The 283,841-nt window shown below is 37.1% G+C and overlaps 23 protein-coding genes, 1 long non-coding RNA gene, 1 other non-coding gene and 3 pseudogenes across 31 annotated transcripts; 13 read left to right on the top strand and 15 right to left on the bottom strand.

Moving 5' to 3' along the window:
• Positions 1-1,428: 1,428 nt before the first annotated feature.
• On the top strand, positions 1,429-3,072 carry LOC149007060 (axial regulator YABBY 4-like). Its single transcript, XM_089166244.1, has 6 exons — positions 1,429-1,544; positions 1,628-1,777; positions 2,052-2,178; positions 2,261-2,309; positions 2,418-2,493; positions 2,729-3,072. Exons 1-6 carry the CDS (start codon positions 1,464-1,466, stop codon positions 2,759-2,761), a joined length of 516 nt encoding a protein of 171 aa, XP_089022370.1. The 5' UTR covers positions 1,429-1,463; the 3' UTR covers positions 2,762-3,072.
• Positions 3,073-6,384: 3,312 nt separating this feature from the next.
• On the top strand, positions 6,385-10,530 carry LOC149007059 (BOI-related E3 ubiquitin-protein ligase 1-like). 3 transcript variants are annotated; one of them, XM_089166794.1, is made up of 6 exons: positions 6,385-6,501; positions 6,714-6,759; positions 7,156-7,213; positions 7,300-7,414; positions 8,807-9,156; positions 9,324-10,530. In XM_089166794.1, exons 4-6 carry the CDS (start codon positions 7,300-7,302, stop codon positions 9,870-9,872), a joined length of 1,014 nt encoding a protein of 337 aa, XP_089022920.1. In that variant the 5' UTR covers positions 6,385-6,501; positions 6,714-6,759; positions 7,156-7,213; the 3' UTR covers positions 9,873-10,530. The 3 variants fall into 3 exon arrangements, with proteins under 3 accessions (XP_089022920.1, XP_089022919.1, XP_089022918.1); XM_089166793.1 differs by having other exon boundaries at positions 7,160-7,213; positions 7,296-7,414; positions 9,324-10,529; XM_089166792.1 differs by having other exon boundaries at positions 7,296-7,414; positions 9,324-10,528.
• A 1,780-nt stretch (positions 10,531-12,310) lies between these two features.
• On the top strand, positions 12,311-18,030 carry LOC149007058 (phosphoenolpyruvate/phosphate translocator 1, chloroplastic-like). Its single transcript, XM_089166093.1, has 9 exons — positions 12,311-12,781; positions 13,558-13,680; positions 13,777-13,929; positions 14,068-14,153; positions 14,314-14,398; positions 14,636-14,755; positions 14,858-14,926; positions 17,365-17,494; positions 17,620-18,030. The coding sequence occupies exons 1-9, from the start codon at positions 12,389-12,391 to the stop codon at positions 17,694-17,696; spliced, it is 1,236 nt and encodes a 411-aa protein (XP_089022219.1). The 5' UTR covers positions 12,311-12,388; the 3' UTR covers positions 17,697-18,030.
• Positions 18,031-24,707: 6,677 nt separating this feature from the next.
• On the bottom strand, positions 24,708-26,242 carry LOC149007057 (transcription factor MYB98-like). Its single transcript, XM_089167011.1, has 3 exons — positions 25,662-26,242; positions 25,388-25,514; positions 24,708-25,298 (listed from the first exon to the last, which is right to left on the bottom strand). Exons 1-3 carry the CDS (start codon positions 26,240-26,242, stop codon positions 24,708-24,710), a joined length of 1,299 nt encoding a protein of 432 aa, XP_089023137.1.
• A 2,034-nt stretch (positions 26,243-28,276) lies between these two features.
• On the bottom strand, positions 28,277-37,518 carry LOC149007056 (ATP-dependent RNA helicase-like protein DB10). Of its 2 annotated transcripts, none has more exons than XM_089164933.1 (9): positions 37,370-37,518; positions 36,332-36,723; positions 34,196-34,336; positions 33,329-33,397; positions 32,508-32,777; positions 30,637-30,987; positions 30,153-30,430; positions 29,647-30,030; positions 28,277-29,541 (listed from the first exon to the last, which is right to left on the bottom strand). In XM_089164933.1, exons 2-9 carry the CDS (start codon positions 36,683-36,685, stop codon positions 29,076-29,078), a joined length of 2,313 nt encoding a protein of 770 aa, XP_089021059.1. In that variant the 5' UTR covers positions 36,686-36,723; positions 37,370-37,518; the 3' UTR covers positions 28,277-29,075. The 2 variants fall into 2 exon arrangements, with proteins under 2 accessions (XP_089021059.1, XP_089021060.1); XM_089164934.1 differs by having other exon boundaries at positions 37,374-37,518.
• A 5,991-nt stretch (positions 37,519-43,509) lies between these two features.
• LOC149007055 (SGNH hydrolase-type esterase superfamily protein) lies at positions 43,510-59,849 on the bottom strand. Its single transcript, XM_089164954.1, has 6 exons — positions 59,483-59,849; positions 59,301-59,378; positions 56,365-56,505; positions 46,831-46,907; positions 46,206-46,370; positions 43,510-44,667 (listed from the first exon to the last, which is right to left on the bottom strand). The coding sequence occupies exons 1-6, from the start codon at positions 59,579-59,581 to the stop codon at positions 44,499-44,501; spliced, it is 729 nt and encodes a 242-aa protein (XP_089021080.1). The 5' UTR covers positions 59,582-59,849; the 3' UTR covers positions 43,510-44,498.
• Positions 59,850-61,468: 1,619 nt separating this feature from the next.
• Positions 61,469-70,882, bottom strand: LOC149007054 (putative boron transporter 2). 2 transcript variants are annotated; one of them, XM_089165001.1, is made up of 12 exons: positions 69,009-70,882; positions 68,636-68,718; positions 68,364-68,547; positions 68,119-68,257; positions 67,524-67,689; positions 67,137-67,303; positions 66,435-66,608; positions 66,232-66,327; positions 65,347-65,484; positions 64,841-65,160; positions 63,906-64,176; positions 61,469-63,823 (listed from the first exon to the last, which is right to left on the bottom strand). In XM_089165001.1, exons 1-12 carry the CDS (start codon positions 69,110-69,112, stop codon positions 63,512-63,514), a joined length of 2,154 nt encoding a protein of 717 aa, XP_089021127.1. In that variant the 5' UTR covers positions 69,113-70,882; the 3' UTR covers positions 61,469-63,511. The 2 variants fall into 2 exon arrangements, with proteins under 2 accessions (XP_089021127.1, XP_089021125.1); XM_089164999.1 differs by having other exon boundaries at positions 68,355-68,547; positions 69,009-70,881.
• Positions 70,883-79,084: 8,202 nt separating this feature from the next.
• Positions 79,085-108,288, bottom strand: LOC149007053 (DNA (cytosine-5)-methyltransferase DRM2-like). The gene is made up of 11 exons (XM_089167010.1): positions 108,237-108,288; positions 106,415-106,469; positions 106,062-106,104; positions 105,803-105,940; positions 93,527-93,632; positions 93,396-93,442; positions 92,370-92,519; positions 87,805-87,904; positions 81,213-81,322; positions 80,335-81,078; positions 79,085-80,197 (listed from the first exon to the last, which is right to left on the bottom strand). The coding sequence occupies exons 1-11, from the start codon at positions 108,286-108,288 to the stop codon at positions 79,766-79,768; spliced, it is 1,977 nt and encodes a 658-aa protein (XP_089023136.1). The 3' UTR covers positions 79,085-79,765.
• Positions 108,289-116,154: 7,866 nt separating this feature from the next.
• On the top strand, positions 116,155-122,489 carry LOC149007052 (uncharacterized). The gene is made up of 5 exons (XM_089166559.1): positions 116,155-116,272; positions 116,762-117,069; positions 118,600-118,704; positions 118,805-118,852; positions 122,055-122,489. The coding sequence occupies exons 2-5, from the start codon at positions 116,818-116,820 to the stop codon at positions 122,292-122,294; spliced, it is 645 nt and encodes a 214-aa protein (XP_089022685.1). The 5' UTR covers positions 116,155-116,272; positions 116,762-116,817; the 3' UTR covers positions 122,295-122,489.
• Positions 122,490-123,065: 576 nt separating this feature from the next.
• LOC149007051 (U6 spliceosomal RNA) lies at positions 123,066-123,167 on the top strand. The gene has a single exon (XR_016175415.1). It is a non-coding gene; the product is annotated as a U6 spliceosomal RNA (small nuclear RNA).
• Positions 123,168-124,096: 929 nt separating this feature from the next.
• On the top strand, positions 124,097-127,218 carry LOC149007050 (pentatricopeptide repeat-containing protein At3g03580-like). The gene has a single exon (XM_089164600.1). It carries the CDS (start codon positions 124,227-124,229, stop codon positions 126,201-126,203), a length of 1,977 nt encoding a protein of 658 aa, XP_089020726.1. The 5' UTR covers positions 124,097-124,226; the 3' UTR covers positions 126,204-127,218.
• A 3,437-nt stretch (positions 127,219-130,655) lies between these two features.
• On the bottom strand, positions 130,656-138,123 carry LOC149007049 (shaggy-related protein kinase epsilon). The gene is made up of 13 exons (XM_089164601.1): positions 137,919-138,123; positions 136,614-136,810; positions 136,402-136,494; positions 134,143-134,202; positions 133,787-134,059; positions 133,353-133,427; positions 133,220-133,276; positions 131,860-132,000; positions 131,694-131,744; positions 131,487-131,582; positions 131,323-131,406; positions 131,122-131,224; positions 130,656-131,017 (listed from the first exon to the last, which is right to left on the bottom strand). The coding sequence occupies exons 2-13, from the start codon at positions 136,725-136,727 to the stop codon at positions 130,935-130,937; spliced, it is 1,230 nt and encodes a 409-aa protein (XP_089020727.1). The 5' UTR covers positions 136,728-136,810; positions 137,919-138,123; the 3' UTR covers positions 130,656-130,934.
• A 5,796-nt stretch (positions 138,124-143,919) lies between these two features.
• LOC149007048 (polygalacturonase At1g48100-like) lies at positions 143,920-148,679 on the top strand. Its single transcript, XM_089164849.1, has 7 exons — positions 143,920-144,386; positions 145,424-145,555; positions 145,704-145,934; positions 146,203-146,250; positions 146,331-146,538; positions 147,689-147,879; positions 148,157-148,679. The coding sequence occupies exons 1-7, from the start codon at positions 143,997-143,999 to the stop codon at positions 148,547-148,549; spliced, it is 1,593 nt and encodes a 530-aa protein (XP_089020975.1). The 5' UTR covers positions 143,920-143,996; the 3' UTR covers positions 148,550-148,679.
• Positions 147,560-152,897, bottom strand: LOC149007047 (uncharacterized). Its single transcript, XR_016174972.1, has 2 exons — positions 152,769-152,897; positions 147,560-149,474 (listed from the first exon to the last, which is right to left on the bottom strand). It is a non-coding gene; the product is annotated as an uncharacterized LOC149007047 (long non-coding RNA).
• A 1,523-nt stretch (positions 152,898-154,420) lies between these two features.
• On the bottom strand, positions 154,421-158,585 carry LOC149007046 (cytochrome P450 72A15-like). Its single transcript, XM_089164848.1, has 5 exons — positions 158,221-158,585; positions 157,910-158,127; positions 157,566-157,810; positions 155,021-155,408; positions 154,421-154,929 (listed from the first exon to the last, which is right to left on the bottom strand). Exons 1-5 carry the CDS (start codon positions 158,498-158,500, stop codon positions 154,504-154,506), a joined length of 1,557 nt encoding a protein of 518 aa, XP_089020974.1. The 5' UTR covers positions 158,501-158,585; the 3' UTR covers positions 154,421-154,503.
• Positions 158,586-161,797: 3,212 nt separating this feature from the next.
• LOC149007045 (cytochrome P450 CYP72A616-like) lies at positions 161,798-165,975 on the bottom strand. Its single transcript, XM_089167538.1, has 5 exons — positions 165,637-165,975; positions 165,325-165,543; positions 164,975-165,219; positions 162,502-162,889; positions 161,798-162,415 (listed from the first exon to the last, which is right to left on the bottom strand). The coding sequence occupies exons 2-5, from the start codon at positions 165,337-165,339 to the stop codon at positions 161,990-161,992; spliced, it is 1,074 nt and encodes a 357-aa protein (XP_089023664.1). The 5' UTR covers positions 165,340-165,543; positions 165,637-165,975; the 3' UTR covers positions 161,798-161,989.
• A 1,530-nt stretch (positions 165,976-167,505) lies between these two features.
• LOC149007044 (cytochrome P450 CYP72A219-like) lies at positions 167,506-174,307 on the bottom strand (annotated as a pseudogene).
• A 1,530-nt stretch (positions 174,308-175,837) lies between these two features.
• LOC149007043 (cytochrome P450 CYP72A219-like) lies at positions 175,838-178,576 on the bottom strand (annotated as a pseudogene).
• Positions 178,577-180,892: 2,316 nt separating this feature from the next.
• On the bottom strand, positions 180,893-184,510 carry LOC149007042 (cytochrome P450 CYP72A219-like). The gene is made up of 5 exons (XM_089167537.1): positions 183,201-184,510; positions 182,873-183,093; positions 182,215-182,456; positions 181,664-182,048; positions 180,893-181,543 (listed from the first exon to the last, which is right to left on the bottom strand). The coding sequence occupies exons 1-5, from the start codon at positions 183,484-183,486 to the stop codon at positions 181,118-181,120; spliced, it is 1,560 nt and encodes a 519-aa protein (XP_089023663.1). The 5' UTR covers positions 183,487-184,510; the 3' UTR covers positions 180,893-181,117.
• A 447-nt stretch (positions 184,511-184,957) lies between these two features.
• LOC149007041 (cytochrome P450 CYP72A219-like) lies at positions 184,958-188,211 on the bottom strand. Its single transcript, XM_089167536.1, has 5 exons — positions 187,316-188,211; positions 186,985-187,205; positions 186,417-186,658; positions 185,718-186,102; positions 184,958-185,607 (listed from the first exon to the last, which is right to left on the bottom strand). Exons 1-5 carry the CDS (start codon positions 187,596-187,598, stop codon positions 185,182-185,184), a joined length of 1,557 nt encoding a protein of 518 aa, XP_089023662.1. The 5' UTR covers positions 187,599-188,211; the 3' UTR covers positions 184,958-185,181.
• Positions 188,212-189,439: 1,228 nt separating this feature from the next.
• Positions 189,440-192,283, bottom strand: LOC149007040 (cytochrome P450 CYP72A219-like; annotated as a pseudogene). Its single transcript, XR_016174978.1, has 5 exons — positions 191,634-192,283; positions 191,306-191,526; positions 190,667-190,908; positions 190,130-190,514; positions 189,440-190,010 (listed from the first exon to the last, which is right to left on the bottom strand). The product of XR_016174978.1 is annotated as a cytochrome P450 CYP72A219-like (transcript).
• A 769-nt stretch (positions 192,284-193,052) lies between these two features.
• LOC149007039 (phosphatidylinositol 3-kinase, root isoform-like) lies at positions 193,053-216,613 on the top strand. Its single transcript, XM_089164920.1, has 17 exons — positions 193,053-193,356; positions 193,487-193,583; positions 193,732-193,828; positions 194,191-194,349; positions 194,439-194,648; positions 197,008-197,186; positions 198,327-198,474; positions 199,737-199,832; positions 203,209-203,344; positions 203,455-203,576; positions 204,093-204,287; positions 204,664-204,834; positions 205,034-205,171; positions 205,570-205,724; positions 215,557-215,700; positions 216,207-216,354; positions 216,456-216,613. Exons 1-17 carry the CDS (start codon positions 193,245-193,247, stop codon positions 216,591-216,593), a joined length of 2,445 nt encoding a protein of 814 aa, XP_089021046.1. The 5' UTR covers positions 193,053-193,244; the 3' UTR covers positions 216,594-216,613.
• An 828-nt stretch (positions 216,614-217,441) lies between these two features.
• On the top strand, positions 217,442-217,999 carry LOC149007038 (uncharacterized). Its single transcript, XM_089167009.1, has one exon. The coding sequence runs from the start codon at positions 217,442-217,444 to the stop codon at positions 217,997-217,999; it is 558 nt and encodes a 185-aa protein (XP_089023135.1).
• Positions 218,000-222,586: 4,587 nt separating this feature from the next.
• Positions 222,587-234,492, top strand: LOC149007037 (ADP-ribosylation factor). Of its 2 annotated transcripts, none has more exons than XM_089164755.1 (7): positions 222,587-222,672; positions 223,335-223,503; positions 224,407-224,477; positions 224,691-224,810; positions 233,676-233,794; positions 233,951-234,032; positions 234,149-234,492. In XM_089164755.1, exons 2-7 carry the CDS (start codon positions 223,356-223,358, stop codon positions 234,152-234,154), a joined length of 546 nt encoding a protein of 181 aa, XP_089020881.1. In that variant the 5' UTR covers positions 222,587-222,672; positions 223,335-223,355; the 3' UTR covers positions 234,155-234,492. The 2 variants fall into 2 exon arrangements, with proteins under 2 accessions (XP_089020881.1, XP_089020882.1); XM_089164756.1 differs by having other exon boundaries at positions 222,589-222,672; positions 223,310-223,503.
• Positions 234,493-236,715: 2,223 nt separating this feature from the next.
• LOC149007036 (uncharacterized) lies at positions 236,716-242,744 on the top strand. Its single transcript, XM_089166050.1, has 3 exons — positions 236,716-237,232; positions 237,669-237,723; positions 242,397-242,744. The coding sequence occupies exons 1-3, from the start codon at positions 236,941-236,943 to the stop codon at positions 242,548-242,550; spliced, it is 501 nt and encodes a 166-aa protein (XP_089022176.1). The 5' UTR covers positions 236,716-236,940; the 3' UTR covers positions 242,551-242,744.
• Positions 242,745-248,070: 5,326 nt separating this feature from the next.
• GOLS4 (galactinol synthase 4) lies at positions 248,071-250,403 on the top strand. The gene is made up of 4 exons (XM_089164751.1): positions 248,071-248,521; positions 248,604-248,924; positions 249,766-249,900; positions 250,020-250,403. The coding sequence occupies exons 1-4, from the start codon at positions 248,183-248,185 to the stop codon at positions 250,239-250,241; spliced, it is 1,017 nt and encodes a 338-aa protein (XP_089020877.1). The 5' UTR covers positions 248,071-248,182; the 3' UTR covers positions 250,242-250,403.
• Positions 250,404-253,565: 3,162 nt separating this feature from the next.
• Positions 253,566-263,915, bottom strand: LOC149007034 (type 2 DNA topoisomerase 6 subunit B-like). Its single transcript, XM_089164749.1, is given in 12 exon segments — positions 253,566-254,586; positions 256,413-256,533; positions 256,641-256,864; positions 257,630-257,786; positions 259,538-259,728; positions 260,373-260,393; positions 261,410-261,485; positions 261,578-261,686; positions 262,316-262,342; positions 263,142-263,225; positions 263,527-263,635; positions 263,757-263,915. Coding segments are annotated over 12 exon segments (1,461 nt in total). The 5' UTR covers positions 263,793-263,915; the 3' UTR covers positions 253,566-254,280.
• Positions 263,916-274,250: 10,335 nt separating this feature from the next.
• Positions 274,251-277,946, top strand: LOC149007033 (MYB-like transcription factor EOBII). Its single transcript, XM_089164748.1, has 3 exons — positions 274,251-274,401; positions 274,484-274,613; positions 277,631-277,946. Exons 1-3 carry the CDS (start codon positions 274,254-274,256, stop codon positions 277,944-277,946), a joined length of 594 nt encoding a protein of 197 aa, XP_089020874.1. The 5' UTR covers positions 274,251-274,253.
• The last annotated feature ends 5,895 nt before the right edge of the window (positions 277,947-283,841 follow it).

Below are 283,841 nucleotides of genomic sequence, written 5' to 3'. Positions count from 1 at the left end.
CTTCGTGAAAGCTCATTCTCCAGCCAAACTAAAACAAGTTCGGATCTTTTACTTGTGAGAGTAGAAGATTTTGCTCCTCACACACTTTTAAACCATATATTTAGTACTGGGCCCACTTTTGGTCTATCTTGGCAATGCTCAGAAGTGGTTCCTTTTCTAAATATGTGGTGAAAGAGTATAAAGGAAACACAAAGGTAAAGGATCCAAATCTGGTCAACCTATTTGACTCTATCAAAATGAGCTTTGAGTCATTGGGTCACTTTCGTTATCCTTTGGATGTAACACACTAGAGGAAGGAATTCCTTTTGGTCCCACACGGGCCATGCCTCAAATGTTAGGAATTCACCAAGGATAGAACCACCTATAGTTCTTATATTTGGTAATTGCACTGTACCCAGTTGGGCTTTCATACCTGCAAGTGACTTCATTCTATTAAATGCAGTTAAAAGATTTTCTCAGACAATGTGGAAATCACTATTTGGGAAATATGAAAAGGGGAAGAAGATGCATTCCCACATGCATTCACATGGGTTATTATTGAATGGTGCAACAGTGAGGGATATGAAATCTGGTGAGGGAGTAGCTGTTTGGCATTAAGAATGTAAATGCAAACACAAAAGAGTTTGCACAAAAAGTGGGGGAGAGGTGTTATGGTCAATTTAATTCTCCCTTTCAGGAAAGACAAAACTAATAAAATGCCTGTTCTTTCCTTCTTTAATGCTCTTCTAGAAACTTCCACTTCACTCAAATATGGAAACTTACTGCTCCTTCATTTTCATTTACATTTTCCAACTGGAGAGAGTAAGAAAAAGGAAAACCCAGAACAATATTGAAGCAGTTCTTCACTATCTTCTCTAGGAAATGGATAGAGCAAAAATCCAGATGTGAAAGGAAAAGAAGGTGCACATAAATGAAACAACATCAGTTTCTGCATCTCTGCAACCTTTGACAGATGAAGGCTCCCCACTAGAATCTAAGTTCTAAAAATCTGTTTTTTGTGAACATATACTGGCTTCCATAGGAAAGTTACACCTTACTGAGGAGAGAACATAAATTATTGACATGAAATAATTGAAATAGCCCCAGAACTTGTGACTAATTCTTGTGATTTTACTACTAATCCTTGCAGTGAAGTATCAGCAAGAGAAGCAACCTCAAAATTTCAGCAAGCATGGTGGTTATGGTAATTTGGCTATGAACTGTAAAACCTTCTGAACTCCTTCATTCAATACTTGTTCTTTGGCGATCATCAGTGACTTTCAACTAGTTAGCAGTCAAAAACACATCAAGGATGATAATCATACCTAAAACACATCAAAGATGATAATCATACCTAACTAATGTCTTATAAACCATATAAAAAGACCAAACTTATTTCCATTATCAGAAGAGTCAAAAATCCTTTTGTGTTTCTTCTTTTTATCTTACCTTCCCAAGAAAAAGGGAGGAGAGAAAAAGATAAGATGTCTGCATGCAACAGCCTCATTGATCCCCAGGAGCAGATTTGTTATGTTCATTGTGCCTTCTGCAACACCATTCTATTGGTAAATCACTAACTCAGTCACTGTAAGTACAGTTTTTGGAGAACTCTTTAAGAAAATCAAAGTTTCTTTGTTCCCAAGTGCAGGTTAGTGTTCCATATAGCAGCTTATTTAAAGTTGTTACTGTAAGATGTGGTCACTGTGAAGGCCTACTCTCTGTAAACATGATGAGAACTTCATTTCTCCCTGTAGATGTCCTTGCTTCACTTAGCAATGCTTCCCTCACTGATGATGAGGTAACAAATCATTCAAACTTTTCACTAAAGAAATCACTATAAATTCATATGCAGCTTCAGTTCATGAACAGGTATTGCCACCACTTTCAGAACAACACTCAGAAAGCCACAATTACTGCCTTGAAATTAATAGAATTAGAAGCAGCAGCTGCATACCACCAGTGTTACCGTTTAAAGTTTATGATTCCAATTTTTTCTGATAGAATCACCATCACCATCCTCATTGTAGTGAAAGTGTGAAGCTACTAGTAAAGCTTTATATATTGTGTTGCAGAAAATGAAAGAAATTTGTATCGATCAAGAGGTGGAGGATCTGAAAGATTCAATTGATCAAAGCTCACCGATGATCTCTTCTGACAACAATGAAGAGAAAAAGCCATCAAACCATACTGTCAATAAGCGTAAGCCCATTCATCAAACCTTTAGTTCAGCATTCTGTTTTTGAGTCCTGAACCATGTGCTTATTGGATTTGATCACAACAGCCCCAGAGAAGAGGCAACGAGCTCCATCAGCTTACAATCACTTCATCAAGTAAGAATAGTTACAATCATAAAATTTCATTTTTGTCATTTTTGAACTTCATTAGTTTGCAGTATTAAACTTTAATTGCTAATCTTAGAATTGAACACTAACTAACAGAGAGGAGATACAGAGGCTGAAAGCTAGAGAACCCAAGATCACCCACAAAGAAGCCTTCAGTACCGCTGCCAAAAATGTAAGTGATGTTTAAGCTGAATAAAATGCTTCTCTTCCCCTGATAAAACTACACAAACACAAAACTGAGATTGTTGTATCCATTTCAGATATGGATTCTGGGTCTGGACTCTTAAAGAGTGTATTGTGAAATCTGATTCTTCTCTATTTTCTAACTTCAAATGCGTTCTAAACCAGATTATTTTCTTGGAATACATACCAAACATGTTTTGATTGTGTTAGACTGACTGTTACAGTGGGCCTATTCCCATCGAATTGAGTACAAATGAGATGGAAGAGAGGAGCACTCAAGGAAAGGGAAAAGTGACAAAGAATCTGGACGTCGACGAGCTAAAAGCTTGTTCATGAAAGAAAACTCTTTGAAAATCCAACCAGAAGCAAGCAGGAAACTTTGGATTGCTTTTTTTCCTTGTCTCATTTACAAAATCAGATCAAATCAATGTCTCTGTCGTGAATCTTCTAATTTATGTGAAAAAAAAGGGTGGTTGTTTGTCGTACCATGAGGTAGATATATTTAATAGGCTTTGCCTCTAGAGTGCCAAGTCAAGATTAGATTTTCATTTTGATGATAACTGTTTCAGTACCATGCATTAAATTATGGTTTAATTCAAGATTCAAATAAGTAATTCAGGTTCTGCTTCCAATTCAGTTGAAATCAGCTTGCAATTGGTTGGAATTGATCCGAAACTGAACATTAAAAACCCTGTTTAGATCGATCAATTTAAATCAACAAGAATTAGGATTGGGTTCTGCAGATTAGGATTTTTCAAACAATGGTTTCAGATGGGTCCCTGTTCTTACTATCCTTTCTGGGTTGAAGAGCTTATTATTGGACTTGCTTTAGCATTAAATTTTAAAGGTAGCTTGTCAGTGAAATCGGTGGGTGTCTTCCCTTTAAGGCAGGTCGGTGTGGAAAGATCCAAGAGGCATTCTAAATGAGCAACAACACCTTTGAAATGAGATGTAATTTACAGAGTGTCAGCGTTCAGACCTTTTTCAAGCCACACAAGTGGTTGGATGACCTCGTAAAGACTTCTTCAACCTGACCCAAATATTTTTTATATAAAAAAAAAACGTGACCCAAGTATAGAGATATGACCTGGATTCATAAACGACGTTAGAGCGAAAGTGTGGATCATCTCCCAAGGCGCCGATGGCGTTACAACCACAAATTATGTGTGGCTCACAAGTAAAAAAATATTAAAATATAAAAAATAAACCCCATCACCCTAACCCTGTGGGGCTCCGTGTAATTAGTGGTTAATAATTGTTAGGGGAGACGATCCAGACTCTTAGAGTGGGCTGATCTAGTGTAGGTTGAAGAACCGCCTCCAACGCACATAACAACAACTAAAGCAAAAGAAGAGGAGGATGAGGGGAGAGAATACAAAAGGGCCAATGTTGGACCCAACCAAATAACAACAAACACAAAAGAGGCACCAACCTAACAATTAAAGCAACAAAGAAGAGCTGAGAATAAAAGCCCTTGGCTAGGATTTCATCCTATGCTTTTTCTTTTTCTCCTCTTGTAGCGTTCACGATGTGAGGGGAGCGAGGGGAGGGGGTTTCACTCACAATAGCAAACTCAAGACCAAAAATTGGCAAGGGAAAAGAAGTGGGAGGGGTTAGAAGAGTGACAGGTATGTTATTACCCAAAAAAAGAAGAAGAAAAGTATGTGAAGTACTTAAGGTTGGTGCTCTAGGTGTATTTGTATCTATTGTACAATCAAGGAAAAAATGAATAACAATTCTAGTAAGTGGGGGGAAAAATATCTACACGAGTCGCTCCAAGCTCCCGTGGTTCGAAGGATACTATAAATTCTTAGCCTCTTACTTATGAGTCAGTCATCTTTGTCAACTAAACCAATCTCTTGGGATGAATCCGTTTCTTATTTGTAAATTATGTTTGAGATTCATTAAAACTTATACTTACGTTAATCTTATTACTCTAAAAAAAATGCATTAATCACAAGCTCAGTTTTTTTTTTTTTTGGTAAGTACGTTAATCTCATACCACAAACAGGTGGAAATCCATGCTCATTGGACCATCAAAGGCCCACCCCGATCACCATTTCTATGAAGAGATTGCCTTGTGTTCTGGAGAGTCTTGGTAAACAGATTTTGGATTGCAGTTGTTTTTTTGTTGGGGGCGGGGGTTAAACCACACTTCATTCGACACAAGAAAAGTACATTGGAACTTGTTTACAAGAGATATCCGAGGATCGGAAATGGACCAGCTAGTCTAACTTGCAACGGACTAGGCCCCCGGCTAGGGATTGAGCAAAAGAGTTTTCTTCCCTAGGAATCCAAATGTAAAGCCCATCTCTAACTCCTTTATGTCCCCTAGTGGACATGACATTTCACTTGGCCAATTCATATCTAGGCCCAAAATCCAACTGTGTAACGCCAAACAATTCATTTAGACTTCCACATTCGCATAAGCTTGCCCTTGCGCCCACTTCAAAGCCTCACAAACAACCGTAGCTTCACTTGTAAACCTACAAGTGCAAAGGGTATAGTCACTGGTATAGACGTGGCGGTGATGAGCTCCTCTTGTAATCAAGGGTAGTACAAGTATGGTATATCGCCACACGCGTATTCGCGGGGGGGGCGACACGACACCCCGCCCGCGAGCGGCGCCCCCCTTTTTCTTCTTTTCCTCTCGCCCTGACCAGGGCCAGCGGAGGAGTCCCTTCCTTCGCTAGGGCTTCCTCTGGCCCGAGGAGGAGGAGGGCTCCGGAGGTGGGGGCGCCTGCCCCATGGGGCCCAGCTGTTGGGCTCCCTCTTAACAATTTGCTCAAAAGAATCCCCATTTGCATGGTGGGAGCCCAAGCATCCGGCAAGTATGGCAAACCCTTGTGAAGGGGCTTGCCCGGTTCTTCTTCCCAACCAGAAGGAACACAAGCACCAGCCGGAGGGGGGGACATGCCTGTTGGTGAGAAGGCCGACGGTGCGCAGAGAGGCTTGGTGGCGGGGACGGTTTAACCTTTCTTCCTCCCTTGTCTCTCGCTTCGCATTCCCCTTTGGTTCCCATGTTTCTTTACCACTGCAACTACTACTCTTGAACTGTTTTCTACTGGGAGCTTGGTTCCCATGTTTGTCCGACATGTCGGCCGTCGCCATGTCGGGCGCCGGCCACCGACTGGTGACCCAACCGCTTGGGACCTGAGTCAAGTATAGATTAGATTCCAAAATATTTGCATGGGAGAACAAAAGTTAGGTAAACCCTCGCGATGAATTAGTTAAATCCAAACCATCTATCTACACAGTTAAAGGACCATACCTTCCCCACGCCCCTCAACACTCAGGAGAGAGATCCACATTTTATAAAGGATAAAGTGGACCAGTGGTAAATCTCATTCCTAAACACGTGGTGAAGGTATATGAAAGGGACGTAGTCGTTTACCCTTGAGAACAGAAGATTCCAACACGTATCTTAAGAATAAAGGAGCAAGACTTGACAAGCAAGATCACCACCTCACCAGCTCCAGTTCTTAACGTTTCTTAATCACAAAAAATATTATCGTTTACTATTTTGTTCATATTTAAAAATTGATTTTATCGTTATTGTGTGGTTAAGAAGCATGAAGAGAACACATTGTTTTCCCGAATGCCCTACGCTACTATGCATAGCGAGCCAAATGTTACCAGCACCTTTGCCGCATGGACAAGACCCTAAGCTTATTTATTCATTGATTAAGTAGTAAATTCTGTCATTACTTCTGGTAAGAAAGACTGAGTTCTAAATATAAGGGTATTTCAGTCAATAAAAATGGTGGGAAAGAGGTAACGGTGAACAGTGCAGTTGAAAGGACAAGGGTATTTATGTCAAAATGGTATGGCATTAATAACGGAAATAAAAATAATCAAATCGCTGGTAGGAACTAGGAACAACGAAAAGAGGAAGGGACTTGTGGGAGTGAGCGAGAGATGAGCGATTCCAAAATTTGTCTGTCTCCGCCGCTTCACCGGAGGTTTTCTTGGATCATCAGAACTGAAAGCGGTTTCGGTAACCGATTATCATTTATTCTTCTTTATCTCTGACGATCATGTTTTCTTGGTTTCCTTTCTCTTTTTCTGCCTCCGATTTCTTCCTCTCTCATTAATCAATCTTTTTTTTTTAACGATTACTGGTTTTTGTTAATCGTTATTACTATCTGAGTGGAATCTGAATCGGTTAGTCCTCTTTTGTTCTACGTTTTCCATCTCCTTCTATTTCAGATCGTTGGCGAGAAGAATCTTGAAGACTGTTGGTGAGCATTTGGAGGTATTTTGTAAATTTATATCTACTATTTTTTTTTTTAATTAGAAGTTTGGTTGTTTATCAAGAGAATGATTGGTGATCTGGAGCGATTATTATTTCTAAACCTGAATCAGTTGTTTTCTATTGGCTTTTCGATGTTCCGTCCTTCGTTTATAGTGATAATCATAGTATGTAAATCATATCCTCCACGGTGGTGGTAGTTGTTTGGAGGTCTCAATAATGGATCTTCAAGGTTTTGGCCGTCAACTTGCTTTTTTAATTTGGGGTGTTGCTCTGTTTGATTTTACGAGCCAACCCCAACACCACTCCCCCTTCTCTCTCTGTTTTCTTTTGTACGTTGTGATCCTGCAGTTGTTGTCACAGATGATTTGGAAATTTATTGAGTTATTTTTGGTCCAGGTAGATTTGATCTGTTTGTTCCTCTCATGATCGTCTGCAGAACATAACAAATTTTCAGGTATCATGTCTTCCTATTGTGGTTCAGGATCTTCAGACTTATATGCAACTTGTCTTAACGACTATGCTTTGGTTTTTATTAGGAAGATGTTTGGTGGTGATAATGGTAATACTGTCTTTCCTACTTTTCTTGAGGACAACCACTTCCAGTATGGATGTAATGCGGCTAATGCCTCAACCCAATTGCAGTTGTTTGGAAACTGTAAGTTTTCCTAAGGGCCTATGCTTGTGACTTTCTTCACAAGTTTTCTTTCTTGTACAATTTTGGTGAGACAATCATATGACATTGAAATTGATGTTCAATTATATTCTGTGCATGCTTGCAATGATATCCTAGATCTAAGTTGTGTTGGTTGATGTCTATTTTCTCTTTGATGAATAAGCAGTGGTCTTGGAGGTTGATCTTGTCTTTTAGAAACTAAATTACTTACTGTTCATTAAAATAGAAATTTCGAAGTCAATATTGATTGGGAAGAAGGACCAGTACTTATTGGTTGTGCTTTTATTTGCTTATTTATTTTTAAATTTAGTTGCTATTTGGAGGGGGGAATGGAACTGCTAGTAGGAAATCACTGGTAAAACTCTAGCTAGGGAGCATTGTAATTTGATTACTGAAGTTGCCTAGTTGTGTGCCATAATGTACTCCCTGGATGTATAATATAAGTGGTTGGATGGCTTATTTTGGTTGGACTTGGTTTGTTGATCACAGTAGTCTATCAGTGACTTAATAAATCATCTACCATGTTCTTTTGAAGCATCCAATAGAATGCAAATGTTTTGGTTGTTTTAGCTTTTGAATATTATTTTGGTGATCCCATCACGTCCTCATGCACCTCAAGTTTGTACAATTGATAGAGTAATCGTAGGAAGTCTCCCTCTATGGCTAGAATGAGAATTCACCTTCACCAAAAAAAATTCAGTTGTTTTCTGGTTGATTTTTCATTTAGTGGTGTCCCATGGATACTTGCTGGGAAGGATAGGCTTTTTTCTCCCTGCATACCCTTTTGTGAATTTAGTTCTTCTTGGGTTTTGCCTCCAAATCTGGGTTTCTCATTTTATATATTCATTTTAGAAACTATTTGGATATGTGGCAACTTAGATATCATCGTGAAGTTAACTCTTTTTTTTTGGTAAGAATCGTGAAGTTAACTTAGAGTCAACTGAAGAAGCCACAGACTCTACTAACAATAAAGTAGGAAGAGGTTTTGAGCTTGAGTGCCCATAAGACTTCTAAGAGGACAAATGATGACAGAAGGATGTAACTCTTCCTGTTTCCAATTGGGGAGATTGAATGATGATTATGGAGATCTCCCCCCCCCCCCCCCCCTTCATAGGACAGGGTCCCTTTTGTTAACCTCTCTGCTATTTTAATCTTCATTGGTTGTGGTTGAGCAAATTGATTTTATCCAGGTCATCTTCTTTTGTGTTTTTTTGTTTCCAATTTCATTGAGGTTAATTTATTTCATTGCTTTACTTGCCTGGTATCAATATTTCTCTTCTTGGATCATCTTTAGTGTGATGTGGTTTAAGAGCTGATCTTGTAAGGAACAATCTCCCCCCCCCCCCCCCCCCCAATCTTCCAAACTTTGTACAGTCCAAGCTGGGTGTGGCCCCGATCCAGTTACATGTGTTGGAAATGAGCATGTTGCTGCTATCAATCAGCCAGCCAAACAAGTTAGGGAGGCAGAGGACATTATGAGGCAACAGAGTTTTCAAGTGTCCCTGAAGACTAACATTGAGGCCAACCAGTCACCCAGATTTCCTAGTCGAAACACTGTATCAACTGGGCTGAGGTTGTCGTATGATGATGATGAAAGGAACTCGACGGTTACTTCTGCAAGTGGAAGTATAGCAGCAACACCTGTCATCTTATCTGCTGGTGACAGTCTTCGAACTTTGATCGATAGGCAGAGGGAGGAGTTTGATCATTATATCAGAGTTCAGGTATGAAGATAACTCCTGATAAATCATGCATCTGTTGTAAGATGCATCCTATCACATCCTACCTTGAACGTATATGATCACTTGGTCATTAAATGTTGTTCTTGTGGTTTCACTGGATGCCTTCAGCTTCTGAAACCAACTCTTGATCTTTGTTCATCTTCAAACAGGAAGAACATCTGGCAAAAGGGGTAAGGGAAATGAAGCAGAGACACATGGCTTCTTTTCTGAGTAGCATAGAGAAACGAGTATGCCAGAAGCTACGGGAGAAAGAACTTGAAATAGAGAATTTGAATCAGAAAAACAGGGAATTAGTTGAGAAAATAAAGCAGGTGGCCAATGAGGTACAGTCCTGGCACTACAGGGCCAAGTACAATGAGTCGGTGGTGAGTGTGTTGAAGAACAACCTTAAGCAGGCCATCGCACAGGGTGCTGATCAAGCAAAGGAAGGTTGTGGAGATAGTGAAGTAGATGATGCAGCATCTGCATACATTGACTACAACCACTGCCCTGGTGTTCAAGATGGGCATGTGAACCCAGTCTATGGAATTCAAGAACCAAAGCCGATGACTTGCAGAGCATGCAAGAACAAGGAAGTCTCATTCTTGTTGTGGCCCTGTAGGCATCTTTGCTTATGTAAAGACTGTGATGGCTTTATCAGTGTCTGCCCGGTTTGCCAGTCAGCGAAGACTTTGAGTGTTCAGGTATACTTCTCCTAAGAATGGATCCATACTGAATGGAAAACCAACAGAAAACTGAATCTGACTCATACAGTTTCTTTGATTTCAAATCAGAAACCTGTATGGAGTTGTACACAGTATTACTAAATTCAATCCCGCGATGTAGTCTGTATCCTGTACAATCCTAACATCTGTTGATTTTCATTTGAATTCTGTCGATGTGTTGCCTGTTGTCATCTGAAAATTTGTAACAAACAGAATTCTGCAATGCTTTATTTAGAGCATGATGGGTAGGATTGAACTCTTGGAGGACCCTGGGAGTGTATAGCACTGCTGTGCTGTAGTCATGTGTATTTTCGTCCGGCTGTGTGATGCTTCCCTGGAGTTGTCATGTATGAGTGTATCACCCAGCTATTGCGTAAAACGTTTCACCCTACAAATTATGCTGTTCTTAAACAGTTGCATGTGATTTGTTGTCAAATTTTTACTGGAGATAATATGATAAAGTTACGAGAGGTTAAGTCCAAAATAAGATTATGAAATTATCTAATGACTTGTAGAATTTGTTAATTATAAATCAAAGATTAAGAAGTAATAAAACAGCCATTATCACTAGACTTGTAAATGGATTGGATTTGATTCGGATATTGGGTAATCAAAACCGCCATTATCACTAGACTTGTAAATGGATCGGATTTGATTTGGATATTGGGTAATCAAAACCGCCATTCTCACTAGACTTGTAAATGGATAGGATTTGATTTGGATACACGAGTATTTGACGAACTCGAATTTGATTAGCAAAACTGCCATTCGATTATTGATTGGTGATTGTCATTTTTTTATATTTTCGATTTCCAATTACGGATTGTCAGTTTTTGAATTTGATTATTAGCTTCTTCTCTAGGGAAAAATGTTTAATACTTTATTCTAACTGGATAAATTTTTCAAATTTCGATTAGCTAGTTATCGATTACTGGTTTTTTAATCCAATCATTAACTTTACTCTATTCGGATAAATATCGGATACAAAAACCCTTAAACGAATAACAAATGCAAACTTGGAAATGGATTCTAGGCTTCTAGCTATCCATTTATAGGTCTAATTGTCACTAGATAGGTTATAGCATCCTGTTCAAACCAACTTGAGGAAAAAGTTGGTAAAATATATAGCACATTCTTATTATTTTAGAAAAGTATTAAGAAAATCACATATTCCTTTCTCACCTAACCAAACTTCTCACTCACCCACCAAAATGTCTAATTGATGGACGATGACCGGAAATACGCCTAAGATTTGGGATGGAAGTGCAGGTATATGCTTTTCTTTCCAAATATGCTATGATAAAGTCGTTATCATTAAAGAAATTTTGTTTATTGTTTTTTATTTTTGGCCAAAATCTGAGAGGAGGTTTAATGGTAGGTGAAAAATAAAGAAAAGCCTATATTACATGATCTAACCAAAGCTACATTAGTGTAGGTGGGACAAGCTAGAATTAGTTAGCTAAGGAAGGAAAACAGATGTTGATTAAAACTTTTTCACTATTTAAGGTTTTTTTTTTTGTATATAAGGGTCTTTATTAAACCGGAGATGGAGATATTAATATGTCTCAGTCTCAGTCGAACCTACAACATCTTCACTAAGAGATGTTAGTTTCAACCACTAAAGCGACTCTCCATTGATAATATATTTTTTTTTTAATTTTTGTATAGTTACAACATGATCTACCTACTTTTGATATATCGTATAAATTGGTGAAAATCTTTCATTTAAATGATTACTAATATTAAGTACCACCTAACTTTAACCAAAAAAAAAAAAAAAAAAACCCACCAAACTCCATTTGGTCTTGAGGAAGTCAATGAAATAAATGTAAGTTTTGACCAAAAAAATGTTAATTACAGTAGAAATTATGATGTTTTTCACAACAAATAAATTTAAATAATTTAACTCCGGATTTCAAATTTCGGGTCGGCCTGATATTTTGAAACCTAATCCCATTACGAAGTGAAATTGGACCGGGAATCTACTAATGGTGCATGGATGCGTATTTTCTTGAATTTCCACTGGTCGGAAATTCCAAGAAATATCCTAATTTCTTACCGTTACGGAGATTCCAAAGAGATATTCTATTTTCTAACCCCTTTTTTTTTAATAATTTCTCACCTTGGCACTTGGCAGTTGGCAGTCACAACTCACAACTCACAAAACCTCGACCCCATCGTCGGCACGTGCTACTCTATCTCTACTCGGAGGAAACGGCCGGTCTGAACCGGTATGGATCCCGGTTCGGATTCAAACCTAAACGTGTCGTCACTCACTAACTAGGGATTCGGAGTCTGTACATAATAACCTCTGCTGTCACTGTCATTTAGTAGTAGAAAATAGTTAATTTAGTTGGTATTTAGTTGGCATTTGAGAGCAGGAAAATGAAGAAAAGAAAAATTTTAATGAATTTTATTATATTTCAGTCCATTTAAATCACGAAAAGAAAAACTGTCAGTTCTGTATCGCGGGTGAGGAAACGAAATTCTCTCTCGCGGCTGAGAAAAAAATGCAGGGCTCTGCATTTACTCTCTCTTCCACGACGCCATGTATCAATGCCAGAAAACTTCCGAATCGGAGCTCCTTCTTTAGATTGAATCCGATTTATGTTTCTTCTTCGAAGAGATCACTTGATCTCACTCCAATCAATGGCAGTTCTGGATCGTCGGCTAGCAAGTTGTCTTTGCAACTTTGTTCTTCTTCGCGTTCCGGGAGCTGGATTTCTTCTCCATCTCTTGAATCAGATCGAGGGAAGAAGAAATTTGAAGTGGAAGCTACTTCGATTCCCGAGAGTGCTAGCGAGAGTGAGAAATCCAGCAATTTTAGCCGAACTTTACAGCTCGGACTCTTGTTCGGGCTCTGGTATCTTTTCAACATCTACTTCAATATATATAACAAGCAGGTGTTTTCTCTTTTTGGTTTATCATCCTTTTCTTTTTTTCTTGATACTCCGAGGGTTCACTCTGTGTCATTACTTTTATCGTTGATTCGTCGTAAGAAATGTGCGATTTGATTTGTCTCTCTTTATTCAACTGGTATTTGCAAGATGTTCCCTTTCTTTCTATGCTCGAAAATTGAATCTTTTCTTTTCTATTTTTCAGAATCTATGTTCTTTTTCCGTTTTCCTTTTCAAATTTATTGATATTTTGTGTGGTCATCCGTAGTCTGAACTGCAGAGTGACTTATGGTTTGTGATGACTGGGAATGTGTATACGATTTCATGTAAAGCCTAAATCTTTTGATCCGTAGACCGTCATATTCCCTGCCTGCTTCTGTAGGGTATTCAAGAAATATGAAATGTATCCCATTTCAGTTTTGTATTTGTGAAGATAAATAATGCATATTCTTTTAACTTATTATTGTAGATGGATGTTATTTATCTGTGATATATTGATGAACGTTCCCGCTAATTGATTTCCACCCTTGAGAAACTAGATCTGTTAAGCCTATAGATCTAATTGTTATGTATTTACTTGTTATGCCTTTAAGAACATTTCGGAGAATTTAATTCCATCCATGAGAAACTTGACCTATTAAGGCCATAGCTCTGATAGTTGTTATTTATTTGTGGTGCCGTGAAGAACATTCCTGAAATTGAAATCCCCTTTCTTGAGAAACATCTTTTTGTTATCTGTTTTCTTATTGGGAAAAGAGCTATAATACTACCCATCTCTACAGGTTCTGAAGGCTTTTCATTACCCAATAACCGTCACCATGTTCCAATTCTTTACGGGGACTGTGCTTGTGGTTTTAATGTGGACACTTAACCTCTACAAGAGACCTAAAATTAGCGGTTCCCAGGTATTTTGATATTGCATCAGATGATCGCTTGTATACACACATGAACTTTAGTATGATCAATCTTAGATATTTTTTGTGTATGTGTCCATCTCACAGCTTCTAGCAATCATGCCTTTGGCTTTGGTGCACTCATTGGGAAACCTTTTCACCAACATGAGTCTTGGAAGAGTTGCTGTATCTTTCACACACACAATCAAAGCTATGGAGCCATTTTTCTCAGTTCTTCTCTCTGTATTGTTTCTTGGTGAGGTAATATTTATATTATTCCTGATCTATCTTTTGTTTGCTCAGGTTGCTTAACTTAGGGTGGTGTTTGTGCTGTCTAGTGTCTTATTGTTTCAACTTTCAAGTTGTTCCCCATTTAATTGGATCCGTCTGTGCACGCAGAGGCCCACTGTCTGGGTTGTATCTTCCCTTGTACCAATTGTTGGTGGTGTAGCGTTGGCGTCTCTAACAGAAGCCTCTTTTAATTGGTAAGTTTTTCTATCTGAAGTTCCTTGTCTTATAGATGTCCACCTTTGTGCATGGGATTATTCTTTCGCAGAGTTCAATTTAGAGTTGATTAGAAGAAAAAATAATCACTTAGATATGGATGAATTGATTTTGTCCTAATGGTTCTGTTTGATGAAATAGGGCTGGATTTTGGAGTGCAATGGCTTCCAACCTGACTCTTCAATCTCGTAATGTCCTCAGCAAAAAGGTCATGGTTCACAAAGAGGTACCTCTTCTCCAATACAAATCATTTTATCCTATTGTTTTTTCCTTGAGCACAAATATGCCAGTTGGTGCTTCTTTGTTCTATTAAAGTGGAAACATTTGTTTGTTTTGCTTGATTAATTATGCTGGAACAATTTTATATGACCAACTCCCTATTTCTCTGTCATTTCTCTCAGACCTTGTTTATGATTCTTCCTGATTAAACTTCACCTTAATCTTCTGTTTATTTTTCAAACAGGATTCCATGGACAACATAACTCTTTTCTCAATTATAACGATCATGTCGTTTGTACTGTGTTTCCCACTGACTCTTGTCACGGAAGGTGTGAAGTTTACTCCTGCGTACATGCAGGCTGCGGTGAGTACTATTCCAGAAATGAGAGACTACTTTGAATTGTTTAATATTTTGAGGGCATCTTGCATTAAACAGGTTCTTTTTACCTTTATTTTGGCATGTTAGGGATTGAATGTTAAAGAAGTATGTTTGAGGTCCATAGTTGCTGCCCTCTGTTACCATGCTTATCAGCAGGTAAGTTTTTCCATGATTTGCTGCTTTAATATATATATATATATATATATATTCCTTGTCTGTTTGTGCCACCAAGTGAGTATTCTATGACTTGCTACTAATGACTGATGGCTGTTCCTGAAATTTGAAATATTGAGTTTGAGAAATTATGGGTAGCCTTTTTTTAACCTTGATATTGAATCAGAATGCCGACATTCAGTCAGGGACATGGCCTGCTCATTGAACAGTGCAAACTTAAATGACCTTTTCTGGTTTTCTTCTAATACTGTTTTATACCATAGTTGTGTGCATTAAATATTCTCTTGTCACTGTAACTGGTTCTTAGAATATTGATTGTAGAGAATTTGGAGCTTTCTAGCTGGTGCAATTGTGGTATCTTTATGGTTCCATTCCTTCTCGTGTAGGTTTAAATAATCTGATAATATCCCTAAAGTTGGAAATAATGTTCACAGTTTGGTGGGCAGTCATTCCTCTAGCACAAAATGCTCAATAATTCAATGATTCCAAAATATCTCATTAACTGAAAAGTGCTTTATTTAAGTATATTGATTGATGAAGAATGTGTTGTTGAAAACCTGCCTTTCACAAATTTTCATAGAAGATTCAAAACAATTTCTTAGTAGGAGGTACCACTTTGACATCTTTATAAACTGCATTAACGAAAATATCCAAGAACTCAACTTATAGTGTGTCATATCTTTTAGTTCCATAGAAGAAGAAATAGTCTTAGAATCTTGCCATACCCCCACTATGAATACAATACCAGATCTTGTAGTGATCTTAGCATATATCAGACTGCTTGCAACAGATGTGTATGGGATATTCCTCCATTAGATTACCATGTAAGATTGTCATTTTGATTCTTACTTGATGGTCTGCAAGAGTCTTCTCACAAAATATTTTCTGATTCTCGAGGATCTTTAACATATTTGTTCATTCTTGGGGTTCTCATGTTGGACAAAAGGTTCAACTTCACTTCTGTATTGTGAGAATGGTAATTGGAACAGCAGTTTATACAATGCTATATTCCATGACTGTATACTACTGTACTCACACAGTAACACCATTGCTGTTGTTCTCCAGAAACTCGAAATTCCATGATTCCAAAATTGTGGCATATTGAGGTAACGTCTACTGAAATGAATCCATGCCAATTTAGTGACAAGAACCTGCTTGTGGACTGAAGTTGCAACTCACAAGTCACAACAACCATAATTTAGTTTTGAGATATAATCCATGCTAATTTTCTAGCAATAAGTCAATGCTCATTTTGACCTGCCCATGTGCTGAAGTTGTAGCTGCAGAGGTTTCCAAACTGTGACTGAAAACTTCATGCTGAAACTAACCCTTGCTAACTTTTACAAACGAGAGCTGCTTGTGGGATAAGGTTGCCATTACTAATTCCCAGAAACTTCATACTGAAAATAATTGAGTCTAATTTTGAGTGTCAAGCCTACACTCGTTATAATTTACCAGTAAATAACAGTGGTCGGAAACTTAAACGATAAGATCAGAATGCATCAAACCAAGACTACCGGCCTTCAGGTTAAAGCTCTCTTGGTTTTAAATAACCATTTCACTGTGGAGATTGGAGAGTACTGTCTATCCTAAAGGCTAACTGCAATCTTATGATGTCTTTTCACATACTTAGAGAACTGCCTTTATTATAGCTTTACCAGACTTTGGTCGCTTTGATGCTTGGAGAACCCTTTTGTTGTAGTGCTTAGGAAAAATTGTCAGCCTACATCCTATTGTAAGCTCGTAGGAGTTGAAGACTCAACCTTGCTGCTTTGCTACCTAGTTTAGAAATAAGAACGAGAGAATGATTCGGCTTGTCTGGAATGACAGGTTTTTCTTAATTATAGAGTGGATTTGGAGTTAACTTGTCTGTGGTCCTAAGCCTTTCTACCTTGTCCTTTGTTTCAACTAACAGCCATGCATATGACCTTTCAAATAATAATATTATATATGAACTCCTTAAGCAAGGAAGCCTCATATCTAATCCTTTTGCTAGATACCTGTTTGCTTCTGGCCTGGGCCTGCCATGATATTGAACCTAGAAATTTACAGTTTAGTTCCTCTCATTTAACTTGTTGGGATAACCAAGGGCCTTAAATACTAAGATTAGTTTTATCCCACAGGTCTGTGACTTTTAAAGGATCTTTTTGCCCTGCCAACTCTCCCATGTCTCGTGTTTTGGGTTGTCCAGAAGATGGGTGAATGTTAAACCTCTACTTATTAGGGAGAATAACGAAAGATACATCAACTACTTTTTGAGGCAGTTCCAGACATCGTAAAAACTGCTGAAACTGTTAGCTATTTCCAAAATTCAGTTAAATGATTGGATTAGCTAGCTTTCACATTTTGTATTTTTAATTAATGTTTACATGGTTCTTGATTCTTGACAGCTAATAATTGTATTCATTTGATTTTGGCAGGTTTCTTATATGATATTACAGAGGGTGTCCCCTGTTACCCATTCTGTGGGAAACTGCGTTAAGCGGGTTGTGGTCATTGTGACCTCAGTTCTCTTCTTCAAAACCCCAGTCTCTCCCATCAATTCTCTTGGTAATTTCCCAATCACTCTGCAATTCTTTAGTGGTGGTGGATTTCATTATCCCATCTTGTGTCCCTACATCCCGAAATTTTCCCAATATCCCTATTTTCTAAGAAGCTGCTGGCTTTGATTACAGGAACTGGGCTGGCTCTTGCTGGAGTCTTCTTGTACTCTAGGGTGAAACGGATAAAACCAAAGCAGAAGGCAGCATAAACTAGAGGAGAGAATCTTTGTTACTTCTAATCAGGAACAAAGTCTTCCATCATAGTGTGTATTAGTTTAGGTAGGTCAAGCAGAAAGACTGTTTTTGTTTTAATGTTTGTATTCTTTTGCTTATCGCTAAAAATTTTCTCAACAAGCTGAATCTGAAGCTACCAGAAGAATGTTTTGTTTTGGCATGATTCTTGACTGATTTCTCCAAGTGAATGAGGAGATGATCTACCAACGATGTAATCGTGTTCAATTGAGCTTTGGTGCACGAACCCAATTAAGCAACTGAGAGAACAAGAATGGAGCAATTTGAGGGAGGTTTAATTCATGACTTGCGACTCAGAATTTCCTTCATAGGCAACAGTGATATGTAAGTGATATATTTATCACCGAAAAGAAAAAATTACCAAAAAAAGGATATGTTCGTGATGTCTCCAATTGAAGTTAACCTTGATCATATTATCCCTATAAGGGAAGTATGGTCGTTCCAAGAGTCATATGATCGGTTTGATAGGATGGATTATGAATTGAGATTCTTACCACCTTATTTGGTCCCTCTCTTTTGTTTTGGAACAAGTTGAGATATATTGTATTCAAATAAAGGGGAAAAAGAAGTCCAAACTATAAGATTTACATGTGGTAGAACTGTCTTCCTCGCGCTTCTTCACATACATAACCATAGAGTTCCGCATGAAGAGACAAAGGATCAAGACAAAACACATCAGACACTGGAACTAATGATGCCAAATAATCGACACATTGGTTTGTCTCTCGCACCATGTGAGAGAATATACAAGAACTGAAATCCTCCCACAACCCTTGAATTTCTCCTGAAACACTCAACGCATACCAAGGAGGCTGAAGAATGCCTAAGATCAGCTGCCCCACTTGTATGGAATTGATGCTAACATGAACATTCCTCATAGTTTCATGTAAGAGTTCTCCTTGCAATCTGGGTTGACCGTCAATCAAGGAAGTCAACTATGATCTCCTCCAACATTCATATTCATAGTCCTAGGTTTAATTTTGGTGATGACTCCTTCATCCACATGAAGATGATAAGATTTTATTTGAAAAGAAAGAATTTTTTTTATTCTTAGCACCACAAACCCCAACGAAAATAACTCTTGAAATAAAAATAAAAATAAATTAAGAGTGTTATAAATAATATTTATTATGGATGTCCATTACCCCAAAGAGATTGTACTTCCAATTGAAGATCTCAATTACCTCAGGATGCAATATTGGTGAAGATCACAACCATCTCATTACACAATATTGGTAGTCAATATTTCCATTCTATGCACCTTCTATCTTGGGCGGCAATCTATCTTTCCATATCAAGAATATCTTATTGTGTGCAAGAATCATATATTGTATTTCCATATCAGAGTAGATGCTCATTCTACTATAAATATGTAATGCACTCAACTGAATGAATTAGTTCTAATTGAACTCATCTTGTCTTTCTTCTTTGTATCTAATATATTTTCTCTTTATTTTATAACACGTTATCAGCACGATTCCGCTCGAGGAACGAATCCGCTCGAAGTATTGTGTTTTGAGAAGAAAGACAGCAGACTATGTATCATTATGTTTTCTATTCCAAAGTGAAAAGAATGATCGACCTCCTCGCACGTTTTTGTAAATAATGGAGTTTACCTTGTCCATCTTGAAATGTAAGTGCATCATGATAAAAAGGTATGTGTTTTATTGAATCTAAGAATCAATCAAATAATAAGATATTATGTTGCTTTAACGATTGTTGTTTTATTTATTGTAAATAATGGTTGCTAGCTTTGTACCACAAATATTGTTAAATGCACCTGAAGTTGCAAGATTTGAAACTGTAAATAAGTACAGTTTTGCAGATGCACATGAAGTTGCAAAATTTGAAACTGTAAATGAGTACAGTTCTGCAGATGCACATGAAGTTGCAAGATTTGAAACTGTAAATGAGTACAGTTCTGCAGATGCACATGAAGTTGCAAGATTTGAAACTGTAAATGAGTACAGTTCTGCAGATGCACATGAAGTTGCAAGATTTGAAACTGTAAATAAATACAGTTCTGCAGATGCACATGAAGTTGCAAGATTTGAAACTGTAAATAAATACAGTTTTGTAGTTTTTGAAATTAATTCTCTTTTGAAATTATAAGGAGAAAATATTATTCATGAAAATATCCCAGCAAATTTTCAAGTTTCAGATTTGTTGTTACAATAGTAATATTGTAAAAGGAGTTTTAAGAAATACTCTGAATGATATCATGCCTATTTGTGGCTGAGTAAAATAATGGACTATTAATGAAAAGTCATGAAGCTCGTCTTATTGGTTCTGTTCCATTCCCTGAAGTGAATGCAACAATTCATGATATGCCTGAAAGAAGGCAAAATTAAAATTATGATCATGACTGTAGAAGAGGATGAGGCAAAAGACGGAATAATTACCGTCATTATTATGTAAGTAAATAAGAGAATAATAAGGATTCTCAATATAACAATTCAAGAAGTGAAGATAATATTTTTTACCGATTTGGTATGAAAGCTATTAGACATGTATCTATCATACTCCACAATATTTAATTAAGCTTTGTCAAGCCTTAATTAAATAAATAAAAATAATGTGGAGATAAATTAGATTTTCCAAAATCATGATACTTGAGCAATTTTTGCCTATAAAAGGAATGATTTTGATGGCCTCACAGATACTACATATCTAGATGCTGCAAACTTCTTTGAAGATAATAGTTGAAGATTTGATTATGTAATTATTTTCTCTTCAAGTCTCATCTCATATGTTAGTTTATCTTAAATTTAATCTTTTTCTTCTATAATTTTTTTATTGACTTTCTATATATCTTTTAATATATTTTGTTTCATTTTGATGAAGAATGTGAATATTCTTTTATATGTTTGTGGACGCATATTATACTGAGAGAAAAATATACATATTTCTCTTATTTGATGATGCGGAAGTCAATGTTCATATAAAATCGGTAGTACAACATTGATTGGAAGCTCCGAAAGAGCTAATCTATTATTATCTGGGAGATAAAATTGGCTATGAATAATTCATTATTTTGTAGTAAGTCTCAAAGAAACTTATTAAGTTTCAAAGCTATTTGCCAAAATGATTATCAGATTGAGACTACAAATAATGATATAAGTAAATATCTATACAAAGTTATTAGATATTTCTCCCAATTTGTACTACACGAATATCGCATGGTTGAAACACATGCTTGGGTAAATCAAATGAACATTGATTCCAATAATTTTATTATTTGGCATGACCGGTTGGACCATACCGGATCAAGTATGATGCGAAAAATTATTGAAAATTCAATTGTCATCCATTGAAGAACCAGAAGATTCTTCAATTAAGTGAATTTTCTTATATTGTTTGTTCTCAAGAAATATTTATTATTAATATTCAACAGCTAAAGTTGAGATTGAACATTTTACGTTTTTGAAACGTATAGATGGTGAAATGTATGGGCCCATTCACCCATCATGTGGATCATTCAGATAATATATGATTTTAATAGATGCATCTATAAAGTGGTCACATGTATGTTCATTATGAACTCGCAATTTGGTGTTTGCGAGATTGTTTGCTCAAATAATGAGATTGAGAGCATAATTTATGAATTATAAGATAAAGACAGTTTGTCTTGATAATGCTGGTGAATTTACATCTCAGGCTTTATGATTATTGTATAACAACTGAGATCACAGTTAAATAGCCTGTTACTCATGTTTATATCCAAAATGGTTTGGTAAAATTATTTATTAATTGTCTCCAATTAATTGCTAAACCATTGTTTATGAGAACAAAGCATCATTTGTATGCATGAGGCCAAAAGGTTGTCATAAATTCTCCCTATTACAATTGGCTTATGGTCAGAAGCCAAATATTTCTCATCTTAAAATTTTTGGATGTACGGCTTACGTTCCAATTGCTCCACCACAAGGAACAAAGATGAGTCCCAAAATAAAGTTGGGAATATATGTTGGATATAAATCTCCTTACATAATTCAATATATTGCTAAGGATAGGAGATTTATTTAATGCAATACTTGCTGAGTATTATTTTGATGAATTAGTTTTTCCAACATGAGGGGGAGAGAATAAACAGTTGGAAAAAGAGATTGATTGTATGCATTATCATTATCTCATTAGATCCTCGCACTAAGCACTGTGAACTTGAAGTTCAAAGGATAATGCAATAAATATTATAAATCAACTGCCAGATTTGCTGACCTGCTAAGAGTTACTAAATCTCATATTCCAAATTGTAAATGCTCCAATTAGAATTGATGTCCCAAACAGGACAATCTATCAGTGCAAATGAAATTAAACCACGTTTAAAACGTGGAAGATCAATCGGTTCCAAGGATAAAATCCTAGAAAATAAAAGGAGCAAATGATCAAGATGGTCATAATATGGAGACAATTGATTATGAAGATCCTGAAGACATAACTTTCTATAAAACCGCAGAAGAGGTTCAGGTACCTAAAAATAATGAAGAAATCTCGATTAGTTATGTCATTGCAGGAAAAAGATGGAACCGAAAAGATAAAGTTGTCGACAACATTTTTTATTGTTGAAATAATATATCAAGACGAGGATCTTGAACATAAATTTGTTGATGAATATAAATCAAGAAATGATTGGCCAAAATGTAAAGACGCAATTCAAGCAGAATTGAATTTGCTTGCAAAATAAAGTTTTTGGACATGTAGTCCAACATCTGAAGGTATAAAGCCAGTGGGGTACAATTGAGTTTTCTGCGAAAAAATGAAATGAGAAAAAGAATGAAATCGTGATATATAAATCATGAATTATGGCACAAGAATTTTCGCAGATGCCTGGCATTGATTACATGGAAACATGTTCTCTTGTGGTGGATGCAATCACCTTCAGATATCTTATTAATCTGGCAATATATGAAAATTTTGACATGCGTCTAATGGATATTATTAAAGCCTATTTATATGGCTCACTCGAGTATAAAATATATATATATGAAAATCCTTGAAGGATTCAAAATGACTGAAGCATATAAAAATTCCTAGGAAGTTTGCTCAATAAGGCTTCAAAGATTATCAAGGCATATATGATAATCTCCTTAGTGGATATTTACTAAATGAAAAGCATAAAAATGATCCAATTTATTATTGTGCCTTTATTAAAGGATATGGATCTAATTTTAGTAAGTATATATGATGATGATTTAAATATCATCGAAACTCCTGAAGAGTTTTCAAAAGCAGTAGATTATTTTAAGAAAGTTGAAATGAAAATCTTGGAAAGACAATGATTTGTCTTGATTTGTAAATTGAGCATTTGACGAATGAAATATTTGTTCATCAATCAACTTATATAGAGAATATTTTGAAGAGATTTTATCTAGATAAAATACATCCATTGAGTACCCCAATGGTTGTGAGATTGTTCAATATAAAGAAAGATTCATTTCGACCCCAAGAAAACAGTGAAGAATTTCTTGGTCCTGAAGTACCATATCTTAGTGCTATTGGGGCATTAATGTATCTTGCTGATAATACACAATCGGATGTAGCATTTTCTATAAGTGTATTAACAAGATTTATTTATTCTCCAATACGAAGACACTGAAATGTTACAAAACATATATTTCAGTATATTCGAGAAATTATTGACATGATATTATTTTATGAATGTGGATATCAACTCACTAGTTTTGCAGATGCAGGATATTTATCTGATCTACATAAAACTATATCTTAAACATGCTATTTATTTTCAAGTGAATGTTAGCTATTTTATATTTGGTTAAGATCAATGATAGAACACATTCATGAAGCATGCAGTCTTCTACTAGAAGAAGGAATTTCAACAATATTATATGAAAATTATGCTGCATGCAAAGCTCAATTGAAGGGATGATACATCAAAGAAGATATAATGAAGCATATTTCACCGAAATTCTTCTTCACTCTTGATCTTCAATGAAATGGTGAAATATATGTTCATTGAATTCGTTCAAGTGATAACTTGACAGGTTTATTTATTGAGGCGTTGCCTACTTCAAATGTTGAGAAGTTTGTATATGATAATGGAATGTACGTATTCAAAGATACTCAATGATGTTATCATCAGGAGGAGTAAAATACGTGCTGCACTCTTTTTCCCTTAACCAAGGTTTTGTCCCACTGGGTTTTCCTGGTAAGGTTTTTAATGAGGCAGCTACCAATACGTATTATTTAGATATGTATACACTTTTTCCTTCACTAAGATTTTTTTCCCACAGGGTTTTTCTTAGTAAGGTTTTAACGAGGTACATTATCTATTGATGGACATCCAAGGGGGAGTGTTATAAATAATATTTATTATGGATGTCCATTACCCCAAAGAGATTGTACTTCCAATTGAAGATCTCAATTACCTCAGGATGCAATATTGGTGAAGATCACAACCATCTCATTACACAATATTGGTAGTCAATATTTCCATTCTATGCACCTTCTATCTTGGGCGGCAATCTATCTTTCCATATCAAGAATATCTTATTGTGTGCAAGAATCATATATTGTATTTCCATATCAGAGTAGATGCTCATTCTACTATAAATATGTAATGCACTCAACTGAATGAATTAGTTCTAATTGAACTCATCTTGTCTTTCTTCTTTGTATCTAATATATTTTATCTTTATTTTATAACAAAGAGAAGATAATCCTAACATAATTAACATTTTGTACTGCATTCTATTTTTATAAAGAAGGTTACATTCTTCTTCCTTCCTTTTTCTTTTCCCCCTCTAAATCCCTAATAACAAGTATATGGCTAGTGCTTCCAAGACAAGACCATACCATTGACCATCTTTTTTCTTCCTCATTAAAATCACCATTTCTTTTTCCTTTTCAGAAAGAAATCCTCTTATAAAATCACTTCAAAAACCCTAGAAAATTTAAGAAACCATTACATAATATATGTGTGTTTAAACATGGAAAGTAGTATGCAACATTTAACTGTTGGAAGTGTTGGTTTGAGAGATCATCTCCACCAGGTCTATCTCCCTTTTCACATCACATTGCAAAAAAGAATCCATATCCAATGGCATTTCCATCTCCAAACTTTCCTCATCAATGACTGATGCACTTGGAATCTCATCAAATATAGACCCGAGACTATATTTCTCAGGGAACGCCTTTGTATTAAGAGGAAAATCTGTAGCTTCATTAAAATCATAACTTGGCACTAAACGATCTCCTGCACAATATTCAAAACTCTCCAGTTGAGTTGGAGACCTGATCATGGGATTAGAAGCATCATGCACTTTGGACTCCATACGTGCTTTTCTTTGATTATTATCTGCAATATTTAAAGTTGCAGTCAAGTTTTTAATGTAATTTTGCAGGAGAGAACTTGATTTTTGATGTTTTGAGCTTCTACATCTACGCCTTGAGAATTGCCTTCTTTTGGTTGCATTCCAATGATTCTTTATAGAATTTTCAGTTCTCCCAGGAAGTCTCTTTGCAATTTCTGCCCATTTATTGCCAATTTCCATATGGGCTGCAATAAGAATCTTGTCCTCTTCCTCAGTCCATGTATCTTTCTGCAATTAAAATGCCTCATAAATCAAAAGAGGAAACTGATATGCTTTGTATGTATCTCCCTAAAAATAAAGAAGGTTAGAAGAAGAACCTTAATATTAGGCCTGAGATGGTTGTGCCATCTTTCCCTGCACTGTTTTCCTATTCTCCCATGCAACATTTGAGCAATATGAGACCATTTCCTTATTCCATGTTGCTCTACCAACTGCACTAAATGCCTGCACATATGAATATCATTTTTATTAATGTTTTCTTCACATAGAAACAAAGAAAGAAACCAAGATTTTCCACTCTTCCCACCACAAGCATTTTCTATGAAGTTATTATCCATGATCTACAAAAACATAAAAAGAAAGCACTTGTACCTATCTTCTTCAGAAGTCCATTGCCCTTTGATCAAATTGGCTTTCTTTTGGACTTTGCATGTCCTCTTACTCTGAAAATTTGTTCTGTTCACATCCATTCTCCTACAAAGCTTATTTTGATCTACAGTAATAATGCATGACATCTCATCTGGAAAAAAGTGCAAATTAGGAGACTCTAAATCTCTAAAATTCATTGAGGAGTAGGTCATTCTGTCTAGCTCGATCAGATCAGGCATGATCCTAGCGGGGTAATTCATGAAAACATTGTTCTGGGATTTCTCCATGAGCCCATTACCACAAGTCTCAATAAAACACTTGGGTTCTGAGATATCAAAATTAGAGGAAGAACCATCCACTAGAGTTTCAAACTGATCATAGTAGGTTGGAAGGATCTTGGGTTTTGAATTTGCTGATAAACTATCAGCATTAAACTGATCAAAGTTGGAGAAATCTTGGAGACTTCCTTTAGATGAGCAAGCTTCAATAGGAAACCCATCTCCAAACTCAGCTTTCATGAAATTCTCTGAAGAAATCATTGAATGGAAAGAGGGAGAATCTCTATATTTGGTATCAGACTCCATTGTGAAGAACAAGTAAAATCTATGGAACTGTAACAAATTTGAAGCTGTAGACAGTTTGTCTCTGTTGTTAGTATTAAGTAGGAGGGAAGGGGGTGTGGCATTGATTTCAGTTAATTTATAGCCTTTGATTTACAGGTTTACTTGAACGGTTAGAATTAGAATATAGTTGTGACTGTTAAGCTTCCATGTTCTTTGTATTGTTTAGGAGAACAGGGGAGTAATAAATGCACCATTAGAAGAGCTTCTAAATTGGAAAATTTTCAAAACTCTTCAGTCAAAAGGGGACACATGGCAGGTGTTCAGAGTTTTCTAAAATACTTAAAGCCCTAGAAAGAAATGTAAGGAAATTCATGAATGGATATTTGGTTTGAGAATGTTGTAAAGTAGCTGTCTTCCCATGACAAATTTCTCTTAACCAGGATACTAATAAATGAGAATTGATTTGTTAGTGAATGAAATTTGTTTAAATAAATTGCACAATAAAATGAGAACCAATAGAAACTTTACATTAATTTTTTAGTGAATCAGAATTCTTTTTGGTAACTGAAAACCCATCCCTCTCGTTAGTAATTCCTCACCTAAATTGCATTGAAATTGAATTCAATGTTGCTGATTAATGCACAAGTTAATGAAGATGTTTTATACTTGAGAAACAAATTAAGTGGTCAAATAAAGAAGGTTTTGACAGTTACATTACATGGTTTAAGCGTACCTTTAATTCATAAATGTTACAAAAAACCAACATAGAAATCCCCATGAGAAGAATGAGATGATTTACTTTGTTGGTCTTCTCCTAGCAGTCATTATAGGTCATTAAAGTATGATAATTTCCATTTCAGGATCCCTAACAAGAAGCCTTTTCAATTGGGTTAGACCTTATTTTGTTTGAAAACATAGAATATTAACGAATAAAATGTGGATTCACCCAAAAAAACGGAAAAGAAAATAAAATGTGAAAAACCCAAAAACAAAAGAGGAAAAAGAAAGAAAAAAGAAAGACTAGATAAATTCTTGCCTTGCAATCAGGTCTTCCTCTAATGCTTCTATTTCTTTACCTACATTAAACCATTTCTCTTCAATGATTCTCTCATAACTAATAATATTATCATTTTATCCTCTCTTTTAGTTTTGCCACTCATTCATCTTAACGTCCTTATTACATCGAATACTTTGCACCATACATTTTAACTAATGGTGAGAGTCCTAATAAAATTTTTATTTGAACTATAAGATAATAGATGAATCACAAAAAAAACCCCCAAAGACTCCCCATTTTAATTTTTAAAACATCCTCTCTTTCAACACAAATCTGTTCAACGAAATATCACTTTTTCAGACCCAAAAAAAGAAAGAAAATATTCGTTGGGACTAAAGTTCCCTTTCTTTCCTATACAAAACAAGTTACTAAGGCAGTCTTTGGCATGATTTTATTTTTTATTTTTACCCAAATAAATAAAAATGGTAGTGTTTGATACAATTTATAAGTCTATTTCTATTTAAAAATGGTTAAAAAAAACTCAAAAATGAAAAATAAATCTCAACCTGTTTTTTTTATTATTTTTTATATAAATCACTTTCATCTATTTTTTGTGTGGTTCTTAAAATGCATGTGACTCTGCGGTTGAACTCGATCTATCTCTTGCGCTATGAGTTGCAGACTAGTAGTCTTCAACTGCTGCTCCAGTGATTGTTGCTAAAGACTGTGTTCTTCTTCTTCATCCCACTCCTGCTGCTCTTTGCTCCTCCTCCTTCAACCCCATGCCGGCCCACTCACCCTGCTAGGCTGCCACAACTATCTCCATGTTTGAGGACAGAAGCCTTGTTTCTTCTCAGAGACCTTCAGGGTGCTGCAGATCGAATTTGGAAAGTTGGATTTGCTCTCAGCAATTGAAGAATGAAAATGAATAGCAAATACTCTGTGGAGACGAATCATTTGGAAAAGCAAAGGGATAAACTTATGGATGCTTATAGGTTTCAGGTAGAGGAGGAAATGTTGACGTGCAAGTTTTATTAAGTAACGTTAGTTCAAGGCCTCTGATTAAATTAAAGAGTATGAAAATGGGGAAAAGATTTCCAATAACACTCACAAGGCAGGCAACTTGGTTTGTGACTTGTGAGCAAAGGAATCAAGGGTATATCGGTATCGATCTATCATCATGAATTTAATATAGTTTCAGGATTGTTATCTAAGATACAAAGTTATGTGTAAGAGATAATTTATGGATGGAAATTGCTAACCATGTCTCAACTCCTAGTGAACTGTTAAATTGGCTTAGTCCCCATCAGAATTTTGTTTAACAACATCCATTTGTTTGTTTGATTGACATTGAAGTCTCGTGTACAGAAACAGAAACACTAGAATCTTCAATGAGTCTTATCAAAATGATTATTATGAACTAAAAAAAGAAGAGAAGAGAGAGCAATTAAGCTAGAGGACTTGTTAACCTGAAGTGTATACAGAACAACATATGTAGCAAGTCAATCAGTTTGTGCGGCAACCCACACCTACTTTCTTTGGTACATTGGTTCCTAATATCAGCCATTACAGTGCTGCATTACCCAAATCATCTCCGAAAATTAATTAGAAAAGAATATTCCCAGAGGAATTTCGAAAAAAAACAAATTACAAAACCAGATACAGCTTACAAGATTACCAGATGCAGATGCCACACTTAAAATATGCATCTTCGCTTCCTCTTCCATCCCTCCCCCAACCCACCACCTGTCTCTCCCCAAGGTGGGTTATACTCGGAACGTAAAAATAATTCTCTTCTAAAATTAGAGAGCACAAGCACTGCAATAATCATGCTAGCGCAGGCGTGGAAGAATCACCTCACCTACCGGTACCAATCATACCTTCCTCTTCCTCTGGATGAATCATGCCGTCTTCATCAGCAGGTATTATACCTTCCTCCTCCTCTTCAACCCTGTAAGGAGAGCGTTGTCCACCAGCAACGTTGCCATTACCTCTCCTATCAGATGGGGATGGGGATGGGGATCTTTCACTCCACCTACTCCGACGGTGTACAGGCGGCAAATGATTTGGCTCCAAGGTTCCTTGACCACCTGGTGAAGCATCCTTCCTGCTCGCTGGTGAATGTTTCCACACCGGTGGAACCCTGCTAACCCTGTCGGCACTACGGCTTCTGCTTCTGCTTCTGCTGCGGTTGCTGCTACCCCAGCCGGACACCCTGTTGGGGCTCCTACTACGGCGACGATCATTACCAACCACAGGATGACTTTTGTCATATCTTGCTCGTGTATCCACATCATTTCCATCACCATAACCTCGGTCATACCTGTTACAGTTTTGATTTATCCATCATTGATGCCAGCCATCCTATAAACAAGCTACAGTAAGAATTAAGTGATGGCCAGGGTGGGGGTCAGACTGGTGCACTTACCTGTCACGAAGATCACGGTCATGTCCACGACCTCCATAGCCTCTGTCCGATCTTCCTAGAGATGGAGGGGGGGCCCTGCCAACCCTTCCACCATAACTGGAATCACCGCGTCCTCCACGGCCTCCATCACGCCCACCTGAGCCTCCGGGCCCCCATTGGCGTCGAGACCTACCCATCCCACCGCCCCGTGCAGCCATTTCACGGATCACTGGTGGAACACTCTGGTTTGCCCCTTCTAGAACCTTAACAAGATCTGATGCATGCTTTGAATCCTGCTCACCAATAAATGTGTAAGCCATTCCAGTGGCGCCAGCCCTTCCAGTCCTCCCAATCCTGTGAACATAATCTTCAATTCCAGTAGGGAAGTCATAGTTGATGACCACCCTGCAAGTTTATGTTGCCACAATTTAGCTCTAATTATTATCAACAATAGACAGCAAACCAAGAATCTGAATCAAGGAAATTGGCACCACAATGATGAATAAGTCCACTAAATTAGCCTGTACCTTATATCTTTAATGTCCAAGCCTCTGGCTGCAACATCAGTTGCTACAAGAATTGGGGACCTTCCACTTTTGAACTGGTTCAAAACATAATCCCTCTCACTCTGAGATTTATCACCATGGATGGCAGCAGCACCAAACTGGCGGCCTATTGTACGAGAAAGCTGGTCACACATCTTCTTGGTAGAACAGAATATGATGCATTTAGACCCAGGTTCCTGAGACCGCAAAATCTGCTCCAACCGCCTTTGCTTCTCCATTGGTGCTACCACTTCAACATACTGCAAGACAGTAGAACACACACATCATATGTTGCTACAGAACACAACTCACCAAAAAATTAAAACAAAATTAAAAGAACAGAATCCAAGCCACCACTTCATCCAAAACAAAATTCAAAGGTGAAAAAAGTATAAGAAAATAAAATAAAATAAAACCCCATAAGGGATGGATATTATGTATTTTAAATGATTTTTGTTCAACCCACCTGAGTGATAGACTTGTTGGCAACGAGCTCGTCCAAGTTTCCAATGTTGACCTGGACCGGATTGACCAGTAAATCTGCAGCAATTTTACGCACCTCCTTTGGCCATGTTGCCGTGTACATGAGAGTTTGTCTCTGGGCAGGCACCTCCTTGACAATCTTCCGTATTTGAGGTTCAAAACCCATGTCTAACATGCGGTCTGCCTCATCAAGTACCAAATACGATACTTGGGACAGACTCACTCTCCTCATTTCCAGAATATCATTAAGACGGCCAGGAGTAGCTACCACAATATCTGCTCCTCGGTCCAACTCCTTCAGCTGGGGAGGTTTTGGGGCACCTCCATATAAACACTTCATCCACAAAAAGACAATCATCACAGGGGGAAAAAAAGTTGGGGGCGGGGTGTAAAACAATGATCAAAATTAAGGTAACCAAGACTGGAAGAGTATTACTCAAAAAATGATCTAAACGATCTGCCTAAGTAGAGTTTCTAATACCAAAAAACTTATGAGAAGTTGAGAAACAGCTGAATTGAAATAGATAAGCCATTCCCAACAGCCAAATAACAAGCAGCATTGTCACACTATTCATTATTAAGATAAGTAGAGAAAAATAACTAGATAGGGACCACACACATTCATATATTTGCAGCATCAACTATAGTATATGATACCACAGCATGTCAAACAATCAAAAAATCGTAATATGGCAACACATGTGATGTCAATCGCAAGCCCATATGAACCACTATGAAGCAGGCCCCAAAACCAGCCCACCATGATTGTGCCATGCAACTGCTGTGAGAGGCAGCCTCATCCGATAATTTGGCACATTATTGTTGATTCACTGGTGCATCATATAAGGCAGCTCTACTCCAAACAAAAGCATGAATGCAGAAGAAAAAGACAAAAACATTGCTCACATCACTGTCCACATGAACAGTACCACAGTCAATATTATGCTTTATTTGGCAATGCTTCTTAAAGATCTTGTGGTCCCCATCAGAAGTAGAAAAATTCCATCCTAGCGCAGCCATATTTTAGTATCCATTTTCAGTTTTATTAAAAGGCATATTTCATTTCAACTAGGTAGCTTATAATTCGAGTTTACTATTATTCTAGGACTTTGTGTTTTGATGTTTATAACAACAACAACAATAAGCCTTGTCCCAACTAAATGGGGTCAGCTAGATGGATTCTTGCCTTCCAAACAGTAGCCTTGTCCTGTTTTGGTGTTTATAAGAAGCTTCTATTTTAATTGCTTAGCTTTTAAGTAGTCATTTCTATCTTTTAGACTATCTACTTTGTAAAGCTTTAGCCAAGTAACATTAAATTTCTCATGGAGTAAGATTCATGATTAACAGCTGAGATAGCTGTGGGTGACAGACCCAAGGCTGAGATAGTGCATCTTGTACTTCTTTCTTACCTTATTCAAGATCTTTTTGTTGCTTTGGAAGAACCAATTCATAGTCTCCTTGTCCTGGTTGTTTTTCATTTCAACCCTCCAATTTTTATATCCTTGATTCCTTAAAATTAGAAGAATACCTTTCTATAGCCCATTAAACATGATAAATAAATATTTGCTGATTCTTCAGAAACAAGTTTTCCTCAAAATAGTATGTCTAGCTCATTTTAATCTCATACTCATAAATTAGGAAGCTGAAACTTAGAAAAAACAGAAAAAGATTTGCACAAAAGAAAAACTGTCTAGAAAAGATTATCTCATCAACCTGAAACATAGAGAAAATGAGAGTTCTCTCCCCCCCCCCACCAAAAAAAAAATAAATAAATAATGCATAAGCAGAAGTATAAAGGACAACTAGATTCCCAATTACAGCATGCATCATATATAAGTATGGTTAGTAACAAACCGTGCATGAGATTCTTGATGATCTGCTAAACTTTACTGCTTCATCCTGTATCTGTGTAGCCAATTCCCTAGTTGGAGAGAGTATCAAAACAGTTGGACCAAGCTGAGAGTTATTACGCCGGCGTTTGAGATGAATGAATCCTGGAATTAGGTAGCCCAAGGTTTTCCCTGAGCCTGTCTTGGCAATTGCAACAATGTCACGATTTTGAAGAGCAATAGGCCATGTCTGGGCCTGAATGGGCGTTGGTGCTGAGAACCCAGCATGGTGTACCTGAAAAAGCAAAAAACCAGCATCCCCATGAGGAGAGGCACCGGTTCCAAGTTCAGTCTTCTGTTTGTTTTTTCTTTTTTTGGGACTACAGAGGACATGCTAACGCTAGACAAAGCGCTATCCTCCATACGCAGACGGCCGCCGCTTGCTGATGCAAGCTGGAGCAGGAGAAAGAGGCCTTCTTCTGTTCGGACCGAGTGGCAAACTGAACCATCACCAAAGGCAGCCCCGGCCACGAACTGAGTGATTCTGAAAGCCCTTCTCAATTGGTCGACCATATGAGGGCGCTCCAACTATTGCAAGCCCCCAACAACAAGGGCAGCACAGCGTACGACATTAGCTCCTCCCTGGAGCAAATATCGCACCTGCGACAAAGAAAGAAAGTAGAGACGGAAAAAAGGACATGAGTCTGAAGTTCAACAACGGAGCTCCAGCTATTAAAAATTTTGCATAAGCAAGAAATGCCGGGTCAGAGCTGAGTGAACTTACAAGAGGTTTGTACATATCTGGCAAAAGAGGAAAGAAACTAGAAGTGAAACATTAAGTAATACCTCTCTAAGAATCTCCGGAGGAAAACCAGAAGATTCAAACGATGAAAAAGGTGCAGGCACATTATCTCCCTGATAAAGTGGACAAAGAAGCAATTAGCAGAGAAAATATTTCATGCATTACTACACTGGCAGTGACAAATTTGGAAACAGCAGAATAAAAGTACAAATATAAGACGACTGTATTGTACTGCCAAGTTTTTCTAATTAAACCGCCATTATTATTTTTGGGACAGGTAATAAAATGGAAACAGTCTCTTGAATAGAAGTTAGCAGATATTAAAATAAATGAACACAAAACCAATTTGTAATAACTACGACAGTAACTGATGATTATATTCACTGTTTAAATTTAGTTAGAGGGAAAAAAATAGATCCATACAGCTACAACTGCAAGCTTTATTTGTAAAACAAATTGCCACAGCATCTAGGTGATGCAAGGCATTGAAGGATACCAAAAACTCAAGGCAACACCCAAGAGGCACCTTGTTGTCTCCTTGCAAACTATTTTAAGAACTAAATATCATAACAAAAGCACAGACTATCAAATCTCTCAAACCAGTTCGCTAATTCAGCTCTCATTTGCATAATCTGACAAGCTCAAACCCAACCAGCCACCCCTCCCATCCTTTCTCCAGTCCAACAAAAATAATGCAAGGAGAGAGAAAGAAGCTCAAAGAGGCTTATTCGCAAATTATTTCCCATGCTTGCAACTCTAGGAACAAAATTGCAGAAACTTGCACTTGATTTAATGAAAACCTCCATTTTAACCTAAAGACGACAACTACATATAGAAATTTGGCTACATGAAATCATGGCTATGCAAAAAAGTTAACATACAATATTCATAAAAGGCTATATGATACATACACTAACAGTAATTTCATGATGACGGCGATAAGACTCTGCTGATAAACCAATCCCTGTATCTGAAGATCCATGTCCTCTGCTAACTGCCCGTGGAACCTGTGCACTAGTCCCATTCAGATATGCACTACCACTCTTTGAACTCTGCCAGTGGGGGGAAAAAAACAAATTAAGAATAATTCAAAATGAAAAGAGACAAAATTCAATCAACTAAGGATCTCTTCAGCATGACTTTCATTTTTTTTATTTTTTACCTATTTTTCAAAAGCAGTAGTAACAATCACTCAGGGTCAAAATGCAAAAATCGTTCACTAACCAATAGGTTAAAATAGATTTTGTACTTGAAAATACCTCTGGCATTTCTTTCTGCTAAAATGTTTTCTATAGGCAGAGCATTGTTTGTTTGGTGAATTTGAAGTGGGGTGGGATAAAGTAAATTTTTTCTTGAAATCCCAAAGCATGGTTTCTTCAGTTCAATGAGGGTGGGAAAGTGGGCAGAGAAGCTTGTCTACTAACATGGCATGTAACTTTTCCCACCCCAAGCCCCTTTTAATGCCCCACTAAATTAGTGGGACTTTATTGGAAAGTGAGGGATATAATAAAAGTGGGACCCACAAATTATATATTTCCACAAACTCCTTTCCTTCCCTATCCTATTTCCCCACCCCTTTTATCTAGCAATCCAACGATGCCATAGTTGTAAACTTTGTAAACTATATATATACACATGTGTACATAAATATTCTTCTTTTACCAATGAATGGTAGGTCATTCATAATACAACACATAAGACACTAAACTTACAAGTCCACCAATCGTATATCATACCAAGTAATAATAAGAAACAATTAATAATAACCAAAATATATCGACCGATCATCAATCCTCAAAGGCATCCTTGATCTGGTTTTGCAATTTTGTCTTCGATACACTTCCAACTGTTGTTGACTACTGCATACCATATTTGCAACATCTGCAACCATATTAGCATTATCCTTCATCATCAAACTTTCCCCTCTTTGCTTTTCCAAAAGCCAATCAGATGCTTGTGGAGTCAGTTGCAGTGAATTAATAGGCCAAATTAAGCTATTTTAGTCAATAACTCTATGGATTGGGGAGGGCACTCACAAAACTCCACACACAAACAAATGCAAGTAAAGCATAATTTTATATTTCAATATTAAAAAAGATCCAATAGGAAGGAAGGACAAGAAGTATTCCAAATTAGGAATAGCTTCTTACCCAAGCAATTCTTTTCAGTCTTTTCCAAACTATGGAAGTGGAGAAGTAACGGATATCTTTCTCACCAGGTCATAAATATTGGATTTCAGATGGTTTCCAAGCAAAATTACATGAAATTCATAACAGCTGGGGAATTGGATGCAAACTGACAAGAAACTTCTAAATTGAAATGAAGCAGTAAAAATTAATATGAATTATCTCAGAAAGAATAAGTGAGGAAGAACAAATATCAAAAGAAGATCTGAATAATGCAAAATAAGATATCTGAAGCTCAAACTTATTTGTTAGTGAGGTTGAAGGAACATCTTCAAAGGAAAGAGAATTCTTGAAGAGAACTTTTAGTAGATAATTAGAGGATTGCTTGAGAACAAACACAAGTTAAGAAGAACCATGGGAAAAAAAAAGCACAACAGTTGCTAACAAAGAAAACATCAAAAGCTTCGCACTCACGTCTTGTTCGGTGTTCCTCCCTCATAACAGTCAGAGGATATTATGGGAAAATAATGAGGGGTGATAACCCGGTTTGGTGAGAAATTATAGAAGATACAAATTTACCGTTTTAACCTCACTTATACACACATCAGAAGCACACACATTTTAAAAACCACTGCAAAACCAACTGAAATGGATTTCCATAGAAAAAATAAAAACAGCCTTCAACCTATTTTCACTATTTGTATTTTTTTCAACCCTTTGTAAAATAGAAATAGGTTGTGTAAACTGTATCAAACACTACCAAAAATATTTATTCAGGTAATAATAAAATAAATAAATAAATCATACCAAAGACTGCCTAATAATGTAAGACACTCACCACAGTTACTATTTAATTGGATTATTTATGCAACAAAAATACCACGAATGAGTTAATTTATGTATGTAATGTTGAACTAGTACCTGAATGTTCCTCGATCCTGGAGATGCTGCACGTTTTGGCCCACCATTTGCGTTGCCATGGTAACGCAGATCTTCTATGCTGCTACCACTACTACGATGTTGTCCTTGAGAAGACTGATGAATTTGAACTGAGGAACTTATAGATGCAGAAGATGACTTATTAGGTGGAGGCTGGCCTCCATGCGAGGAAGCAACAGGCCTCTCATACTGGGTTACATTAGTCTCCGGATTCCAAAAGTAAAGATACCCAGTGTTCCCATCGACAAGCCCTCTCCATGGCTTTGGAAGTGTAGGGTCTTCTGGCGCATAACGTGGACCACTGGATGGAGCATTTGCAGTCGCAGTGGCAGCCATAGCCGCTAAATCACGTAATTCTATACTAACCAAGCTCTCTGAGAAAATTATCAGAAATACAATCAATAATCAACTTTACGATTTTTTATAGCATATATATACCGTACAAGAAGATTTGGAATTAGGCGGTAAAAGCTATAATTTATTCATGATTGAAATTTCCCTGCCAAACCAGAAAATTCTTGGTAAACAGCTTTAGAATCGCCCGCATCGGGTAAAGAAAACCTATAATAATAACTAACGAAAAAAGCGAACCCATGGTAGAACAAAATATGGCACCAAAACACTGTCCAAATAGCTCAGGAACAAATAAACCATATTCTATAGTAGCATCCAACAAGCGCAAGACGAGAAAACATCTATCAGTTACCAATTACCATATCCAAGGATCAAAAATCCCAGAAAAAAATGACAACGTGGAAAAACCTTCTAAAAATTTTCAACATCGAAACCTTATCCTTCAAAAAGAAAAAAACTACCATTCAGAAATCAATACAGGACCAGCAAAATCAACACAAAGAAAATAAGAACCGAAACAATAAAGAAGACGACGATGATCTAGTAACTCAAAAAGCTGGATTTTTCCTAAAACAAACGTGTTGGTTCGTTCCTAGGGTTACTTAAAACAACCGTAACTTGTGTCTAGATCTACATAAAAGTTCAATTCAGAGAGAAGTGACGTACCTACCGCTCTTGCCTTCGCAGAAGCGTCTGGTTATGGATTGAAGGAGAGAAGAGGCGATAGATTCTTCAAACTTTCCTCTCTGTGTATCTCTCTCTCGTCACACGCAGAGCAGCAACGCTTCCGGAAAAAGCGAAGCGTTTAATGGACGAGAGCGTATTGCGTAGGGCATATATACTGGACGGATCGAAGTAGCGTAACGAGAAGCAAGATGGTTAAAATTTAACCCTGGTTAGGTATATGAAACTTGAAATACCTGTCAGTGGTCACAATTAACCCTAGTTTGGAGTTTTCACAACCGAGAGATCTGCCGGCCCATAAAATATCAAGGTCGACCGAACCAACCCGACTACAGCTGGAATTATGGATTCGACAGTGTTTGGCTCTCAACGGGTCAAGTTTGGTCTACTGTCTAAATAACAACAACCCTCGGTGTAATCCGAATCCTCTATCATGACTGGTAGAGATATGTGCTCACTTTACGCTTCTTTACCATACATTAGAAAAATAATTTAATTTCAAATTTTAACAAGAAAAATTAGAGCTAAACCCTTCAATGGGCCCTTTTTACCACGTGGCAGAGAATTGCAAGGGGGAAGCACAAAATTCTATTCATAAGGATAAAGAATCCAAATTTATCCGCCTTTGCCTTCTGCATGGATATCTTCTTTAAAAGGGTAATTTTCATCTAGACCCCTAGAAGTTTGGTCCAGGTCACTTTTAGTCCAGTTTAAGTTTTCTTTTGCATATGGCTCCCCTGTGGTTTTATAAAATGATTAAATAAGGACAAGTTTAACGACGTAACTTAATAATTTTGTGACGAAAATGCCCTTTTTACAATTTATTTGTTTTAGTTATTTTTTTTCTTCTTTTTAGTAAGTTTCTCTTTTATTCAAAGAAAAAATATAAAAATTTCATTATTGATAGTGAAAGAAGTCTCTCCGTCTTCTCCACCGTCGGTTTTTTTTTGCTTTGAAAGCTTTGGAGATGAGCGGAGAAGAGCCTTTTGAATAAATTTTCAATATTTCATAAATAATTGTTTTTAATCTCTCATTTTACATCTAGTTTTCGATCTCATTTTCATCTTCGCGTTTGTGGGTGAGAGAGGGGGGTGGCCGGTGTGTGGGATGTGTTGCCATTTGCGCCGGGTAGGCATAACCACTCTCGGCCATGTCAGGGGATGAGCCGGTCTTCATCGTCTATTATGCTTGGCACTCTCATCCTTCTTCCTTCTTCCTTCTTTCCTCCTCCCGTTCCCTTCCTCTCGCTTTCTTTCTCCTCTTTCGTTTTATCCCGGCGAACGGTAACTACTGGATCTATTTCCTTTTTCTCTTTTAATGAATGAATTTGCGACGGGCCCTCCACTCACCTTCTCCATCCTCTGAGTTCTTCTTCGGGGTTTCATCGGGTAGCCCACACTGCTATTTTTGGTTCTTTTAATTCAAATCTTGAAGCAATCAGTGGGTTTGCTTAGATTTCCATTTTAATTTATGGGTATTCGATGAACATTAGATCTAGAATTATGGTTGTGATTAATTGCGGATATGCTTATGGCGGATCTTTGCGTTCGGTGGATAAGCTTGAGTTCTCCGACTGCATCGGCGGGGAAATCTTATTCCAACCATCACTTTCGTTCTTCGTCATTTTTAGGTTTTGGGTTTTAACATTTTTGAGTTTTTTTCAAAGGGCTCTTCTTCCGCTTCGTCTTCAGCTTTTGAAGTCACCGCAACAAGGCTGGGTGGCTGGTCTTTGGTGACAATGGAGAGCGGAGAGACTCCTTTCACAATCAATAATGAATTTTTTACATTTTTTATTTGAATAAAAAAGCTCATTAAAAGAAGAAAAAACTAAAACAAATAATTGGAAAATGGCATTTTCATCACAAAAATTATTGAATTACGTTATTAAACTTGTCCTTATTTAATCATTTCATGAAACCATAGGGGAGCCATATGCAAAGAACTTAACTGACTAAGTGACCAAGACCAAACCTCAAGGGGTCCAGATGAAAATTACCCTCTTTAAAATTGTCATCATTACTTACAGGGGCGAGTCAGGATTGAATATTGGGGGGCCGGATATACGTGGACCAATGCAGGACCCGCTGTAGGTCTCATCACATAATCTTTTATTATATTTTGATGTGGGCCCACTATTTGGTTTTTGCTAAAATATAGATAACACAATTATAAGTAAATTATAAAAAATATTTAAATAAAGTAGGGACTAAAATTGTGAGGGAAATTATAGAGAAAAAAAATATAGATTTGAAGTCTATTAACTAAATATGGGATAAACACTCAATTTATCATAAATTAATTTTAAAAAAATCAATAATTATGATTAGATATAATAATATTAATGGCAGAAATTTAAACATCCAACTACTAAAAAACTTAAAATTTAAATGGCTAGGAATAGAAACTTTATGAGAAAGTTTAGAGATAATGATTACCATATATGATAAAATTGATGGCTGAAATTTTAAACGAGATTTAAATTTCCATTAATAGTAAATTAAATTTTAGGAAAAAGTTTAAGGAATTAAAAAAATATATCAATAATTATGATTAGATCTAATAAAATTAATAGCTGAATTCTAACAAAATTTAAACATTTTAGGAGAAAGAAAGAACAATGAAATAAAAAAAATTTATGTTTTAGAAAAAGAATACTAGAAAAATCGTGATTATGTGAGAGAAATAATTTGAGAAAGAAATAGTGAATACCTGATAATTGTGGAAAATATTTAAGAAAATTCCAATGTCTGCTAGCTACTCCAATATTTTGTGAGACGTGTGAGAAAAAATATAAACAAAATAGGAGATTCATGAGAAAATGAATATGAATGAAAATATCAGAGAATATATAGAGGAGAAATTCATGGATAGTGAGTTAGTTTTTAATTAGAAGTAGAGATTTAATGATAACCATTAAATAATGATTAAGAGTGACATTTGTACCCATCGTCTATATCTTAAATTTTTATTTTTATTTTTTTAGAGGGGGCCAAATAGTGGTATTTCAAATGTAACGTGAGAGAAATAAAGAAAAAATAGAGGAATGTTTAAAATTTCAAAAAATCCGGAGGGCCATGGCCCCCTCCAGCCCCAACGTGGCTCCGCCACTTATTACTTATAAAGGTAACTTGAGTCTAGCTAAATCTAATTCTATTAAGTGGGTTTCAACTTTCAATGCTTTGAAAACAAGATGGTTGGGACTAGATATGATAAATTTGATACTTTCTTCTCATTATGTTTACATGTGGGATTCTTAATTATTTTAGGGTTATTTCTGAAGGTGATTATTGGTTACATTCTTTATCTTTGATCTGTTAAGTTTTCTACAAGGATGGCTGCTCTTCTCCTCTCTCTCTTTGAGTATGATATGCCTGAAGTATCTTAAGAGGTGGAAATTCTTTTAAAAAAATTCCACTACACTACGGTATAATATTTCCATTTGGGAAAGAGAGATATAATAGTGAGAATTAATTACAATTAAGTGAAAAGTTCAAATTACAACTGTGGATGTATTTAATTATAAATTTTTAACGAATATTTGAGGGCATCCTTGGAAGGAAAAATGTAACAATCTTCCATGAGCTCTTGCCTTTTTTGTGTGTGTGTATTGGGGGGGGTTATAGAAATGAGGTCAAAGACATAGGGAACAAAGAAAAAAAGACTACACTACACCAAATCGGCCTGGAGGATGTTCTCAAGATCCAGAGGAGGATTTGAAAAGAACATCTAGCTAACCCTAGCACTAAGCTTCACCCTCAACATCCAATCAACCACTTTATTTGCTCCACGAATTATGTGCCTGAAGCGATAATGCCCACAATTATCAATGATAACGCTGCCACTGCATCTGTCAACTTGCAAATCTCGTTGATGATCCTAGCTGCAAGACCTTGGATTGGTGAACCCAAATCCATATACCCAATTACTTTGGTTGAATCCAACTCAATCATAATCAGCCACATACACAATCTCTTGGCCAATCTCACCCCTTCTAAAATCACTAAAAGCTTAGCCTCCACCACCGGCTTGGTTTTTTTTGCGAAGCCACCTATGACCACCCCTTCACCATCACGAATGACCCCCCCCCCACTTGGTCACCTCTTTTGCCCCCAAATGAACCATCTACCTTGCATCTAAATGGAACCTCCTTGGGACTTTCCCAATAGGCAAACCAGTCCTTCCTCCTCCCACCTACGATGACTGGTAAGAAGCTAAGCTTCAACCACCGTTGAAACAAAATCATCAACCAAAAATTTTCCATTCAAAGGCTTGTGAAAATCCTCCTCTTGAAGTTCCTGATTTCTCCACCCCTAGAACAAGCAAACTACTCAGGCCACTCCTTTGTCCATCTCATAGCTAAATGACAGATATTACATACAACCAATCTTCCAGAGAACAACCAAAAAAACCACTCTAAACGGATCTAGCAATGTAATAGTCTCTTAACACATGGAGTGTATCCTCCTTCAAGGTCGAGCATAACTCACAGCCATCATTGTCTTCAAGCCCCATCCTTTACTTTCTAACCATCGTCAAAATCTTGCCCAGACTCACCAACCAAATGAAACTACACACGTGTAATGGAGTACTGAGATTCTTCCAATACTTCTCATTGAAGGCCATTTGCAATAGGTTAAGCGATTCACCACATAAAACTCCATAGGCAGACCTCACAGAGAACATTCCATTTGCAACTAGCAGCCAAACAAAAACATCCCTGCCATCACTGAGACTAGGAGGTTGAAAACGCTCCAAAATATGAATTACTTCCTGGTTCAGAAAAGAGTCCACCTCTCCCCATCGCCACTCACCTCGATCGTCCACGAAATTGAATACAAATTTTGTTAAAAGCTTCTTTGGTACTGGCTGGACAATCAAATGAAACACCTTCTCGACCAAACAAAAAGGAGACATTTTTTCTATTGCCAATCATTACCCTACTATTGCAGAGAACTTTCAGAGCAACCCTACAAATATTCTTCCACAAAGGAGAATATGCATTACTCCCAAGAAAGGAGGAGCCCTTGACGCGATGACAAATACTTTGCCCCAACCAACGGTGCCTACAAGGAGTTTTGCTACAAAAATTTCCACACAACCTTCAAAAAAAAAGCATCATTCATCATCATAAGGTTCTTAAAACCTATACCCCCAGACTCCTTGGGGCTACACATACGACTCCAACTAACAAGATGTGCTTTCTTTTTCTTGGGTGTGTCGCCCCAAACAAATCCACGGGTTAATTTCTCAACCTCATCGAGCACTCATTTGGGAATGGCACAGCTTTGCATTGTGTAAAAAAGTGATGCCATGATAATTGATTTGTGAGGGTGACCCTCCCTGCAAGGGATAATGACGAAGCCTTCCATCGCGATAGCTTCCCCTTCACTTTAGAAATGATGTGCTGAAACTCCCCTCGCTAACCCCTTCCTTCCTTAATGGGAACACCCAAATACATCCCAATCTCCTTAGTCTCCAAAAAGCCGCTTAAGTCAATAATATCATTGGCTAGTGTATGGGGCACATTTCTAGAAAAATGAAATTTTGCTTTTCACCACTCACCTTGCTACTTGATGCAACACAAAATCTATCTAAACAATTCACAACAGCCTCCATTTGTGCCAACAACGCCTCCCTGAATAAAACAACATCATCCGCAAACATCAAATGTGAAGTGCCCAGTCCCCTCCTCCCAATTATAATTGGTTTCCACGCCCCAGCCTCCACCTCATCCCGAATACATCGGTTAAGTCATTCCATTCAAAACACAAAGATGTAAGGTCAAAGCATATCGCTCTGCTTGTACTTCTAGAGGGATGAAGAAAAGCTCTTTATGGCCTCACCATTCCACAAGACCTTAAATTAGGTGAAGATATGCACATCATAATAGCATTAACTAGATTGGAAGGAATTCCGGTTGCACTGAGAGAAGCCTCAATGAAACCCCAGCTCAACTTGTCATAAGCCTTCTCTAAGTCAATTTTTATCGCCATAGTCCAACTCTAAGAATTCTTCTTCCCTATCCAGTGAATCAATCTCCTAAATCTGAGTAATTATATAATATTACTCCTAATATCTGATGTATGATATGATTTGTAAAACTAGGAATGCTTATCTTTTTATTGGCAACCTTTTCTTCCTAACAAGGTTCTTGACAACTTATATTATTGGCTTGGCAAACTTAAATGGATTTCTCCTTGTGCTAAGTATCTTCTGTGAAGGTTGGCATCAGGTTTGGTATTTTTTTTATGTGAAGCATTTGGGAATAATTTTGAAGAACTATTGGCAAAGACAAAGACTTGAAATAAATGGTAGCTACATCTTTTTTCATGGAAAGGTTGTTCTTAAATTCGAACCTACAATCAATCAGGCACAATGGAGTAGCCTAATATTACATCAAGACTTATAGCCTTTTATGATAAAATATGCATAACCAAACTAAAGCTAATATAGAGGTAGTTTGGACATAAGTTGCAAGAAAATTTATACGACGCATTTGGCAACAGTCTTAGAGAATAATTTTGCTTTGCTTTGATTTCGTTCTTGGAGAAAAGAAGAATGGTGGTAAATGTCTATATAAATACAACATTCTTTTATTCTTGAAAAATGAATCAATGAAAAAGTTTTGATTGGAGGATTGGGTTCTCTCTTGCTTCCAGCACTTTAAGCGCATTCAAAACTCAACAGGGGGGGGGGGGTCTTTTAAGCAATGAAAGGCATACACAACACTTGCTGGAAGTCAAAGTAGTCACTGGAATAGTAGTTAGCACTTTAGAGATGGTTCAAGAACATGGAAAACTAGACATGAGGGCCTCCATAAACTCAGAAAGGGCTAGAAGATAATGGTGTAAAAAAGCTTCTCTATAATAGAAATAACTCCTGATAATCCAACTCTGCAGTGTCTTCTCAATGTATCATGGCTTTGTAAAACTTATCAAAATCCCCAGAGATCACTCATGCTTCTATCAAATACTGGGGATCATTACATTTGAAAGTCCAGAAAATGTTACATCATACAGTAACATACCCCTGCTTTTTTTTTTTTGTTTCCTAACCCTTAGGTCCACCCTTCGGTCCCTTAGTCTCTCTCAGGGAAAAAGAAGAATAAATATCAAGAACACTGTACTCGGAAAGCTTTGGAAGGATCCTCACAATCAATTTCAGAATGATGAGGAACATCATATGGCATTGCAGAAGCACAGAGTGATGCTTCATTGAACACTCTTACCACTTCTTGGTGGACAACTGCATTCCCTTCTTCTGTCAGGTGTAATCCATCACTGGAGAAAAGAAGAAAAAAAAATGTCCCCCCCCCCCCCAAAAAAAAAAAAAAAGAAGAAAAGAATTACAGTTAGAAACATCAGGTACATGACTTTCATTACTTGATATAAGATGAAACCTACAGTGGGGTCAGGTCGAAAATAATAAAAAACTGAAGTGAAGCAGTTGAGTATTATCAGAAGATCTCTCCCTACAAGTCGATCACTTGATGTTTTTATTTAATATTTTTTTTTGGGGGTAACCACACTTATGTTTCTTCATCAACCAAGTTTCTTCCTATCTTAAATCACCTGAGAAGCACATGTTCTCCTGTGAATGGATTGCTCGAACTGAGAACTTCAAATGACATTACAACTTACAGGAAAACATAGGTTACCTCCCCATTCGAACTCTTCTTTTGGGGTACATTGTCAATAATCATCTAAATCTCATTTTAGCGTCTTCTTTTATATAATTTTGAGGGCTTGGAGCTACCTGCCCAAACAAGAGAGTACTTCTTCACACTTTCTGTCATTCCCCATTTCATTAGATGGAAGGGGATATGACAAGTTGCTTCCATCAAGTCACCTGTGGGCAAATATCAGTATTTACTTCCGCACACCAGAAAATGGGACACAGCTAGGTATTTTGAATTTCAGGAATTATAGGCTGAACTATTTGGCAGTGTCTCCTCAACTATTACCAAACCACATTATGGATAATAATGTTTAAAATTTGAAGTGAGGAACCACATAAATCAAATTAGTCTATTTTTCATACCATTCACACCAAGCTAGCTTTTACAAATACCACTAAGTTGGAAAATGAGCTCCTTACTACTACTCCCCCTTTTGGTGAACAAAATTGAGCTTTCTTTCCAAACTACATTGTATACCAGTCAAGCACATAGCAGAAAACCAACCTAAGATAGTTCTAGATCCGTAGGCCCACCACATAATTAATCATGGAATCCTCATGAGACCCAAAAAAAGTGAATTTTGTATGGTTCAAACACAGAGAATTCCATGCCTAGGTCCCATCCATGAGATGCCATTTTATTAATGATCTACGTCAGTCTATTTTAACAGAACACTAAATAGCAAAAAGTTAACATCACAACTCGTTAAGGTGCAGTAATCTTCCAAGCAAATTGTCACTACTCTCCTTCTACATTAACAGGTTCCACACACACTCATGGACCAGCACGACCAGATCAAAGGCTTGCATATGATGGAAAACCAAGGAAATTCTCAAGACTACCACTCTGCCAACTTGAGCAGTCGACAGTCTATGGATCAGCTAGGCCATAGGTCTCATCCACGGCCAGGTGCAGGCAATAAAGTTGCCCTGTTTGGATAGTTTTGTGACAACCTAGGTGAGTGCTAATTCAGAGCAACAGGCAGAATTGGGTATATTTCACAGGTCTTGATCCACAAAAGCCTGTTCTAGACCTGGACCAGAGACTTCTGACTAAGGTTTTCTGTTTCAAGATGACGTGTTGTGCAACAATAGCAAGGCCTGGGCTGTTAACACAAAAGGTTATACAAATATCACTAACCTTAGAAATTTCTTTTGCCAGTTTTCTGCTTCCTGAATCTTGGACCATAAATCAATGGAAGGAAGACCAAGCTCCCTAGCCAACTCCAAGCACTGCTTTGCATAAACTCCTGCCATTTCATTTGTCCTTTCTGGCAGTTCAACTGCTTTCTCACCATATACAGATCTACAGAACAAACGATTAAATGTAAATTCCAAAGCCTGAAAGAGGAAGAGGTAATGTGAAAAACAGAGAAGTGTTTTCTATTTCTTTTTTTTTTGGTAATAGAAATGAAGTGTTGAATTTTACTTCATATGACTACATATAAACCTGGCCACCACTCACAACTTCTTGACATATTTTTGAGAATCTTTGCTCTCTTCATTAATTGTTTTAATGAATGAAGCAGCATTTGAATTAACAGATGCACTTACTGAAGGTATGGAAAATGAAATTATTCGACCACCACGAAATGCTACGCATAATTTTAAAGGAGAAAAGTCCTAGTATTCTCAAAATTTCTTTTCACATTAATGCATTTAAAGGGAAGAAAAGGAAAATCCACTGATTTGGGGTCAAGTCCACAGTTTCTTTAAAAAATTACCATGCTTAGGGACATGGTTTGGAATCAGAAAATGTATCAAACCTTGCATATTCCAATCGCCCTTCTTCATCAACTGGGGGAGGCGTAATAAGCACGACCAGCATGGTGGGGGAGCATTTCTGCCAGAAAAACATCCCATGAGAAAAACTCTCCTAAATATTATCTGTTTCACTGAGAACTATAATACAAAAATGAAAATAGATTATCCTAGAAAGCCAGGAGTAGACACGATGAAAAGAAGTAAAGATTGGAGTCAGAGAACCAAAGGCCCAAATTGGGTTCACCATTCACATATAGCCATATTGGAACCATCACCAGTGAGCTGCTGTTGTAGAACTAGAATGTATATAGAATATTTGCTTAACCAAACTTCAAAATTGTTTTAGTCTACTATATGTAACCACAATAGGGGGAGTCACTGTGTCATGTATTCCTATCTTCATATCGCTTCCTGTCTCTTCTTTTTCCTTGTTACTTTATTTCGGTTATCGTTATATTGTAACAGTTTTCTAGGTTCCAGGACTTTGGTTTCTTACTTGTAATTTCCTCGTTTGAATGGGAAAGCACCTCATGCTATTGTTGTTATCTCTAAATAAAATTGGAAAGGGTTAGGCAGCTATCAGTTCTTATTTTCTCTGGCTGTCTCCCCACTTGGTTCTCTTGTGCTGCTGGTTCTACTGTCTGATTTGTTACATGGCATCAGAGTATTATAGTTAATTCTTCTCTTCTTCATATCATGATTCATAGTTCTCTCTCACCTTTCAAGTCTTCTTGAGTTTGGCTGCTGCTATCATGTAGCTGCCTATCTACTTCATTGTGCCCCATTTATTCATAAACATAAATATTGGGGACCATGGTCAGTTGTGTAAACATAATGCACGCAGAACATGCATAACTAAAAATCCCTAAATATTGGGGATTATGGTTACGGTCAGTCACATAAATGTAACGTGCAACATCCTCACACTTGACCATTACATTTTATAGTATGGATTATACTAGTAAAATCACAAAATTTCTATGAATGGGACAAAAACGCAATGAATCATGGTGATTAAGTCCTCTTAGAATGAGTATTACCTTCCATGTATTACAATGCATTTTCCCTCCCAATCAGCCCATATAACTTAATGAATAAACCTCATGTTTGTTGAAATTCTAATAATAATTGTTATTCTCAACAAATTAATGTGTACACCACAATTGAGAAAAGCATTACAAACGGATAAGAGTTTCCTTAATAAATCACTCTTACAACAAAATCACATGATGGAACCAAGTCCAAATCTAACTAGACGATCCTCAAAATTTGTTGGTGGAATGCCTTTAGGTAAAGGATCAGCTATCATCAATTCAGTGCTGATGTATCAAAACATTACTTTTCTTCAACATGTGCATGTCCATCTTCAATTTATCTGCCATAATATTCTCCACCTATCTGATCTCACAATTTTAGTTTGTTTTTCGCATTGTGTCTCTACTTCGGATTTAAATACCTTAAAGGCATCTAATGTTTCATATTTATTATGAAGCACGTAGAGATACATGCATTGTGAGTAATGATATATGGAAGAGATAAACTAATTGTGATCATGTGTGTCCATATTTGGACAATAAATGTCTATCTGAATGAATTCTAATGGTTCTATACTCTTCTTGGCACCTTTTTTTGACTTGTTGGTTTGCTTTCTTTTTATGCAATCTATATAAGTGTCATAATCAGTAAATCTAAAGTATTAAGCACTTCATCATTTACTAACCTTTTTATTCTCTCTATAAAGATGTGCTAGTTCACAGAGCCACAACATATAGGATTCCTCATTCATGTGTTTAGTACTAGAGTTATCATGAACATGCATCGTATTATATAAGGCAATGTATTATATAAGGCATTGCCTTATAAATTAATGCGAAAAGGACCATCATAACAAAAATTCATTCCCAACGATTTTTGGTTTATATGATAGATTGGATATTGAATCTGAAAAGTTAGAGGAATTTCTCAAAAGTACAAATTTTGAAATAGAACTCAAGAATCTAGAAAAACTCGGAACATGTCTTTTCTAAATAAAAAACAAAACCACTATTAAAAAATCAACTATAGGCTTCAACAACTTTAACATGCGACTGCATCTTATTTCATGAATCGATGAATTATTCACTTCCCACAAGCTTCTTGGTAGTCTAGAAAACCCTACAAGGAATCTGAAATTGTAGATCCAGAAGCAACACACCAAGTTTTATGACTTACATCAATCATATTAGATTCGTAACAAACACAAGAGATATGAATACCTTTCTTTTCGAGCTAGGCCTTCAACTTAGTGCAATCTTTCTTCATATGCTCCATATTTTTACAGAAGAAGCACTTGGATTCCTTATTTATGTCAACTTAGGGAGGTATTTTGCCTTTTCCCATTTGCTTATGATGCCCTCTGATATTTCCTTGTGTGGTCAAATGAGCATTTTCTCCTATTTCCATAATTGTCTACCTTCCTCTTAAACACACGTGGTCATGAGTTCATTAATTGACTATTTCCCCTTATGGGCATTCTAAGAGATCTTGAAAGGTCTATATTGAGGGGAAAAGTGTTTAAAATGAAATACACAAGAAATGATTTAGATATATCAACCTCTAAATCCTTGAGTTGAGCAACAATGTCCCTTATCTTCATGATGTGCTTGTGCACACCTCTTATACTAGTGAGCCTTAGGGATGTTAACTACATAAATAGGGTTATGACATGTGATGTTCCAAAACTAAAGAGTGATGATTATAAAGTCTGGAAGGAGCTAATTCTCCTTCAATTAAGATGGATGGACATTGACAATAACATTAGGAAAGATGAACCACTTGCAGTAACTAATGCTAGCACTAAAGAAGAAAAAGATCTTTATGATCATTGGGAGTAGTCCAACTCTTTAGTGTTATGTACATAAAGATCAAACTTTCTACAAGTATCCATGGTTTTCTAAATGGTTTGAGTTTTCTGAAAAGCACATGCCATGACCCTATTTATGCAGTTGACATCCTTAAGGCTTACTAGTGTAAGAGGTGTGCGTGAGCACATCATGAAGACGAGGGGCATTATTGCTTAGCTCAAGAATCTAGAACTTGATACATCTGAATCATTTCTTGTGTATTTCATTCTAAACATTCTTCCACCTTAGTATGGACATTTCAAAATCTCTTATAACACCAATAAGGGAAAATGGACTCATGACCATTAGACCATGTGCATGCAAAAGGAAGGCAAACTAATTGAGAAAGTGCTCATTTGGCCACACAAGAAAAGACTAAAGGGCAATGCAAGTAGAAAGAAAAAGGTAAAATGACTCTCCAAGCTGAAATCAAGAAGGAAACCAAATGTTTCTTCTATAAAAAGGGGAATATGAAGAAAGATTGCATTGAGTTTAAGGCTTGGCTAAAAAATAATGGTATTCATACTTATTGTGCTTGTTATTGTTAGGAGACTAGGGGTAAAAGGGGAAGAATAGGCCTTAAAAGACCTGGATGTGAAGTTTGATTAGTTTTAGGACTCTAACTTCCTTCTTTTTTTAAGGTTCCTAGTTTTATTCTATTCCTATAGGCATTGTCTGTTTGTAGAAGTGGGGTGGGAAAAATAAACAAAATAAACATGTAGAACCCATATGTAGTGGGGTTGAGGAATATGAAAGGAAAGGAAATTATTTTGTGAAAATATTACAAATGTGGGTCCCACTTTTGTTACATCCCTCACTTTTCCACAAAATCTCACTAAATATGTGGGACTTCGAAAAGAGATATGGAAGGAAAAGTAACATGCCACATTAGCAAACAATGTTTGCCCACTTTTTCCACCTCATTAAACCAAACAAACCATACTTTGGGATTTCATAGAAAAATTTACTTTTTCCCACCCCTTTCTTTCTGGCCCCACTTCGATTCAACAAACAAACAATGCCATACTAAAGTAACCATGAGCTATAAATAAAGGGGCAAAATATGCCTCAATAGACCTAGAGATGAAGTTTGATTAGTATTAAGACTTCTAATTTGTTTCATTTTTCCTTTTTAAAAAAATAATAATTATGTTTCCTAATTCTATTCTATTCCTATACAAATCTCCCCATGAGCTACAAAAAAAAAAAAAAAGAAGAAGAGCCATAAATAGGGAGACTTCATGATTGAGAGTGAAGCTCCACAAAGCACATCGAGAGTGATCTCTCTATTTCTGTCTTCTCTCTTCTCAAAACATTAGCCTTATCTACAGGTTGTGAATCTAATATGATAAATTTAAGTCATATTTGGTGGATTGATTCTAGATCTACAATCCATAATTCGAATTCCTTGTAAGGTTTTCTAAGCACAAGAAGTCCATGGAAAGTGGACAATGCATCTATTCAGGAAATAAGATCAATCGTATGTTGAAGCTATTGAAACCTGCAGATTTGTTCTTAGTAGTTGTTTTGTTTTGAACTTAGAAAAAACCATTTTCATTTCAAGTTTTCCTAGAAACTTGATTTCTGTTTCAAGATTCATGTATTTGGAATATTCATTTTAACTTTTCATATTCAATCTTCAGTTTATCATAGAAATTTGAAATTGTTAGGAATTAAACTATATATGACGGTCTTTTTCGCATTAATTCACAGGACAATGCTTTATAAAATGCGATGCATGTTCATGATAACGACGGTACTAAACTTGAGTTACGAATGAGGAAACCTCTATGTTGTGGCACTATAGATTATGACATCTTCATATAGAGAATTAAAAGATTAGTATGGAGTACTTAGTACTTTAGATTTTACTGATTATAATACTTGTGAGGATTGCATAAAAGAAAAGAAAACCAACAAGTTAAAGACAAATGGCAAGAGTATAGAGATGTCATAAATCATACATACAGACTTTTATTGTCCAGACTTGGACACATAGGGTGAAAAATACTTTATCTATTTCATAGATGATTACCAATATACATGTATCTCTACATGCTTCATAATAAATATGAAGCATTGGATGCATTTAAGGTATTTAAATTCGAAGTAAAGAAACAATACAGAAAACAAATTAAACATGAGATCAAATAGAGGAGAATATTATGGTAGATACATTAAAGATGGATAAGCAAACCAAACTTTAATGGATATGGTGCGATATATGCTTAGTAACTCCAAGCTCCCTAAGTCCTTCTAGATTGAAGCACTTAAGACGACAGCGTACACATTAAACTGAGTTCCAACTAAGACTGTCCCTAAGATGCCATTTGAGTTATTCAAGGGTTGGAAATCGAGTTTATGACATGTCCACATTAGAGGATGCCCATCTAAAGTAAGAATCCACAACCCACTAGAAAAGAAGCTGAACCCAAGGAACCTTAGTGGGTATTCTGTTAGATATGCTAAAAGGTCTAAGGGGTACGGGTTTTATTGTCCATCTCATACAACAAGGATCTTGTAATCAAAAAATGTTAAATTTCTTGAAATGACCTGATTAGTGGGAGGATCAATCCAGAAACTTAGTTTCTAAGAAAGATTATTCAAATACTGAACCTTCCAACTAAAGTATAAGTTTAATTGTTATTCACAACACCCTTTTGGCTCAACCATTGTTGAACAACATCATTAAAGATCCACAACCTACTGATATTAATCTAGTAGATCAACTTGTTCAACAATTACCAGAAACTGTTGAACAACCAGTTGAACAACATCCTTCCTAAGAGAGGGTTGATGCAAGATTAAGCAGATCTACTAGAATAAAGAAATCAGCAATTCCTAGGGCTTATAAAAATCTGAATATCATATTGAAGCTGCAAACGATCCTAAAATGTTTTTACAAGCCATGAGTTGTAATGAATCTACTCTAAGGTAAAATGTCATGAAGGAAGAGAGGAAATTTATGGCATCTAATGGAGTCTAGGATTTGGTAGAGTTGCCCAATGGGATGAAGGCTATTGGTTGTAAAATGGGTCTTCAAGAACAAAAATGACTCTTTGGGCAACATTAAGAAATATAAAGCCAAACTCATTGCCAAAGGGTTTACTCAAAGAGGGCATCAATTACATGGATACATTTTCTCCTATATCTAAGAAAAAGTCTCTTCGTATATTTTTGGCATTGATTGTGCATTTTGACATGGAGTTGCACCAAATGGATATGAAAACTGCATTCCTCAACGGAAATCTAGCAGGGTTTTCTTCAATTCTCTTATACCTATACTGCCTCTGCTGCATATGAAAATTATGGTTCTCAAGCATCATGATATAGACATTCTACAATTCTGGTTTTTTGAAATTACATTTCTTCATAAACTTAGGTCAGGATGCTTGAAAACCAAATTCACAGAATATCCCAAAGATCATACATTTTACTTGTGTCCAAACAGCTCATAAGTCTAGGTTTGATTTATGTGTGTCCACTTCAGCACATTTTAGGAGGAGAAAACTTAACATTGCTGACTTATACTTTACCTATCATACCATTTATGTAATCCTTGTATCTCTATAAATAAAGCATGACTTCTGCCTATCTTTTTTTTTTTTTTTTTTTTTGGATGAATGAATAATTAAATTAACCGTAAAGAGAAACAACAAACAACCTTCAAACAGGAGACTGGAAAGAGGAATTGAGGCCCCAGGATACAACAATAAGCTTGTTCCTTGGGGTGTCAATTACAAGGGGATGGAGAAAAGAAGAAACTCTAGCAGAAACATAAAAAAAGATGGCCTTCCAAATCATGTCAATAGAGCGGGATTTAGAGGTCCATCTTCTAAGATTGCGTTCCCAACAAAGATGATGAACAATAGCACCGAAAACAAGCTTACCAATTCAGTCACAAATGGTGGAACCTGAAAAACTTCTCAAAACCCAAGACAAATCTCAAGCAAACCCAAAAGAACAATGCGAGTGGGGCCAAATAGAAGCATGGGCTTTTCTCCAAAGGGAGTTGGAAAGGGCAAAGGAAGAATAGGTGGTCCAGGTCCTTATGGTTACACCAACAAAGGGTACAGTTTGGGTTTACAGGGATGTGAAGGCTAATGAGGAAAGCTTGGGTGGGAAGGGCAAGCATGAGGGCTCTTCAAAGGGTAAGGGAGTGACGGGGGATTTTATGACCTTTAAACAATATCAACAAGGACCGGGGGGGTGAGGGAAGGGGAACAAAGGAGGTCCCAAGCCGAGGATGAGGTGAAGGTTTTAATGGGGGTAGGGAGCCAAACAGTAATATCATGAAGGAAATTTGAGAGAGCAGGGAGAGAATTCCAGACTTGTGTAAGACAAGGGTAGGGGGTAGGGGACCAGGAGCCATCGAAAAGGAGGAAAGGGGGTGGATTTGGGAATGCGGGTATTGTACATAGTGCGGGGCTCAAGAAGGGTGAAAAGAATTCCCATCAAATGCCCATGGGTTTAGCCAAAAGGAGGTGGTGCTACCAGTGGAGATAAGAGTAGAGATCGCCGTAAGCGCACGCGGCCTCAAAAGTAGAAGCTTTCTCCAAACCCAGGAAGGGTTGGAGGGGATGGAGACGGTCTAGAAGGAGTCAGAACGGAGGAGGTAAGAGTGAACCCAGTTGACCCAAATGGAATCCTGTTTGGAAACAATCTTCTAGATGAGTTTGAGGAGGTAGGCAATATTGACATCCAAGATGTAGCAAATGCCAAGGCCCCCAACAGATTTTGGGCGACAAATAGCCAACCAACTGATGGATGAAGGAAGCGGGAGGCTTCTTGACCCTTCCAGAGGAAAGCACAGAAAAAGAGATTCCATAGCAAGGATGGTGGATTTGGGGAGAGAAAAGATACCACACCAACAAAGATAAGATGAGTGGAAAACTGATTTGATGAGCACAACTTGGCCATCGAAAGAGACAAGCTTACCTTTCCAGAGTTGTAGCTTCTTGTGGATATGGTCAAGCATGGGGGAACAATGGTGACGAGTAAGTCTACCAGGGATAAGGAGAAGACCAAGGTAGGTCACCGGGAAAGAACCAGACTTAAAGCTGTAAGAGAAGAGATGAGAGCAAGGAGTTAGGAATACCCGAGAGGAAGACGGTAGACTTATCAAGGTTAACTTTGAGGCCGGAGAGGGACTCGAAAGTAGAGAGGGCTAAGAGGATGGAGGAAATGGATTGATGATCAGCTTTGGAGTAGATCATTAGATCATCGGCAAAAGCAAGGTGGGTGAGATTGAGAGACTTCTGCCTATCTTGAAAAGTGGCATAACCCAATCTATTTTTCTCCACAAAATCAAAACCCTGCAGCACTATATTTTCAACAATAGCTCTATTTTTAGTTTTTTTTTTTTTTTTCTTTGGGTTAGAATTTTAGTTTCTATATATTGATGTAAGAGGCAGTGAGCCACAAAGTTCCACGTGATTTTTCTATTGAATAAATCAGCTTTTTCTACCTCTATGTTCTATGAGATTTAGAATGCATTGTCGAGGGACAAAACAACCCTTCTTGGGATGTTTTAGATGGTTGGTAAGATGTCAGTCTAGTTTCAGCTGGATAGCCTGATCCATATGTTTTCCCCCCTTCTCCATTCTTTTTCACTATTAGTTCCATCAGTCAGGTTAGTAGCCCTTAGTTTCCATCTAATTTACATTACATTTTGCTTCTGAAAATCCTATTTCTTCGTTCATCTTGCTAAGAATCAAATTTTTGTTTCCATATATCACAATTGGAACTCCACTCCAAAACTGCCTATGGTTTAAAACCTGAATCTGACTTCTAAACATTATAGTCTTATTACCCCCTGAATTTTCCAGCAGTTGTGGCTTCATATTCATTTGATCACATCCATAGATCCACTGACTTTTCCGAATTCACCTCAATTACTGCTTCAGCTCTTTTGAAATTAGATTATTGGTTTAACTACTAGTTTTGATATTCTGTCCTTAATCTGAATATTTACGACCAGCTTTTAGACCATATCTGAGTATCTGCATTTTTTTTATTACTAAATTTCTCTTTTATAAGGGCTGGTCTAGGTGCAATAGTAAGGCTGCTCAATTGGGACCTAGTGGTTGTGGGTTTCAAGTCCGGAAACAGTCTCACTGTCAAGCGAGTGCAAGGCTGCATACACTGTGACCTCCCCACACCCCGGACTGGCAAGAGTCTCATGCACTCTCTACATCCTAAATTTCTCTCAGTCTGGTTTTTAAACTTGTCAGCTGTCACTACGGCTCTAATTTTCAATTGAGTTTCTAAACCTAATCTTTAGGTTTCTAGAAAAACATCACTGGGGTAATAGCTTTCATGCTCTACATACATCTGATGCAACTATAACTTGATACATATACCATCAAATTATTACCAACAGGCCAATCCAATAATTCCTTATTGTTCACAATGCGTACAAACTTCTCTCATCATCCAAGTACTTGCCCATGGCAAAGTTTTTTGGTGCAATAATTTATACAACAGATGAATACTTAGATTGAGCATGGTGGACCAAATAATAAAAAATAAAAAGCTGCTGTTTTAGTCTTTCTAGATCCATAGTTAAAAATTTGAACAGGAAGACGTAGTAAGAGCAATCACAATAAGAAATGGAATACTTGAGTTAAAATACTAATGAAGCTCATTGTCAACCTTTAAGTGATGAACAATTCTTTTGAGATTCTCCTTGTATTCTTCAATAGGCACATGTTGACGTTCGCTATTCCTATCCGAAAGGGCTGCATCATTAGCACCAAAGAAGATGGTGGTGGCAACAGGAGGATTTGTGCATTCCTGAAGAAGAGGAGGCAAAACTAGACCTTGTTCAGAAAACTTTGAGAAAGAATTGATAATGCAAGAAATAAGAAGTTTTAAAGTTTTTAACATCTTTTTCACAAGATAACTGAGAAATAGTGAAACATATAATGGTAGCAGAGGATTCTCTGCTTAAAAGTATCTATATCTAAATGTACATCATTGAATGAATTAAACACATCATTACCCCCCCCCCCACCATTAAAATGTAACTGAAAACATTAACCTTCAGTAAAATACCAGCTTCTTGCCATGATCTGTTGATTTCCGAAATTCTCCACCTCTCCCTTCATGACATAAAAATTTTACACTAAATCTCTTGCTTCACTTCACTTCACATTGTTCAAGTAGTTATTAGACCTGATAGATCCTAAACAACTTTCTGATTATCATTAGGAATCACTTCCCATTAAGTAGCACAACCCAGTGTAGTGTTTATTTACTGAATCCACAATGTCCCAACCTCCTTAATGCAGACATGAGAAACAGACTGGCATGCTGAGCTATGACAGAAGCAGACCTTGAACTAGGAAGAAGAAGGGAAAAGGCAGAAACAGGGGAAAGAAAACTCACAATCTGATTCTCAAATAACACTCGACTTATTGCTTAATTCATTCTAATCATGGCTGGGTGTTACAAACACGTATTTAAAAGAAATAGTTGAAGTGCATTTTGGGAAAGAAAATATGGCTTGAGATTTAGCGCAAGAGCTGAGTTTTGGGGAGATTTTGAGTCCATATTGGACTCATCTTGCTATCTTTGAGCTCAAAAGTAAGTTCATGTTGATTCTATAAATAAAGCAGCAGATTGTAGGAGGGAGATTCACACAACTATAATGAGGCTCCTCCTGCTCTCTATTGATCTCTGTTTTCTGCTCCTCTTCTTCTTCTCGATCTCTCTTTTTCTCTGGTTTACTACAGTTTACAGAAATAAAACACAAATCCTAGTTGAAATGTGGAACTCAAAAACAATGTTCAAACCAAAGTCTAACTATCTAACTCATTCCTACGTTGAAAAACCAAAGAAATCAAAACTGAAGATAAAATACTAAATTAACTAATTCCAACCCTTGTTAGAGCAAGGACAATTGGACCAGCTCTTTCTAGGGTTGAACCAAAACCATAGTTGTCAAGGCGGCAAGGCGAGACGAGGTGAGGCAATTGAGGGCAAAGAAAACCAAGGTGACATCAGGTCACCTTGACCCCCAAAAGGGCCAGGATGCCTAGGCAATGCCTTGACAACTTGGACAGAAGCCCATTGGACCAGTTTATTGATACTGCATCACTCCTCTTGAATGGATGCATATTTCCTTAGCTTTGGCACATTTGCAAGGCTTTATTAATTTTGTTCTGGGACAAGCTAGAAGTAAAAAAGGCCATTGACTATAAGGGTACAATGAGAATTTAAATCATTCACAATTTCATCTCTGCTAATGTACATTTGCAAATTGCAAAGTTGGTCCTTTTTGGGAAACTGTGTAGTTTGGAGGAATAATCAGAACAGCCTTCGAACCCTTGAACCAAGCACGGGGTGGAAATAGATATCTTAGTATATGCACTTCATACTAAGAAACAATCTAAAAGAACAAGCTAGCTGTCACTTTGTCCCATTGATTTGATTTCATATATCTTTTGATCTTATCTATCTCCACAATGAATATTCTCTTACAACATTGTCACCTTCCACCAAAATGTAGAGTTTTTATTCAGATATCATAATCTTCCATAAATTTCTTGTAGAATTATGTATGCTTCCAAGTATTGCTTACTTAAGTTTGACAGGTTCAAAAACCAGATTTCAAATATAATAAAAGAGACAAACAATAGGATTCAGTCAAAATTGTGGTTGCAGACTCTAGTTAAAATTAGGCTTGATTCAATTAGTTGATGACACATAAAATAATAAAAGAAGAAAGATTTGATATCTGCTACGGGGAAAGCCCATCAGAATCATTGACTTGGCATCTAACAATCAGCCACTAAACATTCTAATTGCCAATAACTCATTAGTTAAAAAAAAATAAAAAATACATAAACAAAATGGAAGAGTGTGCCCACTACCCAGTGCAGGAAGCACCCCCCACCCCCCCACTAAAGGGTCAGGGAAGGGTGATAATCTGAACAGCGTTACACTAAAGGGTCTGGGAAGGGTGATAATCTAAACAGCCTTACTCCTGCCTCATGAAGAGGCTTTCTCGGGCCCCAAACCCCATGATGGCAACCTTACTATTGCGCCAAAGAGTACCTACAAATAATTCACTAGAGAAAGAGATCAAACCCGATTATCCCCTGTTGAACATAGCACGTTCCTACTGTGCTATAAGCTATTATAGTATGTTGGGAATTAGGATTCGCAATTGGAGCACAAAAGAAGACAAGGGTGCATGTTCCATCATTCTCATTATGTCATACAGGTACCAAACCATGGAAACAGAGAAAAGTCAAAAGGTAAAGAATGTAAATATCCCATGTAGTTTTCGAATGGTTGTTTGAAGTCAAGATAATACAACCCTAATAACTGACTTCAGAACTATGATCCAGGAGATGAATTGTTTTGTGAACAATGAAAAGAAAATTTCCTACCAAAGAAATTACAGTCATAACAACTTAGGGATAATAAAAAATGAGAGAAAGCAAGTCATCATTTTCAGGTAATAAACAGAAAAATCTGGAAGATCTAAAGTTAGTAACAAATGCAAGAATCCGAAAGAACAAATGCGGAATTCATGAAAGAGGAGCGAGGGATCAATGAGGAAAGTGGAGAAAAGAGAATACGAGAGGGAAAATGTGATGTAAAAGGAACAGAGCCCATCTAGTGTTGTATCCACCATATCCACGAACGACGACATCAGCCTGCAAAATCAAAGAAAAAAAAGAAGAGGAAAACTTATGAGACACGATAAACATCTCTGGATTTAGCAATATCAGGGGTGGACAGGGATGGTGAACGCCTGAACCTTTCGAGAGTAAGTGTCTGCAAGAGCTGCTCCCCACCCACCTACTCTGAATGATTGCTCTGTGATTGAATCTCCAAACAACACAAACTGAGGCCTCATTCTTCAATCCACACAGGCACACACGGTGGCGCGTGAGAGAGTAGTGCCCGATTGGATCGGAGTTTGTAATATCAACGTCGAGTTCGGATTGGTTGAAGTTGCAACGTAAATGGAGGTAGAATAAATAAAATGATGAAGATTCATGCTTATCGGTGGAGTGGTTGTGGATCCGACCCTTGCGAACTGCATTAAATTTCGAGGAAAATTCTCATAACCAAAAAAAAAATGCAAATATTATGAATATCATTCTCAGATTATTTAATTTAGAGCAAATTACACCGGCATCCCAAAATGGAGGTCCTAAAAGCATTAACACCCCATTTTATATTTAAAAAACACAAACACCCTAAAATTGAATTTTCATTGAATACATTTGTTTAATTTATCACTGAAAACTTTTCAGATACTGTTTATTATAGGAATATTTTTTTAAAAAATAAATAGTAATTTAAACATAAAGTGAGGATGTTAGGACCTCCATTTTAGGGTACTAATGCAATTTGCTTTTTAATTTATCAATTAGATCATTAATAGGAAAAATATATCGAAGACGTCCCACCCATTAGGAAATCATACTTACATTTTTTTTTTATTTTTTGAGGGTGAGAATCATAATTAAGTGTTATTGTAAGTAAATTAAACATTTCAAATTACAAGAATAAACTTAAACAAAAAGTCCATGCTTGATTTGTTTTTTTCCGTCTTCCCCTACCATATCCAACTTCTTCCTTTTCTAGTCATAAATCCACACAAAGTTTGAGAGATATGCATTATTGATCATGTTTATAAACTTAAGATGTAAGAGTATTATTGAAAATGAATAAGTAAAAACTAGTTGAAATTAACCTTGTTGAAGGGTATGATAAATTGAACAAAATTTTCAAATCCGAATCATGAAAAAGATTTAAGCTTATGAAAATACCTGACCCGTTTCATTTCATCCGCTGTACCAACTGTCTGTATAATCATGTGAAACGGCACTTACAGTCACAATAAGTTCGATAAAAAAGAATATAATATATATATATATATATATATATATATATATATATATATATATATATTAATTCTACATCAACCTTAGAACCAACCAACATCATGGTAAAAGAATCTCTGTTGCTGGGTCCCATCCTGTTTGGGGCAACCCCCATGCAACCGGCGCACTAACCCAAACCATGTACTCACGCACATCTTCCTAACCGTAATACCTATCCCATATGATTACCGAAAGAAAAAAAAATACATATCCAATGTAATTTTTGGTAATATTATTTATTGAAAATATCATTTTTGAGAATGATGGTCCATAGAATATTATCAAAACAATTTGGTCATCTGTAACCTGATTCTCCTTGGTTACGCAGAACTCGCTTCTTGATTGGGTGCTGCACAATTAAAATGAGGGTCGAGGTTTCAATCTCAATTTTGTGAAACTAATCATGCCTGGCCCCTTTTTTCGCTTTTATGGAGAGTCCTTTAATTCCTTTAATTTTTTCAGATTTTTCTCTTCCCACATGTGAAATGTCACTATTTGGCCCCCCAATATTGAGAATAATTTTTAAATGTAAAATGATGGGAATAAATGTCATTCCTAATTAAAAACTAATTCATCAATCCCTTTTTATTCTCCCTCTCTTTTTCTCTCATATTTTCTTCTTATTTATTCTCTTTTGTTTTTATAAACGCGGGTTAAAGGGAAATTTTTGAAAAAAAAATATGTATTCAATCCCTATTTATTCTCCTATCTCCTCTCTCATTTATCCTCTTCCCTTCTTATTTATTCTCTTCCCTATCTATAAGGGTGGCTTAATAAAATTTGGAAAAAATATACTCCACAATTAGTTCTCTTTCTCATTCTCAATTTATTTATTATTTATCTTTTTCTCCTTTTTTTTTTTTTTTGTTTGTTATTCTTTTTAATTGATTTTATATTCTACGTTTCTTAATTTCTTTTGCAAATTTTGTTATTTGATTTTGTATTGTGAATAAAATGTCTATAGTTAGTAGGTAACTAACTATCATTGATTTGCATCTCTTACCCAAAAAAAATTTTGGTTTACATCTCCTACCAAAGAAAATTTTGGCTTGTATCAAACTTTTTAGGGTTGAAGTCATGTATATATATATATATATATATTTTTTTTTTATTGCTGCTTTAATTTTAAGTTTTTACCTATTTTTTTTTGGGAAAAAAAAAATATCATTATCAAAAATTTACCCATTTTTCAAATATGTGTGGGCCCCACAAAATATGTGGGATCTATTCTTTAATTTAATGAAATAATTTAAAGGTAGGACCCCAAATGGGTCTTATAAGGGCCCACACAATATGTGTGACAAAAAACATTAGAGTTTCTTCAACGAGAAGGTTATCTGGTTTTCATTCTTCGGGCCCCCCACTATTGCATCCCGAGTCCGCCCCTGCTGTAATGGAGGATTAGTGGAACAGTTAGATAACCTCACTTCTCAGTGGAGAGGTTGGGAGTTCAACCTTTACCAGCAACATATATTATCCCCAATTTCCTTGTATATAAAAAGCGTTGTTGTACTCGGAAAAAAAAAAAAAAAACTTCAGTCAAACGAACTGTCAAGATAGAAATCTTGATCTTAGTTTCGATCTCAGCAATACTGTGTATTTAATGCATAACACCCAAACAATTTCGGTAAAACTTAGTAATACCTGAGAGGAAGGCAATGAACACACTATCCAAAAACAAAAACAATATTAAAGCATTGTTTGTTTGCGAAAGTGGGATGAGAAAAACAAACACGTTAGACTCATATGTAATAGAGTACGAAAATAAGAAAAGAAAGGACTTTGTGAAAAAAAAAATTCAAATGTAAGTGCCACTTTTGTTGTTTCTCACTTTTCCACGTCAAACACGAAAAAGTTTACTTTTTTTCCTACCCTTTTTTGTCACCCCACTTCAGATTCAACAAACAAACAATGCATAAGCTTCCCCTCAATGCCAAATTAGAACTGGTATTATTCATGCAGGAGTAAAAAAACCCAGGGACAATAGATACCAAGGTATACATACAATGCCTACTGCAGTTGAAAAGACGATCAAGAAAAGAACCAAAAGTGATAGAAACAATATTGATAAGCTGATGTTCCATAGTGGATCACTGACGAAGAAGCCATTGTTTCGCATGCAAAGCAGAAGCAAATGCAAGGATTTTAACCTTTTCCTTGTCAACTAACGCTAGATACAATGAAATCCAGGTAATTATCCCATTATCTGATTAAATACAATATGCCCAATTAAGATGTGCTCACAGTGCTTTACAAAGTCACACAACATTTTGGTAACCATCTTTCAGATTTTCAGAATCTAACAACAGGTACAATTGTTTTGGAATTGGAAGAATTCTGATTTTCTTTCAGTTCTTAAAGTTTTATTCCACCCAAAAGATATTCTCATGATCATATCCCGTACATATAATACCATTAAAAATATAGGAACTGCAGAGTTAAGTCCAAATCCTTTGAGAAGGTGAATCATGTCACACTTCCTCTTCTTCTTCTTTTTGCTCTCTCTCTCTCTTCTGGTTGAGGCTATGAAAAGAGATCTTACAATCTACACATGAGAAATCCACCCTTTCACTTCTAAAGTCAGATGTTTAGGTTCCAAGTCAGCATTTGTGGATAAAAATTTCCAATGGGTATGGCAGAGAATCTAGTACTAGGGGGAGAAATATTAATTCTGAACAAGACATATTAAATGATCTCATTTCATTTATAATCATCATGTTTAGCTGCCAGTCCTTAGGAAGATGCAAGACAGAAACTACAACATAGAAGATGATTCATACAAAGACATAGATAAGAAAAAGCATACCGTTGAACCTATCCAAGTTGCATAAACTTAACACAGACCTTCTCAAGTACCCTCAACAACTTTCTTACCTGAATAATCAGTTGGACTTTCAACTTGGTGTTGACCCGCGAGAGTGTTTTCCAAGCATAGATAGCCTGGGACTGGGAGTTCTCCTAGCTTCAGGTACCTTCCCACCGAATTGTGGGCTTCGTTCCACACTTGGCTCTCCAAATTGGGGGCTGTATGCCTTCTGTGACACCCGTGGACTGTACAGAGGCTTAAAATCGTCTTGTGAGATTTGGGCTGAACTTGTTACTTTCGGACTGTATGTGTGGCGGATCTCACCACGGCTTCTCGTGATAATATCATCAAGAACTTCCCCACTATCTGTTCGAGCATTTCTTTCTTGAGTATCTTCTTCCTGCCAAGTGAAGACAGACCAGTGGATCAGTTAACAAGCTTTAGGGTATGATCTTGGTGGAAGGATCCTGCTAGCTACTCACATCAAATGGAAGGTTGTACATTATCGCTGGGGCTTCTTCGTATTCTGCAGCATCCAAGTCCTGAAGATGGACCCCTTTGAAAAATTTTGGAAGCACATATTGCCGCACAGGGACTAGAAGCATGATTAATAATGGGAAAAGAACCCCAGCAATTGGAATCCATGTTATGCCAAAACACAAAAGCAAGTAAACAGTCTGGAATATGGTAAAGGTTGCAATAGCTTTGAAGGGAACAGTCTCAACAAATGTGGCATGATACTCCTCCAACACCCTGAAAAGTTCAATAAGAGGAATTAGCGGCTAAGTTGATTCATTTTAGATTTAAAAGTTCTCTTTGTAGCAATTATGATAATGGTGATGAGTATTGCTAAGACGAAGGTCCCACGGAGACACCCCAAGTGGGATAATAGATAAAGGTAACTGACGGGTAAGGGTTGGATAAATCAAATATATTATTTCTCACAAGGAATTGGAAGGCTGGACCTCCAGGTCGATTATAACAACAACAACAATAATGAACTAATGAAAATAACAATGTAAACACTATTTAGTTATCTTGATTTGAAAAGCAAAAAAAATCTTTATAGAAGATTAAACTGGAATTAAGTATAGGATTATGATAATGGATAGCTTTGAGAAACTACGGTTACAAGTTATAAAAGCTTTTTAGAAAGAAAACTAAGGATTAATCTTTTACAACAATCAATGCAATAAACATCGAATATCAGGAGTTTGTATGTGTGCTTTATAATTGGAAGGCTGGGAGAAGGCACAAGGGATCTGCTTCAAGTTTGAAATTAAAGAATGCTGGTTTGTTTGAGAAAAAATGAGAAGCAGCAACCGGAGAAATGAGAGGGTAAACCATGGTAACTAAAGCTGGCATCAGAGTATACATGGGAAGCACCACTATGTAAGTAGTATCAATAAAAACTCACTTGTATCTTCGACTAGGAGCAGTGAAAAGTAACAATATCCGCTCCCAAAATTGATTTCCAGGCAAGCTTTCAATGGCCATAAAAGCGAAGTAGCCCCAAAGAACTGAAGTTGGGATCTTCTTGATGATAGGCATTGCACCAACACAGCCTCCAACCATCAACGCCTGAAGCAAATTGCTAAGACGCTGTTCTTTGACATCAACAGGTAAGAGATCATCAATATCTTTTTCCACATCAAACACAGACTCATCAACTGGGGCATCAATGTTGCCACTACTAGAAGCCAATTGGATCGTGGATTCTTTTAGCTCTCTCAGTCCCTGTTCACAAGCACAAAGGCTTCACACCAAGTATTCACTGACATAAAATGCATGCTTTAGTGGGCAGGCAGAACCATTCTTGCCTGGACACAAAAAATGGAATACAAAGGAAAAGGAGGAGAGGGACGGCAGAAAACAAAATGATAACTGTTAAATATATTTAGTAACATCAGGTATGTTCATTACCAGCCCAGGTGGAGTTTGAAAGACTAATGGTGTCTGCATTTGATTGTATGCTTGTTGCATGTTCCCATACAATTGACCTAAACTGGAGTTCTTACGGATACTTTTCCGAGCAGTTGATACAAGCTTCTTGCGCAAAAGCTGTATAAAAATTCCACATTAAACAAAGGAATAAAAAATTGAAAAAAGAGGGGTAAATATTTATATCAATAGAAACTTGTGGCACTCCAAGGGAAAACAATATTAAAACAGACCAGGATGGTCCTATTGGATAATAGATTAGTTTATCGTGTGGTTGCAAAGTAGTCGAGGTAACTGTGAGGTGTGTCCCATCAAAGATGTTTCACATACATAAAGTTGATTTAACCAAATGATCCCACTTATCAAGAATTTCACATTATGATGGAGGGTGCAGGGTTTATGAGACAAATTGAAGGTTAAAATCATTTGTCAAGGATAAATACCTAACCTACAAGCACAGGGAAGACTGGAAGAGGATCTTCTTTCCAAGCCCTTTTAGATTAACGGTTGAATGTTATGGGCCCTCCTACATAAGTAACATGTGTGTACCGCAACAAAAACATATAATATTCTTGTAAAACCCCCATCCCCTTCAAAGAATAGAGATCCTTAGTATACAAAGTATCACGGTTTGGATAAGTCTTCAGCTACAAATAAGAGGTTCTGCCATTATGTACCGATGTTAGATTTGGCTTTTAATCTAAAAGATAACAAGATACTACCAAATTCCTAGAACACAAAGAAGCCATATCCATAGCCCACAAAGCATACACAAGACACTATTTAGAACCCTAAAAATACCCTGAAAGTATTGAGTGTGCTTTCTTGGAAACTTCATTGGTCTGCCATGTATGATTCAATGTTTACCTGATGCTTCAGGGTAGCCAAACTTTTGGTGTGCATTGGAGACTGTGGAATAACTCCATTAGAAGGAGGAATGCCAACAAGACCACAGAATATAACCTGCCAAAATAATGAGGAAAAAGCTTTGCTAAGTGCATCCGTATAAGGAATCTCAAGCACAAATTCTGGACTCACAGAAAATTGAGATTCCAACGCCAATAGCTTACCAGGAAACCCAAGAGAAGGAGATCATAATGGTATGAAGGTGGCTTCTTCAGATTGAACTCCTTTTGCTGGGCAAGCTGAGATGCAACACTGTGGTCAAAGTAATAGAGCACAGCAATCATAGTGGCAGGTATAAATGCTCCAACAATATATAACGGTGGCACAGTTAACATTTCCTGCTCATCAAACAAATAGAGATTTCTAATCAAGCTTTTAAAAGGAAGTGAAAGAAGAGGAAAGGATTCCAGGTGGAAGGGTGGTTCCTTGACAAAATTTGTGAGCCAAAAGAATTGAAACACAAAAGAAAAATAAAACAAAAATAATATTAGAGTTTAATATATGTTCCATTTGAGAAGCCACAAGAATACTCGAGATCTTTTACTTGGGTGAACTTAAATGGTATTGGTGTTGGGAGAGTAGTCCCACATAAGTTGCCTGTAAAGCTTTCCATTGCCTTGTAGACTGTGAATCCCTCCATCTAATAGTTTTGAGATTTTTGGTTAAATATTTACATGAGACTGAGGATGGTTTCACATTGGTTACCCCTAAAGCATTCCATTGCCACGTACACCTGTGAGTCCCTCCACCCAATAGTTCAAGCTTTTGGGTAGATAGTTACATCTGCTAACTGGTAACTATGACTCCCTGGGTTCGATAAGCTAAATGAAGTTGAAACAGTTATAATTGAATGTAACAGCAAATACCTTGACAACCGTCCAATTTGAGTAAGCACCAGCAGACCATGGATTTGGGCTAACAAGACGCCTCGGAATCCCTGTTGGGACATCTTTAGCTGGTATATAAGACACAGCAGTCCATACAAGCACCATAAGTGGGACACCATAATCAGCAATTAATCCCCTCAGCCAACCTACATTTACAATGATACTCACAAGTTAAGCATCCTGAAAAGAGAGAAGAATATTATAATGCCAAGTACCAATTAGAGTCAGATCAAAGAGAAACAAAGAAACCCATAATTCTTAAGAAGCCAGTTCAGATTCTTCTAATTAGTAGGCACAGAGGAAATTGGACCAAATATTTATGTTCTATTTAGTAGGCATAGAAGAAATTGGATCAAATATTTATACCGGTCCCATAACGCCAAGATCTAGCTTTGCGGCTGCTTAATCCAGTTAAAAGAAGGCCAAAGGAGAGAACCAGTGCAAACATTCCATTGCCAAAACGCCATGATGGTAGCAGTGCAGCTTGATTAGGGTTTTCCCTCGGTGGTATGCCAAACTCTTCCACGGCACCCTATTGGACAATATGCACAAACTTTTGATTACTGAACAGTGCATATGATGGAAGCATCATCAAATTAACAAGCTCCTTAGGCTATGCAGCCTGGCGTGTCACTTGTAAAACTAAATCCATCCAAAATGGGTAAACAAGATCCTTTGAGTGAGATTCTAAATCTAAGCGGCTAAAATTTGACAAATACACTGGTTTCTGAACAAAACTAAGTTATACAACCGGATGAAAAAACAGAAGAAGCAGAAATAGAGAAGATTAATTAAAAAAAAAGACTACACAAACAAATGGTTATGATGGTAGCATCTTTCTTCTATGGTTGAATTAGGTAGTAAGATGCTAATTTAAGTCCGATTTTCCTGACTGGATATTGCTGAAAATTTTGGCAACCATCTAACACAATCACCAAAAAAGCCAATGAAGAATTCTTACCCGAATAGCCTGCTGCATAAAGAGCATTGCTATAAGCAGACCAAAAAGTTCACCCGCAACACGGGTAAACCTATTTATAAAAGAACAAGCACCCAGAATAGCCAGAAAGAACAGCAGGGCTGCAGTCCACACACATACCCTGAAGACAGATCAGATTAGGAGAATTAGTATCGACTAGAAGAGTTTCATGTAGCACTGCAAAATGAATGTGGGGACCAAAAGCAATTAATTTGTACCATCCTGACCACGCTAAAAAGAGCTTCTGCCCCAAATCTTGTCTATCCTTTGCAAAGTTGAACATAAATGTGTACATCAGGACTGTTGGCTCGGCAACCCCAAGAATAAGCAGTGGCTGTCCCCCAACAATTGAGTGAATAATGCCACACAATGCTGTTGATGCAAGAGTCTGGACTGCGGTTAAAGTTCCATCTAAAAAAATAATCAAAGGCACAATGTTTAACCAAGTTCTCAATCCACTAAACAAAGAAAGTAAATTATGATTATATTTCTGTCCTACTTGTATTCCTCTCCAGTTGCACCCCAAAAGATATCACAGGAATTGCTGAAGCAAAGAATATGTATGTAGTTGGAGCCAGGATCCTGGGTAATCAAAGGGATGTGAGAATTCTGAAATTTGCATCCATGTTAATACCAGACGAACTAGTAATATTTACAAGATATCTTCTTTTAGATTAAAACATGTTCATATCATGCCAAACGGTAAGGGAGTGACTGAAAATTTTGTTTTTCTTCAAACCAAGATGTAGAGGAAAAATAATGACAACATAAAAGCTCCATCCAAGAGCCAATCTTCAAGATCATAAATTCAAATATCCACAGTGCTCATTTCATATTGAAGACGCAAGGTAAGTGGAGAAGGAAACACAAACCTGTAACTCGACTGAAACCCACTAGTCCAGTCTTGTTTGTAGCAAAGTAATCGACCTTTAAGATCATTCTTTATCCCACGAAAGGGCACAAATGTTTCTTCCATGATAGACTACCTGTGGTATGGCACAATAGGATTGTAGTCCTCTCTCCCGCACACACAGACACACAAAACTGTTGGAGGAGGATAAAAGACACACTATATGTTACACAGACAACTTCAAGAGACTTGAGAGGCCATTACGACACCTAAACTTGCATCACCTAAGATAGCTTGAAACTATGGGCAGGCAGAAAGGGAACTCTTGATCATGAACGAATTTTTGATTGAAGAAAAAGTTTGGTTGGGTTTAACTGTATGCGTAACCTGGTTCTTGTCCATGGTTATTTATCATATTTTTATATGAAGTAGAAGTTTACATCTGGAAAGAATAACAGATTCATAAAAGAATGAATTGGGTAGAGCTCCATGAAGAGAAAATGAATCAATTAGGAAGGCATATGCACATGAATGCAACCTGAAGCATAAATTCATACTCAATTTAGGATGGATTGAAAAATTGAACTTGCTTGCATTAATCAAGCTTCCAAGAGATAAAAGTCACTAAGAAGCTTACTAGGAGTAGCAACAGTGATGACTAACGAAATTAACAAACAATCTCTATTTCTGAAGAATTCAAACTACAGGGTGACCCCAACGGTCCTCATATCTACTCTTACCCCCTTTTTCAACAGGCAGCAAGGAATTTACCCATCAACTGATAAACACCAAGCAGGCAAGATTGTACAGCATTCAATGCATCAATTTATTTGAACTGGTCTTTTACATTGTATAACCAACAGAAATCATTCTGGGACTTGATTAGAGCAGTCTATCGAGTAGATCAGCCAAACTAACGAAGACAGGAATGCATCAGACCAAGAGATCAGTTACATGGTTAGAACAAACCGAAATCTTCTTGATCTTGGCAACGAAGCAGGAACTGAGAACAGCGAGTCTAGCGCAGACCCATGGCCACCAATTGATTTTAGTTCTGTTTTATAACAAATTTAGACCAAAAGCCATTAGAAATTAGCGAGAACCCATGAATGCTATCGGATCAGACACGGAGAAACTAGCGAGAATCCATTAGTACTGTCGGGAAGGACGCCCAAAAACTATCGAAAACCCATGAGTGTTAAAATGTTAAAGCAGCAAATGAACATCAACCAAAAGAAGTAGGTATCTACATAAAAGCCTCAAACCCAGAAAACTAGAGATCAAACACGCAGAAACTAGCGATAATACATGAAATTGAGTGCTATTCGACTAGACACGGAGACACTAGCGACAACCCATGTGTGCTAGTGGCTTGAGATTACTTATAAGAGTTCAAAACAACAAAAGAGCATCAACCAAAGGTAAAATAGAAGCAAATTTGCATAACCAAAAACTGGAGGCTTTCGAGAACAAGAAATTGGTGTACCAGAAAACAAGAAAACAAAGAAATGCGTAAAAGTTTGAGAGCAGAGTAAGACTTGAAAATAAAAATCTCAGAAGATTTTAAATACAGAAAAGGGCAGCAGGATGTTCGAGCTTTTATAGGAAAAATGGAAGCAAATGGCAAGCGAGTACAGAATATTCAGAAAACCTTTAGTAGCATAAACAGTGGATTCTGAAATGTGAAAGTGAAATGTGGATCTCACTCGGTGAGGAAAGCATAAATAACCCATTCACATGAAACAACAGAAGTTGACAGGAACTGATCCCTCCCCTCTAACCCCCAAACAACCATAAACAAATTGGGTTCGGAGGCGCGAAGCAACAAGAAAAATGAAAAAAGAAAAAACCCCAGACGGTGAAGCTTTGCATTTTCGTAATCCACACAGTTTATGACTACATAGAAACAAGAACAAAATATCAGACCAGATAGCGACAAAATCCCGAAAACAGAGAGAGCGTATGGAACCCGAAACCGAAAGGCTTCAGCCGAAACTGAATGGTTGCTGAAGGGTGAATTTGAATACGGGAAGTGTCCAGTTTACCCTTTTATTTAGAAGTATTTGCATTACATAATTGCATTAGCCAAGGTTGGTTAGGATTCACATCCTCTGTGATTCTTTTCCTTGCAAATTGCAATTCCCTACAATTCCCTCATAGGATTGTGCCATGTGGCATTTAAGTGATCAAACGGTTATCCAATTTAAACTAAATTTGAATTTTATTTAAATCCACCCATAAATTTGAATTTTTTAAATGCCACATGGCACAATCCTATGAGGGAATTATAGGGAATTGCAGGGAAAGGAATTACAGAGGATGTGAATCCGGTTGGTTAATGGCCAATTTATGGTAGTTTCACCGAAATGGCCAACCTAGCTAAAAAAATTTGTCTGAAAGTTTTGTTTTAAGCTGGTAAATATCATCAATAATAGTTGAAATTCTAATGGCAATTAGGTTGAAACCATTAATATTTGATTTCACCTACAATTTTTGAAATATATTAACCAAATAATTCAGATTTTAGAATTTTGTAGAGAAATTTATTTTTTTTCCTATCACATTTTTATCTAACAAAAAATGATACTGTAAAGTTATCTTAAGTCTTTCCCTAATTCTTCTAATTTCTTTAGTCTAGATTTTTCTTTTTTTATTTATAATATATCATAATTTCTCATGATTCTCTTTTGTCTCGTCTAGTATCTTCGGTCAAGGTAAAGGTTTGTGCTTCTCTTATATCTCTCTATTATATATTAGAAGGGAACTACATGGGTCTACTAGGGTTCCATCTTTAATTCATTCTATTACAACTCAGACGTAGATCCCTCCCCCCCTTGCAACTCTACCCTGATAAATAAAAGATCCCAACTCCATCTCCTGCTATCCCTCCTTTCATCAAAAAGGATACCTGTCCCTCTCCTCTCCTTCACCTTCCCACCCCAGACTATTATTATCGTAAAAATATCAGACTCATATCAGATTTGATTGTGATTTGCGTCTGGTAACGTTTCCTATTCATTGTCTTTGAAATAGAAAAACCAAACCCTTCATTTGGATATATCAATGTGTTTTTTTGATATAAGATGCCAGTTGTAATGTTTGGAATATGAATTTAAGTTGATTTTAACACATTCAAATTTGGAATTGGAATTGAAGTCACATGAGAAATGTGAGAAGGAAATAAGAACAGCATGAGAGTTTTGCTAGTGAGTAAGGTTTATCTAAACTCACATATTCCAAAAGCATGATCACCTCTTGCATTTTCTACATGTTACCAAATTCTTTCTAGTGGACCATTTTGATGATACACTCTCTATAGTTGCTCAACTTCTTCATTAAAGATATAGGTGTTGCATCACCATTTTTTTTTTTTATCTTTTTCAATATTTCTTAAACATCTCATAAATAGCTTTCTACCCAAAAAAACAAAGCATCTCTTTCACTTTAGCTACCAGCTTTATAAGAAAGAACAAACATTCCTGCAATATGTATAGGTGTTAGATTTAATTTATTGTGGAAAATTAAATCAATTTATGTAGTTATCTTTCAACATCAAAGATCTCTAATTAACTTGAACTTACGTACAATCTTCAACTACTTGAAGGTCATATTTTAGGGTCTTCAATACTCTCTAGTCAACAGAAGTTAATTCATAATCCTCTAAATTCTAGTACAATTACATAAAAATATCTTCACTTATTAAGGTTGCATTCATTTTATTTCTTGAAATACATTATCAAACTATAATCTATTCTAAGAAAGCATACCAAATGTAATTTAAATTTTCTTACCCTTCTATGTTTGTGTCAAAATCTTCTTTTAACTGCTTTTTCATTTTTAAAAGTTTTTTTCCCCCTTCACGTAGTAGTTTATACCTCAACTATGGTACATTTTCAAAGGCGGAGCTAAGGGTTAACATTGGAGAGAAGGCCAAATACTAATATTTCACATATGAGAATACGAGAAAAAGACTAACGAGAAAATTCCAAAAAAAATCAATAGTAAAAACAAACTATGACCTTAACTTACATTCAACTTTTTACCTAAAGGAATAAAAAAATTACATTCAACTATTGAATTAAATTAAATCAATAATTAGTGTTGTTATAGTCACATCGTATAGTTAAATAATTACAAATTATTCATGAAGGTGTAATTGAGCTACATGTAAAGTGGTTTGGACGCATCTCAGTTATGAAAAAGAAAAAAAAAAGGGGTTTTCATCAAGGTTTAAAGTATTCCACGATATCATACAACACTAGTCTATACGTATCCATATTTGATCAAACCGATACGATACATCTCGATACGTCTCTCCATTGAGTTGCACTAAAATACACTAGCTAGAACGATACAATACTCAATACATGACGATATGTCTTTTAAAATCACTTGATCGATACGATACTTTAAACCTTGATTTTCATAACAATCAAACAAGAAAAATCAAACCCACCCTAGAAGATAAGCAGCAAATGATGGGCCACTAAGGTGGAAAGTCCATCAACCTTTTTAAACTTATAACTACCCCACTAATCTAAGATTAACCCCACAAAGAGAGTTGAAAGATTAAGAAAAAGCATGCAAAAAGACAGACACTGAGACACGTAAGATCACTAAAATGACCATCTTAGCCCTATGGACTAGGGGACCTTGGGCCTCTAAATGTGCCCGTAAACGTAATTTAAGAATGATTTGCTATACCCGATCCACGTATCTCATATCTCACATCTCATCTGCAGATAACTCTTCTAAGTCGGACCCGTTATGGTTGTGTTAGTGACTTGGTGCTGCTTTTTGTAGCCGCCGTCGGTGGTTCCGCTTTACGTAATCAAAACGCATTGCCCATGCATGCATGCACGGGGTGCTAGTAGACAAGGATTTTGAAAACCCAATCAAACCACCCTAGGGTTCAAGTGGATCAGGTTATCTTAAACCCTCAGCTAAACCCTAGGTCCCAAGGCCATCATCATCATCATCATCCAGCTGAGCTCAATCTAAACCAGCCTTGACCAGATTGATTTTGGTGCACAATCAGTCTGCCACTCGAGTCAAGGCGTGAACCGATGCGAAGTGCGACAGTACCCCAAGCCCATCATCCTTTTGAGCTCAATCCAGCCCAACTTGGACTAGATTGACTTTGGTGCATAGTGGTCCACCGCTCGGCGTGTGGACCGATTTGGGTTGTGGCGGCGCCCTGAGCCTATCATCCTGCTGAGCTCAATCTAGCCCTGGACCAAATTGATTAAGATAGTCCATCTTGTGTTAGGTGAACTGGGAGAGAATTTTGGGGGTATGTGACTAGCGGGAGTAGAGGCTCTGAACTCCTATTACATATGCTGGGAGAGTCGAACTTGTGATATCTTTGTTAAGCGGTACTGGTTATCACTGACTGTGTAATCCTTCGATGATAAATAATCTTACTTGTCATTTTGTGGTTGGCAATGCAGGCTAGAGAGATGGATAACCCAACGGTCCAAACCTGTTTAAATTTGTCAAATTTTGACACATGCTTGCCTGATCATTTTGGGTGTTCTCGTGTTTATTTAACCATGGAAACCCCAGTCGCCATAAATATATATATATATATATATATATATATTTCATCCCAAACCACTTTTAGGGGGCACAAAAGCATGTGTTCAATTTAAGATTATTAATTAAATCAAGGTGAACCACTAAAATAGCACCTAATATAGTATTATGTCTTCGTTTTCATAATGTCATGTGAGAAAGAATGAAAATATCATCCAATGATTGTTTAGAAATGTGTATTATTCAGATATGAAACAATAGATAATAAGGGAAAATAACAAACTAATACGAGGAAAAAATTATATTCTCAATGAGTTACCATCTTTTCTTGTCATCTTTATTATCTCTTTAACCGAAAATTTCTCTTGAATCAAAAGTGAGAGAAACTCTCTTGTAGTCTCTGTTATTACTTGACTATTTTTTGGTAGTAAGAAAGATACTTTATTGAAAGGAAAAACCTCGATTAATACAACCTAATCCTAACTTATCATAAAGTAAAAGCCAGTAAATAAGAGGGAGAGGGGTGTTGATAGTTAAGAACGCTTCCTGGGTAAGAGCTCTCTCTTTAGCTAATGAATCCGCCACCATGTTAGCTTTACGCAGGACGTGTCTGAAAGATATAGTATCGAAGGACTCCTTGAGGTAAAGGATATCAACAATTATTGGATAAACCTTCCAAGGTGCATCTGTGGGTTGATTATGTAGGATACATATGAAAGCTTGATTATTTGACTCAACTTCAATCTTGGTCAATTTGAAATCTATTGCCTGGATTAATGCTTGTTGAATGGCGAGGGCTTCAACCTTCAGGATGTCTTGGGCTTCAATTCCTCGTCCGAAACAAAAAAGCATATGACCTCGGTGATCTCTGGCTATACCTCCATATCGTGCAACTCTTCATTCCTTGAAAAGAGATCCATCCATATTTAACTTTATCCGGGAAGGAATAAGTGCCTCCCATTTGATGGGTTTGTAGTTTCTTTGCGGAAGATCAGTATGAGTTCTCTGGCTGTAGAATTGCATTCCTTTCCAAATTTGGAAGATTGTCTGATTAGCTGATGGATGATCATTTGAGTCTATCAGTTTGGTGTAGGTTTTCCAAAATAACCAGAGAGCCGTTAGGATTGAGAGTGTGAACTCTATTTCTATACCTTCATGCCATTGATTGATCAATTGCATTACTTTATCCAATAGAATTCCATCAAAAGCCATAATGGTGGAGTGTAAGGTTTGCCAAACTGCCTTTGCGACCGAGCATTGGATGAAGATATGATCAGCTGTTGGATTTCCCTCTCCATAGTGAAGACATAGATGTGAACATGAACATCCTCTTTGAAGTAACAGTGAAACAATTGCTAATTTGTTATGTAGAACTTTACATAGAAAATGGATGGCTCTTGGAATGATTGGCAATTTCCAAAGTTTGCTCCAGTTGGTTGTCTGTACTTATGTGTTAGAATGGTGAGTCATTGGCTAGTCACCCAGTTTGTATGCTGATTTGACTGTGAGTTTCCAGAGGTAGTCCCATGCCATATTAACCTATCTGGGTGTGATATTAGGGGATTTGGTATAGTGAGAATCCGATTGACCAAGTCTGGTGGCCACCACTAATACAATGTATTTTTGTTCCAGGAACAAGTACGAGGTTCGATGAGTTGTTCCACCTTTGTTGGGGAAAAATTGGTGAAAGGGCAACAACCAATGTCAATAGCTATATTAGGAATCCAATTGTTTGTCCAAGGATTGATCGCTCGACCATCACGTATTTGCCACATATGATCCCTTTCTTTAGCAGATCTCTTCCCATCAACAATGATTTCCATCCCTAGGAACCTGATTTAGCCGCAGGGGGGACTTCCAAGAAGGAGAACTTGTTGCAGTATTTCTTTAACATCAAACAACCCCACAACCACTGTGGGTTTTGAAGCAACTCCCATGCCTTCCGAATCAAAAGGGCTAGGTTAAAACTATTTAGATTTCGGTGATTCAAACCTCTTGCATATTTTGATAAGCAAATAGTATGCCAATTAATAGTGTGTACTTGCTGCTTTTTTCCATTGGCCCAAAAGAATGCTCTCGTTTTCTTCTCCAAATATTCTATGATAGAGTTTGGCAAGCGAAAGCAGGACATATAGTGAGAAGACAGTGCTGCTAGAGTTGACTAAATTAAAATAGATTTCCCCGGAGCTCTTTTTACTTGACTTGTTCTCTTCTATCTACTCCAAACTGATTATCATTATCTTGAATAGTTTTTATTTTTATTTGGGGGGGGGGGGGGGGTGTCAATCTTGAGTAGTTAATAGTTTGTAGATAAATGAAAACAGGTGAGACCGACAAGACAAAAAAAAGAAAAGAAAAGTGAAAAGAGAGCATGTTTGATTGAATAGCCGAATAGGTAATAGAAGTTTTATTTGGGCGCATGCATGTCAATTTTCAAATACTGTTTAGGTAGGAAAGGATCAACACTGCCATGCCACCCATGGTCCAAACCTTAATACTATATTCTTCATGAAAAATGAAAACATATCTACATCACACATCACAGTGACAAAATGTAGGTTTTGCATTAAATATTGAATGGGAAATATTAGAAAAAATAAATCATACTGGTGATGGATATATATGCCACAAAATGAGATAGATATATACATACATAAAATAGAAAAATAAAAGTATGGATGAACACAATAGGTTAGGATAATAATCTTCTAGGTTAAGACTCGTAAAATAATATATAGAATCTACCACTAATATGTATGAGTGCATCTGTTTGGTTCTCACATGAGATAACGTTACAATCTTCTAATGTGATGAATTGTCTTATCACTTATCATTAGTTTGTTTATCTCGACAAGTAGTTGTTCACATAACCCTTCCTATTGAAAAACAAATAGTTAGACGTGCAAAAGAAAGATAAACACAAGCGCTCCACCACACACAAAAGATAATGAAATAGACAATTTTAATCTCTAGGAATTTTATATTCAAATCATTGTGAAGCATCAATTAAACTATAAGCAAAAATTCCTACTTGAGAGTATATGAATAACACAAATTGATATTTTCTTTGACTACCTTTTAACTTTATTCCTAAAAGTAGTTTTATTGTACATAAGTATGTAAAGTTTTCTAATATAAAGTATACATCGTTACCAAAACATATCATTATCATTGTCTAGAAGATAATAATATCATATGAAATGAAATGTTATATTCAATGAAAAATAAAATAACTCAATAACATTGCACCTCATGAATTATTTTTCATATGCTTCAATCATTTACTTGAATCCTTTTCAGATTTGGAAGTCAACTTAAGGCAGGAGAAAACAGTTTTGATTGCACTTTATTAAAAACAAGGTCAACTTCTAGCTAGAACGGATGGCCAGCAGTGTCTCTCTTGTCAAGACTCAAGAGCCCTCATTCGAGCTCACAAGCACATCATTGAGATATGAGAATACTTTGTCTATTTCTCTCAAAAGAAATACTTAGAAGATTAAAATGGAGATCTCTAGCTTAAAACACCTAAATCCCAAGTCCTTTCTATTTCTATCATGAATCTCAGAAAGCAATCAATTCAAGTAATCACTAGATTATATTGAATCTCATCAAATTTTGAGCTGTATATATGAATTTGAGACAAGCTTTGTAGCACTTTGAGGGCATGCAGTTGACTACTCATGAGGGTAAAACCCAGATAGATGTTACTACTCTTGTTAAAGCATAGACCAAGGAGTTAGAAGTAGAACTCACTAAGAAAAGCCATAAGCTGCTTAGAGTAAGAAAACCGACAAACCAATTGGAGGTTAAGAAAGATATATATAATAAATGGAAGAGATAAGGAAGATAAAGACTCTGTGATTGGAATGGATCATTTGTGTATTTGAGATAGACAAAGAGAGGGTCTTAAACAAATGTGCAATAATAGGAGACTAGGTACCAAGCATGAGCATTGCTAGTGGGACCAGTGACTAGCAGCTACCATTTTCCCTTTTATATTTCCAGTGGAAGCAGGCAAGTGAAAATGAAGGAAGAGTTGATTTGCTAAGTGGGGTATTAATAATGTTTCTGTTCATTTGATAGGTTTGACAAGCACTGGTTTAGATGCTTTTGTATTATTGCAAGAACCACAATGGATGAAACTTTTACTGTGTGTGGTTTCTCTTTTCCTTTAAGATTTGAAGCTTTCTCAGTTATCTACTGTCTTGTCACTTATTTGGCTAGGAAAGCATGGAAAATGCAGGGTTCCATCAACCACTAGTGTTCATTTAATTAGCAGTTGAGAATTGAGATATCCTCCAACCCTGCCGTCACCAATTTTGGTGGTACTTGATAATCTATGAACCACAGTGGTTAGGTGCCAGTGAAGATAATACTAATAAAACAGCTTAAGAAGCTGTTTTGGTGTCATCTTCTTTTGTATCTAATGCTTTGTCAGATTTTATTAGACTTATATTCTTCTTTTGATAAACAGGATTATGAAAATACCAAGAAAACAGATTAATCTGATGTATTACTTTGGTCATCGACATGAACCAGGCAAAGGTAGCTTTCTTGGGGGCCATATGTACCTTTCGGTGTTGTCTCTTTCCCATAACTGTTTTCACCAAGGTCACCCAGAACTCCTAGGATTGGTGTTAGTCAAGCAAGATTGTCCATTTCAATTGATTACTTGAACCACTTGAACAAGCCAATGGTTGGTACATTCAAATTTAATCCGGGTTCGGTATCAAGAGTATTAACTAAATATTTGTCTCAAAGCAACAGATCTAAGAAGATATTTCATCTTTGATTTGAGCAGCTCACCTAATTGAAGCGTCCAAAACGAACAATGTCAAGATTCATAATTTCTGGATAGCCTTACCAGACTACGTGACAAACATTTGAAAGTCAGGTTTGGAAATGCCCATCTTTGTCGGCACAACTCACAAGTCACAAGAGCCTTAGAATTGGTTGAAAGTTGAAACCATAGAAATAAAACTGAGAGATTTCATAAAATCTGAGTGTTTTATTCTATAAAACAAAGGTCCTGCTGTAAGAAAGTTACATTGTCAAGTTATTTTACTGAGTTCTAAATGAAAATGAAATTTGATTCAACAACAACCAGGTGACAGTTTTAAATTGAAAATTGGCTGGAATCAGGATTGGATAGTTCCCGATTCTGATTCTGATGAAGCATTCACCCAATTCGAGTCTAATTACTCAAATCACTTGAAGCTAATTAGATGAGAGTTTTGATAACCACTAACTTTTCCCCATTATACACTTCACAATATCTAGAATGCGAAAATAATCATAAAATAAAGAAGAATGTTTGCCCTCAAGCCCATCTCTGCTCACCCGGTTACCGCCCGAAAGGTTGTTGCAGGGACTCCCACCAACAATTAGATCGAAGCCACCAAAAGAATTAATCAGCTGCTCTAATCTATCACCATTCAATTGTTGAACATCTGGAAAATCAATCAGTTTACCTGTCTGGTTAGTTTGCTCCCACCAGCTCCGCATAATATCTCTGCTAGTTTCCGAAATTTCAACTGAAACAACATTCTTTAGAGGGATGCCAAGCCGATGTAAAGCTACTTCAGCCCCACCAATTCCAGAGAAAAGTGATAAAAGGTTGATTCCATTTGGGAAAATATTCTTCAAGACAGATAGATGATAGGCTACTGTGTCAACCTGAAACAAAGTTCACATTTTCAAATAGAGAATTCATAGTATAAAGAGAACTCCATTTGAAAAGGATTCAGCTTTCTGATAAGAAGATTCATGGGAAAAAATATATATAAAATATGGATAAACCAAGGAATGCTGACCTGAAATGAATTACCCAATGCTTTAAGTCTGTCAGTTCTACTGATCCCACCGCCTCTTGTGTGGTTCTTAGGAAACCCTAATAACATTTCGATCTCATCAGGCTCAAGAGGGGCAACTTTATTCCTCCCAACCCAGACAAGATTCCATTTTCGACATTCATCAAGAATTTCCTTCTGGACCTTCAAAGGTGGAACACCTTCACTGGCTTCAAGGGCCCTACGTATCCTCTCAGTTAACTTGGCACTTGCAGTACAAGTTTGTACACAATTTAACTTTGTCCTTGGGTCCCATGAGGGCCACCATTTCTTCGTCAAGGGAAGAGCCTCATGTATTGTGCGTGGTTGAAGAGGTAAAATAGGATGTCTGTTGTGGATTGGTAGATTGTGAACGTAACCTCTCTTTCTTGCAGTTGCACAAAGATGTTGAGAATCAACAAACTCTGGCTCAATATCATATAAGAAACGTGAAATCGTTTTCCAAACGCCTTTCGGAGCAAGTGCCACATTTTCATAATAGAAATAAGGTGACCCACTGGCTGCCTCTGGAAGCGTTCTATGAATCAGGATGGGTGGTTCACCAGGCACCCCAAATCCTAGCATTGGGTTTGGAAGACGAATCGTCTCATCATCATCATCCAGGACTTTCTTTTCAAACCCCTTTTGCCTTTTCCTTTCCCACCTCTCATCATCAAAGGGTTGCCTCCTCTTGCTTCGAGGATCAATTTGGCTATGACTTGGGCCTGGCTGTGAAAACAAGTAACAGCCATATCCTTATGACAAACTCAACATAGACATACAATAAGGATAATAATTTTCAAAAGTGTTCCTTGATAGGTCTTAGAGCTATCCACTAGTCTTGCATTGGATTATAAACATACCTGATCATCCGGAGGTAAACGAGGCTGCTTCCACATTTGAACATCAGCTTCCCTTGCCATTTGAGCTGCGGATATGAAGTCAGTCAGCACCATAATTGAAGAGTCTGGACCTGCAAATGTTTTAAGTGATAAATAAGAATGAACACTGAAAATGGTTAAAAGCAAAGAAAGCTGTAATATATGGATGAAAAAAGTAATGCATAATTACATATATGGCTATGAATACTAGTTAAAAGGAATTCATAATGGCATCAGCTAATTATCATGATGACTATGGGCGAGAAACTACGTGCCACCAATTATTTTGGTTGAGATCATCCAGATTTTGTGCACAGCTTCGACTTCATCAAATTCTTTACAGATTTGGCACTTTATTTTTCACCACATTTTGAAGCACCAGTAAGTGGGAGAACTTGAAAGAGTTCCTCACCCACCTTGCCACAAACAGGGAGAACTTGTAAGGCAGATTTCCTTCATGAAGAAAATTTGGAGAACTTGCAAGGCTTCTTAAGCAAAATCTCCCTTACCCAGCTTGCCCCAGAAAGGGACTCTTCATGTAATCATGAATGGTTACACTAAGTAACCACCGTCTGACACGGACCATATAAGACAAGGGAAATGATATCATTACTTGATACCCGAATTTTTGTATTCCCATTTAGTCCTGAGAGGACAAAGAAGACTAACTCCTCTCACTGCGACCATGGCTACACAAAGCATTGACTCTGATTGGGCTGAAATTAAGAAGGAATATCACTAAGGTTGGGGGCATGAGATTCCTAAAGTTTAAGGCAGATCTAATGGTTAGATTGCCGTAAGTCTGCCATGAATTTTAGGTCTTTGAAAAAGTCTGAGATTCCAGAAAAATTACAGAAAATCAAAAAATATATGTATAAGGCTTAGGGTTTAGGGGAAGGATAAGGGATTAGTCTTCCTAGGGTTAGGGGGTGGTGAATAGAACTACAGATTGGATCAAAAGCTAGGGGAGTGGAGGGGAAAGATGTTTCCTAAAGGGATTGGGATTGGGAGAACTAGGGTTTGGGGATGCGGAGGGGTTGCCTCAAGCTAGGGAAAGGGGAAGAAGAGGCTGCAATCATCCTCTTTGCTTATGACTTATCGTTAGTTTTTAAAAACTTCACGTTTTTTTTCTTTTTTCATTCTATTCTTGGTTGTTGTAACCTATGATGTTTCTTGATCTTGTTTGAGTTTGATCACATGACTGCCTTGGTTTTTACATGTATATAACCGCACCCCACAGCATTTGGTTTTTTTGTTATATCCGCTCTCTAATCCCGCTGGCACATATGGGTATTATCTCTTAAGGGCTGTTTTCCCCCAGGCCACTAGTGTGTTCGGCATCAAGGCTCCGTTTGCCGAAAAATGGCCATCTCGCCGAGATCTGCCGAGTGGTCGAGTCCGGTTTCAGGGGCGAGATCTCGCCGAGGTGATCTCCCCCGAAGGGGAAGCAGAGGCCGGGTCGGGGGGGGTGGGGGTTGAGTCTTGATACTTACTTGAAGAAGGGAATGGAAACTTTGAAGATCTTCAATTGCAGAAAATTATAAACACGCAGCCACTCCCGAAAACAAAACAAACCCCCCCCCCCCCCCCCCGAATCACTAATTTGGGCCAAGAATCAAGCCCATTGGCACACCTAGTGGGCTGGCTGAACCCTACCATGGTATTTTGGTAATTTCCCACTTCTTTTGGTTATTATTTTAGTCTAATTTTCTTTATATTTTCTTGAGTCCATATCTAATTTTATTTCTTTAATTGAGTTAGTATTGAGAGTCCCAGCTAGAGTTGAAGTACCAATTAGAATCTATTTTCAATTAAGCTGCCTTTGGATAGCTTTTATTTTGCAAGTTACCTTCTTTTATTTGTTGTTGCCATTTATAGGTTGTAAAGGAGATCCTAGCCCATAAATGATTCCCTAGTTGAGTCAAGTTAGGTTTACAAGGTAGAGTCTCAAGTCTTTTTTTCTCCAATTGTAAGGCTACATATAGCCTAACTTGCATCATTGTAAAGGAAGTTGAATCTGAGATTTTGAGCAAATTGTTGTGGTCTTCTTGGGAGGGCTAGGGCAGGTGTATAGACCATCTTCTTCAAAGCTTCTCCATGTTCTTGTAACAGTTCAACAACAAACGGCAGCTCTACAGCCATCAACCACTTGTAAGTCCAGCCCCCATCCACTCCTTCCTCTACTGAAATTCTCCCCCTCCCTACCTCTTTATTGTGCAAACTTCCCCAGCCCTCCCCCACCCATAGAAAAAAATTTCGAGGGAAACTCAAGTTTCGACCAGGTGAAAATGAGAAACCTAGGTGGGAGACTAGGAAATTTCGAGGAAACTTAGGACTTTTTGTGTAAGTTTCGACATGAAGTTTCAATAGGTTTTAGGGAGTATTTTACGGTGGGACTCTGCAATTAAGTTAATTAGAGTTTAAAGAACACATTGGCTGTATTTTGCTAAAAAAAATCAATGTACATAAGATCAATGTAGAGTTGTCTGAGAAGTACACTATAAACTTTACTACTTAAGTACATAACATTCAATATATAAAATCTAACTTCAAAACATCAAATACAAAGTAACTGACAATAAAAGGAAAGTACAACTCAGTGCCAAGAGGAGTGCCTCGGTGGATCCATCATATAAGCTGAGCAGTACTATGCATGTAAACATCTTCTCATCCAACCAACGAACATAGACATTCCATGACATTTTATGCCTATGGTTGTCAAGGTAATCGACAATTGTAACTTTATAAGTGTTGAAAAAGCCAATTGTGGTAGAATGGCTTATTGTGATCAATGTGATCTCAAGCCCTCTATTTATAATAAAGTGGAAATAACACTATTACATAAATACCCTTACTTGGGTAACAAGAAAATAGAAAATTACATGAATACAAACTCTAAAAGAGTTGGACTCCTAGTAAACTCCAACACTCCCCCTCAAGTTGAGGCATAGATGTTAGTCATGCCCAACTTGCCTACAATAGGAAGGAAATCTCCTTCTTTCAAACCCTTAGTGAAAACATTTGCCACTTGGTCTCCAGACCTCATAAAAGGCATGCAGATAAGCCTTTGTTCTAGCTTTCCTTTGACAAAAAACCAGTCAATTTCAATGTGCTTAGTTCGATCATGTTGCACCGGATTATTAGCAATACTAATAGCAGCCTTGTTGTCACAATATAGCATCATATTGGAACTTGGACTTCAAGATCTTGTAGCAAGCCTTTAAAACATAGTAGCTCACAAACTCCACGAACCATAGCTCTATATTCAGCTTCGGTACTGGATAAAGCTACCACATTCTGTTTCTTACTTCTCCAAGTAACTAGATTACCTCCAACAAAGTTACAGTAACCTGAAAATTGACTTCCTGTCTGGAGATCCAGCCCAGTCTGCATCAATGTATGCTTCTACTCTTAGATTATCAATGGGTGACAAAAGTATTCCTTTTCCAGGAGTTCCCTTCAAATATTGTTTTTCCTAGCCTACGGCAAATTCGATCGATAGAAGAAGCCCCAAGTCTAATGGAACTCTACAGTGATTTGATCGGGATCACAGGGACTTCCACAACGGAAACTGAGACTTAAACACCAGAAACTGAGAGAAAAATTCAGAGGTAAACTCACTGTTTTAAGAGTTGAGGCACAGGAAGCAGCGGCAGTAGCAGCGTCTGTTCTACTGCTTTCTCTCCCCCTTTTTTTTCTCTCGATGGCGCAGGAAGCAGCAGCAGTAGCAAGAGCTGTAGAAGCAGCGGCAATAGCAGCAGGAAGCATGGTTCTTCTTCTCTTCTTCTTTCCCTCTTTTTTTTCTTTCGGGTCTTCGAGTCAGAACTGAAACGATACTGCAGCGGCAGGAAACTGAAGAATGATTTTTTTTTTCTTTCTGGTCTTCGAGGCGGAACTGAAATGAAGTGCAGTGGCAGGAACTGAAGAACGATAATAAACCCAATTGCAATGGGTTTGAAAAGGAAAAGAAAATTTCAGAAGAAGGTCCTGTCGGAACTGGAGAACGATAGTAAACCCAATTGCAATGGTTTGCGATGGGTTTGAAAAAAAATTCAGAAGAAGATCCTAATTGAACTTAGGCTCTTATGTCATGTTCAAAAAGCCGATTGTGGTAGAATGGCTTATTGTGATCAATGTGATCTCAAGCCCTCTATTTATAATAAAGTGAAAATAACACTATTACATAAATACCCTTACTTGGGTAACAAAAAATAGAAAATTACATGAATACAAACTCTAATAGAGTTGGACTCCTAGCAGACTCCAACAATAAGTCTAGTCATCAACATGCCTAAGATAACTAATCTGAGGGAATACACAATTTGGATAGAGAAGTCCTGATGGAGGGGTATTTGTCATGGTATTTGGGAAAACATGAAAGAAACAAAAAAAAAAATTTGAAAATATGGGAAAGCTATGAAACTTATAGGAAAAAATTCTCGATTTCGATGAAATTTCCCATGTTTCCCATGAAATTTGGGATTTTTTTTTCTCATGAACCAGCTGGTCCAGTTGGGTTGAACCAGGTTTTGACAAGTTTCGATAAATTTCAACGTTTCAATTGAAACTTGGGATTTTTTTCGGTCCCCTAGTTTTTCGTTTCGAGGTTCCTAAAATGGGCAAGTTTCGACTGAATTTTGTTCTATGCCCCCACCACGGCATCAACCCTAGGATCCAACCCCACCCTCCTCCACACCCCGTGGCACCCCTTCCCTTTTCTTTCTCCCATTTGGTCCCCTCTTTCCCCTTTTATTTCTTGTGGCAGAACTGAATTTCTGAAAAGAAAAGAAAGAAAAGAAAGAAGAATAAAGAGAGAAGAAGAAGAGAAGAAGAAAGAAGAAAGAAAGAGAAGATCAAGAAAATGCCCAAGAACTTAACAAGATCCCAAGAAACCTTCCCAGGAACCTTTCCAACACTTGACAAATCAACCCATAAGGCCATAACATCCCCATAACCCTTCTAAACCTATCCACTACTTTTCGTTCAACCCTAGGGTGATTTTGGGTCTCTAAAAACCATCCCAAAGGGATTTGTTAAAACCCTATCTCAAACCATACTCATAAAGATCCTAGTTCACCCCATTTCTCTCCCTATCAACCCTAGTTCATCCCAAATCTCTCAATAGAACTTTAAACCCATCCCAAATTTATTTTCAACCAAATTCTACAGCCCATTGAAATTTTGTTAATCCCAATCTTTTCCCAAAGCCCCAATTTTCCCAAACTTAACCATCCCAGCTAGGTCTGTTAAGATCTCCCATTCTGAGGTTTGGTAATTACTTTGCTGGTTCACAAAAGGAAAGGATTCTGGGCTAACCCTAATTCTAGGGAAACAGTCACAAAACCCTAACCCTAGAATTGTGGTTACAGCAGCAAGTCTTCCCTCCTAGGTAAACCCACTACTCTGCTCTTGGCACCTTCAAATTCTCAATTTTTATGATTCATCAAATCTGTCTTTTAGCTAGAGAGGATTTATTTATAGCCTTACATTAATGAATTCACACTAGGACTCCTACTTAGAAGGTGATCCTAACTAGGACTCTAATTGGACAAAGGATTCTCACTCCAAGGATTCTATCATAAGTCATCTAGAATGATCCAATTTACAAAATAAGAGTAGATCTAAACTCCTTGTAAGAAGTGGACTACCACTAACGGAATCCCTCTCTAATTGGGACTCCTACCTTAACTAGCAGTCTTCAATAACTCAATGAAGACAAATCCAAACTGAAAAAGGAAAGTAGATCTGTAATCCTACAAACATTCTGGTCTCAACAAAAGGACTCCTTCGCTAATTAAGACTCCTAGGTAGACTAGGACTCTTTCATAACTTAACAAACAAGGACTCAAATAACAAAATAAAAGTAGGTATGGACTCCCAAGATTATTCTACATTCAACTAGATTCATCAGGACTCCAAAAGGGAATGAAAAATGACCAATTTGCCCCTGGTTAGGTTCGGCCTTCCTGGAGGGGCTGCAGGAAAAGGGCATCTCTTTTTATTTTTGTTGGGGGGGGGGGGGGGGACGTGGTTCCATCTGGTTCCATCAGCTAACTATATCAGAATTACCCCTGATCTTTCCCAAAAGTTAACAATAAGTGATCAACATCAGCAGCATAGTTACAAGTGCCCCCTTACCCCCCCCCCCCCCCAAAAAAAAAAAAAAGCCCTATTATGGCAGTATTATACCATAGTTCCCTCCAAAGAACTTCAGTGAAGTCAAAGAGCCAGTAAATCATACCAAAGATGATGGGAAAAACCTTATTGGCAGATAATATACATTACTTCCCTACGCTATTTTAACTAATCCCCTATCTGCTACCATAAAGCACCTTATGACGAAATTCTCATATCCCTCACATGTTCTCCACTCAGAAAGCAACTCATCTGTGAAACAGATTCATAAAACAAAGCTTCTATTCAGCTAAAAAAAAAGAGGATATTAATAGAAAAAAATAATAAAATATACTACATTCAGCATTAATACCACAGCTTTCACAAATCGCCACCTTCAAATATATTGCACAAAAAATGGCTACATGATTATTAGCATTAATATCAACTTAATACACACCACATCTATCAACAGCAGCTGAAGCCTCCTCAATGTAGTAGCCCATGTCAACCAACAGCAACACCTTCTTCTCCTTGTCAGACAAATGATCCATGTTTTTCTAGAAAGAGAAACAGTTAAATCACAAACAGGAGGCAACATCAAAGGAAAGCAAACACGAAGATAAACTTCATGGAAATAACAAGAAATGGCAACAAAACTCATTCTCAAATATTTTTGGGGAAGGCCCAGCTACCTATGGGACACATCCAAAATATTATCAAGCAATTTGGCAAATACTTAAGAAGAACAAAAGGAAATCTATCCAAAGGTAAAATATCATCTCACTGTGCCTTGTGAAGTAGTTCACTTCACTACAATTTTTATATCCTCAAAACACTGTTATTCAGTTTAAGTGGAAAGATTATCCTTGCAAAGCCACTTTCAAGTATTACCGTACTAAATCCTTCTCCAGCACTGGTATCAGCTCTCCTCCCTTCCACCGGAAGCCATCTGCACTCTGATATTTGAGTTATAAACAAGCTAGATCTGCGAGTAGAAGAATTATGTGTATTGCAGGGTCTCTTCTAAAAACCAAACTTAGCAAAACTCTCTCCCTTGTTCTTCCTGTTCTCCTCTGTTCTTCTGTTCTTTAACTGGGTACAGATCCTGATTTCTAACATGGCATCAGAGCTGCTGTGATCAGCTAAGGAATTTTCCATTCTTCTCCTTGAATCAGGTTTTCCTTTTATTTTCTTTTTTCTTTTGTTTTGTTGTGAAGCCAGCAATCGTCACCTTACATATGCTTTAGATCCTTCTTCACAGAGATATATGAAGTGATCTATTTTCAGCTGCTATGATTGAAGACCTCAGAGAAGCCTAGCCTTATTCAGATCGAGCTCTTGCCACAGATAATTCTGCAAAGGTAGAGAATTCTTAAGTAGGGAAGCGTGGCCTTTTACTCAAAGTTTTATTCTCTCTTTCGGCAGATTGGGCATCTGCAAGTTGAAGAGACTCTGAAAGAGTATGTTCTGTTGAACTGAAGTAAATAAAAAGAAAATTTTCTTTTTCTTTCCTGTTTCTGGTCCTACCTCCCCCCTCCCCCACCCCCACCCCCACCCCCCAAAAAAAGGAAAAAAAAGAACAGAATGATATATATCCAAATCTTCTCTGGCTCTCTGGGATGCAGTATTTACTGACTAAATGTTAAGATTCGAGTTCACTAGTGATTGATAACCTATTAACACAATCAACTTCAGCCCTTTCTTATTATCCTTTTCACCTTCCCCCCCCCCCCCCCCCCCCCCCCCCCCCCCCCCCCCCCCCCCCCCCCCCCCCCCCCCCTCCCCCCCAAACCCCTGGCTTCATTCCCTCAATCTCTTCCTCAGATTTCCCCCCCCCCCCCCCCCCCCCCCCAATTAGCACTCCGACACCAGTCCCTGCCCGACTTACCTTCTAAAAACCCTAAAAACTTGAAACCCTAGATTTACCATCCTTCTTATTATCACCCTATTTTCCCTCCAAAAGTAAGACACTCAATAACTCCCAAACCACTCATCCAAAATCATTGAAACTTGAAAAGATTATTCTAAGGATCAAAATATAAATTCCTTTCAAGTTTTATCCCATTCCCCTAAGTTTTCATCCATCTCAAATCTACCCCATATCAACGAATTTATCAACCTCCCATGGGATGGTTAAATTAAATTTCATACCCTAAATATCCTTACACCTTTATCCATCTATATCCCATCAAACAAACCAAACCCCAAGTAGGGAGTTAGAACAATTGTTATGAACCAAATGGGGAACAACCACCTATACATGATTCACCCTAAACCCAAATTTCAAGGAACCCTTTCTTGGTCCCATATGAGTTGGTTCTCTTAAAAGATCCTAGAAGAACTGGCCCTCATTCACCTGAGGCTACATCACATACCGTCCAAAATTCCCAATTTGACTCATGAGAGGACTCCTAATCGAACTCTAGAGCATTTTATTAAGTAAATAAATTAAAAACACCTAGCTATTATCCTAATATAACTCAAACACTCAATTGAATTACTAACCTCATGTGTTATTATTACCCCAACGTTAGGAGCTTATAATTTAGATCCATTACATCAATAAACCTAGAAATCATGGTGAGAGATTTCGCAAGATGTCTCGCCTTTTAGTTAAACAGAGATGAGATAGGAGTCGAGTTCTGCAAAATGGGATATCTTGCCATCTTGCTAGATCTTTGCCCCTATATCTTGCGAGATGGCAAAATACCCCTTTTTCTAGTTGATCCAAGTAAAAACCCCCAATCTCATACGAGAGATGTGCCTATCTCTCGCTCCTCTCTCTCACTAATATCTAGCCCATCTCACTAGAAAGTTGAGTTTTGGCTGAAATTTTTTGGGGATTTAACTGGATTTCAACTAAAAATCGAGATCTCGACTGAGATGGCGAGATCTCGGTCGAGATATACAAATTTTCTGACGTAAACTTGGTGGCCCATCTAGGTGGGTTTTAAGGCCCCAGTTGGGCTTAAACTTGGTATTTAGCTTATTTAAGGCCTTTTGAACACACTGGTGGCTTTAGATTTGTGAGAAAATAAGCCTAAGTATGTCTTCTAAGTCAACCCTATGTGTAAAACCAAAATGCTATGAAATGCAAGGTTAAACAACATGTAATGTAGATATATCAAGTAATTTATGTTATCAATTATCAAGTACAAATACATTACACATCAAACTATCAAAGAACTTAAATGTCTTCAAAATCTTACAAGCATAAAAAATTTTAGACTTTTAGTAAGTCATAAATCATAATCCATAAGTTTACAATTACAAGAGTACAAGAGTAACAAGATTACAAGACAGCAAGAGTATCACTCAACATTCTGAACGGTTGCCACATATGACTCCCAAGTCAACTCATCACTATAGTATGTCACATATCGGTTTAAATGTCACATTAAATTTGTTTCCATGAAAGTGTAGATCAAAGCTAGTAGATCAACATATATTTATACTAGACTCACCCACCCATTGTAGAACATTCTATTTGAAAAAATTCAATTGGGGAAAAATCTTACCTTTGTTGAAGATCTAGTTGAAATATGCTTAAATGATGGTAATCTGATGTTGTAGATATGTTAAGGATGTTTAGAAGTTGAATCCCCAATAAATTCCGGCCAAAAATCAAGTTTTCAACAAGTTTTGAGGGTTGCAGCAAGAGACAGACGAGATATACCTCTCTTAAGCAAGATAGGGGGTTTTAAAACTCCCTAAACCAGATGGTTGGACCAGAGATGGCGAGATCTCGCTGAGATGTGGTGAGTTCTCCCATCTCTCAGATCTTCTCTCCTCTCGTCTCACTATCTCAAAATAGCGAGATATCTCGCGAGATCTCCCACCATGAACACATGTACAACATCAAATTAGCATCATTCAAACTCATTTCAACTAGATCTTCAACAAAGGTACAATTTTCCCCAAATTTTTATTTTTATTTTTTCAAATAGCATGTTTTAGAATCGGTGTGAGCATAGTGTAAATATAAGTTGATCTACTAGCTTCGATCTACACTTTCATGGAAACAAATTAAACTTTTTGTTATCTACTCTTGTGAACTTATGACTTATGGATTATGATTTAAGACTTATTAGTTACTAAAACTTTCTAATGGTTGTAAAATTTTGAAGACATTAAGTTCTTTGATGTATTTGATAGTTGATACAATAACTTTTCATTTACATACATTAAATATTCTACATTACATGTTATCTAACCTTGCATTCCCCAATCTTGCAGCATTTTGGTTTCACACAGAAGGTTGACTTAGAAGACATACTTAAGGTTATTTTCTCACAAATCCAAGGCCACCAGTGTGTTCAAAAAGCCTTAAATAGGCTAAATACCAAGTTTCATCCCAACTGGAACTCTAAAACCCACCGAGATAGGCCACCAAGTTGACCCCAAACAAAATCACACATCTTGACCGAGATCTTGGTTTTTCAAGGTAGCGAGATCTCGCTCAAGAGCAGGATTTTCTACCATGCTAGAAATAAGAACCCTAAGGTCTATAGGACCCACCCAGTACCAAAGTAAAGTCTTTTGGGGGCTCAATTGGACATTAATAGCATCTAAATTCAGAAGATTATTCAAGAAAATTAATTTTCAGGTTTTTGGGCCTACAGCTCAAGAAGAAGCCACCACAATACTTCAAGTATAATTGCAGTTTGGGGCACATGAAAATACCATGTGCCTTGCCTAGTCACCATGATGGGATACGCCATACCATGCAACATTCTCCTAATGTCACTCTTTCATTCTATCACTCCCTACAGTAAAATATTGCATAACCATTTATGGAAAATATATTCAATGATGCATATAGGGAATAAGCACATCCATTCACTCAAGTTCTGTGTTCTCAGCAGAAAAAATCCATGCACAAAACAGTGCATATGACAAAACCACTAAATGATCCATAAACTTTATGTAATCTTAGTTTTTCTGATCTAATATTCTCTCCTACATAACATTGTGTGGTAATGAACTAGGCAAACCTAAAAGCTGGGGAGAGGGTGAACCTACCTTATCACCAAGAGAGTCATTCCCATCTGACAGCTCATCAAGAAAATCATCAACATTATCTATAGAGCAGATATTAGAATCATCACCACTGTCAGAAGAATCCACATCAGGAATAACACTCTGGCCTTCTGGAGGTGACTTCTCAAGAGCCTGCACTCACATAAAAAATAAATTCAGTTTATGCACCGAAACATCATTAAAATAGAATAACAAGAGCCCAGCAGCTTCTTGCAAGTTGCAACCAAAAAAGCATCTAAGGTCCAAGATCAGTTTTTAACTTCACCAAAAAGCTCAAAGTTAAGGTGGCAAGATTAAAAGCTCCACTGGTTCAATTTTATTCAGGACCTCTGTGAATTGCAAATTTCAACCCAATAGTTATTTGCTAAAGATAAAAAGGGAGACTTGTTTCTTATGCACAAGAACAATTCCACTATGAACCCCAGGAAACAAAGGGTAAGTTCCCTTTTCACCCGCAACAAAGGAACATCAATCATGAGATTGTCATATTGGAAGAAAGCAAAGGCACATGATCATTTTGAGCCTGTCAACTCAACTGCCACATGAAAATAGCAGATGTTTGTAGAATGAAGGGAAAAAAATAAATATGAACAAATTAGAATCCATTGGGGTGATACCATGGAGGCATAAACCATTTCCATGACAAACATGTTGCACTGGTGCCAGTGGCAAAAGTGGCAAAAACCAACACAATGGAGGGATTGAAGGTCATTGTTGTATGGATCAACCAATTGCATAGGATTAATATGAAGCCATTGTGAATTCTCCTGCTTCTGTAGCATATTAGTTCAATCCATACTTGCCAATATATATTCTCAATCAATTTTTTTCTTTGTATTCACAGAACAAGACATCAAAGGATTCAAGAAAATTTTGCTACATACCAATATATCAAAACCACTAAGGCACATAAACGGAATAAACCTAATCCAACCATTGTTTAAAAAATAAAAACAAGAAAAAGAACACACCAAGGAGTCTCCGAAAAGAGGGGGAAGATTAACCCACCGTGTATGTTAGCAGTGCTTCCAATATTGTCTCTGTGTTTCCTTCTCCTAAAAAAGATATTATGGAAGACTTTTTAGTGAAACGTCTCATTACAAGAAGACGAGATCTTGATCAGAAATTCAAATATTTACCATTTTCCTTGATTGCTTTAGCCACCAAACTTTCAGAAAATCCCATTCCAACAAAATGACGAGTCAAGTTGAAGTTGGAAGGGCCATTTGCCGGTGAGGAATCGACCTGGGGCAGGACAAAGAAAATAAACAGTAAACATCAAAAAAGATAAGACCAGCTGCAATGATCCATTTGCTTATCCTTAATGCAGGTAAGTTACAGTTAACTGAAAGTTTCTTTGGGTGAATATGTAACCTGAAAGTTATTGCAGGATGTTTGGAAATTAACTATCAAGGGGGAACTTAAGATGCAGTTTCTAAGGCAAGTTAAAAAGTTAGGATTGTCACTTGAGAAAGGATTATAGGAGCTCTAAAGGCAAAAAATGCTGACAACAGCAGAAAAATGGAAAAGATAATGAAAGAAGAAAGAAATAGATATATGCAGCAGGTTTACTCCCATGGGGCTCCCACAGTCCACCATAAGATCCAAAGAAATCCATCACAAATGATGATAGAATGCATCCACCATTAAAATAAATGACTATGAATACACGAGAAGTGAATACCCATAAAATTGTATCATTGCCAACAATAAGAATCTAATCAGTCTACAAATTAATTTATCAATCAACTAAAAAAATATATTAAAATAAGTGACTGCATACATATAAGGAGAGCAAAGAGCCATAAATTCACATCATCATGACTAATAAGAATCTAATCAATCTCATTAGTATTTGCATTTAGACTCTTTGCATACTAACAACTTTTTTTTTATGGTAAAGCATACTAATAACCAATGAATGCTTCTTTACAACTCTAAATAAAATTAAAATAGTGAAACCTTGGTCTCGTCATAATGCTAACCAAACACTTTTTACACAAGACACCACAGATTCAAAGATCTTTCAAACAACACCAGTCAGTAAATAAAATAATCACAATAATAATAAAGCAAAAAGGTTTTTTTTACTCCAGAAGATTGGTCCAAAGAAAAGGGAGAGAAATAGCACCCAGTCTCAACATTGAATTCAAAAGATAAAGCAATATCAACTGAAAGTCATAACTAAATTTAGACATCAACTGACATCATAAAACTAATCCAAAAAAATAAAAATTTGAACAGACAAATAAATCTACAATAACGATGTAACCAGGATTGGCAACCATAGGACACTTCATATTTTAGGCCTAAATTCAGCCCACAATCATGCAGCACCAAGACCAGGCCAAATTACCCTTGGGGGTGTTCTGGTTATTTTACCACTTCCCCTTGATGTCAAAGTGGTCTAGTCTGATTCCCCTTAATTTTAGGAGTCCATATATTTTTGTCTTGTCCTAAGAGTCCTTGGTTAGCAAGTTACAAAGAGTCGTTTGTCCATTAAGAGTCTTAGTTGGAATCCAATTCCAAGTAGGTTCCTTTTTAGAGTTGATTTGCAAGTTGTAATTATTTAGGAACTCTTACTTAAGAGTACTTTTCTAATTTAAAAAGTTAAGTCCAGTTGTAAATTTGTAATACGGAATTCTAATCCAAATTGGGTTCCCTAAGTTGAGTCCAAGTAGGTTTTCTAAGTTCATTTCAAGTTAGTTTTCTTTATTTATAGTCCAAGGAATTGTAATACGGAATTCTAATCCAAATTGGGTTCCCTAAGTTGAGTCCAAGTAGGTTTCATAAGTTCATTTCAAGTTAGTTTTCTTTATTTATGGTCCTAGTTTAATTTTCCTTCAATGCAAGGCTATAAATAGAGCATTTGATCGTTGGCCAAAAAAGAGAGGCTATAAATAGAGCCACCCCCCACCCCCATGTAACAAATCAGTTGATGATTAATTGAATAAAAACAGAACTGAAAGAAGACTTTGGAAGTTGTGGGCTCCTAGGAGGAAGCCCAGGGCTTTAGAGTTTGTGATTTCCTGGAATTTCCAGAATTTTCTCTTCTTCTCCAAAGCCTGCAGCACCTCTACTAGATGATCTTCTTCAGTTGTTTCAAGTACAGCAGTTCTACAACAAGTAAGCAAATATCCAGCCCCTCCAACCTCTCTCATTCTTCTTCTTCTTCTCTATGGCACCATAGCAAACTCCCAAAACCCTAAAATTCTAGATCTCCTAATCCCTGCCTCCAAACTCTATCCCCTTTTGAGAACAACCTGTCGCCATCCCAAGTAACCTTCAACCTTGATAAGAACCTTAGCCTCAACCCCTAAACCCTAGAACCACCTTCCCCTAGTCTCCAACTAAACCCTAACCCTAGGACTGAATCTGACTTATAGAAAAACAATTGTAGCTTCACTTTCAGTCTACATTCCTCAGTATAAACCCCTGGCCAAAATTATTTGTCACTTCCCTAAACCTTAGGAACCCTAAATCTTGAAAAATTAAAACCCTAAATTTCAAACCCTAGACTTTGAGGATCAAATCTGAAACTGTAGTTAACAGAATCAGGTTCACTCCTCTAACTTCCTAGAAACAATCTGACAGAACCCTTTTACCCCACCATCAGCGCCCTAACAGTCCCTACACCCTTGAAACCCTAGTGCAGGGTTTAGGAATCAAAGCCCCTAAGCCCCAGTCATAATTGAGCATATACAGCTGCTGTCCAGCAAGAATTGATTGGGAATTGACCTAAAGCAGCAAGGTTAGAACCCTCATTTGTTGCAGATTCTCATAAACAGGATCCTGAAGACTGGCCCAGACCTTGGGTTACATCAATTAGTATCGGAGCTAGCATCAATCAGTAGTAGTCAAAACCATGGATGAATCAACATACTATTACAAAGGAGGAAAAGAACTTGAAGACCCCTATGACAAGGGATACCTTGACTAAGTCCCCCATATCAATGTCATATCAAAGATGCTCATAGCAGAAACAAAAGGAGAAGATTGGAGGAGAAGTTGTATTTTCTACACCAGGCTCATATCAGGTGAACATAAGGCTCTGGTAATTGTTGATAGTGGTAGTAGTCCTAATGTGGTGCTTGAGGGATTTGCAAAGAGGGCTAATCTCAAAACTGAGAGGCATCCCCAACCTTATAGCATCTCCCGTCTAAACAATGATAGATCAGAAGTTACCCAGAGGTGCCTAGTCCCCATCAGTCTCCATGCCTACGCTAAGGAGGTTTGGTTTGATGTAGCACCAGTGAGATTGTCTAATATTATCTTAAGGAGACCCTGGTTGTATGATAATGATGTAGCTATCATGGGGAAGGAAAATACATGTAAGTTCATGCACAAAAGCCAAAAAATAACACTCTTGCCCATGAACCTGCCAGGAGAAATCACAATGAAACAGGCCCCCAAAAGAAATCAGCAGACAAAGGAATATGCAGGACCCAGTCAAGAAAGCAGCCAAACCACCACCACAATCACCAAGACGGATCTCCACTACCAGTAGGTGAACCCTGTCCACTGATCCGCGAGCTTCTTCTTGAATTAATATCAAAAATTGATACAAACAACAAGGATAAAATAGAGAACGACCAAGGATTGACTCAAGCCCTAGATGACAAGGTCATAACAGCTGAAGGAGAGGGTCTGGGCCAATCTTCAGGATCCTCCCTAATTGAACCTGCAGCAAATTAGGGTTTAAACCCTTTCTGTTTGGATTAAAATCTCAGCAGACAGCAGTTGTTTATACACCAAATACCCTGTGGATAGATTGATCTGAAGCCCAAGTCTTCGGGTCGAGTTTAGGGCACTCTAGGGTTAATTAGGAAGGGCTGTAGGGTTCTGCCAGGTTAGATTTAGGTCTGGAAATTGAGGGAAATATTCTTCTTTAAGGAAAATTATTATTGCAAAATTCTCACAAGTTAGGGCTTTTGTGTTCTCAGGGTTTCTAGGGTTAAGCATGGGATGGTTCAAGGGCTCAATTAGGTCAGATTTTGTTGTTCTGTAAATTCAGAATAGGTCCTAAGAGGTTATGATTTCAAAAATAGGTCTCGCAGTTGGATTAGGACTCTTGAGGTTTTGGCTAGGATTAGGGTTTGGAGGGTGGTAGAGATGGTGTAGTAGAAGGTAATCCTAAAAGGGTCTAGGGTTTGGGAGTTCTAAGAGTTTTAGCGAAGCTAGATGATGTGAACATGAACTTGCCCCTTGGCTGAAACCCTAACTGGGACCACAAGATGCCCCTAAGAAGCCTCCCTAGGCTGGCTGAATCCTCTAGGAGGGCTATTTTGGGCATTTTCAGCCAGATTTAGTTCCTGGAATTAATTCCAGTAATTTAAATTTAATTCTAAAGTCCAGTTGGAAGTCTTAATTTGAGTTGTTTTTTTTTTTTTTTTTTGGCCCCTTTTTTTTTTGGTGTGGGTGGTGCCCCCCCCCCCCCCCCCCGTGGGGGCCCCTTTTGTTTTTGGGGGGGTGCGCGCGGCCGCCCCCGCCCCCCCCCCCCCATGCAATTTCAGAACGCACTTTTGAAACCAAACGAAACCAGTGGGTACCAAATCATTGGTTTCGGTCGATCCATTTCCCTATTGGGTCGAATATGGGTGCCCCCCCTTCTTTCGGGTTTCGATCACCCTCTTTCGATCGAACTCAAACTTGGTTTTTGGTTTAGTGAACCGGCTGAACCAGCCGGTTCAACGTTATAAAAGTCATCATCTTCGATCGAAACTGGGGCGCGAGGCATTTCCGGAGGTTTCACCATTTTTCACCTTTTTTCATGGTTTTGCATGATTTCAGTAGATTCAAGCACTCCTTTGGTGAAATCGGCACTTGTTGGTGGATTATTTCAAAGTTTGAAGCTCTATTGAAGGTAACCTAGCTTTGAATGGTTTAGTGAACGTAGTTTCCTTGCTTTTAGCTTCATTTCCTTGGGTTTTTAGCTTCATTTCCTTGCTTCTCTTCTTTCCCCTTGCTTCTCTTCTTTCCCCTTGAAATTCTTGTGTTTTCGCATCGAGTCTTGCTCAGTTGGCTCATGTATTCCATTTACAGCTTTAAAAAATTAAATCTTTAGTTTTTAGCATGCTTAATAGATGTATTCCATTTACAGCTTTAAAAAATTAAATCTTTAGCTGTTTAGCATGCTTAATAGATGTATTCCATTTACGCTTTAAAAAATTAAATCTTTAGCTGTTTAGCATGCTTAATAGAAGACTTCGAGTATGTTCAAGTTGGAATGTTCAATGTTGGATGTCTGAATTTTGATCCAGAAATTTTGGTACATAACTTGTTAATGAAATATGCCATTATCTTGTTCTCTCTTCTCTATTGTTGTTCACTTGTTCCATTATAGTGCAAGCTTAAATTGAAGAATTTTTCTTAGTTTTTGTATTTAGATTTTAGATGTTAAACGTTAAAGTATTAATGCTTTGATTAAAATTTAAGTGTTGGACTGTTGGGTTTCTATTTTAAGTTTTTAACGGTGATTATTAAATATTATGTATGTTTGTATCAGAATTCAGATTCGGGCACAAGCTTTTGAGTTTTGAGTTGGAGATTCGATAGAACACAATGTCCACATAGCTTGGCGCATGGTAGCCTCCGACGATGATAGGAAGTCGAGTGTAAATATTGTTTGAAAAGATTGGATCGTGGGGCCACTAGACTAAAGATCCATCTACGGGGGACCGCTGTGGTTGGATGCCCCAATGTCCCTTATGGTTAAGTGGCAATGGCAAAGTATGTGAAAGGAGGGCAGAGAAAGGCACAAAAGAGCAAAGAGGATCCCGGGCGCTTGGGGCTTCCGTCCCTGATGCATCATCCCCAGGGCGGTGAGAGAGTACTCGTGGTAGGAGTCTTATGACTCGATGAGATCGGAGGACACGGAGCCGGGTGGTCTCCGGAGATCCGGTTGGGAGGGCAGTGGAGGCCTCCGTGAGGAGGAGCCGAGTACCGAGAGTCGGCCCATTACCATGGGCCCCACGATCACGACCTAGTGCCACATCTCCGCTTCTCCCATTGAGGCCGATCCCGATGTGCGATACTACGCACCATCCCGACTTGTTTGCAGGCCACCAACGATTAAGCATATGTGGGGTATGTGAGACAGTGGGGATGGCCTTTTCTAGTGGGCATTATATCACAAGTTCCGCATGCTGCACGGCCTTTTATCGGCGATGGTGGATGAGACTCCTGACGTGGGGTGGTTGGGCCAACCCCATACGAGATATATAATGTATATCTCCCACGGCATAAGGAAGAGTTGAAAGCCTACATTGATGGCCTTAAGCCAATGTGGATGCACTATGGGGTGACAATGATGTGTGATGGTTGGACCGGTCCCACTAGACAGCCTATCATCAATTTTATGTTGAATTGTGATGGGAGGACGGTGTTCCTCAGTCCGTTGATGCATCCGGTCACAAGAAGGATGCAAAATACATATATGGGTTGTTGAAGAATGTGGTGAAAGAGGTTGGAGTCGAGCACGTGGTGCAAGTTGTGACCGATAATGGCGCCAATTTCAAGAAGGTCGGGATGAAGTTGATGGAGGATCCTGTATAAGCTCTTTTGGACTCCTTGTGCGGCACATTGTATTGATTTGATGCTAAAAGACATGGGGAAGTCAAATTTGTGAAGAATGTGGTTCAGCGGGCTCGAAATGTGACCACATTCGTATATAACCATGGATTTGCTTTGGATATGTTGAGGAGGACATGTGGTGGTGATTTGGTGAGGCCTCGGGGTCACAAGATTTGCCACAAATTGGATTTCCTTGAAGAGTTTTCAAAGAAGAAAGCCCAACTACGTGCTATGTTTGCATCTCAACACTGGTTTGCTTGGCCCCAATCGAATCACCGCAGGGAGAGCAAGACGGGCTACCATATCCAATGATAGCTTCGGGGCAAATCTAAGAGTTGTTATCAAGCTTCTAGACCCTGTGGTGACAATTCTTGAAGTTGGTAGATCAACAAAGGAAACCAACTTTACCACATATATGGGCTGCAGCTGAGATGATGAAGGAGATGGTTAAGAAAGTCTATCCTAGGGGCAACCAGAAATTCCTTAACATCATCCAAGAAAGGTGGAAAGGCAATGAAACATCCATTGCATTTGGCTGGTGAGTTGAAAGTTATTAAAATTTTCAAGTTATTACTTAAATACTTAATTGTTAATAACGTAATACTTATTATGTAGTTTTATAGTTTCTTACCATCTCATCTGTTGGCTTGTTTGATAGCCTATTATTTGAACCCCATGTACCACTACAAGAAAGAACTTGGGATGAGGACGATTTGATCCCAGTCCATGAAGTATGGAAAGGTTGGAACCGGATGCGACAAAACAAGCATTAATTAATAATGAGGTAAGACTGTAAGTTGTGACTTGTGAGATGACTAGTAGTATAGTACTTAAGAATTAGGCTAAATACTTGTTTCTTATTACTAACTTTGTAATTATTTATCGCAGCTTAAAGGCTTTTAGAGATGCTATCGGTAGCTACGGTCACTCACCGCTATTCAAAGCTAGGGAGAACACCACTCCCGGTTAGTCACTTAGTCGGGCTTAGTCTAAGTCTTAGATGCTCAATTTGAGTTTTTGACACAATTTATTTTTACTATTATTAATTAGGTTGGTTATGTTTCTTGCAGCTGAGTGGTGGCTGCAATACGGGTTAGACTCAGTACTTGATTAAGATTGCAAGCTAGAGTGCTCTCCCGTACATCTTCGCACCGCTCAGCGTAATCGAGCACATTCAATCTGATACATTCTAAGAGCGGAACCGTTGGGGGTGAAGCGGCTGGAGGATCTTGTATATGTTCATTATAATATGAGGTTGAGAGAGGAGCACATTAGGTTAGGTCAAGAGCAAGGTAATGGGGACAAGATTGAGTTGCTGACATCTTTGCCATAGATGATGAGAGGAGGAGTACCCCTATTTGAGTGGGTCAGCCATTATTGGATGAGCGGAGGTCACCCGTCAAATTCACGAGAGATGGAGCTGATGTTAATGAGTTCTTGCCACAGAGGGAGAGTGCACACCGAGCCTAACCGTCCTTTGTACCACACCCCGTGCATCCAAGGTCGTGAGGATAATATTATATGGTCGATGATGATGATGATATTACTCACCCACCCGCTAGTCGGCACAGGATGATGCACGATGATGATGATGATGGACTTGGTAGTGGCCCTAGGGGAATGACGGGAGTGATGATGATGATGATGATAATGATGGTGGTGGTGGTATGATGATGATGGTGGTGACGCCACTGATCAGATTCACAACCACCACAGAGAGACCACCACCAGAGCCAGCAGCTGAGAGTCGGGACATGGAGGGCCATTAAGATTCACGGGGAGAGTCAATTCACCCATGCTACCTGGATGTCACCACGGTGCGTCGTAGTTCCACTTCTAAGGGAAGGGAAAGGACACCATGACATGGGTTGGGATGACACTTCATCGACGGGTCTTACAATCCCATTGAAGTGAATAGCTTCAGCTCCATAGGATCTATGAGTCTAGATGAGTCAAGAGGCTCCACCGTCGATACCGGATACCGCAACACTGATCCCCACTGCATAGAGCGGTGCCGCATCTTCTTGGCTTATAGTAGGCATCTTATGTCTGTTTCCTCGATTATGAGGACATACGAGGGAAGTGGAACGTAGGATGTATTATCCAACCCGATGGGAGGACTTTGCATGGGTGCAACTTATACATCGATTCCCGATGTTAGCAGATCTTCGGGTGCAACCCCAACCCATACCCCCGAGATTCACAAGAAGGACTTCCCTATCCTTATTGTGCATTCCCTCGAGTATCTTATGCATGTTGATGACCACCTATAGAGCGCAGCTTTCGACACCTGACAACCATAGGCATCACATGTCTGGGTGTCTTGTCCTTGGAGGGATGTCACGCACGACTACTCAGTCACGGATGGATCCCAGCACTCCTATTGCCCGACTTGTGAGTTTACTTCCCATTTTATTTTTATTACTAGTTACATTGTATCCGATGTTTAGAGTTTTTTGATATTTCAATTGAACTTAAAAGTTGAGTTGAGCTTGAGTTAATATGTTCATGTTGAATGTTATGCTTATTTGCTTAAGTATAGTTAACTTTATTGTGTACTTCTCGTCATCTTTACATTAATGTTATGTAATTTAAAAGACATATTTACATTGATTTTTTTACTAAAATGCATTGCCATGTGTTCTTTATACACTAATTAGCTTAAATACAATCCCACCCCAAAATAGTTCTAAAACCCTCCTGTGTCAACTCAATCCCTGTTTCCTCAATTTCCCAAGTTTCCACCTAAGTTTCCCATTTCACCCGCGAAACTTGAGTTTCCCCCCCCCCCCCCCCCCCCCCCCCCCCCCCCCCCCCCCCCCCCCCCCCCCCCCCCCCCCCCCCCCCCCCCCCCCCCCCCCCCCCCCCCCCCCCCCCCCCCCCCCCCCCCCCCCCCCCCCCCCCCCCCCCCCCACCTCTCCTTTACCCTACGCCTTCCCTACTCCCTTCCCTCTATCTTTTGGCCCGCCCACCCCCTTTTCTTACTTGTGGCAGATCTGAGAAACAGAAAAGAAAGAAGAAAAAAGAAAGGAAAAAGAAAAGAAAGAGAAAGAGAAAAAAGAGAGGAAAAGATCCAGGAAAGATTGCCCAAGATCCATTCCCAAAACCCTAAAATTTCCCACCTTTGGATTCATCCCCTCAATCTACTCTAGACCTTACCCAATCATCCAAATTATCTCATTCTTCTTTTCCATCAACCCTAGGGTGATTTTGGATATCTCAAAAATCATTTCATAAGAATTTGGATAAAACCCTAACTCTTCCAAATCCAACCCATATCAAAATTAGTCATTCCTTTCTCTAGGATCTTTCTATTAAACTTTAGAGATCCAAAAGCATCTCAAAACTTTCCCATAATATATCACCATTATTGCTGGAAGATTTTAGATGAATCCTTAATTCTAGGGAAATTATTCTAGAAACCTAAACTTCAGAGATCCAAAAGCATCCCAAAACTTTCCCATAATATTTTACCATTATTGCTGGAAGATTTTAGATGAATCCTTAATTCTAGGGAAATTATTCTAGAAACCCTAACCCTAGAATCGTGTTCACATAACTAGGGTTAGGGTTTCTAGAGGAAGAAGATGAAGTGCAGAATAAGGGGAGGGGAGGGGTGTGATCCTAATGGAGGAGGGATAGGGTGAGAGGGGTAGGGGATGTAGGGCTTTTGCTGATGGGGGAGGGCTGCAGTGCCGCAAGAAAGAGGGAGGGAAAGGGGGACTGTTGGACAAGGCTGGGAGAAGGGATTAGGGTGGGGGAAGGGTAGGGGACGATGCTTAATTGGTTTGGTCTAACTCCTCTTGAAGATCTTCAAACAACTTTAGAGACTCCAAGGCTGCCACAAGATTGAAGAAGGTGGACAGAAACTGAAATTGCAGAAAATTATAGAACTCAAATAACCCAGAAAGTTATCACTATTCATTCAATTAATCATCAACTCATTTGTTAAGATTTTTTTTTTTTTTTTTTTTTTTTTGGGGGGGGGGGTGGATCTTTTTATAGCCTTACATTGAAGGGAATTAAGGTAGGACTCAGAGAAGAAAACCAACTTGAATTCAACTTAGGAAATCCAATTTGGATTAGAATTCCCTATTACAACTACACTTGACTTTCTAAACTAGAAAAGGACTCTTAAGTAAGAGTTCCTAAACACATACAACTTGCAAAACCAACAAAAAAAAAAAAACCCAAAAACCTTTAAAAAAAAAAAAAAATTTTTAAAAAATACAAAAAAAAAAAACTTAAAAAAAAAAAAAAAGGGGAAAGGACCCCAAAAATTAAGAGGAATCAAACTAGACCACCTTGACCTCGAGGGGAGGTGGTAAAATAACCAAAAAAACCCAAGGGTAATTCGACCAGCTCTTGGTGCTACATGATTATGGGCTGAATTTGGACCTAAAATATGAAGTGCCCTATAGTTGCCAATCCTAGTTACATCAAACAACAACAAGAAGAACCCTTGTCCCAACCAAATAGGGTCAGCTACAAGGTGCTTACCTTTCAATCAACTCTATTTGAGGCCATACTAGGTACAAGGCCTAAGTTATGCATATCCTTTCTCACCACTTCTCTTAAGGATATCTTAGGTCTACCCTACATCTTATAATTCCTTCAATCTGAATTAAATTGCTTCTTTTATACCGGGCATTTAAAGACCTCCATTGAACGTGGCCATGCCACCTCAATCGACTTTCTAATAGCTTATCATTTATCAAAGCTACTCTTAGACCAACTCTAGTATGATCATTCCTTATCTTATCTTCCTAGTTTTGCCAATCATCCATCATAGCATCCTCATTTTTGCTAGATTGAGTTTATCTGTATGATGCTTCTTAATGGACCAACACTTTACACCATACATCTTAGTTGGTCATACAACGGTCCTATAGAATTTTCCTTTGAGCTTTAAAAGAAAATGCCGATCACAGAAGACCCCAAACGCACTTCTCCACTTCATCCACCCTATTTTACTTATTTTGAAAACACATCATCTTCTATATCAGTTTTTTTTATATTTATAAATGAGACAAGATACCCAAAATAATCATCTTGTGGAATCTCCTTCTCACTAAATTTCACCACCTCATAACGCATCCATTCATGACCAAAGTTACACACCAGATTTCCATCTTTTTTCTACTTAATTTAAAGCCTATGATTCCAAAGTTGCTCTCCAAATAAACATAACTAAAGCCAAAACCAAAGTAAATGAATGTCCAGATATCATTGCTGCCCAATGGACAAGAGAAAGCAGATTCATGCACAGACAATTCAAAAACAGAATCACTGATCGACAACTTGTGACATTGGTGAATTATAGAAACAACAAGCAATCCAACTAGAGGTCACCATAGGGATCCTAATCTGTTTTAGTGAGCTTGAGTTCAGAATTTATGGGAATTTGGCACATTATACTAGGCTCTTAAATTTTTTAAGGTCTTTATTACACATATTTGAGGCTTGATGTTCAGATCCAAAAAATAAATAAAACCTGATAAACATGCTAATACAACCAGAGTCCATTCTCCTTTGCTAATTATTCTTGTACAATTTTGTGGGGAGTACAAGGAAATTGGCAACCCATAGGGTGAAAAAGGTGGGTATGTTATTTTCAGGTATTGGATTGAAATGAAGAACTTAGTGAGAAAATAGCATTGGTTGAGAGCAGAATTTTTCAGTATGAAGCATGAAGTATTGTCATCCAATATGATAGAATTTGTGAAAGGGTTTACTTAAGAAAATAAACTTGTCAACCATCCCAGTGTGACCATTTAGGTCTATTAACTAGATACAGGAATACACGCATTAAAAACAGATCCAATAGTTGTTGTTATACTCACCTTCCCCAGGACTGTACCATCTTCAGGACCAGTAATTGACGAATTCAAACAAGATGATAAAGGTGATTTCTGAATTTCATATTCATCATTGCTATCCCAGTCAAATTCGTCAATTTCACCACTTAGTGTACTGTCATCCTGTATAAATTAACATGCATTATGAAGCCGAAGTTTCAGGAATAAAATGATAAAACTTTCGTTTACTTATTGTTCACTACAATCGTCTATACTATTAATAAGAATAAAGAGAGAGAATCACCATTTCAATGGAACCTACTTCTACCCAATCAGTTGTTCCCAAACTGCTCAAGAAACAGGTGAAAGAAAAACAACAGAAATAAAATAGGCATCAGTATGAGACGAACTTGCAAAACTAATATAACTTCATGCGAATAGTGGACAAAATAAAATTGATTCACCATACACTTACAGCCTCCAGTGTCTCCTCTTTCAGTTCAACCTGTCAGTTCTCTTCTCCGGTAAATCACACTTTTTCATAATTCTTGGCCTTTAGAGATATTTATCAGTATCAAGTAAATAAGCTGTTCCAGAGGACCAGAAGTACGAGTCAATAGCTAGACTTGCGGTTAACACTTGATTAAAGTAACATACCTGGTATCTGCTTCACTTCTAACCTTTGCAATAATATCACTTCTCGCCACCGGAACTGTTTATTCCATCCAAGGTCGCCTCAATTAAGGCACACCGACAATAAAGGAGACTACTCTGAAGCAACTTGATTTAGGAACTCTGGAGAATTACTTGATACTTCTAATCGACAACCGTAAGACCAACGATCTTAACCAAAATACACAGAAATAGGACTAGTGATGTAATTGGGAAGACTGAACAAAATTAATTGGAAAAAGAAAAAGGTGCAGAAATACAAATTCAATTACTGCAGCGCAATGGAACAATTTGGACCAAACCGAAGTAGGTGAGAGAAAATTTTGTGAAACAAAACGAATCTACGGTGCTTTTTCCTCATAAAAAAGGGCTAAAGCCGCATAAATCTGATCGCAGTTAAGACCTTAAGACCTACCAAAAGATAATAATCCAGAGCGAGAAAATTTTGCAGCAGTTAAACAAACTGCAAAGTTCTCGGAAAAAGTCTGATGGAAGAGTGAGAGCAATAGATTTCACACTGGCGAGATTTTTCTTACATTGCAGATGAAACAGGTTCGTAGCGTCAGAGAATTTGATAATTGAATAGGAATTGAACCAGAAAGGGAAAGAAAGACACAACGAACCAATGAGTCAGAAATGAGAGGAGATGATGAAAGCCACATGCATGCACTGCACATGATGACTTCCAGAGAGTAGCGGCTCGCGAACACGAAAAGTTTATGCTTTTCTGAGGAAGAAGGCGAGTTGCAGGCGCAACTCTCACCGTCTCACCTCAACAGAGCAGATTCGGAAAGAAAAGAGGGAAATCTGCGTTACGATTTTAAAGAAGAAGCAAAAAAGCCTACAGGAGATGTTAAACCGGCAAAGATGAGCAAATCGACTTTAGGGTCAAAATAGTCATTTTCACACAGCCTCGTTCAGAGTCTTCAGACTACTTCAGAAACAGAATTACAACGTAGCGCGGGTTGGTACTTAAACGTAATTTATTGCCTTCTTTTTTTAGAATATCTCATTATTGCCATTTGTCGACCATATATTGGTTGTGGTGATTTTTCGTTTGTTCTCTATATCTGATTACCGCAGAGAATCCATTCCCAAGAGGTAAAACTAAAAAGTACAAGTACGTAATTTTATATTTACCAAGGATCAGACGGTCATTTGATATTTTTTGCAAATGTTTTTTTGTCCTGATTTCCGCTCTGAAATACAAACTTATTTTAACTTAAGGCAACTTTCTCTTTCTCATTATAATAATATTTTTTTCTTTTTTTTTTTTTTGATAGAAAATATTATTTTTTCCAATCAGGGGCAGAGATGATTTCAATATTAGCAATCCGGTCCACCAACTTAAGATTCTTGCAGCATTTCCGCCTGTAATAAATATATTTTTTGGATGGTAAACCTGAACCACCTGTGATAAATACTTTATTTGGTAACTCAAAGCTTTTCTTTCCTTTATTCTTTTGGAAAAAGTGCTCGAAGTGTCAAAGCTTCAAATGATCTAAAAGTGTTCAACCCAGGAAAAGATGGTCCAATCAACTAATTGGACCGGAATCGTACTATAAATAGCTATATTAACGGGTTCAGAAGTCGTGTTATACCGGTTCGGGTTGTCTTACCTAGAAGGGAGAGCCCACTTTTGTCAGAACGACTTGAAGTTTTTGGATTTCCCAAACTAACCTCACAGAGTCACAGTTACGTTAGATATGATTTATCCGGGGATGTCCGTCCGTCTCGTGACTCGGGTACAGCGCGCCAGCTTCAACGATTCTCTGAGCTCATCGTACGAAGTTCTACAGTAACGTACATGTTTGACTGCTATCAATTTTTCCCAATAAAGCTTTCGAAAAGCGCACCATTGCTCTGTTCTTTCCTTTTGGGAAATTTTTGGGTCGTGTTTGAGTGTTGCGCATTACACGTGCAATGTTGTGCAGCCGTATAATCGAAATTTAATATCCACGTCCATTTAGCATAAATGTGTTTCAACACTTTTGAAAGATGGACAATTGAGATCTTACCGTATGCTGTGCATTAATTACGCAACACCTATGCATCATTTGAAATTTTCTGCCCCACCTCCTCGTGAGCATCTCATTATATTTTTAGCATAATTAATAAGAGTGGGGTCTACATCTGGATTTTAATAAATGAAAAAATTAATTAATTATACATGAATCACACTCTTTTTAATTCCAATGCCCTGCATACTCAGCCCTAGCTATGTTTCACTCATGAGGGAAACAATCTTGACTTCCACTCTTCGTCAGTCATCCTGAGGATCAACATCAGATCTTTGGACAAGGCTAAATATCGCTTCAACCTCTCTCCCCATTCATCGGTGATGACAATTGCCGACTCATCTTCGTCTACATCATCTTGAAGATTTTTCCGATATCTCACTTTGCTTTGGGGTTTTAACGGTGAATGATCTCTGTCATCGTGGGAATACGAACGGTAGACTCATCTTCTTTGGATCAAACACCTCCCTTCATTTTGCTTTGGGGCTTTAGCGGTGAATAATAAGGTCACTATCATCGTGAAACGATCGGTAGCTGATAAAATTTGATTTGAGTGGGTAAAAAGGAGAGAGAAAAGGGTTTCCTTGAGTGAGAGGGATGAATGGTTTAGACTTTTGAAAAAGGAAATGGTGGATTCAATTTATCGATAGATGAAAATTTAGATTTTGGTGAGTACGTAGAAAAAGAAAAAGGTTTACGTTGAAATGAGAGGAGATGAATGGTTTAGACTTTTGAAGCAGAGGAAATGAGGATTCAATTATCTTTAATTTAGAAGATGGGGGAACAAAAGCCCAAGAATAACGCAGCTAAGAATTCAGGAGGGTACTTATCAAAGAAATTCAAAAAACCCAAAATAGTTGTATGGATGAAATCAAATGGGTAGATTAACATAAATTGATGGGAGTTCCTTGGCATCTTAAAGAAGTGAATGTAAATGGAAGATCAACTTTTTAAGCTTGTTTCTTTTCTTTTTTGTTGGTGAAAAAATGGGTATGTTGGGAGTTAATAATTAAAGATACATTGAGGTTTTAGACTAGATTGGTGTTGGTTGAATTTTGGTAATAGGCATTATTTTAATTAAAAAAAGTAATTTAGTAGTTTAATGGTTTTACTAACGGAATGGACTAGTGTGTTTAATAAATGGGATGCCTGTGTTTTTCAAACATAAATTGGGGTGTCAGTACATTAAAGCCTTCATTTTGGGGTGTCAGTGCAATTTGCTCTTATATTTTTTCATAATATAATAGGAGTGGGGTCTACATCTGGATTTTAATAAATGAAAAAGTTAATCAATTGTACATGAATCCCACTCCTATTGTATGATAGAGCACTATATGTTTCCTCATGAGGGAGACAATCCGACTTCCTCTCAGTTCCCGTAAAATTAATATCATATTTTAAAGGGTAAATATCGCTTACTTCCCCTCTTAGCTGAACAAATAGCACTTAGACCCCTCTTAGTTGGATAATGTCACTTACCTCCTCTCTTACCTAACAAATATATCAAACACATTTTCTCTATTAGTTTTCCTGGTTAAATTTAATTTTTACCTTTAAATTTTGGGATAATTGTTATTGCTCCCTTGTATTCTGATTTTATTACTACTTTATCCCCTCTACTTTTTAAAATTGCTAATCCAACCTTTAACTTTGTCTAAAATTACTAATGCCCCCTCCCGTTAAGCTAAGTTAGTTTACTGATGATGTGGCATCTATATATTTTTTTCAAAAACCAAAAATAACCCTACTATTATCTCTTTACTTATTTACTCTTTTGCAAGTTATAATATTATCCTTAATTAACTATGGAGAAAAATTAACTTTAAATTAAAATTTCTTTTCTAAAAAGAAACTACCAAATAAATAAAATATTTGATTTTTCTTTTCTAAAAAGAATTCGCCGAATAAAGGAAATATGTGATTAAATAAAACTTAAAATAGAAACTAAAATATTAGGAAATATCAATTGTAATTCAAAGTTGAAATTTGAAAATCTCCTAATATATGCTAACCATTGTACAAAGTGTGTGGTTCCACCAAAGCCAAAAATTTATTGTAAAATATAAGATTTTAAGGATATAATTGACATTCAATATAATTTCTAAAAATGAGGTTAATGTCTTTTTTTGTAAGTTATTAATTTTAATGAAGGGCAAAATAGATATTACATATTTGATGTTAACAACCACTTAACACCGTTAGAAGTGAGGGGGACAATAGTAATTTCATAAAGAAAGAGGTTTGATTAGTAATAAAACCAAAGTACAAGGGGAAAATAGTAATTATCCCTTCAATTTTTTCTAAAATCCCAACTACCCTAATAAAAATATTTTTTTAGTTTAAATACTAAATTACCGTATCATTTTAGCAGTTAAAATACTAAATTATTCTCAATTAAAATAATTATTAAAAACCAATATTTCATAGTTAAAATTCAAATTATCTTTAATTATTCAAATCTCAATGTATCTCTTTTTTATTTTTTTATTTTATCAAATAACTAAAAAAACACATTCAATTTATATTTAAAACATCTTGGCCCAAAACACCCTTAATTAACTTCAATTCTTTAATTTAAATGTTAAAAAATAGAAGAAAGAATCAATGCTTCATCTTCTCAATTTAAATTGCATTTTAATATCAAGTAGTATGTGTTTTGATAAAAAAATAAAAAAAAAAGAGGATATGTTGGGGTTTAAATAATTAAAGATAATTTAGGTTTTAAATATAGTATTTTGGTTTTTAATAATTATTTTAATTGAAGATAATTTAGTATTTTAACTACTAGGGTGATTATCATAATTTAGGGTTTAAATTTAAAAAAAATGTTTTTAGCCAAGGGTAATTTGGGGTTTAAAAAAATATTTAATGGTAAAAATTAAATTTAATCGAAAAAGTTAACAGGGGATGGGGATAATATCAAATTAAGGGGGTCTAAGTGATATTTGTTCAGTTAAGAGGGGTGGTAAGTGATATTTACCCTATTTTTAAATTATCTGATTTATCAATTAGACCTCCAATAGGATAAAAATATATCAAATACTTCCTATCATCAAGAAAATCACGTTAAGTATTAATGTAAGTTAAATATTAAAAAAAAAAACATAATAACCCTAAACGAAAAAATTCTATGTTGGACTCATTTCTTCTTCTCCTTCCACCATCTACAACTTCATCTTTTTTCGGATTATAAATCCTTATAAAATTTTACATATAGGGTTCATTGATGGTATTTAAATTTATGATATAAGAATAATTAATATTAAAAATAAATAAATATAAACTAATGGTGTTAGTAATAGAGAGTTGGATTGAATAATTCAAGGGATGACATTAATATTAGGAATGTACCTTTGTCTAAGTGGAGGTATTCTATTCTTCCAATGATTTCATATGGATAAAGTTGTATCCACCATCAATGGAAATAATAAATAAATAAATAAATAAATAATGATTATCTACTTTTACCCAAAACAGTATATATTATTATTTTCCACCCATTTCATAAGAAAGTATTGCTCATCTATAATTGACCCATCTCAAGGAATGTTATTCTTTTCATTGTTGTACGAAATTAATAATGATACTCTGATTCAGGGCATAAAGACAGAAAGAGCTAATGAACTCTGCATTCACTTTGAACAAGTTTTTTCTTACATAATTTGAGATATGGTCAAATGCTATTGTCACATTCTTTCTTACATATTTTGATGTATTTGTTTTTTAGGTAAAAATATGTCTTTTGCATTTTTAACGTTACAAAGCACATATTCTACCATGATGGAGAGTAATTTGTCTTTTTTCACTAGTTGGATAGAGAGTTGTGATAATTTTTTTTCCCCGCTATTTTTTTCATATGATTCATTCAAGAGAAAAGGATAATTACCCTCAAAGCCAATATGCATGTTCTCTCTCAATTGAATTGTTTTATGAATTTATCATTTTTGCAAAGGAAAAATGATTTTTTTTAATTTACATAATTAAATTAATGACACGTGTCTATAGAGTCTTATATTTTCCAGAATTTATCTTAAAAAGATAAATTTATCTTTAGATTTGACACGTGTGATGATGAATTTATGAATTATATCTTTTACAACATTCAAGTGGGCACCGTCCAACAACATGTGTCCCTTATTTATTTCCAACCCTTGGATTATGATATCTTTAAATAACCTAACAACTTTGGTTCATTTGTTTTTCTTTTTCTTTTTTTAATTTTTAATTTTTAATTTTTTATGTGCACTTTGGTTCATCAATCAAACCAAATTATGAATAATCCAGTGTTAAAAATAGAGAGGGGACGCGTGGTAGTCATTGAGAGCTGGCTGGATAGTTGTTCACTTGGGCGTTATAGAGGATTTGAATCCTAAATCTAGCTCTGCGGGTTGAAAATTTTCTCTTAATGCGATAAAAGCCCCACCATCCGATATTATTGTGTATATCATGCATTATTGGTAGTTTATTTGTTATAATCTTCTAATTTAAAAAAGTATTTATTGTAATTTTCTATTTATAGGTAGTTATTTTATTTACTGTAATATTTTATTCTATGTAGCCCTTCTTTGCTCTTTGAGAGAGTTTTTTTTATCTCCCATTGTTGTATTTATATGCCATGATTTCTCAATAACATACACACCAATGTTCATCTAAATCTAAATTTAACATAGTATAGTCTAACATTTGATTCTATTTTCTTCCCCAAGGCAACTAATCTTCCGTCCCCAACTTCTACTTTAGCTATTGCTAACCCATATTCTCTTTATTTTCTTCATAATTTTGAATCTTAATCATAAACTTCTCCTAGTCTGAATCCTAAACCTAATCTCCATTCCTTATTCCAAATCAGTACACCTTACATCAAAACGCCCATTCTCCCTACGGCGTGACTAATGACCCAAAAAACTGTTGTCTAAATGCTAAACCTAAATCATTGAACACTAGGTCTTGTCCAAATCTTTCAAAGCCTAAATTCTAAACCCTAAACTCAAAATCCTAAGCCTCTTTATTTATTTATTTATTTTATTTATTCCTTTAAGCATGTATGCATTGTTGACCTTTTAGCAAAAAATACTTGTTTACTTCAGCTTCTTGATATATTTTTCACGTACTTTGGTTGTGCATCATCCAACATTTTTGTTCCATTGAAGGTTTGCTCATCTAAGCAACTTACTGATTTATTTACTACGTTCCTTGGTTGTGCATCATTCCATCATCTTCAGTCCAAGCTAAACATTCCTGATCTTCATGCCCACCTTGAGGGAGAGTGCTATCCAATATTATTGTATATATCTTGTATTTTTTGTAGTTTACTTGTTGTAATCTCCTAATTTATGTAAATCTCTTGTTGTAATCTTATATCCTAGGTAGTTCTCTTATTGTAATCATTTATTTTTAAGTAGTTCTTTTATTTACGGTAAAAAAAATTTATAAGTTGATCTATTTTCTTATGTAGAAAATTTATCGCACATTCTTGTATTTATATGCATTGATTTCTCAATAACATACACATCAATACTCAGCAAAATCTAAACTTAATATCATCTATTGGAAAACATGTTTTAAAGTAGTTGTGCAAATGTGCAATAGAATATCTTATGTTGGAGAATAAAGGAAGGTGATCCATGTCTATTTGTTGTCCAACCTTTTTTGATTTGGTCCCCCATTGTCCTAATACCCTTTCCATTTTGTTTCATAAATGAGCCTCGTGGGCTATCTTTTGGTCTTCTGAATTGTGACTTCTAAAAGTGTATGGTCTGAACCAACCATTGCGAGTTTGTGAGCATAAAGGCCACTAAAAAGTTACCCTTTTCATAAGAACACCTTTACCGCTCAATCTAGAGTTTGCTACCTAGCACCATCAGTTTATGTTTCATAGCATTAGGGATAGGGATGGGAGTTTACCAAAAAAGAATAGGAATGAGAGGCACAGGCGTGCAAATGGCTTTGAACCTGTAGAATATTTGGTGAGAAACCTGGGACCGATATTCTATCCATTTCCGATCCATTTCCCTGTAGAGGTGTGATATGTGTCACAACATCATATCAAAAGGTTGATTTCCATTTACAAGTCACAATATTTTCAATTTTTTGATGTGACTTGTAAATAGATTTCAACCATTTGATGTGATGTTGGAACACATGTCATACATCTATAAGGAAATAGATGGGATAAATTTCAAAAAACCTCTGTCCATCTTCAACAGTAGCATGGAATTCCAATAAAGTAGATTGCAAGCTAGACTCTATGGTTTATGTGATCGCCGGTGGTGATTGATACGTATAATTTACCAAATTGAATCAAATTGCCAAAACTCATGATTTTCCCCAAATCAGAAACCCCAAAAACAAATTGCATAACATATGAATGAACCAGACCAAAGACAACATATACAACATAAATGAACCCGCCGGTTCAACTGAACTGACTAACACATATGGAAATGACCAGATTACCCTTACAGTCTATATGATTAAAAATAACCTTGTTATTGGTTTCCCAAACCTGCCATGGTAAAGAAGACTGAATATTGTCAAAATCAGTTTTGCTTGGAACCTGTTTGAACCTATTAAACAAAAAGCTTAGCCACTGTTTAAAATCACTTCATTAAACTTCAAATGTACTAATTCTAATAGGAGATGAAACCCAAACAGTTGCAGCAAATGAAGAACAGTAAATGTAGTAATGTTCTAACATCTTCTTCTTCTCTGTTACACAAAAGACAGAAAGGGTTAGGTATTAAGAAAAGCTAAGAAATAAGCTGATCTGATGGAATGTTTTCCACGTTTGAAACCAATCAAATCATTTTCTCCATTTGGCAGGGTTAGGTTTGCCATTGGCTTTTGGCAGGCTAACAGCACACCTATTCATAAGTTTAGGTATTAGAAAGTGACTGGTGTCTTTTATTATTTCAAAGAACGAGAGAGACAGGATACAAGTTGGGCATTCTTTGTTTTCTTTATTTTCACATTCTCTACCAAAAATCAAACAAAAATTTTCATTAAAAACCAAAATAAAGGGATATATACTTGATGTAATACATGTACTTGCTACAGTGGTGGCATTTCATTTCCTTATATACTACTTCTAAGTTCTAACATCTACTTTTAATAGCATAACTTCTTTTTCAAAAGAAAAAAAAACTTTTAATAGGATGAGAGATTCAACAATTCATCTTCGCCTTTTGTTTTCCCAGTTTTTGCGTGCCTTAATAAATATAAGGCAGAGCTTCACCCCAAGTCCCTAGTTGGAGGTGGTGTTTTTTACCAGCTTAACTACCCCTTGGGATTTGCTTATTGTTTTTTCATTTTTATTTTCTTCACCTTTCTGCCACTAAACATCCACGTTTAGATTGTAACAAGATCCTCCAAAACTCTTGTTTTTCTGGAATTTATAAAGGAATTTTCTGGTAATCAACTGAAAAACTATCTAAACCCATTAAAGTATGAAACGGATATGGTACTAATCCGGATAAAAAATGCAGATAATGTTCTATTCAATTCAAAATTTCAGAAAAAGACAATGGGCAAGGAAAGTTCCACATGTAGCCATGGCACTGGGGAATCCGGACTAAGTTGGAGCCGGGCCAAGTGGAACCGTTGGTTGTAGTCCTTTTATAGAGGATGCAAACTGGCCAGGAATGATTTCATTTTAGATACTAGGAGCGACTTTAGTGCAATCTGGTATGGTTTGAGATACCCAGCGGATAAATAGTCAGGGGCAACTCTTGGGAATGGGCAAGGTTGTTTTGTCTTCCAAAGTCTGCAACTTCTCTGCAGAAAGGGCTCGAAGAGCTCATTTCGTCTGCAACTCCTTTGGTTCTAGGTAAGATCTTTAGGATTTCTTAAGATGTTCTTGGGTTTTCATTTCGGCATCTAATCGTCTAATTTCTCTTATCAAGTTTTATGTCCATCTTCATGGTGTTCAAAGTTTTATTCTTTTAGTTTTACTGTATAACTTCTCTTAGACCCTTTATGTGTAGAGATCAATCTGGTTCCTGGTTCAGGTTATCTGGAATCTACGTAAACTTGTAATCTAAATTGATTGTTTTGCACTAATGATTATTTTTCATGCGGAATTGGATTGTCAAAAACTCACTTTAGTTGGTCTTATATAAATCATACAATATACTCATTTTTTTATGAGCCAAAAAAGATTTTTTTTTTCCTTCTGTAAATTAATTTGCGTATTTGATGAGCCAAAGTAGTATGTATCACTGCTCCGCCTAAGTTTTGTAATGCAAATAATTAATTCTGTTCATATCGGTATAGTATTTAATTTTGTTTGCAATATGATCTTATTCTTATTTTGCAGGGCTTGGGTAGGCAACTTCATAAAATATTGGGAATTGCTTCCGTGTCAAGTGTGATATGGGATCTCAGGGACCTCCTGCAATTACTGTAAATGTCACTGGATTCAAGAAATTCCAAGGTGTTAGTGAGAATCCTACAGAGACTATAGTTACTAACCTCCCAGAGTTTGTGAGGAGAAAAGGATTACCTGCTGGAATTACACTTGGTAGCTGCACTATTCTTGAGACTGCGGGAGTTGGTGCACTGCCCATGCTCTACCAATTATTGGAGTCACAAACAAATTCTTCATGCAATGAACAAATCTTCTGGGTTAGCTTTACTTCTGCAACACCGTTCTTCTAGTCTAGGCTAAAATGAGTTATGTTTATGGAGGAATTAGTATGAAGTTTCACTTGGAAGAGCTGCAGGCTTGCCCAGCTCAAACTGTCAGTGTAGAAGAAGAATACATACTTACTATTGAATTATTGATTTCTCTTAATTGTCGATACTAGCCTACAGTAGTCCTCTTTTCATTTAGGGCAAGGCAGCTAGGGAAACAGGTTAAAGGGCATTAGTTGGATCCAGCAATTTGCAGATATAGATCAGAAAAGCCATCCAATTGGCACTTTTCTTGGGGAATGGAGTCCACAGTCAATGCCTTTGGCTGGGTAGAGGTAAACGACAAGAAACATTTCCTGTTCGTATTGTTGAGATGTGGAATTCCAGGTTCCCTTAGGATGAGGATAAAGCTGAATGTGTTCTAGTCTGAAGTGATGAATGAAAACATGAGTCCGTAACTGCTTATAAGATTTCAGCTTTGCTTTCAATGTTGTAGAGTTGCAGAACACATTTCTGTAGCAATAAAAAGAAATGGTTGGGAATTTGGGATAGACCTTTGTTGAGTTGTGGTTTTCTTTTCCTTCCTCCTTGTGTTTGGGGTTTGGCTTTGGGGGGGGGGGGAGTTGGAGGGGGTGCTCAATGGTTGATGAACTTACCAGTTGAATATGTCAAGAATTAGATGCAGTTATTATAGTCACATTTTGATAAAACCCATTAATTGTGTAGAATTGATAAGGATCATTCTCAGGAATGGAAGTGGGAAGATATTCTGGTGATGGGTCAGTTTCTGTATTAGAAGATAGTGATTCTGAAGGAGTAGTTGGATTCCGCTTCCAACCTCCAGGTTTATAGTTCTGGCTAGTTACTTTCAGTTATCTGTAGTTGTAGCTGTTTCCTTTCCATTTCTTGATGCTACATGACTACATCTGGCTTGTCCTTTTATCATATAATATAATTAGTTTTTGGCCCTCCCTTTGGTTGTTCAAATCTTTCTTCTATATTAGCTTTTTCATTCTTCTCTTGGTTGTTTATTGAAATTCATCCAAAATAAATAATAAGGTAGAAGTCTACCCTATTGTTTTGTATAAAATGACTTGCAATTGAACATGATTTTTTCTTAAATCATACATTATTTTAGTGTAAGAAGTTTTAATTAACATTATTATGTTAAAATATTAAAGATGATTTTCTAACAAAATTTTGAAAAGAAATTCTAATTAAGATAGGAGGATGTTGTACAGTGTCAGGTAGTTGCATCCTCAAATGGCTTTCTCGTAGCTTATCATGTATCAAAGCTACTCCTAGACCAACTCCAATGTGATTGTTCCTTACTTTATCATGGATGGAGTTAGTTCAATTTAGCTATAATAATAAGTTTCAAACCATCTATCAAAAAACAATGTAAGTATCAAACCGATCTTTGATGTTTGGGAGCTATTTTCAGAATGATCATTTGATGCTTCAACATAATGTTACCAACAATATCCATTGTTCTCTTGAATGTTTGGTTCTTTCTTCCAGGTTCACTTAGGGGTTAATAGTGGGGCATCAAGATTTGCCCTTGAGCGACTGGCATATAATGAGGCCACTTTCCGTTGTCCAGATGAGCTTGGATGGCAGCCTCAGGTGGTTGTCCTTCTTGCTTAGCATAATGAGTGTTCTTTTATTTGCTAGTGAAATTAATCTTGTCGGTTTTCACTGATTTTCTGTTTCATAATATTGACAGCACCTCCCAATAATTCCAGAGGATGGGGGAATTTCTCATACAAGAGAGGTAAACTTTGGTGGTCTCTGTTGAAATTTTTGTCGCACTTATTTAAAGAGAATTAAATATGGAATTAGTATCATAAATAAAAATTACATAAAATTAACACGGTTCAAATGGATCTTACCTTGCTTGTGTTGTTTGTGAGGCTTTACAGAAGCTTGTGACACTTTTCTGACAGAAACTAAACATTAAACAGCATTTTTTTGGACGTGTTTGTATCTAGCATGGCATTGAGTTCCCCTAAGTCTCAAAATCGTATTTTGACACTTTCATTGGCATTGGCTATTGTTTAATACTACTACTATTTTCCCTTTTGTATGTAATGGTAAAAATGGCTTATGGTATGAAGCAATTCACATAATTGTGAGTCTCCTTTGCCTCCATTTATCTTCTCTTCTTCCTTCATTTATTGACTGTTTTGGTCCTTTTGGACAATCTATTACTGCTACTTGTTACCAGAGCATAATATATGGTCAGTAGTTCCATCCATTCCCTCTGTTTTGAAAGCCTTCTTTGTCTCTTGTTCCCTATGATTCACAATACCCATGATTTCCATTGTGCTGTTTGAATTCCTAGTCTGCAAGACATGACAGCTAGGGTTTCTGATGCCGATAAAGAATAATACAAAATTGTATCATCCTTGTGCATGAGAACTTGTTATTGCGGCTGTCTCGGATGACATGTGGTAACTCTGCTTTTTCGACCTTCTGCTATATCCATCTCCCCATCCACCTCTCAAGTGATTGACACTTTTTGGGATCTATTTTATGGTCAAAGGTCTCCCATTGCTCCAAATTTGATGCTGATCAGTTGAGTAGGCTGTTGCCCTTGGCAATGTTTTTAATTGAGTTTTTGAAGTTTCTGTTTTGGTGCAACTACGGATTATACACTTCTGGCCATTGAATTGTCCTGGTAATTTGGTCATCTTTTCAATCTGCTGTACCCCTTACTTGATATGTTTTCTGGGTCTTTCTTAGGCCCCTATATGCTACCGGCAGTTTTTCCTGTTATTGATGGTTGGTTCCTCTTTCCAGTTTTGGCTCTTATTGGCTGGTTTGTTTACTATTGCTGGTATTGATGGTTGGTTCCCTCTTTCAAGTATCACCTCATTTTTGTGATTATTATGTTTCTCTGACTGGATTTCTGATTTTCATTGGTTTGTGCATTCTTTTGGGATACTTGATCTAACTGCTTTGCTAAAGTTCATGGACTCTGCCATTTTCCTCTATTATTTAACAGGGAGAACCTTGTTATAAATAAGGTGATTACAACAGGATAGTAACCTTGATTTTTTTTCCCTATCTTATTTCAAAGAGGTATTTCTTATAGTATTAATATGCAGTAGAAAATTTTAATGCAGTTTATATATGAGATGACAGGATTGACCTTTGCACAAAAAAGGCCATACCGGGAAGGCTCCAGCATTTAGCAGGGTTTGGTGAGGGTCAATTTCTTGCAGCCTTACCTCTATTTCCAGATAACCTGTTTCCACAACTAAGCATTCAGCCAGTAAACACCTGACCAACATGCCAAGCGGCCTTCTATACTAAATAAAGTAGGAGACACGACAAGGGGCGAAAAAATAAAGTTACAACTTTGTAGTTCTCCTACTTGTGGCTACAAGATGCACATATCTTGTGTTTCTTGGAACCTCCTACACAGCAAAGTATTTCCATTAAGCTTGATGGAGCTTTTAATTACTTGCTTTGGGCCCAAGCTGTAAAAGTGCACATCAATGCAAAAGGCAAATTCACAAATTTGACTTTTCTCGATCTTCCTCCATTGATACATGATACAGTGTTTGGATGTTGAAAACAATGATATTCTTTTTGTATGTTTATAGGAAAAGTATGGAGCTGGTCATTGTTGGTAATGCTATGTTCCAAACTACAGCCAAAGGCGTGTGGGATGACTTGATAGAAAGATTATCCCTAAACAAAAATGAACTTTTGTTTGAGTGGTATAAGAAAATCTTCACTTTTAAACAGGGAAACCAGTGTTCTAGTGACTACTAAAATGCCCTTGAGTGGTTGTGGGAGGAATTCAATGTTTATCGACCTCACTATTTACCTAAAGCTGGTGAGGACAAATAGCTGGATCTTAGGTTGAACAGTTCTTGTCTGGGGTTAGTTTTAGCCAATTAAAGGCCAACTACTTGCTGGTGAAAGAGTACCTTTTGTGAATGAGATTTCCTATTGAATCCGATGTATTGTCTCTTCCTCTTATTCCAGAGTTTGAAGTATATTTATCATTTGTAGTGGAAGTCATGGCCATGTTTCTAGCTTTCATCAGTCTGTTTTATTTAAACCAAATATCAACAGAAGCATTGAATTTCCTTCTCATCATTAAGGCAGGTACTATCATTATGTGTGTGCCTGCTTAATCCCTGTGTCTGCGTGTGTATGTGTGTGTCTGCTTAATCCCTGAGTCTGTGTCTATGTGTGTGCCTGCTTAATCCCGGTGTCTGCGTGTGTATGTGTGTGTCTGCTTAATCCCTGAGTCTGTGTCTATGTGTGTGCCTGCTTAATCCCTGTGTCTGTGTGTGTTTGCCTGCGCCTGCTTCTGTGCTCACAGCTCACATGTGGCAACACAATCTCTGAACCTTAGTCTCTGCATGGGTGCCTGTCTCTATGCTCACAGCTCACATGTCAAAGCACAATCTCTGAACTTTAATCCCTTAGAGCAACATGCAAGAACGGTGCAAATTTTGCTTTGTGCACCTTTGATGCTTCATTAGGGTGATTGCCAGTTCATTCAACACAATATCAATAATGCATTCTAATCTCTGTAGCTACATGCAATAACTGGTGGAAAGTTTGTGTGCACACATTTGATGCTTCAGTGAAGTGACCATCAGTTCATTTAATACAATCTCAATAATGCATCTTACAAGAGCCTTAATGGGTTGCTAATTCTGTGTGCAACCTTAAGGTTTGAGGTTCAAGGCTTGGTGAGAAATGCTGTATCTTAATAGCCTGTATTTGTGGGGAATACTTAAGGTGGGATGATGCAATGGACTGGTAGAGATTGCTATTTCCCAGCTATAAAGGGCAATCTTGTTCGTAACAGGTTGAAAGTTACAACCATTTTCTGGGGTTTAGTTTGCCTATCTCAGGGGGGGAGTGATTACTGTATGTTTTGATTACTGCATTTTACTTCTGTATCATCTACTTACACCAGGTTATTTTTGTTGGCTGGTTGCATGAAGACAACATGCCCTATTGATGCCATTGTGAAGCTCTTGAAGAAGAATGGATATGATGTGGCAATCTCAGATGATCCTGGCCGATTCGTGTGCAACTATGACTACTACCATTCTCTACGATATGCAGAGCAGAAAGGTCAGAAGTCACTGTTTGTCCATGTGCCTCTGTTTTCAAGGATTGATGAAGACACACAAATGCAGTTCGCAGCATCCCTCTTGGAGGCTCTTGCATCTACTAGATGATCATACCCGTTTCCTAATAAAGTTGTCTTAACATGCATTTTCCTGTTCTAATCTGTCTGCTATGTAAATCTTTCATGTTCATTGCGAAATAAAAGACATCAAACTTAAGTGGAGAAGCCTTGTGTTTACCCCTGGCAACTTGGAATTGTGGTTTGTCAAAGTGATGCATGAATAATACATAAACATTTCAAATTAGTCCTGTAAGATTGGGGTCAGGGTTTCCTGTATTTCTTCATTCTAGCTGTGATTGTGGAATGACCGTCCCATTTTTTTTTTTTTTCTCATGCGTTCAACTAGAATTGAATTTTGGAGGATAAAAGAATCTATGTAGGATAGCATTCTATGACACTTGACAGAATTATGAAGGGAAAATTACTTGATTGGCTGTTCTTAGTTTTCCTTTACAAAAGTAGTCATTCAATGTTTCATTTAACAAAATTAGTTAAAACTAACCTTGCGTTTGCAAAATAACCAAAACAGTAATTTTTCATCTTTTTAGACATTTTTATCTCTAAGATTGACCATGTCGACATAGGGTGAAAATACCCAAAGGGTATGAAAAAATAATGACTTTTCCCAATTGGACAAAATAGTGATTTCCCCCTTTGGTGTGGTTAGTTTTAGCAGTAAAAATGTCCCATTGAGTGATTTGTAAAAGAAAGCCTATAAATAGCTAATCATGAAATTTTCCCAGTTATCAGTTGCTTAAGAGTTCTCAAATTTTTTTCTTCCGATGGTAAGAGAGTTACGTTTTTACACGTGGGTTGAGTGGTCTCTTCGGAGACATCTCATAAAATTGGAACAATAACGAGAAGATTAGCATGGCCTCTGCACAAGTATTACACGTGCAAAAAAGAAAAGGTCGAGTGTATCACTACAATCCATGCCAATTTTTTGCAAAAAAACAGAGTCTAGATCCTCTACCCATTAGGGTAGATGTCCATGTTCTGAGTCCAGATCCTCTCTATTCAAGCCCCTCCCCCCCATCCTTTGGGTTAGGCTGCCATGTACCATGGGCAAGCCATGTGTCAACCCAACCCAAAGGTTGGGGGGGGGGGGGGTGATGACGAGTCCGAATCCTCACCCTGTCGGGGGAGCACAGATTGCTCCCCAACGGCTTCCCAACCACACAAACACGTGGGGCCCACAAGTGAAAAACACTTTTTGAAAAAAATTAAAAAAACTTCAAATTTTTACCTGGAGGCCCACGTGTTTGTGTGGATGGGAAGCTGTCGGGGAGCAGTCTTTGCTCCCCCGACAGGGTGAGGATCCGGACTTGGGGATGACATCCTATTCGGGTGAAGAGGATATGAAGTACTGTGTTCTCCTTAGATGTCTTTACTACACATTAGGAATAGAGATCCACCGGAGAAGTGCAGATCCTCATCTTGACTGGGTGGCGAGAACTGGATTCCCATGGGAGACCTACTACTGGGGCTTATTCTCGAATCCAGATCCGCACCCCGTCGGGTTCCTGACCACACAAAACAGTGGGGCCACGGATGAAATTAAATTTTTTTTTTTAATTTTTTCCAAAAAGTGTTGGGTTCCTGACCACACAAAGAACAGTGGGGCCACGGATGAAATTTAAATTTTTTTTTTTGTTTTTTCCAAAAAGTGTTTTTCAACTGGGCCCCACTGTTTTGTGTGGTCAGGAACTGTGGGGGGAGCTGATCCGGACCCCTTGTTCTCGGACTCATTTTGTCCGATCTCACACGTTAGGAGGGGACCCACTGGGTTGTGTGCAAGTGCAACTACCACCATTTCCGTTGGTTGCGTGGCAAAACCGCGGGTCTCTTTCTTCTAGTTCCCGCTCTTTTCAGGAGTCGATGAATATATCCAGACGAAATACCCCGCCAACCTCTTGGAGGTTCTTGCGTTCTTCGTGCTGATCCTCCATGTGATCATATATTTGATTTGACTGCGTATCAGATGAGAACCCATTGGAATTTGAATATTCTCTTATCACTGCGAACAAGAAATATTCAATCTTTCGTAAGAGTTATCACTACCTCCGCCCTGAAAAGGAGCGCCCATGAAGACGTTTACTTCTACAATCGGTCTTTTAGTGAATTGATGAAAGCTGGTCACTTCGATTCAGCCGTCCAGTTGTTTGAATCTATGCCAGCACGCGATGTTATCTCATGGAATCTGATCATCTTTGCTCATGCTCGCCATGGATTTCCACTAACGGCCCTTGATTTATACAAGGTAATGGTTTCTCATGGTGTTAGAGAAAGCTCATCAACATTTTCTACCGTTTTGGCTATCTGTAGCAATGCCGGGTTTCACCGAGAAGGCTATCAGGTGCATTGCAGGGTGATTTTACTTGGGTTGGATTCGAATTTGTTTGTTGGGTCTGCGCTCGTTAATTTGTATTTGTCGTCTGCCAACCATTGCATTGCTCTGAAGTTATTCGATGAATTGCCGGAGAGGAATTTAGCCACATGGAATGTGGTTCTCCGCGGGCTTTGTTGGTTAGGTCGTTCAGATGAGTTGTTGGAGTTGTATCAGAGGATGAAATTAGATGGCATCAAACCAAGTTGCGTTACTTTATGTTATCTGATCCATGCATGTGGGATCAGCGAGTACTTGGATAACGGAAAGCAGCTTCATTGCTATGTGATCAAGATTGGATTGTTGCAGTCAAACCTGTTTGCTGCCAATGCTTTGGTGGATCTTTACTCAAGTTGTGGAAGCTTGATTGACGCAAAAAAGTCAATCCAAATCATCCCTGAGGATGACATAATTTCTTGGAACTCAATTATATCGATTTATGCTGATCAGGGTTTCTTGCCTGAAGCTCTTGAGTTCTTTACTCGGATGCACTTATGGGGAAAGAAGCCTTCTGTTCGTTCATTTGTTGCATTATTAAATTTAGCTAGCAGAACAGAGACTCCTCAATTAGGAAAGCAGATTCATGCTTATGTTCTGAAACTGGGATTTGATCATGGAAATGTCTACGTTCGATCTGCACTAATTGACATGTATGGGAAGTGTGGTGAAATGGAGAGCTCAGTGTCCTTGTTCGAGGAAAGTACTGAAAGAACATTGGAGTGTTGCAACTCACTTATGACTTCTTTGTTAAATTATGGCGCCATTAAGGATGTAATTGAGATGTTTAGGTTGATGATTGATGAGGGAATGGAATTGGATCAAGTCACTTTTTCCATTACACTGAAGGCATTATCATCATCTGCCTTGGTGAGTTTGACAAGCTGCACGCTGCTGAATGGCTGTGTAGTAAAGTTGGGATTTGAATCTGATGTAGCGGTCTCATGTTCTTTGATTGATGCGTATTCAAGATGTGGCCATATCGAACTTTCGTGCAGGGTCTTCAAACATATTCCAGTTCTGAACACATACTGTTTCACTTCAATCATTGGTGGATTTGCTCGGAATGGTATGGGTAGAGAGGGCCTAGAGACATTTGAGGCCATGATTCAGCAGGGTGTGGAGCCTGATGCCATAACATTCTTGTGTGTGTTAACGGGCTGCAATTACTCTGGTTTGGTAAGAGAAGGTCAGTTGGTATTTGAGGCAATGAGATCAGGTCATGGCCTGTGTCCGGACCAAAGGCACTATTCATGTATGGTTGATCTTCTTGGCCGAGCAGGCTTGTTGGAGGAAGCAGAAGAGCTACTGAGACTTGCTCCAATCAAGGGTGATTCAGTAATGTGGAGCTCACTGTTAAGGAGCTGCAAAGTCCACCGAAATGAAAAGGTGGGGAGGAGAGCAGCAAAAGCTCTTTTGGAGTTCAATCCAGATGATCCTGCAGCTTATCTACAGACCGTGAGGTTTTATTCTGAACTTGGGGATCCAGATACTGCAGTAAAAATTAGAGAAACCTTATGGAGAAGGAAGAGCAGGAAGGACATTGGCTACAGTTGGATTGAGATGAACACTTAGCCTATCCTTGACTCTGTATAGACTAACAAGTTACAGAGTAGCTCTTCAAAATGAGAAAGGAGTTCTACTTGATGGCAGTATCTGGTAAATCTGGAAACCCAGTAAGAAGAAAAGGGTATTATATCATTGAAAACTTTTGGCGAATGGGTGAATTATAAATATCTGCTTACAGTTGGACTGGTCACTTGGAATGCCACAATCGACAACCTGTGTTCTATGTAATGAATTTGATTTAGGTGCTCATTTTCTGTAGTGATTTGGAAGGGGATTTCAAGGATCCTCCCCACCTAGACGGAGGAACTGAACTGGGTGACTTAGCATTTCCTTGGGAAGACACTGATGAATCATGTGAGATAGTCATGGACCTTTTCGGGTATTTAAAAATGGGCTCATTCGGTCCTGGCTTGCATAGTGAGGGAAACACAGGTGCTTCATGGGGTACAAAGAGGAGGGTACCAGATAATGCTTGCACCAGAAGGCCAGATTTCTCTATACTGCGATGGGTTGCAGCGTGGTGTCTTGGGGGGTTACAGTGTCATTGGTCTTTGCCTGCCATGCCAAACCAGAATTTGCCGTAGCGGGGATGGCTAGCAGGGTGAACATTTTGTACACCAAACTCATGGCTATTAAGGTGGAACTTTGTAAGGCCAGGGAGCTACACTTCATGCAGCTTCAAGTGAATTCAGATTCTAAGGTGGCCACTCAACTGATAAAAGTCACATTCAAGGTGCCGTGGCATGCTTGAGCCTTACCAGTTACCACTGAGATTTTGGAGATAGCAAGAGGGTTCGCTGGATGAACTTTTGATCATTCACTTGTGTAAACTGAACTCATGTGCGGACTTTTGGCTGCATTTTTTCAATCTACCCAAGAGATTCATTTCCATCCTCAAGTTCTCCCCGTAGCTCTTTCTGAAAAGTATGTAAAATTATCGTTTTTGATGTCAATAACCAAAAAGATGTCGATAGTTTTTCTAATCTGGTTCAATTGATTAGACGGACGCGAATTACATTGAAATTACAATGTCACCAGTTGAGTAGTTTTTGTTTATATGGGTTCTGACCTTTTTTTGGGTTTATCTTGTGAAGTTGTTTTGGTTACTGGGTATCATGGCATGGTCTCGAGTATATTGTGGTTAATGCTACTTGGTATTATCAAATTTTCTCATGAGAAAAACTTGGTATTGTCAAATTACTGAATAAATCAAGCTGAATGATCGAACCATGGTTAAAGAATTCTTCTGATGTAGTCTACAATGTGAGCTGATCAAATTCAAATTGAATAACTAGACATTTGCTTTTGCTCGGTTTTCATACATTGCTGGTGGCTTCTAAAGTTTGATTCTTAAAATACAGTTCCTCTTAAACAAGAATACGAATTTGAAAACAGATATTTTACAATCAATTTGCAACACAAGTAGAAATTGAAGAATTAGAGTCCTGAGCCTAGAGAGACAAAGTTAACACCACCCTCCATGTCGAGCAGGCGAGCAGCAGAGACCCAGAGTAGAAGATAAAGCAGATGCAAATGTTGAACTAACGACCCCATTAAGGTTGATGTTGAAGTTTAAGATAAATTGATGTTATTTGTAATATATAGAACTGTTTTATAATCATATTTCTGGAATCATACTCAAATTTTCAACCACATAATGATGTCCAACCTGAAATTGTAGTATTCACATCCACATCCGATTAGCTTCAAGCAGACTCAGTTCAGGAGAACTAATTTTTCGACTATATATTCCATTAAATGGATACTAACACAAACTGAACCAGAGAGAGAGATGTAATTAGAATTAATAAGGGAAAGGAAGAGAGCGATGAGAAGATGAGCAATGGATCCCCCTGTCCCCTCTCCGCCCCCCCCCCCCAAAAAACTTCTCTCACTGCTGCTCCTTCTACATGATTCAACCCTGCAAACCCCAAACCCTGGTCCACCCTTTTCACTGATCCACTCCCATGACCAGCCCTCTGGTCTGAACCTCTCCTTCATTCCACCAACACCTTCAGACTCCTCACTTCTTGCCCATTGCCCTTCTGCTCTTGAACCACATATCTCACATTGAAAATCTGCCTTGATTCGGCAGTTCCTTGGACACCGTCCCACCCCTACAATGTAGTTTGAGTCCTCTGTCTCCAAACAGTGGTGCATCCAAGGTAGCCGGGAGATCTATCTACTAGATAATGGCACCTTCTTATTCAAATTTTCCTCCCCTGCTGAGAAAAACAGGACCCTTGATGGATCCCCATGGTACATTGGCAATATGCCCATCTTTCTCCAGCAATGGGAACGATCATCTCTTCTCCAAAGGTTGACTTCAACACCCTTGTGGATCAACCTGCCTAGTTTAACTTTGGGACTCTGGAATGCAAAATGCCTGAGTAGGATTGCCTCAGTCATTGAATTTCCCCTCCCTTCTAATGCTCTGAACACTGAAAATGGATCGTCTGTCATTTGCCTGCATCTATGTTGATATCCCAGCATCCAAGCCTTTGCCCTCCCTCATCTCTGCTAATGATGATGATGGCTTTACCTGTAACATACAACTAGCTACACCCTCATTGTGTGAAATTTTTGTTCTTTGGTCACAACTAGACTCCATCTCCTCTCAGACCTCAACTCCTTTGATGGCCATCAACAATCCTGCCATCATTGCTGGAACTGCCTCAACTCTCTCAGTTGCCACTCTTGCTCCATCCATGAGTTGTACACTTCTACAATGACCTATGGCTGTAGAAGAACTCGCCGTCGTTGCCATCACAGTTGCTTTCCAGCTGGTCAACCCACCTGTTAAGCACCACCGCTACTCCGCCCTTTGCCCCGTCCGACGCAGTATTGGCGACTGCCACAGAACTAGCTTTGGACCTTGCTCGTTCCTTGTATTGGCCCTATGCTTGTTGCTTGCACATTGCCCCAAGAGTCCATTTTAGGACCTGGCCCTCTACAATCCTCCACCCATTCTTCCTTCTAAACCCTACATTGCCTCCTCCAATCTTCGCCTTTGTGACCCCCCCCCCCCACATCTAACTTTCTTTCCCTTGTGGGGTGCACCCCCAACCCTTCTCCACCTTCCCACGACACCCTTTCCCAGTTGGAGCCTAACCCATTTCTTCTCCTCCCTCTCACAACCTCCATTCTCAGCTAAGCCCCATGTGTCTCTCTTTCCTATTCTTTAACCCAAACCTGTGACCCCTCTTTGATTCCCCATCCTGAGAAGTCCCCCAACCCATCAGCCTTTCCCAACTTGGGCCAACCCATCCCTTCACCCACTTTTTACCACCTCCTTTCCTAGCTGGTGCCCCCCAACTCCCTCTCTTCCCCACCTTCTAACCCACATCTAAGATGCCCCCTCTTTAATGAACCCAAACCCTTCTCTCTTCTCCCTTTCTCCTCCAACCAGGGGGGGCACCACCCTTCTCTCTTCTCCCTTTCTCAGGGCAACCCAGCCCATCTCCATCTCTCTCTCAGCTTACCCCACGTCCACTTCCCCTCTTGACCATATTCCAATTCTTCGGCCCATTCCATTGCTCTCTCTCCCCCTTGTCCCTCCCATACCCTCCCCTCTCCTCCTACATCCCTTACCACCCCTCTAACCCTCCTTTGCACCTCTCCTTTTCTTCTTCCCCTTGGCCCAACTGCCTCTCTTTGTCCTTCAGTCTTCTCATCTCTCCCCTTCCTTCAGACCTCTTCGCCCCTACCTTGGTCAGGGCTCCTTCTCCCCCCTTTTCTCGTCCTCTTCCTCCCTTGTCCCTTTGATTGCAGCTCCAAAGTCTAATCTTGTTCCTATTTCTGTAGTTGCAGCCAGCAACACGGACTCTTCAGGCATTGAAAATGTTGAAAACATCAGAAACCCCTTCCCCTCTGCTTCAATATAGCGGGAAAAGCAACCACTCTACCAAAAGGTGTCACCACCTCGATGAAGATTTCATTGTTGAGCTCAAGTCTTCTATGAAGAAGAAGAAAAATAGAAATTAATTTTGTTCCTTGAGTTTATCTTGGATATGGTCTTGGTTTTAGTGCCTTGTCTTTGTTACTCTGCCTGGTTTTTCCTTAGGGCCTTGTTGGCTTTGGTAGGGTTCTGCCATTTGCTCCTTGATGTTCTCTCCCCCCCCCCCTCCTTTTGGTTAATGAATCATTTACTCATCCAACAACAACCAGAAGAGAGAAAAAAAAAATGCAAACAGATTTCCAACTATTCAGTTCCACCAATAGTTGTAGCCAAAAAACATAATATAAGGGCTCCAAAATAAATTGTTGTGACCCACTGATCAGGTAAATGACTCCCACAGGATGGCTAAAGCAGTGAAGCCTTTCTTATCCGTCCATAGGCTTCTGCAAATAACTGAAGAAAGGCCTGTGCTGGAGTCATTGAGACTTCGCTTTGTAAATAAGTGTATACAGTGATGGGTGATCACAAATGGAGTCTAACAACACACCATGACAAGAAAATGTCACAATAAAGATTCATAAGATCCAAAATATCAATAACAAATATCTCCAATTAATTGGTGTTTTCTTTTTCCTTGATGATAATCAGCTATACTTGGGTAAAACAAGATTAACAATTCCCATATTCAGAGACATTTCTATTCAACAAAAGGGAGGATGTGAAAATACCGAAATAAAGAACAAGTAGGGGGTCTTCCTTCCTTCAAGCTCAACTGTGAAGATACATGATACACAAGCACAACAGCTCCACACCTTTTATCAAGTACTTGTGAATTGTGATCAGAAACCAAGGAAGGGGCATTGCTTGCGAGCATGTTCAGGTATCAGTTTTGCCAGAAGTTCTAGAGATGCTCCTTTCAGCTCTGCATATTTGTATCATTAGTTGGAACAAAGACTCAAAGATGTTGAGAGGCAGTGAAGCAGAAATAAAAACAGATAAACGCAGATCAATGAAGAATGAAAGAACCTTGGGGTTTAAAGTTAAAAAGTGGAGGCAAAGGGCGTCCATTAGGGAGACGAGTATTAGGATCACGAAGTTCATCAAAAAATGGATGCACAAGAGCTTCCAACTGCATTAATATACAAAATGAAATCATATAATGCACCATTACCATCAATGATTGGGGGACCTTGTAGAAGAATGTTATCAGAAACTGGAAATACTCACAGCAGTGCACCGCAGATTTGGTGAGTACTGAAGAAGTCTGGAAACAAGATCTACTGCTTCTGGGGGCATGCGCTTGTGGAATATCTAACAAATAAACTTATAAGTACATTCATATAAAGCCAGACAGCCTAATGCATGTAATAAATGGGATAAGAGGTACTCACTTTGTGCCAAGGATGAGCTTTAATTTGTGGGAACTTAAACTCTGTATAGTTTGGATTCATACATTTGATCTCTTCACGAGTAGGTGTTCCAAGTACCTATCAGTAAAAGGGGTTACATCAAGAAATTAGAATTTGCCAACGAGCCAATCAGAAGATCAGTTCTCCCTAAAAATTATTCTACCATTCATAGGCACAAGAAACTTTTACCTTAATTATCTCAACAAGCTGATCGACACCACTCTCCCCTGGAAAGAGAGGCTACCCAAATTTGGCACAAATAGAATTGAAACAAAGAAAATTTCAATGCTTAAACCGGAATATTTACTTCACAAAAAGAAAAGAAAGACGCATGTAGCTTCCAGGGAAAAAAAACCTGTCCAAGAAGCAGCTCAGCAAGGACACAACCTACGGACCAAATGTCGATTGCAGTCGTATACTCTGTTGCCCCAAATATCAATTCAGGTGCCCGATAATAACGTGAGCAAATGTATGATATGTTTGGCTCGCCTTTGACCTGTCAAGAATGGTGGCAGAATAAACAAACAGCTATGGGTATGCAGAAAGAGAGACCCAAACAAAAACATCAAGAATCAAGAACGTAAACAGTGCCCCCATGCATAAGTGTAAAAACAAGAAAACAAAATTTAAGTAAAGAGAACCTGACAACAGTAGAACTTAAGGGTGTATGCACAGTTCAAGTATTTTCTCAAAAGAGGGATGGGTTCTTCACACCAGTGGGTGAGGACCCCATGTTATGCCATGGGGCACATTGGGTAAATCTAAAATTTCAATGCCTGAAGATCTTCTGCTCACACGTCAAGTTTCAACCCAGAAAGTGTTTGCCAAGCAGCAAAATAAAGCATTGAAGAATTTACAAGAACCCCAGAAAAACTCTACAAATGCAAAGAGTGTACTTGGATATACACAGTATGGGATACTATTGCAGTTAAATCTGAAACTCCACTGATACGCAATCCTCACCATTACTTAGATCATCCATATGATTGTAATTGCCACATCACTTTCCACACATGAAAGTTTGGGTACTGGAGTAGAATACTCTCTATTCCAACAAATGAAAAATGTTAAAAAAAAAAAAAAAAAAAAAAAAAAAAAAAGAGAAAAAAAGTAAAAAAAAAAAAAAATTTAAAATATATATAAAAAAAATAAAAAATAAAAAAAAAGACAAAGAAGATAGACGAAGATCATTTTAGATTATAAGATACAGAAACATGACATATGATTACAATAACACATGCAAAACCAATGCTCATTCAACTAGAAGCAGGCACAGCAAGGCAATCTCTGTTGTTTTCTCTGAAGTATAAGACAAAATAGTCAAACATGACAAGCAAAAATGCCACTCTATGGAGCATGGACACACGCAAGTGTGCATGCACAAAGATATCAACTCTCTGTTTCTATCACACAGTTAAATGTCCACAAGCAACAAGTGATGCAATAAGCATCAAAATAAGATTTACATATTGGAAACTAGGCCCTATAATGATATCAATGAAATTTTATCTAAGGAGCTCCTGAATAACACAGCCATTAGATGGAATCACCAACTAATTCCCAAAACAATTCACCTGTTGTGATATATAATGATGCAGGAATTTTGGCACTTTGAAATAGTATCCATCTTAATATTTAGAATGTCTACAAGAACAAATGAATTACTTAAATAAGTAAACAAAACTCACTAAACACAGAACAAGCAAATATCCTACCAGCACTTTTGCACTGCCGAAGTCACAAAGTTTGACCTGGTGAGTATGGGGATTAACCTGCAGAGGAGAAAAAAGGGTATCAGTAAGGAGCATCTAATCACTAAGAGGGAAGGACCTATGGTTCTGAACAAACCAGCAGATTCTGGGGTTTAATGTCTCTGTGGCAAACTCCTATACCCCCATGGATGTATGTCAACGCCCTACAAATCTGTCATTAGTTATCAAAAGTTAGATACATTCCTACAAAGTGATTAGAAAATATAGCAATAATTATAAAGAATTAAAGAGGAAAATACTAGAAGAGTTAAGGTAATTATAAGATCACTCAAAAGTTATTAATCATGAAATATAGAATACTGTAATGATCAAACCAAACAGAATCATGTGTTTCTAGAACATTTTAATTTCATCCTACCTCTACCTTGTGATTATGGCATTACAAAATAAACCTATTTGATGAACTATACATCAGTTGTTCCAAGAAACAAGAAATGTTACTCAAGCAGAAAAAGCAGAACTCATTCTAACAAAGTTAACACATCAGGATTCTGATACTCCGTTAAGTACCTGGTAAGTATAGAGCTTGACATATATCAGAGGCATTCTCTGATTTGCCCGACTGTAGTGTTTTCCTACGCGATAAACTGTCTCAGGTACAAATTCAAGCACCAAATTTAGATAAAGCTCATCATTCTCCGTTGTTGAAAAGAAGCAGTGTTTGAGTGACACAACATTGGGGTGATCAAGAAGGCGCATTGTCTGCAGCTCTCTGTTCTTGTATCTCTTATCTTGTAAAACCTTCTTGATTGCTACAGTTTCTCCTGTCTCTAGGCATTTTGCCTGCCAAATGAGATTAGCTGGGCTGAACAGAAATAAATAATGACTTGAAGGAACTGATTGCCAACCAGAGTATAAGATAAGACCTGAAATACAATTCCAAATGACCCTTGTCCAACAACGCGCTCGGCCATGTAACTTATTGTCTGAGGCACATATAAGGAAAACTTGAGATACAATCCATGATACATTGACAAAATTCCATTTTACTGTAGGAATACACAAATTCTGTCATTGTGTTAACATATGTTTTAATTTTTTCATATCTCTATTGCTAAAGGGAAAATGTCAATGGCTATTGGGTTATTTGTCAAAGAAAAATACATTATACAAGTTAATTAGTCAGTTGGGTATCTGAGAGGCATACATTAATTTAAAGATTCATCAGTCATCTTCAATTATTGGATTTGGTTAACTTTGATTTTTTACAAATTTCATTTCATTTTCAGCAATTGACAGAAAAATGAATCAAGGGAAAAAGTATTGCACATTGCTCACTCTAATGCCAAAACAGTTCAGCTACCAGAATGAACATGCAAATTATAGTCTTTAGAAAACAATTATCAGACTATGGTTAGATATGAAGGCTTCATATAATGATGAATACAGACAAGTATAAGGCACTGGTATTATCATAAAATGATGTAACTGGCTGAGATTGTGATGCTTCAATGTCTCAGCAGATGTCAATATTAGCCTTTTAGCACTTGAAATGATGCAATTAGAGCCAAAGAAGATATACAATGTAGCAGGTAAGAGGACATCCAGCCCAATCTGAGTTAGGAATGCAAATTGATCTAGAAGATGCTCTCCCAAGTTAGGCATTTGTGAGACAAAGTACCACTGATATAACTGAAATTAATTTTCATCGTCTTGACCCGAGCCAAAGTAACCCAGACCCAGACATATGTTGACACCTAGTATTCACGGTGTAAGAAATTGGGGGTTTTGACATAACAAGATACTGACATGATACAGAAGATCCTAACATATAATATATATGACATAGTCAATAAACTATGATTATCTGTTAAATCTTATTTCTCTTTCTAGGTTTTGTCCAAATTAAGTTAAGTGTTCATTTAATCTCCAAATAATTCAAGGGCATGTTTGGTTACATGAATCTAGAGATTTGAAATCTTTGGAGTCACAAAAGGGAGATTTATACCCGTTTGGTTGTGTGAATCCTTGGATTCATGAAATCTAGGGATTCACCTTTTTACACTAAAAACATGAATTTGTAGATTTATGGATATGAGGTGAAATATCTGGATTCACCCCTACTATAAAAGCGCTAACATTTGAACCATGACTCCATAGATGTTTTTTCAGGATGAATTTATAGATTTCATTCCAAAGATTCAGGCTGACCAAACAGTTAATTTAATGAACCATGACTCCATAAATTTGAAATCTCTAGATTTTTGAAATCTCCAGACTCAAGTAAAGAAACAGGCCCTAAGGGAGTTAAAAGTTTCTGTACAACAATGGGAAAACCTTTATAGATCGTATCTGTAAGTCATGGAAATGGATATTTTTATTCAAGCAATTAAATTCCCAGCTCATAAAATCGTTGACCTTATGATTGCCAAAAAAATTTGGGATTTAAGGGACGAAGTGTTGGATTGTAAACCTTAATCCTTTAAATCAATTATATATTGTTAACTCCTCCCATCTTACAACAATATTTCTTGCAACAACCCATTTCTTAGCCCATACTTTTCAAAGTACAAGAACCCCAAAAAATAAAAAAAATCAACCTTTCATTTTTCAGTTTTAGTCGAAGTCTTGCTAGTAAAAGATCTTGAGCTGTCCATACATCTAAATCCCTTACAATGACTGTAGAGCTTAGAAGGAGACTTCATTGAATTGAACCAATTAAAAAAGGTCATCTCCAACTGCTTGTTATCCCGGATAAGTCCATTGACCTTGCCTCCTCCTCCCAACACAACATTGAGTTTCTCTCACCAATGATTGTTTTGGGTTGTTTCTTATCTAACATCTATAGCATGTGATACCTCTTCATGGAAGATGGTCCATTTCTAGCAACAGCATTTCCATGTATGCCAGACATTTCCAATGCTATGTTTTTCTAAAAATGATTTGCATGAGAACTACCAATCTAAGGTAAAGATTTTGCCCCAAAGTTGATTTTCCTGATATATGATTTTATTTTTTTATTTATTTATTTTTTTTTGGGGGGGGGGGGGGGTTACCTTAAAAAAACTCCACCTGCTCTAGAGGGTTCACTTTCACTGTGCATCGATTGTATTAGTTTCAACCCAGAGAATTAACAGAAGGTGAACTGTAAACTAGAAACACTAATAAGAGCAATGAGCATATACCTGTTTTGGTTGGCCATTTCTACCACCAATTGTTGTTACAATTATGTGACCTGTTTCAGTTCCATTTCCATCCACTACAGTAGCTTCCATTTCCTACCACAAAAAAAGTGTGCGCACATAAATTGTAAAAGGCAAACATAAAAGCTTAGAGGGGATTCTCTACACAAACTGTGCAAACCTCCCTCAACGAAATAAAGGACATTAAATTCAACCTTATCATCTCTGATTTTCATCTCATTTATTTCCTCCGGAAGTTTATCAACAGACATAATATTGCCACCAAACTTTCCAACAGCTGAAGAAGGAGCTATGCCAGCAGAAGCCATATTGTTCACGACACACAGGAGCAGTATTTCTCTAGCTCAAAAGATGATTCCCTCCCTCAGCTCAAAGAAAACCATCCTTGAACCTAAATAGGAAAAAGTACACAGGAGACATTAGCTAACATTTTACAACTAATAAGGACATTCTCAGCTCAATTTGATGGCTGATAACTGATTCTATGTTGATTCAACAATTGAAGCCTCAGCCTCTGGTTTTAGCACTTGTAGGCCACAGACAGCAAAGTATGAAATCTGGCATTTATCGACTTTAGGACATTCCTATTTAACCAGAAAAATTGTTCCTTCCAATAAGTCTTTTAAATTTATTCAAAATCAGAATCACTTTGGGAATGGCAGCACAGAAATTGTTTAAAAGCAAACAAAAGACAGCAATGTCTTTTTAGTGTTGCCATCCTTATGCAAATTATTATTATTTTTTTGGGTAATAATGCAAATTAGTTCATAGAATGTGAAATGAAGAACTCTATCTAGAAATTCTCGTGTGCCAGGCACTTGCTTCTATGAAGCATATCTATCTTCTATCATATTTTATTTCTTTTGTTTTCCCCTCATTATTTTTCCTCTTCGCGCTCTTGTGCTTGTATCATTCTCATTCCAGGTCAATTGAGCATGAATATATCCAATCCTCGTATCTCTTCCATCTAAAAAAAATTCAAGCTTGAAACCAGCAAATGCCGTATACAAAGAGCCGAGCATTTACATCAAAGTTGTTTGTAGTCTTATGTAAGTTTTCTTGACAAAAGTCCTGGCTTTTCTGAAAAATGGCGGAATTTATCACCCAACTCACTATGAAAAACCATTCAACCCACATAAAAGAAGAAAAAAGAGGCATTTAACCGTCCTTTAGTTTCCAGAACAGACATAAACACACCAACGCAAATATTCAAGCATCCCATGGAAAGCCATTATACACGCAGTTTCAGTCATCCCACTAGGAGATACTATCATGAAAACAGAAAATCAGAACTAATATAGTCCAGTTAACCGATCAAGCACAAGCACACTCAAACTAAGAGAAAAACCAGTAATATCTTAGAGATTTTCCCTAATTTTGAAGAAGCATATAAAGAACCCTAAAACGACAATAGTAACAACGACAAGACAAAAATCAGACATGAAACGACAAGCGAGCAATCCATGTCAAAACCGCTAGAAAATTGCAGAGAGACATACCTTAAGCTGTAAATTTCTACCATTTTCCACCATAAAAAAAGTGAAATTGAAGCTTCGACCAGTAATCCCAGGCAAAGAAGAAATGCAGAAACCCTAGAGAAGAAAAATTAAAAAGAAACAGGTCTTCACACCTTCAGAGATCTTTCTTGCAGCTTTGACCAAAGAGTTCGTACTGTAACTCCTGTTCCCAATTTTTATATCACGTAGTTCGAGCAAAGCGGACGCAGCAGATTTCTTATATTCAATTTAAAAAACGGTTTTTAATGTCTTGACAATGACTTCACACATGCTTCGAGTGCGACACGTGGCATGCGTTGATTCGAAAAGTTTATTACGATGCTGAGTAGAACTCACGCCGACATCTTTATGAACTGGTGGGGCCTACATTACATGATTGCTTTCCCCTCGCTACTTGTTGATTCTGCACCGTCAGATCTGTGTCAGATGTCAAATTACCGGTCTAAAATGGTAGACTCTTTGGCCGTTAATAAATTAATATCCTTCCAGTGTTTCAGACTTTTTCAGTAGAATATATAAATTCTGACATTACCATATTACCCCTATTGACAACAACATTTGATAAAGGATAATCCAGGGTTTGCTGAGTGGGCCAATGGATAAGGTCTAGGTCCTGGGCTTTAAGTAATCAACCACGTCGGAATCTCTTGGCCCACCCTAGGCTCTATATGGTCCTTGGGCTACAACTACTGTCATAAACGAGCCGTGGGCTTGGGCCTATCCAGCCTAGCCCATCCAATTGTGCTTTTTTCTCTTCTGGACCCGAGGTCATGTGTGCTTCGACTACATCTTCAAGGGTAGTTTTATAAGTGTTTAAATAAACAACAGAGTTTTGCCCCAGGTCTCAAGGAGATTCGAACTTTTGAGTTCATACTATGAAGCATTGGTTTTTGCCAATTAAATCAACTCCTTGAGGTTTATAACCATGTTGGAGTCCGGCTATGAGTGCCATGAAGCATTACATATACAATTCTTCACCCAAAGAAAAATGGCAATACAAAAGGATTCAACTTCAAGGGATTAGTTAAGAATCCAAGGTTTAAAGTATTGGTATCGAGTATTGTATCAGTCATGTGATAATAAGAGATGTATCGTCCCGTATTGAGTATTGTATTGTTTTGATTAATGTACTTTAGTGCAATTCAGTAGAGACGTATCGAGATGTATTGTATTGGTTGTGTCAAATATAGATATGTATCAACTAGTATCGTATAGTATCGTGAGATACTTTCAACCTTGGTTAAGATACCAAGGAAAGATTGCTTGAGGAGGTGCGAGATCTTTAGTTCAACCCCTTGTATCTTTGGAGCCAGGGTGTTTAGTGAGCTTTATTACTTTCAGTATGGGCCACGTTAGACGATCTATGTTAAAGAAATAAAGGGAAAAAATTGATTAAACAATTAGAGGTGGATTAGTAAACTATAAATGAATTTTCTTCTTAAATATGCAATGAAAATATGTGAATGAAGCATAATTCTCTACCCTTGAAAATGCCAATTCAACTCCAAAAAGTGTGGTGAGAGCTGGTCATAATTTATGGACCTTGCTTCAGTCCAGCATACTAAATGCGTAGGACTGTCAAACGAAACATTTTTGGCTACTAGATCGAAATCTCAACCGACAGTCTCTCGCATTAAATGTGTAGGACTGTCAAACGAAACATTCTTGGCTGCTAGATCGAAATCTTGACCGACAGTCTCGCGCATTAAATGGACAGGACTAAAGGAATTTCCATAATTTAAGTCGCATGAAAACTTTTTTCCTTTTTCCTTTTTTGACCTCGTTTAAAATCACGTGAAAATTAAGAGAGAGCTAGATTGGCAAAGTTAGCTCTTCCCTAAACATGTCCATTTAAATATAAACTTTATGATTAAGCTGCTTTTGGATCACAAGTGACAAATAGAAATGACAGGGAAAAAAATCATTTTATAATATAATTTTTTTTGTTTGGAACAGATATAATATGAATCTTGCATGAATTAAAAATTTTCATATTACTTGGTTTGATAATTTTTTTTCATGTCGTGTCTCAACTAAAGGAGATCTTAAGCATTGAAAAGTGTGATCAGAAGAAAACTAGAGAAACCCATTCACCTTAATTTCCTTGGGGGAGGGGAAATGGGGATAGAGGTAGAAGAAAGTGTTTAAATAATTAACAAAAGTTTTCAAAGTAAGTGTTTTTGGTTAATGTAATGAAAACATTTCCGGCAAGAATTCAGGAAGGCATGGAAGCAGAAACAGATCCGTGAGTTAAAAAGCTGTGGACTTGCAGAAGGGCATTAAATTAAATGTTCCCCACAGATAGCAACAAAACAAGGGAGAGTACAGCTTCACCTGTCTACTGCTATTTCGAAATCAGTTTTTAGATCTCACCCGTAAAGCTGCTGAACAAAAAATCACATGCACAACAACAACAACAGAAGAAGAAGTAGAAGATCCACATTGGGAACGAAGATAAGACTCTTTTGTTCTTTGTGACACCAGAAATTAGATTGATCCGTGACTCTTTCTTCCTGTTGACTATGTCATGAGCTTTTTAGCTTTCTTTATTTTAGTTTTCCATTTTCTTTTCATCAATTCCTTCATGACTTAGACCATGTCGTGCATGGATGCTTGACATGTGTATTTCGATTATTGGGCATGTACCAAATGGTTGGTTTGATGGGCATCCAGCTGCTAGATGCTCTGCCTGTGGTACTAGGGTTGGTTCCTGAATACCACAAGTAGTGCATCCAGCTAAGCTTATAAATGGATAACTGAAATTCGCCTCTAAATTCATTTAAGGGTGTTTGTATCTGAAGCTTTTCTTACTGCAAAATATATGTATCCGTTTGTTGAGCAACCGGATTCGGATTTGGATAATTTCTTATTGGATTGGATAATATTGGGAGAGAGTAAAGCATTTAACATTTTTTTCTCTGAAAATTGATGATAATCGGATTCAGAAACTAGATAATCAAAAGTCGAAAATATCCAATTAGAGTAAAGTATTAAACACTTTTATCTAAAAAATGGTTGATAATTGGATTCAAAAACCTGTAATTGATAACCAAAAATTGGAAATCGAAAATTAAAAAAGAAGAAGAAGACAACCATCAATCAATAATCTGTTTACAGGTCTACATCCAGCAGCTAGACACCCAAATGCAGGGGATTTCAACATGCCCTATAAAACTAAAGTGATTTTGATTTTGATAAGTTGAGTAAACCACATAAATCAACCAATGGTAGGTTAGTAAAGCGGTTAAAGGCCCAACCTCCCACGGAGGGGTCTTGCGCCCTTGAGGATGTTATTGTGGTGCACGCGAAGCTGGCCCAGATGAACCTTATATCCAAAAAAAAAAAAAAGAAGCGTAAATCTTGGTGTTTGACGAATGGAAATGTTGAATGATTCTTACTTTTGCTACCAACTTATAAATAATTTGATCTGCATTTAATTGTTTAATTTATTAGTTTTCTAGCAGCAAATAAATATGGAAATGGAAAGAATAATTCATGGGAAGCCATATGGTTCTAGAAACCTAAATTTAGAAAAAGAACAAAAGGAAAACCTAGCTCTATAATATTTAATGTCTGAAGTTCATGTGAGGGACCCAATGTTCACGAGCCTGCAAACACAAGAAGACGGCTATAAGAAGGTCCTACATAATCATACTATTTCTTCTCTAAAGTCTATTTCAATATTCATTGATTGTAGCCACAAAACAACACTTTATCTCTAAGGAAAGACTTCTGAAGATAAGCAATATTGTATGGTTGCAAAATTTCATGGATGAGTGTTCAGATTGTTATATGTGAGATTACTATTACATTATATAATAATACGTTTTTTTTTTTTTTGCCAACTCCCATTTCTAAGGCTTTGCCCTTACTAATCCGGTGTTCAACCCGGGTCGCACACTTGGTTGTGGTGGGTGAGTCTCCCAGCGGAAATTTTTTACATTCACAAGATTTCGATTCGAAACCTTGCTTAAGCGGACCAAACTGCTTACCATTTGGACCAACCTCCGTTGGTTTATAATAATACATTTCTATTCAGTATTTTAAACCATTTAAGTTCTTCAAAGAACAATAATAGCAATCTTGGTTTGATATTTTATGTCAAAACAGTTAGTAAGGTGTCTTCGTGTATTTTTTTTTAGAAAAGAGAAAATAGAAAATACACAACCAAGAAAATTGAAGTATGGATGAATTTGGAAAATTATTTTATCCAATAAAACCATCAGAATGTTGAATATGAATCAAGCGTCACATCATTTTTGTTGATTTTAGCTAAGGTCACATCTGTATGATAGCCCTAAAAATTTTATGCTTCCATAGAACGTTATCAAAGATTCCCCATATTTTTTGCCGGTTTTATTGGTTATATCCAAATAATCAGGCATGAATTTGTGGAGGAAATTCTCATTTTGCATGAATTGTAAACAATTATCTTATTTAGAAGATAATTTTAAGAAATACATGATTTTTGACAAATAAAATAAATTTTTTTGACGAAAGCGACTTATTTCTAAATACCGACAAGATGAATTGGAAATGGACTTGTGTCGGGATCCTCTCTACTCATAAGAGTAGATCATTGTACTCTCTAAATTAAGAGGTCGAAACCCATTTTTGAATATGTGGTAGAGTACAAGAAGAGCATAGCTTTTTTTGTCTTGATAGAAGTATGTGCTCGATTCACATCTCAGTGTGATGAAAAACTATACGAGAAACAAAATGTAGATACCCATTTCTAAATAATGTGACAGAAAAATGAAAAGAAAACACAGCTCTGCATGGAAGATATCAACCACATGATATTAAGAAAAAAATTTACTTAGATGGTCATTTTGTGATTGGAGAAAGAAATGAAACTGTGGGCAAGAGGCGGTTTTCCAACTTCCTTTCTTAAAAAGGTGGTACCATGGAAGATTGTACTTTTTGATTGATTTGATGTGGAATGTTAAAAAAACTGAACTCACTATTTGATAATTAATAATTCCGTACTTTTAACATTTTTTAAGATCTCTTACCATTTCAATTACAATTTCAGATTCTTAATCACATGATTATAGCTGTAACAGATCTCCATTGTTCATGGGACACAGAAACCATATAATAGAATTCACACACAGAAGAGAGAGAAAGAGAGAGAGAGAGTCATTTCAGGGCATTTGTTGCTAGTTGAGAAGACAAAGTAGAAAACTATAACCCGTGAACGTTGCATGTGACGAAGAGAAGAGCTGTTATAATCAGTGCCCTTGACAAGCTATAGAGAGACCCATTCACGTGTGTCTTCTTGGCTTTTATGTGAAATATTTACAACCATAGAGTCTACTCCATAAATAAACAAAACTGAAAACCAAAAGTGTAAAGTGTAAATCAAAATAATTGAGGAAAAAAAAGAAGTAGATGATGAGAATAACAGCCCCAATCTTTAATGGAGGAAAGAGAATAATAAGAAAGTTATGTGGCTTCATTCCTCATGTATATATACTTCATGATATGGGTTGCAGGGTTGGCATGTCTACTACAAATATGGCTATTTCAAAACTACTAGAATTAAGACTAATTTTTCATGTACTATAAACACAAAATTCAGACTAATTTTGATGATGTAGAGAACCCAATAGCAAGTGAGTTGGGTTCACCTCTGAATTTTGACAAGATGAATTAGAAGTAAAATCTTTAGTGAATCTCCCTCATAATGTATGGTGAAAATGTACCTAATAGATAGAAGATCCGAACTCGATAGAAATTCCGATCAATGGCGTGAGCAACTGGTGTGTCACATGTCAGGCTTAGGCAAGCTATCTCATAAAAATGCTAGTGAATTTAATTAATAAACCCCAACCAACTGCAATTAAGAAAAAAGGGAAGTACAAAAGCATTAAAGTATGATAAGAAGAATTAAGTTAGGGAAAAGAGAATGAAAGAGTTAAAACATATCTTTATCAAATAGTTTATAGGTGCTGCCTATTTAAACCCAACCAAGTACTCCATTCTTCACTGCCTCTTCTCTCTGCCTATCTACCTCCCTTCTCTGGCTCTCTCTCTGTACCACACGTACACATAGAAATGAGTGGTTTTGGTCTGAAAAGCCTCACATTCATCTTTCTGATATGCTTCTTGGTCTGGTGTTGTAGCCTTGAGCTTTGCAATGCAAGAAGAGGTAGGCATTGGAGGCATAGCAAGGATGTCTCAGCTTCTCTTTATAAGAAGAAAGCTAACAGTCATGGTGGTAGCAGTCATAACAACCATGGAAACCATGGAAATACAAGTAAGGGGAAACCATCAAAGCCCACAAAGCAGCCAAAAGTTCCATCGCCACCACCACATAAAGGACAATCTCCGGCAGGACTGCCACCACCAACACCACCGGTGAAAGGAAACAAAGGCGACAAATCTACTGTCTATAACGTTTTAGATTTCGGTGCTAAGGGAGATGGAAAGACCGACGACACAAAGGTGATAATCTGGTCTTTTAATTTTCCTTCTCCTTCTTCTTCTTCTTTAGATACTGTACACCATTGTTATTCACGTAAGTTCAGAATTTATTTGTTTTTTTGGGGTTAAAACCACGTAAGCTCAGAATCATTGGTAGCAGAGATAAACGAAAAAAATCTGGTCCAAGAGAATACCAGTTTCATTCTCCAAAAGGTGAAGGGTAGTTTGATAAAATCCTATCTGCAGACAACATTCCCTATAAATCACGAGGTAGTTTGTTAGCAGTTGAAACCAACGGCCAAGAAAAAGCAATTGTGTGGAAATAGTTATTCATTTGTCAAGTTCGATTTTGTTAGCCTAGTGGGCCTGATGTGGTATACTTGTGGTACGATTGAGATTTACTGAAATTCACGTAAGCACATCCATTATGTCAGATGCATCAGCTTAGCAAAATACACAAAGGAAGATTTTTGAATTTTTTTTTTCTTTTCAGAAACTACCATGCTGAATAACCCTAGGTCAGGTGAGACCCATTGAAAATTATACTTTTATTACAACACTTTTGTTAATTGGATCTAGATTCATCTGCAAGGGTCGAATCCACGACTTCTTTGACTAACCAGTCACCATTCTACCACTCAACGAACCTTGCTAATTGGCATCTCGATTAATTAAACATCTCTGTTGGTCTGTTAGGAGCCAGAAAAGAAGAAAAAATTACTTTGACACCTGTCACCATGCATTTACAAATGAATTAAAAAAACTAATTCATAATCCATACATGGATATTCGGGTCAATTTTAGCAAATTCCTTGTTTGTTTGTGGATTCATAGAATAAATGCAGCTTGTCTAGAGCTTATTTGTAATAACTTTTCTTCTTTTATGAACTACTACTAGATAAGGCATTTATCTCTGTCAAATAATCGTCAGTCATCATTTATTATTATTATTTATTTTGTTGATACAACATACAACATCATTTATTTATTTTTGGATATCGATCTCGTGATCTCTTTTGGATTATTTTTAACTCGAATTGTTGTGAATGCTGCAACAGGCATTCGAAGCAGCATGGGAAGCTGCTTGTAAGGTGGAGGGATCGACGGTCATGGTACCATCAGAATTTGTCTTCTTTGTGGGACCCGTTTCATTCTCAGGCCCTTACTGCCAACAAAACATTGTTTTTCAGGTGAGTCACGGGGTATCATCGACATCCAGGTTCGACTAGATTGGTACAAAATGCCATTGATGTCCAATTTCAAAATTCATCATTGATCATGGACCAACAACCTTACCTGGTAGCTGTAATTGTGTTTGTTTTTGATGATCCCTTGCAGCTTGAAGGAACAATAATCGCTCCTACGAGCTCCAAAGCTTGGGGTTCTGGCCTCTATCAATGGATTTTATTCTCAAAATTGAAAGGACTTACCATCCAGGGAGGAGGTGTCATCGACGGTCGTGGTTCAGTCTGGTGGCAGGATGACTCATTGTCTGATCCGATTGATGATGAAACAAGAATGATCATTCCAATTGACCAGGATCCAGTGCACAACAACTCACAAGTTCCGGTAAATTTCAGTGATCCCCACCGGAAAAACATCTTCTGCTGTGCACAGCAGTGCACATTTATGCCAAATAATTGTCTGAGAAAGCAAAAAAATTGCAAGGCTATTTTAGACTTTTTAAATTTGAAATCAATCTTTAAATCTCAGCCAATTATTTGGCATAAATGTGCACTGTACACAGTAGAGGAATTTTTTTTCCAATCCCCACCAGCTCATTGATGCACTGGATTCCACTATATTGAGAGATTAAGAAGTTGTCTGTATCCTGCAGGTAAGCAACGGTGAAGTCAGTGGGAGAATGCCAAGTCTCAAGCCAACGGTAAAAACTGTTTCTTCTGTGAACTTCCTATTACATTCTCATTCTGCTTATTCTGAGTTTTTACGTACCATGATAATCAGGCACTGAGGTTCTATGGAAGCTTTGATGTGATGGTCACGGGCATAAAGATCCAGAACAGCCCCCAGTGCCACCTCAAGTTTGACAACTGCATTGGGGTTCAGGTCTTTGACATGAGCGTTTCCTCCCCAGGTGATAGCCTCAACACCGATGGAATCCACCTGCAGAATTCAAAAGATGTGCTGATCCACAGCAACACTCTTGCTTGCGGTAATCCTTCACTAGTAAAAGCATTGCTGCTTTTTATTTTTACCATACTATTTCATAACTAAAGCACCAAGCACTTGAGCAATAACACAGGCACTGATAATTATGGAGATTTCTCTAGACAATCAGCACAAGGAAACCAAATCACCTTAAAAGTCCCAACTGGTTTATAATCAAATTGGTGGCAACAAATTATATCTCAAAGGGAAAGCTTTAAGAGATTTCAAGCTTAGCTTTCATGACCATTATTTACTAACAAATGTCATGTAGAAACATCAAAAAATAGCCATTTAGGATTGGGTTCTGGGTCCTATACACTATATATAGCACTACTCGTTCTCTGTAGTCATCTTACAAAAACAGGAATTTGTACCCACCTCTCCTGTCTCATCTTTTTGCTGTCTTCGTCCCTTCTACAATTCTGTCTTAAAGCCACAAAAATTTAATAAATAAAGAAAGTACAAAGCTCTCCCCACCCTTTCCAAGTAGCTCAAAAGAGTTTTACCCAAGAGAAAAAGAGTAGCTCAGAGAAGCATTGAGAGAAACAGAATACGTAGCTCAAAGAAGCATTAAATGCAATAGAGTATGTATTAATTTAGGATAAGTGGCTCTCAACATTGTGCCCAAACATGTGAAAACCACATTGAAAGTGTTGCACTTAGTCTGATGGTCAAAACATTGACAGCAACCAGCTAACTGTGAATGCTGAGCCTGCATAAGCGTGTTTACAGCCAAACCCAAGTGTGGTCCTGCATTACTTGCAGAACAGAAACAAAACAATATTAAAGGAGTATATTTCTCTATTTATCTTCAAAAATTGCCCACAGTAAGGTGGAGCAAAATGGCTCTGACAGTACGTTCTCATGTGCTAACTAGCTATCCACTGTAAGCTATACTGAAATCCACTTGGCAAAACATTTTCTGCACAGAATTTGGCTGGAATAAGGGTATCATGTCTACTCTACAATAGCAAAACAACTACAATATTCTTTTCTTTTCTTCTCTCTCTCTTTTTTTTTGGTGGGGGGGGGGGGGGGGGGGGGAGGAATTTCCAAATTGCCTTAGAATCTGTTTTACCAAAGACGAACTTTCATAAATGAAGGGTTTTCTGCATCGAGTCTCTGCTAACAAAAAATCCCTATGCATTATGCAGGAGACGACTGTATCTCCATCCAAACTGGATGCTCAAACATATACATACACGATGTTAACTGTGGTCCTGGGCATGGGATCAGCATTGGAGGGCTAGGAAAGGATAATACCAAAGCATGTGTCTCAAACATTACTGTTCGAGATGTCAGGATGCACAACACAATGACTGGTGTCAGAATCAAGACATGGCAGGTAAATCTATCACAAAAACTCCCTTATAGACTCAAATAGTGGGTGACATGTAGCCATCTTGATGAAAAATCATCTTACCGAGAAGTAAGAATTCAACTGATTCAGGAGGTTGATCTGTGGTTGAAGTGGAATTATTGAATATGAAGAATGTGCCAAAAGCTCTTACATTCTTTGATTGCCTGGAGCACTCTGAAATCCATTTCAGACACCAGACAAGAATTTGTCCTTCAAAGTTTTCGGTTAAAAAATAAGAAAATTTGGTGTTCTATCCTTGCAGGGTGGATCAGGCTCTGTACAAGGAGTACTTTTCTCAAACATTCAGGTTTCTGAGGTACAGCTTCCCATTGTAATCGACCAATTCTACTGTGACAAAAGCACATGCAAGAACCAAACAGCAGCTGTGGCTTTATCAGGCATCAACTATGAGAGTATAAGAGGAACATACACAGTAAAACCTGTACATTTTGCATGCAGTGACAGTTTACCATGCACAGATGTCACTTTAACAGCCATAGAGTTAAACCCAATCCAAGAAAAATACCACTTATACGAACCTTTCTGCTGGCAAACCTTTGGTTTACTGAGCACACCCACGGTCCCACCAATTAGCTGTTTGCAGATGGGCAAGCCATCCAGCAATCGGATTCAATCCGACCATGACTATTGCTGAGCGTAACTTAGGATATTATAGTGTATACATATATGTGTGGTTGTGTTTTGCCGACCCCTTGATACCATCCCTTGTCAGCTAGAGGACAAATATTAAGAGTGATATCAGGTTCTATTTATTGTTGTTTGAATGATTATGTTGCTCTTCAATAGGTGTATGCATGCTCTATCGTATTTCAATAAGAATACAGTGTAAAGAACAAGGTAACCTTGTTTTCTTGGTGGGTTTCCCCCATTATCCCAGATCGCCAAGGTCATATGCTCTCCAGACATAATTAACCTAGACCCCATAAATATTATATTTCCTCATCTGTAGAGAATACATTAGCATAATTATCAAAACCTGGGGCAACAAAACTCAGCTTTTTCGGTATTTTTCACTGGACAAGTAGTAAATGGCAACACCTTATGTTTATGTTTCAAAATACTGCCTGACGGTCCTCATGAAGAGCATCAATAATGAGTCATGAAATACAAGCCACAAGAAAATTGACGAAGGCAGAGACCAGGAAAAAGAAATAGCACCCATAAGAAGTGAATACACAGATGAATATTCATTAAGTGAATCCATATTTGTGGTCATTCCACACTGGCCTACATGACCCAAAAAAAAATCAGAGTTCATTATTTGGAGAATCACAGCGTGATTGCAGTATTTGAATCAAAAGTAGCTGGAGAAACAAAATATGAACCAGGTAAAATAAAAGAGTTTAAGAGGGTCCAACTGTTAAGAATAAGAAGCAACCTATCCTCCTCTTCGCAATTCTTTGTTTCCATCAAGAATTCTTCCACGTCTATATCTAGCTTACAGTTATTAATCATACTGTCAGAGGAGGCACACTTGTGAGAGTAATAAATTTTGGTAAACTTTACAGGATGCAAATGATGAACAGAAAATTTTCGTCTTCAAACTGTATCAGCATAGTCTGTGAGAAAAGAAATCAGATGTTCATCAAGAGGAAGAACACTTTTCCCATAAAATAGCAATCCCACCAATAAACACAATATCAACCAATAAGTAGCAAAGGAACTCTAGTACTTTGAAGAGTAAGCCTAATGGACTTCAACTTGAAACCTCCTCTTAAAATAGCAACCACATCAATGAACATGAATGTCAAGCAATAAGTAGCAAGAGAACTCCAACATTTTGAAGAGTAAACCTAGTAGATTTCAACTTGAAACCCCCCAATTGTACAACAAAGCCATCTAGCAAGGCAGAAATTTTCACTGAAAATGCAGTGTAAAGACTTGGCAGCAAAGATTTATAAAAAAAAGGGTACAAAATCAACAATGGTCAATTTGCAGAAGCAACAGAAACAGCTTCCCAGACATTCTATAGGATTGGTTTTCAACTAAGAAGCCCCCAACAAATTGTTGGATGACACATAAAAAGTCTTGAACTAAGTTTGAGCATCTTTTCAATCAAAATATATTGTTCATTTGACAAATCAGACGACCTGAGGACTCCTCTATTACTTCGTGGACTCTTTATGCTAAATGATCCATGCAGATAAGATTCAGGACTATCAAAAACGTAACCAATTGGTTTCACCTTGGGACAAGAAAGAAAATTTCAACCAAAACTTGGAAGGAGTTAAAAGGGCAGTAAGATCCTAGCAGAAGTGATACTTATATTCCTGCAACTTCATCCAAACCTCACAATAATCTCCTATAATATGAAAATAACAAATTAAGCTCAACGGAAAGAGAATGGCGCCGGGGTGGAATATATTAGGAAGTTCAATATGAATTGTAATAGATATTCAGAAAAAGCACAACTCAGGGTGGAAAGGACAACAGTGTTAGGAAACAAAGAGAAATGACTTAGCATTGAGATCCATTACCATTTACAGTAGCTGTCACTAACCCATCTCATACCTGAAAGCTATTTCTCAAAGAAAAACGCCAACAACTAACTTTGACGTAAACAGAAAAAAGAAAAATACAAAATGGAGCTTAACAGATGTTAATTCCAAAATGCTGCCATATGGACTAAATAAATACCAAAGGGAGCTCAAAATCCCTTAATTGTCTGAAGTGTTCCCTTATGTACTAATCATATAGAATCACTATAAAGCCAAACAGATTTTTGAATGGCCTGGACTGGCTGTTGGTGGTGATGAGCTCAGTTCAACTGTCCAAATATAAATATTTACGTATATTTACTTTGTTTTTTGCCTTTCTTTCTTGAAGGCCCTTTTTTATCCACCTATATTAATATTTTTGGGAATAAGATGGGGCTATCAGAAACAGGTCACAACATCCCATGTCACCATTTTGGCAACAATAAGATGCAGCCTCTCTCTATCTCTCTCTTCCTCACATGATATGACCTTTCAGCGCCTCTATTTGGGTGATAATTCTGCACCAACATCCTTCACTGCAATTTCACTATTTTAAAAGCCCTCTCTTATCTCCTCTCCAACCCCACCCTCCCTTTCCCTCCCTCTCTTCTGTCTGGCCCGTGCTCTTTGTTAGAACAGAATGGAAGGTGATCACCTTTTCTTCTCTTGCCTTTTCTCCTCTGCCATTTGGAAGATTGTTGAACTACAACAGCAAGGAAGTCATATGCTGCTGTATTCCGCTAATTCCCTTCCTCACAAGTACATTCAAAATTATATCAAAACATCTCAATGCCACCATGCTCCCTTTTTATCTCCTATATCTTCATGCAGCTTTTGCAAAAACAACACAGCTCGGCTAAAACGACATAGCCAGGAGTGTAGGTCATGGATAGCAGGACAAAGATTAGAACTCCAAGAACAATCGAGTTAACTGGGCTACTCAGCGCAGCTCAACTAATGTGGTCCCCAACTAAATAGACAAGCGAACCAGTGAACTGGCCAACCAAATAATAGCCATAGAAATTGCATTTGAAGCATACTGCACATGCACATCAGCATATAAAGAAGTGAGACAAGTTTTGATTGTAAACTTCTTCATCATAAATGATGTTGTAGATAATATATCCACCACATGCAAGTGAAATATCACATAAAGAACCACAAGAGACCAAAGAGGAAAGCATATCACAATAATAAGTGTCATAAATGTGCTAGGAGACCCAAAGTGTACTAGATACAAAATTCTAGCACTTTTGTGCTCAGCCATTTCATTAGAATATGAATATTCTTTCATGCATCCGTAATTCCGTATACACCGTGCATAACAGGATTGTTACCAATTCTATTTTTACCAATATGACATATATATCAATAATAAGAAATAGAAGTGGTAGTTCCACAACTCTCCAGAATGGAATCAGCTCAATTAATCCATGACAATCACAACATAAGAAACATATTGTCCAGAGGGATAGCATTCCCATAACAAAGTCAACTAGGATAAACAATACCCTGATTTACCAAATTATGAGCTATCTCATTCTTACTCCTACAACCCACAAGAGCAAGAAGTTCATCTTCCAATACACCTAGAGTAGTATGAAAATTGATCGATTTAGTATGTTACTAGAGAACTGGGAGATCATCGGCAGCCAGAAAACCAGAATCCTAGGATAGAATGACAACACTACTGGAAAAGGAAAATATAGCCAGAATCTGAACAATATCACCAATTAAAACCATAATGTGAGTCGCTTCCATAGTTATCCTTCTCGTTTCAATGACACAGCTAAATCAAGTCTCAATTGAGATTTCTATCCATACAGTCTTCATAAAAGTCAGAAACTGAAAATTCCCAATTAAAAAAATGAGACAAGAAAATTTACTTGCACATTACATCAAACATCCGTAGACTAACTTCTTCAGATTCGTTACGAATAGGCTTGTTTCTCGGCTTCAGTATGGGATCTGTGTGCTACACGGTTTTGAGAGGTGAAATAAAGGAAAGGTTTGCAGCAATAAGTAATTCAGAATCACCAAATTAGAAACCACAAATACAATGTAAAGCAACCAACAAAAATTAAAAAATGAGGTGAGGTGACATAGAGGAAAAGATCAGCGGTTATAAGTAATTCAGATTTCACCAAATTAGAAGCCATAAACACAATGTAAAGCAACCAACAAAAATTAGAAAATAAGAGCTCAAGTTCGTGAGTTTCTAATCGTATCATTTTCTTGATAACAGTTCAACAACGAAAGATCAATCAAACCGAATACTGAACCTGACATAAATCGGTTTCAATTCGAAGAACATAAGCAATGAGAACGCGCTACTAGGAAGCTACGTGTAATTTAAAAGACTAGAAGGTTACTTACGAGACGAAAGAGCATTTCCCTGTCCGAGCAGAAAGCTCCATTACTGGAGCGAGAACGATGGAGACTACAGAAGCTTTAAACATCGGGAGACAGTTCGTCTCGACGCTTCAGGTGCGGACTAAGAGTAGATGATCACCTCCCCATCGCGGGCGAGCAATGTGCTTCCCTCACGCTCATATAGCCCACACAATAGTGGTGGGGCCACGTGAGACACGTAATTTTGATTAATATCTATAAATGAGCCCTATTCCTATTGTGTGGTGGCACATTATTTCCCCCAAGGGTAGATGATTACCTCCCCGTGGGCAAACAATGTGCCTTCCTCACACTTATATAGCCCACACAATAGTGGTGGGGCCACGTGGAACCTACTATGGGGTTTGATTAATATCTATAGGTGGGCCCTATGTGTGGTGGCACATTGTTCTCTTCCCCCCACGGTGATCTACACTTATCAGGTAGTGCAACGTGATTTGATCCCATAAGCGGGACCACCACCCAATAGCATGTTGTCGTCAGAACCCCGTATTTCTTTTAGGAATCTCCTAATTGTTCCAGAGCAACTAGAAAGAGTTTAGATCCACCACCCTTATGGGACAAAGCGGGATGTGTCTCAGCCTTTCATTAGGTTGTATAGGAGTATATCCACATTTGAGTTGTGAAAGAGAGAGTTTGAATCCTCTACTTCGATGAAGAGTAAATTTTGTAATCTACATGATTAGGTTAGATTCATAATACTTGTTCAATTTAAAAAACAAAATATCTTTTCTCAATATTTTTGAAATTATAGGAATCCATATCTTCTCTCTCACTCAAAAGAAGATAATAATAATAATAATTATTTTCAAAACGTATTATTATGCGAGTGTAAAACGGCATGGGACTAAGGTCCCTACCCCTAGAAATCTATCTTCACCCATGTGGACCCTTTTTTGTTGCCAATATGGCTCTAGTGGTGATACAATGGGACTTTCTAGATCGAACAATTGAGATTACAATAGCAGGAAGATCATTGATGTTGGATTTAGAAAATGCCATGTGCCATGATTCAAGAGCTACATTGGAGATACTTATGGGGGTTGGGTCAGTTGGGAAAGACCAATGTCTCATAGTATGATAAAAGAAATGTGTGGCAAATTTCAATCTTATTGTTTCAACATTGCCATAGAGAGGCGAACTCTTGTGCCGATTGGTTGGTGAGACTTTTTTCGTGTGGGACTTGAGAGAACTTTTACCGAATTGGAGCTCCCAAAGCTACTCTTTGGCCTAGTATGGAGGGATGGGGAGGGGCTTTCAAATTTTCAAATGTAATTCTTTTATGCTATTCTCTGTCGCTAATTAATATAAAAACATCCTTTTAGTGGGAAAAAAAGTCTGACAATGACATCAAGAGTCTGAATCTCATTGCGAACAGGGTAAAACCTTGTCATATATTTAAATTATGGATAAAACTATCTCTTAAATGTACTCGAGAATCGAGATGCATGTAAGTTGGCCCAGATGAACCCCAGCTCAAAGAAATGAAGAAGAAAAAACCACAAAGAGAAAAAGGGCTAAAAAGTAGGGTAAAGGTAAACACAGTATATATTCTTATGAGTCTAAGAAAGATATCTTTTCAGATACATATGAATAATGGTATATTTGGTACGAAAAGCATTAAAGTATCAAAATATGTCACAATGAAAGTTTCTAGTGACAGATCAAAGATACATGATAATTAATCATGAAGATAATTTCACAGTTTATATAATATGATTTGAGCACCGTATTGTGGATAGAGAGTAATCACAGTAGTAGGAGCATGAGTATAAGATGGAGAGAGTTCAAAAGCAAATCTTTGTAGAATCATGGCTAAAGCCATCTCTGCTTCGATCATGGCAAATTGTTGTCCAATGCATATTCGAGGACCCCAACCAAAGGGGAAAAACGAAACTTGATTCTTTGTGGCCCTCGAGATTCCATCTGCAAATCTCTCTGGTTTAAATTCTTCTACATCTTCACCCCATGTTTCATGATCATGATGAAGAAGAATTATGGGTAACATCAGTTGCACTCCAGGAGGTAGAGATAGTTTTCCCAGTTTCATGTTCTTGATTGTACACCGATCAACAAACAACACTGGAGGATATAATCTAAGAACCTCATACAAAATCATGGTAACCTGCAATGAAAGAATAAGAAATTAAGGACATTATAAAGTTAAGTTAAACTCTGTTCTTAAGCTTACTGCATGGAAACAATTAAAAACTTACAATTTTGAGTTGATTTAATCCATCAAAATCTGGTTTGTTCTTTCCAAAGACTTGTAAGATTTCTTCCCTCGCACGCACTTGCCATTCTGAATGCATACTTAATACAACCATCGTCCAAACAAGAAGAACAGAAGTGGTTTCTTGCCCTGCAAAGTAGAATAATTTACATTCTTGGATGATGTCCTCAATGGTCATCCCAACGTTCTTCTTGTTTTTATTTTCTTGAATTTCATTGTTGTTGGATTCAAGTAACAAGCCCAGCAAGTCATCATTGCTAGCTTCTGCAACCTTCATAGTCCTCTGTCTTTTGCTGATGATATCCATCAAAAGTGCTCTCACTTTTCTGTCAATTTCTTTCATTCTTCTGTTCTTTTTGGTTGGCACAAAGCTGTACGGAAAATAACATTGATGATTTATTGTCAGTAAAGCTTAATTGGGAACCAACGAAAAGAAATTGGTGATTTATTCTGGATTTTTTTTTCTAATAGTATTGTCAATAATAAGTCTGAAGATTTTTTTAGTAGAAATATTTCTATTCTCCAAAAAAAGAAATTGCTTGGAATTTTGGGCTCTAAGAAAGAAATAAGAAGGCTGTTTATCCGTCTCTTTTACGAGGTATAGGTCAAAAGGATTTGGAGATTATTTTTAACAAAATGAAGACTCTTTGACTTTTGTTGGTAGAGCATTCTAATGCAGTCTATCATCCAAGTTATATCTATATACATTATGCAATACTTCTTGTTTCTTTAATTTATTTACAGAAAAATGGATTTTGTTTGCCAATGATTTTGGCTGGGTCAAACAGGAGCTGGTATAAGCATCTAACTCTAGTAGCTTGGGATACGTGTTGCACTCCAAAAGACTAGGGTGGTCTTGGTTTTAAATGGATGGAACACATCACTCAAGCAAGGAGACTTTTGAATGAGACCAATTCAATCTGGGCTAAATGTCTTAAAGCCAAATACTTCCCCAAGACCAGTGTTTTTTACCCTAAACTTTACAAAAGATTTGGTTCTATTGCCTGGAATAGTCTTAGGATAGTCATACCAATTCTAGAAAATATGGTGACTCAAAAAGTTGGTAATGGGTGTACCACTTCTTTTTGGTTTGATCCGTGGTTATCTACGGCTCTTTGGAACATGTTAGGAAATAATGCCCCTAGCTACATCCACAGGGAATTATTGCTAGCCGAGGTAGTTGAATATTGGCCTATGATGGAGCACACATTGGGAGAGTTGATCCCAAGTGGTATTGTTTATGAGATTCATGCTTTGTGTTTTTGTGAGAATCATAATGTTTGGGAATCTAAGTTATCTACATCTAGACAGTTTACTACTAAATTGGCTAATAGGGAGATAACCAATAGAATCTCAACCTCTTCCAATAATTTTTATGTTGTATAGCGGAGATTCTTTTGAAAGCTAAAAATATATACATCCTAAATTAAAAAAAAAAAAAAATTGGCAACTTGTGCATGCAAGGATATATACCCATTAAGGAGCAATTGGCTAAATGGACCAGGGCTGAATCCATGTGTTCATTGTGTGGCAATAGCAACAAATCAACTTGGCATCTTTTTGTTGATTGTCCTTGGTCTTAGTGAATTTGGGCTGCGAGACCATTAGGGTGATGAATGGAAAAACTACCCAAAATGGAGTTTATTGATCTTTGTTTTTATTTTCGGTCACACTTGGACAAACCTCTGTTAATTTGGTCTATGTCAATTTTCATAATCACTTGTTGTAGCATTTGGAAGGTTAGGAATGAGGTAGTGTTTCAAAAAGCACAACCTAATCCTATGGCAATCATGGGTTATATTAATAAATGGATGCAAGGATTTTTAAACATTTCTCCTCCAACATGTAAAGGAGATTTGATCCCTAAGTATTGACTTTGCAATAATTATCCATGAATTTGTAGGGTATCTTGTGAGTTACCACTTGATAGTGACACTATTCTAATGTGTGTAGGATCCTCTAATCCCATACAATGACAAATGGGGTGCTGTTGGGGTTCTAATAAGCATAAATGTGCAATGGTTGAGAGCCATAGGAATTTTCAATAATGAGGAGGATGCAACTAGTGGAATACTTGCAAGTTTAATTCAAGGGATGAGGTTTGCACATAACAAAGGCATGAAGATTACAACTATCAATTTGGAGTAATTGCCCCCTTCTGGAAGAATGGATTCCAATCTCAAGGAAAGCATGGGCATTATCTGCTGCAATTGGATTACTACAATTAGCAGCACAGCTAAGCAACATCAAGTTAACAACTTTCAAAAGTGCAACTATTCAATCATGGCTTCTTAATTTAGCTCAAACTACTTTTGACTCTTGAAAAATGGTGGACTGGCCGGGTTCATGCTAACACATCAGGAACTTACTGCCAAAGCCCTAGCCCTGTTGATAGTGTTTTTGTTTTCAAAAGCAAGTTTTATCAAAAGCCTAAAATAGCATTTCTGCTTTCAACACAAACAACACTGTTTCTAGTATTTTTTGAAAAAGCAACACTTGGTGGGTTATGAAATGGAATCGAAATCTACCTGAAACCGGGGATGAATGCAGTTCGGAAAGACTGGATGAAGAGCTCTCCTTGTTCATCTTGCAATTTGAATATCCGCTTACCTTCTTCATAGGAGCTACCAAATGCTGCCTTAGAGATGACTTCTCCAGTTAAACTTTGGAGTTCTGGCCACACATCCAATTCACAAGATCCTTCCACTGCGATCAATTTTTCCCATTTGCTTACCATCTCATTTGAACATGTATAAAATGCCGATAACATTCGCTTTGAAAATCAATAAAGAAGAAGAAGATAATTAATCTCTCAGCCTGACAGTAGAATGGAAATCAAAGCTTACATATGAAGCAAAGATATAGAATCAACCTTGAGTTTTTCCATATGAAAGGCGGGGTTTATGATTCTTCTGTGTTTGGCCCATTTCTCACCCTCACAGAATGCAAGGCCGCCTACAAAAAGCCGTGTGCTGCGATTTCCTTTGATCTTCTGAAACTGATCAGACTTATTAAAGATGTCCCTTATCAGATTCGGATCCATAATATATAATCTTGGAATTGTTCCAAACCAAAACCCAGAGTTTTTACCTGTAGTTTCAAATTTCATTTCTGATCATCAGTTACATGACAAGTATTCAGATGAAAAACATATATGCAGTGAAAATTGTAAGTGAAGCATACCCAAATTCTGTACAGTTTGAAGATGAAACGACAACACACGAGGAACAATATCATGAGATAGGTTCATGGGTTTAGAGCGAGCTTCAAGGAACATCTGCAGGGACACTTTCAAGTCACTTAACAGTGGCTTGTAAGGAGTGATTTTGATACCCTGTTCCTTGAGAAGCCTCTCCAGCTTCTTGGGTTTCCACCATATCCAATCCAACACCTTCCATCCCCACCACAATACAACCAGAACACATAAAATCACAACTGAATTGAACCCGTTCTGCCCCATCATCACTTACTTCACACACACAGAGAGCACTGTAAGTCTGTAACTACAGAAGCTCCTTAATTGAGGGAGACGAGGGAGGGGAGGGGGGCATTTAAAGGATACGGAGCTCAATGGTGTGGGGCCGAATGGAATGTGTGCATTTCTGTTATCTTATGGCGTATCTTAACTATGGGAGTTCGGATCACCTCCACTTTAGCAAAAAATAATGTACTACTTGTCGGGTTTGAACAACATAGTAAGAAGTGGGACTCACCTATAGATATTAAAAATCTTAGTAGACTCTACTGGATCAAAACTATCACAAGAACACGTTATTCTCAGTTGATCCATGGAGTGGGATTTAGTCAATGTTGTTGGACCTACAAAATTATTGTGGCATCACAATGCCATTATGGTCAGTGTGGTCAATATGGTCAATACGGCAATAATGCGGGTTGAAGATTTTCCACTATACAAGCTTGGCTGCTTAAAAAAAAAAGAGAATGATGTTTTATAAAAATTAAAAATTTAAAAAATTTAAAAAAATTATAAAAAAACATTTTCAACCTTGTGGGACAAGAAGCAAATTATTGTATTTCCTTGGCTGTCACTCATTGTAAGTAATAGAAAAAAAAATCATCTGTTGTGCATAGCAATGCACTCTCTAATAGTCTCTATTGTGCACAGTAATGCACATTTGAATAAAATAGAAGGTTGTGATTAAAAAAAAGTAGTCAATAGTCTTTTAGGTTTTTTGTTTTCTCTACCATGGAATATGGTTTGAGCTAAGGGTGTCAATTGCGTACTGAAACCATTTAATCGTACCGTTCAAAATTTGGTACGGTACATACCGAAACCGAATTTCTTCGATACGATTCTAGTTTCAGGTACTCATACCGTCTGTATATACCAAAACCATACCAAATCAAGGGATATAAATGTAATTTTACAATTATAACACTTTACCTTTACCCTATCTGTAATTGTTTCAAATTTTCATTTCGTCCTTTCACTCTTCTTCATTTCGTCCTTCACAAAAGTCAGAAACTGAAAATTCCGAGTCAAAAAACTGAGACAAGAAAATTTACTTGCACATTACATCAAACATCGCGAAGACTAACTTCTTCAGATTCGTTACGAAGAGGCTTTGAGAGATGAAATATAGGAAAGGTTTGCAGCAATGAGTAATTCAGAATCACCAAATTAGAAACCACAAATACAATGTGAAGCAACCAACAAAAATAAAAAAAATGAGGTGACATAGAGGAAAGATCAGCGGCTATAAGTAATTCGGATTTCACCAATTTAGAAACCATAAATGCAATGTAAAGCAACCAACAAAAATTAGAAAATAAGAGCTCAAGTTTGTGTGTTTCTAATCCTATCATTTTCTTGACAAGATGAACTGGAACAATTCAACAACAAAAGATTAATCAAACCGAATACTGAACCTGACATAAATCGGTTTCAATTCGAAGAACATAAGCAATGAGAACGCGCTACTAGGAAGCTACGTGAAACTTAAAGACTAGAAGGTTACTTACGAGACGAAAAAACATTCCCTTGTCCGAGCAGAAAGCTCCATTACTGGAGCGAGAACGATGGAGACTAGAGAAGCTTTAAACATCGAGAGGCAGTTGGGTTCACATCCTGGACAAATTCCACCCCCCCCATTCTCACTTCTTTTATTTTAGGGATTTATTACATTCAGTTTGCATTTTGGTTATTAATTCTAATGCTTTAAATAATTAATTGCCACATGTCACAACCTTAGATATGAATTACAGAAAATCACAAGGGTGGGAATTGAAGAGGATGTGAACCCGTGATAGTTCGACTCAATGCGTAAGATGTGGACAAGAGTAGACGATAGGAATGTGGATCATCTCCCTTGACAGAGACCACTTTGTGCTCCCCCACGACATTACAACTCACAACTACAAATTATGTGGAGTCCATAAGTAAAAAATAAACTCCATTACCCTAATCCTATGCTCCCTTGTAATTTGTGGTCAACAACTATCAAGGGAGCACGGTGCTCCCCGTCAGGGGAGACGATCTGGACTTCTTCCCTCACACTTCTAGGCCACACAATAGTGATGTGGCTACGTGGGCCCTACTAAGGGCTTTGATTAACATTTATAAGGGGGTCTCCCCACTATTGTGTGATGACATTGGTTCTCCCCCCCCCCCCCCCAAAAGGGGAAGGTGATCCAAATTTATTAGGCGATGCGATGAGTTTGAATCCACCACCCTTGTGGGTACAAAACGGGGTTGCATCTCAACCTTTCATTAAGTTGTACATGAGTATATCCACCTTTGAGTTGTGAAAGAGAGAGTTTGAATCCTCTACTTTGTGAATAGTAAATTTTGCAACCTACATGGTTAGATTGATAATACATGTTCAATTTAAAAACCAAAATATTTTTTCTCATGATTTTTGAAATTATAGGAATCCATATCTTCTCTCTCACTCAAAAGATGTGCCATAAATCTAATTATGTGGGTTGGAAAACCTCCTCAGCATGTGAGTATTGGATGGACCATTTTTTTTTTTTTTTTTTTTTTTTTTGGATGATAAAACAAAGACAGACAAATCAAAGAAAGATCTCAAGAAATCTATCGGGGTTCATTTGGGATACCCATGTCAGAACCTTTTTTGTTGCCAAGGGCCCGGGGGCCCCCCCCTATCGGTCACAAATGCGGTGAGTCCAAACCCGCCCCCTAATGCCCAACCATCGGTACCTTCCTTTCTAAGGTCGGTCCATGGGACCAGGTCAAACAATTGAGATTACAAGAGCAGGAAGATCATAGCTATTGGATTTAGAAAATGCCACGTGTCATGATCCAAGAGTCACATTGGAGATACCTATAAGGGTTGGGTCAGTTGGGAAAGAGTGTGTCAAGTTTCAATCTTGTTGTTTCAACATTGCCATAGACAAGAAAACTCTTGTGCCGATTGGTTGGTGAGTCTTCTTCACATTGGACTTGAGAGAACTTTTACAGAATTGGAGCTCCCAGATCCACTCTTTGGCCTACTATGGAGGGATGGTGAGGGGCTTTCAAACTTTCAAATGTGATTCATTTTTGTTATTCCCCTTTGGTAATTAATATAAAAACATCATTTTAGTGGGGGAAAAAAAGTCTAATAGTGAGGTCAAGAGTTTGAGTCTCCTTGCAGATAAGGTAAAACATTGTCATATATTTAAATTATAGATAAAATTATTTTTAAAAATGTAGTCGAGAATTATAATTTGCATGTAAGTTGGCCCATATGAACCTTAGCTCTAAATAAATAAATAAAATCACCCATGTGAAGGTAGAAGAGATTAAGGGCTAAAAAGTAGGGTAAACACATTATATATTTTGTAAGTCTAAGAAGAAGATATCTTTTCAGATACATATGAATAATGGTATATTTGGTACAAAAAGCATTAAAGTATCAAAATATGTCACAATGAAAGTTTCTAGTGATAGATCACAGATACATGATGATTAATCATGAAGATAATTTCACAGTTTATGTAATATGATTTGAGCACCGTATTGTGGATGGAGAGTAATCACAGTAGTAGGAGCATGAGTATAAGATGGAGAGAGTTCAAAAGCAAATCTTTGTAGAATCATGGCTAAAGCCATCTTTGCTTCGATCATGGCAAATTGTTGTCCAATGCATATTCGAGGACCCCAACCAAAGGGGAAAAACGAAACTTGATTCTTTGTGGCCCTTGAGATTCCATCTGCAAATCTCTCTGGTTTAAATTCTTCTACATCTTCACCCCATATTTCATGATCATGATGAAGAAGAATTATGGGTAACATCAGTTGCACTCCAGGAGGTAGAGATAGTTTTCCCAGTTTCATGTTCTTGATTGTACACCGATCAAGAAACAACACTGGAGGATATAATCTAAGAACCTCATACAAAATCATGGTTACCTGCAATGAAAGAATAAGAAAGGACATTAGAAATTAAATTAAACTCTGTTCTTAAGCTCACTGTATGGAAACAATTAAGAACTTACAATCTTGAGTTGATTTAGTCCATCAAAGTCTGGTTTGTTCTTTCCAAAGACTTGTAAGATTTCTTCCCTCGCACGCACTTGCCATTTTGAATGCATGCTTAATACAACCATCGTCCAAACAAGAAGAACAGATGTGGTTTCTTGTCCTGCAAAGTAGAATAATTTACATTCTTGGATGATGTCCTCAATGGTCATCCCAACGTTCTTCTTGTTTTTATTTTCCTGAATTTCATTGTAGTTGGATTCAAGTAACAAGCCCAGCAAGTCATCATTGCTGGCTTCTGCAACCTTCATATTCCTCTGTCTTTTGCTGATGATACCCATCAAAAGTACTCTCACTTCTCTAGCAATTTCTTTTATTCTTCTGTTCCTTTTGGTTGGCACAAAGCTGTACAGATTATAACATTGATGATTTATTGTCAGTAAAGCTTAATTGGGAACCAATGAAAAGAAATTGGTGATTTCTTCTGGATCTTTTTTCTAATATTATTGTCAAATAATGAGTCTAGAAAAGAGTGTAGCTTTTTTTAATAGAAATATTTCTATTCTCCAAAAAAAAAATTTGCTTGGAATTCTGGGGCTCTAAGAAATGAATAATAAGACAGTTTATTTGTCTCTTTCACAAAGGCGGGTCAAGGACTAAGATTTTTAATGCTGACTACCTGGATGGAAAGCTAATTCTTTGACTTTATCTGGTGCAGCATTTTAATGCAATCTATGATCCAAGCTTCATCTGAATAGCATATGCAGTATTTCTTGTTTATTAAATCTATTTGTAAAAAAATGTATTATGTTTGGGTGGGTCAAATTAGAGCGGGTAGTCATCTAACTCTAGTAGATTGGGATACGTGTTGCACTTCAAAAGACCAGAGTGGTCTTGGTTTTAAAAGGATGGAACACATCAACAAGACATATTACTCAAGCATGGGTGGAGATTTTTGAATGAGACCAATTCAATCTGGGCTGAACATCTTAAAGCCAAATAATTTCCTAAGGCTAGTGTTTTTGACTCTAAAGTTTACAAGAGATTTGGTTCTATTTCTTGGAATAGTCTTAGGACAATCATACCCATTCTAGAAAAAGTGGTGACTCAAAAAGTTGGTAATGGATGTACCACTTCTTTTGGTTGTCTTGGTCATCCGCGGTTGGGAGCCCCTAGCCACATCCACAGGGAATTATTGCTTGCTGAGGTAGTTGGACATTGGCCTATGTTGGAACACACATTGGAGAGTTGATCCCTAGTGATATCGTTTCTGAGATTCACGCTTTGCATTTTTGTGAGAATCTGGATGTTTGGGAATCTAAGTTACCAACATCTGGACAATTTACTACTAAACTGGCTTATAGGGAGATAGCTAACATAATCTCAACATCTTCCAATAATTTGTTTGCTGCATGGTGGAGATTCTTTTGAAAAGCTAAAAATACATCCTAAATTTAAATTATTTTTTTGGCGACTGGTGAATGCAAGGATACCTGTTAAGGAGCACTTGGCTAAGTGGACCAAGGCTGACCCTATATGTTTATTGTATGGTAATAGCAGCAAATCAACTTGGCATTTTTTTGTTGAATTTGTCCTTGGTCTTAGAAAATTTGGGCTATGGGACCATTAGGGTAACAAATGTAAAAGCTACCCCAAATGGAGTTTATTGATCTTTGTTTTTATTTTTAGTCACAACTAGGACAAACCTCTATTAATTTGGTTTAAGCCAATTTTCATAATCACTTGTTGTAGCATTTGGAAGGTTAGGAATGAGGTAGTGCTTCAAAAAGCACAACCTAATCCTATGGCAGTCATGGGTTATATTAATAAATGGATGCAAGATTTAAACATTTCTCCTCCAACATGTAGAGGAGATTTGATCCCTGATTATCAACTTTGCAATAATTATCCATGTATCTGTAGGGTATCTCATGAGTTACCACTTGATAGTGACACTATTCTAATGTGTGCAAGATTCTTTGATCCCATACAATGACAAACGAGGTGCTGCTGGGGTCTAACAAGCAGAAATGTGCAATGATCAAGAGCGTTAGGAGTTTTCAATAATGAGGAGGATGCAACTAGAGGAATACTCACAAGCTTAATTCAAGGGATGAGGTCTGCACATAACAAAGGCATGAAGATTACAACTATTTGGAGTAATTGCCCCCTTCTAGGAGATTGGATTCCAATAACAAGGAAAGCATGGGCATTATCATTATCAGCAGAACTAGGCAACATCATGCTAACCCATCAGGAACTTTGTAATTGTTGACCATCCTCTTTTTCTCAAAAAAAAAAAAAAAAATCCTTAGTAATTGGGAAAGGGTTAAGGAATTGACATTCTAAACATCTAAAGCCCTGTTCAAAAGCATGTTTTATCAAAAGCCTAAAATAGCATTTCTGCTTTCAACACAAACAACAGTACTGTTTCTAGTGTTTTTTGAAGCAGCAACACCAGGTGGGTTATGAAATGGAATCCAAATCTACCTGAAACCGGGGATGAATGCAGTCCGGATTGACTGGATGAAGAGCTCTGCTTGTTCATCTTGCAATTTGAATATCTGTTTACCTTCTTCATAGGAGCTACCAAATGCTGCCTTAGAGATGATGTCTCCAGTTAAATTTTGGAGTTCTGGCCACACATCCAATTCACAAGAACCTTCTACTGCAGCCAATTTCTCCCATTTGCTTACCATCTCATTAGAACTTGTATAAAATGCCGCTAACATTCGCTTTGGGAATCAATAAAGAATATAAGAAGAAGATAATTAATCTATCAGCCTCACAATAGAATGGAAATTAAAGCTTACATATGAAGCAAAAGATATAGAATCAACCTTGAGTTTTTCCATATGAAACGCAGGGTTTTATGATTCTTCTGTGTTTGGCCCATTTCTCACCCTCATAGGTTGCAAGGCCACCTAGAAAAAGCCGTGTGCTGCGATTTCCTTTGATCTTCTGAAACTGATCAGACTTGTTAAAGATGTCCCTTATCAGATTCGGATCCATAATATATAATCTTGGAACTGTTCCAAACCAAAACCCAGAGTTTTTACCTGTAGTTTCAAATTTCATTTCTGATCATCAGTTACATGATATGTATTCAGATGAAAAACATACATGCAGTGAAAATCGTAAGTGAAGCATACCCAAATTCTGTACAGTTTGAAGATGAAACGGCAACACACGAGGAACAATATCATGAGATAGGTTCATGGGTTTAGAGCGAGCTTCAAGGAACATCTGCAGGGACACTTTCACGTCACCTATCAGTGGCTTGTAAGGAGTGATTTTGATACCTTGTTCCTTGAGAAGCCTCTCCAGCTTCTTGGGTCTCCACCATATCCAATCCAACACCTTCCATCCCCACCACAATACAACCAGAACACATAAAATCACAACTGAATTGAACCCGTTCTGCCCCATCATCACTTACTTCACAGAGAGAGAGAGAGAGAGAACACTGTAACTACAGGAGTTCCTTAATTATTGAGGGAGACGAGGGAGGGGAGGGGAGGGGAGGGGGAGGGGGCATTTAAAGGATAAGGAGCTCAATGGTGTAGAGAGAGAGAGAGAGAGACTGTAACTACGGGAGCTCCTTAATAATTGAGGGAGGGGAAGGGGGAATTTAAAGGATAAGGAGCCCAATGGTGTGGGGCCGAATGGAATGTGTGCATCTCCGTTATCCATATGGCGTCTCTTACTAGGGGACTACGGGAGTTTGGATCACCTCCCCATTAGGGGAAAACAATGTGTTCCTTGATGGTTTTGAACTGCATAGAGATAAATAATCTTAACAGACCCTACCCCTATTGTGTGGATCAAAACTATAGAGAGCATGTTGTTCTCCCCTCACAAAAGTTGATCCTGACTCAGACAATGGAGTGAGATTTAGTCAATATCGTTGGACTTGCAAGAGTATCGTGGCATCACAATTCCCTTTTGATCAATTTGACAGTAATGCGGGTTGAAGATTTTCCATGATACAAGCTTTGGCTGCTTCTTAAAATAAAAAACATTTCAACCCTGTGGGACCAGAAGCAAATTATTGTACTTCCTCGGCTGCTAGTCATTGTAAGTAACGGAAAAAAAATCATCTGTTTTGCACATCTCTCTGGTGTGCACAATAGTGCACATTTATATCAAATAGACGGTTGTGATTAAAGGTTTGATTTTAGATTAAAAAATAAAATCGTCAATAGTCTTTTAGTTTTTTCGTTCTCTCAACCACTTATTTGGCATATTAGTGAAGTGTTGTGCATAGTAGATGATGTTTTCCTGCAAGTAATCTGGCCAAATTTCTTGGGATCATAGGATGCATTTTTAATTTTTTCAAACATATTCTAAAATGTCAATAAATCCACCACCGCTTTCTTCATCTTTTTACATCCCAAATTTTTTCAGATCTTCGTTGTCTACCCAAAAATATATATATTTTATTCATTTTCATGCATAACTGGTAATGATGAGTTGTGACATTTCTATTCGGTGACCCTACTTCCTATTGCACTTCTTTCTCATACATGTAGGAGAGAGTTCATCTCTAAGCACTGATTAGACTTAGGATATGAAAAATTTTGGATTATTACTTGCACAGATCATAGATATAGGAGTGCCAATGGTTTAGTTCAAGCTAGTTGCAGGTTAAAACTATCAACCCTAAATGTGGACGATTAGTAAAGTTTTGGTTTCAAATTGATGCGGTTTGGACTAACGATTTGGGATCGCGTTGGATCGGTTCTGATACATTACAACCTGTTGTCAAATCGTTCAGCTCTTTTCACATTAAAAACTATATTTGGGCATTAGATCTTGTCTCTTGGGGTTAAGGTCCATATAAACTAATTATCTCTAAAAAGGTCCGCAATCTGCTACTTGATCAAATAAGAGGGAAGGTAAGTCACGTTTACCCATTAAACCATCAAAATAAGTTACAACTGAAGATTCTAATGATGGATCACCAAGAAATAGTGATTATATTTTTATGATTCTACAATATTTTTTGGGTAGAAATGATTCTACAATTTGTGTAATATGATTTGAGCTCCATACTGTGGATGAAGAGTTATTATAGTGGTAGGAGCATGAGTGTAGGATGGAGAAAGCTCAAACGTGAATCGCTGTAAAATCATTGTTAAAGCCATCTTTGCTTCCATCAGAGCAAATTGTTGCCCAATGCAGATTCGAGGGCCCCAACCAAATGGGAAAAATGAAACTTGATTCTGGGTGGCTTTTGAAATTCCTTCTGCAAATCTCTCTGGTTTGAATTCTTTAGCATCTTCACCCCATACTTCTTGATCATGGTGAAGAAGGGCTATAGGTAATATCAGAGTTACTTCAGGCGGAAGAGATATTTCTCCCAGTTTTATGTTCTTGTATGTGCGTCGATCAAGATTTAACACAGGTGGATATAATCGAAGAACTTCATACAAAATCATAGTAACCTGCATTCAAGAATAAGAAGACAATGAAACATTTTTAGAAATTAATTAAGAAACTTGATCTGCATCTAAGGTAAACAGGGGAAGCAAATCTTACAATTTTGAGGTGATTTAATCCATCAGTATCTGGTTTGTTCTTTCCAAAGACTTTCAAGACTTCTTCCCTAGCACGGATTTGCCATTCTTGATGCATACTTAATACAATCATCGTCCAAACAAGAAGAACAGATGTGGTTTCTTGCCCTGCAAAGTAAAACAATTTGCATTCATGGATGACATCTTCAATGGTCATCCCAACATTCTTTTTGTTTTGAATCTCATTATTGTTGGATTCAAGTAACAAGCCTAAGAGATCATCATTGTTGGCTTCTGTAACTTTCATAGCTTCCTGCCTTTTGTTGATGATGCCCAGTAAAATTTCTCGCACTTCTCTATAAATTTCTTTTATTCTTCTGTGCCTTTTTATTGGCAGCAAACTGTATATGTAATAATTGACATTAGCCAAGTTTATCAAGGGAGCACAAATAATTTTTGTAGAATGAACACCAAAGAAATCACGAATTGAAATACAACCAAAACAAAAGAATACTGAGATCTAATCTAATTCAAACACCAATGAGGTGTGTTTCGACCAAGGGCGAAGAATAAGAACTTTCTACTATATAGAACAAGAAATGAATGGAGACTTTTCAATCAACGGGATTACACTAACTCTCACTCAAAACCCTATAGGCAAAAAATCTCATATAGTACACACTCTTAGATTTTAATCAGGTAAATGAGTTGACCTATAGAGTCAGGTCAATATGTCGACTCAAGCCACCTGCTTTGATCATAGATCTCTTCTCCCAAATTAGGTCATTTGAGTTGTCCACCAAAATATGTAGATCCATAGAACAATTTTTAAAAAGATGAGAAGGGTTGTAGTACCTGAATCCAGGGATGAATGCAGTTTGTAAAGATTTGATGAAGAGCTCTGCTTGCTCATCTTGCAATTTGAATATTCGTTTACCTTCTTCATAGGAGCTACCAAATGCTGCTCTAGAGATGACATCCCCAGTTAAATTTTGGAGTTCTGGCCACACATCCAATTCACATGATCCTTCTGATGCCATTAGTTCCTCCCATTTGCTGACCATATCACTAGAACTTGTATAAAATGCTGATGACATTCGCTTTAGCTTTTCCACATGGAAGGCAGGGTTTATAATCCTTCTGTGTTTGGCCCATTTCTCACCTTCATAAGTAGCAACTCCACTTATAAAATACTTTGCCAGTGGAATAGAATTAGGTTTGATCCTCTCAAAGTGACCAAACTTGTTGCTCATAATTTCCCTTATAAGCTTAGGATCCATTATGTATAATCTTGGAATTGTTGAAAACCAGAAGCCAGAGACTTTACCTGCCAACTCTCAAACGGGTAACTAATTAGTACTCTTTTGCTTATGAAGAAATAAAAGAAATTTCCCCCACACAATATCCTGTGTATGTCCATGCATTTGCAAAGAAAATGCTGGAATGTTTAAAACTTAATGGCTAGTGATTAATTGATATTAAGAGTGAAAACACATTATGAACCCATGTTGCACAATTTGAAGCATTAAGTATCCTAAACAAAATGAGACTATATGACATATTTTTATTTCTTGTGATTGGGGTGAAAAGAATTCATGCAGAAAGACCACTGGGACCACTGGGCTAAAGACAGAAGACTGGAACATTACCTGTCTTTTGCATTTGTGCCATAACTTTCTCTCAAGCTTACAACTAAAATAAGCTAACCATAATATGGTTTTTTCAGTTTTAATAATCACTTACTATTTTATATGAAAATAGAGAAACTCTAGATTATTCACATAAAAAACACCCAACCCTTTGGCGGTGCTCTCCAAAACAAACCACTGGATTGTAGTTTTAAAGCTACAGCAGAATGTTGATAACAATATTAACCCTCAAGCAACTCCTACACAAAATCACATTGAGCTACCTTGAGAATTTGTAGGCAATAGTTGTTATTATATACAACCGACTAATAATATTGTTTTAGTGTGTGCAGGGGTATTTAACAAGCAGATAGGAAACGTGGGATGGAGTATGGGCATATATGCAGGTGGACATTCCGGTTTATCAATTTTGGAAGATTAAATATAGCAAATGATCTGGAAGCGACACTTTTTGGCCTACAAGTAGGCATTGACAAAGCAACCGAAAAAGGGCTAGAAATACGAGAGATTTGGAGCAATCATCTCGTTCTACCATCTCTTTTACCGAAGTCGACAAGAAGGATGTAACCTCTTAATGTAATAACTATTATGATGTTGCAAGGGCAACATAAAACACTAACTATTGCATGTTCCTTTCCCCATGCTCGTTATAGAAACATCGACTAATGTTACAGGGACATGTGGATTTCAGACAAATTTATGTAATTATGTTAAATAACTTAATAGATTTTATCTTTTCATAAAAATAAAAAAATAAAAAAAACCTTAAAGAAATTATCTACACTTCAGTTCCAATAGAATGTTCGTGATTGCTGTCTCACAAGTGCTTGTGAAAAGTCCTCAATTAACGGAAAATCAGAGATATATAGAAACATAGAAACCGTATTTGTGTATGGTTTGAAGATCAAAGGGCAACACACGAGGAACAATATCATGGCATAGGTTCATGGGCTTGGATTTAGCTTCAGTGGCCAGCTTCATGTACTCTTTCAGATCACCTAACAATAATTTATATGGAGTGATTTTGATGCCTTGTTCCCTGAGAAGCTTCTCCTTCTTCTTGGGTTTCAACCATATCCAATTGAAAAACTTCCATCCCCACCATGAAACAAACAACGAAATGCATAGCATCCCCATTGAAATGAACCCAGTTTGCCCCACCATTCCTTTCACAGAAGAATTCAAGAGACCCATCATCACTTCTTTCATGCACAGAACACTTACAAGAGAGAAACAGAAAGAGAAGAACAGCATCCTTGAGAGAGGAAGGAAGTGGAGGCATTTATAGGAAGAGCTAGGAGCAAAACGGTAAGGTTAATGAGGAAGCATTAATTTAATCATCAGTGTCATATTGATGACGTATTTGACTGCGTAAAAGGCTACAAAAAATCAAGAACCATGCGATCATGCCTGCAATGATAGTCAACTGTCATGGAACCTGAGACTTTTCAATCCCATAATAGTAGTGGGACCCACCAGAGAATCCCATGTGGGTCCCACTTACAATTGTATGGTTAGAAAGTATCAAGGGGAGCATGGCGAGGTGATCCAGACTCAATTGCCATTTCGAGGCCTGCAAATGGCACGGGTCAATTTCAGCAATTCCAAGGCCTTATTTCCATTCCAAGGGTATATACAAAATGATAGAGATACTACGCCGTATTATGCAACCACGTTTCTTAGGTTTCTTAGGTTTTTCTTGATTAGCCAATTTAATCTAGTCACAGTGAAGCAATTGAATGTTTTGATGGATAATTTTTATTTGGACAGCTATCGAAGTTATTTCTAAACCAAGAAAAAAATAAATGATGCTTTATATTTGCCTCCCTTGTGTTATCCAAAAACTATTAACTAAGGACGCATCGTACCAAAATACCATTATCGTGTAGTATTCAAAATTGTACCATGTATATGTCCATTTCAATCCAATGGTTATATTAAAAATGTGAACTATAGTTATAATTATAATTTTTTATTTTATATTCAAGAATCTTCAAATTTCAAATTTACTAAATTATGCCATTGATTGAATCTCGCACCATTCCTATCCCACAAGAAAGCCTAGTTTGAAGAATATAAAAAAGAATCTTCTAAACAAATTTACTTTCCCCAATAACTACTAGTTTGCAGTTGCTATTAATACCAGACTATGAGAATATACGCGTATATCATGTAGTAGACTTTGCCATTAAGAATCGTATATTAATATATAAAACAATAATACACCTGAAAGAAGAAATAAAAGAATTACATAAGGTAGTAGACTTTGCCATTAAGCATTGTATATTAATATATAAAATAATGAAAAACTTAAAAGAAGAAAAATAATAAAAGAATTACATCCTATAGTACTTTGCCATTAAGCATCCTATATTAATATATAAAATAACAATACACCCAAAAGAGGAAGAAAAAAAAAAGAAGAACAAATTACACTGATATCCTAAAATGGAGGCCTTAAAGCACTGACACTCCACTTTATGTTTGAAAAATACAAACACCCCCCAATTTTTTTTCTTTTCTTTTCAATTTCAAAATATCCTTATCAAAATATGAAGGAAAAAAATCACTAATAAAAATCCAATTTGGGAGATGTTTGTGTTTTTCGAACATAAAGTGGGATGTCAATTCTTTAAGGCCTCCATTTTGGGGTGCTCATGCAATTTGCTCAAAAAAAAAAATAAAAGAATTACATCCTGTAGTAGACTTTGCCATTAAGTATCATTCCAAATAAATCGAGTAAGAGCCCCTAGCAAGTCACTATAATTCAAGTTGATCTCACCTGGTGACAACAAGTAATTTGTTAAGAAACTAGCACAAGAATCAAGTTCCCATACTTTGATGGACAAAGACTCATTGCGTAGAATTCATGACCTCTTCACTAAGAGGCTTTGGTCATTGTCATCTGAGTAATCCTTCAATGGTGAGAGTACAATATATGATACTGACTAATTTATCTTCAATGAAGAAAAAGATGATGCTTCCTTTGGTACTCCCCCTTCCATTTAAATTCCTTGGGTGTAAATGTAATAATTTGTAAATTTAGAAGATATATATGTAACTTAGGTAAATAGTAATCTCCTTTAATAGCAAATATGCGGTGTCAACCATAGAAAACTTTTGTCTCCAATGGCTCTCTCGAACAGGTTAGGAAATAATGCCCCTAGCTACATCCACAAGGAATTATTGCTTGTCCGAGGTAGTTCAACATTGGCCTATGTTAGAACACACATTGGGAGAGTTGATCCCTAGTGATGTTGTTTTTGAGATTCACACTTTGCATTTTTGTGAGAATCAAGATGTTTGGGAATCTAAGTAATCTATATTTTGGAAAGTTTATTACTAAACTAGCTTATAGGAAGATAACTAGCAGAAACTCAACTTCTTCCAATAATTTGTATACCGCATGGTGGAGATTCTTTTGAAAACTAAAAGTACATTCTAAATTTAAATTGTTTTTTTGGCGACTTGTGAATTAGAGATACCCGTTAAGGAGTAATTGGCTAAATGGATTGTATGGTAATAGCAATATTGAATCAACTTGGCATCTTTTGTTGATTGTCCTTGGTCTCAACAAGTTTGTTTTCAAAAGCAAGTTTTATCAAAAGCCTAAAATAACATTTCTGCTTTCAACACAAACAACACTGTTTCTAGTGTTTTTTGAAGTAGCAACACTTGGTGGGTTATGAAATGGAATCAAAATCTACCTGAAACCGGGGATGAATGCAGTCCGGAAAGACTGGATGAAGAGCTCTGCTTGTTCATCTTGCAATTTGAATATCCGTTTACCTTCTTCATAGGAGCTACCAAATGCTGCCTTAGAGATGACATCTCCGGTTAAATTTTAGAGTTCTGGCCACACATCCAATTCACAAGATCCTTCTACTGCAATTAATTTCTCCCATTTGCTTACCATCTCATTAGAACATGTATAGAATGCCGATAAAATTCACTTTGAGAATCAATAAAGAAGAAGAAGATAATTAATCTCTCAGCCTGAAAATAGAAGGGAAATTAAAGCTTACATATGAAGCAAAGATATAGATTCAACCTTGAGTTTTTCCATACGAAACTCAAGGTTTATGATTCTTCTGTGTTTGGCCCATTTCTCACCCTCATAGGTTGCAAGGCCGCCTAGAAAAAGCCTGTGCTGCGATTTCCTTTGATCTTCTGAAACTGATCAAACTTGTTAAAGATGTCCCTAATCAGATTCGGATCCACAATATATAATCTTGGAATTGTTCCAAACCAAAGCCCAGAGTTTTTACCTTTAGTTTCAAATTTCATTTCTGATCATCAGTTACGTGATAAGTAACCAGATGAAAAACATATATGCAGTGAAAATTGTAAGTGAAGCATACCCAAATTCTGTACAGTTTGAAGATGAAACGGCAACACATGAGGAACAATATCATGAGATAGGTTCATGGGTTTAGAGCGAGCTTCATGGAACATCTGCAGGGACACTTTCACGTCACCTAACAGTTGCTTGTAAGGAGTGATTTTGATACCTTGTTCCTTGAGAAGCCTCTCCAGCTTCTTGGGTCTCCACCATATCCAATCCAACACCTTCCATCCCCACCACAATACAACCAGAACACAAAAATCACAATTAAATTGAACCCATTCTGTCCCATCATCACTTACTTCAGAGAGAGAGAGAGAGAACAGAGAGAACAGTGTAACTACAGGAGCTCCTTAATTGAGGGAGATGAGGGAGGGGAGGGGGCATTAATTAAAGGATAAGGAGCTTAACAATGGTGTGGGGCAGAATGGAATGTGTGCATCTCTGTTATGCTTATGGTGTATCTTACTAGCAGACGATGGGAGTTCGCATCACCTCTATGTTAGGGAAAAATAATGTGCTCTTTGAAAATTTTGAACCATACAGCAAGTAAGAGGTGGGGTTCATTTATAAATATTAAAAAAATCAGAGATAAAAATCTTAATAGACCCTACTCCTAGTGTGTGAATCAAAAATATCAGCGAGCATGTTGTTCTCCCCCAACAAAAAGCTGATCCTGATTCAGACAATGAAGTGCAATTTAGTCAATTTCGTTGGACCTACAAGACTGTCGTGGCATCACAATTCCAGGTTGAAGATTTTCCATTATACAAGCTTGGCTGCTTCTTAAAAGAGAAAAAACATTCTCAACCTTGTGGGACCATAAGCAAATTATTGTACTTCCTTGGTTGTTTGTCATTGTAGGTAACAAAAAAAAAAATCAGTTGTTTTGTACGTCTCCTTGCTGTGCATTACAGTGCACATTTATATCAAATAAAAGATTGTGATTAAAAGTTTGATTTTAGATTAAAAAATAAAATCGTCAATGGTCGTTTAGTTTTTTCGTTCTCTCAGCCACATTTTTGGCATATAGTGAAGTGTTGTGCATAGCAAAGGATGTTTTCCTGCAAATAATCTGACCAAATTTCTTAGAATCATAGGATGCATTTTTAATTTTTTCAAACATAGTCTGAAATGACAATAAATCCACCACCGCTTTCTTCATCTTTTTACATCCCAAAATTTTTCGTATCTTCATTGTCTACCGAAAAACAGATATATTTTATCCATTTTCAAGCATAAATGGTAATGATGAGTTGTGACATTTCTATTTGTAGTGTAGAGGATTGTGTTCAATGTCCCTACTTTCGATTGCACTTCTTTTTTGACATATAGGGGAGAGTTTATCTCTAAACACTAATTAAACTTAGGATATGAAAATTTTTGGATTATTACTTGCATGGATCATATATATAGGAGTGCAAATGGTTTAGTTCAAGCTAGTTCCAGGTTGAAAATATCAACCCTAAATGTGGACGATTAGTAAAATTTTGGTTTCAAATTGATGCGGTTAGGGTTCGGTTTGGACTAAAGATTTGGGATCAGATGGGATCGGTTCTGATAACGTTACAATCTGTTGTCAAATCGTTTCAGCTCTTTTCAAATTAAAAATAATATTTGAGCATTAGATCTTGTCTCTCGGGCTTAAAGTCCAAATAAACCAATTACCTCTAAAAGGGTCTGTCTGTTATTTGATCAAATAAGAGGGAAGGTAAGTGCCGTTTACTCATCAAACCATCAAATTAAATAAGTTACAACTTAAGATTCTAATGATGGATCACCAAGAAATAGTGATTATATTTTATGATTCTACAATATTTTTTTTTGGGTAGAAATGATTCTACAATCTGTGTAATATGATTTGAGCACCATGCTGTGGATAAAGAGCTACTAAAGTGGTAGGAGCATGAGTGTAGGATGGAGAAAGCTCAAACGTGAATCGCTGTAAAATCATTGTTAATGCCATCTTTGCTTCCATCAGAGCAAATTGTTGCCCAATGCAGATTCGAGGGCCCCAACCAAATGGGAAAAATGAAACTTGATTCTGGGTAGCTTTTGAAATTCCTTCTGCAAATCTCTCTGGTTTGAATTCTTTAGCATCTTCACCCCATACTTCTTGATCATGGTGAAGAAGGGCCATAGGTAATATCAGAGTTACTTCAGGGGGAAGAGATATTTCTCCCAGTTTTATGTTCTTGTATGTGCGTCGATCAAGATTTAACACAGGTGGATATAATCGAAGAACTTCATACAAAATCATAGTAACCTGCATTCAGGAATAACAAGAGAATCAAAATTTAGAAATTAATTAAGAAACTTGATCTGCATCTAAGGCAATCAGGGGAAGCATATCTTACAATTTTGAGGTGGTTCAATCCATCAGAATCTGGTTTGTTCTTTCCAAAGACTTTCAAGACTTCTTCCCTAGCACGGATTTGCCATTCTTGATGCATGCTTAATACAATCATCGTCCAAACAAGAAGAACAGATGTGGTTTCTTGCCCTGCAAAGTAGAACAATTTGCATTCCTGGATGACATCTTCAATGGTCATCCCATTATTCTTGTTTTGAATCTCATTATTGTTGGATTCAAGTAACAAGCCTAAGAGATCATCATTGTTGGCTTCTGCAACTTTCATAGCTTCCTGCCTTTTGTTGATGATGCCCAGTAAAATTTCTCGCACTTCTCTATAAATTTCTTTTATTCTTCTGTGCCTTTTTATTGGCAGCAAACTGTATATGTAATAATTGACATTAGCCAAGGTAATTAAGCGGAGCACAAATAATTTTTGTAGAATGAACACCAAAGAAATCACGAATTGAAATACAACTAAAACAAAAGAATACTGAGATCTAATGTAATTCAAACACCAATATGGTGTGTTTCGACCACGGGCGAAGAATAAGAACTTTCTACTATATAGAACAAGAAATGAATGGAGACTTTTCAATCAATGGGATTACACTAACTCTCACTCAAAATCCTATAGGCGAAAAATCTCAATTCGTACACAATCATAGATTTTAATCAAGTTAATGAGTTGACCCATAGAGTTAGGTCAATCTGTCGACTCAAGCCATCTGCTTTGATCACAGATCGATTTCTCTCCCAAATTAGGTCATTCGAGTCGTCCACCAAAATATGTAGATCCATATAAAAATTTTAAAATGATGAGAAGGGTTGTAGTACCTGAATCCAGGGATGAGTGCCATTGGAAAAGATTTCATTAAGAGCTCAGCTTGCTCATCTTGCAATTTGAATATTCGTTTACCTTCTTCATAGGAGCTACCGAATGCTGCTCTAGAGATGACATCCCCAGTTAGATTTTGGAGTTCTGGCCACACATCCAATTCACATGATCCTTTTGATGCCATCAGTTCCTCCCATTTGCTGACCATCTCACTAGAACTCGTATAAAATGCTGATGACATTCGCTTTAGCTTTTCCACATGGAAGGCAGGGTTTATAATCTTTCTGTGTTTAACCCATTTCTCACCTTCATAAGTAGCAACTCCTCTTATAAAATACTTTGCCAGTGGAATAGAATCAGGTTTGATCTTTTCAAAGTGACCAAACTTGTTGCTCATAATTTCCCTTATGAGCTTAGGATCCATTATATACAATCTTGGAATTGTTGAAAACCAAAAGCCAGAGACTTTACCTGCAGTTTCAAATTTCAACTCTCAAACGGTTAATTAACTAGTCCTCTTTTTGCCTATATGAAGAAATTTAAAAAAAAAAAATTCCATGCATATGCAGGGAAAATGTTGGAACGTTTAAAATTTAATGGTTAGTGATTAACTGATCGAGTGAAAACACATTATGAACCCTTGTGCAAATGTTGCACAATTTGAAGCATTAAATACTTTTAGGGCCTGTTTTGTTACATGAATGCGAGATTTATACCCTTTTGGTTGTGAAAATCCTTGGATTCATGAAATCTAGAGATTCATCTTTTTACACTAAAAACGTGAATCTATAAATATTATGGATATGGGGTGAAATCCTATTATAAAAGCACTAAACATTGGTGCATTCATAAAAATAAACAGTTTTTCAGCATAAATCCACAGATTTCATTCCATAGATTCAAGTTAACCAAACAATTATTTTATGAATTATGACTCCATAAATTTGAAATTTCTAGATATTTGAAATTTCCAGATTCATGTAACCAAACGGGCCCATAAAGAAATTACTCACGCTTTTGTTCCAATACAATGTTCATGATTGCTGTTTCACAAGTGCTTGTGAAAAGTCCTCAATTTACAGAAAATCAGAGATAGAAACATACCGTATTTGTGTATGGTTTGAAGATCAAAGGGCAACACACGAGGAACAATATCATGGCATAGGTTCATGGGCTTGGATTTAGCTTCATGCCAGCTTCATGTACTCTTTCATATCACCTAACAATAATTTGTATGGAGTGATTTTGATGCCTTGTTCCCTGAGAAGCTTCTCCATCTTCTTGGGTTTCAACCATACCCAATTGAAAAACTTCCATCCCCACCATGGAACCACAACCAATGAAATGCACAGCATCCCCATTGAAATGAACCCAGTTTGCCCCACCATTTCTTTCACAGAAGAATTCAAGAGACCCATCATCACTTCTTTCATGCACAGAACACTTACAAGAGAGAAACAGAAAGAGAAGAACAGCACAGCCACAGAAATCCTTGAGAGAGGAAGGAAGTGGAGGCATTTATAGGAAGAGCTAGGAGCAGAATGGTACGTAAGGGTAATGAGGAAGCATTAATTTAATCATCTCTGTCACATTGCTGACGGATTTGACTGCATAAAAGGCTACAGAAAGTCAAGAACCATGCGATCATGCCTGCAATGATAGTCAACTGTCATGCAACCTGAGATTTTTCAATCCCATAATAGTAGTGGGACCCACCAGAGAATCTCCTGTGGGTCCGACTTTCAATTGTATGATAAGAAAGTATCAGGGGAGCATGACAAGGTGATCCAGACTCAATTGCCATTTCGAGGCCTGCAAATGGCATCACTCAATTGCAACAACTCCAAGGGGATAATTTTTATTTCAACCCCTATCAAAGTTATTTCTAAACTGAAGAAAGAAAAAAAATGATACTTTGCATTTGCCTCTTTTGTGGTATTAAAAAAAATTAACTAAAGGATGCATCATAATTTTCCTAACTAAAATACCATTATCGTGTATATGTTAAAGATTGTACAATGTATGTCCATTTTGATCCAACGATTTATATTAAAAAGGTGAACTATAGTTATAATTATTATTTTATTTTTATATTCAAGGTTCTTCAAATTTCAAATTTACTAAATTATGCCTTTGATTGAAACTCCCACCATTCCTATCCCACCAGAAAACCCTAGTTTGAAGAATAATAAAAAAAAAATAAAAATCTTCTAAACAAATTTACTTTCCCCAATAACTACTGGTTGCTATGAGCCTACCAGCTCCACAACTATATCATTTTCATGTAGTAGACTTTGCCATTAAGAATCGTATATTATTATATAAAATAATAATACACTGAAAGAAGAAATAAAAGAATTACATCTGGTAGTAGACTTTGCCATTAAGCATCGTATATTAATATATAAAATAATAAAACACTTAAAAGAAGAAAAATGATAAAAGAATTACATCCTATAGTATACTTCGCCATTAAGCATTGTATATTAATGTATAAAATAATAATACACCTCTACACCTAAAAGAGGAAAAAATAAAGAACAAATTGCACATGTATCCTAAAATAGAGGCCATAAAGCACTAACACCCTACTTTATGTTTTAAAAATATAGACATTTTAAAATTGGATTTTCATTTGACATATTAGTCCAATTTGTCATTGAAAACTGTTAAATCACTGTTTATTTTTTTCCTTCATATTTTGATTAGGATATTTTCAGAATTAAAAGAAAATAAACAGTGATTTAACTGTTTTCAGTGTTAAATTAGATTAATGTGGCAATAAAAATCCAATTTGGGGGATGTTTGTGTTTTTCCAACATAAAGTGGGTTGTTAGTGGTAACTGTTAAGTAGCTTGGTCCGCTTAAGCAAGGTTCCGGTATCGAATCTTTGTGAATGCAAAAAATCCCTGCTGGGAGACTCACCCACCACAGCCAAGTGTGCGACGCGGGTCGAACACCGGTTTATATAAACTGGGGTTGGCAAACTAGAAAAAAAAAAAAAAAAAAAAAGGGGGTGTCAGTGCTTTAAGGCCTCTATTTTGGGTGCTCGTGCAATTTGCTCGAAAAGAACTAAAAGAATTACATCTTGTAGTAAACTTTGCCATTAAGTATCATTCCAAATAAATTTGGTAAGAGCCTAGTCACTATAATTCGATTTAATCTCACCCGGTGACTCCAAGTAAGTCGATAAGAAATTAGCACAAGAATGAAGTTCCCATACTTTGATGGACAAAGACTGATCACGTAGAATTCATGAGCTCTTCATTAAGTGGCTTTGGTCATTGCCGTTTGAGCAATCCTTAAAATGGTGAGAGTACCATATATGATTCTACTAATTATATCTTGGGTGAAGAAAAAGACGACGCTTCATCGGGTACTCCCCCTTCCATTTAAATTCCTGGGGTGTAAATGTAATAATTTGTAAATTCAGAAGATGTATATGTAATTTGTTCTTAAACCTATTTATTAATAGAAGGTAAAATGGTAATCTCCCCACAATTGTTAACAGCAAATATACAGTGTCAATCGTAGCAAACCTTTGTCAAGTTCACAAATATTAACTCCAAAATCAAGAGGTGCATTAAAAAACTCATTATCTTATGTGTAAGAAAATTCAAAATTCAATTGAAAGATTTTTTTTTTAATATTTATTTTTTAGAAACTAGTGATTTTTTTTTTGGGTAAGAGGAAGCTAAAGCTTTATATATTTGAAGTGAAGGGAAGTTCGGTTTTACACACCAGGGCCATGACCCATGACAAGAACCTTTGTTATGCAGCCACTTTAAAAACAAGAACTGCTGTTCATAACTACATTTCATTGTCAGGTATACACTCATAGTCTCATTCTTATTTCTTACATGTCAAATTCTTGCCTTATCAGGCTTCATACATAGTACAGTAACTCATCAATGATCATGAAGATGATCTTACAGTTTATGCAATATGATTTGAGCACCATGTTGTGGATGAAGAGTTGTTACCATGGTAGGAGCATGAGTGTACGATGGAGAGAGTTCGAAACTAAATCGTTGTAGAATCATTGACAAAGCCATCTTTGCTTCCATCATTGCAAATTGCTGTCCGATGCATATTCGAGGACCCCAACCAAATGGAAAATATGAGACTTGATTCTTTGTGGCCTTTGAGACTCCCTCTGCAAATCTTTCCGGTTTGAATTCATCTGCATCTTTACCCCATATGTCATGATCATGGTGAAGAAGGACTACTGGTAACATTAACTCTACCCCAGGGGGAAGAGATATTTCTCCTAGTTTTACATTCTTGTATGTACATCGATCAAGAAATAACACCGGCGGATATAACCTGAGAACCTCATTAAAAATCATTGTAACCTGCAATGCAGAAATAAGAAGGATACTAAGTTTAGTGACGGAAAAAAAATAATCTGTGTTCTAAGTTTAACAGACTCTATACATATGTATCTAAGATTGGTTGGAAAAACAAGTCCTTACAATTTTGAGGTGATTTAGTCCTTCAAAATTTGGTTTGTTTTTTCCAAAGACTTGTAAGACTTCTTCCCTTGCACGCACTTGCCATTCTGAATGCATACTTAATATGACCATTGTCCAAACAAGAAGAATAGATGTGGTTTCTTGCCCTGCAAAGTAGAATAGTTTACATTCTCGGATGATGTCTTCAATGGTCATCCCAGCATCCTTCTTATTATTTTCTTGAATTTCACTTTCGTTGGATTCAAGTAACAGGCCCAACAAGTCATTGTTGTTGGCTGCTGCAGCCTTCATAGTCTTCTGTCTTTTGTTGATGATGTCCATTAACAGGGATCGCACTTCTCTATTGATTTCTTTCATTCTGTTGTTCCTTTTCGTTGGCAAAAAACTGTATATAACAAGGTTGTTAGGGGCAAGTAAGAAAATTCTTTAATTCATCCCCATTTATATGGGTGTGAAAAACTGCTGTCACACATATGAAGCTATCGAAAATGAATATTGGTTTGTTGTTTGTAATGTTCAATAGGAAAAGAGACAAGAAAGATGAATTGTACCTAAAACCAGGGATGAATGAAGTCTGAAACGACTGGATTAAGAGTTCGCCTTGTTCATCTTGTAATTTAAATATTCGTTTACCTTCCTCGTACGAGCTACCAAAGGCTGCCTTAGAGATGACATCCCCAGTTAAACTTTGGAGTTCTGGCCAAACATCCAATTCACAAGACCCTTCGGATGCCAACTTCTCCCATTTGGTGACCATCTCATTAGAACTAGTATAAAATGCTGATAACATTCCCTTTAACAGTTAACAAAAAAGAAGAAGATACATCTATCAGCATTACCATAATATGAAAAAGCTAGCAAAAAACTTATAACAATATGCAATCTGGGGTGCTCATGTTCAATGGAAACCTCTTGATGCTCTGATTAGAGTACTGATCGATTTAATCCAAATTGAAGACACTAAAGAATTAGTGGTAAACCTAAACTGGCCGGCCCTAGCAGAAGTGAATAATAGAAGATTGATTACATACATTTTAATGGAACTTATAGAGACAAAAGCAGACCTAAATTGACCCCAGGAGAAGTGGTGATTACAGATATCTATAGCTTTGATCTTGAAAGAGAAGATCCTTTTATCCAAAAAATGAAAATTTTCATCATAAGCATTTAAAGGGATTAGAAGGAAATGCCAAAGATAAAGAAAAGAACCTTTAGTTTTTCCATATGAAAAGCAGGGTTAATGATCTTCCTATGTTTGACCCATTTCTCACCCTCATAGGTTACGAGTCCACTCAAAAACAGTTGAAAGAATCGATTTCCACGGATCTTTGCAAAGTCACCAAACTTGCTGCTGGTAATGTCCTTTATAAGGTTAGGATCCAATATATACAATCTTGGATTTGTTCCAAACCAAAATGCAGAGTTCTTACCTGCATTTTCATCTCAAATCATCAACAATTAATATATATATGTGACAGCAAAAAACTTCAGGGCTTAGAAGACAATCAAAGAGAGTGAAATAGGAGTTAATACATACCATATTTCTGTATGGTTTGAAGATGAAAAGGAAGGACACGTGGGACAATATCATGGGACAGGTTCATGGGCTTGGACTGAGCTTCATAGAACATCTTAATGGCCTCTTTCAGGTCCCCCACCACTGGCTTGTAAGGAGTAATTTTGATACCTTGTTCCTTGAGAAGCCTCTCCAGCTTCTTGGGTTTCCACCATGCCCAATCTAACACTTTCCACCCCAACCACAATACAACCAAAACCCATAATACCAAAATTGAATTAAACCCAGTTTCTCCCACCATCATCATCACTTCTAGCACGAGAGAGAGAGAGAGAGAGAGAGAGAGAGAGAGAGAGAGAGAGAGAGAGAGAGAGAGAGAGAGACAATACTAGGAAGTCACAAATTGGAAGCCTGCAACTACAGAAGCTAGCATTCAAAGGATAAACGGATCAAGTCATGCCTTTATGGGTCAAACTCGAAAACAATGCCTTTATGGGCAAGGCAAGTCAACCATCACAACAAAATCTCAACTTGTTGGCCGTTTTACTTACCCAAGCGTGGCCGGCAGCATTCTATTGTCAACACATAAGCCTTACTTGGGATGCAAGACATGTTTCTAGAATTTCCGCCGAATCCCCTTCACTCACTATGGTTCTTCAGGTCACCATTGTTGGGTCCTTCACATGGAGGTGTATCCATGTGTTCATCATAAATAGATAGAGAACTGCTGGGTTGATTTCAAACGCAAACACACAAGAGAATTTAATGCAAAGATAGAAGATGAGGAGAGGGACTTTCTTGCTCGACCATTCTCTCACTTTGTACTTTATTCCATCGATTTACAAGCATATGAGAAAAACGCAGGGGGCAAAGGCCTTTTCTCTGTAACTCCAACCTAATATCACGATTCTTTCCTTTCCTTAGATTGAAATCCAGAAGCTTAAGAACAAACTGAAGAGAACCAAACCTTTTCCACTTCTTGCTTTTAATGGGTTACTATTCTCCTAAATTCACAAAAATAACGATGCGTGAGATGGTCATGTTACCTCGAATAAGAAATTAAGAGGTCGCCCTCACCACATCTACAGCTCTGGAGAAGTCGAACATCAAATTTATGCAGAAACCCAGGTATCAATTCCTTGTGTAGGTTTTCGAAATAAAATGAGTGTGCTTTCCCTGATTTTTTTTTTTTTTTTGGTAAACACTTTCCCTGAATTTTATGTGCTACTTCTCCAAAAGCTTTCAGTAGGGAGGAGTGGGAAGGAGGGTTAAAGTTGCGCAAAGGGATTAGGATGAGAATTGATGGGAAGGGTGGTTATTCAAAACCCTTTTTGATTTTCTTTTGGAAAATTTGGGGCACTCATTGAGTTATCCAATTTATCATTTGTTATTCTTCAGTTCAATTATAGATTTTTAATTCTAGGGGTAAGGCCACCTAAAAAGTCCTTTCCCCAAACCCCACAGTGTGTGAGCTTCGGCACTGGGTACGCCCCTAATATTATCCGCATATTGAACAATGGAATGACCAAAATAACTCCGGCCCCCAAATAGTGAACTCAAACTGTCTATTACTGTCTGCTTGTCGTTGCTCTCAAAAAGTCTGGACCTATGAATACGATGTGACTAATATTTCCTTATACCTTCGCTAGCAAGTACTCTAGTTCAAGTCTGGATCTAGAGTAGACCTAAAGCAATCTCAGCACAATCTAACGAGGTCCCCAACAATTTCTCCACATATCCGAAGCTAGATTTTTGGACACCTAACCTTAGTCCAGCCCGACAAGATCCTCAAATCCTCTAAAAATTACAATACCTTCTGGTTTATAAGAAATTTTCTTATTTCTTAACGTATTGCTTGACCACTTTGATACACATTTCTTCTTACAAAATAACTGTATGCATAAGGGGATTAACACATTAAACATAACACTAACTGTCAAAACAACTCACATGAAAGTTTCTAACAATAAATCATCAAAAAATGATGATTATGCAGATGATTTTACAGTTTATGTAATATGATTTGAGCACCATGTTGTGGATGAAGAGTTGCTACAATGGTAGGAGCATGAGTGTAGGATGGAGAGAGTTCAAAACTAAATCGTTGTAGAATCATTGTTAAAGCCATCTTTGCTTCCATCATTGCAAATTGCTGTCCAATGCATATTTGAGGGCCCCAACCAAATGGGCAAAATGAGATTTGATTCTTTGTGGCCTTTGAGATTCCCTCTGCAAATCTTTGTGGTTTGAATTCTTCTGCATCTTCACCCCATATGTCATGATCATGATGAAGAAGGATTATTGGTAACATTAACTCTACGCCAGGGGTAAGAGAAATTTCTCCTAGTTTTGTGTTCTTGGATGTGCCTCTAGCAAAAAATAAAAATGGCGGATATAACCTAAGAACCTCATTAAAAATCATGGTAACCTGCAGTGCAGAAAAAAGGAGGATACAAGTTAGTAAAAAGACAAGAGTGTTCTAAGTTTAATAGACTCTATACCTGAGTATCTAAGATTGGTTAGAAAGCAAGTCCTTACAATTTTGAGGTGATTTAGTCCTTCAAAATTCGGTTTCTTCTTTCCAAAGACTTGTAAGACTTCTTCCCTTGCATGCACTTGCCATTCTGAATGCATACTTAATACGACCAACGTCCAAACAAGAAGAACAGATGTGGTTTCTTGCCCTGCAAAGTAGAATAATTTGCATTCTTGGATGATGTCCTCAATGGACATCCCAGCATCCTTCTTTTTATTTTCTTGAATTTCGTTTTCATTGGATTCAAGTAACAAGCCCAACAAGTCATTGTTGTTGTCTGCTGAAACCTTCATAGTCTTCTGTCTTTTGTTGATGATGCCCATTAAAAGGGATTGTATTTCTCTATTAATTTCTTTCATTCTTCTGTTCCTTTTTGTTGGCAAAAAACTGTATACAACAAGATTGTCAAAGGGCAAGTAAGAAAATTCTTTAATTTCATCACTTTTTATCTGGGTATGAAAGTGAATAAATCCAAAAATATGTGACAGCCTGAACTCACTATCATCTCAACTATATGATGTTGATTTATGAGTAACAATGTTATACTTGGTGAACAATTGCATTTTTTTTTCTCAGAAGAAGCTAAGTATCTAAAATCTGTTGCCACACATATGAAGCTATTGAAAATGAATATTGAGTTTTGTTTGTAATGTTCAATAGGAAAGGAGAATAGGAAAGGAGACAAGAAAGATGAATTGTACCTAAAACCAGGGATGAATGCAGTCTGAATGGACTGGATGAAGAGCTTGCCTTGTTCATCTTGTAATTTAAATATTTGTTTACCTTCTTCGTACGAGCTACCAAATGCTGCCTTAGAGATGACATCCCCAGTTAAATTTTGGAATTCCGGCCAAACGTCTAATTCACAAGACCCTACGGATGCCAACTTCTCCCATTTGGTGACCATCTCATCAGAACTTGTATAAAATGCTGGCAGCATTCCCTTTAACAGTTCAAAAAGATGAAGATACATCTATTAAGATCACAATAATATGGAAAATTTAGCACAAAACTAGTAACAATACATAATCAAGCCTAAACTGGCTGGCACCAGGAGAAGTGGTGAGTAATAGAAGAGTGATAAGACACATATTAATGGAACTCATAAAGACAAAAGTAGACCTAAATTGACCCAAGAAAGTGGTTAAGAAAGATATGTATAGCTTTAACCTGAAAAGCAAAGATCCTTTTATCCAAAAAAAGATGTAACTATTTCATTATATACATTTAAAGGGCTTAGAAGGAACTGCCAAAGATATAGAAATGAACCTTCAGTTTATCCATATGAAAAGCAGGGTTTATAATCCTCCTGTGTTTGATCCATTTATCACCATTATAGGTTACGAGTCCACCCAAAAACAGTCGAAAGTATCGATTTCCACGGATCCTCTCAAAGTCACCAAACTTGCTGCTCATAATGTCCTTTATAAGGTTAGGATCCATTATATACAATCTTGGATTTGTTCCAAACCAAAAGGCAGAGTTTTTACCTGTAATTTCATATCTCAGATCATCAACAGTTAATATATAAAACAGAAAGGGGGAAAAAATCAGGGCTTAGAAGACCACAGAGAGAGTGAAAATAGCAGGTAAAACATACCATATTTCTGTATTGTTCTAAGATGAAAAGGCAAGACACGTGGAATAATATCATGGGACAGGTTCATGGGTTTGGACTGAGCTTCGTAGAACATCTCCATGGACTCTTTCATGTCCCCCAGCAGTGGCTTGTAAGGAGTGATTTTGATACCTTGTTCCTTGAGAAGCCTCTCCAGCTTCTTGGGTTTCCACCATATCGAATCTAACACTTTCCACCCCAACCACAATACAACCAAAATACATAATACCATAATTGAATTGAACCCATTTTCTCCCACCATCATCTCTACTTCAAGCACAAGAAAGAGAGAATACTTGGAAGTCCCAAGTTGGAACTCTGCAACTACAGGAGCTATATACCTGCAAGAAGAGAGAGGTAGCTAGGGCCTTTTAAAGGATAAAGAGCAGATGTAGTCATACCTTTATGGTTCAAGTCGAAAACAATTCCTTCGTGGGGAAGGCAAGTGTCACCTTGCCCCCAAGAAGAAAAAAAAAGTCAACCATTGCACCAAGACATGTTTCTAAAATTTCTGCCCAACCCCCCTAACCCGCTATAGTTCTTTGTCAGCTCACCATTGTTGGGGTCCTTGACATGGACGTGGATTGGGATTGATTTCAAGATTTGAAATCAAATGCAAACAAGCAAGAGAATTTAATACAAAGAGAAGAAGATGGCTTTCTTGCTTGACCATTGTCTCACTTTGTGCTTATTTCCTCCGCCGATTAACAAGCATATGAGGAAAACGTGAGGGGGAACGCCACAAGGAGCATTCTCATCCTTTCTCTGCAACTCCTACCTAGTATCACGATTCTTTCCTTTACTTGATCGGAACCAGAAGTACGACAAGAAGCTTAAAGAACAAACTGAACAGAACGAAACCCTTTCCACTTTTTGTTTTTAATGGGTTATTCTCCTAAATTTTCACATAAATAACGAAAGGGTAACATTACCTCCATTAAGGAAGATGTCACTTTCAAGGTTTTAGAGGTTTAGAGTATTTGGCAATATATCGGTCAAACGATTTTAAAAGAGTTTTTGGTTCGTATCATGTTTGAATAAAAGAATAGAACTTATCAAAATACATATGAAAGTAACATAATTTAAATAAAAAATAAAAAAACTCTATCTTGAAAAAGAAGAAAATGATCATAAGAATAAAAAATCATCTTTCAATTGAGAGGTTGTATGTCCAATCCATTCTCTTGCCTGGTCACATGGTTTACAAATTGCCCTAAAGTAGTTCATGCCTTTAAAGATTCAAGGTTTCACCTCACATCTTTGCTCAAATTAATGTCAAATGCATCTTCTAGTGTATGTCCAAGACTCCAAGTCCTGAAAGGTTTGAAAGTTGTTCTCTTCGACGTAACACATTCTTCACTCTGAACAGTAAATTCTCCTAACTTTTGGGGATGTGCAAATTCAGGAAATTTCTCTTCATGTATAAGATTCAGTGTCAATGGGTGAACTTGTCACAAATAATAAGATGCAAGAATCTACAGCTCGTAACGAGACTAGGCTTTTTCCCTCTTTTAAGCTGAAAATATATTTATGGGTATGCATCATATTGCTATATATCGGTGTGTATTGCATTGTATCACTACGTATTGGCCGGTAAATTGAGAGACCCAAGAGACAATTTGGAAAAATAAAAGTTTAGATACGTATCGGCCTGTATTGTATCGCAGGCTCGCGATACCGATACGATATGATACATACTTATACTTTAAACATTGATCACATCACCTCATCAACAGCACTAGAAATCGAACAGCAAATTGATGCAGAGTTGATACAGGTATCAATTCTTGGTGTAGGTTTTTGAGATAAAGTGCGTGTGCTTTCCCAGAATTCATAAGCTACTTCTCCAAAAACTATTGAGAGCCGTAGGGATAGAGACTAGAGAATCATAGGAGGTAATGGGAGAGAGGGGTAATGTGGGCAATTCGAAATTTTAGTGGAGAAGTAGAGAACTGGAGAATGAAACGTAGAACCGAAGGGTAATATGAAGATTTTGCGAATTCCAGTGGAGAAGGAGCCAGGAGTATAAAGAAGCTAAAGCTTTATATATCTATATCGAAGAAAAGGGAAGTTTGGGTCGGCAAGAACCTTGATCATGCAGTCACTTCAAAAACAGCTGCTATGTGACAATTCACAAGGAACTAAATTTCATTGGCAGGTATACACTCATAGACTCTTTTTTACATGTCAAAACCTCAAGGCTTCACACATAGTAAAATAAATCATAAAAAACTGATGAACATGAAGATGAGTTACAGTTTATGCAATATGATTTGAGCACCATGTTGTGGATGAAGGGTTATTACAGTGGTAGGAGCATGAGCATAGGATGGAGAGAGTTCAAAACTAAATCGTTGGAGAATCATTGCCAAAGCCATATTTGCTTCCATCATTGCAAATTGCTGTCCAATGCATATTTGAGGGCCCCAACCAAATGGAAAAAATGAGACTTGATTCTTTGTGGCCTTTGAGACTCCCTCTGCAAATCTTTCTGGTTTGAATTCGTGTGCATCTTCACCCCATATGTCATGATCATGGTGAAGAAGGATTATTGGTAACATTAACTCTATCCCAGGGGGCAGAGATAGTCTCCTAGTTTTATGTTCTTGTATGTGCGTCGCTGAAGAAATGTCACTGGTGGATATAATCTAAGAACCTCATTAAAAATCATTGTAACCTGCAATGCAGAAACAAGAAGGATACAAAATTTAGTTAAAAAAAAAAAAAAAACTGTGTTCCAAGTTTAATAGACTATATACATGTGTATCTGAGATGGGTTGGAAAGCAAGTCCTTACAATTTTGAGGTGATTTAGTCCTTCAAAATTCGGTTTATTTTTCCCAAAGACTTGTAAGACTTCTTCCCTTGCACGCACTTGCCATTCTGAATGCATACTTAATATGATCATTGTCCAAACAAGAAGAACAGATGTGGTTTCTTGCCGTGCAAAATAGAATAATTTACATTCTCGGATGATGTCTTCAACGGTCATCCCAGCATCCTTCTTTTTATTTTCTTGAATTTCGTTTTCATTGGATTCAAGTAACAAGCCCAACAAGTCATTGTTGTTGTCTGCTGAAACCTTCATAGTCTTCTGTCTTTTGTTGATGATGCCCATTAAAAGGGATCGCACTTCTCTATTGATTTCTTTCATTCTTCTGTTCCTTTTCGTTGGCAAAAAACTGTATACAATAAGATTGTTAAGGGCAAGTAAGAAAATTCTTTAATTTCATAACCTTTTATTTGGGTGTGAAAAAACTGTTGGCACACATAATGAATATTGGTTCTGTTTGTGAAGTTCAATAGGAAAAGGGATAAGAACGATGACTTGTACCTAAAACCAGGGATAAATGCAGTCTGAAAGGACTGGATGAAGAGCTCCCCTTGTTCATCTTGTAATTTAAATATTTGTTTACCTTCTTCGTACGAGCTACCAAATGCTGCCTTAGAGATGACATCCCCAGTTAAATTTTGGAATTCTGGCCAAATGTCCAATTCACAAGGCCCTTCGGATGCCAACTTCTCCCATTTGGTAACCATCTCACTAGAACTTGTAAAAAATGCTGACAACATTTCCTTTAACAGTTAAAAAAGAAGAAGATACATCTATTAGAATCACAACAATAAGGAAAATCTAGCACAAAACTTGTAATGATACGTGATCTTCGGGGTGGTCATGTTCAATGGAGGCCTCTTGATGTCTGTTTAAAGTACTGATCAATTTAATCTAAATTGAAGAAACTAAAGAATTAGTGGTAAGCCAAACTGGCTGGCACTAGAAGAACTGGTAAGTAATAGAAGAGTGATTAGATACATATTAATGGAACTCATAAAGACAATGTTAGACCTAAGTTGACCCCAGAGAAGTGGTTAAGAAAGATAAGGACCTTTCTATCCCAAAAAAAAATGCAACTATTTCATTATATTTACGTTCAGAGGGATTATAAGTAAATGCCAAGATATAGAAAAGAACCTTTAGTTTTTCCATATGAAAAGCAGGGTTTATGATCCTCCTATGTTTGACCCATTTCTCACCATCATAGGTTACGAGTCCACTCAAAAACAGCCGAAAGTGTCGATTTCCAGGGATCCTCTCAAAGTCACCAAACTTGCTGCTCATAATGTCCTTTATAAGATTAGGATCCATTATATACAATCTTGGATTTGTTCCAAACCAAAAGGCAGAGTTTTTACCTGTATTTTCATGTCTCAAAGCATCAGCAATTCAACATATAAACTAGAAAAAATTTCAGGGCTTAGAAGACCATCAAAGAGACTGAAAAATTGGAGGTTTAACATACCATATTTCTGTATGGTTTGAAGATGAAAGGTAAAGACACGTGGAGCAATATCATGGGATAGGTTCATGGGCTTGGACTGAGCTTCGAAGAACAACTGCATTAGCTCTTTCAGGTCCCCCACCAGTGGCTTGTAAGGAGTGATTTTGATACGTTGTTCCTTGAGAAGCCTCTCCAGCTTCTTAGGTTTCCACCATACCCAATCTAACACCTTCCACCCCAACCACAATACAACCAAAATACATAATACCAAAATTGAATTGAACACAGTTTCTCCCATCGTCATCACCACTTCAAGTGCAAGAGAGAGAGAGAGAGAGTACTTGGAAGTCCCAAGTTGGCACCCTGCAACTACAGGAGCTAGGTCCTTGCAAGCTGAGGGAGGTAGCATTTAAAGGATAAGGAACAGATCAGGTCATGCCTTTATGGATCATTCGAAAACAATGCCTTCATGGGAACGGCAAGACAATCGTCGCCTTGCCCAAGAAAAAATAAAAAGACAACCGTCGCACCAAAGGTCAGCCTTGCTTGGGATGCAAGACATGTTTCTAAAATTTCCGCCCAACCCACCTCACCATTATAGTTCTTTTTCAACTCACCATTGTTGGATCCATGCCTTCTCCATCATAACTAGATGTCTAGATAGGAAGAAGTCTTGACAGAAAACTCCTGGGTTGATTTTAAATCTTGAAGTCAAATGCAAACAAACAAGAGACTTTAATGCAAAGAGAAGAAGATGGCTCTCTTACTCGACCATTCTCTCACTTGTTGCTTACTTCATCGATTTATAAGCATATGAGTAGAACCTACGAGTCACAAGGAGCATTCCCATCCTTATCTCTGCAACTCTGACCTATTATCACGATTCTTTCCTTTACTTGATTGAGAACGAACAAACTGAAGAGAACGAAACCTTCTTCGTTTCTTCTTTTGATGGCCTCCTGATTTCACTTAAATAACGATAAGCATGATGAAGGATCATGTTAACTCGAATAAGAAAGAGATCGCCCTCACCACATCGACAGCTCTGAAAAAATCGAACAGCAAATTGAGGCAAAGATCCAGGTATCAATTCTTGATTAGGTTTTCGAGATAAAATGGCTGTGCTTTCCCTGAATTTCATGAGCTACTTCTCCAAAAGCTAGGGAAGGGATTAGTAATGTGGGTATTTCGAAATTTTGACGGAGAAGAAAAGGTAGAACGGAGGGGTAATATGGAGATTTTGCGGGATTGCAGAACAGAGTACAGAACGTTGCTTTTTGCGCGCAAAAGGAAGAAGGTTTTTTGGTAAGGACTTCTGATAGGGAGTTAGAGTTAATATAAGATGAGTGTAGGGGTAATAATTGTAAATAGAAAAATAGATTCTCCCACTAGAAAAGGAAAGTTGTAATTACAAATAAATGACAGAATTTGCGCATTTCCGTTGCTTCTAGAATCTAGAGACCCTACCAGTTACTCTTGATTTGGAGTTCAGGTTTGCTTCTTCGATTTTCCCGCGTAACAGAGCTAATTTGCACTTATCATATTCTTTTGAATCCAATTCTTACACGGTAGAAAGCTTTCTGGATTTCTGGAACCCTATTTCGAAGGTTAGCAATTCGTGAGGTTGCAGAGATGAGCGGGAATGAGTTTCGTTTCTTCTTTTCGTGCGACATTAATGTTCCTGTAACGTTCCGAATTGAGAGATTGGAAGGAATTTTGCCGGCAGCGAAGTCTTCTCGCTCGGGTATATTATCATCCAACACTCGAATTTCTTAACGATGTTTAATTGTTATTCCTCCTGGTAGTTAGGTGTGATGCCAGTGTTTTCATTCCCCTGAAAAGCTTCGGAAAATGAAATTTTGGGTTTCGTGCAGAGACTGATTCAGCTAAGGACGAGAGAAAGGCAGAACTATACGTTGAGTGTGCGTTATACATTGATGGTGCGACCTTTGGGCTTCCTATGAGGACAAGGTATCTCGTTACTGTTGCTTGATGCTTTCTATGCTGTTAATTATCTTAGCATTTTCCCCTTTTGTGTTGATATTACATGGAAACTCTGCTTCCTTCCAATTCTAGCATTTGTTTATTTTAAATAATGAAGAAGTTGCCTGAACTGCAGGTTGGAATCTACTGGGCAATCATGTTGCTGGAATGAACTGATCACCCTTAGTACAAAGTATCGGGATTTGACTGCTCACTCACAGCTCACATTTACTGTAAGTTAGTTGTAGTGCCTTGGAATGGATAAAATTCGACCTCTAGTACTGTGGGTTTTTGTTAGTTGACTTTCATATGCTGAGCAGCTTCTCTTATCTGTTTAATTGGATCCTTGTTATATTTACAGTACGTTAGTAACAATTTTGAAGATGCGTGTCACATGTGTTCTTTTGGGTCCTGAATTGGATGTGGTAGCAAACTAAGAAATGCCGCTAAGTGTATCTACCATCTGTAGCATGATTTCTTTGATTTCTACGTTGGCAGTATATATACCTTTCTCTTTTTGGACTGTTTGTGCATTATGTTTATATATAGAGAAGTTGAACATTAAGAGATTCGTTTGCTTGTTATGGACTTCCAGGTTTGGGATGTTTCATGTGAGAAGGATGAGGGATTAATTGGTGGCGCTACCATACTTCTTTTTAACAGCAAAAAACAACTTAAAACAGGGAAGGAAAAGATTAGGCTTTGGCCAGGTAGAGAAGCAGATGGTTCGTTCCCTACGACTACTCCTGGAAAGGTTAATCTTTTGGGCAATACATTTTTTTCTTCTTCTTGATTTTATTTAATTTTGATTATTTATTATAATATTTCTGCCTCACACTACAGGTCCCTCGCCATGAGCGTGGGGAGTTGGAACGTTTGGAAAAACTTACTAAGAAGTATGCAAGGGGACGGATTCAGCGCATTGACTGGCTTGATCGTCTAACATTTAAAGCCGTGGAGAACATCCAGGAAAAAGAGAACTGCAGAAGTGGAAACTCTCATTTATACCTGGTTGTTGACTTTTGCAGTTTTGAACACAGAGTTGTTTTCCAGGTATAATTTTGGTATGTTTTTTCCTTGACTAGCTGAATTATTTCAACTGCTTGCATTCTTTAAACTTCTGTTTAGATCTCCTTTTTGAAATCTGATACTGTTACATCTAGCTGTGTAACTCGTTATTTGTGCTTGTAACCAAACTTTAGTTTCAGTGACTCTAATACCAGTAGAAGGGTGTACTTAGTGCATGATGCTCCCATTTCTGGGGCTGGGGAGGTCATAAAGCATGCGACTCTACTCCTGCTTCCATAGAGAGGCTTTTTCAAAGATTTGAACCCTTGATGACTTAATCACAACTGAGCAACCTTTTACTGTCACACCAAGGCCGAACCTCCGGATACCTATCTTGGAAGTATTTGTACTAAATATGAACTTGTTCATCAGGACCTGGTTGTTGAGTTTCTTTGAATTCAAGAAAACTAGTGATTTAAGACATGAAAAAATATAAAGGAAGTTCTATTTACTTGCTTACAGTTGGGGAAGGGGTTGTATTGAAGAAGTGAGAACGAAATCTTACCCACATCCTAATAAGAAAGTGAAGGGAGATATGAATCATAATGACAGAAACTAATCATTCCTTTACTCCATGGGTGATGCAGCAATTCATTGTACTGATTTGATAAGCCTGAACACTCTTTTTGGTCTTACTACGAGGTTGGTGGTAGTCATAGTTAGTTGGAACAAGACCCGGAAAAGTTTTTAAAGAGAAGAATATGTAAAATGAGTGGAACTGAGTTAGGGTTTTTAACATGGCTGATTGGAAAGTTATGAACTACAAGGAGAGAATTAGATAAAGAAACTTAGGAATGAACAACTAGCTAGCAAGATGATTTTGGTTAGACGATACAACCATTGTGGCAGTGAAAAGTTGGTCCATCAATGAGAGCAAACAATTAGTGCAGATTGGTGGTGTTTAAGGACAAGAGTTGATTGGACCATGAACTCAAGTAGAGAATTAGACACAAATATTTGAGGGAACTCAGTATTGAACAACCAGCTAACAAGATGGATATTTGATTGAGATGGTCTGACCTTTGTAACTGTGACAAATCATTGCATCTGTGAGAGTGAGCAATATGGTGCAAATTGGTGGTCTTTAAGGACGAGGGCATCTGGGTCAAGATGGTAAGGAAAGGCATAAATGCCTATGCGTAAACGCTGATTACATAATGTGGAACCATGAAGCATAGCTCATTTAACTGCCCCAAGTAATTATGCTTTTTCATATTGTATTGAGTGCTTACAGTGCAATTGGACAAGTTATCTTTGCATTTCTTAAACATAGGGGATTATCAAATGTATCTGGCATTTGATTTAAAAAGAGAGAGAGAGTTTGTTCTTACATGTCTTAATCTAAGTCAGTTGGAGCTCTCTCCCTTGTTTTAATGCTAATAGAAAACTGATTTAAAGAATTCCACTATGGGGGAGAAACTGGCTCAACATGTCAACTTTGTCGTCAAAATTCAGTTATATAGCTCATAATGTATTGACCTATTCCCATTGTAGTGGCAACCACCAAAGCTTTACCATCTATTAGAGGAAAAATTTATAGGGGCTTTATTTATGATGTAGCATATTCCCTTTGTGATGAAATTTACCATGGGCTTTATAAATTGTTGCCCTATTTGTAATTATTTTTATTTTTGTAACGTTACACAAATTCATACTCCTTGATTAATGCAACTACCTTCCTCCCACCCCCCACCCCGGGAGAGATTGTTCACAGATCACGCTGTAGCAGAGATGAGGGGTTTAGTTACCTTGATATCTTTTATGTATTTGAATCTATTGATGTATTGCACAATTTTTTGTTCCCCTTCTTGTTGTGGTTGAACCTTTGTAGGTAAGTGGTTGGTCTTATTTTCCAGCCAAACATTCCATGATAAAAATTGAAAAAAAAATAATAATAATACGAAAAATATCATTTTGCTAGTTAAAAAAAGTAATGTGTGCAAAGCAATATGAATAATGCAACAACTGGACATATTCTATTTTTTGTTTGGTACAATGAATAGGCTTGGAGGAGAAGTCCTACAGGCAATTGAAACTTGAATGCATATATGACGTAACTATATGTAATGCTGATAGAATAGCATGCTTGCTTGATTTAGTTCAGGTGATAAAAGGTCTACTAGTTTTAGGAACCACATTGATTTGACCAAACATTGGTTTTCACATGCCAGATTCATTATTATTAGGCTCATTTTGTAACGGTGATGTGCCCAATGCTATTAATATATCTTTGGATCTAATTTTCCTTTCTCTGAAAAGAACTTTTTGTTCTTGTTATTCACTTTGGTCTATTTATCTATAATTCTATTATTGTGCTTGATCTTGCTGCTTGTTTGACATACAGGAGTCAGGAGCAAACTTTTTTTCACCATCTCCTGTATTATCAACAAATGAAATTGTTACTGTGTGGGACCCAGAAATGGGAAGAATAAATCCTTCTGAGCACAAGCAGCTCAAATTGGCAAGAAGTTTGACTCGTGGTATCATTGACAAGGATCTCAAACCAAGCTCTAATGAAAGAAAGTAAGCTTAATGTCTAAGCTTATCATTTGTCATACCTTTTTTTGGTGTCATTTTGGACTCATTTTTATTCCTTACTGCTAGAGCAATGTTTGTGTTTCATCTTTTGACTTGCCATGAAAGTCTTGCTCCATGACAATTGTTTCATGGTTAGTGAGATCTTCACGTGCATCAGCTGATTTGGGTTCATATTTCCTCCAATTAAGGAAAAATTACAGAAATAATAGAACCTGGGATTCTCAGGGGAAAATGAATTAAGTACTTTAGATCGGTGAATGTATTATGACCTCCCCATATAAACCTTCTGTGTCATCTTCATTTCAATTTCATTTTGGATACGAAGAAAATCCAAAACCCAAGAACCGCTTCACTGATTCCCTGGTTTAGAATTTTGGGGTTCTTTACTTTCTCAGTCTTTGGCATAGGACAGCTTTTTCACCCAAAACACAGAAACTGTCTTCTGGATTCTTTGTTATAAACCTCAAAATCCAGGATTATTTTTTTTGAAATTTTGACATAAAGCTTAGGGTAAGCAGATTCTCATTTCATTGCCTATGTGTAAAATTTCTTCCTATGTCTGCTCGTATTTACTAAAATACCTTCAAAAAAATCTCTTAGTTAGCACTTATATGTCATAAAGCTATTGATAATAATATTTTATGGAGTGGTATTTCATTGTAGAGATAGGGTGTACCCAATATATGAGGTTCCTGCTCTGGGGTCTGGGAAAGGTCATAATCTACACAGCCTTATCCCCATCCCGCACTTTGCAGTAAGGCTTTCTTGTATAGACCTATATAGGCCTAAAAATACCTAATGCTCAAAAAACGGGTTGGCAGAAGAGAGAGGGGGGGGAGGACCAAATCGTAACAGCTATCAGATGCAATTTACAATGGGTCCTACATGCTACAGAATCAGGCAAATTCAAAATTTCAAGTGTGGCAAAAGCAAAACTTAGATTGTTTTACTGAGTCACTCATATAAGTGCAAAAACTTTATAGTTGTTTTCTATTCTTTTATTATTTTATTTGGATATTTATTTCTCTTGTTGTCATCATTTATTTGACACAAATTTTGTATTTTCTGGAATCTCTTTATTGCTCCTTGTGTGGAGTAAAATCATTTTTTCTATTTTGTTGTAAGATCGATACAAAGAATTCTAAAATACCCACCGACAAAGATCTTGAGTGGCGATGAGAGGCAACTGCTGTGGAAGTTCCGTTTCTCTTTGATGTCAGAGAAGAAGGCCCTCACCAAGTTTCTTCGATGTGTTGAATGGAGTGACCTTCAGGTTGGTATGTGCTCAGTTTGTTATTGTTCTTTTCTTTGAATCAATTTGTGGTTGAAAATGTTGAATTTTGGTTCTTTCCATCTAACATTCCATTTTTCAGATTGTTAGCTATATTCTTTTTTGTCTTTTCATCCAAGTTCTTACTTGGTATCTATAATTTACTTTTGTAATTTTCATTCTTCACCCCAATTTATGTATATGCTTTTGGTATTATGGTTAAAATATGATTTGTATACAATTGTTGTCGCCCATGAACCTTTAAAGCTTGATTTTAGACGTCTGGTTTTATTTACGTTATTTGATTGGATCCGTAACTTTCTAAGCCATGAATTTCTTAAGCATAAGGTTATTGTATACTGTAAAACTATGCAATTCAGTCAATTGAGCCATTTCCCAACTAAATGGCCTCAGCTGCAGGTTTCCCTGTTGTGCCACTCAACTCTCGTTATGCTTTGGTTGTTCTTAATTTGAAGCCATTCATATATTTTGTCACTGTTTCTTCCTGAGTTACTTTTGGTCTATCAATTGGTTTGATAGATGTTAATCGTATGATAGTGATAGTTACAACTTTGTAAGTAATAGTGAACATTGTTCAGAATCTCAATTTTGAGGCTGGTTTCAACCAGCCAGAAACTGAGATCTCGCGAAACCTGCTTGAAACCAGGGAATTCCCCCTCTCCACCTATTTTGACACCTAAATCATGTCTGTTCCCCCCTAATTTCTGGTGCGCAGGCTATTTGAAGGCTTCTACACACAATGGATAAGCTGTTTTCTATAAAAATCACTGAAAATGATTGATGTGATTCTTGACCAAATCTACCGTTGATTCTTGACCAAATCTACCATTTTTTGGTAGAATTTAGAATACTAGGTTACTAACTTAGAATTTAGTCTTCCAAATTTATGCTCAATATTCCTTTTGTCCATTTTATCAAAAGTTGAACATGCAGGATTAACCATGGGGCCCAAATTTGGGAACTCCTTCAGGGGTCTCTCAAGTTAGGTTGAATTACAAGCTCTCAAAAGGTCTTGTTCTATGCTTAAAAAGGGCATACATACATAGTGCACCAATCTCCTGCCACTTTTATGATTAATGCAATTGGAATTACTTACTAGGTTTAGGTTCCCATTTTCTTGTGGATGTTTTCCCTTGTTGAGTGGCATAATTCTTTTGCTGTTTGGTTTATTTCATAGTTTCAGTATGCTTGCACAAAATATCAACCGTTATTCTGTGAGAATTGATATGTTGATATATTTACAGGAGGCAAAGCAAGCTGTAGAACTGATGGGGAAATGGGAGTCAATTGATGTGTGCGACGCACTGGAGCTTCTATCTCCTGTTTTTGAAAGTGAAGAGGTGCATATTGAACATAACCTTGAGATCTTAGTTCATTCAGGTTTTTCAGATTTTCCTTTACTTTAAAAACAAGTATAACTGTCCTCTATTCTGTTTCCCTTTGGCTTTGGAATTTTCGGAATCCATCCCAGTATCATACTATCATTTAGTGTCATATAAAATGCATTGTGAAAGCAGCTTTGGGGGTGCATTTAGCATGCTTCTATTTCTCAGCTTTGTAGAAAAACAGTGCAATTTTGTTCACTGGTTGTGTTAGTTTAGAAATAGTGGTCGACCATTTTTGCTCTGCTGGATAGAGCATCGAAGAGTGAATCTGTAGAGTGAGGAAATAATGGAATCCGTATAAAACTGACACCAAAGGCGGCATCAGTTATTTAATATATATAATATATAATGATACAACCTTGGGTCGTAAAACCCTGGGTATGGGTCACTTTGGTTCCTTCGTAGATTCGTAGTAATAAACTACTCACCACTTAAAAGTTAAAACTAATTGCAAATTTATAATTTCAAGATGGTGATAAACCAATCATCATGCTGGATTTCATCCGAAATTTTGGTGCAAATTTGAAAGACAAAATATAAATAAGAGGACTCTATGTAACAGCATGTGAAGTGCTTAATGGCAATTTCAGAACAACTTCTTTCTTCAACATGGCTACAAAAAGCAACAGAACTTAGCTAGTCAGCCGAATATCAGCTAGGAAATACATGACATTTGTCAGATCAACCTGAAACTTAATGATGCAGCACAACCAGAAGTTACTGTTCACACTACAGTAGTATGAACAGTAACCTAGATGATAAATTCATATTTGGTGGGCCCCAAGTCCAGCTTGCATGGAAATATATTCAAATTGGTGGGCCCAAACTCCAGCTTGCAAGGAGATAAAATAGGAACTATTTTTGTGGGAAATCTAGAGATAATTTAGAATTTTGTTATTTATTATTGGGATAATCATGTAATCAAAGTTTTTATTTGGGTAGGATATCTAGGATAAGTTTTAGTTAGTTTTAAATTCCTAAGAGTCCTAGTAGGATCAGTCTTTTGTTAGTTTTAAATTACCAAGAGTCCTATTATAGTTGTTTTCGTACCAAGTATGTTTGTTTTGTTATTTAAACACTTGTAATCAGCTTATTGAGGATGGAACGAAAATATATGAATTGAAGCTTTAGCTTTGTGTGTTTGCAGCAGCCCCCCTCCTCCTCCTCCTCTTCTTCTTCTTACGAATTTCTTCTCCCTCTTCCCCTTCTTCAAGACTAATTCTTCTAAGATTCTCCCTTTTTCCCCTTTACTTCTTTATCCTTCTTTCTACTCTACTCTGTCCCCCATTACTTAAGGTAACTTTTTGCACTTGCAATCTATTAGAAACGGTAAATGATGGGTCGAAGAATCAGGTAAATAAAAAAAATAAAAAATGGAGATTTATGCAATTGACCAACTCAAGTAGAGCTTGTGAAACCTGAACTGGTTGGTGGGTCTTTCTTATTGTAAGTAGGGTATTCGGCACTAAGAGTCTAGGGTTCAAGTCACCCTGATGTATCGACTCAAACACTCAAATGTCAGCTCAAACCTCACAAGGTTTTATTCTTACAGCAGGGAGGGTATTTGCGTCTAAGAGTTTGGGGTGGACTTAAGTCTCCCTAACATATTGATGCAAGAATGAAGACATATACTCTCAAGAGAAGCCCAAGGGGTTAGGCCAATCGATGGCCTAAGGATATGACCTAAATCAGTCCATGGTTTTTATGGGCCAGTACTATTCAAGTGTGTTGGAGTCAGCTCACATTTTATGATGTTCATGGGCTAGACCTAAGCCCAAGTCTAGTCTAATATGAATAGAATCTTGAGAAATGTCTTAAAGTCAAATAAAGAGGCTGTAATGTGAAGATAAGAACTCCATTGTTAAAAGAGTCTTCCTTTGTCAAGAGTTTGGTAATGTTTGAGTCAGTGTTGGATTTGAGTTGATACTCTTGTTGATGGGTATTAGCCAGTAGTTTGTTGATGTAGTTATGTTTTTATTGTGGTTCTGAAAAAGGATTTAGATAAGAGGGTTGATCACCTCACTCATAAAATGAAATCAATATCTAATTTTACAAGTCATTTTTCTCTATGGAGAAACCTTGTGTTTGATCAAGGTAGGTTGGTGTGCAACCTAGTTGATCCACTTTGCAGTGTGAAGAACTAGTGTTACTTTGTTGTCCTTATTCGTTCTCTTACTTCCCCTCATATTGTTTCCTCCCATTCTTCATCTATAAACAAGTCTATTTATCAATCTTCTGTTTTCAATTGCTAATCATATGTGCTCATCTGGTTGATATCATATTTGGTATCTTTCTGATTTCATCTCTGTAATCTTTACTTCGGCCTAGCTCAATTCTGATCTATAATTCTGCCTCTATTTAGGATTGCAATTCTGTCCCCGTTGTTATGATATTATTCTAGAGTGACCATTATGATATCACTCTAGGTTTCGGTTTTCTTTCATATCTGATTCTGTGCTATAGTTAAACCTTCAAACCTGGAATTCATACTTCGTAAAAAGATTTTGATTAGCTACTGTTTTGATCACTCTGACACACTACATATTCACTTGAACCCTCTAATGTCAAATCAGCCCGTTGAGTTGTTGAACATGGATTATGCAACTGCAGTTTGGCCTGCAAATTCTTCTTCTTTTTTTTTCTTTTTTCCCCCCAATGAAATGGCCTCTTTGTGAGGCCCAATTTTTACTAGAAAGATAGATAAACCAGATTACCAGGCAACATGGCCTTATATTACCCTACTTTTGAATTGCGCTTGTTTTCATGAAGTCCTTGGAGCACAGAGATCCTTGACAGCTTTTCAGAAGATTCAAACTTTGAAAATATTGGGAAGCCTAAGGAAACCAAAGTAACTTCTCAAAATATGCAAAAGTGATCGTTCCCAATTCCTGGTATCTGCAAATTATTGTTAACAATTATTAGGAGAATTGATGGTATGGATTTTTAAACTGGGACTTCAAAATTTGCAAATTATTTTGATTTCTCAGAATTTTTGTGCAAAAGTTATTGTTCCCAATTCCCGCTATCTGCAAATTATCATTATTCAATTATAGGAGTAATGATAGTATGGATTTCTAAACAGGGACATTTTCCCAGGTAAGATCTGAAACAAATTATTTTGACATACTGATTAGTTGGTGCTTTTGCATCATTTCTTGCATTTCAGTTTGCCACTGGACAAGAAATTATCCCCATGTAGTTGGTCTTCCAGTACTACTACTAAATTCCTTCACAGTTCATTCTGATAAGTAATTAAGTGGGCTTATCTAAATTTTATATCATGCATCTCTGATACATTTTTATTCATTATGTTCTCATTCCACCTGAATAGGTTCGTGCATATGCTGTTAGTGTCCTTGGAAGAGCTGATGATGAAGAGCTTCAGTGTTACTTACTTCAGTTGGTTCAAGCTCTTCGGTTTGAGCGCTCTGACAAATCTTGCCTCTCTCAGTTCCTTGTGCAACGGTGTATGTTTAAATTACTTCTCTAAGAATTATTTTTAAGTGCCAAGCTTCTGTAGTAATCTACTGCCAACTGTTTCGATGTCATCTGAAAGGACGTAATTGTAATTTGACAGCATTGCAGAACATTGAGTTGGCTAGCTTCCTTCGATGGTATGTTGCTGTGGAACTCCATGATCCTGCATATGCAAAGCGTTTTTACTGTACCTATGAGATCCTTGAAGAAAATATGATGAAGGTATGGCCTTATCGTTTTTAAGGGGCCTGTGTTGATCCATTTCTGCTTTGCATGATAATCCTAATACATGAGGTAATAATGTGACAAAAGCAATTTTTACTGTTTAGCGATAACCGCAATATGTTGATTATTTGATTTTAAATGGTCAAAAGATGCTTTGTCTAAGGTAGAACTAAATCTAAATAATCTCTGGAATCCTTTTTGCAGTTCTTATTAACCGAAATTTTCACCTGAGCAGTCCAAAGAACTGAAAATTGAACCACTGGAATCTCTAATGCAAACTTTTACTTCATAGAGCCAAAAGAAGAGATGTTGAGACTTGAGATATTACATTTTCATTGAAGTGGGTATTTTGTAAATTGTAACATTATAAAATTATGAAATCCCTCCAAACCAAATTCAAGAGTTTGTAATAACTGTATTTAAAAACACTCTTCATGCTGGGTTGGTTTGGTTGCTTAATGTTGCAATAACCTTCTGCTGTTAGCCTGAAATCTTGACTTGCTATTACCACAGTTGACACCAGGTGTTATTGGTGAAGAAAATGGATACAAGTTGTGGCAAAGCTTGGTGCGCCAGACAGAGCTGATTGCCCAGTTATGTTCTATAATGAGAGACATTAGAAATGTACGTGGAGGGACCCAGAAGAAAATTGAAAAGCTAAGACAGTTACTAACTGGTATTTTTAGTGAGCTTACCCACTTTGAAGAGGTACTTATTCTCCATTTTCTCAAGTTACCTTTCTTTTTGTGGGATCATATCTGCTAGAGAATTAACTAGAATCTTGGACCATCTTTTGTCATATTCTGAAAGAATAAAAATGATGCCTTTGACTCCTCCGGAACATCTTCAGTAAATGGAGGTCTCTCCTGTGTGGGAATCCTTCATTCCAAATTTTCCTTTGCATCATCATTGATCTTACAGAAGAATACATGATCTACTAACTGCCGTGGGTTGTTTACCATATTTCTCTTCTGCATAGTTTTCTGTTCTTTGTTTTAATTCATTTTGGGTGCAGCCTTGTCTGATTTATTGATTGTGCTTTAATTGTGTGATATAATTTCTTCACACTTTGCTGCATTCCCAGCCAATACGATCACCGCTGGCACCTTGCATGCACATCACTGGGATCGTGCCATCAGAATCATCAATCTTTAAAAGTGCGTTGCATCCTCTGCGCCTGACATTTCAAACAGAAAATGGTGGAAGCTGCAAGATCATATTTAAGAAGGGGGATGACATTCGGCAAGACCAGTTGGTACGTTCAAACTTTCATCTGCTTCATCAGTTTTCCACCAACATTAGTGCTCCTAACCATGCTTATCTGTTACACTTCTAAAAGGATCGTTAGTGGTGGGGGATTTGTATTTGTGTCTATACGCTATGGTTCCAATTACCATACGTGCTGTCATGTGGTATTGTGGCACCCATGATCTATGATCTTTCTTTTTTTGAAGGTTATTCAAATGGTTTCTCTAATGGATCGATTGCTTAAATTGGAGAATCTTGATCTGCATTTGACTCCGTATAGAGTACTAGCAACTGGACAAGATGAAGGAATGCTGGAGTTCATACCATCCAGTTCCTTAGCCCAGGTAAATGAAGTCTGGTTGTTGCCCCACTGGCAGGACTATGTTTTATAAATAATTTTGTTACCTATGACCATAATAGAATTAGACTTCTCAGTTCTCAACTGCATAGTTGTGATTCAAATATATCAGTACCATGTGGCTGTGTCTTTTGTACTAATCACTGACATATGATTGCTTAAGAATATTTGGTTGTAAACCTACAAAAAGTCTTACGCTCTTTGTCATCATTTTGAATATCTTCGTGTGGTATGGGTCTAATAATATGCATAGCTTATTTTCATCTGTGCCATAGGCCTCCTTTTTTTTTTGGTCTTCACCTTTCAGGATCTTAACATATGGGTTTTAATATCTATCATCTTACAATGGAGTGTTGAATTCTTTTTCTTTATTCTTTTTTTCAGATTCTGTCAGAGCATCGGAGTATTATAAGCTATTTGCAGAAATTTCACCCCGATGAAGATGGTCCATTTGGGATTACAGCTACATGTCTTGAAACATTTATAAAAAGCTGCGCAGGCTACTCTGTGATCACATATATACTAGGGATTGGTGACAGGTAATTTTTCAATTCAGCTTTGGATCTATGAAATGGGAAGAAATTATCCAACTGCTTCTGCTTCCTGGAAATAGCACCAGAACTTGCTGCATTTTGCTGCAGAATTTATAAAGTTCCATTCTAGAGATTCTTTGGAATGTCAAAACTATTAAAAGGGGAGCTAAAAGTAATATTCAAGATTTTCCTGTATCCTGATTCATGAACGTTTAAGAAATGTTGAAGGGAAATTTAAATAAATAACAAAATAAATCTACCATGGAAAATTGGTCTTTTACTTAAAATGAACCATTGCCATTGTGGTTGATTTTGGCAGCTGGATATTAATGATCACTTTGGAAACTTTCTAATGTAGTACTGTATTTGAATGATCAAAACAGTAGCCAAATAGGACCTTTCACAGGGAATCAATCTTCAGATTTGATAAACTTAAGATAGATAAAATTCAGATATAATGGAAGGCTGAAAACTGAAGTGGTAGAACAAGGACTAACTAGGTCTTCAAAACAGCAGTATGCTATAAAGAAGAATGGATGGAACAATATAAGAGAATTAAGAGAACAATAAGGACAACAAAGTAACACCCGGGCTTCACACCGCAAGGTGGATCGATTGGATCGAACACCAACCTACCTTGATCAAACACAAGGGTTCTCCAAAGAGGAGGAATGCTAGCAAGCAATTTGATTTCAATTCATAAGTTGTTGTTTTTTTCCCATCTCTTACATAAGTCTCTTATATAGCACTCTAAAGAGACATAAACAATAAGGGTAACATCCAACCACTAGCTAACACAACCTACTACAAACATTATTGGAAACATCCAACTACTACCCAAGACCACTAGTCAAAAACAATAATGGAAACGTCCAACACCACTAGTAAAAACAATAATAGAAATATCCACCTACTATACCCCACCACTAACCACACCACCTACTAGCTCCTTTTGTTGACTTTTCAAAGCTAGACTTGGGCTTAGTTCAAAATAGTGGGCTGATATTCTTCTTCCACTAAAGTGATCCAAGCCCATGAAACCATGGGCTCATTTTAACCCACTCCAATAGTCCTAGCCCATGCAAGCCATGGGCTGTTTGGGGTCATGTCCTTAGGCTTTAATGGGCTTGAGCTTTGGGCTTTTCTCTCTTTTGTATCTGCTGCCAATTCTGCATCAACTCTCCCCGGCTTGAAAACATTTGTCTCCGACGAATGGGTGACTGATATGTAACGCTCACACCAGTCGGGATCGAGTTTCTCGAAGTTGCCAGCATGAATCCAAGTGCTCTCATGTCGTAGACGATTCTTCCATTTGACAAGGAAAGCATGGTATCCAGTGCCACGACGAGTGGCTTTGTAAGAGTCATCCAAAACCTCTTCAATGATGTTAGTGATTGGTGGCTTGAGTTGGGGCAGCCTCAACATTTGTTCAGTGTCTCCCTCATTAGAGTGGTGTCGCCATGAGCCATCCTTCTTTGGAGTGAGTAATGACGGTACAACACATGGACTTAAGCTCTCTTGAATGACTCCTTTATGTGGCAACTCACCCACCTGTCGTTTGAAGTCATTGTGCTCTGCTAGGCTGAGGTGATAGATTGGAAGGTTTGGTAACACCACACTCGATACCAAATCAATGGCATGCAAAATATCGTGCATAAGAGGTAGCTCGTTAGGCAACTCATCAGGAACCAACTTAAGGCAATCAAAAGGCAATTGTTTGATAAGTGGAGGGAATGTCACCTTAGGTTGAGGGGTAACTTCTCTTGTAACAGGAGCCAATACCAGCCCTGTGTTATGGCTAGTGTGAATGAACTCCTAGTGTTCAAGCTTTACCTTTTGAGAATCACCAACATGCTCATTGAATTTAGGTAACTCTTTGATGGGTGGAGGGTGTGGAGCATGAGTAGAGGTAACAACTTTAGCCTTTATTGCTGAGCGCCTCTCTTCCTCGTGCTTGTGACTTGCAGTGAGTTGGTTGCTCAATTGTTGCAACATCCCCATCATTTGTGCCATAAGGTCAGTATCCAATCCAAAAGTTTTACTCCCTGTCATGGCTCTGATACCAAATAATGTAGATACCGAATTTGATTGATCAAAACAGTACCCAAATAGGACCTTTTCACAGGGAGACAATTGCAAATTTGATGGACTTAAAGTGAAACAGAGTTTAGATGGGAAAGAGGGCTGAAACTAGAATGGTATTATAACGGGCTGAATAGATCTTCAAATAGGGACAGAACTATAATGAAGAAAGTGACAATAACAATGTAAGAGAATTAAGAGAACAATAAGGACAACAAAGTAACACCCGGGCTTCACACCGCAAGGTGGATCGATTGGATCGAACACCAACCTACCTTGATCAAACACAAGGGTTCTCCAAAGATGAGGAATGCTAGCAAGCAATTTGATTTCAATTCATAAGTTGTTTTTTTTTTTCCATCTCTTACATAAGTCTCTTATATAGCACTCTAAAGAGACATAAACAATAAGGGTAACATCCAACCACTAGCTAACACAACCTACTACAAACATTATTGGAAACATCCAACTACTACCCAAGACCACTAGTCAAAAACAATAATGGAAACGTCCAACACCACTAGTAAAAACAATAATAGAAATATCCACCTACTATACCCCACCACTAACCACACCACCTACTAGCTCCTTTTGTTGACTTTTCAAAGCTAGACTTGGGCTTAGTTCAAAATAGTGGGCTGATATTCTTCTTCCACTAAAGTGATCCAAGCCCATGAAACCATGGGCTCATTTTAACCCACTCCAATAGTCCTAGCCCATGCAAGCCATGGGCTGTTTGGGGTCATGTCCTTAGGCTTTAATGGGCTTGAGCTTTGGGCTTTTCTCTCTTTTGTATCTGCTGCCAATTCTGCATCACTTTCTCCCACATTAGAAGCATCCGTATGTCCATGGGACCATTATCTATCGAAGTACATGTGTTTTTCTGGTAATCAGCCGCCTAGAGTACTACTCAGTCATTTTTATCTGAAGTCTTGTTGTTTAGGTTAAATTATTAGGTTTGGACCATTTGGTGTTTGTTAGGGAAATGACTTAACTACCCTTGTGGAAACTTTTAGGGAATTGACCAAACTACCCTTGAAATGATTTGATGATTACAAACACTATAATTGGGAACTAATGATCTACTTATGTGTCCAAAATACATTTATTCATATACAAAGCCTAACACCCAAGCTGATAGCGTACAGTGCACAAAAGCAGTCCAAGCACTATGAAAAGAAGGATTTTAAGGACCCAAGGTGTGAAAGATCAACGAATTGACATTCCCATTTGCAAATACAAACTCAAGACTTAAGAATGATGAAAAGACCCTTTTGAAGACCTTATATATATTTTTTTGGGGGTAAATTTTGAAGACCATATATATAGATTAGGAAAGTGGCTCATGTAATTGCATGCATTTTCAAGTTGCGATTTTTCAGAAATTAATAATATGGGCCGAAGGGACTATTGAGTGAATCCTTTGGGTGTAAAAGGATTTTTAGAATCATCTTTGGAAAGCCCTAAAAAAGCCCACGGTCTGATGTGCCAGTTGACCATGAGCTAAATAAGCCTGATCGACCGCCACAATTGTAGAGAACTCATTGTGGGAACCATGGAGACACTATGCTTGATCGTTAGACCAATAAGCCCCATGGTCAATGGTCAGGGTCAATCATCAATCAACATGAAGACAGCTGTATGTATAACGGCCAGTTTCCAACTGCTAGATGAGTTGATTGACCAGAAGATGCCTAAGGTCGACCATGAGTTTAAAAACTATGACTTTCATATATCCATTGGGACCCATTTTGACCCAATCTTTTGGCTAAATAGAGGTCACTATGACACTCACACGAATTCCAAGGAGATAAAACCCCCCTCATTATTGTGCCATCATCGTAGCCACCTAGCCTCACTTTGATCCAAATTCCTTTTGGAGATTCACTCGCCCTTCTTGTAGAAGGTTAGAGTGTTGATCCTAACGCAAAGATTGAAGAAAGCTTGAGGCTGCATTTGCATTCATTTCATTCCAAGAGAAGTTGCACCCAAAGGACTTACAAGTGTCTGGAATTTTCGTTTATTTATTTCATTACTTGTAATTGGGTACTCTTGTGTAGAAGCAACGATTTTATAAGGGTGCTCTTGCCTATACAACGATTTTGTAAGTAGGTGCTGTGTCCCCACCCACCATACTGAAAGTGGACATACTATTGAAATCCTTTTAGGGTTCTAGAAGAGAATGGATGAGATTTATTTGAATCAAAACACTATAAATCCTTGAGTCTTGTCTCTTTGTTTTACTTTATTGCTTTGATTTTCTTAATTTTTAATTAATTGCAAGGACAAACACGTTTCACTGGTCTGAACCTATTCACTCCTCTCTAGGTTGATGTGTTGGTAATTGGCCTTAGAAAATAACAAGCTTGTTTTGCCCCCTCAAAATGCCGATACCCTCGTTTTGGACTCTTTCTCTTCCCTGTACCAATGTCACCACAATGGTATTGATATTGAATCGATATTGTGTACAGGTATTCATCCCCCCCCCCCCCCCAAAAAAAAAATAATAATATTGTGTACAGGAGATACTGATGCATCCTTGAACCATGGTTTAAGTTTTATTTAGGTCTTTTTTCGGTTGGTTTTCTTTTTATTTGTCAATTTGGCAGTTAAATTATAGAAAAGTGTCCACAAACTGCAGGCATGATATATGGAGATCTGAAGTATCTCTTTGTAACTGGGTTTTAAAAGTTAGGCTTAAGAAGGTTGATTAGAAGAGGCCAGCAGAGAGGATGAGGAAAGTTGAAGGGAAGGCAGTAGAGAGTGTTCACTCTGCATGCACCCTCATATTTATTGGCTTGGTAGTTTTTCAAATGATTTACTTTTTTGGCTGTCCTACTAGAACCTTGACCATCTCCGGAGCTTTGTTTTGACCATCTACATGACATTTATTTGCCACATCATAAAGTTGATTTCACCAATTCAACCCAAGTTGCCATGTAGCCTCAATTGAAAAGAGCTAGTTCTTTCAAGATCTTATCAAAACCAACCTTTTACAACCCAAGAAAGGACTTCTTGCAGTTATTGTGATGGTATCTCTTTTGGGGGGGGGGGGGGAAGGGAATGGGGAAACTCCTAATGGGATTCTTGGGATGTAAGATTGCATTGAGAATTTTAAGGTAAGGATGTGGAACTTTTAGTTATTCTTTTAAATAATGTGGGGTCATTGCTAAGTGCTATGGAAAATTTGCCAATGGGGTGGATCTTAGAGATTTGGCATAAATACTTTAGAGATAGAAAACTGAGATCTACAGGTGTCAAAATGCGTTGAAACTTGCAGAGCGGCTAGGTCATATCATAGTCTCATAGCCATAGGGATATGATCCTCCAAGTTGGGGATAGATCCAATGGTTGGTGGTGTAGGTCTCAACTTTAACTTTGGGTGTATAGGAAGTATGAATATTCAAGAAATTCAACCAAAAAAAAAGATTATGGGAAAAGGAAATGAATTGTAGGCTGCTGGATACCTGGATAGGCAGCCCTGTGGAGCTGTGTAGCGGATGGAATGGTTTCTTGAAGGCTGTCATTAGCTTGACTTCACCAAGAACCTTAACAGAATACCTCTTGGATCTTCTGTGACCTAAGTGGCATAAACCAATAGTTGCAGCAGCAGCAGTGCAGTACACACATATAAGCTCTCAAGGCTTGTGGGCAAAGTAGTCTATCAGTCAAGTGTAGTCTATTCTAATCAATGCAGGGCCTATTTATAGTACTACATAAGTCCTAGTGAAATTGGGTAAATAAACTTAAATTAGGACAGTAGCTGACCTACTTCTAATTGACTAAACAAGCCTAGGGGCTGCCTTACATGAGCTAAAAGCTGGAAAGTAAAACCCCTCTAAATAAAAACTAATAAGTAATAACATAAATCACTTTGCTGTCCCTGACTTAAAAGCTGGCTGAATTACTAGACTGCCACTGAAATACCAACATTGGAAGAAAAAAAACACTGGAGAAAAACAATGATGACTTTTAATGCTGCTGGGCTGCAAACCTAGAGCTTCCTGGGCTTCTACGGATGGGGCAATAGGCAATAAGTCCAAGTTTTCTAATTAGGGGCTGGATCTGCATCACAATGTGTGCTGTACATGGATCTGGAGAGAAAATTGATCTTTAAAACTTAACATGTACCCATCAAGCCTTACCATTTTAATCTCAAAATTAACCTGCATGTGTTCTACATCACATTCCATTATCCTCACTCTAATTCTTGTGGGATCCTGCTTTCTTTTCCTTATTGACTGTCAGGCTAGCATGGGATTTCATGTGCAAGCACATGACCAAATAATTGAAGTCCTCCCCAAAAGAAGCCTTCTTGGGATCTAGAAATGTCGCTGTTAGAAAAAAAACATTAAATAATCAAAACAGCAGCTGAACTTGAACAAAGAAAAGAGAGAACAAGAAGAAGAAGAGAAGAGAGATGATGAACTAGTAGAAGAGGCTTGTGATTCTTGCTTAAGAGTCTAGAATCACAGAGCCCTTATTTTATAGCTTTTAATGAATCTAATACAACTTGAGAGACAAGTAATTGTCCTCTAGAAAAAGGAAACAAAAAATTACAACTTTAGTAACTTCCTAGCTCCTAAAATAGAAAATTCTGAAAATAGAAACTACTACCAACATAGAAACTATGCTTTCTAAAAACTCCCAAAACTTATGTAGCAAGACTCCAACATTAGAAATAGAAAGTAAAGTAGCATCACTAGCATATACTGTTCACGCGAACAGTAACACAGATTTTACTGTTCACGTGAACAGTAACACAGATTTTACTGTTCACGTGAACAGTAACACAGATTTTACTGTTCACGTGAATAGTACGTGAACAGTAAAAACATATTTTTTACTGTTCACGTGAATAGTGTCGTGAACAATAAATAGCCCAAGTGTATATTTTTCAACACTCCCCCTCAAGCTGGAGTGTACACAAAGAAAACTTCAGCTTGCACAATAAGAATAAACTTGAAAAGTAGCACCAATCTTGAATCGTGTAGCAATGGCAGATGTTGATAAACATTGAGAAAACTTCACCCAGGAGATAATCAACACCAACTTAAAAAAAACTTGAATTCTTCATGTCAATAGAACCATCCAATATTGAGAACAATCGACGATGTTGAAGACGAACAAAGTCCATAAGTATAGCAAGATCAAAGACACTATCCATATAATGCCGGTAGTAGGGAGAAATATCCACACTAGATCTTCAAAATTGTAACTCCAAAGTCCATATAAATGCTTCACAAGAACGCAAGTAGTAGGTAGGCAAAAAGCATTATCCACGTAATGCCGGTACTCGGTAGTAGGGAGAAATATCCACGCTAAATCTTCAAAATTGCAACTCCAATGTCCATATAAATGCTTCACAAGAAGGCAAGTAACAGGTAAAGTATAGGTAGGTAAAAGACAATATTGATTATTGTGGACCAAATTGGTAAGGTAGTATGGGATACTACGGACCAACTAAGTAGGTAAAGGACAGTATGAGTTACTGTGAACCAAGTAGGTAAAGTAAAAGACAGTATAGGTTACTGCGAACCAAGTAGGTAAGGTAAAAGACAGTATGGGTTACTGCGGACCAAGTAGGTAAGGTAAAAGACAGTATGGGTTATTGCGGACCAAGTAGGTAAGGTAGTATGAGTTACTACGGACCAAGTAGGTAGGTAAAATACAGTATGGGTTACTGCAGATCAAGTAGGTAAAGTAAAAGACAATATGGGTTACTGCGGACCAAGTAGGCAAGGCAAAAGATAGTATAGGTTACTGTGGACCAAGTAGGTAAGGTAGTATGGATTACTATGGACTAAGTAGGTAAGGTAAAAGACAATATAGGTTACTACGGACCAAGTAGTCAGGTAAAGGACAATATAGGTAAATATAGGTAATGATATTGTTGTAGAATGCCATAAGTTGAGGACAAAGATCTTCACAATAATATCCATCAGCACATCTTGAGTAGATATAGAATAAGGTACCATTCTCCCCTTCACGTGTAGTATTACACGTGACAATTAATGATGACCAGTGACAAGCATCTTAAAGTATGAGCACAAAAGAAACCCAAAAAGGAAAAGTAGCAGCCACAGAGTAGTGTATTATTCATCAATAAAGCTGATCAAGCAGCAGTAAATCATCTCACAGGACAAAGTCTTGTTCACCAGGAGAAGAAAACAAATTCTGGACCACCACTAACCCTCAAATAGGGTAGGAGCAAATTAGATCAGGAGAAAATTACTGAACCAGCTAGGAATCTCAGAATTGCAGTAGTCGCTGCAGCAATCCACTCAGAAGAAGTGCAATAACAGTTGTTGCAGTAGCAGATAATATCAGATCTCGGACCATAGCAACAAACTTGTGCTAGATTTGAAACTCTAACGGATATTGATATGACGGAAAAGTAGTCCTCTAGGTCTTTGTAGAAGTATTAGATAAAAAGAATGCTAAACTTGATTCTGAAATAAACAACAGAAGTAGTTGTAAAGCAAGACGGTAGCAGCAGAATTTTTTTGAACAGAGAAATTCAATGAAACAGGGGTACTAGTATACGACTTGCAGCAGAACTTATAGCGCAAACAATGGAAGACAATATTCAAATAGGTAGACATATCCCAAGAAAGCTTGGGGCCTTTTTGTAGTATTAATACATAGATACTTGGTGCTTCAAAAGTCAAAGAAGAAGGATAGCCATTCACAATTACTGCAGCAAAGGTTGGGGCTACCCTAGATAAGAAAAAGGAAGGAAAAAAACTGGGCAGCCAAGAGAGAGAAAACGGTCCCTAGGTTGATTAAACTTGCTCAGATACCATGTTAGAAAACAAGCATTAAATAATCAAAACAGCAGCTGAACTTGAACAAAGAAAAGAGAGAAGAAGAAGAAGAGAAGAGATGATGAACTACTAGAAGAGGCTTGTAATTCTTGCTTAAGAGTCTAGAATCATAGAGCCCTTTTTTATAGCTTCTAATGAATCTAATACAACTTGAGAGACAAGTAATTGTCCTCTAGAAAAAGGAAACAAAAAATTACAACTTTAGTAACTTCCTAACTCCTAAAATAGAAAATTCTGAAAATATAAACTACTACCAACATAGAAACTATGCTTTCTAAAAACTCCCAAAACTTATGTAGCAAGACTCCAACATTAGAAATAGAAAGTAAAGTAGCATCACTAGCATATACTGTTCACGTAAACAGTAACACAGATTTTACTGTTCACGTGAACAGTATCGTGAACAGTAAAACAGCTTTTTTTACTGTTCACGTGAATAGTGTCGTGAACAGTAAATAGCCCAAGTGTATATACTTCAACAGTCGCATTTGGTTTTATTTACATAGCTATTTTGCTTAACAATCCCTATTGGTTTGATTGACATGCATGATCATGCTGCAGCACATTTTGGTTGCTATTGATTAAACTGTTCATAATAGAATTTATTGCAAAATTACTTTTAAAGAAGCTTTTTAACAGTTGAAGGTAAGTCCATGGAAATGATTGTGTCAAATCAAATGTTGCTGATAATTTGGTAGGTGCCTAGGTTCCAGCATGAGTAAATAACTTGTTTTGCTTATCTTGGGTAAATGCTATGCACTCATTCTAAGTGGTTCCAATATGTTAAAAACTTTTAAAGTACCATATATGCCAATATGATTGCAGGTTCCCTATTCTGTGAATCTGTGCAGCTATGTGAACTGCTGCAGTATGTTACCCATTTGTACGTTAGTAGCACTGCTAAAGAAATTGGTCTTCTTGGGTTGTAGGCATCTTGACAACCTTCTCCTTAGGGATGATGGACGCCTCTTCCATGTGGATTTTGGTTTCATTCTGGGTAGGGATCCAAAGCCATTTCCACCACCAATGAAACTGTGCAAGGAAATGGTTGAGGCTATGGGTGGAGCAGAGAGGTATGATTTTCTTGTTATGATTATTGGTTCAGTTGTTTGTCATGGTAATTTCTTTGCTTAGTATGTTTATGTGATGTGCCTAAGGTGATATATGGTTCTGTGCATGAAGGCATGTGCCTTCAGGCCTCTTATGTCATTCTTGACATGGTAATCACCTTAAATCAATTTGTGGATACTTGTGGCCTTTCAGTTTAGGTTGAACTTTCTTTTTCAACTTGTCATGTTCCATCTCTGAGCTGGTTCTATACTCCTATTACTTAGGGGTTTGATGCCTGGGTACTAATAGTCATTATGGAATCATTGTGCTGGCAATCTTGATGTTTCTCAGAATAATCATGTTGGTGGTCTGTTGTTTTATTTTTTATTTTATTATTATTATTTTTTTTTTTGGGGGGGGGGGGGGAGGTATTTGTTTGTGATTTGCTTGTTAATTAAAATCTTGCTCAATTTGTGTATGCTTATGTTGAATGGTTTCCATTTAAATATTTTGAGTTTTCCTTCTGCAGCCAGTACTATACAAGATTCAAATCATATTGTTGTGAAGCATATAACATCCTAAGGAAATCTAGCAACCTGATCTTGAACTTGTTCCACCTGATGGCTGGATCCAACATTCCTGACATAGCCTCCGATCCTGAAAAGGGCATTCTTAAGGTGAAATCCGGTTGTTAGCTATATCCTCCAACAGAGTTATGCAGATTGTTGTTGTTTTACCCTAACCTATGTAACGCTGTTTTCTCTATTGGTGCTTGTAGCTTCAAGAGAAGTTCCGGTTGGACCTGGATGATGAGGCCTGCATACATTTTTTCCAAGACCTCATTAATGAGAGTGTAAGTGCCTTGTTCCCTCAAATGGTTGAGACCATTCATCGGTGGGCACAGTATTGGCGCTGATTCTAGAACTTTCTCAAAAGGTCACAAAGACTGAGGGGTTAGCATGGATTTCAGGTCGGAATAACCGCCCACCGGCGTTGGGGGGTTTTTTTTCTTTTCGGGTTATTTTGTTGGTGGGCGTCTTTTGCGCGTGTTTGTGGTTAGCATGGAATTTCATTCCGTTTGTGTGGTGACTCTAGTAGAATTTCAACCCTTATTCTCTTGGAGTGACCTACCAAATACCTAAATGATTTTGGTAGTTATGGTTCAGTACTGTGGTGACATGTGAACGTGTCTGGAGTTGACCCAGTTGCCACCTTCTAATTTATGTTTTAATTTTATATGGGAGAAATAACATTATCAGGGGTGTGCGCACTGCACATGCCCAGTTGAATTCTTTTTCTGTTTCTATATATTCTAAATTAAGTGACAGTTGTACTTCTGAGCTTTTAAGTGAGCTAGGAGTTACAATCATCTGGTTTGGTTAGTTTTGGGATGTAAGTTCTCCTTGTCTTTTCCGGAGCTGGGCCAGAGTAACTATGTCTTCTCCGGAGCTGCCTTCCCCCCCCCCCTCTCCCATCCACCCCCCCCCCACTTCTCCGCCCTCCTTTGCCCCCCTACTTCCCTCTCTTAAACCTTGGAACACTCTGTTCACTAAGACTACCCTCCCGGTTGGCAATCTCAACCTCTCTTTCATCCCACCTTCATCCATCAATAACCAAACCCCTCTCGTACACTGCCCCTCTACTTCTACTGCACCTAGTATTAACCGATGGAAATCGGGCATCATCAGCCAGTTTCTTGGCCCTGTTCCCCCTCTTAACATCGTTAAGTCCTCTCTTACCAAACAATGGAATGCAAGTGGGCTTATGGATACCTACCTGATAGAAGCTGGTATTTTTCTTTTCAATTTTTCGTCGCCAAACTGTCATTCTCAAGCTCTGAAGGGATCACCATGGTTTGTTGGAAAGTCCCAGATCTTCATCAAGCCTTGGTCCCCCTCCTCTCTGCTTCGTAGAGTCAATTTCAACTCCCTTCCCCTATGGATTAACCTCCCTGGACTGCCGCTCGAATTCTGGAATTCAGACTGCCTCAGCCGTATTGGATCTGCTTTGGGAAAGCCCTTGCGTACTGATGCCAAAACCATTAGAATGGAAAGACTCTCTTACGCTCGCATTTGCGTAGACTTCCCTGCCGCCAAACATCTCCCGACAACTGTTTCCATCGCTGACGACAATGGCTTGAAGTACAATCAAACCATCAATTATGATTGGGTGCCTCTGCGATGTGATCGATGCTCTTCTTTTGGTCACGAAGATGTATCATGCTCATCTACTGTCTCGGCTCCTGCCATCTTGGACCCTCTAAAGCATATCTCAGAGCCTCAAAATTTTCTGCAACTCTGCCTCACGCTGACTCTTCGGTAGAGAAGATGGCCTTGATCCCTCAAGTTCCTTTGAAGCCGATCGATGTCCTTGAAAAATTTACTGCTGACTTGAATCTGACCGATTCTTCCACGGCTGCCGCCATTTCAAGAATTGGAGTCTCAAATCCCTCTCCAATCGTTATCGATCAAGTTCTTGAAGACTCTGTTGCTGTTGTCCTAGATGCTATAGATGAAGCTGTTAATCAAGATCAAGAAAGATCTACTGCTACCACTGCTGATGAAGGCTCTGTAGAAGCTGCCGCTGCCACTGTTTCTTGTAAAATTTCGCCCTCTGATGATGGTGCTCGATCGCCACCGGTAGCCCACACTTACCGGAGAAGAAATCGGACAGCGACCTCTCCTTGCACATCAATCCAGATCGTGTCTCCTTCCGAGAATTTTTGTCAGCCCACTGCAGTCAATGCTTCTGCGATCACTGACGAAGCCTGGACTGCAGCGCCTTCCTCTCCTTCTGAAAATTTCTCTCCTTTAACCTTCCCATTCAGAAGTTGCCGATGTCCTCTCTTGACCCTCGAGATCTCCCCTCCCTCTTCGGTGAAAATTTTGCCTCTGATATCTCAGAGTTCCCTTCACCGCCTTTCCATATTCCCTCTTTGATTAACGACTTCTTTGCCCTCCCTTCAACCCTTCGTCCTCTTCTCTCAATCCTATCCTTGATAAAAATATCCTTCCTATTTTACCCCCTCCTACTTGTTCCACCGTGGGCCCTTCTCCCCTTGTGCCCAACCTTACTGGCCCAAGCCCCTCTTCTCACTCTTTGCCCCATGGTCCTATTCTTATAAACCCTTCGGCCCATTCTTCCAATCCCCTCACTTACTCTCTCTCTCACGCCTCATCCACGGACAACCCTGCCTTATCTTCAGCCATAAATTTGAACCCCTCTGAGCACTATTGTGTCTCCTACCCCCCCTCCAATCGCCCGATCTTGACAGTGCAAGATGTAGAAGAAGTAACCGTCCTTCTAAAGGGCCCAACCCTTACAGTGACGACTTCATGATTGAGCGCAAGGTTTCAAAGAAAAAGAAGAAGAAAATCCGCAAAATAGTGTTCTTTGGTCTCTGTCTAGCCCTTGTCTTTTGGGTATGTTGTAGTTGCTATGTCTTTTCGCTTTAGCTTCACCATTTCTCGCTCCGTTGTATGTTCGAATTTTTGTCTTTAATGGATTTATTTATTCATCCAAAAAAAAAAAAAAAAGTTCTCCTTGTCTAACCTCTATGGATATATGCAGTATGTTCTGGTAAATGCTTTTGTTGTCTGCATCCCTTCTCGGTTATGAATTCGTGTTTCCATAGATCGTTAAGAATTTTTATTTGATGGAGAAGCGACTTTGCTTTTTATAGCTTGCTTAAGAATTTTCTTTTTGTATTGTTAATGTTTAGCGTTTGTGAACATTTGTCTTATTAACCGCTTTTGTGGTAAACTACCATTCCTTTACCAACACCATGGTGTTGGGAATGACTAGCACCTGTTCTCCCCCCTCTTCCAATTCATTTTGTACTGATGCTTCAGTGAGGTTTGATTTTATTTTCCCCAATTATGTGTTATTGTTAATCTTCCTTATGAAATGCATCTGAAAGATGAGAAACCATCAAATTACTTGGTCTGTGTAGATGGGACCAAATTTCTGAAGGCACTTGGGGTTTACTGCAATAGGCAATGGTGGATGTAGGAACAGTCACTGACGAATGTGCAATGAACATCCATTTAACATCGAGCATCCAGTGCAAGAAAATCCTTGGTTTCAACCTTATCCTTGAACCATCAAGGTTTCGAGTTATGGGAATGACTGCTGTATCGGCTGATTCATATCAGAGTTTGTCAGCACCAATCTGGGGATACTGATATGGGACAGGATCAGACCATCTCTGCTGGTGCTGCTAAGACATCCAAATTTAGGTTCAAATGCCTAATTTAAATGCCAGCCAAGAGGGCACTGTGGTAGTGAGTGTGGTGGGTATGCTTTGAAATTAGTCGCCAGTTGATTATTGAAGTTCACTTGAGAGTAGAATTTCTAAACATTGTTACTAATCTAGTACTAGTTCATAAGCCGACAAGTATTAGGGGTGGGTATACTTTGATGGAAATGTAATTTGATGTCAATATTGGCACTCACTATTGGGAGAACTGTCAGAGAATTAAAAGAATTGAATCGATATTTAATATAGAGGTTTATATAGATCTTCTGCTTTTTTTTTCATCTGACAGGTCAAGCAGGGAATGAAAATGTTGAATTTTACGAGGGAGGGTCAAGAGGAGATATTGAGGAGAGATTTGGAAAGTCTCTTTGGGAACAAAGGTAAGGCCTTGCACATAGGCCAAGCAGAAGTACATCTTTTATTACTAGTAGAGTATTTAATAAACTACTGATGCTTTTGTTTACGTGTTCTGGGAATCAGTTTTTGAAGAAGTGGTTTCTTGACATGGCTAGTTTAGCTCTTGAGAATTTGATTTCGCAGAACTAGGGAAACAGTAAAGGAAAACAGTAAAACACTTTCTGTAATTGTGCGTAATTTTATAAATTTCTCTTGTCATCTAAAGAAACAATGATTAGTTAATTTTAAGTTTTGTTTTTACAAAAATAACTGCTGAAAGTTTCACTTAACAAAACTAGCTAAAATTGAGTATGTATTTACAAAACTAACCACAATAGTGATTTTTTATCCATTTGGATATTTTTTCCTTTAAAATTGATTATACCAATATGGGATGAAAATGTCCAAAGGGTATGAAAAATTAATTACTTTTTCGTTTTGGACAAAATACTAATTTTTCCTCTTTAGTTTGGTTAGTTTTAGGGGTTAAATTTGTCCAAATGATGAAAAATCACTATTTTGATTAGTTTTGTAAATGCAAATTCAGTTTTAGCTAGTTTTGTTAAATGATAAGTTGAGGGAAATCTGAAAGTAACTAATCACATAATTTTTCCAAGAAAGAACGGAATACTTAAAATACTTCCACCCAAGTACCCAACTTCCATAGCAAGAAACATGAAAGCCATATTTTATTTTGGCCCAAGGGTATTTGAGCTGCTGAACCTTTTGTGCAATGGATTATGGATATTAGTTGTGAGAAGATCCATCTCATCTTAATGGGAGAAAGAAAAGCATATAAAGCTTCGCTAAACATGTATATTTTGTGAGATTGTTTCTTTTTTCCCTCCTCGTATCTTTGACCCTAAAGTTTCCATCTATTCTCTGTCTTGTTGTCGATGTAGGTCTTTTTACCACGATACAAATCACTTTGTACCAAATTTATTATTTTTTAAGTTAAAAAGTAAAGACATTCTTCTCAAATAATAATAAGGAAAACTGGTGGCTGAACAGCCGTGTAAATTGCTTGAACGCTCATACAAATTCTACCATTAAATTTGATAGGATTAAATATGGATTGTCCATTAGAAATGGTTCAAATTTCATTCAATAAATTTAATGGTAAGTTTTATTATTCAACCGGACAACTACATTTATGCATAACAATAATAATCATCCGAATCATTCTTTATTTCAAAACTCGCATGTTAAAAGTGATATCACTAAAATGCAAAGTGAATAGTTAAAACCAAAATTCTTTGTATTTGAATTAAATTATCAATGGAAGTGCTTATGGTGGAATGATTATAATCTCTTATGTAACATTAGTAAAACTGAAGAGACTGAGGAGGCTTAGGCTGTGTTTGTTTGCAAAGGTGGAGTGGAGAAAAAAACATGTGGGCCCCATGTGTAGTGGGGTGAGGGAGAAAGAAAGAAAATGAAAGGATTTTGTGAAAAAGTAATAATAATGGGTCCCACTTTTTACTTTTCTCAACTTTTCCACAAAGTCTCACCAAATATGTGGAGTTTTAAAATGGCATGGGGTGGGAAAGTTGGGCTGCCACATCATGACAAGTTTCCTTAATTTAAGGAAACTTATCTCTCACTTTTCCACCCAAATAATCAAACAATCTACCATCTTGAGATTTAAAGGAAAAGTAAGAAATCTACATTTTTTTCAAGAATTTTCTCACTTCTTTTTTTTTTTACCCTATCTTTATTCCAGCAAACAAACAGCAGCCTTAATATTTGAATTTTTGTTCTATCACATCTTTCTTCCATCTTCGTATCTCCTAGATGCATCTTTATGTCTGAAATTAATTTTTATCAAGTCAAGTTCCATAAAATGGCTTCGTCTCCAAAAACGCCCCATGAGAAGCTTGAAAACCTTGATACAATGACATGGGTGGCCAACTCAGCAGAAGTAAGCCGCCAATTTTGGCAAATGAATGAGGAATCGGTAATTGGTTGACGGTTGACCATGTTGGCTACCACCGTCTTCTAGACTTCTAATTCTAGTTTGGGGTCATGGTCAACTATTCGATTTTTTTTGGTCAAAGAAATTATGATATGATTTTTTTGGTCAAAGAAAGTATCATACGATTTCTAGGATTAAAGGAGGAATTATTATGTTATTAACTTCAAAGTAAAGGATGTTTTAGTCTTTCAAGGTTTTCCTTTCCCCGTACCACTGACCACCACCCACATAATAAATGAGAAAACTCATCTAATCGCCCTCCCTCGACCTCTCACGCCTCATTCTGCGCGTTGGTGTGAGGCTTCATTCTTCTTCTCTTCCCCATTCTCTCTCTCCCCTCTCTCCCAACTCTTCAGCTTTCCAAAGGTAAACTTTTTTTCTTAGCTTTGATAGCCTTGAATTTCTTCATTTCAATCTTAAGCTGGTCATCGGTATGTTCAATTCTGATTTCTGTAAATAATCTCCGTGTTTACACTCTGTATCACTCTTCAAAATCATCAGTTGTGAATTTTGTTTTGTGCTGATTTGGGGATTCTTGAGGTTTTTTTTTTGACTTCTGTTCTTTCTTGGAGGCTTAGATTGTGACTATGTTTTAGTTTTCCTCCTTGTATCTGTTTGATGATTTCTTGTTTCCTTTTGAGATTATGTGTTTGGTATAGGATAGGGGTTCGTTTTAATCTCGCTGGTGTTTAGATATGTTTTGAGTGGATAACTTATCAAATGGATATTATGTCTCAATTCATCATTTGATCTTCATTTTTGGTTAATAAGAGGCTTCCGAAGACTTTTAGCTTGCTTTAGGGTTGTAGCCTGTAGGATTGCTCCACATATTTCAATACGTTTCCGATTCTTTAATTTTGTTGAACTTGTTGTAGATGATTTTATTTTCCGAAGTTAAGAGTTGGTCCTGTGATCCGGTTGAGATGATGAAATTTTGGTTTCTTTTCTTTTTTTTTTTCCCCTTGTATTATTCTGATTCTTCCTTGTCTGACTCTGATTTTAGCTTTTCTGTCGCCTTAACTTTGAAGGGACATAAGCTACGACAAAACATGGGGCTGAGTTTCACAAAGCTTTTTAGCCGGCTTTTTGCCAAGAGAGAGATGCGTATTCTGATGGTTGGTCTTGATGCTGCTGGTAAGACCACCATATTGTATAAGCTCAAGCTTGGAGAAATTGTCACAACAATTCCAACCATTGGTAAGTTTATATTTATCGAAGTTGCCGTAGTGCAGGATTAATTATGTGTATATATTTGTTTACTTTGCTTTTTGGTTTGCTTCCCATATTGAATTGAGGTGTAGGTTGTTTTCAGAACTTCTGTTTATGGAAATTATCAGCAACATAGAAGTCCAAAAATTTCATTTCAATTTAGTCTTATTGTTGATGAAAAGTATACATGGTTGTGTGCTGTGTGCAGCCCTTGCATTCTAACAAAGGGCCATCGAAATGATCGCCTTGCCACAGGGAATGGTGGAAATTCTGGAGGGTAAGGCGGCCATTTCATGCAACTCTATGTCTGGGCGCAGAGTCCATGCACTGCACACGACCAGGTAGCCCTCTTTCTCCTTAAAGGTGGAATTTTGGGTGAAAAAAGGGCTTGCTATTTGCTGACATCCTTATCATTGAACCTCCTTTTTTTTTTCCATTAGTTAATCTTTTAACTTTTATAGATCATTTGATTGGTTATAACAGGTTGTAATGAAGTTAAAATGCATAATCATACCAATTTTTTTGAAGCAAGAAGACGATAAAAACATGGAGACTGGAAAAGAATTACAAAATATCCCTGTGAATCTTTCAAGAAGCTCTCTTTATAGTCTTTGACTCCATTATAATTATTTGGGTCATTCTAGAAGTGCTCTATGTCCTTTGCTAGAATATCTCGGACTTTATAAATCTAGTTCACTTTCTTGCCTTCTATTATAAGTTGGCTCCCCTTTGTAGGGAGTAGATAATCTCCTTCCAACTATTTTGATCTCCACTAGAGGTTCTTACATTCATGAAGTTATTTAATTGGAACTTTCCAAACCAAGAACTAGCTTTGGTCCAATTCAAATGTAATTGTGAGCCTTTATAACATGCCATAGCAATTATTCTCAGGGTTCAATGTGGAGACAGTTGAATACAAGAACATCAGCTTCACTGTTTGGGATGTTGGTGGTCAGGATAAGGTAATTACCTTCTTCTTCTGATCAAGATATGAATTTTCTCTATACATCTAGACATTCTTTGACTTGAGTTTAGACTAATGCTTTATTTTTGTTCTGGACGCACTTGAATCTATTTTTGTAGCTTAAATGATTAAGTATTCTTCTTTATCACCTAGAAGTTAAAGCCGAAATATTGTATGTGGGCTGGTAAAAGTTTCTTCTTTAATAATGCAGATCCGCCCACTGTGGAGGCACTACTTCCAAAACACACAGGGTCTGATCTTTGTGGTGGATAGCAATGACAGAGATCGAGTTGTTGAGGCTAGGGATGAGTTGCATAGGATGTTGAATGAGGTATATTTCTATTTGGCTTACTTTCTTTCCGGGTGTATGCAATTTGGTTGCAGGCATCATTGATGAAGTTGATTGATCTGTGCATCTGTTACTAATGGGAAAAATATCAGCCATAATAGATGTAGTTATAGTGTAAGTTCTTATTTCCATGTTATTACCTATCTTGAGTCCATTGTTATTGTTCGCAATGTGACTTGAGAGATGAGGGAGCGTGAGAGGGTAAGAAGAAACCATTACCACTGGCTGTTGAGATGACTTCTCTTCATGGAATTATCATCTTCCCTTTTGTTTGTATGGTACACATAGGAGACAACTCATTTGGTAGCTCGTTAGACTTCAAATTTGAAAAATCTAAAATCTATAATAAGCTTGGAGAGCTGGGTCTCTGGTTGATAGGTGGAAGATAGAATGTCTTCCGTTGAACTCAAACACATAGTTCTTTTTGGCCGAACCATCATGTCATTATCACGCCCAATGTCTGCAGCATAAGATTTATGGGAATTTCCTAGGTAGCACACCACAGCATACATTTTCATAGCAAGTGAAAATTTAGAGGTACTGAACATTACCGAGTTACCTCCAAACTACTGCCACTAAAAAAAAGCCTAATATGGTTGTGGATGCTTCTCAGTTGGCATGTGTTCTCACACAAGCCTCGGAAGTAACATTGACACAGCCACATTGTTGACAATAACCTGTGAGCAAGTATTTAAGAATTGCCCTGTAGTCTGTATGGTATTTGGGATCTATTATGTGTCAATATGTGTTGGGCTGTATGATCCAATAGATATCAACCCGTAGTTTAGTGATGACTTTTGGGACTTTGATGCTTATGGGCAGATATGGCTTGAGAGATACTGCACCAGTATATGCTGATATGCTCAGCACAAAGGGTTTTAGTCATCTTTTAAACCAAAAAAAAAGAAAAAAAAAAAGGGGACCACCAAGAAGAATCATTTCCATAGGCTGGGCTGTTGAGATGACTTCTCTTCATGGAATTATGATCTTCCCTTTTGTTTGTATGGTACACATGGGAGACAACTCATTTGGTAGCTTGTTAGGCTCCAAATTTGAAAAATCTAAAATCTATAATAAGCTTGGAGAGCTCGATCTCTGGTTGAGGGTTACTTCCACTAACGAGCTAAAATTATTTTGGAATATTTTCTTGATTGAATGAACTCTTTTGGTGAGACATCTTCCTTTCAGTACTCTTCATTAGGTACCAAATGTGAAAAATCTGAAACGTACAGGCTTGGAGTACTTGAGTTCTGGTTCTGAGGTTACTTCTAGTTGCAAGAAGTGAAATCATTTTGGAACCCTGACTTGATTGGATGACTCTGTTGGTGGGATGATTAATGTCTTTGCAGTATTAACACTCTTCTGATTGATCTTCAGTTACTGGTGCTTGTGGATCTCCACTGAAATATTAATAGGTGAAAGATAGGATGTCTTCCAGTGAACTTAAACACCCATAGTTCTTTTTGGCCAAACCTTCACATCAATATCAAACATCCAAGGTCTGCAGAGTAAGATTTATGGGAGTTTTGTAGGTAGCACACCACGACATACATTTTCATAGCAAGTGAAACTTTAGAGGTACTGAACATGGATGAGTTACCTCCAAATTACTGCCACTAAAAAAAAGCCTACTATGGCAGTGGATGCTTCTCAGTTGGCATGCGTTCTCACGCAAGCCTTGGAAGTAACATTGAAACAGCCACATTGTTGACGATAACCTGTGAGCAAGTAATTAAGAATCGCTCTGTAGTCTGTATGATATTTGGGATCTGATGTGTGTCAATATCTATTGGGCTGTATGATGCAATACATATAAACCAATGGTTTAGTGATGATTTTTGAGACTTTGATGCTTATTGGCAGATATGGCTTGGGACTTACTGACACATACCAGTAAATGCTGATATGCTCGGTACAAGGGGTTTTGACTCTTCTGTTTTACATTAAAGACCCAGAAGAAAGGGGGAAAAACTGTGGGGACCACCAAGTAGTATTAGGGCTTCCTAGTGCAGATATGCTGGCTTGGACCAACCCAAATCTGAGTCCCAGGTTTGCAGATCAATATGAACCGGTTCAAATTGAGTCCTGAGTCCAGTATAATATTAGGAATTTATTTCATGTGTCATGGGCCCAGTAGAATATTATGATTTTATTTTGTTAATGTATTACTCTTTGAATTTTAGAAAGTGGGATGCATTGCTAGAGCTAGAGTTAATTGTTTGAATCTTATTTCCTTCAACTTTGGTTTCTCAGTTTTCCTTTATTAGTTGGATTTGCTTCTTTAAACACCCTTTACTTTTTTTGAGTGCTTGAGTGGCTGGTGCATGCATGTGCACTCTTCTTCTTCCCCCCCCCCCCTTTTTGTTCTCTTTCTTTCTCTTATTTTCGTCCCCACTCTCTCCATATTCCCTGTTCCCCTTTCTCTTGACATTCCTGATGACTTGAAGAGGTTTGGATACAGCACCCCAAAATAGCAGTCTAATTTGAACCTTTGGTTTTGAGCTATAAAACCAATTTGGACCGGTGAACTTCGAGTGGACATCATCGAACAGATGAATGAACCACTGGATACCCTTAGTGGGAAAGTCATTTCGAAGAGGGGTATTAGAAATTTAGCTTTTAATTTTCTCGTGCTAATTTGACATACATTCTGTGGTCGATACCGATGATGAACTGGACCGAAACACAAAAGGATGCCAGCATCTTAAATTAACCAAGCATCAATAATTGCACTAAAAGTATGATAAAGATAACCTAGATTTATCTTTTGGTAATGCCTGTAGATTCTATATCTAATTGAATTAGATTAATCCAAATATGTAAAAATGATTAGTACAATTTTCTAAACTCAAAGTTACCAATAATTAAACTCAATTTCCATGTGAAAATCCAGTGGGACCATACAATGGTGGGACTATGCGTTAAGGTAGGTATATATATATATATATTTACACACACACACACACACACATACGTCAAAAGCAATTTTACAATTAATTGACTATTAACATAACTAGAGACAAAGTGAATAATAATATGTAAAGCTTGACGTGGCAAGGAGGTGGGGCACCTCACCTCCCATCTCATTCTTATGCCCCATGTAGAAAGCAAGGTATGAGATAAAGAGCTTGGCTGATGATTAATGATAATGTTAGAATATGATATAATTAAGGTTAAAATCTAAAGTAGTAATCATTGCATAAGATATAATATTAGTAAGGAATTAGAGATCACTTTTAGCTGTATCACATGCAACACCCTCTTATTTCTTCTCTTTTCTCTCTCTTCTCCAATGATTAATTTTCTCTCCAAACTCTCTCTCTCTCTTTCCCTTATTAGTATTATATCTCATGCAATGATTATTACTTTAGATTTTTAACCTTAATATATATTATATTATATTATAACCTTATCATTAATCACCACCCAAGTTTTTTTCCTCACACCTAGCCTTCTACATGGGGAATAAAAATGAGATGAGAGGTGGTGAGAGGTGAGGTGTCTCACCTTTTTGGCACTCAAGCTTTATATATAATTGCAAACCACTTTGTCTTTTGTCTCTTGTTATGTTAATAGTTAAGCAATTGTATATATGTATTCATTGATTCATAGTCCCACCAATGTATGGTCCCCTTTAATTCTCTCATGGGCCTATCTTTGAGTTCAATTATTTGTACCTCCGACTTTGGAAAATTGTGCTAATCATTTTCCCGTATTGGGGTTAGTCTAATTTCATCGGATATGGGATCCACAAGCATTATTGGTGATGAGTACATTTATGTGTGAAATCTTAAGACATAAAACATGCATTTTACACATTAAGAGTGATACCTTGGGTTTTATGTTGTTTTTGCATATTTTAAGATTTTTCAGGATTTGAGTAAATATTTGAAGTTTTGTGTATGAAACATGCAATTTTACACATCAAGAGATCCTTTCGAAGTGCGAAAAGGGCCTAATTTGAGCATGATGGGCTAAAGATGTGATTATACGTCAACTCCAAGAATATCTTATAAACAAATAAGCCAATTTTGATCCAATGCTAAGATTAATTAGGATTTTTTTTTTTACTTTATTGTAATTAAGAAAAAAATATTGTTGTATGTATGTAACCCACTAGTAGTCCAAGATTAGGATTTTATATATTTTTTTTCATAGATTTTCTAGAAGATTTAATGTTATTAGATTTTATTTATTTCTCTAATTATTTTGCTCTCTCTCTCTCTCTCTCCGCTTTCTATTTCTTTTACTTTATTATTTCCTTAATAAACCCACTTCTTTTTTATAAATAAATATATTTTTTTCTTTTTCCTCCCTCTTCCTTTTCCATGTTTATACATTACCATATTTATTTTTTTATTTTTCTTTTCTTCCACTCATTCTCTCTCTCTCCCCGTGCATTCTCAAACTATTTTCTTTTTCTTTCTTAGTTTTTTTTCTTTATTTTTTTAACTCCTATTTCTTTATTTATTCAATTATCATTATTATTATTAATTTTCCTCTTAGAGCTTGGTTACACTTATTTTCTCCCTAAGATCGATCCATTAGCTACACGATACCGTGTACATGCGGTTACTTTTAAATTAAAGAGAAAAGAAGTGTAACTTAAGTATAAGAAGATATGGTATTTATAAGAGATTGTGAATGAGGTAGAAATAATGAAAAGAAAAAAATAATGATAATTGAATAAATAAAGAAATAAGAGTTAAAAAGAATAAAGGAAAAAAATTTGTTTGAGAATGTAAGGGGAGAGAGAGAGAGAGAGAGAGAGAGAGACAGAGAGAGAGAGAGAGAGAGGAATGAGAGAATGAGAGAATGAGTGGAAGAAAAGAAAAATAAATAAGGTAACGTTAGAAACGTGGAGAAGGAAGAGGGAGGAAAGAGAGAGAAATATATATATATATATATATATATATATATATATATATATATATATATATTAATAAAAAAGAAGTGGGTTATTAAGGAAATAATAAAGTAAAAGAAATAGAAAGTGGGAGGAGAGAGAAAAATAATTAGGGAAATAAATAAAATCTTCTAGAAAATCTATGGAAAGAAAATATAAGATGCTGATCTTTGACTACTTGTGGGTCCTATACATTCACCAATATTTTTTTAATTATAATTAAAGTAAAATAAAATAAAATATTCTAATTAATCTCAGCCGTACATCAAAATTGGCTTATTTATTTCTAAGATATTCTTGGAGTTGACTCATAATCGCATCTTTAGCCCATTAGGCCCTCTTTGCACTTGAAAATTTGGATGGATCTCTTGATATATAAAATTGCATGTTTCATACCCAAAATTTCAAATATATGCTGAAACCCTAAAATTTGCAAAAACAACATAAAACCCAAGGTAGCTCCACTTTAAGTGTGTAAAATGCATTTTTTTTTTTTTTGTCCTAAAATTTCACACATAAATTTGCTCAATTGGAGTTTGGCCAAATATGAATTTAGGGTTATCTTTATTATACTTTTAACTCAATTATTGTATTGTTAGCTCTTTCAGGATGTTGGTACCCTTTTTTGATTCAGGCCGATGCATGTTGTTAATATCAGCATTGAAGTGATTATTTTATTACTATAACTTATGTTGACTTTAACAAGAGAGAATTAAATTTCTAAATAATCAAATTATACTTCTTCGGAATGACTTTCCTATCAGGGTTATTCGGTGGTTCATTTACTGGTTTAGTGAAGTCGACCCAAGGTTCACTTGTTTGAGTTGGTTTGTGAATTAAAATCAATAGTTTAGATAAGACTGGAATTTTAGGGTGCAATTGTTACATTTCTCTCCCCCTAAAAAGAAATTCCGTCCCAGAAATTTCATGGACTTGATGACTCAAAAGGGTTTAAATATTGTATTCTTTACCACGACTAATCCCTTTAAGGCTTAAGCTTAGCTGATGTGTCTAAACTGTGGCTAAATGTTTTGGACAACCATCCTTTATTAGCTTCTTTGCTTGTATTACAGAAATCACTACCTTTCTTGGTTTTCTAGTCTTGTCACTTCTATATTTCTATTACTGTGTATCTATATCTCCTAAGTATAGTTTGTTTCTTATCGCATAATACCTTTGCTCAATAAGTAGATAACCAATCCATTTCTAAAATCACATCGAACTTTGTCATATTAAGCTCTAAAAGGTATGCGCTCAGCTCCTTATCATGAATCTGAACTAGGCAAGATCCACAAATTACATCTAGTTCTTAGACTTCACCAGTAGGGGTGGCACTCGTAAATTCGGAATCTAATTGTTTTAAGTAATACTCCTATATTCTTAGTTTATTTAGAAGATTGAGCCATCAGATTCATAAAAATATAGTATAATGCAACTATATGAATTATATTCCAATTTCTTTCCCAATCGGCACCTTCTTCCGGTTGTAATCCCAAATTTTTTTTCAAATTTATCTTTATTCAGGGATATGGAGAGTGGGGGTGTTCGATCCCATTACAAATAAATTGGGGCTTTCTACCCATCTTCATGTCTTCTTCTTTTCCACGTTTTGGGTCCTACAGCTGAGTGGTTTGGCCACTCCATTTTTGCATCTCCCTTAAGCTTGGGTAAGTTGCTTTCTTCTCCTTTTCAACCTTTAAGGTTCTTCTTCCCATTGTGTTCTTCCATTTTTGTCTGCTTTTTCATTTTTTTTTTTTTTTTTTTTTTTTTCTTTCGGGTTTCTCATTGTAAACTTGCTCCATTATATTGGGTTTTTCTATACTAAGATTGGTGGCATTCTTGTTTTCATCTAACCATATCTTACTCAAATGATATTGTTAAACTTAGAAATTTGTGTTATACTTTACATGGTTTGATGTTGGGATTGGGTCAATTGTGCCTTTCACCTGTGGTTTCTCTCCTTTTTGTTTCTGCTCCTCTTTTGACTAATGGCTTTATACTAAAATATGTGTTGGGTTTTGGTTATATTGGCTAGATTTAATTTAGAGCTTTGAACTCTTATCATATGCAATGATATTGGAAATGTGTCATCAGACCCTATCGTGATGCTCTTGTTGCATTTCCCACTTCTAAATCGCCTGTTTGCTTTTTGAAATTATTTTACTCTGCTACAGGTTAGGAATACTAGTAAAGTTTGGGTAGTGCTTCCTTCTTTTGAAAGTGAAGAACCCATTCTCATTGTCTAATAATTTGAAGTTATTCTAATAGCTAGATTATTCTGATTCTAATTCACGCTAAAAACAAAGACTAGCATATGATTAAAGAGTTCAATCTGACTGCAGGAAATAAGAATGATTTGCTGAAAATCAGAATCGTTCTTACTTGAAACATTTGAGTAGTAAGAACAAAGAAAAGAGAACGCTCAGGCTTCAGACTGCAACTTGATCAAAAACCAAATAGCCTTGATTACATAATAAAAAAAAGTACCCAGGTTGAATGAATTCAAGGGTTTCTTCACTAACGGTGAAGAGGAGCAGCAGCTTGTCTTTGTTTATTGAAAATTTTGGCTCTAATGTAGCCATTGATTTCCTGCTAGTGACCGTTGAAAACACAGTTAATGTTACCTATAGGAAAAGCTTTTACATATTTTTGGGGGTGGGGGTGGTGTGGTTTGGGAGAGTCCACTAACAATAAAGAAATTGAAATAACTTAAGTTGACCCTGTATTGAGTAATACATGAGACCACTATTAACATAAAAGAAATAATTTAAAACAGAGTTAAAATTAACTTAGTGACCAGGCCACAGTATACTGGCCTCTCTTGTGAGTTGGTTGTTCTTCAGATTTTCATCACTGTTCATGATGGGGCAACCTCGATGCTTTGCCAATTGGATGACATTTGATCCTGGACAATAAAGATGACAAAGAACGGGTTGGGGTTTTCAAAATTTTGAAACTGAATTGGGGTGTGGGTTCATTGTATGTATCATCAGGAGAAGGTTATGTCTAGATGAGAAGTAAACGTTCAATCTACTGTTTTATGTATATGCTATAGTTGTTGCTGGAGGAAGAATGGGGAAACCTTGAAGAAATCAGATTTCCAGGGGAGTGGATGATACATTGGGGGGGGGGGGGGAAGAAAAAGAAAGGGGAAGGGGGTGTTTGGGATTTGCATATGCACAGATAGGCTTTCTAACGATAACCAGAAACATCACCTCAAACCTGTGTCTGATAATGGGGAGTTACGTTGTTAATAAATAAAAATAGTAGACTTCTAAACAAGACTCTAACTAGGAAGTTTAATTCAAATAAGGGAACTAAAAAGAATAGGAAATCAAATATTCTTTACTGACAACTATAACTTCGAAAATGAATATAAATTAAACGAAAACTTCTCCTTTTGGGGGGTGGGGGGTGAGGGAGCCGTAACAAAACAGAAGGGCATCATTTCCCCAGACAACTTAAATTCCTAGAATGATGTTGGACCCAAAATTGTTAACTAGACTGGTTCTCTATCTGCATACCCAACTAGGTTTGGGTAAGTCCAAGACGGTGTATCTTCATTAGTTTTCACCACAATTGGACCTGCAGTCTGCTTCATGACTAGGTGATAAATGAGGTGTATAGGTTTTATAAGCACAGCTTTTTCTAAAACTGAGGTATAAAATCCTTGGCCAAATGGGAAAAAAATTATGTTTCGGTTTCCCCAGTTTTTCCTCCCCCTCCGGCATCTCAGTTAGGTCTCATGTCATCATAACTATGGGTGAAAACATTTGGCATGCCATCTGATTTCTTTTTCTCTTTATGTCATGGTAAGCCTATGGTAGACTGGTAGTGTCAACCATTCTTATGTTACCTTCTTCTAAACCTATCTAAGATGCCTGCTTGTAGCTTTGTTTGTTCCTTTGGTAGTGCTCTGAATTTGGGAATTCTGGTTTCAGGATGAATTACGAGATGCTGTTTTGCTTGTGTTTGCTAACAAGCAAGATCTTCCTAATGCAATGAATGCTGCTGAAATTACCGACAAGCTTGGCTTGCACTCTCTCCGCCAGCGCCACTGGTAAAAGACATTCTTTTTTCTGTTTACATCCCGCCAATGAGTACCATTGCATTGTCTTCTCATTTTTCTTAAATTCTTTGTTGGCAACGGTATTCCCCCCCCCCCCCCCCCCCCCCCCAATGTTCTTGCTTGGTCTAACCTTTATTGTTTTTCCAGGTATATCCAGAGTACTTGTGCAACCTCTGGAGAGGGCCTCTATGAGGGGTTGGAGTGGCTCTCCAACAACATTGCCAGCAAGGTTACCTTTCTTTTTAATTGAAGCTATTGGCTTGCTGTTCTAAGTTTGCTTTACATGTTTTTTGTTTCCATTTACTCTTATCTAATCATTTTGCTTTTCTTTCTTATTATTGTTAGGCCTAAGGTGAATGATTGCTGAGCTTCATCAAATGAGGATGTGTTAGAATGCAGGATGTATGTACACACCAATGTAGCTTTTCCTTCTGAAGACGAGTAGGCTTGGGCTGTGGTAATCAGAACGGATTCTTGTATTCCTTGACTTCATAGTAGGCTTGTAATAGTTTGGGTGGTTAGCCAGAATACTTTCTATGGGCTGTTTCCTGTGTTCAATGTAATGACACCTTTAGCCATACACCTTTTGATTGTTAATATATGTTGTACTTTTTCAGAAATAGGATTACGTTTTGTAATCCATTCTGGTTGTTTTGACCACCTATGGTTTGGCAGTTTTCAAATCTCAATATTCTTTGCGACAATTACTAGCCCTTCTGTCTGTTGTATCTACCATATTTAGTAACTGTAGCAAAAATCTAGCTCCTAACAGTAGCAGGAAAATCCAAAAAAGAAAAAAGAAAATACATAGTCAGACGGTAGAGCTTCATCTTGATGCTGGTTCGATTTAGACATCTGAAGTAAGGGGGCACACAAAGACTTCATTATGTATAGAGATTGATTGGCCATGGAGTAGGTTTGGCCCAAACTGTTGCAGAGTCGCAGGGTCCTTGAATAAAGTGAGGAACTCGGGATACTAAGAATGGGTGTTTCAAATTTTCAATTCAATGTTGAGTTACCTACACCCACCACTGGCACCACACCAGTCTCCTCCGGGGATACCAAACAGGCTTCCTCTTCTGTTAGCTATTCAGATGGGAAACTTCTGTTAGCCATTCAGATGAGGCAGATGTTTAAAATTGCAAGAACAAAGTCACTGTCATTATGGCCACTTATTCATACCTCAATTTTGGTTAAAATTCTTCTTGAAATAATCTGTAATTTTGTTAAAAAATCGCAAATGTTTCCCTGGGGATTGTGTTGAACGTCTAATCTTTTTAGTAATTTTCTTTTAAAAAATATACAAGAAAAAAGTCAAATAAAATAAAAGTCACTGTCATTGCTAGTTGCATGGGGTTCTTCAAATTGTTAAGATCTGCGAATTGGCATAATTGTGGGATTTCATCTCTAACGAGGTGGTCAGGGACGTCCATTGATAAGAGGCATTTTAGTAATTCCATTGGGGGCAGTTTAGAATTTAGAAATTATTTTCCATTTTGTCATAATTGGCCAACTAGGTTTCATGAAAATTTTATTAAGTCCATTTTTGACAAGAAAATAAACCATCTATTTTTCTTTGGATGAATGAAACTTGTCCATCAGTGACATCCAAATGTTGAAGTTAGAATTTAGAAGATAATTTTTATTTTAATTAATTTAATTTCAATCTTTTGAGTGTGACTAATGGACAAGTGTCCTTTATCCAGAGACATCCAGAGAGAAATGGATAGTTCATTTCTTCTTCAGGACTCAAATCTGATAAAATTTTGGTTTTCATGAGGGTTAAGAAACATATAGAGCTGCTACTGTTTCTATGATGTTGAAGAAATTCTTCACTGGTGATTGCTCTAGGGGTCCTTGCTACTGTTTCTTCTTCTCCTTTCTAATGAAACATTCTGCATGGTTCGATTTGATATGATTGTGAAGAAATTCTTCATTGACGATTCCTCTAAGGGGTCCTCCTTCCCTTATAAGGCTTTGATAGTTTAGTAGAGGCATTTGAGCTTTGGAAAAGATGATCTTTCACGATAGCCAGATCTTGTATGCTCCATGCTTCAATGTCATGTTGAAAGTGAAAGATGGTACGTCAGCACTAGGCATAGAAGAGTAGTGTTGGCTTAAGGCAACGGGTTGAGTCACTTCTAAAGAAGACTAATGTGAAGATATTATGCAGAGGTACTTTCTGGTTTTGCATTTTTACCTAGTGCCTCTTTGATATTCTCCTTTTGATTTTTTTTTTTTTGGGTAAGTCTCCTTTTGATTTTGATGGGAAAAAAAAACGTTTTTCGCTTTGTTTGGCATAATTTATGGAACCTTTTGTTATTAAATTAAAAACGAAAATAATACAAATATAGAAACTACATATAAAATAGTTTTTTTTTTTTGGATATGAGGGAAATATTTCTAAATCTTTATTTTTTTTTATAAGAATATTCTTAAATTTTATCAGTTTCTTATTTTTTGTTTTTTAATATTGGTGTTGTTTTTGCTCAGGTTACTTGTTCTATGATATTGAAGTTTAGAATTGATAAAATTTTTGAGTAAATTATATATACATATCTTACATTTACTTCTGTTTGATTTCAACAGAAGAAAGAGAATTGCAAGATGAGATAACCACGATATTTTTTATTAAAAGAAATTCAAGAAATATATGTAAATGTAATAATTTATAACGAAAAGGATGTATACGTAATTTGTTTTGAAATCTGAGTGATAATGACAAAAGATTTTTTTCTTGGTGAGAGAAGCAACCAGCAACTGATCATGATAAAAGAATTAAAAATCCGGCCGCGATACTTATCCGAATTATAGTGGATCATTTTGAGGAGCACAAGTATCACTCGTGCGAGTCTCAAGCGGTGCCACCCGTGTGGCAAGAGTTCTAATATATATAAACTACTTTCTTTGATAAAAACAAAGAAAGTGTAAGCTATATAAAATTGTTGATTCTCCCTGGTCCTCCCGTTTTTGTGGTAGAACACTCCAAACCTAGTAGTCTAATCTCTATAATTGAACCTTTTCCCGTTTTCATAACTATTTCGTTGTTGCGAGTCTTGCGACTGTGTTGGAGGGAGGCTATAATTTCTAGATTTTGGAAGAGAAGGTAGAATTCAGATTTCGGAAGAGAAGGCAGAATGATTAGGACAGGTTGCAGGAAATTTCTAGGGTTGGTGCCCCAGAAGAACAATCAAGCACCGATTTTGGTTCGTATGTACCATGAGAGAGTTGTAGATCATTACAATAACCCTCGCAATGTCGGATCCTTCGATAAGAATGATCCCACGGTTGGGACAGGACTTGTAGGCGCTCCGGCTTGTGGTGATGTTATGAAGCTTCAGATTAAGGTCGATGATCAAACCGGGAAGATCGTTGATGCCTGCTTCAAGACCTTCGGTTGCGGTTCAGCCATCGCTTCTTCTTCCGTAGGTTTGTATCGTTCCACTTCGCTTTTTTTTTTTTTTTTTAGGGTATCTAATGGGTTCATCTTTCCCCTTTTCTGTTGGTGATGATGCAATCTTTTGGGGTTTTCTGTTCATGGATGAACACATTAGATTTTCCATTTTCTTGGGTTCTTTTTATGTTTCTGCAAATATTCTTCCGGACTGTCAAAAAAGGGAAAGCGAACTGTGTTGGAGTAATAATTAGCAGAAATTTACCTGGATTAGATGATGTAGCAAGAATTATTAGGCTCAATAACGCTAACAGTTTCTTTTGCAATGGTGTGAAGCCTCCCTGTTGTTTCGTGGTTGATATTTAATGAAGAACTTTTATGCATTCTATATTAGGTTCCTTCCCCGTTTGTTTCTTGTTAAGCACCTGATTTGTGCAATCTACTCATTCCTTTGTTATTTTCTTTTTTCAGCTACTGAATGGGTAAAGGGGAAACAAATGGAGGAAGTCTTAACAATAAAAAATACGTAAGTCCCTCTCCCTTGCTTCCTTGAATCTTGTTCTATGTAAGCGTAGCCCTTCATATATATTTTTATCCTTCTAGTGGATGTAAAATCTTGTTATGCTAGTATCACTGCTTTCTGTATTGGTTGGTAGTCATGATTGTGACAAAGGTATTACTTTCCGGTTGAGTTCTTTCTTCTTCTTTTTTTGGTTTGTTTTTTGTGGGTGGTGCTGTTGTGTGAAGCACTAGTGATTCAACTGTTTTTACTCTTTGCATGACATTCTTTCGTTTCGGGTGTCTCTTTGTTTCATTTTCTTTTATTCTGGTGTTTTATTGCTTTTGTTTCAAGGCAATGTGTTTATGGTAAGCCTTCTACTTACGTCAGTTACTAACCAAACCTAAGGTTGAGAAGTGAATCTTATATTTACTGAATCCAATGCTTACAAGTCGTCCAAAAGGCTATCTTATTGGTATAAGCCTTGGGTGGGGTTATGTATGTATTTGGCTTTTGTTGCCATGTGTTATCTTTGTAATTAGTCATTTGAGAGCTTAAATTATGGGTATAATGCAGGAAAACAGGGGTTGAGTTCATTTGTTTAGTAAGAGTCATGTTGTGAGTCACATTCGTTTTTCTATATGTTCCTAGTGAGTTTATGTTACCTTACTAGTTAAGGATTGGTTAAGGCTTTCCTTTTTTGTGTTTGTGTCTGTTTGGGTTTTATGTAAATTTGTAAGAGGGTACTGACTTGTACATGAAATTTAATTAATGTGATTGGGAGAAAAAAGACATAGGTGTGTGCTTTGCTTTGTGAGAGGGTATGCTGAGATGCCATTGGTGGGGGACGGAAAAACAAGAGAAGAGGATATGGGTGGAAGATTTTCTTATCTTCTTCCCTTGTTTATATTTTCTTTCTTATTTTATTGGTTTGGAATTCCCTGAATGTTCGATAATCAAAGTGTGTACTGTTGTTGACCCTTTTACCAAAAAAAGGGTACTGTTGTTGGCCCTTTTACCCAAAAAAAAGTACTGTTGTTGGCCCTATAGTTGATAATCTGCTGTTGACTGGTTATCACTTGTGACTGGCTTACATCATGATCTTTGAAAATGAAAACACATGAATAAGAGTAGCTGAGGTCACTAAAAAGACAATTTATATGCTTTCTTGTCGTTGGTAGTGACAGCAATGGTAGGGAGGAGAGGCATAAAATAATGGTTCTTTTGTTTCCCACAATGATATTTGAGATTGGGAGAGGAATGGGTATGCTATTACCATGTGTTCATATCTCTTCCTCCTCTTATATTTCAGATAAGAAGTAAGAAGGGGGGAAGAGGAAGAAGGGAGGGAAGGAAAAGAGGGGGGGGGGGGGGGGGGAGGTGGATATTAGGGTGCTAGAATATGGTATACCACTGGCATTCAAATAAAATGGTATTAAATTATCTCAATTTGTTCTGTGAAGGGTTCAATTTTCTAGCAAGATATGGCGAATATGCATAAGGAATGTATTGGTTATGTTATGTGCCTAATAGGGCCCAATTTGGTGTATGGGCATTAGATTGGGCCAGCCTAGTATGGGATAGGTTAAAGGGCTTGACTTAGTTTGTTCCACTAGCTTCGTAGCTTTTGGCACACTGGTCAAGTACCTAACATTTGGTATCGAAGTTGACACCATGTTAACGGTTCGAGCCCTAGAAATGGCTACCTAGGAGAGAGCAATTTGGAGTAGATTACCAAGAAAGGGCTACTTATCACCCAAAAAAATAACTAAATAAATTTGAGGGAGCAGAGTGCAACCACTTGGAGAGGGTGTGTCGCCAGAGTTATGTCGTCGAGGATGATGACTACGGAAGCATGGTGGTATGTTATGCCCAATATGGTGTATGGGTGCTGGATTAGGCCAAGTTAGAATGGGAGGTTAACTGACTCAGCTCGTTCCATCAGATTTGGAGCGATTGGCACATTGGTCAAGTACCTAACATTTTATGTTATGTGTCTAATTAAGCTTGATTCGGTTTATGAGCGCTAGGTTGGGCCAACCTAGTATGTGATAGGTTAAAGGGCTTGATTCAGCTCATTCCATCAGTTTCGGAGCTTTTGGCACACTGGTCTATGTTCCCAACTTCGGAGGTTTTGGCACACTTTCAATGTTGACCAGTCCAACATTAACCAATGTGCCAAAAGCTCCAAAGCTGATGGAATGAGCTGAATCAAGCCCTTTAACCTATCACATACTGGGCTGATCCAACCTAGTAGCCATCCACCAAATTGAGCCCCAGTAAGCACATAACATACCACCACGCTTTCATAGTCGTCATCCTCGGCTGCTCTCATTGGCGGTAAGTAGCCCTATCCAAGTGGTTGCAATATGGTCCCTCAAATTTATTTATTTTTATTTTTTTGGTTTTTTTTTTGGGGGGGGCGGTGGGTAGCCCTTTCTTGGCAGCTTTCACTCTACTCCTAGTTGGCCCTTTTCAGGATTTGAACCCTTGATGTGGTGCCAACTCTAATACAAATGTTAGGTACTTGACCGGTTTGCCAAAAGCTCCGAAGCTGATGGGACAAGCTGAGTCAAGTCCTTTAACCTATCCTGTACTAGGCTGGCCCAATCTAATGTTCATATACCAAACTTGGCCCCATTAGGCACATAACCGGTTACTACATGTTTTGCATGTCATTTTGGCCTTCTTTGGCATGGATGTCAGATTTGGGCTAGCTGAAGTTAAAGAAATTTCTATTTGTCAGAGGGGATGCATATCTGCTGAAATGAACACTACTTTTATCAAAAATTTATCCCTTGCCCAGGGTGGTTAGAGAAGAGTTCAAGGATAGCCTTAATAAAAGGATGTCTTCATGGCAGGCCCTACAGAGAATTTATCAAAATTAATGCCTGTAAATTGTTATATGACCCAATGACTTACTGACTGGGGTCATTAGGTGGGAAGTGAGGTTACCTTGTTTGGAAGCCATTATTATTCTACTCTCTTGTTTCAAGGCAGCACACTTTGTCAAGTACCGAAAAGCAGAAGAAGAATTAGGAGCAACAAGGTGAGGTAATTTTGCGAAGTGTTCAAACATGGCATACCGTTATTAGAAAATTGAAACATCAATGGCAGAACATTTTTTGAAGATCACTTATCTTTATTGGATGACTAAAGATCACTTTTAAACAGTAGACTACTGATATTTTTTTTCGTTTGGTGCTTTTTCTTCTTTTCTTTTTTTTTTTGGGGGGGGGTTTGTTTTGGGCTTACTGCAAGTCAGGTGCTTACAATCCCTCTCCAATTGATCTTGCTGAGTTTTGACTAATATTCTGATTGATCCAAAACCGTCCTTATCACTATCTGTAGTGTTCTACCAATTTGTTTTTGCTGTTGATATGATTAGATCCCATTTCATAACCTGCAGTTACCCCATCTTGAACCGTCTTTTTGTAATTTGATCACCTGAAACTGATTTACTCATGCCTTTCCTACTACTTTCACCCACTGTTGCGAGTAAATCACTTGATCTGCTGTCAGTGAATCTATCCTAAATTCTGTCCCGTCTTTGTATTTTAGACCTGCTTCTTTAATTACTTCCTGTCCATCCATTGGATTTGAGGTGACCCAACTTGAATCTTAGGCTGATTTGAGATTCTGATTGTGGATCACTAGAAATTTCTTATTTTCTGAATTTTGGTTCAGATTTGATTTTCTTCTAATTACCCTTAACCTGAAAAATATATTTTCACCATCTTCTGGATATCCCCGTGTTATTTATATATGAGTGATTGTTAGAGTTTGACCTTTATTTAAGAAAGGTGACATTTTGTTGGGTTTCTATATTGGGCCAGCTTTTGTTAACGCTGGAGGGGTGTTCAGCCTGAAATTGGAGAGATCTAGATGATCGATGGGGTGGAAAGAAAAAAACTGATGGCCTATTGCCTTTTGCGTGTAATTGGCTGTAATTACACTCTTATGACAGCTGATGATCTGGACACAAAGTTGGTGGGATCAAGTGTTTGTTTCAAGCATTTTGGAGTGTTGGAGTTTATCCAAGAGACAAGATACTTGTTGGTTTTCATTTTCTTCCCCACCCTAATTTTATGAGTGTTCATCTCAAATAAAGCTGAGATTTGTTCTGTGCCTGCCCGAGTAGTTGTGAATTGCTTTCTAATGGGTTATTAGTTAGTTGGTGGGTTACTATTAGTCAATCTTTTAAAGAGTATGTAGCTTTTAGGTATCACCACCTATATTATCTGGAGTTTTGCAGGGATGAGTGAGGGTTAAGGCACAAAAAGCTGGAGATTACCTGTTGATGTTTATCGACTTGAACATGTCTCCCTGCATTATAAAGACAATTTTAATTTGTTGATTTCAGTGGAGCATCTACTTTTGTTGCATTCTTGTTTGCATTCAGCATTAATATGAATCGACATACAATGAATGTTTTGAGAATGGTCTATAACTGATTTGCTTTGCTTACGGGATATGTTAAGTCTTCCTAGAATACCGGGGCCTTATCGGTTGAGTGTCTTGGGATTGCACATGGAGGAACACAACTATTTGGATGTGGGTGATTACTGATTAAGGCATTTACTGATGAGAGCTGTATCCAACTATTTGTATTTTGCTCATCTGTAGTTAAGTGTCATGTACAATGTATGCTGTTGCAGAGGGCTCGTTGCTTATTCTTTTTCCTTCATATAAATTTGCAGGGAAATAGCAAAACATCTTTCACTACCACCAGTGAAGCTCCATTGTAGCATGCTTGCGGAGGATGCAATCAAAGCAGCCATTAAAGATTATGAAGCAAAACGGACCAAATCAGGGGAAAATGCCTTGCCTATTGAGAAGGCTGCAAATGCTTAATTAGGTGATGCGTATCCAATGGTGGAAATGGTTTTGCCCGTCAACTATACATTGTCATAAGAAATAAATCATGATGCTTGGACGTTGCTTATTTTTCTTACTGTCCCAGGACCCTTTGGTATACTTAAATGCTCGTTGTATCTTTTGCTTTGTTACAAACTTTATGGCAGTAAATTAGCAAGACTCTTATCATACCTGTTTTGTTGTCACTGTATCATCTGATAGACAGGTTGTTTCCGTGAATCTGTGATGTGTAATATTAAGTTAATATTAATTGTGACTCAACTTTGCCAATGGTTTGTAGAACTCTGTACGGCATTAAGACAATCTTTTAAGATAAAGTACATTAAATCTAGTTTGCAATTAAAACTCAACAGAAATTGGTGATATAAGATAAAATTTAATTTAATTTAATTTGTGGGGAATTGTACAAAATGGATGACTGGGAGGATGTGGTGGAGGAGTCTGAATCACCACCTTGTGCTCCCCTAACACTTTCTGAGCATAGAATAGGGGTGGGTTTATTATGTTTGCATTTTTCATCTATTTTTAATTTTAATATTTTCCAGTGGGTCTTATTACAATTGTTGTGGTGCCCAATGTCAAGATTAGTTGATTAGGAAAGGGAGATGACTTGGGAAGGAAACTTAGAACTGTAGTTTGAATATGGTCGCTGTGTACGAAGGGGATAATTGCAACGCAAATACGGAGGAGTATGACAAAGTCGTTCAGCTGTTTCTAATTAGTAACTGCCTGGTGCAGAGCCGAAGAGATCCCAGAAGCCACTCATCTGGAAGTCCAGAAAAGAGAGAGAGAGAGAGTAAATAAATGGAATTAGCAAGGCCACTTTTTTCTTCTGGAAGGAAGGTTAACAAAAATGGGACATAGCATGCATGAGATGAGATCAAGGACATAAAATTGGCAATGGAACTTATCTACAATCCTTGAAGTTGAGTGTGGATCAATCTTCTCTGGCGGGGGAGTATTTTGTGTTCTTTTCACAGCTTTGTAACCACAAATATATGGGGGCTTACAAATAAAAAATAAAAGTAAAATATTTTTAAAAATGGAACCTATTACTAATACTTAGTGGCCGCCTAAGTCTCTGGCTGACAAGCAATCGTGCTTGTCGTCAGGGGAGAGAATCCGGACTCGTTGAAACGTGCATCTATCGTACACCTATGGTTGTCTATGTCTGCTTTTTCTTAATGAAGTTCATACATTACCTAAGATTAAGCAGTTTATTTGGAAATTGGGACATAATGCTCTTCCTATAAATTTAAATTTGTTTTAAGTGTTCTCACTCCCTGTGTTTTTTTCAATTCCCTAATCATTGTTCATCTTTTATTTCATTGTCTTTTTGCAAGCTTTGTTGGAGGTCTCTCCTCTTCGTTTTCTTTTCCGCCTCTTTGCTGTGGCTTTTTTCCTTCTTTCGCTTGTTTTGTTGGGTTCTTTTGGTCTGCTTGTTTTTGGGGCAGACATGTTTGGTTTGGGGCTTGCCCTCTTGTTGTTTTTATGATCCTGTGTTTGTTGGTTTTCTGGCCATTTTTTGGACTATTTCTTCTCGGCCACCGTCTTTCTTTTCTGTGCTTCGTCTTTTCTTTAATCATTTGTATGCATTGATAGATATTGTCCTTTTTTTCCGTTTTCTCGTGGTTCTGGGTTCGTCCTTCTGTGTGGTCGTGGGGTTTCTTCCTCTGGGTCTTTTATGCTGTTCCATGCGTTGGGCTTTTTCCCGGCGTGGGCTCGTTCTCATTCAGTGGCGTCTCTTGGATCCTTCGCTCTTCTCGTTGTCGCCGTTGTCTCTAGTCTACATGATCATTCGAGTACTTTAGATTTATATTGTTCTAACTTACTTCAGCTTATTAAGACTTCTTTGTTGAGGTTTGACAACTGTGTTGTCTTGCATATTTCTAGAACAGAGAATACTGAGGCTGATTTCTTGGCTAGGGGGGCCCGCTATTTAGGCATGTCGAAAGTTTGGTGGATGCAACCACCTAGAGGTCTTGATCCTTTGTTCTATGTCCCTGCTGGGAGGATTTCCCCAGACTTGTTTCTTTGAATGCAATTCCTTTTCTGTGTTTGGCCAAAAAAAAACAGTGCATAATGTCATACATCATATAGTTGTCAATGTATAGTCTTGGTAATCTGCCAATCGGTGACCCTCAACGAGCTTCTAATTTTGAACATCAGACCTTCAATTCTATACTTAAGTTGATCGCGCATCATTCGACTAGCATATTTTTCAAGATAACCCATCCAAAACTATAAAGCACATGATGTTCCCACATGGTCACCATATGTGTATATATAGCAAGAAGAGGGGATGCACACCTTATCCCTTTGCAATGTAACGTTCAAATTTTTAAATTCGACCTATACAAGTATTAATCTTGTGAACTACGGGCACAAGCACTAGTTCCGTCAATGTAACTCCACCAGAGGCTTAATATAGCTCACAAAAGCTAATAGCGATCTCATATCCAGGTCAGAGAGCACACAGGCCGTATATCTCAATCCCTTCTCTAGCAAGACACTCCGATTGCAGGTAACCTTTACTTCAAGGGATTTGTACTTCCCATATTCCTCACTCGCACTTTTAAGGATGAGGGTGTTTGGAATGGTTGTCGCTGGGATACTGCTGCGATGGTCTAGTTGGCCACCAATACCCACGTAGAATATCCTAGAGTGGCAAGACCCTAGGTGTCTTACTTGGATTTTGCTTGGGAGCAGCGCCAACGTGACTTTGTGACTTTGCTCGTTGTCGTTGATGGCCCAGGTTCACTGCTCGGTCCAGATTTCAATATGGACCATTTAATTAACCCACCTGCAAGCAAGGTGCACAATATCGTCAAATTTCGGCGGTTTTGGTTTATGCCATGAACCAAAACCGACTCCAAACCTCGAAATGGCGAGATATTGTCGATATCTAGCTATTTATCGCGATATATTGACAAAATATCAATATTATTGGAATCAAAGAGACAGACATAAAATTGGGATCAAAGTCGTAACTGCAATCTGGGTCATCGATATTGACAGAATTGGAATGCCATGCTAGTGGCCGATGGACTTTAGAGATAAGGATTAACCCAAAAAGGTTAGAAATTCAAATCGAGTGATTTGAATCGAGTTTTTAAGAGTTCTGGTTGATTCTCGAAAGGATTCTAATTGGGTCGAAATCCAGTGAGGTCGATTTCATTAGGAAATGAAACTGCTTTTCTTACATTGGTGCAATTCTTGTGGCCAGGCACAGCCGTGAATATAAAGCCAGTCGTTTAAATAACCATTAACATATCAAGTTTCAGCTTAAAGTTCAACCCTTCTTCTTCTTACATGGTTCCATGTTGTTCACGCACCTTCATAGTCCCATCACCCAAAAATGAATAACGAAAAGGTCTGGTTGAGACTGAAATAAATGCATAAACAATAAAAGTTTTCCTGCAGGGTTGTCATCCACCCAAATTTCGTTTTTCTTTTTCTTCTTTTTTTTTTTTTCTTTTTTTTTTTTTCTAGTCACGGTTGTGTAATTTCCTCTAATACGTGGGTTCCTCTCAATCCCCAAAAATTATAAGCGTAGAGAGAGCCAACTGGAAGATCCCCCTGTAATTTACTAGATAAAGAGAGAAACGAAAAAACGTCTCGATCATTTCCAGTAAGTTTCTCTGCTACCATTAAAAAACAACAATAATAATATTCTCCTCCGTTAAGGTAGTGGAGGTGTTTTCATGGAGGCCCCTGGCTTCCTGGACCAGAATTGGTATGGAGTACGTGAGTTAGGGGTATCACATCAGAGGATTTGAGGATTTGGTTATGGGTCTCTCGTTTTAGGATTAGAAGTTTACATCATATCTAGATATGGGCTGGAACTATCCTCTCTCACAATGAAATCGGACGAAATTGCTTAAGTCATCTACATGAGGGTTAAGTGAATTTCGGTTTGCCGAATCCGAAACCTCTCGACCGTTGAATTTTAATAATCGAGATCCAAATGTTTCGCATGACGGTCCTGCGGACTAAATCAATGTCCAAATTTGAATATTTTTTATTCAACCTACTCATACAATCATACATTTACACTCACATAAATGTATGATTGTATGAACAGGTTGAATGGAAGGACTCTCTCATTGTCGTTGTAAAAGATTCAGATTCTACTTTCAAGGCTAACACCGTAACAGGATCCATACTTCTACACGGAAAGACACATTGTGAGAGGCAAGATAACAAGTACCTCGTTGACATGAACACAATGAGAGAAAACCTGAATTCAACAATATGGAACTATTTGTTCAGGCTTTTAATGACTTCAAATCCTGGGATCACTTGCATGTACAGTCAGAAGCATGGTTTGATGTTCTTGTTTCAATGAATACATTTAATTTCCATTTGAATGGTTAAAAAAACAAATGAATAATTGACCCTTTAAGTGTATATGCAACTGATTCGAACTCATATCAATGTTTACAAGATCGCATTTTAAAACAAAATAATCATAGCAAGGAAAAGTTTGGGTAGGGTATATTTAAGCTAAGAAATGCAAGTTTGATCTTCATGGCTGGAATGCACCAGTTTTTATTGTAAACCCAAACAAAGTATAGGTTCAAAATCCAAAATTTCAAGAGTAGGGGTGGATTAAGGCTAGACGAAGGTGACCCTGGTGCAGCTAAGTGTTGGTTTAATTTATGATGGTGGTTCAGGTGAAGTCAGTCTTTGTTATTTCAATGGTGTAACAAGGAAGAGGTGAGTTGCATGGTGAGGCTTTGGGTTTGCGCAACTATTTGCAGTTGCTGTTAGTGTTAGACCATAGGACTAGGTCGGATTCTCATGAAACTGACAATCAATCATTAGTTCGATGCATTAAGTCCCAAGAGTTGGCTCCCACCTTGACCATAAATGCTCCGAGATTGAATCTTTTCCTAAATATATAATAGAAGAATGTAAATAGAGTATAATCTATTTACCAAAGTATAGAACTTGCATTCACATATATGCAAGACCAATGATTATGTTTTCCTTGTTAAAAACAATTATACCTAAGTGCATCCAGGTCGCAACGGATCAAATGCTCATTTTTCCCCTATTTTATACCACACAATTCAGGAGGATTATATTTTCGAAAATTTAGAACTAATTATAACCCAAAACTTTACCCATTATGTGAAATAGAGCTATCCACCTTGTCCATTGGGCAACAAATGAAGACTGCCTTTATATATTTTTTGGGTTAAGAAAACTACTTTTTATAACCCATAAGATAAAGAGGAAAATAAAAATTTTCACTTCCTTACCTAGAGGACATCACGGTCTTCATCGAATCTCAGCCTTCCATTCTGGTGATATGGACGGTGAGCTGTATATTATTCATACGTTTCGTCTGAGAGGGGTAAAGAAAGTAGATCAAAGATCACTAACGAGAAAGCTTCATTTGAGTTTCATTACGGTAGCATTTCAATTCCATGTAACTCTCATTTGGGGTGTATTTAAAGACTAGAGTCTCCCATGGCCAAACTCAGGAACAAAGGAAAGCAAGTTCGCATACTTTTCTTAAGTGTTGCTTACTTCACTTCCCCAACACTCCTCACAACAACAACACAAGTCGTCAACTGCCTGCCGGCGGCAGTAACTACTTATGGCACCACCAGAAGTTCCGGTCGACGTATTTTCCGGCTCCGGCAAAGCTACGACCCTTAACACAGGTTACTCCAAGAGGGCTTACGTAACATTCTTAGCCGGAAATGGTGATTATGTTAAGGGAGTGGTGGGATTAGTGAAGGGTTTACGTAAGGTGAAGAGTGCTTACCCTTTGGTTGTGGCTATCTTGTCTGATGTTCCTGAAGAACACCGTGAGATGTTGAGGTCTCAAGGTTGCATCGTTCGTGAAATCGAGCCCATCTACCCACCTGAGAATCAAACAAGATTTGCTCATGCTTACTATGTCATCAACTACTCAAAGCTCCGTATATGGAATGTAAGTGAATCAGTATTTATATCATATATATATGTTGTTAATGCATTTAATCAAACAAGTTATGTGGGTTTTTTTTATGTAGTTTGAAGAGTACAGTAAGATGGTTTACCTAGATGCTGATATCCAAGTGTTTGAGAACATTGATCATCTCTTTGATGCACCGGATGGGTACTTCTATGCTGTGTTGGATTGTTTCTGTGAGCCTTCATGGAGTAAGTCACCACAATACTCTATTGGGTATTGCCAACAGTGTCCTGATAAGGTTAAATGGCCAGCAGAGATGGGTCCACCACCTTCCTTGTATTTCAATGCTGGGATGTTTGTTTATGAGCCTAGCAGATTAACTTGCGAATCACTTCTCAAGAAGCTACAAATCACAACACCAACTCTATTTGCAGAGCAAGTAAGTCAAATCTCAATCTGAACAAGTGCCTACTACACTTTGTAGCCTTCTTGTGTTTTCATTGCTATCAGGATGACTTGGGTTTAAGCCTCTCGGTTCAAACCTTCCCCAGTAAAATAGAATAGGTTCTTCTTTCACCCATGGTTATTGGTGCCATTAGATTGCCATACAGAGTAGTTTTGACCCACAAGAAATTAATGAGTCACAGTAATCAAAATCTTATCTTTTTATTAGACTTTAGATGGGTCGTGCTTTAATGCTGTACAATTAATGTGTAGCACTAAACTGCATATGGTCAAGATTCAAATGGTTGATCTCGACCACAATTTTGATCCTCACCATTCTCAGCACTGAAGCCAAACACAGTTTAAATAGGGAAATCACCATTAAACTACGTTTACAATGAAAACTAAGCCTCACCAATTCACTCCAAGAATATTTGTGACCAAATCTGCACTTTACCGCATGTGAAGGAAATTTCAAGTCTTTCCTCGTAAATAAATGCCCAAAATTTTATTTTGAACCGGTTACTATAATTTTTATGGTCATCTTGGACCTACTTTCCATCATTTTGTTCAAGTTGTCTAGAGAAGATTCTCCATGATTATGAGATAAGAATGAAAGATCTAGATGGTCGACTTTGATTGGCACATACCATCCATCACAAATCTTGGATGGTGACTTCTTGAAACTTTGTGACATGGCATTGGGGGTTCTTTGGTTGGCTTTAAGAATAGAAATGATTCTGGGAAGAAAAACCATGTGTGACATGATTAAGAAGGATAGAAGAATCTTACTTCAGTTTCTAATTCTAATTAACCTTTTTATCTTTTCTATATAGGATTTCTTGAATGTGTTCTTCAACCATATGTTGAAGCCCATCCCTCTGGTGTACAACTTGATTCTAGGCATGCTCTGGCGCCACCCAGAGAATGTCGAGCTTGATAAAGTTAAAGTGGTCCACTACTGTGCAGCTGTGAGTAGTCTTCATTAACTAGACTTTGGATCTTTGTATATCTCTATCTCAAGATGGATTGGGAAAAGAGAATGCTGACTTCTATTATCAACCTTTTCTTTCTTGTGTATCTAAAACAGGGTTCAAAGCCATGGAGGTTTACTGGTAAAGAACCGAACATGGAGAGAGAAGATGTTAAGATGCTAGTGGAAAAATGGTGGGAAATTTACAATGACAGATCCCTGGACTTCAAGCCAGAGGAGGATCCTGCACCAGAGGGAGAGACATTCTCTAGGCCATCAATCATGACTATGATACCTGAACCTGACATTTCTTACATTCCAGCACCTTCAGCTGCTTAAACAAACTCAAATCGAGAGTGGTTTAAAGTTTTAAGAGTAAAAGTAGCCTGTACTTCATATAAATTTGATATGAAAGAAATTATTAAGTGGGTTTCAGTTTACTGATGCTTTGGATGTGGGTTGTTGTTATATATTATAAAGTTTAACGGAGATTTTTGTATACCTATGCTCTCATGTTGAATTGTATGTAATGGTAGAGGTGAAAATGGATAACCGAAATCCGTTTTCGAATTTACATCCGTTTACGGATATCCGAATCCGTATTACTAATATAATGCGGATATGGTATACCATTTATTTCTAATTATTATCCATCTGATAAAATTAACCAATTAAGTTACTTATTTACATTTATTTTTTAATTTTTAATTTTTTTTACCTTTGATACTATTTTTCTAGATTTTCTACTAAAATAACTACCAAAGTTGTTGAATTTTAAATTTCAAACATGGTCCTCTAAGATAAAATGGTAAATATGTAAATAGGTAATCGAAAACTTGTATTCAATCAGTATTCATTCTCATTTAGAAGAATCTACTTGAGAAAATAACTATTCAATTGTCATCCGAATCCGACTGAACTCATCCTAAAACCGATAGAATATTATCTGAATTCATCCAAATATAATAGGATGTGGTTATTGTATTACCACTATCCAATCCAAATCTGGTCCATTTACACTCCTATGTAATGGTACCTCTTAAACAATGCAGAAACTTCCTAATTTTTTGGGGTTTTCCTGATTGTGAAAGCAATGTTGTGAAGCGCAAGTTGTTGGATTTTTTTTCCAATCTCATCACTCATCAACATTTCCGGATTGGTACTGTTTAAAACCACACAAAAATTCGTGGAGATCTGCTTGTCTGATCCGCGAAACAAGTGGATTCTACCTATTAAGGCCCACAATCACAACAAAACACCACTCTCTCTCTCTCTTTCATATTTTTTTTGGTCAGTCATAACAATTGGGGGCCCACAGGCCTGGGGAAGTACTATCTCTACATGGAAAGCTACCACCACTGCATATCCACTCTTTGATATCAACACCATGTCATGAATACTTTGTGTATTGTTAAGGTGTGGGTATCAATGTATGTTTGAAGTCCTATGGGGGTGAGTGAATCCCCACGGACTCAACCCTTGTTATCATGTACTTGACTAGTTATTTTATAATAAAATTTTTGTTTATTTATTTATATCTTATTTTAAATTTTCGATTTAAGCTGCATAATCACCTCTAGGGCCAGTTGGGGTATAACCTAAAACTGGGAGGGTCAAGAAGGTTGTTTATGAACTACTTGTTCCACTTCCCATGTCTGTCCACGACTTCCTTGGGTCTTGAGCATTTAATGCACAGCACCATCAAGCCACACTAAGAGTCTGATCAAAATTTGATCAAAATTTCGATCTCAACCATTGAAATTCAACGGTTGAGATTCAATTTCGATCGAGATTTCAAATCTAATGGTCCGAAATCTCGGCTTGACGGTCATGCGCATTTAATGCCCATGACCCAAACAATTTCCAAATGAAGTTCTGAAAAGTAGGAAAGAAGTGAGAAGACTGAGGAGTGAAAGTGACATCAATTACAAAAAAGACCACTTATATATTAGTGTTCATAATTAAGATAGATCAGCAGCAAATTAATGAGTAGACTGTGTGAACTAATTCCCACCCAATAATTTTATAGAAGCATAGTATAATTCATTTATTGTTCTTATGAAACCAAATAGCTTAAATGAAATCACTGATGATGATGACAGTATATAATAAGAAAAGAATTTTTTTTTTTACAGTAATGATGGTATTAGCCTGGCAAATAATTTAAAATTCTCTAACAAGTCACCAGTAGGAAAGCATTTTTAGTAGATAATAATGATATCAACTTAACAACCCCACCTCCAGAGATTAAAGAAATACACTACCGACATCAACTCCAACAATATCTTCCAAAGAGGATGTCCTTTTTTATTCTTTCAGTGCATTCATATCACAGGTTAGAAAGGAAGCTTATCAAACAAATCAAAAACCAACAAGGAGACAGAATAACATTTATTTCAAACTTTATAATCAGTTTTAGGATCTCGAATCTCCAGCTTTTTGTTTTTATTGGGTAATCAATCTTCAGCTAACAAGACTTCTAAAACTTTTTAGCCTAAGAATCTTGTATGGCCTTTCTTTATTCCATCTATTCTTTTGGTTCAGTTTGCTTTTTGGAGACATGCATGTGTACGGAACATTACTTTGCATTCTTTAAGAAAAAGACACAACTTGCACATTCTTAAGCCTTTACTAAGCTTTTGACAAAAGATGGTTCCTAGGCTTTTGACAAAAGCGCTAAAAATTAGGAAGACTTGAGTGAATTGAGATACAAACAATGAAAAAGTAACCCTGTACGTAAATAAAATAACTGATCATGATGATAATATTCACCAGAAGACAAAATATAGTACTGATCATGGTGACAATATTCACCAGAAGACAAAATATAGTAATAGCAGCAATGATGGTATCCTACACATATTATCAAATTTTGTTTATTAAGCCACTAGGAAAAACAATCTTATCAAACAATCAACTAAATTATCCTTTCCCCACCCCCAAAGTAACGGTAAACAAACCACTGCTCACTGACATGGACTCCAACTATACTCAGAAAAGGATATACGCTGTTCTTGTTTCAATTCATTCACACCATACATTAGTAAAAAGGCAAGCTTTAAAATATGCTGCCGACCAAGAAAAACAGATATTCATCATTTAGTTAATTTAATACTACATAATGAAGATTAGGATCTCTAACTTTCAGTTAATTTTAAACAATTTTCTAATGACCAACCTTCTTTAGTCCTTTTTTTAAGGTTTTAGTTCTTTGGCTTATGTAGGAAACACACGTATTTAAACACTGTTAAACACTTTAGTTTGTTTCTCCAATGCATCCAAATCTTCGGTCCTAACTCAGATTTTAATATTTGGTTTGTCAAAAGTTCTTTCGGAGATTGGAGATAAGGTTGTAGCTCAGTGGTAGGCGGCAGAATAGTCGGTCTGGTAATGCGCAGGACTGTCAAGCAAAACATCCCTAGTCATTGAATGACCGAAATTTCGGATCCAACAATCCAAAATTTCACATGACAGTAATGCGCAGGACTAAAGCAATTTCCGTCGGTCTAGGCCTAGTTCAAAACTTCAAAATCCAGTGAGGTTCCAGATTTGAAGCAGTTACATTCCCACCCTTTTTGAATAAAAATTAGGAGGTAGAAGTTCCAGACTTCTAGTAACAAACAAAAGGGGAAGTAAAACTAGCGTAGCACCTTTACTAAAACTATAAAATAAAAATAATGTATCACCAAAGAGGAGATTTGGATCTTATCAAGGAGATTTGGAACAAAAGTGAGGTGGAAGATTTGGAGGAAAAGTGAGATGGGACCCTGGGATACAAATGTTGGAGAGAATGCCCAGAGGCAAAGAGTAGAAGAAGTTGTCTCAAACTCTCAATTCTGAACTCCACTCAGCCAGCTTCATGCCAACAAAACAGATCCATCAATATCCCTTTAAATATTGCAAAAGGGACCCCCTGTGTTCCTTAAAAGAGTCCTCTGCATTTCTTTGGTTTCTATGAAACATTTAGGATTTGTATGTGACAACTACTTCTAAAGTGTCTGTCCATGCATATTTTCCCTCACAAGAGCCTGCTAGAAGTTTCTATATTTCCCCTTTTAATATTAGTAGTGATATCACTATTTTAAATTATTCTAGATTCATAGTAGAGGTGACACCTCACTCTCCAGTAGCGGACGTACGGAAAGAGAGGAGAAAGAAAATGAAGAAGCCAAAATTAGGATTAGCTCTGGTTTCGTCAGTAATGCATCAACAAAGCTTCTAAAATGTTGAAAAATCTACTGTAAACTTAATTTGGTGGTGTAGGATATAGGCTACTATTGCATCCTAATACATGCAAGAGGATCTGGAAGGTTGTGGAGACCATACCTTCCATATTAAAGATTATTTTGCAGAACATCTTGATGCTGAAATTTTTAGTTTATAGATCCAAGATACTATAGTCATCTTCACCTTTTTGATATTCATCTTCGAACTCTGGCTCATTCCTGTTATCACCATCAAAGAGGAGGGCTGCAGATTCTGTGTGTCTCTGTTTCTTGTTATCATTTGTCTCTATAATTGCAACAATCTTTTCCTTGATGCAATCTTCAACCTTTTTCCCTTCCTCAATCACATGTGGCTGCAATCCCAGAAGGAAACAGCATTCCTTTTGGAATTCTGCATCATTGGATGACAGAACCAGGCCGGTGATTGTTCTTGCTAGATCAGGGACATAACTGCATATCTGAGAGGAAAAGTTCATCAAATGAGACAGTGTGAGAAAAGGAAATGCAGGAATCACCAATAACATTATGAATTTAATTTGTTTAAGTAGTAAAATAACAGGGAATTGGGAGGATGACATTAGTTATGTAATTCAGTTTTCACATTTTAATCTACAAGTTCACAGGAATCTAGTCATTTTTTTGCCCTCGATTCTGTAGGGAATTATTTACCTTCTTTGAAAAAAAAGAAAGAAAGAAAGTATAGTAGGCACCCTTCTACAGAAAGAAAGAAAGAAAGGATAGTAGGCACCCTTCTACAGCATGGGAATTTGCAAGGGTGCATAAAACATTATTCTTTTAATAGTTTGGGATTAGGAAAAAATGCTTCACTGATCTTCTATTCAGACTCCTCAATATGGAGCCCAAAGCACAGCAACCAGTCAAAAGGTGTGTGCAAAAACATTGGTACTTGGACTAATAAGAATACAAACAATAAAAATGCAATGAAGGTTGGTTCCATACATATATGGTGCATTTTGCTGTCACCAAATAATTGAACTAAGAAGTTGTAACCCTCCTCTATCTGCCCCATAGACTTGTTCCTGATAATAGTAAATCACTATCAATCAAAGAAAAAAATTCGAGGGAAACTCAAGTTTCGACCAAGTGAAAATGGGAAACCTAGGTGGGAAACTGGGAAATTTCGAGGAAACTAAGGACTTTTCGTGCAAGTTTCGACATGAAGTTTCAACAGGTTTTAGGGAGTATTTTAGGGTGGGACTCTACATTTAAACTAATTAGAATATAAAGAACACATTGGTTGTATTTTGCTAAAAAAGTCAATGTAGATATGTCATTCAATGTACATAACATCAATGTAGAGTTGTCCGAGAAGTACTGTTAGGACCCTAAGATTAGGCCATGTGGAGGAGAAAGAAAATTTTAGGGTTAGTTGAGGGGGTAATAAATAGAGGGACAAGTGAGTAAAGAGGCATCGAATGTTTTGGAGAGTTTTCTTGGGCAGCTGTAGGCCGAGGGACACCTTTGGGTGTGGGGGTGACTGGCACCATTAAAACCAGTTCTATCTTGTTAATCTTGTATTTTCATATTGATTTTCTGAGATGTTAGTAGGGTCTTATCAAGTACACTATAAACTTAACTACTTAAAGTACATAACATTCAATATATAATTTCTAACATCAAATACAAAGTAACTGACAATAAAAGGAAAGTACAACTTAGTGCCAAGAGGAGTGCCAAGAGTGGATCCATCCTGTGACTCTGTGAGCTGAGTAGTACTATGCCTGTGACATCCTCTCCTCCAACCAACGAACATAGACATCCCATGACATTTTATGCCTATGGTTGTCAAGGTAATCGACAACTGGAACTTTATAAATCTAGTCATCAACATGCCTAAGATAACCAGTTTGAGGGAATACGCAATTTGGATAGGGAAGTCTTGATGGAGGGGGTATTTGTCGTGGTATTTGGGGAAACATGAAAGAAACAAAAAAATTGAAAATTTGGAAAAGCTACAAAACTCGCAAGAAAAAGTTCCAAGTTTCCACGAAATTTCCCATGTTTCCCACGAAATTTGGGAATTTTTTTTCTCATGAACCAGCTGGTTCAGCTAGGTTGAACCAAGTTTCGAGGTTTCGACAAGTTTCAACGAAATCTCAACTGTTTCGATCGAAACTTGGGATTTTTTTTGGGTCCCCTAGTTTTTTGTTTCGAGGTTCATAAAATGGGTCGCAAGTTTCGACGGAATTTTGTTCTATGCTATCAATAGAGAGAGAGAGAGAGAGAGAGAGAGAGAGAGAGAGAGAGAGAGAGAGAGAGAGACCTTGACAGCATGTGCACTGAGGAGAGTTCCCTTATACCTCTGCTTCAAGCCATCCAAGGCGACTTTAATTGCTTTCTTTACAAGGTGCTTATAACCATGAGTCTTTTTATGTTCCTGTATTCTCATGACCTTAGGCAACAAGTTAAGGAATAGCTAACCACATTTCAACCCAAGAATGGGAAGTCAAGAAATATGTCACAGCTGAACTTCAGCACATATCAAAAAAACATGATGCATCAAACTTATAATGGATATTTCTTATGGTAACAGTGGATGACAATATCTATATGGGTATTTGGTGGCAAATTCTCCCATTCTAGCATTGCGCAGCCATTACTGTCCAAAACATTTGTTCCCAATTCCAAACCATAACTCTTCCAGTCAATACTAGTCAATCCATCTAGTGATGATTGAGGGATTGAGCATGGTGAGAAATCTTGGAAATATAACACCTGTAGACAAGATCCCATTAGCGCAAACATATGAAAACAAATTATATAAGCAGTTAGGATAAAACCAAGCAATTGAACAAAGAAAAACTTCACAGATCTCCCCCATCCAATCCTCTGCCAGAAAATAACAAAAAGGAAAAAGAACTTTATGTTTAAGTTATAGAAACCACTAGTCTGACATTTTTCTCCTTAAGTGACTGAATCCTTGCAATGCCTTGAAACTAAAACCGGAGAGACATATACGTACCAGAACCTTGGTTCATTAAAGGGAGTACTGAAAGCACAAGGCTCCAGCCAGTGCAGGTGTATGAATGTCAAAAGCTATACCCCTGTTCCTGAGAAAGGCAGTTTCTTTCCACATTTTTGTTGGTGGGAAGAACATTTAGTTTTTAGATATGCTGTGTTAACATATAGAATGATCATTTCCACCTTTTTAAAACTATTTCAGGGGTATATTTGCATTTCCTTTTTTTTCTTTTTATTTTTATTTTTATCTTTTAGTTCCTTCTCTTTGGCTGCATTTTCATGAATGGTCAACTGCATGTCAATCAGAAAGATCTGCAGACACTGATGGTGGATTTAACTGGCTTTAGGTGGAGTGATACCAAAAGTGAAAGTGCAATAGGGTCCTGGCCAACCAATCCATCCATTCAAGTTGAAAAAATCCTTTGATAAAACTTCTCAAAACAGATTATTGTAAGTAGATTTATCATAAAACAACAAAAAATCTATGAAGGAAAGAAACTGTAGTGACATGTTTTTAACCTCTGTTCTTGCACTGCATGCCCTCAAGCAGGATGGAGTCAAATTACTTGATGGCTCTGGTAATTCACTTATTACAATAACTGCTTCTACCACCTGTCTTGTGCTTCTGGCACTTTCTGTACTGCATCCTACTCCACTTCCAACTTTCAAATGTTCTCTAACAAGTAATATCAGAAAACAATACATTATGTATGCATCCATAAATTCAATGTGACATCTTGTCAGTAGGGGGCATTTGATTGACTTAGAAATAAGATATGCAAACTCAAAGATAAACCGTAATATTTGTGCTGCTTGGCCTGCTATACAAAATCGAGAAGGTTCTTATTGGCTTCAAACAGCATTTCCTAAATGGCCAAAATGTAACCACGAAACACATACAACAGCATATTCTGTCACATGACAAAGTCAATAAGTCATATTTCATCCGGTGGTCCATCTTGATCATCAGGCATGAGTCATATTTCACATGACTTAACTCCTCTTTTTCTTCTTCCTTTAAAGAAAACCATAATGTAGGATAAAATTTACCAGTCAAAATACCATATTGACATTGGAGAACTCTAGTCTGGTGAATATTTGACAAAGACTATATAATAGCATGTGCATGTCCCCTGAGATTGGGCCCTAACCGATACTTCCATGTGGCATAAGAAACTGTTGGTGTGGGAATGATAGATTGTTGTTCCTACATGCTGATGTTTGAACACTGCACACCAGCAAACCAACACATCTCTGGTAATGATGGCTATAAAAGGTGAGTGGTAGTTAATGAGCCAGAAATTTTGACCCATAAAGGATGTATTAAAAAAAAAAAAAAAAACAATTATTGATCACCATGGGTACAAGCTGGACATATATTAATAGCTAGATAAGTCAAAACTTATTCCTCTAATGATTAGGCAAATGAGATGGTACTGATGGGGCTTCACGAAATAATTAGGCTAATGAAGGGAAACCACTTTAAGGTATGGGAATGCATAATGTAGTAACCACAACTGGTTCACAATACAGAAAACACAATAAACTGAAGAACATACAAACACACAACATTGCAAAACAAGGATCAATGCAGTTCCATAAGGTATTTCTATGGAGAGAATAGGGATGCGAGCAGTTTTCACTAATAATGGAAAAAAAGGCTTTCAAGCTCTCTTCCTCCTGCCTCTTTGGATTTTACACAGAATTTCCAGAAAACTTAATAACCAGCATCGCAACAATTTATAGAGAAATAATGAAATGCAACTTCCCCGAATTACCCCCATCTAAAGCCTTCAGAAGCAGCCAAAACCCTGTCTACAGAATAAAAGACATCAATCCTCAAAAGTTCAATAATTATGCAGCTGGCCTGAGGTTTAATAGGGCCACGCCACGGTTGTGGATTGAGCCAAGGTGCAGCCAAGCTCGTCTTTTTAAGCATACCCTTAATTTGTTAAACTTTTAACATTTTTTTTTGGGGGGATGAAAAAGATAGAAATACTAATATTAATTAGGTAGGCAAACACTCCTAGACTGGTTCACTCAAGTAGCCTTTAAATCCTCCATTGGAGAACAAATCAGCCGGAATAGCCCGGATTCTGATCATCTATATATTTGCCTACCTAATTAATATAAGTGTTAAACTTTCAACTTACCCTTCAAAAACAATGCTATTCCACAACACAGACCATCAATTAAAAACATATTGGCCAGAAAGCAGATAAAACAAAAACAGAGATCAGCTTAAGACTACATTGCCTTCTGAAAAAGTGGTTCTTAAATGGTCTACCACCAAAAAAAAAAAAAAGGACATTAAAATCATGATTCAAGGCTGGTAATCATACATTAATAGAAACCAAACAGCTCAGAAAAAAAAAAAAGAAATAGAAAGCAGCGTCTGTAAAAGGAAAATATTTCTATGAAACCCACCTACTTAAGAAGCAAGAGGAACACTGTTGATCGAACGTATTTCCATGCTTAAGAACATAATCTTCAAGGCCTGAGGTCAGGCGTTCAACACTTGATATGGCAAGAGAAAGAAGAATGCCCTCATCTGCCAAAAGAAGATTTTGATATCCATTGCCATCAGCTCTTTGAATAACCAGTTCAACTGCAACCTTCTGGACAAAATTAAAGTAAATCAGTTCATTTTTATGAGACATCATATAACTGCACAGCTGAAGGAAGCAAAGGAATGTACAAAACAGTTCAGATAGGCAACAGAACAATATGTCAATACTTAACATGAGCAACAAGAAGTGCTTGGATATGAAGTGTGCAAGACAAGAATGCCTGAAAGTTGGAAGTCAATAACTCAAATCCCCTGCCCCACATTGTTCTTCCGATAAATACAATTAAAACATATCAGCAGAATCAATGCTTAATGAGGCCATAATTGTATTTGAAAGAAGAAAAAAGGGAATACCCAATGCAAGGGGCTCCAACCAATGCAGGGACTGGGAAGGCTCATAATGTTCACAGCCTTACCCTTGCTTTTGCAGAGAGGTTGTTTCCAGACTCAACCCATGACCACTTAGTTAAAGTGGAACAACCTTACTGTTGCACCAAGACTTGCCCTGGCAATAATTGTCAAAATAAAACTAGAAAAAGAAAAAAAGAAGAAGCAAAACCACATCCCGTTTCACCATACATAATGTAGAGAACTAATGAGGAATACATGTCCCATAAAAACAAGAGAAATCAATATGAAGTATTGAACAATAAGATAATATAAAAAATATATGATTCAGTTAGCTGAACTTACAGGAATTTTTAAGATAAAGATCTGCAGAAAAAGTTGCAAAATAAAATGGTGGTTAGAAAACAAAAACAAAATTAATATTCATAAGCATCTGACAAAATACAAGTACTGAAGTTCATAACATGACAAGAAACCAGAGGTGTTGGATTTTACAAACCCAAGATATAGGGGGTTCATAAACAAAGTATTGAAAACTTTCTGAAAGAAAAGTTAGTACCCTCACATGTCACATATACTAAGATGAAAAAAGAATTTGTAAAGATGGCCCAAAAAGATGTTGACCATGAACCATTACCTCATGATGGAACCAGAAAAATAAAAAGGGATTTCGATGACAATATTTAATATCATATACTGCAGTACAGTGGTGTCACTTAACTTTGGTACTGTCAACTGTATCATTGTGGTTGGTTTCCATTTTGGTGTTTGGGTAAAATACATGTCTTCTATTACTGGAGAGCTGAATATTTGCCACTAAAGCTTCCACCAATTCTCTCTTCTACTGTATATAGTTTTCCCCGAATACAACAAATTGCATTTTCATCAACATTTTCTTTCTTTGAAATTTACAGTTCTCTTTTCTTACAGAAATTGGGTTTCTGATCCCCATGGATTAACTTCTTTTTGTTACATAGGAAGTTACAAACACTTACATTGTTTATGTCTAGTCCAGCGACTAAACCATTGCAACGAAAAAAGATACAAGGATATGTAATATTGCAGGGGTTTCAGCACAATTTAACTGTTTATAGTAGGTCACTACCTAAATGAAGGGTGAACAATTTAAGAATCAAGCCCTTATTATTTTATTGATTCCAATAATAAATTCATAGTTGATACCTCTACCCTTCATCATCATTTCTTTCACTTAATTGTCTCTATAACTTCACATATAATCTGCCAGCAGATGTAAGGGTGAGTGGACACATGTCTACGTGGACATGTATGTGCATGCACATGTGTTGTTTAAATGACTGAACAAAGCCTACTGAACAAGGCAGATGCATTAACTTTGGATCCCATAATAGAGTGTGTTAAACCTTTTGGAAGAAGTGAGTAATCCCTGCTACCAACTCATCAATGCTCTCGGAAGTGGACATTGATACTTCAGTTCCACTGAAAAAAGGGGAAAGAAAGAATTGCCAACTGGTTGTGAGGGAGAAAACTTGAGAAAGCAACCACAAAAGTGTGACTCAGAAGATGCTTGCCTGAATTTTGCACCATTCTTAGGGGTTGAAGGCAACCTTGTCAGCTTTCTTGCAGCTACAGTTTCCTTTAAATTTATACGGTAGTGAAAAATCTTAGAGTCACATGTGCCTGAAATTCCTCACAAATACTCACTTAGCCAAAGAAGAAACTTAATGCTTTATTTTATTTTGCAGAAGTTGAAAGGATCATTCAGTCAAATAAACCTTATTTGGAACATCTATTTTCAGAAATCATCAGATCCTTTTTCACCTTGCCACATTCTTTCTTCCCTGATTTGTTTTAAATGGGTTTGTCAAAAGATCCGTGCTGACTACAATCTGAACCCTTCTGTCATCTAGCTATAGAAATAAAGTTAAAAAAAAAAAAAAAAAAAAAACTTTATGGACATTAATTTCATTATTAGCTACTCTGGTGCTCATTTTTAAGCTTCAGCTATCAGGAAAAACAGTTGGAAAAAGGCCATCTGTACTAGCCAAATATTTCTCCACATGTAGAAGGACAAAAATTATGGCAATTGAGAGTTTGAAATATAGCTGGGTAGACGCTAATCCGGGATGACAGAAGGATGCACAATAAGCCAGTGACTACAAGCTTTCACTTTATTTGAGGCTGAAATAATGTGTTGCAGCAATCTGTAGAACTCATGATTGTTGCAGAGGTAACTCTCACAATTATGTTTTTGAACTGTATAATGACCTACGAATCAATGCAATACCACCATAACGAAGAAAACTTACTTGTAGTTGTGATGGAAAGCACTCCATCTGCATGAAAAAATTATGAACTTGCTCAATTTTGCTTCTGAACCAAATAAAACAAACTAATAAATATATAATCCTGCCGTGCATCTCAAGCAAAAGAAGAAAAAAAATTGGCTCAATTTTATCCAGAGTTTCCAACAACTTGCACGAATATATTTTGATTACACATATGGCAGGTCTTTTTGCATAAAAGCCTCACTTCACAAATTCTCACCAACACAATCAATGAACAATATTTTCAACTTGGTATAGAAAAATCAATCCTTCCATAATTATCCATGAACCATGCACCATGTGACTTTGACTAGATGAGGAACTCTTGAAGCTACATTAGCATTGCCACATAAAAGGTTTGCGGTTTGCTCATCTGATGGATCCAATTGGTACTGTTTTAGAGATTTCTCAAAAGCAAGCGGTTTATCATCTATTTCATTTCCATTAGCAGACAATTACTCATAGACAAACACGATAGATCCTAGACTCTGGCTGGACTTGGGGCATAAGTACACATTGCCATGCTCTGAGCCTCTGGAGCAATCATTTTACTGTTCCAGTTTCCAGCCTTAAATAAGAAGCAGCCTTCAGGAATTTGGTAACCTTAAATGATAGCAGAGATTACAATAACTCTTGATCAGTGAGGACCACTCATTTTCCTCAAACATGCAAGATTGTATGCCAAAATGAGACCAATATTTATCTTACGGCACATGATCGCAATTTCAATGTAAACTAATGGTATTCGATGATTCTGATCAACAACAAAAACCAAAAAGACATATCGTCAGAAACTCTCGTCACATACCAAAACTCTCGTCAGAAACGCCATTCCTCGAGCACTTCAAGTTTTGAAACTCTTCCAAGCCGCTCCCGACGCCGGTATCCGAAACTGACAAATATAGAAGAAAGGAAATTTTCGTAAATTTACAGCACTCGTGATCCATTCTAACTGGTTCTACTCTATAAATCTTATAGCTAAAATGCGATTAAAATAATCCTCCAGCCTTATTAACCATCGACAATCCAAAAACTCCGATTTCTGAATTAAGAGGGAGATTCCAACTGTATCCGTCGAACACATATCAGAAAACGCAAATTATTTAAGAAACGTTCCTAAGATCATTCTAAATCAATAAGAAACTAGGTTACCAAGAAACAAATCTCAACATTCCAGATAAAAGCTTCCTTACATGAGATTCTGACTAGCGGAGGATCCGACTCGGGAATGCGTTTAAGAACAACGGTTAATCTGCAAAAATCCTCAGCGATCCGACACCTTTGAATGGCCGAGGTGACTAACTAAAAAAGGATGTGCAGATGAAGAACAAGAACAATCACAGAAAGTATTAGCGCGAAATTCAAAAAAAATAATAATAATAAGTAACAATAAAAAAGAGTTTCTCAGAGAAGTTTGATGCACATTTTGGTATAGGCTCTGAGTGGTGGAAGCCTCCATGGAATTCTTCAGGTGGAAAATTCCCGCGCAACAGAGAAGTTCACAGTTCGCGCTTCGTATTTCCTCAAATCTCAAATGTGGTTCCAACAGATAATTGCCCTTTTGGCCACGAGAGGATTCACTCTTGAGTAGTTTTTTTTTTTTTTTTTTTGGTAAGACACTTTTGAGTAGTTAAGTTCATGCTATGAGGTTTTAGTCTTGAGCTACTAAGCAACCTTTATTTTGAATAATCTCATTATATATAATGGGGGTAGATAATTATTTAATGTATGGAAAGTTTTTTTTTTTTTTTATAACACAATTTCATTAAGGCAGAGCTAAAGCCAAGGCTGAGGAGCTCAACCAAGGAGTGAAAAGCGGCCAAACCGTCGAGCTCACAGTAGACAAGGCCTTTCTTGCTAGGACATGAGCAACTATATTGTTGTTCTTAAGAATTACATCAAATCAACATTCTAAAAAATAAGATTGAAGTTTTTTTATGTCTACAATGATAAGTTCTAAACTCTAACGGAATACCAACTGTTGAATTGTTGATGAGATGAATGAGTTCGGTACAATTTGATTGGAATACAACCCGCTCTATACACTCACCAAGAGAATCCAGCATTGCTGCTCTGAATGCCAGCGCTTCTCCAACCAAGGCAGTCGCAAAGCTTCACCCCTTGCCTCTAGGAAAATTCAAATTTTTTACCTCATATTATAAGAATGCCAACCTCTTGGGGTTCTGAAGTAATTTTCTGTTTCAAAAGATAAAGTAAAATGTAAAATCTAGCTCAAAATATGTTAAACTGAGGTTGATGGATGAGTAATGGGTTGGGACCCTTGAGAGAACAAAAAATTGACAATAACCCATGAAGTGGCACCGAGTTTAAATGGGCTGGCCTTATCAATCATTGAGCTACTTTAGTTTCTCTCATAATTTAAGGGTTTGACTTCAGTGCTACGCAATTAATACACAGCACTGAGCTATCTATGGTTGAGATTCAAAGTGGTGGTCGTTGGTTTTTTTTTTTTTTTTTTTGGTTAAAGATGGTTCAATTCAAAAAAACAAAAAGCAAAATGAATGATGGACGTCAGATCTCGAGTACCACTTTGAATCAAATCAAGAGTTTAAACTAGGATCTATTTGTTTATCAGCCAAAACCAAGGGCAAAACTATGATTCAACATTGGGGGCTGAAGAATGAAAGTTCAAATCATCTTCTTGTTGGGAAAGTACTAATGCTTTTTCGCCACAAATATTGTTGGCCTTTATAAGACCCACTGTGGTCCACCTCTGAATTATTTTATATATTAAGGCATAGTAGGCCTACATATATTTCGTGGGGCCCATACATATTTGAAAAAATAGGTAAATTATGAATAATGATATTTTTTAAACAAAATATAGATAAATTAAAGCAACAATACAAAAAAAGAACGACACATAATTGACCCCAACCCTAAAAAAATTAGATGCAAACCAAAATTTTATTTGGTAGAAGATGCAAACTAAATTTTCTTTTTTCTTATTTTTCTCCGTAAAGATGCAAACCAAACCAATGGTTGTTAATTATCTTACTAACTATAAACATTTTATTTATAATATAAAATTAAATAACAAAAATTAAAAAAAAAAATAAAGAATATAAAATTAAATAAAAAGAATAACAAAAAAAAATGAAAAGAAGAAAAGATAAATAAATTGAGAAAAAAAAGGTACCTAATTATGGAAAAGATTTTTTTTTTTAATTTTTTTTCTTAATCTGCTTATAAAAAGAAAAGAAAATAAATAGAAAAAAAAGAGGAAAAATAAGATACGAGGGAAACAAGAAGAAGAAGGTTGTAACCCCATCCACCCCAGTGTAGGTTTGCCTCCGGCCAGAACCAGAGGCTCTTCAAGTAAAACTGCCATGTTCACTTTCATTTCGAAGTGTACCCAGTCAGCGTTGAAGCACTCTTTTTGCTTTTCTACATCTTCAACCGTCCTTGTGTGGTCGCAATCCGCATGAACAAAATAATAGCTGTTCGGCACAGATGGTGATGGTGCACTAAAATAAATGCTCACTAGGAAGTCTCGAGTCAAGCATGCTGACTTATTATGGTTTATACCACAAGATGCTTATCCACAAAATAAAAATAGACTATAGGAAATTTGAGCTTTCTTTCACCACAAATTTGTGTGGATCCACCCAGGATTTTTTATTATTAATATTATTTATAAGTGGGCCCCACCAGAATTTGTGGTAAAAAATGTGTCGGACAAGAAGGTGATCCGGGCTCGATCAAAGAGGGGTTCTTTCTTAAAGATGTAACGGAAGGGCATGAAGAAAGCAAAGTCCTCTCTCCTCATGGGTAAGAAATCCAACTCCTTTGTATCCTTCTCTTGATCTTACCCATTTTTTGTAGATTTCCCAAAATCTATCAACAACGAGATGCAGACTTGACATATGACTAAAGCAACGGCATAAAACACTCCCAATGCTTCCTCTAAATAGAACTACTCCTCCATGTGATTCAAAATAGTCTACCATGAATAGCTTTTCTTGTAGTGCCTTACACATATGAGGCAGGTGACCTAGTTAGTTTTCCAATGTTTGAACATGTTGACATTACAAGAAACAAGTTTGGTCTCCTTCTTGAATTGCCTATTAGAAAGAACTCCTCAAGAACTTTGAAGCTTTATTTTCATGTTGGAGGGGATAGAGTGTCGACAATGAAGTGAACATACAAGAAGTCATCAAAAGGCAACCAAAGGAAGCAAATGGCTTTTAACCTCTCTCAACAAATTACTGAATGAGTAGTACGGCACATTGACATCAACATGGCCATCACTCTCTAGAACAAAAATTGCCTAAATGCAGTTAAATCTCATAAGAGATGGTTGTCACAAGGCTCAATACAATAGGAAAGGGTTGAGTGTCCCTCTCTAGGGTTAGCTTCAATGGAAATTAGTCTAAATCACCCAAAAGTATATCACAATGGCTCTAACTAGGTCTTACATTTTAAGAAAAACTCGCAATCAATCATTGGATCAGTGTTCTCTTAGGTAATCGATGAACATGTGTGTCAACATCATAGGAGTAATTCCTTGTCTCTCAAGCAAAACATTTTCTTGCATATTCATCTCAGAACCTCAAAGTGATACTTAAGAGTCAAACCCAAAACCTTAAGATAATTGATGGACGATTTCAAAGGTATATATCCAATGCCTATATACCCACTCAAGTGCGTGCTAACGTGTGTTGAAGGAGATGAAATTGTTTTCGCGATTCACACGTCAAGGTGCCTCAGAAAGCGTCAGCAGGCGCTCAAAGCCAGAGCTTGGCATGTTCTCCTTAGTGTTCGCCCAAGCACCATTAAGTAAAAAGGGGAAAGCCGAAGTGCACTAGTGTGTTGGCCCCTTCGCTCTTATTGTCAATTTTCTACACTCCCATGCATTAAGAAAGGAATCATCAATAGAATATATTGGAAAAGTTGTTATAGGAGATAATGCTTTCATTCTCAATTATCAATGACTTGAAACTCGAGTTAGATATGAAAGTACGATATTAACGCAAAGAAAAGGACATTTCTTTGTAGAATTTTCAATGAAATAAAGAGGTGTGAAACCTTGTGGGAGGAACTGAAAAATAGAAGGAAGACACATTAAAAGCCACAAATAGGGTTACTTGAAGTTGGTAATGCTTCCATATAACTTTTGCATAGCATGACAAATTATATCTATTTATGGGAAAAGTAACTAAAAATGATAGCCAGTACATGTTGCATTAAAAGACTTTGCTTGGGCCAAACCATTGTTCTGTTGGGAAAATGCTGAGTTAGTATCCATCATAGCTGCCTAACTCCAACTGTCTTTTAACACTATTTGGACTGTCAATTCCTTTATATAAAATGGGAGACAATTTAGCTTTCAAGGACAACTTTAAAAGCTTAGTATTTCAAGATTTCAGCTAAGTGGAGAAAACACATTGATGACTAGTAAGAAAGAGTTTCATAAAAGTGGTAAGCTTTTTGCTTGTTTGTTGTTGGTGAATTCTTATAGAACCAACTACAAAGTAAAACCTGTTTTAAATGGTCTGGTAAAATTACTTTTATCCTGAAAAAATTCATTTTATTTTCACTAATTTAGACAAGTAGTGTTATATATATTTTTAGGAGGAAGCCAAAAATAATAATAATAATAATAATTGGGTACAAGTGGAAGCAAAATTTATATTTATACTCATATTTTATACAGCCATAATCCATAGAATCTCATGTGGGTCTCTTAATGGAGTTATGAAGTCATTTTCTGAGAGATTAGGGAAATCCTTTTTTAAATATTGTCCAAAGGATCGTATGTGATCTTAAGAAATATCAAATACGAATACAAGAATAAATTTTTAAACATGTGATTAGGTTAGAAGGTTTATCCTAAAATATCATAATTAGACTATGCTCGAAAAACTTCAATGATTTTAGCTATTTCTATACAAATGCGGAAACAAAGCGAGTTAGGATATGCCACCTAGTGGCACAAGCATACAATTTATGTTATATGGCGTTCTCACTACAGAGAAGAAGACAAGCAGGTTACAATCTAGTTTGATTCTGTTAAGAGACTATGAATAATTACAATTTACCCTTGTATTCAAAATACGTCCGACTTAAAAAAGTATAGGGCCCACAACCCCTCATTTCAAAGAACTAGAAATTATGAGTACAATGGCAAGGGGCCAATGTCAAAAAGGAAGGCCATCTTAATGCGTTGAGGTCCCAAAAATAGGCCTTAAAACATTTCATATGATAGGTATTAAATTATGCTATCTAGGGTTTGACTAGCACTCCAAGACATAGAATCATATTGGTCCATAGTCCATACCCATCATGATGGAATTAGAAAAGGATCACAAAGAATCAAACCCAATTTCCTTTGAATCGACCCCAAATTTTAAAGCCATGGCTTAAACTAGGCTCTTGGATGATTTGAATCGACCAAAATCAAGATCAACTACAGTAGATTCTGCTTGTACAATATAATTCTCAATTACATCATGTTATACCAAATTCTGGCTTAGACCACCACACCAGAAAAAACCGTTCAGCTTGGTACATCTAGTCTTGACCTAGTTTAAGAAATATGTGACCTGTTAGCATATGCTTTTCAGGAAGTGACTCTTCCTTGAGACGACTCTCATGATGTTGCCATGTAGAAACGTTAACATGGTGGCATGTGTGTTTGATAGATATTTGAAATATGACTTCTCGACAAAAGCAACGAGATGATGAGAGATAGTCTGTTTCTAACTACAAACACGTCAGATCATTAAATGCCGAATTTAATGCTCTGCCCTTATATACCTCAAGTACTTGATGTTTATCCTAGGGGCGCTAATCCGTCCAAATCTTTTTGGGGTTTGTTTCCTTATGATTTGTTTGGAATTTGGGAGGGAACACGTCACATCTAAGGTCCATGTATGTCAAGATTACTAATTAATTTGGGGGAAGGTGTATTAAGACCTAAGCTTCATCAACAAGATTCAGGATTTAATTTCTCTAACAAGATTGATGTCATAACCCATCCAAACCCTCCATTTCGAATAGACAAATCCATGGTCAAGGTTAGTCTTTTTTAGAAAGAGCATGAAGTTTGTCTATAAGGGTAAAAATAAGAGGAAACGGAAGGTAAACCAAGATTAGTCTTGGATTAACTCTCCTGCAACTACCCAAGAGACCCAGAACTCTTTGGGCATTAACTCTTCTGAAGGAATATTCGTGTCATCCGGAATCTGACTAGATCATTTGAGGTGACTTCCCATCCACAGAGGCAGCTCACTCTCATCATTATTTTTGTTTGCAGATAACTGGTTCGTAGCTAAATCGGGTTATCCTCAAACCAAATTAGGAGAGGATAGATTTTGGAGTAACACATTACAACCAATTTAAACGTGCTTTGGTAAATGAAAAAAAAAAAAGATCAAAGCAAAGCTTCCTAGTCCTTTCACCATAGGGGTGCGACCCCAGTGTTGTGGCTAAGCTAGGTCACAAAAGTGGGACCAGACCACCCCTTACATTTATTCCATTAGATGACCATCTCTTATCACACATTATGTTTTGAGTGTTTCTTGTATACCACGGGTTCATGTAATCAAAGTTTGACTAAATTGTAATTAGAATAGGTTTTTGGTCAATTACTTTTATAGAAATGGAGTTATAATTATGGAAATTAGGGTAGTGGGTTTCCTTATAAAGGTGGAGAGTGGTGTAAGAGGTTTTTCAGAAAATAGTGGAATCTCATGTTCTTTATGGTAAATGTAAACAATTTTATTGAACCATGATAAATTCTTTGTTGTTGTGAGTGTGTTTCGTTTTTGCTTTTCTTCATAGTTATATATGCATGTATCCGTCCCTGTCCCCAGTATAATCTAAATCACTACTTAATAAAGAATTAAAAATAAAATTTTTCAAAAAAATGAGAATCTTGATATACCTCTGAACAATACATTTTTGTTAGCGTGAGATGTATAGGCAGTTATAGATCGTTTGTAAAGAATTCTTGATGATATGAATCACTTGAAAATTAAACGTATCTGTTTTGTAACGGATCTCCCATAAAAAGATCAATCGGGTTGGTTCGAATCTTTGGTGTGGTTTGGGACTATTGTAGAGCAATTCAACATAAATTGATACCAACTCCTAATAATTTGGAAACTTTAACTCCATTAATAAGCACTTGCTTGTGTTTCGTTGTGGATTTTTCTTTATGGGTGAGCAAGAAGATTTGAGTAGTAGAGATAAGCTGGAACCTCTGCATTTCTTAAAGAACACGACCTAATGTTAAGTTGATGGCAATCTCATTGGCTCTCTTGCAAAAATGGCGCCTAATTTGTTCTGTAATTAGCCCAAATATAGAAGAAAACTTAGATTAACAAAGACAAAATCGACAACATTGTGATGACCCAAAGGGTCGTCACTTCGTTGCAAGTGTCTATTGTGATGATTAGTCTGTTAACAAACTATTTTACCACTTCTCCACAATCACAGTCTCATGAGTCACGACTGAGCATCCTCCAGTTTTGGTAATCACATTCATAAAAAGGAAATAAGAGACAAAAGCAAGTTGTTGATATCGAATCTACCGCAGGAGTAGTTCACTCACCAATCCAATCTTTTGTTTGTTTGATGGATGAACAGACTCTGAAGTCTTCGATTTGTTTCAAAATACTCCTGGGTTGCTTGCTTGCAAGAGGTCAGACACTCTTTGTGCATTCAATAGACCTAGTGGTTGGTCTCATGACTTATCATGGCTGGAAAGGTCCTCTCAATGCTCTAATGCATTGGAGTACTGGATATAGAACGAACCGTCTCACGACGTTCTGAACCCAGCTCACGTACCACTTTAATGGGTGAGCAGTCTAACCCTTAGAACAGACCTGATCATCATTTCTCATAATAGTGGTTGATCGCATGACCATCTTGGCCGGCTTGGGCATCAATTCATCCCTTGAATCGCAGTTAGCATCAATCCATTGGGTGAACTAGCATTTCCCGATGGTTGGGCACTTTACCCATACGTAACACAATTTAAGGAGAAAGCAGTCCAATTCCTAGACCTTGAAGGATAGAGACTACACTATTCTCATGTTCTGATGTCCCTCAACCACATATTTAGGAGAATCTATCTTGTCAAGATCAAGAAGTGAGTTATCCTGACCATCCTGAATACGTGGTAGTGAAATGTAAAGATATATAGTGTTATTTTGAGAGTAAAGCGTTGGAGACAGATGCACAACCACGAAGAATAACACAAGCAAAACATGGTTTTTGGCAAGATTATTTACGTCCACTCGAAAGAAAAGAATTTTTACTCTTTTTTGAAAATAATTTAAGTGCTCTCTTTTGCTTGTCATTTCTTCTCTATATTATTCTACAGAGACTATTTATAAGAAAACTTAAAACCCTAATTCCCATATAATTAAAATTTTAACTCTTACAGTTAATTAATTAATCCAAATCCTATTTTAATTATAAGGACAACCAAATTATAATTATATTGATCCACAGAATGCAAGACACCTAAACCCAACATAAAGAAACTAATTAACTCAGAGGAGACAAATGCTGTTTGATGATGTGGTTCCGCTGTAGCCAATAAGAAGGTATACAAAGGATAATAACAAAAGGGCAGAAAGGTAGTTTTACATTTGTTACTTTTGTAGTTTTCTTCTACCTGTCTTCATTTGCGATATGACTATTATAAGTCGGTGTGAAACATTTAGGTATAGGTACATATATATGGATCAAAGAAGCAGGAAGCACATACCAGATCACTTGTCGAGAAAAGCAACAAAGCTAGCTTGGATCACGTAAAGTAAACCATATTTAATAAAGGACAATCATATTAGAGAGAGAGAGAAATTAATAGCTTTTTAATTGAGGCTCATATTCGTCACCTTTTCTCTCTCCATTAACTATAATGGTGGACACTGGAGAGGCTTTCGATCGCCATTAAAACAACAACAAAAAGCAAATTTCACATTTCTTTGTCCCAGTTTTAAATGAATTTCAAGCTTCTTCATTTTCTGAATCAAATTCAACTCTGCAATTGTGTGGCCATCCTCTCTTTTAGTCTCTCACAAACACAGTCACACTCAGGCAGGGGTATATATATATACCTCTTTTGATAGTTGAAGTTAGGCAAATGTCTATTTTTATACTTCTTTTTATGTTATTGTGAATTAGACAAGACGTTATCTCCACTGCACCAAGTACTCTAACAAGCCAGAGAGCCAGATTAATAGAGTCTAGAAGGACCCAAAGGAGAAGTGATGAGGTGCAACCATGAACTACAGCATACAAAGTTAAGGGATATATAAATACCAACAACATGGAATCTATATCATCAAGATCATGTTGATATGATTTTTAGAACTACTATGGTGATCAGCAGTGGTGTAGTCAGCTTGGGAACTGCTGGATGACATCTCCTATAACAAAACCTACAAGGTGAGGTTGTTGAAGAAGAAAGAAGATGAACACAAATTCATATGATATATCATGTCATTGAGCAAAAGGATTTTTTGAGAATCCTGGAGGATTTTTTGGATGAATTTTGATGAATCTTTTTATAGTTTATGGTGAAGGAAATTTTTGTCAAATTTAACTCTACTTAATTTGCAAAAATTGTATTTGGTTACTTAAATATGATAAGAAATTTGACCAGTAATTTTTGTCATGCTGGTGTTGATTACAAAAGATTTACTGTTTAAGTTTTTTGAAAGTTTCACTTCCATTTATGACAATAATAACAAGTCTTGTCTCCATTAAAAGTGGTCAGCTACATGGATCCTTGTCTTCCAATCAGTTACATTTTAAATCATATTTTTTTTTTTTTTTATTTTTAAATGGCGTAAGTCATGCATATTCTTTCTCATCACTTCACTTAAAGTTATCTTAAGCCGAACCTTGGCTATTCTAATTCCTCTGATTGGGATTAAATCATTTTTTTTTGTTTAGGGACATTTAAAGACCTTCATGAATGTCAGGGTGTCATCTCAATCGGCTTCTCATAGTCTAATATATTCAAGCTTTGTTTGGCTTGAAGAAAATAAAGCTTAGGCAACAGAAATAAAAGTAAATCATGATACAATTGGAGTTTTGTAATTATTACTCTAAAACAAATACCGAATTTAGTTACTAGTGGATGTTTTTCATGCACAGTGGTGGCAACCTTCTATGTAAAATCAATAAGTCCAAGGAGGTCTGGGTTCAAACTTCTATCCCTTCACACCTTCCCCTGCCTCGAAAATACATGCTTTATAGGGTAGGCCTTGTTTCCACTCTCCAAATGTCTTAATGCAAAAGATGTCAATTAACAAGCCCATCATATTTTGATCCCTCTTCCAAAATGTATATATATATATATATATATATATATCGATTAACAAAGTTCTCCTTCACCAACCATCTTAGGGTTCATAATCCCTACAAAGGTTTTAGCATATTCCTGAAAAAATTTCATAATATGGTGTCAATCAACATGAACTTGACGTCCAATGGAGAGTGAAATCCCATTCATTGTGGTTTGAGAAAACTTGGTCTTTACCAAACATAGTACAAATTTTAGGTAAATCACACAATTATAGTTGCAGGGTTTTCTTATTTAATTTGTAAAAGTGACTTCACTTACCTTTACTTGCAACCAAACAGAGCCTTAGCCTAAGCCTGAATAAGAAGAGGCAGGGTAATCGACTCATGTATTTTTCAACTAATACATCCATGTTTGTGGTTACCATGTGATTTGATTAAGAAACGTACATCTTTCTATGAAATGTTAGGTTAAAAGCTCCTCTAATCTTGATGATTAAGACTTGTTCATGTGGGAAGTTTGATTAAGAGAACTTCTCTATATAAACCATAGCTAGTTTCTCAACCACCAATAACCCAAGACCTTTCTCTCTCTCTCTCTCTCGTTCTTTCTTCTCCAGCAGGTTCTTCAAAGATGGATAAGAAAGGAGGTAGCAGTAGCAGCAGCTCCCAAGATGCAGAAGTAAGGAAAGGACCATGGACCATGGAAGAAGATCTTATTCTGATGAACTACATCGCTAATCATGGTGAAGGAGTATGGAATACACTGGCACGTTCGGCAGGTAAAACATCATTTTGTGCAAATCCCTGTTTATGCCATTAAAACTTCATGATTAGGTCAAATTTTGAGCCTCTTTTTTTCAGGCTTGAAACGCACAGGAAAAAGCTGCCGTCTCCGGTGGCTGAATTACCTGAGGCCGGACGTCCGAAGAGGTAATATTACAGCTGAAGAACAGCTCTTGATCATGGAACTACATGCTAGGTGGGGAAACAGGTGAGACAATATTCAGTAGAATCACGAAAAGGGGTTTCGAGTTGACCTTTTCGATTCTCATGCAGGCCTATTTGAACTATTCTTTCTTTCTTAACCTAAGACATACATGAACAAGCGCTGCTGGTTTTGTTAATTTCTTAATGCAATCTCTCTTTCTCTCGGCTAAAGGAAGATAAAATTGCAGAGCTTCATAATCCTTGTTCTTGAAGTCTTGAAGCTCATGACCTACACATGTGGCCCTTCTCCTCTTGTTTGCTGTGTAAATGAAAAGAAAATCTACGTGGGTTCTTGGCATCTTTGGTCCAAGCTACGTAGGTTTTTGGAAATTTTGGTGCAATTACTCTCTCTCTCCTCCTCCTCCTCCTCTTCTTCTTCTTCTTATTTTATATTTTCTAAAGAAATCATGTGAAATGTTTCTTCATTTAAACTCAATAAATCTAGATCTTTCTTCTTAATTTTATTGTCAAATTTTCATGCAAATTAAAATTTTACATGAAATTTGCTTTTTAAACTGGAAAATTCTTGTAAATTCTTTATTTTCCACCATTTTACATAGAAATTAGCAAAGCTGCAGAGGGTTCAAGAAAATTTAGAACTGCACACTCTATGATCTCTATGCTATGATCTCTATTTCTCTTTTTTACTGCTACATATATTCAAAGCATATAGATCTTTCATATGTTTTAAAATATTTCCTTTATTATACATTCTTAATTCTAACTCAGATCTTGCACTCAAAAGAGATCATAACGTAGATCACGATAAGCAGTGGAGGTTCTTATGTTCGATCGGATCAACACTCAGGTTTCAAGTCTAGGAATAATTAGGAGGGGAAATAAGAAATTTAGGGTTAGTTGTTGTTTGTGAGTTCTGATTAGGTTCTTAGTGTCAGCTCCAAGATCTGATCTTGTTAAAAATGTCGCCCCATAGTCTCTACTATTCCTTGATATGATCTCCCGTACATGATATAACTAACCTCTATAATTTAGGATTTTCTTACTCATAAATGGGATTCCTTGGGCCACATGCTTTGGATAGGTAGGCCTTACAGAGAATGATCTTGCAAGGAATCCCTAATGTATAAGGAGGGATGTGTGGCATGGTTAATGATAGGTAAATGGTCTTGATCTATTTCTGTTGACATGATCTCGAATCTTTCATGTCGTAACTAACATCTAGCTAGTAATAAGAAGTTCTCTTTATAAGGAGGATGTCTTGTGTGTGTTGTATGCAGGAGATGGATTAGGGTTTACTCGGGAATTTGGATCAATTATCCTCTACCACACATTCAAGAGGAGATTCCAGTACTTCTAAAGACTATCCGGGTACATGGAGACAGGACGCAAGAACAACATTATAGGCTACCTATTGGGTTAAGGAACTATACTCCTTCATGAGTTGAGATTTGATAATCCCAAGCAAGAAACATAGGATTTTATTTGTTTAGAAACTGCAAAGACCTCAAGGGTTTCTGAATGAAGTATACCAGTTTCCCTGATCGACCAAATTAATATGGAAGTGAGAGAAGCCCTTGACAGATGGTCCATGGAATAAAAGCTTTCCTTTTAAGGGCTGCCAAGATCAATTACTAGCATGTGAACTTTCCTTATAGTAGATTCCATCCAGATCTTATCTCTTATGTTTAGGTTAGGTATTTCTTTCCAAGTAACCATGTGGTTGGGCTTTAGAAGAAAATCAAGAAGAATCAATTAAAACTTAAACATAATTAAGTAATAGATGAAAATCATGATTAGTGTAGTCTCATGTAGCCTCAGCCCTATGCCTTCAAGGTCCTACCAGTAACCCCTCTTTTACAGTTTTACTTGTGATATCTCTGTCTCTCTCAACCTCAGCCCCTACCAGTAACTCCTCTTTTACAGTTCTTCTCTCTCTCTCTCTCTATATCTGTGTGTGTGAGTGTGTGAGGGAGAGAGAGACAACATAAAGTCTAATTTATGCCCATTTAAGGATTAAAACTTAAACTAAGTGATAGATGTAGATCATGATTAGTGAAACCTTAAAGATTGTACTGCAAACCATATCCTGACTTGGTAATGCCTAGAATTTGAATAGCAACATAATGTTTTTTCTTGAAAAGAGAAGAAAAATAATTAGTTACTTGGTAATTATCTGAACTGAAACTCCATGCATCATTTTCTTTTGATGCTGATGCAATTTTTACTGCTAATATTACTATAATGAAGCAGGAATAGTTACCATTTTTTTTACCACTATTTAAACTATGATTTTTTTTTTTTTAAATTCTTGTAAGAACACTAATAGGTATCCTCAATGGCCTAAGGTTATCACAACTTTCCAAATATATGCCATGCGGCATATTGTATGTGGCCAACATTTCGGGGACTAATTATTATTTGGGTGTAAATTAAGTTTTGCAGATTTATCTTGAAAAATAAAGCTTTGAAAATTTAATTACCATGGAAGGATATGCCATATTCATGAATATTTAAAAAAATTAAAGGGAACGGGAGAGATTAGACCAGAAGTGTGGCCCCGATGCTGACGGAAGCATCGGAAAAGATCTCTTTCTTTCACGTGCGCACGGTCGGACGCTCGTTTCTCCTCATCCTATGTTTAGACATAAGAGCTATGCTTTAAGTCAGAATTTTTTTCCTAAAAACAATTATACTGATATATGAAGAAGAAAAAAAATCCAAATCTAGAGACATTATAAAAAAAAAACAGGTATGGATCGAAAATCCGAACTTGGATCTACATATCCATTGGTCCAAATTGCCACATCATCCCACCTAGTGGCTAAATTTGTGAACCATTGAGAAAATCAAAGCTCATCACAAAGTAAAGAATTTTATCTCATAAAGTTGAAAATTCGTATCAAGTTTTTATTGACCAGTGCATATTCTAGTAAACTATGTTTTGCTTTTTCTAACCCTTCTTCCTTTTTCATTTTGAAAATTTGTTCTTTCTACCCAAAGTTTGAAATCTTATAAATAGTTTAGCTTCTTTAATTTTATAAACACATCACACCCTTGCAGGTGGTCGAAGATTGCAAAGCATCTTCCAGGAAGAACTGATAATGAAATAAAGAATTACTGGAGAACAAGAATCCAAAAGCATATCAAGCAAGCAGAAGCATACCCAAGTCAGAATTCTCAAGAGCTGAACCACAACGATGCTAGCACTGGTAGTAACATGTATGAAGCTGGAGAAGAAATTAAAATGGATATTTACTCACCACCTTGTGCTGCAAACATGGAGGGCTTTCCAGTTCCTTTGCCTGCTACTGAATCAAATGAAAACTTCTGGCCATGCGTGGATGATCTCTGGCCTATGCAGTTACTCAGCGATTGAACAAATACATTTTTTTATAGTTTATAAGCTTTTATATATAAGTTTGGAGCTATATATAGTAGGTGTTATGTCCATAGATATACCATCAAGAACTTTCAAATGTTAGTTACTAGTCCACCTCTGGGCTGTAATATAACAGTGGGATACAGTATATATTAAATCCAAAATTGTACTCAGTGATTAGAGTGTTTTGCTTAATTATTATCTCTAAAACTGGAAACCTGAGATCATAGTACCTAAGTTTGTTAATAATTCATGGGTTAGGTCTGATAATCGTGGGATTATCTTCACAAGGACAAGAGTCCATTTAGAAGATTATTAACTTACTTTTTCAATTTTCTGTATCAAGAATAAGCTAATCAACTTTATGTTTCCGCAGCTCTTATGAACATAAGCCTGTTCAGGTCTGATAAATTCTTCCTAAGCACTCAACATAACCCAATTTTCTTTCTGGTAATCACAATGTTCAGACCAGCTAATGTATGTTATAATTCTTCGGAATCCTGTAGTAGCAAAAACATGCACTGTTTCTCATAAGAAGTGAAATTTTCTGATTTTGAATAAAGGAGAAGAACAAGAAAGTAAATGGGTTTCTTTTTTCTTTTCTTTTTTTCCTTTAATGTTTAGGCAACTGGGTTGGTGGTTTGTGGGTTAATAAAAACCATGTTCTGATCTATATCTCATTTGAAGAAAATAGTACAGCAACCCAAAGCTCTGTGTGGTTCTGAAAGAGTGCAACCTTGTGGGATCTTTATGATCATAGTTAAGTGCTAAAATTTTTATCGAGAAGGGCTATTCTGTAAACCCTAGATTGGCATAGTTAGGTAGTCTCTAATGATGTGAGATCATATAATGTCCTTCAGTTCCAAAGATTGCCAGATCAATGTAAGCAATCTCACATGAGAAAAGTTGATCTGAAAGGTGAGCTGAAGCTCATTCACATGCACAAGTTGACAACAACCCATTACATTACATCTCATCCCATCTCATCTCATCTATGAATGCTCTTTCATCTGCAGAAGATGAGAATGACTTCTCTCTCTGTCTCTCTCTCTCTCTCAACTTCAACTCATATCATCTCATCTGAGAATTGAAGGATATCATCAGTAGAAGATATGAACGAGATATTGAGATCCCATTTCGTCCCCCACACCCACTCTCTCTCTCTCTCTCTCTCAGACTATCTTTTTGTTTCCGTCACGTTTTAAAAGTGCTTCATGTGGACAAAGTGGGATAATGGCCACGTGAATGACAAGGAAATGTCATTATGAAAGGTTGGCCAAACGTGGGGAAATAGGAAGCTAGCTTGTGCATGGTGCATGCTTCGTTTATTGTCTTTCAGTGACTTACTGATTCGGTTTAATCCATTTACTCCTTCAATGTGAATAAGCAGGAATCTAAAGGGACAACCCAAACCTTAGATGTTGATATTTGCAGAGCTTCTTGAGCAGGTTTAAGTTTAACTCACCAGTTCTGGATTTGGTTCTTGCTGTAATCAGCCAAATTCCTACAGTTTCGGGTTTTGCAGTTTATTCGCGGCTTAGTTTCGATTTGTACTTATTTCTTGAGTTTGCAGTCAGTTTGGCTTAGTTTTATCCTTGTTCATTCGGTTGAAAGAAACGATGGCAGAGTTAAAAAGACAGCACTCAATAGGGTTCTTAACAGAATGTTCATTGAAAATTTAAGTGGGAATTGAAAAAAGAACATAGATGGAATTCTATGGGAATAAATTGGAATTTTATTAGGTTCATTTCTGAGAGAAATTGCGTGGTTGCTGCAGAATTACTGCAGCATCTCGACCGTCCATGTTCGAAAAGTGTGTTTTAGCGCATCACTGATGAAGTCGAGCTCATTTCTGACAAAGAAATGAACCATCAATTTTCCTTTGAATAAAGGACACAAGTCTACAGTCATATCCAAAGATTCTTATTAAATTTCTGACAAAGAAATAAAACTGATAAAATTCCGGAATAAATATCGGTGTCATCCAACATCTTTAGTGGGTTTTTATTTCTTAGCCCAGGCCATTCCTTGGCCTGTCATCAGCCTTTTCAAAACTGTGGGCTTTCAGGTTATCTTGATATGAATATAGGTCCAGCCCACAATAAGGCCTTCTGCTCTATGCTTCTCCTGCATTTTGGGAATATATTTTAGGTCTAAAGCATATTTTAAAAATAGAAAATAGAGAGAATCAACTTTTTGAATGCTTGTACACTGGTAATTCATTTTGAAACTAAAACATATAACAAAACCTTACTTAGGTTATGTTTGTTAATGTATTCCCAAAATGAAGTTTGGCTTTAGTTTTTTTTCTTTTTGTGTGGAATGGATTCTCAAGCAAGAGAATTTGGTCTGCAGAATGCATTTAGACCCTTAATCTATTTTGAAATACATAGCAAACACAGTGTTTACTTTCATTTGAATTTATTCGTGGTCCATGACTTATGAATGCCCTTTTATTTTTCTCCTTTTTCTTCGAGTAACTTGTGATGTTCTCTCCTCTTTCTAACGATATCTATTTGTAGGGGTGTCAACAGCGTGATTTGGGGCAGTTTCGGGTTGAAAAACACCTAGTTTAAACACGGCCAATTAACAAAATAATGGTTTCAAGCTAGTTTCGGTTTAGGGTGGTTTGGGTTCGGGCTAGCTAACGGTTTAGATTCGGATTGACTAATGGTTTATGGTGTGCAAGAAAAAGAACAAGAAGAAATAATTGAGCATCCTACAACAAAAGCAAAATTCTATGGAAAGCAAAGTTGCTATTGGTCAATTTCCATTAAAAAAATTCACCCATCCTATAAAAATTAAGAAACTAGATATTTAAGTAATAGAATGACCATTTGATCTTTGAATTAATACTTAATTTTTTTTTAATTGTCTATACTAACTACATAATGGTAATATAATGATTCAAATACTATTTAATGTAAAATTACAAAACGGGTTGTAAAATGGTCTATAAAGGGTTGTGGTTCGGTTTCGGGTTAGTGTAGGCTCCGCTACCCTCAGCCCAAACACAGCCCATTAAAATTCGGTTCAGATCAATTCGGGCTATAACGGGCAGATGCGTTTCGATTTTAACAGTTCGGACTACAAATTGACACCCATATCTATTTTGATCAAATAATTTATGTATTAGGACTATATAGAATTCAATTACCCGTAGATGTAAAAACAACTCTCCATTTATATCCCTTCTCACACTAGCCACTAGTTGAAAAACTTCTCTAAAATTTTTTCTTTCTTGAATTGTAGTTTCTACATATATGGTAGGTGAGGACCCCCAAAAGGGATTTCAACTCTTTAGCTCTTATATTATATTTATGAGCTATGGATCTTAATCCTCAAAGCTATGATAATAAGAGATTAAGGTGATTGCCCCTTAAAATCAAGTGCAAATGATGAATTTCATCGTGTAAATTCGAACCCCTTGTGGTGGGTGTTTGAAATCACCGTTCCCCATCAAATTCATCACTACACTTTACATCCAAGGTGAAAGGAAACTTTCTTCATTTTCGTGTTCAAGCCATTAGCATATAGGCAAGGTTTAACGTATCCCACGATACTATACAATACTAGTCGATACATATCCATATTTGACCCAACCGACACGATACATCTCGATACGTCTCTCCATTGAATTACATTAAAATACGTTAGTCATAGCTATACAATACTCGATACAGGACGATATGTCTCTTAAAATCACCTTACTGATACGATATTCGATACCGATACTTTAAACCTTGCATACAGGTACACCTAACTCATTTCCGTCAAATCACCATTTAATACACATACAAGGACTTTTATGACAATTTGAGAAAAATAATAGTCTTTGTACTTATGAGTCCATGGTTGAAGAATGATTAATGACTTAAAAATTATAAATCATTTCGGCTCTACCGCCTCAAAGGGAAATATGAGACTTTTTTTTTTTTTTTTTGTTGCATTAGTGGTGTTGTTGCGCCTCTAGTTAAGCAACGTTTGTACTTTTGAGTTCTACTATTAGGGCACTGGCCCCATCAACGTAGCCCTACCGGAAGGCTAATATATATAACCCAAAAAAGTCGATAGTGATCCCATGTCCAGGTTGAAGAGCACACAACTATCCAATATGAGAAATAAAGAAGCAAATGGATTGCCAAACCACTTTAGATTGAACTTGAGACTACAGTGGTAAGAGAAATATAAGACTCAAGGGAAATAGATATATATTTTCCTAGGGTTGCGTTTGTTTGCTGGAATAAAAGTGGGGTGGAAAAAAAGAGGTGAGAAAATATTTGAAAAAGTAATTTTTTTTATTTAAATCATAAAAGTGTAGTTTGTTTGATTGCTTGGGGTGGGAAAGTTAGAACTTGTCGGTGAGTGATAAGCAAATTTTCCCACCCCAAGCATTTTTAAAACCTTACAAAATATGTTGGACTTTGTAGAATGTGGAAAAGTAAAAAGTGGGACTCACAATTATCACTTTTCCACAAAATTCATTCATTTATTTTCCTTCTCTTTCACCCCATTACACATGGGACACACATGTTTTTCTTTTTCCCACCATTTTATTCCCAACCCCACATTTGCTATAATAAGGCTAAAGTGTAGCTGAACGGACGTGTGAATAAGTTAACTGACGACTTTGAATATTCATGGTCAGATTTGTTAAATTAAATGTGAATCGTCTAATAATATTCATATTTTTTCTTTCATTATTTATGACTTAGTTAAATTTAATATAAATATCACCAGTTGTCGATTCTCGTTGGCGGTAACATCTCTTTTTTCTTTCTCGGTTTCTTCTTTAATATAGTTATTCTATAGGTTCAACACTTCCTTCTTCCTCGATTTCTTCTCTAATATAGGTCTTTTATATGTTCAACACAATTGATTTTCTAGAGAGACTTAGAGGAAAAATATTGATTTTTGTGGGCGATTCATTGAACATAAATATGTGAGAATCTCTTGTTTGTATCCTTTAAGATGGAATTAGAAACAAGTAAGAGTTATGAAATCTAAGGGATATTAAGACACAACCTTAATAGTAGAAAATGAATAATTTCATATGAGAGAACATCAAATATATAGACAGCATACATCCTATGCTGGTAGATAATTATGAACAATAAATGAAAGATATAAAAGATGGAAATACAATACAAGGAAATGTTTGTATGGAAATATAATACATGGAAATATTTGTATAGCAAATATAATACATAAAAATGTTTATATGGAAATACAATGTATGGAAAGAATTCAAATTGAATGAATGAGATGGTATGGAAAGAATTCGAATTGAAGGAATGATGAATGGAAGGAATTCGAATTGAATGTATGATAAATGGTGGAAGGAATTCAAATGAGAATAGCAAATAATATGGAAATAATTCAAATGAGATGAGAGAATAATATAGAAAGAATTCAAATGAGATGAGGGAATAATATGAAAAGAATTCAAATGAGAAACAATTAGGGAAATGATGAAAAATCATCCTTAGCACGCCTAATAAGGGAAGACGAAAATTTCTTTTTCACTTATTCAAAACGAGAGCAAAAGATTTACTGCAATCAAAGGGTCCAAGCTTAATTAACACATATGAAAGAATTTTCAAAGCAGATGGAAATGGATAGGGAACAAAGGAAGAGATAAAGAAGGAACACATGAAGAAAGAAATTTAACCCTTACTCTAACCACCACCGGCGAGAATCCAGAGTTGTTTTTTTCTTTTTTTAATTTAACCATTAATAGTAAGTTATCTTAATTAACACATAAATAATAAATAAAAATAAAAATTTAGAGTCCCGTCCTTTCAGTTACCAGCCTGACCCTTTCCTAATTATTTCTTTATCGTAAAACAAAGAGCATTGGACACTTATTTCGAAAAAAAACAAATAGAAGAC

This window comes from Hakea prostrata, chromosome 8 (assembly GCF_041222555.1).
Source record: "Hakea prostrata isolate BN-2017 chromosome 8, UWA_Hpros_2, whole genome shotgun sequence".
Classification (NCBI taxonomy): domain Eukaryota; kingdom Viridiplantae; phylum Streptophyta; class Magnoliopsida; order Proteales; family Proteaceae; genus Hakea; species Hakea prostrata.
This window is presented reverse-complemented; position numbering and strand designations above follow the sequence as displayed.

Coding starts and splice junctions, on each gene's coding strand:
- LOC149007048 (XM_089164849.1), top strand. CDS start 143,997: ATGAGTGGTTTTGGTCTGAAAAGCCTCACATTCATCTTTCTGATATGC. Junction 146,251..146,330: donor TGCCAAGTCTCAAGCCAACG/GTAAAAACTGTT, acceptor CATGATAATCAG/GCACTGAGGTTCTATGGAAG. Junction 146,539..147,688: donor CAGCAACACTCTTGCTTGCG/GTAATCCTTCAC, acceptor TGCATTATGCAG/GAGACGACTGTATCTCCATC.
- LOC149007041 (XM_089167536.1), bottom strand. CDS start 187,598: ATGATGGTGGGAGAAAATGGGTTCAATTCAATTATGGTATTATGTATT. Junction 186,659..186,984: donor TTCATATGGATAAACTGAAG/GTTCATTTCTAT, acceptor GAACTGTTAAAG/GGAATGCTGCCAGCATTTTA. Junction 185,608..185,717: donor GACTAAATCACCTCAAAATT/GTAAGGACTTGC, acceptor TCTGCACTGCAG/GTTACCATGATTTTTAATGA.
- LOC149007036 (XM_089166050.1), top strand. CDS start 236,941: ATGATTAGGACAGGTTGCAGGAAATTTCTAGGGTTGGTGCCCCAGAAG. Junction 237,233..237,668: donor CATCGCTTCTTCTTCCGTAG/GTTTGTATCGTT, acceptor TTCTTTTTTCAG/CTACTGAATGGGTAAAGGGG. Junction 237,724..242,396: donor GTCTTAACAATAAAAAATAC/GTAAGTCCCTCT, acceptor ATAAATTTGCAG/GGAAATAGCAAAACATCTTT.
- LOC149007038 (XM_089167009.1), top strand. CDS start 217,442: ATGGATACCTACCTGATAGAAGCTGGTATTTTTCTTTTCAATTTTTCG.
- LOC149007049 (XM_089164601.1), bottom strand. CDS start 136,727: ATGGCTTCTGCTGGCATAGCTCCTTCTTCAGCTGTTGGAAAGTTTGGT. Junction 133,277..133,352: donor TTAAACCCCAGAATCTGCTG/GTTTGTTCAGAA, acceptor TCTCCTCTGCAG/GTTAATCCCCATACTCACCA. Junction 131,745..131,859: donor CTGAGCTGCTTCTTGGACAG/GTTTTTTTTCCC, acceptor AAATTTGGGTAG/CCTCTCTTTCCAGGGGAGAG.
- LOC149007056 (XM_089164933.1), bottom strand. CDS start 36,685: ATGGCTGCCACTGCGACTGCAAATGCTCCATCCAGTGGTCCACGTTAT. Junction 32,778..33,328: donor CTCCGGAGATTCTTAGAGAG/GTATTACTTAAT, acceptor TTGCTTTTTCAG/GTACACCATGCTGGGTTCTC. Junction 30,431..30,636: donor CCAACAAGTCTATCACTCAG/GTGGGTTGAACA, acceptor ACTGTCTTGCAG/TATGTTGAAGTGGTAGCACC.
- LOC149007060 (XM_089166244.1), top strand. CDS start 1,464: ATGTCTGCATGCAACAGCCTCATTGATCCCCAGGAGCAGATTTGTTAT. Junction 1,545..1,627: donor TCTGCAACACCATTCTATTG/GTAAATCACTAA, acceptor TCCCAAGTGCAG/GTTAGTGTTCCATATAGCAG. Junction 2,179..2,260: donor AAACCATACTGTCAATAAGC/GTAAGCCCATTC, acceptor TGATCACAACAG/CCCCAGAGAAGAGGCAACGA.
- LOC149007050 (XM_089164600.1), top strand. CDS start 124,227: ATGAGAACCCATTGGAATTTGAATATTCTCTTATCACTGCGAACAAGA.
- LOC149007055 (XM_089164954.1), bottom strand. CDS start 59,581: ATGAGGCCTCAGTTTGTGTTGTTTGGAGATTCAATCACAGAGCAATCA. Junction 56,506..59,300: donor TACATCACATTTTCCCTCTC/GTATTCTCTTTT, acceptor CCTCTTCTTCAG/GAATGCACAAATCCTCCTGT. Junction 44,668..46,205: donor TGGCAAAAGAAATTTCTAAG/GTTAGTGATATT, acceptor TCTTTTCTCCAG/TGATGGATTACACCTGACAG.
- LOC149007042 (XM_089167537.1), bottom strand. CDS start 183,486: ATGATGATGGTGGGAGAAACTGGGTTTAATTCAATTTTGGTATTATGG. Junction 183,094..183,200: donor TCAAACCATACAGAAATATG/GTATGTATTAAC, acceptor ATGAAAATGCAG/GTAAGAACTCTGCATTTTGG. Junction 181,544..181,663: donor GACTAAATCACCTCAAAATT/GTAAGGACTTGT, acceptor TCTGCATTGCAG/GTTACAATGATTTTTAATGA.
- LOC149007054 (XM_089164999.1), bottom strand. CDS start 69,112: ATGGAAGAAACATTTGTGCCCTTTCGTGGGATAAAGAATGATCTTAAA. Junction 65,161..65,346: donor TTCAAACTCCACCTGGGCTG/GTAATGAACATA, acceptor GCTTGTGAACAG/GGACTGAGAGAGCTAAAAGA. Junction 64,177..64,840: donor GCTCCTAGTCGAAGATACAA/GTGAGTTTTTAT, acceptor TGAACTTTTCAG/GGTGTTGGAGGAGTATCATG.
- LOC149007058 (XM_089166093.1), top strand. CDS start 12,389: ATGCAGGGCTCTGCATTTACTCTCTCTTCCACGACGCCATGTATCAAT. Junction 14,399..14,635: donor AGGTCATGGTTCACAAAGAG/GTACCTCTTCTC, acceptor TTTTTCAAACAG/GATTCCATGGACAACATAAC. Junction 17,495..17,619: donor CTCTCCCATCAATTCTCTTG/GTAATTTCCCAA, acceptor CTTTGATTACAG/GAACTGGGCTGGCTCTTGCT.
- LOC149007053 (XM_089167010.1), bottom strand. CDS start 108,288: ATGGTGCGCTTTTCGAAAGCTTTATTGGGAAAAATTGATAGCAGTCAA. Junction 106,470..108,236: donor AATTGATAGCAGTCAAACAT/GTACGTTACTGT, acceptor TGGAATAAACAG/TTCCGGTGGCGAGAAGTGAT. Junction 93,633..105,802: donor ATGGTACAGTCCTGGGGAAG/GTGAGTATAACA, acceptor GTCCTGCCCCAG/GTCGATTCCTCACCGGCAAA.
- LOC149007052 (XM_089166559.1), top strand. CDS start 116,818: ATGGGATCTCAGGGACCTCCTGCAATTACTGTAAATGTCACTGGATTC. Junction 117,070..118,599: donor GCAATGAACAAATCTTCTGG/GTTAGCTTTACT, acceptor TCTTTCTTCCAG/GTTCACTTAGGGGTTAATAG. Junction 118,853..122,054: donor GAATTTCTCATACAAGAGAG/GTAAACTTTGGT, acceptor GGTTGCATGAAG/ACAACATGCCCTATTGATGC.
- LOC149007059 (XM_089166794.1), top strand. CDS start 7,300: ATGTTTGGTGGTGATAATGGTAATACTGTCTTTCCTACTTTTCTTGAG. Junction 7,415..8,806: donor ATTGCAGTTGTTTGGAAACT/GTAAGTTTTCCT, acceptor AACTTTGTACAG/TCCAAGCTGGGTGTGGCCCC. Junction 9,157..9,323: donor ATCATTATATCAGAGTTCAG/GTATGAAGATAA, acceptor ATCTTCAAACAG/GAAGAACATCTGGCAAAAGG.
- LOC149007039 (XM_089164920.1), top strand. CDS start 193,245: ATGAGCGGGAATGAGTTTCGTTTCTTCTTTTCGTGCGACATTAATGTT. Junction 199,833..203,208: donor CTGTTTTTGAAAGTGAAGAG/GTGCATATTGAA, acceptor CCACCTGAATAG/GTTCGTGCATATGCTGTTAG. Junction 215,701..216,206: donor GCTATGGGTGGAGCAGAGAG/GTATGATTTTCT, acceptor TTCCTTCTGCAG/CCAGTACTATACAAGATTCA.
- LOC149007033 (XM_089164748.1), top strand. CDS start 274,254: ATGGATAAGAAAGGAGGTAGCAGTAGCAGCAGCTCCCAAGATGCAGAA. Junction 274,402..274,483: donor TACACTGGCACGTTCGGCAG/GTAAAACATCAT, acceptor TCTTTTTTTCAG/GCTTGAAACGCACAGGAAAA. Junction 274,614..277,630: donor CATGCTAGGTGGGGAAACAG/GTGAGACAATAT, acceptor ACACCCTTGCAG/GTGGTCGAAGATTGCAAAGC.
- LOC149007037 (XM_089164755.1), top strand. CDS start 223,356: ATGGGGCTGAGTTTCACAAAGCTTTTTAGCCGGCTTTTTGCCAAGAGA. Junction 223,504..224,406: donor CACAACAATTCCAACCATTG/GTAAGTTTATAT, acceptor AATTATTCTCAG/GGTTCAATGTGGAGACAGTT. Junction 224,811..233,675: donor TGCATAGGATGTTGAATGAG/GTATATTTCTAT, acceptor TTCTGGTTTCAG/GATGAATTACGAGATGCTGT.
- LOC149007046 (XM_089164848.1), bottom strand. CDS start 158,500: ATGATGGGGCAGAACGGGTTCAATTCAGTTGTGATTTTATGTGTTCTG. Junction 157,811..157,909: donor TTCATATGGAAAAACTCAAG/GTTGATTCTATA, acceptor TGATTTTCAAAG/CGAATGTTATCGGCATTTTA. Junction 155,409..157,565: donor GCATTCATCCCCGGTTTCAG/GTAGATTTCGAT, acceptor TTTTCCGTACAG/CTTTGTGCCAACCAAAAAGA.
- LOC149007045 (XM_089167538.1), bottom strand. Junction 162,890..164,974: donor GCATTCATCCCCGGTTTCAG/GTAGATTTGGAT, acceptor TAATCTGTACAG/CTTTGTGCCAACCAAAAGGA. Junction 162,416..162,501: donor GACTAAATCAACTCAAGATT/GTAAGTTCTTAA, acceptor CTTTCATTGCAG/GTAACCATGATTTTGTATGA.
- GOLS4 (XM_089164751.1), top strand. CDS start 248,183: ATGGCACCACCAGAAGTTCCGGTCGACGTATTTTCCGGCTCCGGCAAA. Junction 248,522..248,603: donor CAAAGCTCCGTATATGGAAT/GTAAGTGAATCA, acceptor TTTTTTATGTAG/TTTGAAGAGTACAGTAAGAT. Junction 249,901..250,019: donor TGGTCCACTACTGTGCAGCT/GTGAGTAGTCTT, acceptor TATCTAAAACAG/GGTTCAAAGCCATGGAGGTT.
- LOC149007057 (XM_089167011.1), bottom strand. CDS start 26,242: ATGGAGTCTGATACCAAATATAGAGATTCTCCCTCTTTCCATTCAATG. Junction 25,515..25,661: donor TGGACTTCTGAAGAAGATAG/GTACAAGTGCTT, acceptor TCATATGTGCAG/GCATTTAGTGCAGTTGGTAG. Junction 25,299..25,387: donor ATCTCAGGCCTAATATTAAG/GTTCTTCTTCTA, acceptor TTTTAATTGCAG/AAAGATACATGGACTGAGGA.